We start from the raw sequence: 234,177 nt of genomic DNA on the forward strand, positions 1-234,177 counted from the left end.
CACGCTCCCACCGCCACGGGCGCAGGAAGCGGGCTTCGATGGAGGACTGCTGGCCTCTTTTGGGGTCACTTAACATCTCCTCATCGCTCTGCAAAGCCGGGAAGTGTCTCCTTTCTGGCAGATTCTAAATCTGGGTGGGGGTAGGGTGGGGGTGGGGGACCCAGCCTCTCACAGCTGGCTCTAATCTGCAGCCCGCTCTCTCTTGGACCCTTCCCAGGGTTTATCCCGGAGTCTGTCTGCTCCCTTCACGTTCTCATGGGCTTGCTCCCCCTCCACCTGCTGTGGTTCCTGCCCCACCAGGTGGGCCTGTCTAGTGGGAGGAGATTGACATGGGGGGGGGGGAATGCCACTTGCCTTCGAGATTTGTTGTGGAAGAACAGTGCACTGAAAGTGAAGGTCATGACTTGGGAGAGATCCAAGCAATCCCAGGACCGAGCAGGGCATGAGAAGCCAGGAGAAGACTCCCCGAGGCGGATGGGATTCTGATCAGCCTGGGAGAGTTCTGTTCTCAGGGTTTTATCTCGGACTTTATCTGACCAGTGAGATCTGAAGTCTCTTGCAGGACTGGAGGGCAGAGGGCGGGGCCAGCCCTGCTCTGAGACCCTGTCAATCAGACAGATGAGATAAAGAATCACTCATCACTCCAGTCAAATTTGCAAGTCCAAATTTCTAGCATACCGGAAGTTGTTCTGCTTCCAAATGGTGAATCAAGACATTGTGTACTCACTCAGTTGTCTGCCTGTGTGGGGACCTGTTGTTTCTCAGCCCTGATTCTGGAGCCTGTCAGCTTGCTGTGAAAATGGGCCCGACCTGCCTCACCCACGTCCAGGCTGATCTCTCGAAGGCGTGGCCCAGCCCCTCGCTATTCTAACTCTCACTTTCTAACACCAAGGGTCAGGCTGGGCTCTATGGACCACCCAGTGACTTTCTCCCCATAACATTAGGCTCAGCATCTGGGGTAGAGAGAGCAGAGTCCCTTGAAGTTTAGGAATGCATTCTAGGCTGTGACTGGAATTCACTAGGAACCCAAGAGAGATTTTGATGGAAGAAAAAAACTTTCCCACTTGAGGGTCTACTAATGGGCTCTACCACTATGGGCTCCATCACTGTGGGCTCCATCACTGTGGGTTCCACCGCTATGGGCTCCATCACTATGGGTCCCATCACTGTGGGCTCCATCACTGTGGGCCCCACCGCTATGGGCTCCACTGTGGGCTCTACCGCTATGGGCTCCATCACTGTGGGCCCCATCACTGTGGGCTCTATCGCTATAGGCTCCATCACTGTGGGCCCCATCACTGTGGGCTCCATCACTGTGGGCTCCATCACTGTGGGCTCCATCACTATGGGATCCATCACTGTGGGCTCTACCACTGTGGGCTCCATCACCATGGGATCCATCACTGTGGGCTCTACCTCTGTGGGCTCCATCACCATGGGATCCATCACTATAGGCTCCATCACTGTGGGCTCCATCACTATGGGATCCATCACTGTGGGCTCCATCACTGTGGGATCCATCACTGTGGGCTCCACCGCTATGGGCTCCATCACTGTGGGCTCTATCACTATGGGCTCCATCACTGTGGGATCCATCACTGTGGGCTCCATCACTGTGGGCTCCATCACTATGGGATCCATCACTATGGGATCCATCACTGTGGGCTCCATCACTGTGGGATCCATCACTGTGGGCTCTACCACTGTGGGCTCCATCACTGTGGGCTCCATCACTGTGGGTTCCACCGCTATGGGCTCCATCACTATGGGTCCCATCACTGTGGGCTCCATCACTGTGGGCCCCACCGCTATGGGCTCCACTGTGGGCTCTACCGCTATGGGCTCCATCACTGTGGGCCCCATCACTGTGGGCTCTATCGCTATAGGCTCCATCACTGTGGGCCCCATCACTGTGGGCTCCATCACTGTGGGCTCCATCACTGTGGGCTCCATCACTATGGGATCCATCACTGTGGGCTCTACCACTGTGGGCTCCATCACCATGGGATCCATCACTGTGGGCTCTACCTCTGTGGGCTCCATCACCATGGGATCCATCACTATAGGCTCCATCACTGTGGGATCCATCACTGTGGGCTCCATCACTGTGGGCTCCATCACTATGGGATCCATCACTGTGGGCTCCATCACTGTGGGCTCCATCACTGTGGGCTCCATCACTATGGGATCCATCACTATGGGATCCATCACTGTGGGCTCCACTGCTATGGGCTCCATCACTGTGGGCTCTATCACTATGGGCTCTATCACTATGGGATCCATCACTGTGGGCTCCATCACTATGGGATCCATCACTGTGGGCTCTATCACTGTGGGCTCCATCACTGTGGGCTCCATCACTATAGGCTCCATCACTGTGGGCTCCACCACTGTGGGCTCCATCACTGTGGGCTCCATCACTATGGGATCCATCACTGTGGGCTCTACCACTGTGGGCTCCATCACTGTGGGCTCCATCACTATAGGCTCCATCACTGTGGGCTCTACCACTGTGGGCTCCATCACTGTGGGCTCCATCACTGTGGGCTCCATCACTGTGGGCTCTACCACTGTGGGCTCCATCACTGTGGGCTCCATCACTATGGGCTCCATCACTGTGGGCTCCATCACTGTGGGCTCCATCACTGTGGGCTCCATCACTATGGGCTCCATCACTGTGGGCTCCATCACTATGGGATCCATCACTGTGGGCTCCATCACTGTGGGCTCCATCACTATGGGATCCATCACTGTGGGCTCCATCACTATAGGCTCCATCACTGTGGGCTTCATCACTGTGGGCTCCATCACTGTGGGCTCCATCACTGTGGGCTCCATCACTGTGGGCTCCATCACTATGGGCTCCATCACTGTGGGCTCCATCACTGTGGGCTCCATCACTGTGGGCTCCATCACTGTGGGCTCCATCACTATGGGATCCATCACTGTGGGCTCCATCACTATAGGCTCCATCACTGTGGGCTCCATCACTGTGGGCTCCATCACTGTGGGCTCCATCACTATGGGCTCCATCACTGTGGGCTCCATCACTGTGGGATCCATCACTGTGGGCTCTACCACTGTGGGCTCCATCACTGTGGGCTCCATCACTATGGGCTTCATCACTGTGGGCTCCATCACTGTGGGATCCATCACTATGGGATCCATCACTGTGGGCTCCATCACTGTGGGCTCCATCACTGTGGTATCCATCACTGTGGGCTCTATTACCGTGGGCTCCATCACTATGGACTCTACTACTTATGAGCCCATGCCATGGCCTCTGGTTACTAAACTTCCTTCTTCCTTGCCCCGTAAGGTCCTTCCCCAGGCCTCCTCCCCTGTTTACCTGTTGTTTGAGCGGAGGAAGAGGGATGCTGCTTCTCTAAGAAACTGCAAAGGGGTGACTTGACTTGTGGAGGTGAAGCTAGAACTTCCTTCTACGCTGGACTTCGGGGCTCACAGACATCACCTCCCCAGGCTCCGCTGGCTCTGCGCCCCCCCCCCCCGCCCAAACTCTCCTCACTTCCCTGAAGGAGGGCACTGCTCGCAGACAGCCGGTGCAGAAACAGACACCCTATTTGTGGCTTAATGCAAGTGGTTTTATTTTTACAGGGAGTCACTGTAGTTTCTCTAAATGAAAATCAGCATCCACCACAAATGAAGCTCCAGCTCCATCTGCAGTAATTTCTGCTTTTGTTAGTTGGTGCCAATTAGTCACAAAACAATTGGCGCCTCCTGCCACCCACTCTCTCTGGAGGAAGAGAGCCCATCCCTTCCGAGCGCCCCGACTCACCACCACCCACCTGGCCGCACGCCCCGCCGCCCGCCACCCGCCACGCCGGCTGCCCGCTGCCCCTTCCTCGGTCACCTCGGGCCGTTCTCAGCTTCCGAATCGGGCGGCTTGTTCTCCGCCGGGCGCACGGGCTTCTGAGTCTGGTCGGAGCCGGGAAAAGCAAACTGGTGAGGCCCCGGGGCCTGTTGACTGAAACAGTGGCGTTGGCGTCTTGCTTCTGTCGGCCACTCCGCTCAGGGCGTCACGGCCCCGGAGGGACAGGGCGAAACCTTCATAATATCTGGATGTCCCTGGGCTGCGGAGAAGCAGCCCGTGCGAGCGGAGGAGCCTGCCACCCACCCGTCTCCGCCATTCCTCTGTCCCTCGGGGCTCCCCTCCGCCGCTGACTTTGGAACCGTCTCTGCCAGCCTGTTCCCTCTCCTTCGTCACCCTTCCTTCTGCGTGTCTGGTCCCCTTGCCACGGGTGCTCCTTCCTCCGCCCTGCAATGTGCAGATGGTCCCGGCTTCCGGCTCCGTGTCTGACCCTCGGGAGCTGGCCTCTCCCTCTCCCTCCCTCGGAGCATCCGAACCAGGTAAAGACCGACCGCGCTCGCATTTCCCCGACGGCGGCCACCTGACCTCTCGGTTGGCTGCTTAGCCCCTGCCTGTTGGGCAGGTGCCCGACTCTCACCTTGTCTTGCCTGTGGGAGGCCTTTAGGGGACGCCCCTGCCTCCCCTCCTCCTCCCGCAGGCCCGGTCTGCTGGCCCTGGGGCTCGCTGCTTAGGAAACAGCCCGAGGAAAGCTGCATGTTCGGTTCCCAAGTCTCTTTCCCACAGAATCCGGAGTTGCCTTCTCACCCTGTTTGGATGTGACGGGTCCCAGGGGCCGGGCGCTCCTTGACACAGTGAGGGAGACTTTCGCAGACGAGGGCGGGGTGGGCCTCCCCGGGGCTCGGCTGTCACACGTCCTGGTTCTCCTGCTGGGGGCCTGTGGAGAAGGGGGACAGACCAGGGGGAGAGCAACTGGACAGCGTGGGTGAGAGGCTGCGGCTCCCAGAGGCGGCCCCCAGCCAGGCTGACACGCAACCCGGGTGTTGCCCACCCTGTCCCTCCCCCTCGGAGCCCACTCCCAGGCTTTCTCTCTCCTCCGTTGCTTCGTATTTACACCCACGACTCTGAAAATGGGTTGTAGAAAGGGAGCGGATGCTTAATTATTGAGCAGCGTGCCCCTGGCAGTGCAGGTGTATACATACATCTCATTTAATCACAGCTGCTGTTTGTAGTAATAGGATCGGCTCCATTTTGCAGGTGGCAACACTGAGGCTTAAAGAGCTTGGCAGGGATCCGGGGCTAGTCACAGGCTGAGCCAGGAATCTGAATCTCTTGTGACTCCGCCCCTCCCTAGGGCTTGTCTCTGGCTCATCTCTCTCCTTGGCCCCGTCTGGCCCTGGTGGTTCGAGGGGGTCAACCACCTACCGTGATCGCCGGCTTGCTCCCACTCTGGATCCGCGTGAACACTTTCAACTGCGTGTATTTGAACGCGGCTCCTGCTGATACGCGTGGGACCATCTGCCTGGCACATCTCAGCCGCGGGGAGCCTCTGATGCCTCAGCGAAGGGAGGCTGCAGCCATCCTTGGAGAAGATGCTGGCACCGGAGACCCTGCAGGCTGGTGGGGCAGGGGTGCGCCGGGATGCCAAGGGACAGCCCCCCGGCTGCCGCCTCTGACCTCCCTGAGCCCATGGAGCTAGTGAGTCGAACCCCACTTTTCCATTGTTCAGCGGCCCTGACCGCCGGAGTGGGAGCCTCGCTCTGCAGAGAGCCGTTGCCCGGCGGCTCCTGCCGCTGCTTTCCCGGCGCGTTCGCGTCTGTGTGTGTTGGCAGGGACCGTGGTCTCCTCCGGCCCTTGTTTTGGAAACTTGTGCTTCTTTGCTGGGCTCACTGTCCCCAGACAGAGTTTTCCAACTTCAGGGTAGAAGCCTCTGTGTTAGCTTTTCCTTTTTTTGACTCGTCTGGTGGCAAGAGCTCTCGGATCCGTGTATAAATACGGGAGCTGGGGCTGGCAAGGACTTTCTGATTTTTCTGGGGAAGCCACTGGCTTAGAAGCAGTGGGGCATGGCGGGAGGCAAGCTGGCTTGTCTTCCTTTCCTCTCCGTGGTGGGCACCGCGTTGGCACTAGCCTCTGTGGCTTATCCAGTCGGGGGGCCGCCCTCGGGGGGCCGGGGCCATGAAAAGGCACCTGCTCAATCCTGATCGTTGGTGTGAGTATCTTGGCAATATTTCCCAGGCAGGGGGCGGGGGGAGTTGGGGAAGGCGCAGGATGCTGTCTGTAGCGGTCAAGCGGAATGAGAAGTTAACTAGAAGAGGACGTTCTGCCAAGAAAGGACGGGAGCCTGCCAGCGGGCCACGCCAGAACAAAGTCTTGCAAACAAGACTTATTGTTCAGAGGCAGAACTTTCCTTGAGGTGATAAGTAGTCCATAAGGGCATGGAAAGTTCAAGGGAGGGTGCACTGCTGCAGGTGGAAAGAGTCTTTGTATAACGTAGGAAATTAATAGTTAAATGTGTAACTTAGCTCAGATGATCTCACAGGCATGCGTGTTAATCATTGTCACTTGCTGTGCTCCAGGGTTATTTGCTGTGCTCCCCGAATAAAAGCCGTGAGGGCTTTGGGGGCTTTGCTACTCGCCTGCGCGGGAGGCAGCCCTCTGCTTCTCCGTAGCCTGCACGCCCGGCTCGTCTCCGCGTCTCCGTTCACAAAGAACATCAATGCCGTCGGAGGCGCTGGAGGTGGTGCCTTGCCCGGACACTCTTTTTGTGGGGGCCATTCCGTGCATGGCAGCCCCCGGCCCCTGCCCCACTAGATGCCAGTAGCCCCTTCTTCTCAGTTGTGACAACCCAAATCCCCAGCAGCGCCAGGCATCCCCCGGGTACAAAATCACAGCCGCTGTGTGAGCCGAGTGCTGTGAGGGGCAGAGGGAGCGGGAAGTCCCTACTTCTCTGTGCAGGTGGCTCAAGTGTCAGGAAGATGGGAGCGAGGTGTTCAACGCCAGACAGATGTTCCTGCCTGCACGTTCCCGGCAGGTCCCTTACCTGCCATGGAAATTCCATCTCACACATGGGTTTCTGTTTGCTCAGTTACCGCGCGCGCACACACACACACACACACACACACACACACAAACATGAGGATTTGCCCTTTCCCTGGAGCTGTGCACCTGGAGGCCCAGCCTAGTCAGGTCTCTCTTTCTGGTTGCCTAGGAACAAGACGGTTTCAGATGGCCCACCTGGAACCTTAGCATTGTTGGCTTTTCTCTTTTTCCTTCCTTCATTTCTTCTTTCCTTCCTTCCTTCTTCCCACCCTCCCTCCTTCCATCCCTCCCTCCCATCCTTCCTTCCTTCTTCCTAGAGTGATGTGTTGGATTGGGCATCCAGGACCATGCGTAGACGGTGGCCAACTGCACGGGAACATAGAGAGAGATGTCTGCTTCTTAGACCCCTAAAAGAAAACTCCGCAGCATAAAGCTTTACACCTCAGCGAAGCTGGAACCCCACCCCCATCCCTGCCTGCTTTCACTCTCCTTGCTTTGCTATCAGCTCCACGGCCCATCTGTCCCTCTGACTTTTGTGAAAGGTCAAAGCAAACAGCCTTTTTCACTACACTGGCCAGGACTCGGGCTCCGCAAAGCTCACATCCTTACACTCCCATGGAAACCACCGTGCTGGCTTTGCCTGCGGCCGGTGCGGTATCTCAGCTTGGCCTTTCCACGAGACGACTGGTGAAGTGTTTTCAGTCTCTGGCTCTTCTCACACCCAGCCCTTTATTCTTATATTTTTATTGATTTCAGAGAAGAAAGGAGGCAGGGGGAGAGAGAGAGAGAGAAACATCAATGATGAGAGAGAGTGCCCGACCAGCGTGGCTCAGGGTTGAGCGTCAACCTATGAACCAGGAGGTCACGGTTCGATTCCCGGTCAGGGCACATGCTCGGGTTGCGGGCTCGATCCCCAGAGTGGGGCGTGCAGGAGGCGGCCGATCACTGATTCTCTCTCATCATTGATGTTTCCATCCCTCTCTCCCTCTCCCTTCCTCTCTGAAATCAATAAAAATACAGTAAAAAAAGAGAAATTAAACAAGTTTTGGGTGGGGAAATCCCCTATATTACAGTGGTCAGCAAACGGCGGCTCGGCAAACCGAGGCTTGCGAGCCACATGCGGCTCTTTGGCCCCTTGAGTGTGGCTCTTCCACAAAATACCTGCTCTTCCACAAAATACCGACTTCTGAGTATGGGCCACGAAGTTTCAATCGCACTGTATGTGCGCGCCCGCACGTTGTATTTGGTGGAAGAGCCACACTCAAGGGGCCAAAGAGCCACATGTGGCTCACAAGCCACTGTTTGCTGACCACGGCCCTATAACATCGGGGCTATGATTCCCCCCTTCCTTAAGCAGGAAGCATTAGAAGCTAGATTGGAAAGCATGTAACAGAGAGGCTATAAAAGGTAAGCTCTTAAAATAGGATGGGGCCTGGGCAGAGTGTGAGGGCTCGGGAGCGAGGAGTCCCAGCTACGTGGCTTCCTCACATTCGTCCTGGATGCTGGCCTCCCTCACACGCTCTCTGGCTCCATTCAGTGGTCTGTGCAGTGAGGGGTCCGATGAGACCGGTGGTCCAATGAGATCAGCTCTCGGGGAGAAGTGGGGACCTGGACTCGGCCTGGCTGGCTCGGCAGTGAGGACCCCCAGGAGCCCCCGGGAGTCTCGGGCCCTGACCCCTGCAGTGTTGGTTTGCAACAGTCACCTCGCCTGAGTCGGTGCCCCGCTGCGTCACAGAGCTGAGACCACATGAACAGGTGCCTTCTAACTGTTCACACCTTTAAAAATATTTGTACACTACTGACCATCACTCAGCGAGCTGTTTCCTCTCATTGGCCCATGGCTTATGGAACTTCATGCCTTCAAACAATGGCAACAACAGCCCTCTCTAACATGTATGCTGTCATCGAATTTTAACGTGATTGACTTGGTTCCTCAGGTCAGGAGATGGGGCCACAGGAGATGACATGATTTTCCAAACGCCATTCAGAAGGCTTGGGCCAGACTGGAAGTGGACACCAGGCACCCGACCCTCTGGCTTTGCCGGCGCCCTTTGTCGCTGAACCACAAGCACATAACAATGCAGAAGTAAAGGCTATTGGGGGCTCGAAAACAGTTACTAAATCAGTTCTCCCTCCTGGTGAAATGTCTAATTTTATCACCCTTAGAAACAGAGTTGTACAATCTATTCAACACTTTTTGTATGAAGGTTACATGTATGATTATAGCACGAAGGCTCTGATCCATGCTGAAATTCTCCCTTTCACCCCAACTCATCCGTTTCCTTTCTTTTTCTTTTTTAACTTATTTACAGAAAATTCCCGGAAGAGCTCCCCGCTGAGGCCTCCCCATGGGTGAGTCCAACGTGACCTCATTTGCGGTCGAGGGCCCCACGAATGCCTCGACGGGCAGGAACGCCTCCGCCAGGGACGTGCGGGAGGAACTGCCCGCCGTGCTCTGGGTCATTATGAGCATCTCCCCGCTGGGCTTCGTGGAAAACGGGGTTCTCCTCTGGTTCCTCTGCTTCCGGATGCGAAGGAACCCCTTCACCGTCTACATCACCCACCTGTCCATCGCGGACATCTCCCTGCTGTTCTGCATCTTCATCCTGACCGTCGATTACGCCTTAGGTTACGAGCTCCTATCAGGCTACTACTACACTATCGTCACCTTGTCCGTGACGTTCCTGTTTGGCTACAACACGGGCCTCTATCTGCTGACGGCCATCAGCGTGGAGCGGTGCCTGTCCGTCCTGTACCCCATCTGGTACCGATGCCATCGCCCCAAGCACCAGTCGGCGCTCGTCTGCGCCCTCCTGTGGGCGCTGTCCTGCCTGGTGACCGCCATGGAATACGCCCTGTGCATCGACAGCGAGCGGCAGAGCTACTCCCAACGCCACTGCAGGGCGGTCATCATCTTCATCGCCATCCTGAGCTTCCTGGTCTTCACGCCCCTCATGGTGCTGTCCAGCGCCGTCCTGGTGGTCAAGATCCGCAGGAACACCTGGGCGTCCCACTCCTCCAAGCTGTACCTGGTCATCGCGGTCACCATCGCCATCTTCCTCACCTTCGCCGTGCCCATGCGAGTCCTCTACCTGCTGTTCTACGAGTACTGGTCCACCTTTGGGAGCCTCCACGACGTCTCCATCCTCTTCTCCACCATCAACAGCAGCGCCAACCCTTTCATTTACTTCTTCGTGGGCAGCAGCCGGAAGAAGCGGTTCAAGGAGTCCTTGAAGGTGGTCCTGACCAGGGCTTTCAAGGACGAAACGCAATCCAGGCGCCAGGAAGACAGCAGCAATCTCAACACCACCGAGACAGTCGTCTGAGCCCAAGCGGTGGGGCGCAGGGTGTGTGTCTCTGTGCTTGACATACAACGGAAGTAGCTCCTGACTATGATACGGAAGGACACCCCGCCCCCAGGAAAGAGATGCTAATTGACCATGAGACTGTACTCTTGGGCTGTGTCTTCTGGAAACGCCTACACGTGAACCTCAGTCACTTCTGTCCCAATCAAAATCCCTCTTTCGGTCCCTCCTCCACGCTTCCCAAGAACCACGCAGGTCACTCCAGCAGGAGGTGTGCAGGGATGTGCAGGGATGTGTAGGGGTATGCAGGGGTGTGGAGGTGTGTGTGTGTGGGGCTGTGCAGGTGTGTGCAGGTGTGTGCAGGTGTGTGCAGGTATGTGTGTGGGGTGTGCAGGTGTGCGCAGGTGTGTGAAGGTGTGTGGAGGTGTGTGTGGGGGGTGTGCAGGTGTGTGAAGGTATGTGGAGGTGTGTGTGGGGGTGTGCAGGTGTGCACAGGTGTGTGAAGGTGTGTGGAGGTGTGTGCAGGTGTGTGCAGGTGTGTGAAGGTGTGTGGAGGTGTGTGTATGGGGTATGCAGGTGTGTGCAGGTGCGTGAAGGTGTGTGGAGGTGTGTGTGTGGGTGTGCAGGTGTGTGCAGGTGTGTGAAGGTGTGTGGAGGTGTGTGCAGGTGTGTGCAGGTGTGTGAAGGTGTGTGTAGGTGTGTGTATGGGGTGTGCAGGTGTGTGCAGGTGTGTGAAGGTGTGTGGAGGTGTGTGTGTGGGTGTGCAGGTGTGTGGAGGTGTGTGCAGGTGTGTGCAGGTGTGTGAAGGTGTGTGGAGGTGTGTGTGTGGGTGTGCAGGTGTGTGCAGGTGTGTGAAGGTGTGTGGAGGTGTGTGTGTGGGTGTGCAGGTGTGTGCAGGTGTGTGCAGGTGTGTGCAGGTGTGTGCAGGTGTGTGTATGGGCTGTGCAGGGGTGTGTATGGGCTGTGCAGGGCTGTGCAGGGGTGTGCAGGAAAAGGTAACACAGGATTTGCTGGCACTTGAGGAGGTGGAGTGGCGGAGCGGGGAGGACTGGGTTTTGGAGTGAGGTGGAGTCTGTCATTTGCTGCCCGTGTGACCTCAGCACTTGACTTACCTCTCAGCCCAGTGGCCTCAGTTATAAAATATTTGACTGTGACCGTCCGTATCCCCGGGTGTGGAGAGGATGACATGGGGAGCCGGGTGTGCAAAGCCCTGCTCACTGTCATGCTCATAAACGTCAGTCTCCCCTCCCCGCGTTCAGGGGAAGAAGACACGCGCCTCTGTTCTGTGCAGCACACGCGTGGCTCTGTCATGTACCAACACTGTAACATGTTTTCAAGTGTTGAGTGTAGATTCACGAAGGTCTTCTTCCTGCCGGCGGCGGGAGAGCTTCACAGGGCGCAGGCTTGCTATGGACAACGCCCCCAGGTGGTGGTCACAGGATCCACGCCGCCATGTGGGACAGCAGCATTTCAGGCCACGAACAAAACTGCTGGCCAGCCCTGGCCGGTTTGGTTCAGTGGACGGGGCATCGGCCCGCGGACTGGCGGGTCCTGGGTTTGATTCTGGTCCCGGGCACATACCTCGGTTGCAGGCTTGGTCTCCGGCCCCGGGCCTGACCAGGAGGCAACCAATTGATGTGTCTCTCTCACATCAATGTTTCTCTCTCTCTGCCTCTCCCCCGCCCTTCCACTCTCTCTAACAATAATGGAAAAATATCCTCTGCTGAGGATAAAAAAACAACAAAAAAACCTTTTGGCCACCGTTTGAGAAGTTGCTGGTGGCACCCTCCCCCGTGGGATGCTGGGGGTCAGGCAGGCTGTTCTACCTGCTTTGCTTGACGTGCATCTTCACGATGGGGACTTAGCTCCGGAGTCACCGAGGGGGCTGGGCTCCGGGAGCTGCTCCCGCAGGAGGAGGGGTCATTTACAGAGTTCTCCTCTCCTCCGGGCGCACGTGTCTGTGTCATCCCTGGACGGAGGGGCGGCCGGGGCTGCTGACCGCGTGGCCACGTCTCAGAGGGCACTTTGCAGGACCCCTCACGTCTGAGTGTCCCCTGCTCGCCTGCCGCGGCTCCTGTCTGTGTCCTGAGCCGCACGTCCGGGTTTCAGCTGGGACACCCCGTCCTGGCCTGGAGGCCGACCACATCACTATGTCACTTTCCTGCGCCTCCTCCGGGCGGGCGCCCGTGACCATGGCAATGCTCCTGCGGCTCTGTGGGAGGAACGCGTCCACGCCCCTCGTGTTTGTTTTAACTTTGTCTCCAAAGGGTCAGAGAAGCCGTGAGGAGATGGTTCTCTGTCGCCGCCTGTCTCCTCTCCATCCTCTCCCTTTCGAACGAAACGGTCCCCTGGACGCGTGGGGGCAGCTCTGCCGGTGGCGACACGCCAGCCCCGTCCCCCCTGCCTGGTGCAGGCGGCTTTTCAGGGGGTGACATCTGATTCAGACACGAGGCAGCTTGCTTTCGGGAGCCCAGATGGGAGCGGAGCGGTGACATTTCGGATGATCTTGTTTCTGATGGGAAACAGAACGTCTCCTTGGGCAGGAAGAGAGTGCGGCTCCGCGGCCGTCCCCTGTTTACGTCACCTCCCAGGTGCCCGCCGCGGTCAGTGGGGAGGGGTCAGCCTCAGCTCGAAGAGGAAGGAAAGACCCTTAGAAGCAAGGAGTGTTCACCCGAGGAAGATGCGACGGGCTCATGGGAAGCCCCCGTGAGCTGCCCTTCTGCAGACCACGTGGGAAAATGGAATGCGTTCGTGAATATTAAAATTCCTCTAACCGTTGGCAGAGTCCTGATTTGCAGAGAGGTAGGATTCGGGGTGTGGCAGGGCTGTAAGGACACAGTCCTCTCTCTCTTCACCCAAATGCACCCCCAACGCAGAGTGTAAGGTAAAACTAAAACAGGAGGACAAGTGAATTTGCCTGGGTGAAGAGGAGACCGGATGGTTTATGGGAATGTAGACAACGTGCCTAAGTCGAGGTAGGGGAGGGGGCGCCAGTCCTGAGAATTCCCTGGGCCTGGCTGGGGTGGCGGGCGCTGGGAGTTAGTGCCTGTCCTTGACGAGGGGAAGGGTCTGTAGCATTCGTGCTAAAATATTCATGGAGGCCTCCCCTGCCCAGCGCCAGGATGTGAACAGGCCAAAGGGAGCAGGCGGGCCCGGGCAGGAGGGGAGGACCACACAGGCACCGACCGCGCTAGCTGCACGCAAGTCCACGTCCGAGACTCTTATACACAAAGCTGCGTGGCCGTCCAGAGGGAGGTGAAACCGCATCTCGTGGTAAAAAGGGGTGTTTCATGGAGGTGCCCTTTGGTTGCAGGAAGTAGGATTTCAAAAGGTCAAAGGGGGAGGGGGCTCCAGGCCGAGGACCGGCCTGAGGGCAGCCAAGGACAGGTCAAGGACAGGTGAGCAGGGGCGGGGCAAGCCCAGCCTCTCAGCTCTGGGACTGGCTGCACCGAGGCCCCTGGAGAGCCCCATGGTCCTGCCCCCCGCCCTGCCGTCTCCGCGGCTGCCAGGCGGCCATCGCTGGCCCTCGGGCCCCACATGCTTCAGGTTCTTTGAAATATGGCTCCCAGGCGTCGGTCCACAGCCACGGTCATTGGTCATTACCACCCGGTCTCACTCCTTATCTCCACCAGCCCTGCTCGCCCCGCTCTCTGCGTCAGCTCCACCGGCCCTCAGCTTCTCTCCTCTCCGAGCTGCGCTCCGAGCCTCACTGCAACTCCAGCCCAGCTGCTTCCGAAAGCAAACCCCACTCACCCACCTCCTGCCTGACCAGGACCTCCTGCCTCCCATCACCCACTTTCTCCCTCCCTCTGCCCTGGGTTTCTGCACCCGAGGCCTCTTGCCCCTCCCGTGGGACCCCCTGCGTCTGTATCTGCTGCGCCACCGCTGCCCCTGATCAGGCAGATCTCGGTGTCCCTGGCCCATCACTCTCCCTGGGCTCCTCGATTCTGCTGCCCAGTGCTCTACCCTCGCGCCCCTCTGCCCGGTCGCCTCCGCCCCACACCAGGCTCCTGAGCAAGCAGAGGCCTCTCCCAGCAGCAGGTCGGGGCTCCTGCAGAGTCACGGTGCCACCCGCGGGGCCTCATCAGGGCCCTTGAACCCCCTCCCGCCTCTTCCAAACTCCCCGTCCTCACACTCGGCCACCTTTCCCCTCACTGTCCCCCTCTCCGCACTGTCCTGCTTCATAGGCCAAGAAACCCCAAGGCCATGAGGTAACAGCTCTCAGGTCTCCCCGCCTTCTGGGAGAACCCCAATCCGCACGGCTCCCTCCTTTCCTCCTGCCTGAGGACTTTAATCCTCTTCTAGAATTTCCTGTCCGCCCGCCTCCCAGACAACAATCTTACTTCTCCTGGATTGGCAACCACATCGGTGGGGCTTTAGAAAGTGGAAAAACTGAGTCCTGACAGTGGGCCGCCAGGGTCTGCACGACCCAGCCCCGTCTAACTCTCGGCGCCTCCACCGTTCCCCAGGGTCCGTGTAGCTCCCTCCTCTCGCTGCTCCTGTCTTGTGATTCTTTGAAAATGCCAAGCACACTCCTACTCCTGGGCTCTCAGCTTCAACGCTCCTTTTCCTGGGGGGACTCCCAGTCTCGGCTCCCCTCCCCTCTTCCCGCAGGCTTCGCTCAGGTGTTAGCTTGCAGGGAGGCGCTCGCCCAGGCCTCAGCCTCCCAGCACCCTCACGCTGCACCTGGAGGCACCCCCGAAGCGGAGGGAGGTGGAGCTGAGCGCACAGACGTTCTGCTCCTGCTGCGGCCCCAGGCCCGACCTGCTGGCCTGGTGGGAGCCATGCAGACACAGGCTCATGTTGCTCCCATCTGAACACAAACAGTGAGAAAGCCCTGGTCAGCCCCTCCCCCTCTGCCCCCCTCACAGACACCCTTCTCTTCTGGAAAGGGCCCCACTCCTGTCTGTGCTTTCTCCACCACGACTCAACCCTTCACACCCGCCAGCTGAATTGCGACCCTCCCGCCACATTGAAATTGGCTCAGCTAGGGATCAAGTGACTTGCACATCGTCACATCCGATGGCCCTGCTCTTCCCATACCTTCTGCAGCGTATGACGGGGCTGACTGTACTCTTGTTCTTTTTCCTTTTTTAGAGAGAGTAGAGGGAGGGGAGAGACAGAGAGAGAGAAACATCAGTGTGAGAGAGACGCATGCATTGGTCGTCTCCCACACTCGCCCGGGTCAGGGCCAGGGATCAAGCCTGCAACCGAGGTATGTGTCCTTGACCGGAATCAAACCCGGGACCCACATTCTATCCGCTGAGCCAAGCCGGCGAGGGCTGACCATACTCTGCTCAAAAGGCCCCCTTGAGCCCAGCCGGGTGGCTCAGTGGTTGAGCATCGACCTGTGAACCAGGAGGTCATGGTACGGTTCCCAGTTGGGGCACATGCCCGGGTTGTGGGCTGAATCCCCAGTGTGGGGCGTGTAGGAGGCAGCCACTCCGTGATTCTTTTTCATCATTGATGTTTCTCTCTCTCTCCCTTCCTCTCTCTGAAATCAATAAAAAGAGTATATATATGGAAGCAGCTCTTTCCCCTCTGTGAGCTCCGCTCAGGCGCCAGCCAATTCGAAGCAGCTGTGCTGTCCATGGTTTAACCTCCTCACGCCCGCCCGGCCACTGCTCACATTTTCTCTGTATCACGCTCTTGCTAGTACCATGTCACACGTGTGTGCTACCTATCACACAGCTTATTCTCGTGTGCTTTTGTGTAAGTTATGTCGTGGTCTATGTTGCCGTCTGCAAATTGGTTTTTTGTTTGTTTGTTTGTTTGTTTGTTTTTCAGCATCATATTGTTTAGTCTTTCTTCCTGGGCCATGGTTCTCATTTCAATGTTACATTACACAAATTGCTTATTCCAACCAAATTGAATTTCCTGGGAAGATTTGGGAGGAAAAATGGCAGAAAGGCCCATGGTCTCCTAGTGACAGGATGGTCTAGTGACGAGGGCTCCTAGAGTCTCCTTAAACCAGGAGGTGGCATGGCAGTGGTCAGAGGACAATGAAAGGCCTTTCTTCCTGAATACAGCACTGCAAGTGGGTGTGCTCATGCTTAGTGTTGCCAAGCATGGCGTTCGGGAAAGAGCCGTTCCCGTAGTTCTGTGCTTGGAATAGGTTTAAGTTTGATGAGCAGCAAGGGGCAGTCCTGACTCCATCAGCGAGCAGAGTTCACGAGACCCAGGTGGTGGGAGTGAAACCATTTGCTCACGGGCGGCCTGTTTGTTACTCACCGCTAGCTGCACGTTACTGCCTGCGAGAGGGAGAACGTCCTTCCCACCATCTGACCTGTTTCCTTCTCTCTCACTTTGCATTGCAGTCCCTTTTCATCCACGAATAAAACCTCGGCCCCCACGTGGCTGGGCCGGCTGAGGCCCTGGGCCCCCCTGGGAGACTGTCCATGTTTTACAGGCTGCAAATTGGTTTTTTCACTCAGCGTTACGTCCGAGGGCTTCGCCTGCGCTGTCGCGTGTCATGTAGCTTGTTTCTTTTCACACCTGAACCTTACTCCTCAGAGCTAACAGCCCACAGGTGATTCTCTTGCCCCCGGAATGTGTCCAGGTTATTTTTGTTTTTTGTTTGTTTGACGGGAAGCGTTGCTGTTGAGAGTTCCTGTCTGTATCTCCGAGCACGCTGTGCCAGGATTGCTCTCGGGCAGGGGCTAGGAGCAGGGCGGCCGGAGCCAGAGCAGTGCTTTCCGAGGTGCGAGGTGCGGCAGCCCGTGGGGAGGAGCGGTTCGGGCTGCACAGCACCTGGGCCGCCCACCTCTCTGCGTACGCGGCTCGATGTGCCGGTCGAGGGGGAAAGGGCATCTTGTAGGCCGAGTGAGCCCTACACGCTGTGGAAGAGGTGGATTGGGGCCAGCCCTCAATCCCAGGACCGGTGTCCCGGAAGACAGACACGTGAAGACGTGACTACACAGCCGGTGAGGCAGAAGCGGACATTGGCGATGTGTCTACCAGCCAGGAAACGCCAGACTTGCCAGCAGCCACCGGGAGGTAGGAAGACCAGGAAGGAGTCTCCCCTGGAGCCTCAGAGGAGAGGGCCCACCAGCGCCGTGAATGCTTCCCACGGGGCAACTTCCCATCTCCCCGGCAAGTCTCCCCTTCATCACCTCACCCGCCCGATCACTGTGCACAGACAGCGTGGTGTCTCATGGGGTTCCCTCGCCCACTCACTCAATTTGGGGTGACACAGCCCATGCTGCCGGGCTCTGCCCACATCCCTTTACACTCCCGGACGTTCTCCATGGCACCGCCAGTGTTCCCCGGGGACCCTTCCCAGTGTACCCCTTTCCCAAGTAGCCCTGGGTGTGCCTGTTTCGGGGTCTTCTGAGGAACTAACCATTTTAAAACATCGATATTCCACGGACATTTTAGAGTATCTTTTCAGGCTGCGTGAAAATCTTGTTGCAATTTTGTTTCGCATTTTTTTTTTTTAAATATTTTTTATTGATTTTTTACAGAGAGGAAGGTAGAGGGATAGAGAGCTAGAAACATCGACGAGAGAGAAACATCAACCAGCCGCCTCCTGCACATCCCCCACTGGGGATGTGCCCGCAACCCAGGTACATGCCCTTGACCGGAATCGAACCCGGGACCCTTCAGTCCGCAGGCCGACGCTCTATCCACTGAGCCAAACCGGTTTTGGCATTGTTTCGCATTTTTAAAATAGACTGTATAGACCAGTTTTGGGGGAGAATTATGCCCTTATGACACAAGTATTTTTTACACACGAATAGGAAACATTTTTTTTTTTTTTTCACTTACAGGTCTTTTTTTAGGACCTTTTAACACAGGTTTTATAATTTTCTGAGAAATGGTCTTGCACACATTTTACTAGATGTATTTCAGGCACCCTTTCGTTTCGTCGCTATTGCAGATAGCGGGGAGTTTGTTTTGTTTTAATTCTGCTACAGAAATGCCGTCGATTCTCGCTCTTGGTCCTGTTTGTTCGGTCTGCCTGGGGATGGTTGGCTGGGTTCTGGACATTGTATGTGAGAAATGTGTGTCCGGAGCTCTTTGCCAGTCTGGCAACGCCTACAGACTTCTTAGAAGAATATTTTTAAATGCAGATAACTAGACGCATGGGCTTCCAAAGAAACCCATGACATGAGTTGCAACCCAAAGGCGCTGGGGTGCGTAGACCCCAGATTAGGAAAGCGGAGAAGTGCTGGGGGACGTTCTCTCCCCGGAGGGTGTTCACTGCCAACCTCGGGAGGCAGCGAGTGGAGCTCCGTTACCGCCACCCAGTGGTAATGAGCTGATTGGAGGCTGACCTGCAGGTAGAAAGGCTCCGGCTACCTCTGGTCTTCACGCCCCCGCGGGGTGCACCCCGCCAGGGGTCCCACACAGGGACTTGGTTTTGTGTTAGGTAACTCCCAACAGAGAGAAAATCCCAACCACTCAGTGTTATGGGGAATGTATTTGTCAGAAGCAAATACATTTCCACAGAGAATAGCCTCACGCAGATTGTAGCCATCAAGACATTTAATCACCGGGTTTTGACATTTAAGAACGCGGGAGTTTGGCGTTGCCTTGGCTTTCAGAGATAGGCAGAGCTTGATGAGCCAAATAAATTAATCTCCAGTTTTCTGCTGAAAATGCTGTATATTTTACTAGTTCTGTCTGTCATCTTTTTATGAGGACCATTAGCTATTCCGCTAGCATACTATTTTTGTGAGGAAAAGAATACTTCTAAATGTATTTATTCATTACTGAATAACAAGGCAAATGAAAGATCAGAAAGCAGTTGCCTTCTGTGCATTCAGTGATCCAAAACATGGTTTAGCATATTTTTAATGTACAGTTCTGACCTTTGAGTTAATTTACATGGGATGTTGGCAACAGAAAAGATTATATAAAAGTGCAGCCTCCTTCTACCAAATAAAGACCTGAGTTTAAAAATATATATATTTTTATTGATCTTTAGAGAGAGAGGAAGGGAGAGGGAGAAAGAGAAACATTGATGAGGGAGTGAAACATTGATCGGCTGTCTCCTGCACGCCCCCTACTGGTAGAAATCGAGCCTGACACCTGGCATGTGCCCTGACTGGGAATCGAACCGGCTACCTTTCCGTGTGCCCAACTGAGCCACGCCCTCCAGGGCAAAGACCTGAGGGTTTTGTTTTTGTTTTAAATCTCCTTAAATTTAGAAATATTATGGGTAAATGTTTGGTTAAGACAAAAAATTTTGGGACTTTATTTTTTTATTTTTAAAAAATATATTGCACTGACTTTTCACAGAGAGGAAGGGAGAGGGATAGAGAGTTAGAAACATCGATGAGAGAGAAACATTGATCAGCTGCCTCCTGCACACTCCCCACTGGGGATGTGCCTGCAACCAAAGTACATGCCCTTGACCGGAATCGAACCTGGGACCCTTCAGTCTGCAGGCCGACGCTCTATCCACTGAGCCAAACCGGTTAGGGCTAGGGCTTTGTTTTTTAAGGTAGTTTTAGGTTCACAACGAAATTGGGGGGAAGGTACAGAGATGGCTCAAATACCCCCTGCTCCCGATATCCCCCCTCAGAGGGTACATTGGTTACAACTGATGAACCGACACTGACATAGCATAGTCACCCAAAGTCCATAGTTTGCATAGCAGTTCAGTTTTGGTGTAAATGCCATGGGTTTGGGCATGTCATTCGATAATGGCACCTGTCAATCATACAGAGCACAGTCTCCCTCATTACCGCAGGGGATATGTTTCAAGACCCCAGCGGATGCCTGAAACCAGGGGTAGTACTGAACCCCATATGCCAGGTTGCCTCCTACTCATCCACACCTTTTTATTAAAGGCAGTTCTCGATGGCTTCTCTCTGGCATATCCGAGCCAGCATCACTTCTCTTGCACTCTGGGGACATTGCTAAGGAAAATAAGGGTGACCTGAGCATATTACGACCGTCCCTGTGGTACCCTAGGCAGCTACTGAGTAGCGAATGGGTGCGGAGTATCTACAGCTTGGAAACCCTAGACAAGGGGATGGAGCAGGAAGGCACACCATTTCATCACACTCCTCAGAACACACTTAATTGAAAACTTCTGAATTTTTTATTTTTAGAATTTTCCACTTAATATATTTAGACCGAGGTTGACCATGGATAATTGAAACCATGGAAAGCAAAACCACAGATAGGGAGGACTACTGTATTTTCACTGCCCAAGAATTCTCTGTGTTCTGCCTACTGATGCCTCCCTGCCTCCGACTTCTGGCGGTTACTGTTCTTTCTACTGTCTCCACGGATTGCTTTTTCCAGAATGCCATATCGTTGGAATCATATAGTACCTAGTTTTCTTCAGATTGGCTTCTTTCTATCAACGCTCTATCCATTTCAGATTCCTTCATGTCTTTTTATGGCTTGATAGTTCATTTGTTTTTAGTACTGAATACTACTCCACTGTATGGATGTACCACAGTTTATTTATCCACTCACTTGCTTAAGAACAACTTGGTTGCTTCCAAGTTCTAGTGATCAGGAATAATGCCGCTGTAAATATCCATGCGTAGGTTTTTGTGTAGATGTAAGTATTCAGCTCTTTTGGGTAAATACCAAGAAGCACAATTGCTAGATTGTCTGTTAAGAGTACATTTAGTTCTGTAAGAAACCACCAAACTAGCTTCCAAAGTATCTGCATCATTTGTATTCCCACCAGCAACGAATGAGAGTTGCTCCACATCTGAGTCAGCATTTGGTGTTGTCAGCGTTCTCGATTGTGTGTGTGTGTGTGTGTGTGTGTGTGTGTGTGTGTGTGTAATGTAGCATATTCACTAGAGTAACACCAGGGCATATTTAACTTTTTGTTTTAACTAATTCTTTATTGTGGAAAGTATTACATATATTCCCCCTCCCATTGATCCCCTCCAGCACGCCCCTCTTCCCCCTCCCCGCCCCAGGTCTTTTGCCTCTTTTGTTAAGTTCATTCCTAAGTATCTTAATTTTTTTGTTGCAGTGGTAAATGGGATTGTTGATTAGTTTCTTTCTCTGTGAGTTCATTATTGGTGTATAAAAAAGCCATTGATTTCTGGGTATTGATTTTGTATCCTGCTACATTGCCAAATTCATTTATTAAATCTATTTGGGTTTTTTTGGTGGAGTCTGTAGGGTTTTCTATGTATGATATGTCATCTGCGAATAATGAGAGTTTTACTTCCTCCTTTCCAATTTGGATGCCTTTTATTTCTTCTTCTTGTCTGATCGCTGTGGCTAGGACTTCCAGTACTATGTTGAATAAGAGTGGTGAAAACGGACATCCCTGTCTTGTTCCTGTTCTTAGGGCAGATGCTTTTAATTTTCGCCCATTGAGTATGATACTGGCTGTAGGATTGTTATATATGGCCTTTATCATGTTGAGATATGCTCCCTCTATTCCCACTTTGCTGAGAGTTTTTATCAAAAATGGGTGTTGCCGAAACTGGTTTGGCTCAGTGGATAGAGCGTCGGCCTGCGGACTGAAAGGTCCCGGGTTCGATTCCGGTCAAGGGCATGTACCTGGGTTGCGGGCACATCCCCAGTGGGAGATGTGCAGGAGGCAGCTGATCGATGTTTCTCTCTCATCGATGTTTCTAACTCTCTATCTGTCTCCCTTTCTCTCTGTAAAAAATCAATAAAATATATTAAAAAAAAAACACACCACAAAAAACAAAAAACAAAAATGGGTGTTGAATTTTGTCAAATGCTTTTTCTACATCTATTGATATGATCATATGATTTTGTCTTTCAATTTATTTATGTGATGTATCACATTTATTTGCAAATATTGTACCAGCCTTGCATCCCTGGAATAAATCCCACTTGGTCATGGTATAGGATCTCTTTAATGTATTGCTGGATGAGACTTGCTAATATTTTGTTGAGGATTTTAGCATGGATGTTCATCAGGGATATTGGCCTGTAATTCTCTTTCTTTGTAGTGTCTTTATCTGGTTTTGGAATTAGGATAATGCTGAACTCATAAAAAGAGTTTGGAAGTGTTCCTTCCTCTTGGATTTTCTGAAATAGTTTGAGGAGGATAGGTGTTAGTTCTTCTTTGAATGTTTGGTAAAACTCCCCTGTGAAGCCGTCTGGACTTGGGCTTTTGTTTGCTGGGAGTTTTTTGATTATGGCTTCTATTTCATCTGTTGTTTTTGGCCTATTCAGGTTTTCTGATTCCTCCTGATTCATTTTTGGGAGATTATATTTTTCTAGGCATTTGTCCATTTCATCCACATAGCTGTTCATAGTATTTTCTTACAATCCTTTGTATTTCTGTGGTGTCGATGGTTATTTCTCCATTTTCGTTTCTGATTTTATTTCTTTGGATCCTTTCTCCTTGTTTCTTGATGAGTCTGGCTAATGGTTTATCAATTTTGTTTATTCTTCAAAGAACCAGCTCTTGGTTTCATTGATTTTTTTGTATTGTTTTTTTTTTCAGTCTCTATGTTATTTATTTCTGCTCTAATCTTTATTATTTCCTTCCTTCTACTTCTGCTGGGCTTTTCTTGTTGTTCTCTTTCTAGTTATTTAAGTTGTAGGGTTAAATAGTTTATTGCAGATTTTTCTTGTTTTTTGAGGTATGCCTGTAGTGTTATGAACTTCCTTCTTAGGACTGCTTTTGCTGTGTCTGATTTTGGGTTGCTGTGTGTTCATTTTCATTTGTTTCCAGGAAGTTTTTTATTGCTTTCTTGATCTCATTGGTATCCCATTCATTTAAAACATGTTATTTAGCCTCCATGTGTTTGAATGTTTTTGGGTGTTTTTACTGAAGTTGATTTCTAATTTCATTTCACTGTGATCTTAGAAGATGCTTGATATGATTTCAATCTTGGACTTGTAGAGACTTGTTTTGCATCCTAACGTGTGGTCTATCATTGTGAAGAATGTATATTCTGCAGCTTTGGGGTGAAATGTTCTATAAATGTCAATTAAATCCATCTGATCTAGGGTGTCCTTTAGAGTCTCTGTTTTCTTGTTAAGTTTTTGTCTGGATGATCCATCCAGTGAAGTCAGCGGGGTTCCCTACTATGACTGTATTGTTGTTGATCTCTCCATTAAAGTCCTCTAGAAGTTAATTTATATATTTAGGTGCTCCTATATTAGGTACATATATGTTTATCAGGGATATATCTTCTTGTTGGATCAATCCCTTTAGTATTATGTAGTGACCTTTGTTGTCTCTTGTGATGGCCTTCATTTTAAAGTCTGTTTTGTCGGATATGAGAATTGTTACTCCAGCTTTTTTCCTTTTCCATTTGCATGGAAAATTTTTTTTCCATCCTTTCACTCTCATCCTGTGTGTGTCTTTTGTTCTGAGTGAGTCTCTTATAGACAGCATATAGTTGGGTCATGTTTTTGTATCCATTCAGCTACCCTATGCCTTTGGATTGGAGCATTTAATCCATTTATATTTAGAGTTATTATTGATAGGTACTTATTTATTGCCATTTTAATTCTGTATGGCTAGGTTTCTCTCTCTTCATTTCTCTTCTTTTCATTGCAGCAGTCCCTTTACCATTTCTTGTAATGCTGGCTTGGCGGTGATGTATTCCTTTAGGCTTTTTTTTTTTTTTTTCTGGGAAGCTCTTTATTTGACCGTCAATTTTGAATGATAGCCTTGCTGGATATAGTAATCTTTTATTTATTTATTTATTTATTTATTTATTTATTTATTTAATTTTATTTTTAAGTCACCAAGCTCATTAAGATTGTTTTTCTTAAATGTTAGTTTTTCATTTTATTTCGTTTCTTTTTTTTGCAACTTAAGAGACACAGTTTTCTTTTGCTGCCTTTAAGATTCTCTCTTTGTCTTTAATTTTTGGCATTTTAATTATGATGTGTCTGGGCGTGGGCCTATTTGGGTTCTTCTTGCTTGGGGTTCTCTACGCCTCTTGAACTTGCATGACTTTTTCCTTTACCAGGTTAGGGACGTTTTCTGCCATTACTTTTTTAAAATTTTTGTTTGTTTTATTTGTAGCAAATAAGTCTTTTTTTTTTTTTTAAATATATTTTATTGATTTTTCACAGAGAGGAAGGGAGAGAGATAGAAAGTTAGAAACATCGATGAGAGAGAAACATCGATCAGCTGCCTCCCGCACATCTCCCACTGGGGATGTGCCCGCAACCCAGGTACATGCCCTTGACCGGAATCGAACCTGGGACCCTTCAGTCCGCAGGCTGACGCTCTATCCACTGAACCAAACCGGTTTCGGCAAGTCTTTTTTTTTTAAATTAAATCTTTATTGTTCAGATTATTACAGTTGTTCCTCTTTCCCCTCCCCCCCCCCCATAGCTCCCCTCCACCAGGTCCCCCACCACCCTCCGCCCTCACCTCCACCTCTCCCACTGTCCTCAACCATAGGTGCACGATTTTTGTCCAGTCTCTTCCCACATCCCCTCTGGTTTCTCTTCAGATCCCATAAATCTTTTGCCTTTTACTGGATATAGTAATCTTGGTCTCAGATACTTGTGTCCCATTGCCTTGAGTACTTCATGCCATTCTCTTCTAGCTTATAGAGTTTCTGATGAGAAATCAGGTGTCAGCCTTATGGAAACTCCTTTGTAGGTAACAGTTTTCTTTTGCTGCCTTTAAGATTCTCTCTTTGTCTTTAATTTTTGGCATTTTAATTATGTTGTGTTTGGGCGTAGGACCTATTTGGGTTCTTCTTGCTTGGGGTTCTCTACGCTTCTTGTACTTGCATGACTTTTTCCTTTACCAGGTTAGGGAAGTTTTCTGCCATTATTTCTTCAAACACTTTCTCTGTCCCTTTCCCCCTTTTTGCCTCTTCTGGCACACCTGCTATTCTAATATTGTTACATTTCATTTTGTCCCACAGCTCCCTTAACCTGTCCTCCTGGTTTTTAATTGTTTTTTCTTTTTGGTTCTCTAATTGAGTTATATTTTCAACTCTGCCTTCTAATTCACTGATTTGATCCTTAGCTTCCCCTGATATGCTGTGTATTCCTTCCAATATGTTCTTTTTAAACATATATATATTTTATTGATTTTTTACAGAGAGGAAGGGAGAGGGATAGAGAGTTACAAACATCGATGAGAGAGGAACATCGATCAGCTGCCTCCTGCACATCCCCCAATGGGGATGTGCCCGCAACCAAGGTACATGCCCTTGACCGGATTCGAACCTGGGACCCTTGAGTTCTCAGGCTGATGCTCTATCCACTGAGCCAAACCAGTCAGGACCCAATATGTTCTTTATTTGTGTTATGTCATTCTTTATCTCAGACTTCTTTTTTCATAGTTACTATACCATTTTTCATGCTGTTGAGTAACTTTACCATCATTACTCTGAACTCTGTTTCAGATAAATTTCTTATCTCTGCTTCATTTATCTCTTCTTCTGGAGAATTCTCTAGTTCTTTCATTTGGGTGTTGTTTCTTTGTCTCCTCATTTTGGCTGTCTGTTTGGATTTGTGACTCTGTATTAGGTAGATCCTCTACACCTCTCAATCTCTAGTGCAGGACAGTGTTAAAGGCTGTTTCTGATTAATTAGATCAGGCAAAGACTCAAAGCCTTCAGAGACCACCTCTGCCTGCAGACTGATAGGATTCTGACTTGAATTGCCCCCCAGGCAATCATTCTCAGGTGTGGTGAGATTTTTTTCAGCAGGGTGGGGCAGTTGCTTCTGCCTGGAGGCTAATAGTTATTTTTAGTCTCTTAAGTGGCCTCAGGGCAAGGTGTTTTCCAATAGGGTGTGCCACCTGTCTTCCCTTCAGGCAAGGCAGATGTCTATGTGAGAAAGATGTCCTCCGCTGCATGAGGGAATGGCTCAGCCCAGGAAACTGGGGGTGTCTGCCTTCTGATCTCTAGCCCCCGAGTCCCCAGTCTTGGCTTCTGCTCAAACAGCTCCAGTCCACTTCACCCTCCCTCTGCCAGAGCACAAGGTGGCTTCACAGGGAATTTTGTGCATTGGCCCTTTAAGAGGGTGCCTGAATTTTCAGTCATCATTTCTTGGCAGACAGCAACCCCATCACTTTTCACATCCAGATGTTATGTGGGTACCCTTCTAGTTGTGGTGCTCTCTGCTGGGGGCGGGGGGCGCAGCTTGGAGATTAGATCCCAGAGTTCTCAGTGGCAACCCCCACAGCTGAGATATCTCTCTGGGACTTCAGTTGCTATCTGTGGGCACCCACCAGCCCTTTTGCACCTCCGCCCCTCCTACCAGTCTCTATGCAGTCTCCACTTCTTACCCTCGGGTATCAGGGTTCTCTCCTGTGAGTTTTCTGTTGATTATTCAGGAAGTTTTTCTGTATTTTAGTTGTATTTCCAGTTTGTTCCTGGGAGCATGTCCGTGCAGCATCTGCTTACTCTGCTGCCATTTTAAATCCCGTATCTCATTGTTCTGATTTGTATTTCCCTGATGCCATATGATGCGGAGCATCTTTTCATATCTTATTTTCCATCTGCATATCTTCTTTGGTGAGGTGTCTATTAAGGTATTTGGCTGAGTTTTTAATCAGGTTGTTTTACTATTGTTGAGTTTTAAGAGTTGTTTTTTTTGGTATATTTTGGATAACAATCCTTTACAAGATGTGTCTTTTGTAAACATTTTCTCCCAATCTGTGGCTTGTCTTACTTTCTTGACATTTCGTATAGCAAACGCTATTAATTTTAATAAATTCCGTTATTAATAAAGTCAAAATTATTTTTTCATGGATTATACATGAAGATTTTTTCCTTTTGATTTTTTCCCAAAACTTTTCTTGTTAAAAAAGAAACACTACATATAGTACAGTACTCTCCATATCACAGAATTTAATTGCTTGAGGTCAGCTGGAAGAGAAACGTAGCCCTCCGTAATACGTCACTTTAAAATGGTCATTGCAATTTCTACCTTATTGATTCAAATCAATTCAAACATTGACTGTCTTCTACAGCCATGCACCGTGCTAAGCGTAAGTGGTGTGACCTGGTTCTGAGAGCCTGTATTTTGTAGCAGGCTTGAGTGTAAGCAGTGCAGGATTGCTCCTTAGGCGAAATGTACCAACAAGATGGATCAAAAACAAAGCAAGCCCAGCCAGTGTTGCTCAGTGGTTGAGTGTTGACCCATGAACCAAGACATCGCTGGTTTGATCCCTGTTCAGGGCATATGCTTCTCTTTAGTAGGGGCGTGTTTCTCTCTCATCGATGTTTCCATCTCTCTACCCCTTTCCCCACCCCCCAATATCAATAAAAACATATTTTTAAAAAACAAACCAAAATATTTATTTTCAACAAACTTACTTAGCATTTTGCACACAGAAAAAATCTAGAAACTATTTCTTAAGGTAATTCTTTTTTTAAAAAAATATTTTTATTGATCTCAGAGAGGAAGGGAGAGGGAAACAATGATGAGAGAGATTAATTGATTGGCTGCCTCCTGCACGCCCCCTACTGGGGTTTGAGCCCATAATCCGGGCATGTGCCCTTGACTGGAACTGAACCCAGGACTTCAGTTTGCAGGCCAACGCTCTATCTATTGAGCCAAACCGGCCAGGGCTAGGAATTATTTTTAATTCAGCACACATACTAGTACCAGGTTTGAGTTTTATGGTTTAATGTTCTTATTGAAGGTCATAGAGGGCAGGCGGCAAGCATCACAACGGTTTCCATGCTGGGGACACTAAAGGTCCCAGAGGAGTCTAAGTTCTGACTTTGCAGACGTGGCTGAGGGCTCAGAAGATGGAGACAGGACACTTTATTCTCCCTGCCTGCTTCTCCTGGACACACCCTCCCTCAAGGAATTCCTTGGGCTAGGGATAAGAAAGTCGAGGGGCTTGAGGACAGATGTGATGCAGAGACCTTGGTGATTTGAAGGTGATCACTCCCTTCCCAGGAGTTTGGACAGGGGCAGGCAGGGTCCTAAGAACCTTCTTCCATAACGCAATGAGGATTATTGCGGTCACTGGGAGGGCTTTGGGGCTGATAAAGGAAGAGACAGGACCACCAGGTGGCAGTGTTGCACAACAGCTTTTTTGCATACAAGGGGACGTCCCTCACAGCAGGCGACCTTCCAGAGCCCGTACACAGGCAGGGCTCCCCACCCCAAAGGGGAAGAGGGCCTGGGAATTCTCTGGGCTGAGGGGACTCAAGGGGGTTTACATGTCCAGGTGATGTCACTCAGCCACAGGGTGGGGAGTCTCTGGGTTAGAGAGCTCCCAAGGGCAGCATCAGTTTGGAGTCATGACGGTTAATTTTGTGTCAACTTGACTGGGCCAAGGGAGCCCAGATGTTTGGTTGGACATGAGTCTGGGTGTGTCTGGGAAGGTTTTTCTGGATGAGACCAGCACTTGAATTGGTAGACTGAGTAAATGTGGGTGGGCCTCATCCAATTCGTTGAAAGCCTGAATTTTTTTAAAAAATGAGGCTAAGTAAGGGGAAATGTACTCTTTCTGCCTGACTGCCTTCAAGCTGGGAATTGGTCTTCTTCCTGCCTTTGGACTTGGACTTAAACGGAAACTTACTCCATCTGCTCTCCTGGGTCTCCAGCTTGTCAACTACAAATCTTGGGACTTGTCAGCCTCCATAACTGCATGAGCCAATTTCTTAAAATCTATCTACCTATCTCTATCTCTATCTCTACCTCTCTCTCTCTCTCTCTCTCTCTCTCTCTCTCTCTCTACCTACCTACCTACCTACCTACCTATCATCTTTTATTGGTTCTGTTTCTCTGGAGAACCTTGGCCAATAGCTACAGGGTGTGTCTTACCTGTGGCTCACAAAGGTTTGGTGCAGCTTTATAGGTTACTAGTATAGGAAGCGGGTAGGCTCTAAATGGCTGAAAGGTATGTTTATTTAGACTATCTGTAAACATGAAACGTGAGTTGGTACCAGTGGGTTGTGAGCTAACAGTCCACGCCTGGTGTGAAGAAGAAGAAAATGACATGGGCATTTTCTTAGGCCAACACACGGGATCCAGCTCTGGCCATTTTTATTGCAACTATGGAGGGAAAAAAGGAAGGTCTCAAATTAGTACACGTCTTAATAGTTAACCATGCTGTTCTTAATTCTGGAGTGTTCTCTGTGAGGCGATGGCAATGAGCTGGGGGTTTTATGTTTCACGTGAACTCTCCGTCACCCTTGCTCGTCCACACCACACCAGCATGGAAAGGGAAGCAAGGGCCCAGGTAACCATAGCAACAGTAACAAAAATAGTTGCATCTTCTCAGCCACGTCTACGTCCTTACTTTTCCTGGCAGAGTCCCAGGTGGTCCCACATGCTCCCCATGGCTGGCAGCCACTGAAGTGTGTCCACTTAATGTTTATCTTTTTCTAAAGTTAAAAGATATTAAGTGCTTATTACAGAGGATCTGGAACGTAGAAAAATAGAATTAAAAAATGACCCATATGAGAGATAACCACATTTTCATATACTCCATCTTTTTTATGATATATTTATAAATAATAGTTAACATCATTACTGTTTTGCATTCAGCTTTTTACACCTTAAATTAAATAATCTGGTTTTCCTATGTCTTTAAATAGATTTCGGAAGGATAATTAAATTTTATATATATATATTCTTATTTATTTTAGAAAGAGAGGAAGGGAGAAGGATAGAAAGGTAGAAAGACTGCTGAGAAACATCATCAGTTGGCTGCCTCCTGCGCTTCTTCCACTGGGGTTTAAGCCTGCAACCTGGGCATGTGCCCTGACCAGGAATCGAACTGGTGACCTCTTGGTTCATGGCTTGATGCTCAACCACTGAGCCACACCAGCTGGATGGATAATTTCTTTTCTCTTTTCTCTTTTTTTCACAAGCAGAATACAGGAAACCTTGGCCAAAGAGTTCCTTGGTTTTGCTTGACTTTGTTTAGGAAGCCGTGTAACCCACGATGTACACTGTTCAGCATCTACAAAGACCAGCTAGGTCTTTGGTCCCATGGAAATTTTCTTTTCAGGCATGAAAATGTCAAATATAATCATAAAAGCAGCGGCCTAACCTCTGCGCAAAAATGCTGTACCTATTTTTAAATGATTCCACGTAGAAGCATAGCCTTTAACGCCAGCATAACACTGCCCTCTACAGTGCAGCAGGCTTTGCCCAGCGGTTGGCTGTTTAACTTGGTTCCTGACTTGCCCTTTGCGAGCCAATGATGGGTCTGGGGGAGGTTTCACAGCTGCTGGGAGGTGGTCCTCAGTTCCCAGCATCTCCTCCCCGGGGGCCCCTCAGAACTGGCTCACAGTGTTCAAAGCAGGGGGGCTGGGAGCGATGCTGGAAGAGGGAAGAGAACAAAAGGGGGTCAGCGCCATGAACTCTTGAGCAGCCTCCAATTTCACTTTCCTGTTCATTTCAGGCTCCCCTCTGCAGGTCTTTGCAGAATCTCCAGCAAGTGTCCACACTGCCCCCTGTGCTGGGAACCCCGACAGCCCTGGTTTCTGCTTGGTTCAGGCGCTGGTGTGGGGAGTGAGGTGCAAACACAGGCCCGGAATGTTCTCTGCTACAATCTGCGTGGCAGCGGTCCTAAGACCGTTGGAACAAGAGGTAGGCCAAGCTGGACTGAGCTGTGGGAAGAGGCTGCGGGCTGTCCTTGTTCTGTGAAGGGAGGAGGGACATAGAGACTCTAGGACAATGGACCTCGGGCCATTTCCTGAGCTTCTCCTCTCTCCTCAGACTCCCTACTGAAATCAGAACAGTGAGGCATGGCCTAAGGATAGACCAATAGGTCAGTGGGACAGAATAGGGAGCCCGGAGGTAAACCCAGGCCTGCAAGGACAGCTGATGTTTGCCAAAGGTGCAAAGGCAATGAGGGGGGGGGGGGATAGTTTTTCCAACAAATGGTTCTGGAAAAATTGTGTATCCATATGCAAAAAAAGAATTAGGGTTTATAACGTGCACCATACAAAAATTATCTCAAATTAGATCTAGACCTACATGTAAAACCTAAAACTGTACAACTTGTAGGAGAAAGCATAACAGAAAGCCTGTTACCTCAGCTTAGGCAGAGCTTTCTTACACAGAACACCAACCACACAGCCCGTAAAATAGCAAATTGATCAATTGTGCTTCCTCAAAATGAAAAACTGCTCCTCGGAAGATTCCGTAAAGAGAATGAGAAGAAAAGCCATAGGCAGGGAGGACATTTTTGCAAAGCATTTATGTGAAAATTGTAACTGGACAACCAAGGGGTCTGGGCTGCCTGTCACTACCAGATACTTGGCCAACGAAGCAGAGACAGGGTTGAATCATATGAGCGTTTATTCCAGCAATGCCGGCAGCCTGGGGGAGCAGCAGGTCACCCACAAACATCTGCTCTGCCACTCCCATAAGCCGGCTGCTTCTGTTGGGTAGAAGGACAAAGATTACCAGGGGAAGCAGGCAATGTGAGCTGGGGGGGGGGGGGGGGGGGGAGGGCGCTCCACTGTTTGGGCAACAAGGTTGTTAATCTCTCCATGATAATAGGCAGCTCTTGAATGAGAATGGACTGTATTCCAAGGTTGACTCCCAGGTCCAAGGTTGACACCCAGGTCCCCGGGGCATACAACTCCCAGCCAGGTTAGAAAGTCCTTTTTAAAATCAGAACAAAACAACCACTATTAACAGAGCATGATTAACATGTCTTATAACTATAGCTGGTCCCCTATATTCTATTTTTGCCCCTAACAAAACAACTGGTATCCAGAATATATAAAGAATTCTCAAAACTCAGCAATAAACAACTCAATTTTAACATGGGCAGAAATGAGCTAGGTAGATGGAAGATATAAGGATGGCAAATAAGCACACAGAAAGATGCTCATCATCATTAATTAGGGAAATGCAAATTACAACCACAGTGAGGTAACACTACACACTCATGACAAAGGCTCACATTTAAAGGACTAACACACCCGATGTTGGGGAGGATGTGGAAAAGTGGAACTCTCAGACACTGCTGGTGGAAACGTAAAACGGTGCACCCATTTTTAAAAACAGTTTAGTAGGATGTTAAAAAATTAGACATATACCTACCATATATCTGGCCAGCCTGCTCCTAGGAAAAAAGAAGACATGTGTTCAAAGACATGTACACTACCCTAACCGTTCTGGCTCAGTGGATAGAGCGTCGGCCTGTGGACTGAAAGGTCCCAGGTTTGATTCCGGTCAAGGGCATGTACCTGGGTTGCGGGCACATCCCCAGCAGGAGGTGTGCAGGAGGCAGCTGATCGATGTTTCTAACTCTCTATCTCTCTCCCGTCCTCGCTGTAAAAATTTAATAAAATATATTTAAAAATAATAAAAATATAAAACTTAAAAAATAAAAAAAGACACGTACACTAATGTTCCTAGCACCCAGCCCAAATTTCCATCAGCACGTGAGTGGATAAGCAAGCAAGTGGTACAACAGAACATTACGCAGCAATAAAAAGGAATGAAGTGTTGATCCAGGCAACAACGTCGATAAATCTCAAAATAATTACAGCGAGTGAAAGAATGCAGACAAAGAGAAGCGCATGCTACATGATCCCATTTATAGTAAAACCTAGAAGATGCAAACGCATCTAGTGACAGAAAGCAGAGCGGAGGTTGTTTGGGGGGAGGGAGGGGCGGGATCACCAAGGAGAGGCACAGGAAACTTCTGCAGGGTGGATTTTTTCAGTATCTTGACCACGCTGATGGCTGCTTTATATGGCTGGTTTCTTGTACGTTGATATGCAGTTTATTGCATGACAATGATAACCTCAATAAAGCCATTTGAATTTCCAAAATCCCCCTAACTGAGCCGCTGCCAAGCGCTTTTCAGCAAAGCTCCCTTTCTCAAAATCGAGAGATAAGGTGGTGCCAAAAGCTGCAAACTAAAAGGAGTCATCCCTCCCAAAGGAGAGAAGATTCTAGAACAGGGGTGGGCAAACTTTTTGACTCGAGGGCCAGAATGGGTTCTTAAACTGGACCGGAGGGCCGGAACAAAAGCATGGATGGAGTGTTTGTGTGAACTAATATAAATTCAAAGTAAAAATCATTACATAAAAGGGTACGGTTTTTTTTTCAATAGTTTTATTCATTTCAAACGGGCCGAATCCGGCCCGCGGGCTGTAGTTTGCCCACGGCTGTTCTAGAACCTCGTGCATTTTCTGGGAAGGGGCTGAGTGAGGGGATAGAGAAGAGCAGGCTGGTTGGCATGTCCAGGAGCCTTCACTTCCTCCCTGAGCTGTGTCCTCCCCTGTCAGATGGCAGCCTTGGGGAAATGGCCTGTACTGTCAAGGCCTCGGGGTGTGGTGGGAGCACTCTGTGAGTGTACACTGGGCAAAGCTGGATTTGAATTCTGGCTCCACCGCACACTGGCTATTGCCTTTGCAGCCCTTCACCTCTTTTTTTAAAAAAAATATGTTTTTATTGATTTTGGAGAGAGAGGAAGAGGGGGAGAGAGAAATATATATCAGTTGTCTCCTGCACACCCCCTACTGGGGATTGAGCCCAAAACCAAGGCATGTGCCTTGACTGGAAATCAAAACATGACCTCTGGGTGCCTGGGATGATGCTCTACCACTGAGCTACCCCTACCAGGGCTAGTCCTTGACCTCTCTGATCCTGGGTGTCCTCTGTGAATGTGGGGAGAGGGGAGATTCTGAACCCCTTGTGGACTGTGGGGAGGACTCATGTATTGATGTTGAAGAGGGTCTGGGCTAGAGAATATACTCAATGTGTTGAGTCCTTCCTTCCCCTCATTCTATTGGGTATGAATCTCAGTCCACCCAGTCAGATGTGCAGGAAGTCGGATTTTCTCTCTGCTTTTCTTGTATTGAGTTTAATTTCTACTTTGAGCCGTCAATTCATTGGAGAGTAGCGATCAATCAATTTGATTGGAGCCTTTCCTCAGAATAACTTCCTAGTTGCAGAGGGTTTACGTAGGGCCCTGGTGGCAGTGGGGGGGCTGAGCCTCACCCCGGCTGAGGTCTACTCAAATGTCTTGACTGGCCCTCGGGGCGCAATCCGTGCGGCTCACAGAAGTGTCCTATCTCGTGCCACCTCAGGCCTTGGCAGGCCCCACCTGCTTCCTCCGTGCCCATGCAGGGCAGCGGTTGGCACGGAAGTTAGGAGTGGGAGCCTACCTTCTTGGGTGTGAAGTCCTGTTCGGCGTCTCTGAGTGAGGCAGACGCTTCATTCTCACATGTGAGAAGAATGAGAATTCAAATAATTTAACTCATTGGGTGGGTGTGAAATCAGACGGGTTAGAACTTCTGACGGTCCCGGGACTCGGTGAGCCTTCAGTAGGTTGATAAGTACTGTGTCATGCTGGAGGGCGGGGCCCTGTCTGCCCTGCTGGGCTCCTGGTGCTTCCAGGCTCCACCAGGAAAGGGGGCATTCGGTCCTTCTGACCTCATCTCCCCCAAATGATCTGGGGGTTCCAAAGGATGGAGAGGCCAAGGCCCCGGCCCCGTCATGATCTACTCCCTGAAGGCTCCTCTCCAGAGAGGCCCACCTTGGAATCTGTCCAGTCTCCGGGTAGAAGGGTGAGGGCATCTGCCAAAAACACCAACCGAACAAAAAGCCATCCCTGGGCCCTGAAACCTCAGTGCCAGGGACAGGCTCTGCTGTCGGCATTCTGCCCGATGCGGAGCGCCCATGATACACCACACAGGTGGGCACCCCTGGTTGAATATGGGGGGCTCCCAGGCACAGTGACAGGCAGGGGCACCCTTTGCTCACATCTCCAAATGTTAGCGTCCACCTGGCTCTCTGGGGCCTCGGAGGAGGTGCCTGGTGCAGAGCGGCATTGCCAGGAGAAGCCACGCTGGCACACGGACCCCACAAGCATGAAGCTGGGATGGCAGCCGCAGGCCTCAGGCCTCTGCGTGCAGGAGACCAGACCTGCCGAGTCAGCATCCCCTGGAGTGTGGGCTCGGGGGTGGCCCTGCCTGTGTCCTTTGCCAAGGTCCAGGCTGAGCAGAAAGGGCTGAGGATGACCCAGGAGTAGAATCTGCGCCACCCCACTTTCTTCCGGGGACATTGACGCGAGCTACAGTAGCGGTAGCGTGCTGGGTAGCGTGCTGGGTAGCGTGCTGGGTAGCGTGCTGGGTAACGTGCTGGGTGGGCTCGTTACCGATTTGGAAGAGAATTTGAAGCTGGGCAATACTGACGGAAGAACAATGCCATTCTGCCACCTGGTGGTGACGTCCTTCTGGGACTGGTTTTTGTGACTGGCCTGGTAGGGAAGCCCGACTTTTCCTGAAAAGGATGTGTTTAATCCTACGCTGTGTCTTTGTGACCACCACTGCACTGTCCAGGAAAAATAGATGATTTAGGTGCAAAGTCCATCATTAAGGTGAATCTTTGAGGTGTCTGATTCTGAAAATATTCATTCAATCTTTGTCTTCCTATCCTCAAGGAGCAGTGCTGGGCTGGGGGCGGGGCAGGGCGGGACTATACATACAGTCTCTGTTGTAAGTCATACAGACAATAAGGAGCATTTACCTGAATATCTATGTTACAAGGGGAAAAGAAGCGTCCGTCATGTGCGGAGGTCTGGGTCACCAGGGGAAGAAGCTGATGACAGCATGGGCAACTGGGCAGGTCCAATGAGGGAGGGGGCATTTGAGCCCAGGGAGGCACCAAATGCAGGAGGGACATCGGAGGGTCCGTGTGGCAGAAAGGGCCCTGGGTTAGTCGTGGAGAGCCGTGACCTGCAAACTTTTCTGACCGTGCACCACTGAAATCTAACGAGAGCAGAAGTGAGAAGTGAGTGTGCTTTTCACTGAAAGCATTTCTTTATAATAAAAGGGTAATATGCAAATTGTTTCCTCCACTGGGAGTTCAACCAGAGTTCAATCAGAGTTCGACCAGGGGGTGGGGCTGGCCCGCCAACCACCTGTGGCCCCTCTCCCCGGCTGGCCCCGACCCCACCTGTGCACAAATTCGTACACCAGGCCTCTAGTTTCTCTATAAGTCATAAGCATTAGTGGATGTAGCACGGACAGCATAAGGCATGTATTTTTTTTTTAATCCTCACCCAAGGATATTTTCCCATTGGTTTTTAGAGAGAGTGGAATAAAGAGGAAAAGATAGAAAGAAACATCAACGTGAGAGAAGCACATCCATTGCTTGCCTCCTGCACGCGCCCTGACCAGGGCCCAGGCCACAGAAGAGCCTGTAACCACAATACATGCCCTTGACCAGAATCAAACCCAGGACCACGGGCCAACGCTCTATCCACTGAACCAAACCGGCTAGGGCAGGCATGTATTAAAAGGGACAGACTAGCCCTAGCCGGTTTGGCTCAGTGGATAGAGTGTCGGCCTGCCAACTGACGGGTCCCAGGTTCGATTCCCAGTCAGGGCTCGATCTCCAGTGGGGGGCGTGCAGGAGGCAGCTGACAATGATTCTCTCTCACTGATGTTTCTACTTCTCTCCCCCTCTCCCTTCCTCTCTGAAGTCGATAAAAGCACATGTATGATGAAAAAGGGACAGATTAACTAGTGAAGAGAGTAGTCCCCGAACCTTTTCTTCTTCCTATTGGGTTGCCAGGCCCGCCCCACTCTGGACATCGCTGGTGAAGACACGTATGTGTAGGAAGACGGACAAAGCGGGGAGAGACCTTGGAGGCCTCAAGACAGCCCAGGCAGGAGGTGATAGGGACCCGGGAAAGTGGACACGGAGGGACCCTGAAGGAAGGGACAGTTTTCAGAGACAGAGCTAGAGAATTGCCAGGCGTTTAGTAGACAAAGCTGTTACGGGTCGTTCTAAGCCGTTTGCTGGAAGGGGATGAATCACTGACTGAAAAAACACAGAAGAGCCAAGGCGGTGTGGCTCAGTGGTTGAGCATCGACCTATGAACCAGGAGGTCACAGTTTGATTCCTGGTCGGGGCACAGGCCCGGGTTGGGGCTCCATCCCCAGTGGGGGGCGTGCAGGAGGCAGCCAATCCATGATTCTCCCTCATCATTGACGTTTCTCTCTCTCTCTCCCTCTCCCTTCCTCTCTGAAATCAATAAAAATATATTTTTAAAAAAAGAACATAGAAGAAAGGGCAGGTTCTAGGAGAAGATAAGGGGCTTGTTCGTGCACATTGAGCACCAGTGAGAACTGTTTAGCTTCCACAGGAATCTGGAAGTTTCTGAAGGCCGGAGTGGAGGTGGGAAGTGGCCCAGGGAAAGCCTGCAGATGAGAAGGAAGCAGAGCCGAGGACAGGCGCCCACGGACGCCAGCACCAGGGGCTGCAGCGTGGGTTCCCTGGGAGACGGGCGGAGCTGGGAGTCCCAGCAGGTGTACTGGGGCGTGTCCAGGATCGACATCTGGAAGGCATGAGGGAGCAGGAGTGGGCGGAGGGAGGAGGGAGCAGGGCTGTGGTTTCCGCAGGTCTCAGCCGATCCCATGGGAGTTCTGAATGGTGAAGGCCCTTTGAGAGCTGTCGGTGGCGGGTGGACTGGTTTCTGCCAGCTCTGGGAGGGACTGCGTGCGTCTCCTCCCAGCCCCTCACTCAGTGATGGCAGCTTGATCTTGACATTGGCCATGGTGGAAGCCTGAAACCTCCCAATATTACAAACCAGGGCTTCCACCCCAGAGAACCAGTTGTAACATGTTTACCAGGACACACACCTGTGTCCTAGTGAGGTCGAGGACAGAGCCTTTGAATCTTTGCAGCGATGCATCGCTGGGTGTGGGCTGCCCCTCTCCCTGCCCCTCCCCAGAGGGATGTTACGTGGGGTAGGGCAGCTCCCTTCAGGTGAGGACCACACCTGGAGAAGAGCACAGGGTGAGCCTCCAGGAGACACAGTGCTACATCCGGGGGATGGGGCCTCGGCTGTGAAGAGGGAACGTGGACAGTCCTATTACCATCTCCTGTGCAATGGCTTCACACCGCTGTTCATCTGGAAACAGCTCCTCCAGGCTTCTGGTCGGTCTCTTTTCTTGGGGAAATGTAACGAGTAAGATTGGTCCCCCTGGCTGCAGGTAGTCTTGAGGCCGCTTGCTGTTCTTCATCTCCTTCCTCTTCTATCCATTCTAGATTCTCCTCCCCTCAGCCGGCACCTCTGCTGGTCCACGCAGTGTGCCTGGGGGTGACCCGCCGCTCACCTCCTGGGTTGGGAACGCCAGGGGACGGCCTGTGGACCTCCAGTGTGCAGATCTCCTCTTCCTTCCCTTCCCTCACGGGGGAGGGCCAGACCCTCCCGAAAACCAGGGTCAATTACTCATCTCTTGACACAAGGATACCTGGGGGAGGCATCCTTCTCTGGGAACCAGGGCCTCTCTCCCCACAGACCCAGGATCCTCTGCATCCACTCACCCAACTCGGGCCAAGCGCTCCATGTGCAACGTTCTTCCGGCTGCAAGAAAATGAGCCTGGCTTCCTGGTTGGTGGGAGTTGAACCATTAGGCTGTGGTTTGGACTCAGAACTGGGACACAGCTGCGCTCCTTTTTTTATTTTTATTTGATAGGAATTCTTTTCTTTTCTTTTTTTTATTGATTTCAGAGAAGAAGGGAGAGGGAAAGAGAGATAGAAACATCAATGAGAGAGACTCATTGATCGGCTGCCCCTGGGGATCGAGTCCACAACCCGGGCACGTGCCCTGACTGGGGACTGAACTGTGACCTCCTGGTACACAGGCCAGCAGGCCCGGCCCAGCTGCGCTCCTTTTAAAGGACGCCCCTAGGTGTGCTGTAGCGAGCGCAGGTCCTCTGCTCTCACTAACAAGAGCAGAAGCAGGAAGAACTGTGATTCCTTCTGGCCCAACAGGTCTGGTGAGGAGTAACTGGGCCATCTCCAAAACTAACATCATATGCTTGTCAGCATTAGGGGCGGAGCTTTTATCGGATCCATTGTCTAATACTTCCTTTTCCATTAGTAAGTGAAGCATATGCTCTAAAGTAAACTCTCTCACAAGTCATATGGTATCTTCGTCATGCACCCTCTCTGTGCATCATACACCCCTACCTTGTTTTAGAGTTTCTAGCCCCAATTTTGTACAAATATATTTTTATTGATTTTAGAGAGGGAGGGAGGGAGAGGGGGGGAGAGAGAGAGAGAGAGAGAGAGAGAGAGAGAGAGAGAGAGAGAGAAAGAAACATCAATGATGAGAGAGAATCATTGATTGGCTGCCTCCTGCATGCCCCACAATGGGGATCAAGCTCACAACCTGGGCATGTGCCCTGACCGGGAATCGAACCATGACCTCTTGGTTCATAGGTCAAATCTCAACCATTGAACCATGCCAGCTGTGCTCTAGCCTTAATTTTTTAGATAAGTCAAGGTGTCTATCCTTGTTCCAGAAATATGGAATTCTCAAAATGAAATTAATTTTAACTCACTTAAAATGCCACAACCACACAATTACTAAGGGTGGAGAAGAATAGAAAGGGAAGAGGAAGGTGTCATCATCCCCAAAACATTAAGGATGATAATAACAGGCAGGACCTTATTATGTAACCTCTCAGGGGGTGTTACTTTTGCCTCCCTCACTAGGTTGTGGATTCTTTGATGCTCCTGACTTTCCATTTGCCACAGCTAATGAGGAGTGCTAGAGGGCAGGTGAGAGTAAATGCTGGGCTACATTACTTGATTCTCACCAGAGAAAGGTTCACTGGATTGGCTTGATTTTCAACTTCATAACGAATAGGCCATAACAGATCATTCTACCGCATGGCCCAATGGTTCATGCCAGGCCACTTCGCCAGACACCTGACCTCACAGCTTCCTCCTGGTACTTATCCCTTTTTCCTCACTCTGTGCTCTGGGAGAATAGAAGACACTCACTCATTGGAATGTTACTTTCTCATTCATTCATTTATCAACTATTTTATTGGGTTCCTCTTATATGCATAGTCACCTATGAGTTCCACTGGTATAATACAAAGGTACCTTGCTTTATCCAGAATAGGTATGTTCTGCATTGGGTACATGCCTGGTCTTTATTGTTATTATCATTATTGAAATAACAATAATGGAGATCATTATTATTGAGATATAACTCACATACCACACAATTTGCCTATTTAAAAATTTTTACTATATTCATCACCTCAAAAAGAAAACCCATACACCTTAGCCACCATCCCCGTGCCCCTCTCCAGCCCCTGCCCATCCTTAAGCCATCATTAATCTATTCTTTCTATAGATTTCCTTTTTCTAGACTTTTCATGTAAGTGGAATGATATAATATGTGGCCTTCCGTGTCTGGCTTCTTTCACTTAGCACAATAGCATTTATTTATTTTATTTTTATTGATTTCAGAGAGGAAGGGAGAGGAAGCGAGAGATAGAAACATCAATGAGAGAGAGTCATTGATCGGCTGCCTCCTGCGTGCCCCCGACTGGGAATCAAGTCCGCAACCCAAGCATGTGCCTTTGACTGGAATCGAACCTGGGACCCTTCAGTCCGCAGGTGGAGGCTCTATCCACTGAGCCAAACTGTCTAGGACTTATCTCAGTGTTTGGTTGTAGCCATTCTAGTGAGTAGGAAATGTTATCTTGCAGTTTTGAGTTGCATTTCTCTAATGACTAATGACCTCGAGGGCCTTTTCATGAGCTCCTTGGCCATTTGTGTAACTTCCTTGGAGAAATGTCTATTCAGATCCTTTGCCCGTTTTTTGATTGGGTTATTTGTCTTTTTAAAAATTGAGTTGTAAGAAGGTGCCTGGTCTTTTAGGGGAGCTAATATTTAAAGCAGCACGTCCCAGCCTTGGGTGATATGGTCCTTAGGAGTTTCACATTTGTATCATGTTATTTTTAACATTTCCAAAAACTGTACATGTACTGATGATGAGGCCTTGCAGAATAATTAAATTCCCAGATTCCATTCCGTCACTCAGCCCAGAGTGGTCACACGAGTAATGTCCTACTCGTCAGAGGCTGATGCCATCGAGTCTTCCAGAGGGAAACCAGTGACCTGGGCACAGTGGACAGGGCCACATATCGGGGCCCTGAGCTGGACATATCCAACATGCACTCGGCCTCCGATAAGAATACAAAGTGGCCCTCGCTGGTTTGGCCCAGTGGATAGAGCGTCAGCCTGCGGACTGAAGGGTCCCAGGTTCGATTACAGTCAAGGTCACATGCCTGGGTTGTGGGCTTGATCCCCAGTGGGGGACGTGCAGGAGGCAGCCAATCAATGATTCTGTCTCATCATGGATGTTTGTATCTCTCTCTCCCTCTGCCTTCCTTCCTCTCTGAAATCAATAAAAATATATTTTTTAAAAAAGAATACAAAGTGAAGGAAGCAGTTACTGAAGATCGGCCGGCCTCCCTCATCGCCCCTAAAAGATTTTGGGGATGGAAGTCCCTGAGGAGGGAGTGAGACAGCCCAGGGAGCCAGGACAAGGGGGATCGGGAAACTGAGACAGGTGGTTAAACGGCCAAGCAGAAAGTCACAAAATCCTATCTCCCCGAACCAGCACACTTAGGAATAAATGGTTTACACTCCTCCTCCCCGACCTGAGGGTAAATAGCTTACGGCCCAGGGAGACAGAGAGCAGAAGTCCAGTCAGTGTCATTTGTGCCACCACACCCAGGGCAAGAGGAAGGTGAGGGGACCTCCTGTTGGCCATCAGCATTGAACCCCAGCCTTCAAACCCCGGGGAGGAAGGCCTGAGGTGTGTCTCCCTCCTTGGAGCCAGCCCGCGCCTCTCCCCGCTCAGGCCTGCTTCTCCCAAGCTCTGAGGGTCCCCACGAGACTGGCAATGGGCCGCAGCAGCTCACCCCTGAGCCTGTCTGAGGCCCCTTCTCTCTGACTTCCCAGTGAACCACAGCTGCCCCGCCCAGGCTCCCTTCTTTCCTAGAACATTTCTAAAGCGCCAAGCAGCCCCACCTAGGCTCTCCCTGCTGCTGCTCCATCCCCCGACTTCCCGCCCAGGCTCCCTTCTTTCCTAGAACACGGCGAGAGAGCCAAGCAGCCGCCCACGCTCCCGCCGGCTGTGCTTCCAAGCCCGTCTGTCTCAGTGTCCACGGCTTTAATGAACGGACTCGCAAAACAAAAGGAAGAGCCAGTGGTTGAGCGACGACCTAGGAACCAGGAGGTCACGGTTCGATTCCCCGTCAGGGCACATGCCCGGGTTGTGGCTTGATCCCCAGTGGCAGCCGATCGAGCAATGATTCTCTCTCATCATTGATGTTTCTAACTCTCTCTCCTTCTCCCTTCCTCTCGGAAACCAATGAAAATATACTTTAAAAAAATAAAGTAAAACTAAGAAAAAAGAATGTGAATTAGTAACATACCAAATCTTAGCAGCATTTGCGATCATTTATTCTTTCAACAAGCTGATGACATTTTGTAGGTTGTGAACGATGAGAATAATTTGTAAGGCAAGTTGTTGACTTCATGTATTGCCTCTGTAAATGCACACTTTCTTATTGGAAAAGAGAACACCTGTATGCCCATTACTCTTCAGCATTCTTCAGGCTAAAGATTACTCCATTTTATTTCTTTTTTTAAATGTGTTTTTATTGATTTCTAGAGAGAGGAGAGAGGAAGGGAGAGGGATAGAGAGATAGAAACACCAATGAGAGAGGAACATCACCGATTGGCTGGCTCCTGCACACCCCACACAGGCGATTGAGCCTGCAACCCAGGCATGTGCCCTGACCGGGAATCGAACCTCGACCTCCTGGTTCATGGATCAATGTTCAAGGGCTGAGCCACACTGGCCGGGCTCCACTGTGTCATATTTTGTTGTTATTTATCCTGCTCTCTCCAGGGTCTTCTTCAGCAAATCGCAACTTGCTTGGAGCATGGGTTACACTGTGGACACATGGTTCTCTTTTCCACCTCACCAGTGGGGGGCAGAGGCCGGCTGACCAGAGCTCCCCTCCCTCCTCTGAATCATGCACAGCCCCTCCTTCTCTGATGGGGAAGAACTATAAGTGCCATTCCCTCTGGGTCCCCACCCCTCAGATATGCGGGCCTTGCCCACTCCCGTCCCAGTACATCAACTGGTTTTCTCTCCGGGGCTGGGAAGCTCAGTGGTCAGCCAGTCATTCCCCGCCTCCAACTGCCAGTGCACTTTCTGGAGCCCTCGGTTATGCTGCTTCGTAGGTTGTCTGCTTGCGTGTCCACTTGTTCAACAGTCACTTGGCAGGTGCCCCCGTACGAGGGTGCTGTGCTTGGACGAGGGTGTCACGGTGGGCGCAGAGGGCAGTCCCCGCCCCCACGGAGCTCGCAGTGCAGCGGCGACACGTCATAAACGAGCAAGTGGCTGTGGAGTGGGAAATGCTGTGGATGAAGAGAGAAGCGAGCCGAGGTGGAGAACAGGATGTCGAGAGCAGGCTGCTTAGCTCAGTGGGAGGCGCGCTCTGCGGGAGGGAGGGAGGGCGCCTGGCAGAGAACCTCACGGTCAGCCTGGTCAGGAAGGGCCTTGGCCAGCGTGCCCGTGCCGTTCGCAGAGGACACCAGTGGGGCAGGCGAGCGGAGGGGGCGGGCGTGGCGGATGGACAAGAGCACCAGGAGCCACGTGGCCGGGTGAGCGGGCGGTTGCCGTGCCGAGATAAAGGCCGCGCTCCTCCGCCTGCTGACCTGGTGCAGGAAGGGGCCTGCTCCCCCGGGCTCGCCTTGGCTGACAGCTTTTCATTTCTTCTGATGGAGAACTTTGTCCTCCACAGCCCAGGGACCTCCAGTTCGCAGTCTCTTTCAGGAAACTGCTTGGTAATTCGGGGTTCGCTAACCCGGCTCCCTCCTCCTCTGTCCCCAGGTGGCATCTGGGTTCAGGCTCCCACACCGCCTTGTGGTGGGGAAGGCACTTTGTGGTCCTTGGCCTTCTTGTTCTTCTATTTTTTTTTAAAAAAAAATCCTCATCGGAGGATATTTGTTCCATTAATTTTCAGAGTGAGACACACAGAGAGAAACATCGATTGGTTGCCTGCAACCGAGGTACATGCCCTTGACCGGAATCGAACCCAGGACCCTTCAGTCCACGGCTGACGCTCTCACCACTGAACCAAACTGGCCAGAGCACGGCCTTCTGGTTCTCGCTGGCCTCCAGGGAGGCACACGGTCCCGCCAGGCCACCCCCCTGGGCCGACTTGGTGGTCTTTGTTCCAACCAGTGGAGCCCCACTTGGGACTCTTGGACCCCTAGGCATCCTGGCCATTCCCTTGTTGCCCCACTCCCTGTGAACCTCTCTCCAGCCCACCTGCCTGAGGCCTGGGCTTTGCTACCCACCCACTCAGGGGCCGCCCTGTGGGCTCAGAAACTCTCTCTGGCAGTTGCCGCCTTGGGCACTCCGCCCTGAGAGCCAGGCGTGATCCGTTTGCCTGGGTTTTCTTTCCTACTTTCTGTGCTCGCCCACCCCAGGAGCCAGCCCAGAAGGCAGCGTGTGGGTCCCTTTCCAGAGACCCCCAGCATCTGAGCTGTTAATGACGCTCCATTTTGCCTTCTCGCCTGTAGGTGGCGCTCTGCCTTCGGGGTGGGCCGTGGCTTTGTGCTGCTCCTTTCCCATTCCGAAGGCAGCTCGTTACCAGAGTCCTGGGAAGTACAGCAGGCTCAGCATATCCCCCCCGGGGGCTTAAAAACGAGTTCCATCTAAGCCAGCCTGCCAAAGTGAGAGTTCCCTGCATGCTCCCAGCCCCCCGCCTCCGGTGCGCGCCCCACAAGCACCTCTATCCTCTATTCTAGGGGACTTGGGAGTGACCTGGGCCCCAGACAACGGAATGGGGAGTCAGGAGGCACAGGTTTGAGTCGACTAAAACCAGCTACTTGGCGGGCAACAGGCTGGCGATCCTCAACAAAGGGCAGCGGGAGGCCGCCCCCCTTACCCCCTCCTGCAGACTTGAGGCGGCCTGAGGCCTCTCTTGCCTGCTCCCCGGGGACCCTCCCCTTCCTCTCTGCCTCCTCAGCTCCTGGCATATTTATCTCAGCTCTGGGAGCTACAAACTAGCTCTCTAAATCTGCATCAGAACCTTCCATCTGAGCCTGGTAGACAAGCATTTGCAAACTTGGTTCCTGGTGCAAGTGGGTGACTCAGGCCCCAGGGAGGAGAGGCCCGAGGTCCCTAGAAGCGGGTGGGGGTGGGGATGGAGAGCCCAGAGGGATAGTCTCTGGCAAGTGCTTTGAAATCTGATTCTAGAGCTTTCTAAACATTCTAAAACTTCCCAGCGGCTCTCAGGGAGCAGAGAGGAGGGAGGGAGCCCAGGCAGGAGGCTGGAGCGGGCCTGGGGGTGGCCCTGGAGACGGAAGGGCTCCCAAGGGGTCTGTTTTGTATCCGTGGCCCCCACTGTATTGTGTGCCCCTGAGTCAGGGACCTCATTCTATTTCCATGTTTCAAGGAACCTTGGAGAGTAGTCATGCATGTTCGTGGAATTCACCAACGGCTATTTCAGTCCATTAACCTTTCTCAGCCTTTCGGGGTCATCTTGATTATATTCTTGTTCTGCCAAAGACTAGCCATTCCACATAAATTTTGATTAACGGCAACAACTGGCCAAAGAAAGCAGATGTCTTTTGTAACCGCTCTCAGGATCTACTTTATCTGCAGGAGCGCCGGCTCCTCCCGAGGGCGCCTCCAGGAAGGGCCTGCGTGCAAGTGATGAGGCGGCGAGGGAAGCTGTGTAATTAAAGGGGAATGTGCCTTCGCCGTTCCTTCTTGGAAGGTGTCTGGTTTCTCTCTGTAGCCCAAAGCCAGCCAGTTCCAGCCCTCGTTTGGGAAAGTCAGAGCCTGCTGGGCCTGGGCAGAGCCCACGCACGCCGTCTCCCTCGCCCACCAGAAAGGGAAGACTTGCTGAAGGGATGCCAAGGTCAACCACGGAACACACCCCTGGTGCTCGGGTGCCTCCTGCCGAGATTTGCTGTCTCCTGGGTGGCAAGTCGGCCTGGGCTCGATTGCACCATCTGCATTGGTTCTGCGGGACAGGAAACCGTGAGGCAATAATCCATATATAATTAGCCCAGCCCACCCAGCCTTTTCAACGTCTGTAACCCCTCTAGCACACTCTTGGGAAACGGAGACAGTGTCAGAACTCCCAAAGGTACGCTTTTACAAACTCTGGGATTGCTCGGAGCGAAGCCTAGCGCTCAAGGTGGAAAATCAAATTCGGAGCAAACGGACAGCGAGCACAGCAGGTTTGCGGGGGCCGTTCTCTGGAGCCGCAGCCTGGCACGGGGGGCACCCTTCTTAACCTAATACAAAGGCGATTCTTCCGCAACAGTGTCCGTGCTTGTTTTGCAACTGTGATTACGAACAGGAACGTGGGCAGGACCTCCTGAAACAGACCCATCAGGAAAATGTGTTCTGAAGTCAGAGGGTGTCCTCAGCACTGCTGGGGGGAGGGGGGATGAAGGGGGGAAGATGCAGGACAGGGGGTTTCTCACGGGCCCCTGCAAAGGGAGCTCATGGGCGTCTAGATCTGGGGTTCCTACACCTGGTCTCGGGATGCCTTGGCACTCTTAAAAATTATGGAGACCCCGAAGTGGTTTCTTTTTCTTTAATGTGAGTTATATCTATTGGTATTTACCGTATTCAAAATGGAAAGACATGTAGAAGACACAGCGATACGGAAACGCTCATGCCGTTAGCTGAGAGGGACGACATCCTCACACCTCGGGAAAACACCGCTGTGCAGGTGTGAGCAAGTGAAAGAGACGGAGCACACCTTAGTTCTATTGTAAAAAAGCGCGTTGACCTCACAGACACCCTGCCAGGCTGTCAGGGCCCCTCAGGGTTCCCGGGACCACACTTTGAGAACTGCTGATATAAAGAACTAGGAATGGCTCCTGGGTCCCTGCTGGACACCACTGAAGAAGTGATTTCTATGCACAGGGGGACGCGCAAGTTTGGTAAAACCTATGCCCGAAGAAAGGGCTGCAGCACCAGGTGGAGCAGGGGCGAGTCCCTCTCATAGGGATCAAAATACGTCCCCCAGCGCTGCAAGAGGGCAGCAGAGCTGAAGTCACGTTTACTCCTGCGAATGCTTAGTCTGCTTTCTTATGTGCACTCAGCACGTGCCTTTGTCACTGATATTTAAAAACCGCACCACGCCTGTTCCATCCTGAGTACTTCTGTGTCAGGTGCTGTCTGTGCTCGCATGGCAGTGCTAGGCACTTCAACGCCATTCCTTATTATGCGCATTTTACAGGTTAGGAAATCAAAGTCGAGGGGATTAAGTAAATCTCCAGAATGTAGGAGAGCAGGGTTTCAAACCCAGGATGCCTTTTTGGAAGTCCAGGCACTTAACCATAAAACCATAGTGCATCCTATAAACACTTCTATTATTCAAGAGCCTACAGGGAAAGGCTCACACATCCAGATCCATCAGGAGAAGCTCACACATCCAGATCCACCAGGAGAAGCTCACACATCCAGATCCATCAGGAGAAGCTCACACATCCAGATCCACCAGGAGAAGCTCACACATCCAGATCCACCAGGAGAAGCTCACACATCCAGATCCATCAAGAAAGGGCTCACACATCCAGATCCACCAGGAGAAGCTCACACATCCAGATCCATCAGGAAAAGGCTCACACATCCAGATCCACCAGGAAAAGGCTCACACATCCAGATCCACCAGGAGAAGCTCACACATCCAGATCCATCAAGAAAGGGCTCACACATCCAGATCCACCAGGAAAGGCTCACCCATCCAGATCCATCAGGAAAGGCCCACTCATCTAGATCCATCAGGAAAAGACTCACTCATCTTGATATGTGTCACTGGTCAAGCTCTCTTGCCAGGCCGATTTGACATCCAATAAGTGCGTGTTGTTGCATGCTTGGTGTTGTATTAGAGCCTGTGATAGGCATAAAAAATACTATGTGGCACAAAACACAGCCCCTGACTTTGAGTTCACAGACATAATTGCACGTAGATGGAACGTGAACTAACAGTACAAATTAGTATTTGGCAAACGCCAAACAAGAACACCATCCTTGGCATCAGAGCGGAGGCCCTGGAAGCCAGAGAGGATTGTGGAGGAGGAGGGTTTTGCACTGGGCTTCAAGGGAAGACGTCAGTTTACAGGGAAGAAAATGGACTTGGATTCAGAAACTCGCCTTCAGCTGGAGTCCCAGTTCTCCCATCAATCAGATGCGTGAACTTGAGCCCTTCCAGAGCTTCCCGGGCTTGGGAGCAGCGTGCAGCGTGGACGTGGCCGTCTCCGGCGCTGATGCCAGCTCCCGCTCACCGGCCACCCCGCGGGGCAGCTTGTCATCGCGTTTCCTGCTCATGCCCATGTGCCGTCCCCAGAGCCCTGCTACCCCGAGGTGCAGGTCCCACCCCTGGCGCTGGCCTCGCAGCCGGCGGCACTACTCGAAGTCTCGCACTTTGCCTAGTGTTTCCCAACTGAGTCATTCTCCCCGAACCTCCTTTGAGATCTCCCAGACCTCTCTGTGACTCCGGGGAGGGGGGGGGCCCACTTCCTGTTCTGCAGCCCTCGGCAAGTTGCTTTAACCTCTTGTGAACCTCAACTTGCTCACGCGTAAAACCCAAGACGATGATGCCTTACGGGGCTGGAGGGAAGGTTAATGATTGTCCGTCACCCAGTACCACGCTACACGGGGCACAGCGCAGGCCTTGATGCGTTGGAGAGGCTACTTCTTAATTTATCATCCGTCTCTGGACTCTGTACCTATGACATAGTTGCGGGCAATGCGAGTTATGAAATGTCATATTGGATTAATTTATTTCCCTGTTTCAAATTTCAAATCATCAGGAAACTGGGTCATCATGGAAACATAAAAAAAGAAAGAGAGAAAAAAAGACTTCGAGTTGCGCTCAACCTCCCAAGGGCGAGAGGAGAGCCAGAGAGTTTAAACTTTCTGTCTTTTACGAAATAGCTGCACACCCCTACTGCCACCCCCACTTACACCCCTTTCTCACTAGGGAACATCACTTGTGAGGACAGTGATATCTAGTCTGTAATTTACTTGGGGGCAGAAGCTGTTTAGGCAAGAAGACCGATTTCTGACTCCAGCCCCACACCCTCCGACCCGAGGCTCTGCGCTGCTGTTTCCAGGAGAGAAGGAAAGGGATGAAGAGGGAGGCGGGAGCTGCTCGTAGGAAACTTCAGTGCATCACTCTGACAGGCTAATAATTACTGCTGGTTTCCTGCTCCACGCCTTTCCTTCTGTGGGTTGGGAATCTCAAGCTAAAAGAAATAATAGTTTGCAATTTTAAAAAGTTACGGATGGCGGTGGCCAGAGGGAGGGAGTGGGGACTGGGTGGAGGTGAGTCAAGGGGGCTCTGGGGGATCTGTAATCGTGTCAACAATAAGTTTAAAAAACTTATGGAAGAGAAACGAAGGGCTCTGATTTTCGGTGGAATAGGGTGTCAAAGGCCTGCGTGGACAGTCCATGTGCCTGAGACCCAGCGTTGACCTGGGGGAGGGGGGTTTGGTGATTATTTCAATATGACCAATATTCTTATTGGTAGAGCTTATTTGTTTATTTTAAGTGTTTTAAATCCTCCCCTTTGGAGTGAGGATATTTTTTCCATTGATTTTTAGAGAGAGTGGAAAGGTGGGGGCAGAGAGAGAGAGAGGGAGGGAGAGAGAGAGAGAAACATCGATGAGAGAGAGACATCAATTGATTGCTCCCACACACACCCTGACCAGGGGATGGGGGTTGAACCCTCAACCCTGCGGAGCACAGGCCGATACTCTCACCCCTGAGCTACACCCGCCAGGGCTTTTATTGACTCTTCAGTTACTGCTGGCATTCAATATTTTATTAGTTTCAGGTGTGCTTTACAATTTACGTGCCATGGTGACATTATCCGTTAAGATTTCATAACTACCCTTTGAAGGAGGTTTTCACTCAGGACGCTTTTAGCTGAAATAACAGACGACCCGATTCAGAGCTAATGAAGAGAAGTTGGGAGGTGGTTGTTTTTTTTTAGCTCACATGAAAAGAAGGCTAGAGACAAGCTCTTCTCTACCGTCCACGTTGTCAAATTGTTCCTAAAGCTGGCAGCTGGCGGGATAGCTGCTCGTGGGGACCGGGCCTCGAGGTTTCTTGCCCACACCCGGGCCAGCGTTGGGCAGTAGCATTTTCCCAAGAGCAAGGGCTGACTTCCCAGAAGCCTCCAGGGCGGCCGCATTGGCACAGCACGGCTCGGGCATGCCCACTTCTGAGCTAGTAGAGAGCTTTGGTTGGCTTCGAGTAATGAGCTGGGATGTAATCGATATTGAACGCTGAACCACAATTTCTCCACACGCGGCCATTTTCTGGATCAGGGGTTGGCGAGCCGTAGCCTGTGCTCCAGGCCTGGCTGCCTGCCTGCTCTTCTAAATAACACGAAAGCCAACTACACATGCGGCAGCAGTCTGCGCCCACTCCGGAGACAGACACACGGAAAGTTTAATATAAAGAGTTATTAACGGCCCGACCGGGTGGCTCGGTTGGTTGGAGCATCATCCTGTATGCCAAAAAGTTTGTGGGTTCGATTCCTGGTCAGAATACATACTTAGGTTGCGGGTTTGATCCCTGGTCGGAGTGTGTATGGGAGGCAACTGATCAATGTTTCTCTCTCGCATTGATGTTCCTCTTTCTCCTCTTTCCCTAAAAAAAAAAAATCAATAAACATATCCTCAGGCAAGGATTAAAAATGCATAAAAAAAAGAATTATTAACTAGAAGGGAACTCTATGTGGTGCCCTAGGGCTGAGGGAGAGGACCCAAGAAAAGACCAGCTGGGAAGGGGTTCGGAGCGCATCGGAGAAGGTGCGGTTCAGCTCCCCAAGTAGCAGAGACATTCCCGGAGCGGCCAGGCCGGCGCTGGTCCCCAGCAGCAGCAGGTCCCCCTCCGGCCTGCGGGGCAGGTGGCAGTGCCCGCGGCGTGGCTGTGCTGGACACAGCGAGGAACCCCTTCTCCCGCGAGGTCCCCCCAGAGTGTGTTCCACTCAGAAAGCTGACCAGCACGCTCACTGGGAAGAAGCACTTACTAGTAAAAGAATGTCTTTGTTTATCACGGAGCGTCCATCAAAGCTGAGAGGCAATAACTTATTAACTAACACACAGGGCTCAAGCACTGTTATTTATTGTGCCCAGAGCCAATGGCCAGACCTCGGCCAGTGCGAGGGCTCTGGTGACGTGGCCAACAACAGCACCGAAGGTCCTGATGCTCTCCATCTTCCTTGCACGGTGCTGGTCACTTCTCCCTTCAGAGTTCAGGGGCTACGGCAGCCACAGGGGCCTCAAGCTGAGGCACTCACATACACGCTAAAAGGAAGGGTTCCTGCGGCCGGCAGGGCTCAGTGGTTGAATGTCAACCTATGAACCAGGAGGTTACGGTTCAATTCCTGGTCAGGGCACATGCCTGGGTTGCGGGCTTGATCCCCAGTAGGGGGCGTGCAGGAGGCAGCTGATCAATGATTCTCTATCATCATTGGTATTTCTATCTCTCTCTCCCTTCCTCCCTGAAATCAATAAAGACATTCTCAGAGAGTCCCAGGAGACCGCCCATCAATGTCATGGTCAGGATTGGGTCACATGCCCTCACTCTGGTTGTAAAATAGCTGGGGTGCAAGGGCCTCACACCTTTAGCCTCTTCTTTGTTGGGAGGGGCTGTGCCCGGAGAGGAGGGAATGCCCGCAGGAAGGCAGCCAACCATCTGGGCCTCACGCCTCTATCCCCATCCCCCTCCATTCCCAGGCCACTGCTCTTGGGAGTCACGGGGTCCCCCTCCAGCCTGCAGGGCAGGTGGCAGTGCCCGCGGCGTGGCTGTGCTGGACACAGCGAGGAACCCCAAGAACACGGGGTGTTCTTGAAGTCACCAGGCCTGCGCGCTCCCCGTGGCCAGGTGTGACCCAGTTCTTGGGGAAGGACACAGGGCTTCTGCAGTCTCTTTTGTCGCCTTGACTCTCATACTGTCACTGAGCAGCTCCTAGTCTCTCCTGCCACCAGATGGGTCACCCGTGAGCCCCTCTCTCAGGCTCAAAGCTCTGAGTGAGGGAGTTTGTGAGGTAAGGTGATGGGCTTTATGGTACCAGATCATACAGCTCGTGTCGAAGCTCTGTCTCTTATTTGCACGACCGTGGCAAGGTATCTGATGTCTTTATGCCTGAATGAAGGTCTCACCTTTTAAAGGAGGGTAATAAAAGCTCCTGTCTCATAGGTGTCTGATGTTTGAATGATACGAGGCCGAATGGTTTTGGACGTGTCATGAGTCTTTAATAAGTATTATTTTGCCAGCTATTATTGTTCCTCACTTTATAGCCATGGAAATCTAAATTTCTTAAGTGACCCTTCCAGATCCTATAGGAAATGGCCCTAATAAAATTGTTCCAAACTTATATTAGAATGGACTATGGTCCCTATTAAGCCATGAACTACTCGAGGGAAGGAATACATTTCATAAGGCCAGGATGTAGCACAATATTTGGCTAAAGTAGCTTCTATTCCCATATGGTTTTCACTCAAGCAAAGAAGTCTTGTTCATGACACAGCTTCTGCCTGAGCCTTGTTCTCCCGTCTGCAGTGTCCTTCCTCTACATCCCCTCACCCCATCCTCCCACATTTCACTCAGAAACAGTCTCCTCCACGATGGGATTTCTTTCCCAAGTTGCTTTTTTTTTTCAAAAAAAATATTTTTATTGATTTCAGAGAGGAAGGGAGAGGGAGTGAGAGATAGAAACATCAATGATGAGAGAGACTCATTGATTGGTTGCCTCCTACATGCCCCTACTGGGGATCAAGCCTGCAACCCAGGTATGTGCCCTGAATGGGAATCGAACCCAGGACCTCTTGGTCCATGGGACGACGCTCAACCCACTGAGCCACCACAGCCGGGCCCCAACTTTCTTTTAAAAAATGTCAAACCTCCACAGGAGTCGAGAGGCTACTCCAGGAGCACCGATACAGGCTTCCCCTGCGTTCAGCAGCTGTTAATATTCCGACCTCTGCTTTCTTTCTTGTTTTATTTTTTTAAAATATATTTTATTGATTTTTCACAGAGAGGAAGGGAGAGAGATAGAGAGTTAGAAACATCGATGAGAGAGAAACATCGATCAGCTGCCTCCTGCACATCTCCCACTGGGTATGTGCCCACAACCCAGGTACATACCCTTGACCGGAATCGAACCTGGGACCTTTTAGTCCACAGGCCGACGCTCTATCCACTGAGCCAAACCGGTTTCGGCTCTTTCTTGTTTTAAATTAATGTTTTCATTGATTTTTAGAGAGATAGAAACATGCATGAGAGAGGAACATCACTCATCAGCTGCCTCCTGCACGCCCCTAGTGGGGATTGAACCTGCAACCCAGGCATGTGCCCTGACCAGGAATTGAACTGGCCATCTGTGCTCTCTACCTGTATACGTAGCCTTGTAGACGCTTCTTCTGGACCATTTGAAAGTTGCCGACATGGTGAGATCACACTCTGCATGAACCACGTAAGAAGAAGGACGTTCTTCTACACACGCACAATACCATTATCTCAGTCAAGAAATGTCACATTGATTTTACGATACTAGTTACCATACAGGCTTTGTTTCTTTTTTCTGGGCTGTTCAGGAAAGTGGCTGGGACTGGTTGCGCCTTCTGCCTGAGATGCACTGGGCACCGCCGGCTGCACAGCTGGGTTGTACCCCACAGGGGCATCCAGCAGCCTGACCTGCAACCCCACGGCTCATGGCTCCAGACACCAAGCTGGGAGCCCACAGCAGCGCGTGCCTCCGTTCCTGCGCTGCCTCCTGAGCTGTTTCCACAGCCAGGCGAGCGTCCAAGGCCGGCAGACCGAGCCTGCAGTGGGCAGTGGCTGGAGCTGCGGGATCTGCCCTGTGGGGGCGAGGTTGTGGCGAGGTGTGTTCACCTAGCGCTGCCGTAACCAGGTGCCGCTTTGTTCAAACAGAAATGGATGGTCTCAGTTCTGGAGGCTGGAAGGTCCAAAGTCCAGGTGTGGGGAGGGCCGTGCGCCCTCTGAGGTCCTGCGGGGCCATCTATTCCTCTCCCCCGGGCCCTGGTGTTGCGGCCGAGCTCGCCCTCCCCTCCCCTGGCTCGCAGATGCCACCCCTGCATCCAGACACGGCCGCCTTCTCCCTGTCTCTGTGTCTCCTCTTTCTCTCAGGACCCAGCCACACTGGACTGACCCCCCCCCCCCGCCCCCCCAGTATGACATGATGTTAGCTAATTGCATCCGCAACGACTGTTCTCCAATAAGGTCACAGTCTGAAGTAACGGGGGGCTGGGACTTCAACGCATCTTTTTAGGGGACCTAACTCCATAGCATGGGGTCTTGGGCTAACGCCTCTGATTCTCTGCTTTCTGGAAGGTTTGCAGCACAGTTTCAATGAAATACAGGAGTTAGTCCCTATACCAGGGTGGGCAAGCCCTGGCACGCGTGCCAAACATGGCACGCCAGTCAGTAACTGTTGCTGGCACGCGAAACCCTCTCTTATAATCTTCCATTTACAGTTTTTTTCTTAATATCAACTTTTTTATTTTTCAGATAAATTCAGTGTAGGTGCATCTTAGATAAATAAATAATTTTACATAACAAGTTATCTTGAAGACCATAGACATGGATTGACGGGAGAGGGGAAGAGCAATTTCTATGCCTCTGCCTTAACTCTCCCTGCCTTCCTAGATCCGACCAGTGTTTTGGTTTCATCCACATACACTTGCGAATCTTTGTTCTCAGTGATGAATTTTGTTAAGTCTCATAATAGGAGTAGCCTGACGGATGAAAGTAGTAGCGCGTGCATATCTCTGAAGGTCACGAAATATAAACCTGATGTAAAATCTCTGTCATCAGTGATGCAGCAGCAAAAGTCCCACTGATAATATTAAACGGAGTCATAAAGTTTTCTGTCGGACTATCAGTGTACATGTATACATTAAAACATAAATGTATTTTTCACCATCATATACTGTGTTTTTGTCGCTCGAATGAATTTTATTATTTCTTCAAGGTTCTTCACATACGTACACCTTAAGAGATATCAAGTAGGCGTAACATGTTCTCAAAAAATTAGGGTTGGCACGCAGAAGAATTTTGAGTCAGAGATGTTGCTGGTTTTGGCAAGCACTCACAAAAAGGTTGCCCGCCCCTGCCCTGTACCATTTGCCTTTAGAGTTTCTAATAGACCATTTCCACCCAAGTTTTTCCGGGGATCCCCAAGCATCCCTTATCCCGTCCTTTTTTTGGGGCCCAGGCTCTAGGTAAGGGTCATGCATCATACTTTGTTGTCTTGATTAGTCTCCTTTAATTCAAGACAGTGTTTCTCAAACCTTCGAGGTGCGTATGAGAATCCCCCGGAGAACTTGTTCAAACGCTTTCCTGGGGCCGTCGCCAAAGACTTGGAGTCACTAGGTCAGAGTTTGTGTCACTAGGTCAGAGTGGAGCGCATGGATGGGCGCTTCTTTGTTTGTTTGTTTGTTGGAATCCTCACCTGAGGATATGGTTTTCATAGAGAGAGAGAGAGAGAGAGAGAGAGAGAGAGAGAGAGAGAGAGATAAAGGAAGGCAAGAAGGAAGGAGGAAAGGAAGGAGGGAGGGAGGGAGTAAAGAAAGAAGGAAAGAAGGTTGGTTGGTTGCCTTCCACCCTGGCTCAAACCCGACCCTCTGGTGCACAGGATGACGCTGTAACCATCTGAGCCACACCAGCCAGGGTGTGAAGTGGGGTTTCTAACAAGCTGCCAGGAAATGCCAAAACTGCTGTTCCCAGGACCACACTTTTGCAAACCACTGATCTAGAAAAGAGTTACAAACCTTTTCTGTAGAGGGCCAGATGGTGAAACACTTGCTGTTCCGCGGGTTCTGTTGCAACTGAGTCCTGCCATAGTAGACAAGAGCAGCCACAGGAAAGTGCAGGCACAAAGGGGTGTGGCTGTCTTCCAATGACACTTGACTTTCAACACAGCCTCCTGGCCAGAGCGGGCCCTCCGCCTGCCGTGTGCCAGCCTGACCCGGCACAGTGCTCCCACTTCTCCTCTGTTTTGGTGGTGGTGGTGGTGTGGGGGGGGGGGGGAAGCAATATTCCCAAGCACTGACATCTTTGAATTGTCCAGTTCAGTTTTCTAGTAGAATGTTTCACAATCTGGATTTGATGCTTTCATTCTGATTACATTTAGGTTATAGGTTGGCAAGAATACCACAGAAGTGGTATTTTGTACTATAGACAAAACTTGTGAAAGACTGTGAAATGGACCAAATATATCATTGGGGAACTTGAATGGACAGCTGGGTGTTGTATAGTGCGTCCTCTGGGTTATCTAATTGGCTGTGGGCCTGTGCCTTTCATGGTCTTTGAGCTATTTTACAGCTCTGTAATTTGTGGACTACTGATGGTATTGTCTCTTAATTCTTCTCTTTAGAAACGCAAATGGTGTCCATTAGACATACAGTTGATTTTTGACCCATGGATGTTCATCAGTCTTCTATTAGGCAACTGAACTTCAGCGTCCTGACTGCCTATCCTGTATATAAAATGTTGGGCTCTCTTCAGAATCTACCTTAAACCAGTTGTAACATGTTACTGGTTCTTACATTAATTAATGAGTCAAATAATACCTTTGACATGTTCATTTCACATCTGCTTCTGAGTCATAATTATACTCTCGGCTTAAATATTAACCGTTAGCAGTATTTTTCATCACATCACTTTAGAAAGCAGAAAGTGTTAGTTCTTCACAAAAGTTGGTGATACTAATTTAAATTACCTGATTAAGGTGGGTCGACCAGACCCTTCCATTGTAGAGATATCTTTCCTCTTTATTAGGAGAAAAACACTTTGAGACAAAGTGAATATTCCAGTTTGCAATAATGTTTCACCCGGTGGTTTGAGTATCCGCTGAAGATCTTTGCCTGTGTCAACTGTAACATTGGGATTGAAAACATGACCACGACGGGGAGCAGAACATGCCACTCCAAAATGGGCTACATTGGCACGTGGGTTATTTTGAACTGAGGGCAATCAAGACCCAGGGGACTCAAGAAAATCCCTCACCTCTCCCAGAACCGTCTAGAAGAATTTAGATAGAAGCCTGACTTAGAAAGAGAGCTATTACCACAGGTGACCTTTTTTTAAAAAAAATATATTTTATTGATTTTTTACAGAGAAGAAGGGAGAGGGATAGAGAATTAGAAACATCGATGAGAGAGATCCATCATTTGCCTCCTGCACGCCTCCCTGTGGGGATGTGCTTGCAACCAAGATACATGCCCTTGACCGGAATCAAACCCGGGACCCTTCAGTGCGCAGTCCGACGCTCTATCCACTGAGCCAAACCCGTTCGGCCACAGGTGACCTTTTAATCTGGAAGATTTCCCTGCCGCTTGGGGCAAATATTTGGTTATCAAACTCCGGCTCTTCCTGTGGTTCTGGAAATTACCGTCCTCTCCGGTGAATTCCCAGGCTTAACTCCTCCCATTCCTTAGTTTAGGGTGGCATAGAAGCCTCAATTGCCTGACCTTTGGGTCTCATATTTTTGTGGGGCTTCAATGTGCCCGAAATGGAATGTTTTCCTCCTGTTAATCTGTTTTATGACGATTTAATGAGGAGGCCAGACAAAGAATCTAGAAGGGCAAAGGACATTTTTCTGCCTGGACAAATCCTTTCTTGATGTCCCCAGCCGGACATGGGAGCCACGCCCTTTGAGCCACTGCAACACTTTCCTCTTGGGCCGCATTACTCTGTGGCAGCGTAGCCTCGTGGCTAATCACAGGCTCTGGGGCTGCCCCGCTCGGGCTCCAACTCCGGCTTTCTCACTTACTCGCTTCATGACCTGGAAGTCATTTAATCTCTTAGTGCCTCCGTTTCCTTCAGTATAAAATGGTGCGATCAAGATACCTTTCTCATAGGATTGCCTTAGGGTCAAATGAGCTAAATAAAAGCGCCAGTATGTTGCATGGCACATCATTACCTACTCGATACATGTTAGCTATTATTGAATCGCGGTTACTGTGTGTGTGTGTGAGTTCCAGCTCTGCCACGTCTCACGGTGCCTTTGGGCAAGTTATTAACAGTCTGTGCCTCCGCCCCACACCTGTGACAAGGTTCCCACCGACTGAGGCTTGTGGAGCGCCGGCCGAGCATCAGGAAAGATGAGCTGTTTCCATCGCGATGGTCCTGGGTGCTGTCTTTGCTGGGAGAGAAGGTGACGAGCTGAACTTTTTACTTTCACTCTGCCCAGCTCCCAGGCGTTCCCATGGTGTGGGTGCAACCACATACTTGAACGGAGGGATGAATACGGCTTTGTTGAGGGGCGCTCGCTGGGCAGTTACACTTTTGCCTCCTTTACAGTCCACGGCCCCATACTTGTGCCCCCCTTTTCTTTGTGGGAGCCACGCGCTCAGGGAAGACCGTTCCCACCCGAGATCGCGGGAGGCTCCCTCCCGGGCAAAGGCTGGAAAGCCCGGCGCAGGGCTGCGCGACCTGCGTCCGCGGGGCAGGACCCCAGCAACAGCTGTGCGGTGGCACCGGTGGCACCGGCGCCCGGGCACCAGCCCGCCCCGGGCCGCCCCCGGCCGGTCCAGGTTGGGAAGCGGTTCCTCTAAGCGGAGAAGCGCCCACGTGCCGATCGGGCGTTCGCCGGGAGAAACTGAGGCCGCGCCGGGCAGGCAGGTCTCCGCCCACACCTGCGCCCGCGCCCCGCCACGCCGCTTCTCGCCCCGCGCGTGGGGTGCCCACGTGACCCGGCCTGGGCGGAGCCGGCGGGCGGGGATCACCTGAACAAGGGAGTCACGTGAGCGGGGCGGGGCGGGGGCGGGACTGGCGGTGGTCACGTGACGCGGTTCCGGGGCCGCCGCCGCCGCCGCCGAGCCCAGCCGAGCCGCGCGCCCCTCGGCTCTCACTCCGCTCCCGCTCCTCTCGCGCTCCTGTCCGCCTCCACCCTGGCGGCGCATCCATGTCCCGGGCGCGGCCCCCGGCAGCCGCGCGCCGCTAACCCCGCGCCCGCCGTGCCGCCCGGGCCCCGCGCGATGGGTGCTGCCGCCGGCCGGAGCGCCCACCTGGGGCCCGCGCCCGCCGGCCGCCCGCTGCGCTCCCTGCTCGCGCTGCAGCTGCTGCTGCTCGTCGGGGCCCCGGGGGCCGCGAGGGCCCAGGGCGCCGAGTTCCCCGAGCTGTGCAGGTGGGTGGCCCGCCCGGGGTGGCTGCGCTCGCGGTGCCCCGGCGCGCCGCGGGGCTGGGCGGGGGGCGGGGGCGCTCGGGAAGGTCCGGGGTCCCCGGGGCACCTCTCGTCCAGGCTGGGTTCCCCCCCCCGCCCCCGAGGGAAAGTTGCCCGCGTGGTGGGGAAGGAAGCGACCCCGCCGGCGGGGGGTGCGGCGGGCGGGGGCGCGCCGTGCCGGCGCTGGCGGGGCCCGGGGCCCGGCCACTTGTGGCTGTCACCAAGTCCGGCGGCTTTGTGTGCGGGTGCGGGTGCGGGCCGGCGCCACCCGTGCGGGGGACACGCCGCGGGCCCCTGGCGCCGGGCGCCGGCGAAAGTTGGAGGGCGCAGGACCCCGGCCACGGCCTCGCTTTGTTCCCACCCCACGTTTCCTCCAAGTTCCACCGGGGCCGCGGCGCCCCTTCCGTGGGACGCTCACGCGCACAGATGGCCGTGGAGTTGGGGTTTTGGTTTCATTTGCTGATGGGTTTCCTCCATGTGGGTTTTCCATTTTTTCTTTGAGTATCATTTCCACAGAAAGCGACTTTTTTCTTTTCTTTTTTTTTTTTTTTTTTTTTGGTGGAGGAACGGGGTGAACGGGCTTTCAAGATCTCACCCTTCGCTCCTCGGAGCCTAACTTCCTGTCTAGTTGCTCACATGATGTCATTGTCTCGTGCAGATTATTCTAGCGGAGCCTTTTGCTCTGGGAACCATGATTGTGTAATGCCATCGCTGGTCTCGTCGACGGCTTTTGGTTTTCGGCGGTGGCCAGGAGCCCCGGGGAACCGTCTATGCGGAGGATTTCTCACCCGCCTCCTCTGGCCTGTGGAGGAGGATGGGGACTCCAGCGCGCCCCCACCCCCTTTGGGGTAAAGGAAGCTGATGGGAAGCCGAGGGGCGCCGGTGGCCAGCCCGCCGCCCCCTCCCTCGCCCTGGCGAGTTACTTCTCAGCGTAAAGTGAGGCTGAGCCCGCCGTGGGCTGGGCTGCGAGTTGGTGGCGGGGCTTTGTGGGGTCTTACTCTTCCCACGGGTCAGAGATGGCCTGGCCAGCACCCGCACCCCCAGCCCAGAACTTGGAGGAATGTTTTTCTAAGGAGAGTGAGGCTCAGCTCCCGGTGGAAACTCTTTGGAAAGAGACTCTCGCTCTCCCCTTTCTTTGGAGGGGGGAGGGGCCGGAGGGAGCGGCTCCTGCCCGTGAGTTCGCCAGCCAGTTAGCCGCCCCGACCCCCACAGTTACTCGGGTAAATCACTGAGCGGGACGCGGCGGGGAGGGCTGCCGTGGCACTGCGTTCCGAGTCATGGCTGCGGTGACCAGCCTTATCTCCAAGAAACTCGTCCAGCTGGGCTCGTGAGGTCCAAGTCTGGCTCTTGTGAGCACATCGGAGTTTATTTCTTCATAGTTAAGGTTAAACTTGGCCTCAAGGGCGGCCCCAGCCGGCGTGGCTGGCTAGTGTGGGGGAGGGGGGAGGGCCTTGCTTTTGCTTTGGTGTCGTCGTCTGCGCCTTGAACCTGCATTCATTCACTTCATCTCCAGGTGGAATGCCCAGGGCCTCGCTGTGGAGCAGAAAATGGCCTTTGTATCTCTCAGTGCTTCTCCCTCCCGTGATAGGTGGGCAGGACTTGCCACAGGGGAGAGTGCCTGCAGGGTGATAGGCACGTTAGCTGATAAACTGCCCTCCGCGGTTTATCTGAGAGTATCTTCGAAGTGGGTGTGTTTAGTTTTTCTTAGTTTTTCTTAGGACGCAAACCCCTGGCCCGACCTGAGGGCTCGTCCACGTTTTTCCCTTTGTCTGCGACTGCTCTGTGCTTCGCATGGAGCGCTCTCCAGAGCCATGTGCACAATCTCTCTCCCCACCCAGGACCTGCCAAGGGAAGTTCTTCCATTTGTTTGTTTTAAATGGATACCTTGGCCTCGATCCTTGTTAAGGCATTTTCTTTGGTGTGTGTGTGAGAGAGAATAATTGGTGTACTTTTCTTGAGAGAACTCTGGCTAAAAGTTCCTTAACTCCGGCTCACAGTTACTTGAAGTTTGGGAATGTGAGCTGATCTTTTTTTTTTTTTTTAATCCAGTATGAAAAGTGCTTTGAAATATCACCAAAGCAGGATGTATGAAGCTGCCTTTTCAACCCATTCCTGGGTGTCCATTTGGCCGAAACGTAAAGGGCTCTGCAAGGTCCCCCGGGAGTGTGAAAAGTCAAATCGGCTTCAAAAGTGTTACTGTTTCTTTGTGCTGCTTGTGTGTGGAGCAGGCCCTGGTGGGCGCGGGATCACACGCCAAATGCTTGTCCGCGGTATATTTTCTGTTGAAATTGTCTCATTCATTGTGGTTTGGTGCTCAGGGCAGTCCCCAGACACCCCTCCTCGGAGCCACAGGTTTGCAGTGCCCAGACACTGTCCAGGCCTCACTAGATCTCCCCCCCACAATAGTAAATTCTGATCGCCTCTAAAACACAGAGTTGGAGTTCTGCAGATACAACCTCCCCTCTAGGATCCCAGAGGGACTTTCATCTGCAATCCCCTAGGGCCAGCGGGAGGGGAGGCTGGGCCTGTGCTGGGCCCTCGGATTGGGGGACAAAGCTGCGGGGTGAGCAGTGGCCCTGACCGCTCCTGGGGTCAGGGTGGTGGGCAGGGGTGCAGTTCCTGGCGCGCTCTGTTGTTGGAAGGATTTCAGCAGCAGCTTGAGCTGCGCTCGGGCACATGGAGAGAACAGGCCGCTGCGGCCGTGCACAGAGGGGCAGGGACGCCCTGCACGTTTCCCAAAGTGCCTGGCTCCACGCGGCACTCACAGCACTGGTTCTTCGGGGCGATTCAGCTCTAGTTTCTAGGGGTCAGGAGGACTCCTGGCCGGTGAGCCCTGTGCTCTGGGAAGAAGTTGGCGATTCGTAACTGCCGAGTCAGCTCTTTGTTGGGAGGTGGTGGCTATTAGGAGGCCAGCGTGAGCGGCTGCACAGCGGTCTTGAGGCCTGAGGGCTGTTGTGCTGGCGAGGAATGTCTGAGGGTCGCAGGACCAGAGAGAGAGAGAGAGGGAGAGAGCGAGCTAGCACAGAGGCCAAGCAAGTCACCAGAAGTGACCACGACGCCCTGTGGCTTTCCTCACGGCGGTGTGCTTCTCACTTTCTCAAAGTGTTATCTTGCACGTCTTATAGGTGAGCTTCCACCCTTTATTTAAGGTGTTAACATCCTTAATGAGTGAGGTCTTAACAGTTTGTACTAGTTATAAACTAATGCATTGGGCTGGCTTGATTTACGAAGTTAACCACTTTAAAATTTATTCAGAACAAGTTTCCCCCCAATTGTTTGGGTATAAATCCTGGAAGTTTTTATTACATTGAGGACAAGAGGATAATGAAGCCAGCTGGGAGTTGAGGTTGGTTTAGTTGCTGTCTCTAGATTTTTTTCCCTGCAAATTTTTTTTTTCCGAAGGAACAATGCTTATATGCTTAATTTGGGCCACATGTTAAACTTGGACCACATCCACGTGTGTGTGTACATTTCTTGCAACAATAAGTGTGTAGAAGTCCAGGATGGTTAATTATGGGTACGTTAGACCGCATGCATTAATTCTTAGAACAACTTCCGGACACATTCCCAGGCAATGAATTCCTGATTGGGCTCCACATCTTTTATCAGCGTTTCACAGAGGAATTTTTGAAGGATGGGGTTGAGAAAAAGAATTCCGATGTTCTCATCTTTACTTTGACCCTTGACATATGAAACTGTATTGTGCGGGCAGAGAGAATGTAACAGGGTTCCGGACCTGGGACTAGGGGCAGAGAGTAGCTCATTACTTCGCAGGTCCTGTTCTTTCCTTCTTTTTTACAGCTTGTCCCAGGAATGGAGACTTCCTGGGAATGGAGACTTCGTGGGAATGCCCCGGCCGGTGGTGGGTGGTGTGTGAGGTGGATGGAGCTGAGATTGGGTCTCCTCAGAGTCCTTCGTTTTCCTCACAGCTGGCTCATGACCAGTGAGGGACAGAGGCCTGAATATATGTCAGGAGCGTCTCCTCACCTTTAATCCTGGCAAGGTGACGCAGGATTTGTATATTCTCCAAGTGGTTCTGAAGCATTTCTTAAGCAGAGGGGAGAACTGGGAGGGGCTAGAGCTGGAATGGAGACATCTCAAACGGAATGTCACACTGGGATCCCAAAAGATTGTGTTGGCCTTGGCCTTGACCTTGACCTTGACCACTCTCCCCGGGAGGCAGCGGCCATGAGCGCCCTCCTCTTCCTATTTCTGTTAATTTTAAATAATATGTCGTCTTAGCCTTGATTTTGTTTTCCATCCAAGAGTGATTTAGATGTTGCTAGTTTGTGGCTATCATGAATAAAAGCCATTGTGAATATTTGAGTACAAGATTTTGTGTGGACACATGCATTCTTTTTTGGGGGGGGGGAGAGGGTTGGAGGGGAGATTCTTGAATGGCGAGTGAGCGTTTAACTTCATGGAAACTGTCAGACTGTTCGGAAATGGTGGTCCATTTTGTATCCCCACCAGCTGTCTGTTCCGTTTGCTCCGTATCTTCTGCCAACACTGATGCTATCAGTCTTTTCTCTTTGAGCCATTCTTGCGGGTTTGCAGTTGTATCTGTGGTTTTAATGTTCGTGTCCCCGCTGGCTCGTGATATTGAATATGTTTTTGTATTTATTGTGATGCCTGATGATGTTGAACGTCTTTCATGAACTCTTGACTATGTGAATGTCCTTTGTAGTGTCTGTTAAAAACAGTCTTTTGTCCCTCAGCTTTTACAATTTTTGGGGGGTCATCTTGCTGAGTTTTAAGAATTCGTTTTTTCATTCTTTTTATTTTTTTAAAATATATTTTTATTGATTTTAGAGAGGGAGGGAGAGAGAGAGAGAAAAATCAGTGATGAGAGAGCACGGCCCCTACCTGGGATCAAACCCGGGGACCCTTCAGTCTGCAGTGGACACTATCCACTGAGCCAGACTGGCTAGGGCTTAAGAATTCTTTATTCTGGGTACAAGTCCTTTCTTAGGTATGTATAATATGTATTATGAATATTTTTTCCCAGTCTTTGGCTTGCTCCTTTTCATTTCCTTAATGTATTCTTTGAAATATAGATACTTTAAAAAATTTTGATGAACTCCAACTGATTTTTTAAAACAATAGTTTTAAATCTTCGGTTCCCCAAGGTTTCTCAGCCTCGGCAGCATCGACATTTGGGCCAGGTAACTGTGTGTGGAGGCTGCGCTATGCAGTGTGGGGTCAGCAGCACCCCTGGAGTACTACCCCCCAAGCCCCAGTTGTAACAAGCAGAAATGTCTTCACATTTCAAATGACTCCTGGGTGGAGGACAAAATTACCTCCAATTGAGAACCCCTGGTCTACCCTGAGGTCAAATAGATTTTTTTCCCCCCTATGATTGTTTCTAGAAGTTTTATAATTTTAACTTTATGTTTACCCATATGATAATTTTTTGAGTTAATTAAAAAAACATGTTTTTATTGATTTTTTTTTTTTTTTCAAGAGGAAGGGAGAGGGGGAGAGAGAGGAACATCAGTCGTGGGGCTGCCTTCTGCATGCCACCCCGGCTGGGATTGAGCCTGAAACCCAGGCACGTGCCCTGACGGGGAGTGGAACCGGTGACCTTTCGGAGCACGGGACAGTATTCAACCAACTGAGCCACAGCAGCCAGGGCTCAGTTAGCTTTTGAGTGTGCTGTGAGGAAGGTGAAAATATTTTCCCCCATTAATATATCTAGTTGTTTGCTAATACTTTATGTAGGATGCTCGCAGCTGTTTTTAAGAGCAATGGGGCTGTAATTTTCTTTGCTGTGCTGTTCTTGGCTGACTTAGTATCAAGCATATGTTTGCTCTGTGGAAAGCGCGAGGTCGATTTTAGTATTTTGTATGCCGTGGTACAGTGTCTGTGTAGGACCGACATTTTCTCTTTCTTAAATCTTGGTAGAACTCACCAGTAAAACTGTCGGATGCCTTTGTGGAGGCGGAGTTTTGCCTATAGTTTCAGTTTTATCTGCTTTATCCGTTCAGATTTTCTACTTTTTCTTGAGCCAATTTTGGTTGTCTGTTGTTTTCCTAGAAAGCTTGTAATTTTAATTAGGTATTCATATATAAATATGCAGCGTGCTACTTTTATACTTTTGAAAATACTGTTTGTATCTGTAGGTAAATTTAAAAAACTCCTGCTCCTTATTTATGTAAAATTTCCCCCTTAATCACATTTCCTAAAGATTTACCTTTTTTAACCTTTCCAAAAGAAATAGCGTTTTGTTTGGTTCCCCATCTCTATCACCATTTTTCCCCCCCATGCTGTTAATTTCTGCTCTCTGTTACCAGCTCTCACCTCATTCTTCTCTTTCTAGTTTGGGATGAATTTAAAGCTGTATGCTTCTTTGTCCTGAAGAACACACCATCCGGAGGCTTGGTACCTAGCTTTTAATCCTTCCATTCTGAATCTTTCCTTCTGGGGCCCACATGTTCTGACTTTGTCAACTTCCTGAACTCACGAAGTTTTTAGACGATTTATCCCCAGGTTAAATGGATCCCCCGTCATGGTGGCGGGGGAACGGGGTAGAATTTATTGACACTTCCCGTGTGGCCTCGCACCTAGTCAGGCTGAGAGTGTGCTGTGTGTTTGGAAACAATGTTCTCTCTTTGAGTCAGAGTCTCATTAACGGTGCTGGTCCAGCCTTTCCTCAGCCTAAAACCTGTTCTTTGTCTTGCTCGGCTTGTCCTTTGTATCTGGCTACCACTTTGGACGGGGCTCCGGGGAATGTCCTGTGTCCTGTGTCCCAGCTTAGCAACTCTCCTGTGTTTATAAGCCCTTTAACCTCTCGAGTGTGTCCACTGTGTGTGTGTGTGTGTGTGTGTTTATGTCAACAAGGTTTCCAATGGATGTATATTCGCCACGGCCTCTTCTTTCTTCATGGACGGCTCTTGGCTGTGAGGTTCTGCTCTGTGAAGGCTGCTCAATCCATTCTCGCTCCTTGGGCCCAGCTTCTTTGTTGGCATTTGTAATATTGATTTTGTGGTGCCCTGTGGCCACTGGTGATTCCCGAGAGAGCTCTTTGCAGTCCAGCCCCCTCCGGCCCCCTCCCCCCTCCCCCCTCCGGCCCCCTCCGGCCTGCAGCTGCACGGAGTCAGATGGAAGCAGTTGTTGGAGCTTGGCTATAAATTGTTTTTGGGGAGGTCGGGGGGATGGGCAGGGCGTTCCTCTGGCTGGTATGTCTCCGTGGCTTTTCCGCCCTCCCCGTGACGACCCCCAGCCTGTTCCTGCCAGGAGACAGCTGCTGGGCCCTGCGGAGGGCCGCTGGCAGGGTGCGGCTGGAGCGGGAGAGCTGGATTATGGAGTTGGCGGGGGCAGATCGCCTCCTTTCTCTGGCCTCAGTTCCCTCCTGCGAGATGGTCCCTGAGTTGGGAAGTGGCTGTCCTGGTTTTGAATCCAGACTCTTCCCTGCACTCGTCGTGGGGCCTCAGGAAGTCAGTGATCCTGAGGTCTGCCCTCCTGAGCCCAGTGGTGCTGTTAGGGCGGGAGGGAGAGTCAGGAGGCTTGGCGGTGGCCGGCCCACCTCGGGGCCCCTCCGCGGTGGGGAGGGGCGGCAGTGACTGCTTTCCCTCTGTAAGTTGGGCCTGCTGGGTTAGATCAGAGACATTGTTAGCCCGTCACTCTGTCCCCCCGAGTCCCCGTTAGCGTCTCGGGGCTTCTGCCTCAACCAGGACACATTTCTCATTTCTCTGTTTTATGCATTGACACCCCACGTCAGAATCCTTTGGAGAGAGCAACGTTTCCATCTAAAAAAGTTTTAAAACCACTGGACTGTGATTCTTGGGGTCCATCTTGAATCCAAACTCCTGTGGTTTCGAGGTATGTATCCTCGAGGATTCCTGCAGCCCGAGGAGCAGAAAGCCCAACTCACATTCCCTCGAACAAGGAGGGGCTTGAGGACAGGAGGTGTGGGGTTTGGGCGGGTGCCAGGTGCCATATGTCGGGTGGCCGGGGGGCAGGGGGGGGGCCCTCCTGCGTTTTCTTGGCTTCGTCCTCCCTTCCTGTTGTGGCTGCTGCACTTCAGGCCGAGTGGAGAAGTCCCAGCCGGCTTGGGCCCGGGGTGGCGGTCGGGGGGGCTCCCGCCCTCGAGGGGGCCTCACCAGGTGGGGACAGGGAAGGAGGATGCAAGCCCATGGGAAGGTTGTGAAAGCGCCTCGGGAAACCACGGTGCCAGACGAGAAGCAGCTGCTGCAGGCGCGGGCGTCGAGGTGCCCGGAGCCGTGCGTCACGGCCTATTTCTGTGAGGCGGGGCGGAGGCAGGGCCTGCGAGTCCTCTGTGTGGGGAAGTCCCAGGCCCTCTGGTTCCGGTGACACTTGCCCCTCCGATCAGCTCCCGACCTGGGGTGGGATTTTCCTTTTCCTTTTGTGCATTTAGATCCCCGGGGGCAGCTTCCCCAGGCCCAGGGGCACATTCCTGCACGTAGTTCTGGTCTGACCATCTGGCCGGGAGAGTTGGAGGGACTGGAGATGGTGAAAGTCTTTTTTTTTTTTTTTTTAATATATTTTCAATATATGTTTATTGATTTTAGAGAGGAAGGGGAGAAGGAGAGGGAGATAGAAATACCAATGATGAGAGAGAATCATCGATTGGCTGCCTCCTGCCTGTGCCCTGACCGGGAATCGAACCATGAGCTCCTGGTTCATAGGTCGACGCTCAACCACTGAGCCAGGCCGGCCGGGCGAGATTGTGAAAGCCTTCATGTCAGTTTTGTTAGCACATGGAGGGGCCAGGGAAAGGCCAGGGAATGTGGGAGCAGTGGAGGGTGGGCGGCTGGGAGGAAAGTGTCGGAGGAGCTCCCTGCCCCTGCGGCTTGCGCGCGGAGAGCTGGTCAGGAGCCTGTGGCCCCGGGTGCTGACGGCCTATGGAATCAGTTTGTTGCCATCTCTACTCTAAAGCACTGCTTTACACAGAAACAACAAAAACTCCCCAACAGCCCCCGCTCCTCGCCCCCCCGCTTGTAAGTAGAAACCCAAACCACCGGCCTGGAAGAGCTGAAGAGCAGGGTTCCTAGAAGTGACGAGGGTGTGTCGCACGGGTCCCCTCCGGCTCCGCCCCCTGCCATCTGCTCTGGAAGTGTGATCAAAGTGAGAAGCCAGCTGAGCTCTCCTGTCCTTTCAGAAGTGGCCCCGCAGAGGAGGCAGAGGAGTTAGTGGCGTTGGTTGACATTCTGAGGGTGGGGGGTGGGGGGACTGAGGGTTTGGGCTGCTCTCAGTGGGTGCACCCCCTGGCCTGTCTGTAAGATGGAGTTTCAGCAGAGACCACGAAGGCCATGAGTGAGGGAACCCTGCGTCTAGTTGGGGGGGACATGCTTGGGGACTGGCGAAGGGGCCCTTGGGGCTGGAGCGGCGAGTGCCCGAGAGGAGGATGGGGGGAGAGGATGGGGCGGTTGAGTGAGCAGGGCCGCGGCCTGTAGGCCATGGCAATGGCTCTGGCTGTCGTTTTGAGGGCGGATTTGGAGCAGAGGAGGGACACGGGGAAGCGGGGATCTCTGATAGACGGTAAGGTGTTGTCGTAGGCTGGACCCAGGGCTGTGGCGTAGGGTGCGGTGGAAAGTGGTAGGACTCTGGATGTTTTGGAGGTGAAGCCGAGGGGGTTTGCTGATGGTTGGTGGTGGGGTGTGAGGAGAGAAAGAAGAGAATGGCTTGGCGCAGGGGAAAGAATGGAATCACCATTTCCAGAGAAAAGCACGTCGAGCGGGGAGGGGGAGCCGGCTCGGCCATGTTGGTGTTGAGGTGCCTCCTGGACATCGAGCAGGGAGGTCTGGTGGGCGGTGAGGGCAGTGCGGTGGGCCGGGCACCCCATGGCGGAGCTGTACCCACGACGGGGAACCAGCGGGGGAGGCTGACCAGGAGCTGCCCGGGAGACAAGATGAGAAACGAGGAGAGGGATGTCACCCCGAGCGTCCAGGGCTGATGGCTGGTTTGCAGGCGGGGGGCTGTGGGGACAGCGGCCCTGGTTTGGGTGGAAGCTGGCTTGGAGTTGAGGGAGGAGGGAGGACAGGACGTGGTGGAGACGTGGGTCGGACCAGTCCTTCCGAGGAGCTTGCTGTGAAAGGGCTCAGAGGACCGGTGGTCGCTGCCCTGGAATGTGGGGCCCAGGGAGGGCTGTGAAATGCTGCTCCAGGAGAAGCGCGGGAGGCGGAGAGAGGAAGCAGCAGTCTGGGGGAGTGCCGGGGCCAGGGCTGAGGTGCAGGGCCGGGTGCAGGGTGGCCCTAGTGACGGGGGAGGGGGCCGGGGGGTGAGGTGGCGGGCGGGGGTGGGGTGGGGGAGGGAGGCAGAGTGTGGGAGGACCATGCAGGCATCGATGGAGACGTGGAAGTTTCCAGTTCGGTCTCCCCAGGGATCCAGGACGCAAGGCCTCCTCTCAGGCTAGCGGTTGAGCACGCGGCCGCTTTTCCTCTACACGGCGCATCGACGCGGGCCAGCCACGCGTGTGCAGGTCACGCCCTGGACACGCGGGCGTCCAGTCAGTTGCTCAACGGACATTCCTCTTGTTCTTCTTTTTTCCCCTCTTGTCCTTAAAGTCTTTCAAGGGTTCGGTGAGACCATGCTGCTCCTTTTAAATGAACACACATGGGGATGTGTGTTTCTCTTCCCCGCGGAGCCCCAGGTGCCAGCCTTACCGGGACCCCAGCAGCTGCAAGCAGAGGCGTTTCCTGTGTCACCTCATCAGCCCAGGGAAGAGCCAGCACGTTCGGGGGCCGCATTCGCATCATGAGCTAACCAGCGAGCTGACTGCCCAGGACTGAGGAAGGCAGACGCCTTCCCTTCCGAAGGAGGGACACTGTGTCCGGCCGGGAGGGTGCCTGGGGCCGGGGTGACCTGGTTTGGGGCCTGAGCATTAAGGTTTGCGTTCTCTGCCGAGGGCTGGGTTGACTTTCAAGGCAGTTGGATTCTGACATCCGTGTAATTACGAAGGAGGTTTCGCCTCTAATCCAACCTCTCCTTATGCATATGAGGGACGAGGGATGAGAACATCAGGTGATTACTCTGATTTTTAAAAACTCCTCCCCGAGCAGGGTTCAGGGTGGACGTGCCGGCTGGTGCCCTGGTGGTGCCTGAGAGCGGAACTGGGCGAAGGAACCAGTCGACCTCACAGAGCGAGGCCAGGCCAGTCCTTCGGCAGCTTTGTGCTGGGAGGGTCACTTGCGATCTGTGACGAATTCCACACCTTGCCCTGCTGTGAGGCCTCTTTAGGGACAGCGTGTCCTGTCCTCTTCTCCTGCCCCTCTGCTGGAAGTCCGGTTCTGCAGGTCTGTGCTGGTGTCGGCTCGGGAGGCCCAGCAGCGCTGTCCTGTCCGAAGTGGTCCCAGGAGGCTGCTGTGTGTGTGTCTGTCTGTCTGTCCTGAGCCCTCCTCTTCCCCCATCTCTGTCTTGAGTTCCATCAGCTCGGAGGAGAAGGGCAAGACAAGATCCTGTCCCCTCCCTTTCGCCCTCCTCTCCAGTTCTTGCCAGTGTCAGGTGACATTCCTTTAGGAGGCCCCACACCCACTTAACCTTTCTTTGTAAAGTTAATTTTTAGCAGTCTGAGTCCTGTTGAGCCAGATGAAAGCCTTCGAGCCTAGGCTCTCAAAAGCTCTACGTTACCAGTCTCCATTTTCTTGGCAGCGACCTTTTGGGGTGACTCAGTTCTGTAGATCAGGAAGCCAGGGCTCAGAAACTACGCCTGACTCACAGCTGGCCAGGGTGGGGCTGGGGCCAGGGCCGGGGCTGTGGCCAGGGCCGGGGCTGTGGGCTGTGCCCATGGTTGCCATGCCCCTTTCTGAGTGCCCTCACCTCCCTCTGTTTCAGGTGACCTCGGTCAGCCACTTGGGATGCTGGCTTTTAAAGCTTTGCTGGGGCCTGTGCCCCTGCTCTGGGGAGGACTAGCGCCTGGCTCAGCCGGATCTCTCTCTCTCTCCCTCTCTCTCTCTCTCTCTCTCTCTCTCTCTCTCTCTCTCTCTCTCTCTTGCCACTGGCTTCCTGCGCCCAGACCTGTGGAGCCACCAGGGAAAGACCTCTCCTTTATTTCTCTCTTTCTCGCAGGCCCCGTATCTTTTCCACAGCCTGTGGGTTTGTTAGAATAGGAAGTGAAGTGCTTCCTGTATGAGCATTGGCCACGCTGTGTCAGATGCGCTTGTCCCCCGCCTTCAGGTCAGGGTGCAGATTGTCACACCAAACCCGATCTTTCTCCTCCAGTGCCCGCGGCCGAGCGAGGTGACACTCCGCCGCTGACGCCCATGTCCCATGTCGGGAGCCCTGCCTCTTGCTGTGCCGTCTTTCTTGCCCGCCTCTCCCCCCTTCATCCCTCCCCGTCTTAGTGGAAAAGACTTGGGGATTTTTGAAGGGCATGGGGCTGGATGTATGAGCTGAGAAGCTCTCTGATCATGATAAGGGGCAGTCACGAGCCAAACAATTTCCTCCATGTTCTGTTAAGGACTTGGATGCAGGCCAAAGTAGGAACACCCCCTCACCCCCCACCCCCCGCCTTTTCTTTATTGAATTTTAGAGAGAGGAAGGGAGGGAGGGAGGGAGGAGGAAAGAAAGAGAGACATCGATTTGTTGTTATACTTCCTTATGCACTCACTGGTTGCTTTTTGTATGTGTCCTGACTGGGGATTGAACCCACAACCTTGGTGTATGGGGACGACGCTCTAACCAACCGAGCTACCTGGCCAAGGCAGGAAAATCCTTTTTGATGTACAGATTGGAAAGACTTTTCATTCCCCTCGTCCCCCCAATTTTAGATTTTCTGTTCACTCTAGATTCAGATTCAGAAAAACAACCCTCTAGCCCAGGCGTCCTCAAACTTTTTAAACAGGGGCCAGTCCACTGTCCCTCAGACCGTAAAAAACAACTATGAACAAATTCCTATGCACACTGCACATACCTTATTTTGAAGTAAAAAAACAAAACGGGAACAAATACAGTATTTGTATTTGCATGTGGCCCGCGGGCCGTAGTTTGAGGACCCCTGCTCTAGCCAGTGGCCACGCTATGGGAATTTAGCTCCTATATCACCAATTCGGTTGTCTTTTTTTTTTTTTTTTTTTTAAGGAAACCAAATTATAGATTTATACATGCTTATTTTATTACTGACTCCTCTGCCCTGCTTTATGCAACGACCATTGTAGGCCAATAATAAAATGTTTAATAGCCATGTGACCATTGCCGTAGCCCCGGGCTCAGGGGGCCAGGGAGCACAGACGTATTTCAGAAGCGTCCGGCCATGTGGCCGTGGGAGGCAGGGAGAGGAGGAGGGCTCACGAACTCAGTTTTCCAGGATTTTTTTTTTCTTTTAAGGGGTTGGGCACACCATCCATTTTGTAACTGAATTTTATAGACTTTATTTTAGATGTTAGCCGGTTTTAAACGGAAGGAACCCCAGGTTATATTGTACAAGGTGTTGTAGTTTTGTAGCACTCACTGATGACATACGAAAACTGAGAGACATTGTGGAAGACACCAATGTCAAATGCTTTAACAGCATTGTCCAGCCCCAGCCAGTTTGGCTCAGTGGATAGAGCACTGGCCTGCAGACTGAAGGATCCCAGGTTCGATTCTGGGTACGTACCTCTCAGTTGCAGGCTCAATCCCTGCCCCTGGTCAGGGCACGTATGGGAGGCAACCAGTCGATGGGTCGCTCTCACATCGATGTTTCTCTCTCTCTCTGTCTCTCTCTCTCTCTGTCTCTCCCTCTCCCTTCCAAACTCCCTAAAAATCAATGGAAAAATATCCTCGGGTGAGCATTAACGAAAAATAAATAAATACACAAGTAAATAAAGAAATGTAACGTTTTTAAAAAAGAGATTGTCCAGTTGTACCCCTCTAGCTTTTTCTTTAGAATTTCCTCGTTCTCTGGACACGTTCGCAGGGGTGTGGTCTGGTGGAGACGGCTCTGCACGTCTCCATGAGGCTTGGGGCTCCGGGCGGCTGTGCTGGCCACGCGGACTGCCCTGTAGGGCTGCCCTCGGCTGCTGAGCCTGGACCAGGGTGGCGCTCGGTGTGGCATCTTGCCGGAGCAACGCTGGGAAGGTCGAAGCGCCTTCCTGTCTCTGGGTTGGCTGGCAGTGTGCTGCTTGTGTGCTTCCTGCTAACTGGTGACCTGCCAGCACCTTTCAGGATATTAGGAAACTTAACCAGATGAGGTTAAACCGGAACCTCCGTGTCATGAATAGATGCGGACCGAGTGCAGAAGTCTGCGATGGGCTTGGCAGAGGCCGTGGGATCATCGTCGGGGGCGGACAGTCCTCCGCTTTCTGTGTGCTCAGCGAGGAGGGCCAAGTCAATTGTCCACGTCCAGGCGTATTTCCGCCGCACAGATCACTCTAAAGTCCGAGGTCCCTTCAAGGGATTTCCTTGGGCATGCTTCTGCCCCCACCCCCAGGCGCTGCCGGAGCTGATGGTTTGCTGGTGGGCAGCTTTCCGAATTCCTGAGGATGCTTTGTGAGGGCGGCTCTCTCTGCACTAAGTAGTCACGTTCAAGGAGAGTGAGTCCGAGATGGGGACAGCATGGATGTGTCCCTTCCTAGCGGGGCCTCGGCCAGCTGGGTGCAGAGTGAGGCGAGAGCAGCCGGGGGGAAGGGGATGGATGGCCTTCCCAGGGGAACTGCTGGGCGAGGAAGCAGAGGTTGCCGAAGGTGCTGCTGCCTCTGGTATCTGGCCACTCAGCTGTGCAGAAGAGAAAGCAGAACTGGGTGGGGGTGTAAGGAGCAGACGTTTAAAACTTGGGGAAGAGCTTGAGCCAGCTCAGGTCCATCACCTGTCGATCGGTCCCACGGGTCAGCCTGGACTTTGCAGAGGCCACCGCTCGGCCTCGGTGGGCTCACCCAGCTCCGGCGAGGTCCACCCCGTGCCCAGTCCCCTCGGTGGCATCAGTGTACATCACGAGATCAAGACTCAAGTTCTGTAAAACGGTTTGCCACGTTCAGTGTTGTGTTGTCATTGAAACAATGTTTTCTGAAGAGGTAAAGAGACTTCTTTGAGCGTGGGAATGAGTGAGGGGCTCGGACGGACCGGGCTAGTTCCTGGCCTTGTCCTTCCAACTGAGTGATGTTGGACGAGGGGCTTGCCTGATCCTTCTGCGCTTTGGCCTCTGACCGCAAAGCTGGGCCCCGGGACAGGTGACTCATGGCAGCGAGTGCCTGGGGGCTTTGCCCTGGAGATGCTCGCTCCCAAAGACGTGTCCTTCCTCCCCCGCATTGATTCTGTGTCTGCCTGTCCTTGTCCTGGGCGGGTGGGCCCGCCTGTCCTGCGTGGCGGTGCGGTGGGGGCCCCGAGATCTGGCCTTAAATGGTGGGAGAGGCCGGCGGGGCCGGCGGGGCCGGCGCCAGAGCTGCGGCCCCAGGGGGTGAGGCCGCGCGGTCCAGAGGACATCCATCTAGCAATGTCAGGGTTGCTTTGACATGGATGTGGATTTTTTGAGAGTGGGAGGCGACATCGGCTCAGTACATTTGACGCTCCGGGAGATGAGGTGTGGAATGACGAGGATTTTGCTTGCTTTTGCTGATTTTCAAAGCCAAGGTTCTCGCACATACGGTTTTGTGTCCAGAAGAGCTGTTCTGACTGGGGCTGGGCTGCTCCCTTAAGGACATTAACTGCCTTTCGCAAGGCTGGGCCCCGGAACAGGGCTTCTGGGTGGTGGCTCTTATGGACCATCTGCTTCCCCCCCCCCCTTTGTGGGCCCCGCCTCCCTGGGGCCCCTCAGATAAGAGGGGGGACAGCCTTGTGACTTTTGGAAGGCTTGATCCTGGCGCGGGGAGTTAGTGTCTCAAGAACACGCCTGTGGCTCTCCTGCCTGCCCCGCTGCAGGAGCTGCCTGGAGAGCAGACAGATTTAAACCATACGTGTGTGCTTTTGAGCACAGATTACATTTCCACACAGCTTGCAAATATTTTCTTCCAGAGGTTTGTTTCTTGCCAAAAATTTAAATTTTAATGTTACAGCTTAGTTTTCATTTTGATCTAACATGTCGGTCTCATTTCTTGCTGTTTTCCCCTTGTCTTTGCTCGCGCACGCCCCGACGGCCGGGTCTAGGTCGGGGTACGGACTCTCTGTGACTCTGGCTGTGGCGTGAGTCGCGCTGCAGGCTGTGTTCTCCAGGTAGAGCACTTCTAGCACACGAGTTCTTGGACAAAAGTTTATTATTCCTTAAAGATATCATTAAGTTTTATTTCGTGTATATAATACATTTTTTTATTGTTTCTGAGACCATTTTCCGATTCTCTGACATGATCGTGCTGCCTTTGAATGTTCACATACGTGGAGAGATCGGTTTCGGCCTGGGCCCTTTGATCTGGCAAGGAGTCTGGGATCATCTGGTTCCAAACACGTAATTTTCTTAAACAGTGCTATCAGATATTTACATGACTTCCAAGCTTATTACGAAACAGTCTTTAAAAGTATTTATTACCAGCAGAAGCAGATCTAGATAATAATTTGATCTAACTAGGGTGCATACCAGACTACACAGCCGTTTCTGGAAAATGTTTCCTGAGTTTTCAGATAAATTATTGCAACTAGAGGATTATTCCTGATAGAAGGTGATAGGCATGTTTTTTTTGTTTTAAAGCTGACATAAGTCCATTGGACGCAGGATGCTTCAGGCATTGATGGTCTGCAGATGCCAGGGTAGCTAGTGGGGAACATGCCGTGGCCCTCCCCTCCTCTGTAAGTGACCGAGGACTGCGCCCACGTGCTGCAGGTTGGGTGCGTGAGTGGCATTGAGGCGCCGGCCTGGAGGGGCCACCCTGTGCGAAGTGGCTCAGTCAACCCCCTGAAAAAAGCCGGCACTCAAGTACTTACCTAGGACCCTCCCTTCCTGCTCCCATAACCACTTATCTTTTGGGTAAATCTTGACAAAGCAAATACGAAATGCACACAGAGAAGAGACTGTAATCGAATGGAGCAACCGTTTTTCTTTCTATGGACCCTGGTTTCCAGAGAAGCAGGACAGTGTCCCCCATTTCTCTCCTTTTCTTCTCTTTTCTGCTCCCCAAACACCCACTCTTCACGGCTCGCTTACTTAAATACCATCTCTACAAACACCCCAGTGGGTTTCTGTTGTTCAAGAATTGCATAGCATTTCAGGTGCTGTGTGGATTTCCTTAGAGTTTATTCCTACCAGTCAGCTCGTTCTGAGATGATGCCTTTCTGCCCTCTCTTGCATACGCAGGCTGTGGACCAGCTCAGCGAGGCTGGCGGAGGGGCACGCTGGCCGTCCAGTGTCCGGGAGAACTTAGTCCTGGCTTCCGGCCGGACAAGAGGCTAGCCGTCTCCGAAATTAACCGTGACTGATAGACAAGTTTCACCGATGCTCTGCAAATAAAAACGCTGACAACTTTAAGGGAAGGTCCACGGGGTCTTCTCTTTGAGGGGCCTTCCTTTGCTTCAAGCACAAAGTCAGAACTGCTTCCTTTAAAAAAACAAAACAAAACAGCAAAACTGCTTCCTTTAATCTGCAGGCCCTGGCGCGGCCGGCGGCCCCTCTCCTCGGCCTCGCCACCTGCCACCCTCACCTGCTCTAGCCGCAGGCCTTTCTTTTCCGTCAGCCTCGCGGCCTTGCCACGGCCGGTCCCTCTGCGGAATCCTCGTCCCACCACATCTCCGTCTGCGGCTCCTTTTTGGTATGGGCCTCAGGCAGACGCCCTCGGAAGGAGGTCCCGTCCGCATGGCTCCTGGGCCGGTTCCACTTTGTTTCGGTCCCAGCAGCACAGACTCCTCGGGAGAACGTCCTGTGTATTTGTCTTGTTTGTTTTCTGTTCTCAACTGGAATAGACCCCAGGAGGGCCAGGGCTTTTGGGTCTGATTTGATCACTGCTGTACTCAGTACTCTGCTGTACTCAGTACCTGTGCTGTACTCGGTACCCCTGCAGTCCTAAGGAACATTTGGTGCGGCAAAGGAAAGAGGTTAATGAAGGTCAAAGGGAACAGGCTTTGTTGATGACTTTCTGCTGCCTGGTAACAGCTATTTTCTCCTGCGGCCAGCCCTCCGACGGTAGGAGGTAGCCAGCTCTGTTCCTGGTGCGGAAGGGGGTTCAATGGCACCTGCTTTCCAGCCGCCGTCACCCCGGGGCAGGCACTTGACAAGCACACCAGCCTGTTTTTCAGGGTTCTACCAGTGCAGGGGCCGCTGAACTGGGGGAGGAAGAGGCAGCCCGCCACCCCGCCTGACCGCTCCTGTGTGCTTCCCTCCCCCGGGCTTTGTGGCGGGGTGTGTGACCAGGCCCCACACCTACGTGCAGGAGAACGCGGGGCTTCTTGCTGCCACCAACCCCACTGTGGGGTTCCTCCGTTGCCGGATGGGCTTCTGGGGGGACTCTTCTCGGCTGGAGGGGTGTTGCCTGGTGTGTTCTGCCCAGCCCTGGTCCCTACGCGTGGGGGAGGGTATCTGGGGAGTGGGCCGCGCCCTCTCTGAGGGAGTGCCTATCGTCCGGGGGCGCTGTGTGGGGAGCAAACACTGACGCTGATGAGTCTGACCTCCAGCAGCTCCTGGGCAGGCCAGCTAGCCCAGTGGTCGGCACACTCATTGGTCCACAGAGCCAAATGGCAACAGGACAACGATGGAAATTTCTTTTGAGAGCCACATTTTTAAACTTAAACTATATAGGTAGGTACATTGTTATTAACTTAATTAGGGGACTCCTAAGGCTTAGGAAGAGCCACACACAAGGGGCCAAAGAGCCGCAGGTGGCTCGAGAGCCGCAGTTTGCCGACCGCGGAGCTAGGCGGCTCCCAGGTGCTCCCTTTCCCTTTCGCCAGTTCTGGTAACAGACGTTGCATTCTGCAGGGGACGTCCAGCCACATGCCTCCCTTTCTGCCTACCCTGAGGAAATGACCCCCAGGCTCCCAATGGACAGAAGAACATTCTCTCTGTCCGGACTGGAGAATTGAGACTCATTGTTTTGACACAACTGACAAGCCATTATTTTGTCCCAAGTATGCAGATTCATTCATTAACAGTTCATTAACTCAAGAGCTACTTTGCCAGAGGTTTGAACATACAATGAGGTTTTTTTTTAAAAAAAATTCTCATTCGAGGATATGTTTTTTAAATTGATTTTTAGAGAGAGAGGGAGAGAGGTTGAACCTACAACCTAGGTATGTGCCCTGACTGGGAATCGAACCCACAGTCTTTTGGTGTACAGGCTGACGCTCCAGCCAACGGAGCCACCTGGCCAGGGTGCGCACAGTGAGTTTCAGTGCCTGTGACATGCTCGTCCCAGTGGGCCAACCTAGGGCTACGTCTGATTTTGAATCTGATAGTGGACTCATTACATGACTTCGTCTTGTCAGCTTCAATCTGAGCTGTAGCTGTAAAAGTAAAACCAGAAGTAGAACCGGCTTTCATGCCACAACTAGTTTTTAAGTAAAATAAACACAGTAGAAAACACTCTGGCTTTCCAGCGTTCCAGTGTGATTTGAACGGTTCCTGTCTTACACCAACACGATTCTTGGGCAATGACTTATCTGAGTTGATACTCCGAAGTGGATGGTAGCATTTTAAGAATTTTGATGACCGATGAGTCTTGAGGTGGCTTCAGGGCGGGTGGGAGCAGAGCTGGGTGGTGGTTAGTGGTTTCTGCCCTGGCTTCTGGTCAACTTGACGGAGTTGCCTTCGGGATCTGGCTGATGGCGGCTCCGTGGTCCTAAAGCAAATGAGGCTTGAATGTTAAACCGGAGAGAGGGTTAATTATTGGCAGATCCCTGACAACGACATATTTTCTTCCTTCTCAGCTACACTTGGGAAGCTGTTGATACCAAAAATCAGATGCTTTACAAGATCAGCGTCTGCGGGAACGTGGCCATTGCCGCGTGCGGGGCGTCGAGTGCCGTCTGCGTGCAGGACCTGAAGACGGGCCGCTACCGCTCCGTGGGTGAGTGAACTGGCCTGGCACCACTGGGTGCACCTCCCGGCGTTGCCAGGATAACTCGGTGACTGTACAGCTGCCTACACAGTTACATGTCCAGCTATAATGGACGTTTTATGTTTGATCATAGTTAAAAGGGATAACAGTTTAAATGTCCACTATGAGATCAGATTAGATGCCTTCCATTTAGTGCAGCGATTTTCAACCGGGGAGCCGCGAGAGTGTTGAAAAGACGCAATACCTGGCGCTGTCGTCAGGGGCGCCGACCTCTCCTTCCTTAGGCTGGCATAGAAAAATGACAAAATGACAAGCTACGGTTGGGAACGAATCAAAATTATACCCCCTTTTTTTTTTGTCAGATTGGCAAAAAAAGGTATTTTCTGGTGTGCTGCCAAATCTTAGTAATTCTAAAATGTGTGCCATGAGATGAGAAAGGTTGAAAATCGCTGATCTGGTGGATCCTATGTAGTTAATCGTTATGAAGAATTATGCACATTTGTACTTACTGACCTAGAAGGATGTTTCCCCTGGGGCTGTGCCTTCTCACGCTTTTCTCAAACCCTCTCTTCACTCTCCCTCCCTCCCTCCCTCCCTCCCTCCCTCCTCCCCCCATCTCCTCTATTGTTGGGTCCTTTCCCCGTGTCATGTCTGCTTCCTTCTGGGGTCCCTTGATTCTCAGGCAGTGTGCGTTCACGTGGGGGTCCACGGTGGCCGTTGGTTCTAGGCTTACGTGAACGAATGAGTGGTCCCAAGGGCCGGCATTCCTCCATTAAACGCGCAGACCTTTCTCCTGGGGCCCCAGTGCCCTCCTTTGGGTTCATGACCCCTTTCCCTTGGTGAGGAGGGAAAGGGGCCGATGCCTAAATGAAGGGACTCAGGACCGACCGAAGAGCAGCAGGTGCCAGGGTCCTTGCCCTTGGCGGCATGGATGCCCGCGGCGGTTAGACGGGTGGGGTCCCCTGGGGAGGCGCTGTGGAGGGGGTGGCGCAGGAGGCTTTGGCGTGGGAGGGGCCGGTGCCGCGGTAGCTCTGCCCGTCGTTTTGAATGGAAAGGTTTCGAGTAAGAAGAGTCAGGTCCCCAAGGTCAGCTGGTGGAGGCCCGGGCCCTCCTTGGTGTCTCTGTCTCCCACGGAGGAGGCTTAGACGGAAAACACAGGCGAGGGGCTTGCGGCCCAGGACGGAGACCCGAGGGCACCAGGTTCGGAACTCTCGGGCCCGGCAGGTTTTTGTGTGTGATACACTTAAAACACGGGCAAGTGAGATGGCCGTTTTCCTGCCTGGGATCTTTTGATGATTCATGGAGAGGCCCCGAGTGGGCCTGTGTGCCAGCGTTACTCAGGTTTTCGGAAAGAGGAAAAAGAGGTTTCCTCTGTTTTTCACTGTGATGCTTGACTGTAATGCTTTTGGCTAATGAAAGTGTGTCCTATGTTATAGTCTAATGTAACCCCAGATGCAGAAAAATCCCCAGAGGAGGATTTGTGAGGTTGGCGTGGTGGGACAAAATTTGAGAATGACCAAGTTCCGTAAGCTTTGGCCCTGGCTGGTGGGCTCAGTGGTTAGAGCTTGAGCCTGCCTTCCGAAGGGTCACAGGTTCGATTCTGGTCATGGGCATGCACCTGGTGCAGGTTCCCGCCCAGTCGGGGTACGTGTGGGAGACAGCCAGTTGAGGTGGCTCTCTCACATCGATGTTTTTCTTTCTCTCTCTCTTCCCCACTCCCCCCCCCCTTCCACTCTCTCTAAAGTCAATGGAAAAAATATCCATTGATATTAACAAAAAAAGAAAGAAAGAAAGAAAGAAAGAAAGAAAGAAAGAAAGAAGTTACATAGGCTTTGGAAGCCAGGCAGGAGCGTGGTGATATTCCGGGGTAGGTAGTGGATTATTTGTGATGGTCATAGGGGAGGTGATTTGATAAAATGTGAGTTTAGAAAGCTGGGCCCAGTGGAATAGCAGAGCTTGGTTAAAGGAGAGAGGCTGACGGTAACTAGACGAGTTAGCAGCTAAGCTACAGGTTGACGATGATACGAACCAGCAGTTTTCAATCTCGTTTGCTCTCCCAGACACATGCCATATGCTTTTCCCAGAGCTCCAAACTCCCAGACTCCCACGGGAGGAGGCAGGCTGGGTGCCGTGAACTTTTAGCACTAGCACGCACTGCCCTGTCCTCAGCTCAAGGAAGCGACTGGGGGAGTGGATGAAGGTGACATGAACATGTAGAGGTGATTTTGAATTAGATCTAATTTTGCTGATGTGTGTCTTACAGTGGATGTAACGAAATTTGCCTTTATAACTTGTTTTATAACTAAGTTTCTTGTGTACTGTGTGTGAGGTGTTATGTTTTTAAATAAAATAATCTCAATTCATTCAGCAACTTTTTTGAAGTAGGTGATTTCATTTCCCTCATTTTATAAATGAGGACACGAGAGCCCAAAATAGATAAGCCGTTTGCCAGAGGCTGGTTGCCAGAGGCTGATGGTTGCGAAAGTGAGCTGACAGGCCAGCCCGGAGCCTGTACTTATTTGGGGCTGTGTTGTTTGGAGAGTCGTGGAGGCACATCAGACAGTTGTAGAGCTAAAATGGGAACCACGACGGGAAACTTGAACTCCTGGAAAACTAACTTATGAACTAGCTAGGAAGGGGGGGGGGAAGTGAATTTTGAGAACAGGCACAAAAACTGGAGTTTCCAATAGATCAGAGGAACGGGAGAATTAGGATGGCAATAGAGCCAAATATATATGAGAATTTAATGTATAACCAAAATTTTAGGTGTAATTTAGGTATTTATCTCTTAGCAAACAGTGTCAGACCTCTCCTTCATGTCACGTAACAAGAATGACAGATCGGTTAAAATTAAAAAGACAGTGGAACGTTAGGGGAATAGAAATATAATCTAGAGGAGGCAAGATCTTCTCTTAATAAATAAGACAAACAACCTGGGAGAAAAATGGCAAAGTCTAAGAGCAGGCACTTCCCCAAGAGGAAATCCTGATTGTCAGTGCAACTTCATTAGTAAGTCAGGTGTAAATGCAAAGCAAAGCAAGCAAAAAAAAATCTCGCTTTTCTTCAGTCAAATTGGCAGAAGTTTAAATGGTTGCATCAGACAGCGTTGGCAGGGAGCCTAGACGTGGGCACGTTTGTATAGTGCTGTGGAATGGTTGTCTACAGCCCTTCAGGGAAGATAATTGTTGATGCAAGTTTTATAGTGCCCACAGGGCTGTTATACTTAGAAACGAATAGTAAGACCTCAACTTTGGTTTAAATAATAGTACATTATTTTTGATTAAGAAATCAAACATTAGTTCTTCCTTAAGCAGATGATCCTGTTACATGTGTAATCTAGCAGAGTGGAGCAGCTAGGTTTTATGGGGCCTGCAAACAACATTTGGTTCCATTTACAACTTAGATGAGTCACCTTCACCACATTTCAAAATGACTTTTACGTCTTATATATTTGATTTCCTTTGAAAGTGTGATCTGACCATGAAACCTTAAGCACTAATAATAATTCTTAAAAATGTAACACTTTAAACTTTTAAATAGGATGAACCTAAAATTCGTAGTCTGATACAATTAGTCTAAAGGAGTTGCTTGTTATAACCTTTGAGTTAGAGTTATAACATTAAACATTGCAAGTATGTAAAAACACCAAAGGTGTTCACGTTCCTCCCAACATCCTAAATATTAATACTGTGGTTTTAATTTAATCTAAGGGTTAGAAGCTATATATCCACCACTGAAAGCCCGTTACCAGCCCATTTACCAGGTAATGTGCCCACGAGGGAAGAATGTTAATTGCGGTTACTCACCATCAGAGCCTGGGATTCTGGCTGCCTTCTTGTTGGGGACCTGGGTGTAGGACACAGGGAATCCCTCTGGTTGTAGGCGCTGTGTCCAGTGACTTCACTTACTCAGGAGCCTGGCCGACTTCAGGTGGTACCTATGCTGTGACTCCCGTGTGCAGCCTCAGAAATCTCCCACCACCCCACCCAGCCTGATCACTGGATTGAATTTTGTATCACTGGTTATTAAGATGTGAAAATATATTCTTTTCTTCTTAAGCCCTACATACATACATATATATATGTATATATATGTATGTGTGTGTGTGTGTGTGTGTATATATATATATATATATATATATATATATATAATTTTTTTTTGGTAAAACCATGTAATTCTATTGGACATTTAAGATATCTGGTTGAGTTTTAGATATAACTCATGTTTTTGTCCCATTTATGGTCTCTCCCGATAGTCTAGCAATTTCTGCTAAATTTTAAAACATATTCCTATAACCTACTTTTGCAAATCTTACCAATAGAGGAATTAGTACTGTACAGAGATTTCTGTACAGATTTTTTTTTGTAGTGCTGTGGTAAATAGTATGCTGGGACAGCCTACCTGTATGGGGCAGTTCAATAAATTGTTTTATTCTGATTTCCTTGGTTAATTCCCAGATATATAAATAAAATATGTTAAAACAACCGACACTTAATATTCATTTATTTGAAGAAACAGATACTTGAATGAATCAGTCACTAAAACAGACACAAACCCCTTTTCTCATGGAGCTTACACACACAAAACCACAAGGGCTCAGTCGGGTATTGGAATGTGATGAGTTCTGTAGAAACGGAGGGAAGGAGAGAGTCAGCGCTGGCGGTCTCAGGGGCGTGTATGTGCTCAGGCATATTAGCTCGGGAACCTGCTGCCGAGAAAAGCCACATTGAAGCAAAGACTGGGAGCCGAGGGAGTGAGTCTTGTGCCTCTTGGGGAACAGCCAGTGCAGGGGAGGAAGGGGAGTATCGGGGTGGGGGTCACCGGTGGTAGCAAGAATAGAAATCTCTTTTCAGGGGTGTTGTTGCTAGAGAGCAGAACACGGAGGCAGTAGCTTGGAGGGGAGACCACGGTAGAGAGGATTCTTAATTTGGTGACACAGCATGTGACAGTCCACTTTGAAGGACACGACACAGTCAAGATGGGAGGTGGGCAGCCAGGAAGCCCCGCTCGGGAGCCTTGCTGAGCACAGCGCTGCCTAGCGCGCCGAGGGCTGCGCGCCCGCCTGGCCAGCCCTGCGGGAGGAGTTGGCGGGGCGCCGCGGCCGCCCGGTGGCCGGCCCCGGAGGCGGGATCACGAGGCCCAGCAGCCTCAGCGAGGCCGGGTAGCGAGCTCGGCTGGGCTCGGCCGGGGGCGCCTGGGGTGGCAGACGAGGCTCGGCCGGCTGGGCTCCGGGGAGCGCGGCCTGGCGCGCAGGGTCTGCACGACCCGGCGCGGCCTGGCGGGGACGGGCGAGCGCGGCCTGGGGCGCAGGGTCTGGAGGACTCGGCGAGGCCTGGCTGGCAGAGCGTGGCCCGGCCGGGCGGGGACTGGCGAGCGCGGCCTGGGAGGTCCCCTGGTGCGCAGGGTCGGGAGGATCTGGCGAGGCCTGGCTGGCAGAGCGTGGCTCGGTCTGGAGGGTCCCGGCGAGCGCGGCCTGGTCTGGCGGGCCCGGGCGAGCGCGGCCTGCAGGGCTCGGGACGGCGAGCGTGGTCTGGCGGATCCAGCGCGCGACCTGGCGGAGCCGGCGCGATCGGGCGGCCCGGGCCTGCTGGAGCCCGCCGCCTGGCGGACCTGCCACGGCCGGGCGGGGCCGGCGGGCGCGGACGGGTCTGGCGGGCCCAGGCGAACGCGGCGCGGCCTGGCGGGCCCGTCCTGCAGCGCGCGGGACGGCGGGCTCGGCGCGCGCATCCTGCTCGGCGGGGCCCGGCCAGGAGAGCGGGGCCTGGAGGAGCCGGAGCGGTCTAGTCTCGGAGGGCCCTGCCAGTGCGGCCGGCCCTGATGAGGCCGGGCGAGCTCGACCTGGTCTGGCGGAGCGGGCCTGGAGAGCGCGGTCGGGAGGACACGGCGAGGCCTGGCGGGCCCTGGAGAGCGCGGCCTGGCGGGTCCGGTACGCAGGGTCTGTAGGACCCGACGCGGCCTGGCCTGCAGAGCTCGGCCTGCTCTGGCTGACCCGGCCTGGAGAGCGCCGTCTGCTGGGCCGGGAGCTCGGGATCTGGTGGGGAGCGCCCGGCCTGGAGACCGCGGTCGGGAGGACCGGGCGCGCGCGGCCGGGCGCGCTCTGGAGGACCCGGCGCGATCTGGCGGGCCCGGCGAGCGCGGCCTGGTCTGGCGGGCCCAGCGGGCGCGGCCTGCTCGGGTGGGCCCGGTTTGGAGAGCGTGGTGAGGAGGACCTGGCGCCCGCGGTCGGGTGGGCCTGGCGCGGTCCGGCGGGCCCAGCGCGCGGTTCGGCGGGCCCAGCGCGCGGTCTGGCGGACCCAGCGCGCGGTCTGGAGGACCCAGCGCGGTCTGGCGGACCCGGCCTGGCGATCGGGATCTGGAGGACTCGGTGCGGCCCGGCGGGCCTGGGCGAGCGCGGCCTGGCCTGGCGGGCTCGGCCTGGAGACCGTGGTCGGGCGGGCCTGGCGCGCGCAGCCTGGGCTGGAGGAAGCGCCCTGGCGAGCGCGGCCTGGAACTCGCGCGCTCCGATCGGCCGGGGCCCCGCCAGTGCGTTCTGGCCTGGCGGACCCGGCCTGGAGAACGTGGCCTGGCGGGCCCTGCGCGAGGTCTGGAGGACCCGGCGCGGTCTGACGGGCCCGGCGAGCGCGACCCAGCCCATTTGGCGCCGTCCTCGGGAGCTGGCCGTGGGCCTGGCGTGCTGGCCGCCGCCCCGCAGTCCTCGCCCGGCTCTCGTCCGGGGAGGATGGCCTGGCTGGCCGGTTGCCGCGGTGGTTTGCCGCGGTTGCGTGCCGCGGTGCGCTGCGCTGCGGCCTCTCCTCGTGTGCCCTGGGCGGCAGCCGGTCTCGGCCGCCAGGCGGAGCGGGCAGAGGAGGAAGACGAGATGGATGGGCTGGCGCAATGCCGATGGGGCCTGGTGCTGAGGGATGCCGGTGCCTCGCGCCGCGGCGGCAGAGCTCGGCCGGATCCCTCTCGGCCCGAGGCCAGGGCCCTTCTCCTTCCCTTTTCAGGATGGGCCCGCAGTTATGAGGAGCCCCCAGGAGCTCTGGGCACAGGGCCGGAACGGGCTGCGGTATGGGGGGACTGCAGTGTGGGGGAGGGTCTTTAAGATGGGGGGGTGCCGGCCCGTGCGCGCCCTCTTGTGGCCGCAGCGCACTGCTTTCCGCCGCCGCCTCCGCGTCTCCTGCAGCGCTGGGCTGCGGGGGCGCCCGGAAGCCCCGCCCCATCGCCCGGTCCCAGACACGCCCACTGTGGGCGGGGCTTCGGGCGCTGTCCACGGGCGCTGTCCACGGTCCGGGCGCTGTCCACGGTCCCGGCGCTGCGGCGGGGTTTCTGCGTCCTTTTGCCGAGGAAAGGGTTGAGCGGACAGACCTCCGAGTCTCCCGCAGACGCCGGCGCGCAGGCGGGCAGGACAAAGAACCGCTGCGCTGTCATGTCAGCGCGCCGCTGTCGCAGCTCTGAAACCATGGCCTCTTCCCAGTTGGCATCATCATTTTACCCCCTCTCCTTTTTTTAAAAAGACCTCAGCTGTATGTATTGAATTGAATTATACTCCTGCGTTCATGATATGCACTTACCAATAATCCAAGGGCTAACCTTTTAATTTAATTTTTTTAAAAATATATTTTTATTGACTTCAGAGAGGAAGGGAGAGGGAGAGATAGAAACATCAGTGATGAGAGAGAATCATTGATTGGCTGCCTCCTGCACGCCCCACACTGGGCCTGCAATCCCAGCATGTGCCCTTGATCGGAATGGAACCTGGGACCCTTCAGTCCGCAGGCCGACGCTCTATCCACTGAGCCAGACCAGCTAGGGCTCATTTTGTTTTAATTAGTTGTTTTAGAAAATGTAGTGAATCCTATCTTCAACAAAATGTAGGAACCTGACAGTAACCACTACTTATGTCTTCCCCCAGTGACTGGGAGTGACCATCAGCCCACATCTGTATTTAAAAATTTGTCCGTTCTCTTCCTCCCTTCCTCATCCCCCATCCCCCAATCTGGGTGTGTGTATACGTGAGGTTTTCAACTTTTTGGGGACTCGAATGGTAACAGTATTGTGTTGCTGAAAATCAGCTGTATTGCCATCTTTCACTGTGGTCTATTCCCTGTAACCCCTATGCAACGTTGTGTGGCTCTGCCAAGTTTAACCTGCTCTTCTGTTGAGGGGCATTTGGGTTGTTTCCAGGTGATTGCTAGTGTGAAGGACACAAGTTGTTCTTTCACTTGTTTCCTGCTACGAGAGTGCATGGTTTTCTCTTAGGTGTATTCCTGAGAGTTGAATAGTTAGGTCATAGGGTATATGAAAATTCAATTTTAGGGCATGATGCCGAACTGACTTCCGAAGTGGTCATACCAGTTTACACTTCCACACAACATAGGAGAGCTCTCCACTGAGTCTCCTCCACCGCTTGGTATTTAATTTTTTCAATGGAATTGCTGAAATTGGCATGCCATGTGGTCTCGATTAGCAATTCCTTGTTCACCAGTGATGTTCTACATCTTCATGTATTTATTGATGTGCTTCCTTCTGTCTGAATATGTCCTGTCCATTTTATGTTGAGTTTAGTCATATGACTTATTCTTTCTGCCTAGAAGGTTTAGATTTTTCTCTTTGCTTTTGATATTAAAATTCATCATATCTTGACTAGTTGTGGGTCTGAAAAAAACACTCTCTTTTTGTGTTCTGTCAGGTCATTCATTTCCTTTATTCCCTAGATTTATAAATTTGTTGGTCTTTGTGATTATATATATATTCTAGATGCCAGTTCTTTGCCAGCTCTGTGTATCTCCCAGTTTATAACTTGTTTCTTTTGTTAAGCTATTTTTGATGAATATAAAATTTTCAATTTAGTAACAAATTTACCAGTTTTTTATAGTTAATGCTACTTAGTGTTATTTTCTCTCATTAAGATATAAAAGATGGCTAACTATATTTTCTACTAAAAATTTGAAAGTTTGGTGTTTGATGTTTACATCTTTAACCCATTTAGAGTTTATTTTTGCATATGGTGGTAGGTAGTGATCCTATTTTATCTTTTTTTTTTATATGGATTGCCATTTTGTTTCCAGTTCCATTTGTTGAATATCCTCTTCTTTGCCCATTGATGATATATTAAAGTTTGATTTGCACAAATGTCTCTGCTATGTTCTAGTCTATTTGTCAGTTTATCTGTTTCTATGCCAACTACCATCATATTAACCAGTTAACTGCCATGCGTCCAAAACGGAAACCATTCCCACACACCACGATATTTTGAATTTAATTAAAAAAAATCAATTTGCAATGAATATTATAAAAATAAATATATTACAATTTGGGTGTTCTTGAGTATTTTCAGTTGAAAATTCACACAAAAAATGATTTTAAAGTTGGTCTATAGATGCTTATGGCAGGCAAATGGTTAATACTATGTATATTTTTTATTTTTGATTATTACAGTAATGTCCCAGGCCAACTAAGACATTATTACTCAACTTGTGAGCCATTCTAAAGAATTTTGATTTATAGCACATATGGGAAGTTATTGAAGAATATTAGTGGCCGAGTAATAGGTTCTAAAATTCATTTTTGATGGTCACACTGGTGCTAGATGGATGGGATGGGGAGATGGTGAGGGACAAGACAAGAGTTGAGTTAAGGGGACCAGTTAGGCTAGAGCTGGTGAGAGATGAGAGTGGTTTTAGTAGTAACAGCGATGGAGGGATGTGGGTGGATTTGAGATGGAGGTAGAACCAGTAGAACTTTCCGATGTGTTGAATGTGGTAGAGAGAAAGGGAGGACTCAATGTAATGTGTTTGGGGCTTGAACAGCTGGGTGGATAAGATGCCATTCCTGGGATACAGAATTCTGGGGAAAGGATAGTTTGTAAGTTTGTAAACTTTCAGATGAGTGATAGCACCGCTTTTAATTTGCTTTTGCTTAGAGATAGCTTTATGGTGGTGAATATTTTATAGCTTGTTTATTCTCTTCCCTTTCTGAATAGGTGACTCTCTTCTGAAAAGTGCAACCAGAACTCTTCTGGAATTCAACACAACAGTGGACTGTGACGGGGAGCGGCGTGCACGTCACAAAACCCAGAGCAGCATCACCTTCCTCTGCGGGAAAACCTTGGTGAGCCCGCGGTCGCATTTTATAATCTTTTGTTAGAAATGTTTGCCCCTTGGGAGGCCTTGCTATAGTGGTTATTCCAGGGAGAATAAGTGAAAAAAATGAAAAGCACAAAAGATAAAAACCCCAACCAAAATCACCATCGCCATTAAGAACCAATAAGTAAAAAATCCGAAGTCTATAGTTACAACTTTTGAGTGAAACTTGATCCACATCCTGTGTAAAACTACAAATCAAAGTGATTAATGTGTTTAAACTCAAAGCACAGTTTAATGTTTATTGCAGGCATAATTTTTTTTCTTCTTTCTAAAGTCTCTTCTCCCAGCATTTTATTTGGATAGTTTTTAGGGCAATGTGTTTATTTTTTAAAATGTTTTTCTTTCCTCATTTACATTAAACTGTAGAGACGGACATCTATGTAGGACAGCGGTTTTCAAATGGTGTGCGGCAGAATGTTTAAAACATGCAATACCTATTTAGTTGGGGGCGCTGACCTTTTTTCCCTTAGATTGTCAAATAAAAAAAAGCACAACAATAGCTGTCCGGCGTGAATGAATCAAAATTATATGGATTTTTTTTGTCAGATCGGCAAAAAATGTATTTTTTGGTGTGCCGCTTAATGTTAGTAATTCGTTTATGTGTGTGTCATGAGATGAAAATAGTTGAAAATAGCTGATCTGGAAGAAGTTTTTGCTAGTGAGTAGTAGGCTTTCCAACCTTTTTGGGTATTCCTAGTGTTGAAATGGGACATAATTGTTTAAAGTGTGATTTGTTCTTGCTGTCTCTATATTGCATGGGATTTAAAAAATTTTAATCTTTAGTGGTTAGTGAGCATCTTGAAGTAAATAATTGTTAGTTTTTAGGAAAAGCAATTTGTATACAGATCCTATAAACGTTCTCTAATCAGAGTAAGCGCCCAAGTATTTAGAAAAATCAGGGTGAGTAAAACTCATGTGGCCACCAGATTGCTTTAAAATATTATTTTAGAATTTGCTGTGCCTGTTATATCCTCAGGCCCGTAATGTCTCATCTCAAGAATTTTTTAAAGATAGAACTTACATGTTACATTTGGACCGGCCCATCAATTGTCCATGTTGAAACACGGGGAGAAAAGTTGTTTTGCCGTGCTCTGAAATATGGAGGTCTGTGTTACTGAATATGCTAGCTCCTGTTTTAATTTTAACTGATTTCCTTCAAGAATTCTGTGTTCACCATAAAAGAACCAGAATTGTGGCGAACTCCAGATTGGCACATGGGTGTGTAGAGGTAAATTCCCGCCGGGTCAGGTATCGCCCGGCAGCGCTGTGGCTAAGTTTGGAGTCTACCCGGGTCCAGGCGTTCAGGGGGGTGGGGTGGGGTGTGTGTGTGTGGGGGGGGGAGCGGCTGAAGCGAGGCTGGCGTAGGAGCTCAGCCGGGCTTGGGTGGGCCTCCTCTCTCGCTGACAGGAAGCATGAGGTCACATTTTCTGGCTTTGATTTTGTTGGCATTTGGTTAAGAGAACATTTGGAGTTTGAGAGGATCAGGACTCTGAGGATTGCTTCCCATGAGTTTACTGTACTCGCATAGTTGGGGCAGTAGAACAGTGTTGGCCCGATTCTACCAAAATTCCAGCATGATTTCATGAAGCTTTTGTCTCAGAGTTCTTGGGTTTGGGAACTTGGTGATGACCTTGTTGAACTAAAACGGTTGCGTTTGCCCGCCACCCCCATGTTGCGACTTTTAAAACGGTCGTTTACTGTTTCTGACTTTAATAAAGGGAACCTCACAGCGTGCAGCAGGGTGACTTTTAATCTTATTTTTAACAGGGCACTCCCGAGTTTGTCGCTGCTGCAGACTGTGTGCACTACTTTGAGTGGAGGACTTCCGCAGCCTGCAAGAAAGACACGTTCAAAGCGAAGAAAGAGGTAACCTCAAGGTTACATGCTTGGAAAGAACGTTCGGGGACCCTTCAGACCTGAAATACTGGTTTAGTTGTTACTATTGTGCTGGGTGGTTCTCCGCTTAGGACAGGGCTCTCGGCATCCCACAGGAATGGAATGGCCCACCCGTGCAAGCAGGTTCGTTCCTGGTTTCTGGTGCCGTGCAACTCAGTACCTAAGTGACTCGGTGGAGTGGGGTGCAGTGTGTTCATGATGCCTCCAGGGCCGTCTCCCCCTGGAGCGCTGCGGGGGCTGCTGGATGGTGGCTCCCGGCCAGGCGTCCTGAGCCCTCCAGGTCTTGGTCAGCTCACCTCGGAGACTGGATGGCTTACCGTTCCGTTCTTTCATGGTCAGATCATTCTTTAAAACAAATAAATTTTTAAAAAAAATTTAATTTCAGAGAGGAGGCGAGAGGGAGATAGAGATAGAAACATTAATGATGAGAGGGAATCATTGATTGGCTGCCTCCTGTACATCCCCTACCGGGGATTGAGCCCGCACCTCAGGCATGTGCCCTGACTGGGAATCCAACAGTGACCTCCTGGTTCATGGACTGACGCTAACCACTTAGCCACACCGGCCGGCCCGGTCAGGTCATTCTTGTTGATCCCCGAAGTGTCCTGTTCCCTAGACTAGGGCCTCCGAAGGTGGCTCCACCGCGTGGCTTTCCCTGGTCACGGAGGAGAGGGGAGTGGGTAGCACTCTCTTTCTGCTTCACTCCTCCCGCCACCGGGTCGGACCCGTGCTTGCCTGGACAGCGGTGTTCGTGGGCTGGCTATTCTCACTTTTCGCCATTAGTTTTCTGTTCTGAAGGGTTGAGTTCAAAGTCTTAGGAGCGGGGAACTGAGCAGTGGGAGTTGTTTTCACTGATGGCTTAATGCCGTATCGTTCCAGAAGGGCAAAAAGAGGTACATTCGTTTTTAAAAAGTAAAACCAGTGACATGATGAGTGCTGAGTGATCGCAGGCCTTTCACACGGGCAGTCCGGGAAAGAGGGCAGTCTCACGCGGCGTGGAAGAGGCCACGCTGCCTCGCGGAGGAGCCGGAGGAGGCTCAGTGCAGAAAAGCTTCAAGTGTGAAAGGGAATAAGGCCCATGAAATGTCACCGACATTGAGGAACGGTGTCAGGTTTACACTTTCAATCGTAAAATGGAGGGCGAGCAGTTTGCCAGCATACAGTGCGTGGCGGGAGGAGCCTGTCGGGGCTGCAGGGTAGCTGCCTGCTCTTCCCGGAGACCTGCACCTCCCCGGCCCCTTGAGCCCCCGTGGGGCCCGACGCCCCCGCCTGCCAGCGAGGCTGTTTTCCTGCCGCTGCGCGGGGCCTCTTCCTCGCTCTCCTGAGCTGGCGGCGGCGTCTCCCACCACCTGGGGAAAGCGCCTTTCCACGCTAAAGAAAGAAATAAGAAGCAGTTTGTCTCCCCTCTGCCTGGTGCGGCGGTGGGAAGTCACACTGCCGCCCGGGGCCCAGCCCTGCTGGTCTGTTTGTACAGCCCAGAGCGGAGAATGGCCTCACGTTTTATAGGCTGTAAAGAGACAAAGAAGAATGCAGGGCAGAGGCCTACGTGACGCGAGCCTGGCATGTTTACCCTGTGGCCTTTGCAGCAGACGGGTGCCCTGCTCTAAATTGTTCTTTGGGGCGGAGGGGGGAGGGCCAGCTGTTTTTTCTCAAGACAGTGACATTTAATTTCTCTTCGAAGTGGACCTGAAGGTGCAGGAGAGACGTTGCAGTCTGCGCTCTGCTGTCTCTGGGGCTGGGTGGCAGCGGGGCGTGATCCCTCCCGTTTCCAGGCAGGGAGGGCCCGTGGGGGGCCACGCAGGAGGAATTCCTTGCGTTTTGAAAGGCTGCTTGCTTTCAGGGGCCTGTGGACTCAAGGTCCGGAGGGCGCGTCCCTGCTCACGACCTGAACTCCTTTCTGCCCCCCGTGCTGGCACCTTAGGGGGAGGGCCCGAAGAGCATGTGGCTGCTCGCGTACTGCTGTCGCCGCTCCGGTCACAGTCGCTCCCGGGTGACAGTTGAGCACACCCGCTCTACCCTGTCTCCGGGGGATGGATTATGCCGACTGGCTGTGGTGTGACTCCAAAAATGGTTAAAACTCTCAGCATTTCTTCTCTTTTTTTCTTTCAACTTAAATTCTTTATTGTTGAAAGTCTTAGGTTTGTCTCCTTTTTTCCCCATTGACCTCTCCCCGGCTGCTCCCGCCCTCCAGCACATACCCTCGCCCCCCTATTCTCTGTGTCCATGGGTTGTGCTTATTTGCCTGCATACAGCACCCGGCATTTCTTAAACAAGAAATCCGCGCTCGGTCTAGGGTTGCTGTCGCCATGATGTCCACACCTCACTCATATTTCCTGGTTTCTTTGTTTGTGTTGCTCTGACGGCAGTGCTCGGCTGCCTTTAGCACAACCACTCTGGGCCCGTTCAGTGGGCCCTGGGAGGGTTTTTTTCCGATGGTAATTTCTCTAAAGGACCCTGGGCAGACGCCCCCTACCCTAGCACTCCGGGGAACACAGGGGACTCAGAACTCAGCAGCCACACAAGCCCGGTTAACATACGGCGTGAACAAGGTCCACTCAGTGTGCGGAGCGGGGGGCCGGCCGCCCCTCCCCCGGCGGCCGCGTTCCTGCTCTCATGAATGTCTCCATTGCTTTGCTCCGTGGGGCAGGAAGTGGGAGGCCTTTCCCCAGGAGCCCGGCTGTTTTCCGACGTGCACTCCAGTTCTGTGGGCGCAGAGCTGGGCGGGCCCACAATTCCTTCCTGGCCCGCGCGCCGGCCAGCGGTGGCTGGCTGCCTGGAGCGGGGGTCTGAGCGCCTGCTTCTCACTGGGATCCCTCGAGCCCGTCCAGAACGGCGAGTCCTTGCACACGTGGCCGTCTTGCCTTCCCCCCGCCTGGGCCGCGGCCCCCTGGCTTTCACAGGCTTTCATTTTGTCGCTGGGGAGGTGCCCCGCCTCCATTCTGACCCTCTCGAGTTGGTGTCTATGTGAATGTGCTGGGGATCGGCACCCGTCAGATTCGCAAGATTAGGAACGCTGTGACCACTGTCCTGGGGTCTGGTGACAGCCTGCAGGGAGACCTTTATTTTAATTTAGGTAATTTTTAAAGTGTGTGGACCTAGCCTCTCTGCAGGATGTAGCCTGAGGCCTGGCGTCTGGCCCCTGTGAGTCATGTTCTCCCTGTACCAGATGTGCCAGCCCCTGTGGTTATCAGCGGGATCTCCGATCATGGGAGCCTCTGCTTTAGGGGTCTGGTCGGAATGAGGGCGCATGTCCCCCGAGGCAGTGAGGAGGTGCAAGTTGTTGATTCAGGCCACTAGCTCGCCATGAAATCTTGGGAAACGGGGCTGGGGAAAAAAGGTTAGTGGGTCAGAGCGTTCCTGCAGGTCTGATAGCATCTTTCTAAGAAGGATTTGAAAGCTAAATATTAGGCAGTTAACCTTTGCGAGCAGACCTGCATGTGAATGGCTTCATTGTCAAAGACGGAGTCTCAAGAACATCGTGTCTAGAAAACGCTGAAACACACTACTTTGAAATGATTGCCGAGAACACGAGTCTTCAGAGTCCTTCTTCGCACGAGTGATTGAAGTGATGCCAGGGTATTTTTTTGGAAATAAGACTTACAAGGGGGTTTCAAAGGCAGACCTGGCAGGGGGTGGTGTGATCTGGGTGACGAGGGCCTGTGTGTGTCTGGGCACGTGTCTGGGCGCGATGGCTCTGCTTTAGAAGGAGGAGGAACTGTTGGAGCCCGGAGCCGTGTCAGCTGGAATGGGCTCCTTGACATTTTAGAAATAAGAGGCCATTAGTTCCTAGAGATGAGGGAGTGAGTGGTCATAAATGAGAGTCCAGGAAGGTGGCTCGATGCTCGAAGGAGGGCTCTGTCTTCATGCTACTGAGCAGATGCTGGTGCAGGCGTTGTCCTGAGCCTGTCCTTTAGGCTTCAGCAAGGACAGAACCCTGCACTCAGCCAGCGGTCTCTCCCGTGGGAGGAAGCTAACAGGTAACACACACCAGGGCTCTGAAGGGCAGGAAGGCGGGGGAGGCACAGAGAGGTGGGGAGCACTGCTTTAGATCAGGGTGTCAAGACAGACTCCCCGAGCACGTGACGGCTCATCCGAGACCGGAGCGAGGTTGAGAGAGAGCGGTGTGATCCCAGGGAAGTGCATTCCAGCGGGAGGGAGGGTCGAGTTCCCCGGGTCGAGCAGCACCTGGGGGCCCAGAGGCTGCGTCCTCGAGGTTGGGGGGGCTCCCTCTCTGTGGATCTGAGCAGAGTGATATGGCCGATGCGGCTTGGGTAGGGCTGAGCTGGTGGTGGTGGGGACATGGGCCGCAGGGCAGGGCGTGTGTCATCGGGAAGCAAGGACCCGGTGAAAAGACGGGTGGTCGCAGGCCAGTTGGAAGGTGTGTGTTGGAGACTGACTCTCTCCCCCTCTCTTCTAGGTGCCGTGCTATGCATTTGATGGCGAGTTCAAGAAGCACGATTTAAACCCACTGATCAAGCTCAGTGGCGCTTACTTGGTGGACGACTCGGACCCGGACACGTCTCTGTTCATTAATGTTTGCAGAGACATAGGTGTGGACCTTGGGGGGCGTGGGCGAGGGGTGGGGAAGGGTCGCTTGGAAACGTCCTTGTCTTTGCCCTCCGCCTGTGCTCACCTGTCTGGAGAAACACGTGGCTTGTGAGGCCTCTGCGATAGCGCTTGTCCCCACAGATGTCTCTGTGCATAGCCCACCCGCGGCCCCAGGAATCCGATCCCTCACACGTCCCCTCCACACTGCGAGTCCAGCCCCGTGTGCTCTCTCTGTTTGACAGTTGGGGTTTCAGGATTCTCACGTGAATCTTACTTCCAATGAGATTGGGGTGGGGGTGGGGGATGGATGGATTTGGTGTGTGGGCGCTGAGCACGGCTGGAGGAAATGGAGTCCGGAGTTCCTGCCAGGCTGGGGAAGCCACATGCCCCGGCTGTGGGTATCTGAGTCCCTTGGCTGTGAGCTGCAGGCTGGGAAAAGGGGGAGAGGGGTGCCCAGGGTCCTGGGGCACTTGGTCATGACCCATATTTCGTTCTGGGCCGACTTCCTGCCTGGCTGTCTCTGAAGCTGCCAGGACTGGTGTGAGAAGCTTGGGTGTCTGCTCAGCTACCTGAAGGCTGTGCCCAGCCTTTATCCAACGAGGCCGTGGGAAGCTGTGCTAAGCCCGGCTGGAGCCTCGCTTGGCCTTGGCTTCAAGGGCTGTGAGTTGTTAGTCCTATGCTAGCTTTGCTCATAATTAATAAAAAATAATTCTTCCGTTTCCCTTACATTCTTACTCCTCACATCGTATGTAGGACTTTGGCCTTAGAAAAGTTTGGAAAAGTTTTTAAAAAGAAAGCCAGCCCATGAGAGGACTGTGGGCGCAGGCACATGCGTGAGTGTGTGAGTGTTCTTTACCCTGTGCGTGGCCATCACGCGCCACTTGGCTCACTACTTCTACCTTGTTCTAAAAAGGGAGCCACACGGCTCCCCAGGGGCCAGCGCCGGGCAGGTGTGCCGCAGGCTGTTCATGTCATTCTTTTGTGCTCCAAGGATGGCTTCTGTAGTTCTTCTGGAAAAAGGTCGGTAGACAAAGTCTTTGTCTTAAATGCGCCTGTAACTCAGATTTGATGATAAAGTTGAAGAGGCCTGTAGGTGGTTGAATTCTGAAATAATATGCGATTATTCACGTTCACTGGATATATTCTTTTTTTTAAATTTTATTTTATTGTTTAAAGTATTAGAGATAGTAGTACATATGTCTCCCCCCCCCCCCGACCTTCCCCCAGCCTCCCCTACTCCCCGGCACATGCCCTCACCCCCCCGGCTCCCCCCCCCGGTCCCCCCCCCCGTCCCCCCCCCCCCAGTGTTTTGTGTCCATGGGTTATGCTTATATGCATGCATACAAGTCCTTTGGTTGATCTTTTACCTCCCCACCCCCAACACTCCCCAGCCTTCCCTCTGTAATTGACAGTCTGCTCCATGCTTCTCTGCCTCTGTATCTATCTTTTTGTTCATCGGGTTATAATGATACATTCTTAAAAGCGCTCTGTTTCTTTCCCATTGACTGGCAGTTTGAGTTGGGTTTCCGTGACTTTGATTCACACCGGGATCATCCACACTGAGTGTCTTTACCCCGACCTCCTCCAGCTCCAGGAGATTGCTCCGGGCCTCCCACTGGTTTGAAAGTGACCCTGGAAACCATGAACAGTGTAGCTTTCCTGCCGGCTGCTCAACTGCACCCTGAGGGCTCGTGCCTCGCATTTGCTTTCAGTCCCCCAAGTGCTCCGTCCCCCGTGGGTCACTGTGGGCGCAGACGCTTGGGGTGCACGAACCACCCGGCAGGGAAACCTCATGATGGGGCCTGAGACCGATGGTCGTGTCCCTTCATTGTCCGTGATTCCTCAACCCTGTGAGGGGCTCGGCTGGGAGACCTGTGGAGTTAGGTCAAAGGTGTAGCAGAAGTCAGTGGTGGATCGGGGATTTGAATCCAGAACCATCTGTGGGTTCTCTCTCGGGTCTGTGTGTCTTCACACAGACGGGTGGATCCCTGCCTTTGCTGGTCTGTTTATAGATGGAAAGGTGGTCATGCTGAAGGTAGTGAGTTTCCAGGAGGAGGGGGCACATTCCTTAACGTCAGCGAACACGAGAGCTCCGGCTTATCGGGCGCCTCTGACGTGCCAGGTGCGGAGCGAGTGCCCTGCATTCCTTCCCCGACACGTGCCCGCAGCCCTGCCGGTGGGGGCTGCTGCTCTCCCTCCTCCTGACACGCAGGCAGGTCACTGATGTCCAAGGTCTTAGAATGGAATGTGGTCCAAACGTCTACCTTATGTTACTTAGGGAGACTTTTGAAATGTTAATCTTGTTTTTTTCTTTAAAGGGACCTTGGGCCCGAGGGGAAGTGTGATGACCCTTGCTGATGCATAATCCACATCCCATGTAATGTTTTACAGACGCTCTCCGGGACCCGAGCCTGCAGCTGCGCGCCTGCCCCGTGGGCACCGCCGCCTGCCTGGTGCGAGGGGGCCAGGCCTTCGACGTGGGCCAGCCCAAGGAGGGGCTGAAGCTCGTGAGCAAGGACAGGTCAGTGCGCGGGGCGGCTGCCTCCTCAGCAGGAGCCTGGCTTTGTAGTTTGCTGCAAGATAATGCTTGCAAAACGATGGCTTCCCACATGCTTGCAAAACCACCAGTCATCGCGGTGAGTCACCGAGGCTGCCTGACTCCTAATCGCTTGTCTCCAGAGCTGTAGACGTGGGTCGGGATGAGCCCCACACGGCTGCCTCGTGACAGCTCCATGTGACAGCTCCCTGCAGGTGTGTCTGACGGTGGCCATGGCAGCTCCCTGGTGAAGTTCACTGTTTCCTCCTTATCTGCTCTTTAGAGACACACTCCTGCAGGGAGAGGGCAGGAAGGGCAGTTTGCTGGCTCCCTTCCAGGGCGCGGGGCCTGCTTCCTGCCGGGGCACTGGCGCCCCAGGCCCTCCAGGCCCCCCGGCCCCCCAGGCGCCCCAGGCCCGGTGCTTCATTCCTCATGATAAGACGTGCTGCTTGCTCGTGCTCTTCCTGCCTCTGTGCCTGACTTGGCAGGGAGACGTTTTTCTCCGTGGGCACATGTGACTGCGACCGGCACCGGGGGGAGGGGTTTTGATGGCCCCGGTGGCAGGGCCCTTGATGGACACCTCGTGGGCTGCTCTGCGTGGAGCTGTGGCTCATCAGTGCTGCGATTACAGATGCCTGCGGAAACGGGGCGTGCCTGCGATGTGACATGTTGGGGAAGTTTCTAGGTGCGTGTCTGCATTAGTTTGCAGGGCTGCTGTGAGCAAAGTACCACAGCCTGGGCGGCCGGCAGCGGAAAGTTCTTCGCTCTCAGTTTTGGAGGCCAGCGGTCCAGGGCGCCAGGGCTGTTTTCCTGCGGCCTTTCTCCTTGGGGTGCGGGCGGCCGTCTTCTCCCTGTGCCCGCGTGCTTCCCTCTGCCTGTCCTGGTCTCCTCTTCTTACAAGGACACGGTGCTGTCTGATTAGCGCCCACCCTGATGGCCTCGTCTTAATCACCTCTTTAAATACCTCATCTCCAAAGACTCACATGCTGAGGGACTGGGGTTCGGGCTTCTGCGGGAGTTGGGGGAGGGAGGACACCATGCAGCCCATCATGTTGTCCTACGTGACAAATGGGGGATCCTTCGTACCCGGAGGGCTTTGTGAGAAGCGGGTATTGAAAGAAAGGCTGGGCTTGTCTTCAGGGGAAAGGCAGGCCGTGTTTTCGGCTGTTCTGTGGCCGGCTCACCAGGAGTGCGGGTGAAGCTCTGAGGTGAGGCCCCCACCCCGTCGTGAGGCCTGTCCCGCTGCGGCCAGCTGGCCAGCACGCTCCGCTATCTTCAGGTGACAAAGGAGACCTTGGCTCGCACGGAGACGGCATTGTTTGGGAGGAAGTGGTCTTGCGGGCTCTGGCGCGATGGCTTGACCTGCTCAGCTGTGTTTGTTTGGTTTTGTTAGAGTGTAATGTTTTTTGTTTGACTCAAACAGCTTTTCTTAGCATTTAAATTTACACGTTGCTTGTTTTATTTGTTTTTAAAAGAAAATAGCACAAAATTGAAGTTTACTCTTAAATTTATTTCTCTTCCCCAAATGGAAATGAATTAAAGTGTTGTACTACGTGTGGCTTCTTTCACATTGTAATCTTCCTTCAGTTACCAGTGTCCCCCAAATGAATGCTCAGGGCTCTCGGGTGAATTTGAATGCCTTTAATTTGAAAGTGATTCTTTGTAACACTCTTGTCTCTCTGTGGCCTCCAGGCTGGTCCTGACCTACGGAAAAGAAGGGGCAGGGAGGCCCGACTTCTGTGAGGGCCACAGCCCGGCCGTGACCATTACCTTCGTCTGCCCCTCGGAGCGCCGGGAGGTGAGCTGTTCTGTTCTCTCCGGACTTCCCAGTGCCCGCCAGCGGGCTCCCTGGGAGCAGGGGCCGGGGCTGCGGTGGGCGGTGGGTCTGTGCGGGCCGGGGGTGCGGACTCGGGGGAAATCATGCTTCCCGGGATGGCCGAGCGGGCGAGGCTCCTGGAGAACAGCCGGCTGTTTGCTCTCTCAGACACCTCGAGGGGCCCGGGGTGTTCACGTAGGACTGTGTTTTGTTCTGTTGTGGGAGACAATTTTAATTGGTTCGTGGACAGATTTAAAAATTTTCATAGCTACGCTGATTTGAGTGGGTTTTGAAAAACCATCCTTACATCCCAAACCCGTGATTTCATGGCCCTTATTGTTTTGGGATGAAACCAGGTGAAAGTCGCTAAGGAGTTTCCAGAAACGTGGTCAGAAAGGAGCAGTGCAGATGCGGGGCAGACTGGGAGGCTTCACGCAGGCCGCGGCGGGCTTTGGGGGCCTGCCTGGTGTGGGAGGATGTTGGCCGAGGGAAGGCTCCCTGGGCTCACAGGGGAGCGGTCACCCTCCCTGCCTCCCCCCTCCCCGCCGGCCCCCCCTGCCGAGCTGCCAGCAGCCTGATTGCTCTGTCCTTTGGCTGTTTACGCAGTTGAGCACAGCTGTAAACTCCGTGAGGGTAGGGCGGTCTGGGTTGTCCTTGGCCGGTGCCCAGTGGTGTTGCATGCACGTGTGGCTGTGAAGTGTTTTAGCAGATGTGGGTGCCGATGGACGGAGACAGCCCGAAGGAAGGGCAGGGCTTCCCCCTGATTTATTCCCGTCTCCTCCGAGCAGAGGGAGCGAGGAGGAGGGGAGTTCTTGGGCCAGGGAGCCCTACTCCCCTCCCCCCAAATAAACGTGGAATGTGCCGTGGCAGCCGGCCAGCTTTGTGCGCTGGGGTATGGGGACAAAGGTTTAGTCCTGACCAGCTTTCCACGTTAGGTCCCCAGACTCCCAGGGCCCGCGGTGGCAGCTCACAGGACCCGCCTGGCCGCCCCGGGCTCGACGTCAGCTCTGAATGCTAGGTGGAGGGGCTCTGATTTATTCCTTCCGTCCGTGCCTACGCATGGGAATGGAAACCTTCTCAGGCTGCGGAGGCTGTCTCGGGGCCGCGGGCTCACAGGCTCCCCCCTCGTTTGCGCGGCGTTCAGTGAGGACCCTGTGTGCTGGAGAGGAGTGGGCGCCCCCTCTCCCGCCCTCCCCTCCCGCCCTCTCCTCCCAGACGTGAGGCACCGCGGTGTCCGTGCAGGGGCTGGTTTGCTGCTAGGAAGGGAAGGGTCCCTCCCAGGCTAGCTGTTCACGGGCAGCACTCGGGTTACATGTGGTGCCTTCACGCTTGAAGGTTTGCTGAAGCGTTTGCGCTGGCTGTTGAACACTTTTAGGAGCTGGGAGTTCAGTCAGCGTGTACCTTGTAGATCTCTTTAAAAAAGCTTTAGTGAATGTACAGATGGCAAAAGCCCCTGTTGTAAGCAGAGGAACAGAATTGTGCAACCAGTGCCCCCGTCTGAGGTTCAGACGTGTCCCTCACCCCGAAAGAGACTTTGTGTGGCCACGGCCGCCCCTGCCCCAGCCTGGCGGCCACAGCCTGTGGACTTGCCTTTCTGGGCATCTTGTGCAGTGACCGTCTAGTGCAGTGACCGCACACCGTGTGCCTTTGTGCCCAACTTCTCCCACGCGGCCCGCCGCCGTCAGCACGGGTCCGACCTGACCGCGCCGAGGGCTGAAAGCACCAGCTCTGAGTCAGAGTCGGAGCCGGACACGCCACTTCACAGCTTAGTCATCACATGACCTGTGTTTGCAAACCAGCGTGGAGGCCTGTGCCTGGCACGTAGCGGCGCCGGGTAAACGTTTGCAGAGCGGCGGCGCTCAAGAGGCAGCAGCCCTGCCTGGTGCTGAGCAGCCGCACGCTCTCCCGGCGATGGTTACGGACGGACGGCACTGCCCTCGGGAGCAGGGCCTCCCGGCCTCCGTCCCTGTCCCACCGCAGGCTTGGCCAGAGCTCACGTCTGCAGTGTGTGGGTGAGGCCCTGTCCCTGGGGCAGGAGCACATGGAGGCGTGCCCAGGACCCTGAGACAGTCGGGAGAGGGGTGCAGGGCCGTCTCCCTAGAGCAGCCGTGGGCAAACTATAGTTTGAAATGAATAAAACTAAAAAAAAAAAAAAAAGACCGTACCCTTTCATGTAATGATGTTTACTTTGAATTTATATTAGTTCACACAAACACTCCATCCATGCTTTTGTTCCGGCCCTCCGGTCCAGTTTAAGAACCCATTGTGGCCCTCGAGTCAAAAAGTTTTCCCACCCCTGCCCTAGAGGCTCCCAGGCACAGCGATTCCCACGCAACTTGGGGGGGGGGCGCTTTGGCCCGGGCTCCCCAGCTCTTCTGATTGGAAGGCACGGCTGCCCGCCCTTTGCCTCACTCGCCTGGCTGCTGCTGAGGCCGGGGTGTCGGGTGACGCTGGGTTCAGGGTGCACTGGCTGAAGCCGAGTGTGACCCTGAAGGTGTTGGGGGTGCTGGCGAGTCCCTGGGTTTGTGGCGAGTCAGAGAGTCCAGACACTGAGGGTGCAGAGCAGGGACAGGAAAGCGTAAAACCCAGCAACTGACTCCTGAGACTTCAGAAGGGGGAACCTGGGTTGAAGCTGAATGCTCACAATTTAAGTTTGCACCTTCCCAACCGTTTCCGATAGGGCACCCTTCCCAAGCTCACGGCCAAATCCAACTGCCGCTACGAGGTCGAGTGGGTCACAGAGTACGCCTGCCACCGGGATTACCTGGAGAGCAGTAACTGCTCCCTGAGCAGCGCACAGCACGACATCGCCATCGACCTGTGGCCGCTGCGGCAGAGCCGAGGTGAGCGGCCGGCCGGTGCTGGGCGGCCCTTCCCGCGGGGGGTGCAGAGCCCAGGCCGCCGAGCGGCGCCATGACTTCCAGCGGCTGTGGCTGCGGCGGGGCCTCTCTCATTTGCTCCCTTCTCTCCAGGTCGTTACTACACTGCCGACGGGAAGGAGTACATTTTTTATTTGAATATCTGCGGAGAGATTGAAGCAGCCCCGAAGGCCTGTAATGAGAAGCAGGCTGCGGTTTGCCAAGGGAAGAAGCCTGATTTCACTCAAGTCAGAGCGGCAGGAAAATTCCAGAGCCAGACGCTCCGGTGTGTAAACAGCCTTCCCGCGCTTTTCGAGCGCATTGTGTCTGTTCTCGTTAAACTTACCCGACTTCCCGTGGCCCTTCCTCCGCCGTCCCCGAAAAGCCCAGGAGCCGGGAGGACGCGTCCCTCCCTCCGACCTGCCTGGGGCGTGGGGCCTTGGTCACTGGGCACCGGGCTGCTCTTCCTGGCTGGACAATGAGATGGCTCCTGTTAAATCTGTTTGCTTTACAAGCCATTGTTTGGAAGGAGCCACACTGTAGGAAACTTACTTAATTAGTTTACAGTTGAAGCAGCTTTTGTACTTAAAAATTTATATTTCCGAGCTTCCCGTTGTCTCCGGCACTTGGAGAACCTGAAATGCCGTTAGCATAACGTAAAGGTTTTAAACAACTAAGAAAACACACCCAGCCCAATGCTCATGGCCCCTGACTTAGTGGCCATCGTTACTGAGCGAGAGGAGATGCCGTTCCCTGAGAACGTGCATCGTCCAGGGCCCGCGGGTAAGGCCGCGCCGATGGCCGTGGCCGCAGCACCATGTGCTTCACGGCCATTGTTTGTCTTGTACAAAATCCAAGGAGGAGAGCGGAGGAGTGTGCAGGCTCACAGCAAACCTTCGGCGCTGTCCTGCCGCCGTTATGACTTTGAAGTAAGAGGACGATAAGCCCGTCCATTTGGAACTCATTTCCTCTCGCCGTTTTCCCCAGCTGGCGAGAGCGTGCTGTTCTGTGTCAGCACCGATTTGTCGGGGGTATGCGAAGGGCTTAATGGAGAAAAGTTTAAAAATGCAGGTTCCTCTCGGGGTTCTGCTAAACATGCATGCATCTGTGTTTCCAAAATCCAGGTACTCGGATGGAGACCTCACCCTCATCTACTCAGGAGGCGACGAGTGCAGCTCGGGCTTCCAGCGCATGAGCGTCATAAACTTCGAGTGCAACGAGACCGCGGGTGAGTGTGCCGCGGGTGAGCGTGCCCGCGGGTGAGCGTGCCCGCGGGTGAGCACTTGCGTCTGCGTCAGGCGCCGGGCACGGGTGTTCCTGGGAGTGGAGCGCTGAATGGGGCCGTCAGGCGTCCTCCAGGCGTGGCACCTCCAGCCCCCAGCCAGCGACACACATCCTGTTTCCACTTTCCTCCCATCTGTTTGCTTTGGGAGTGGCCAGCGCTGGGCCTGCTGGGATGGAGGCTCTGCCTTGGGTTCCATTCTCAACAGCATGGGTACGGATTCTGCAAGGTGGGTCTGCTCTCTGACCCCTTTTCTTGTACAAACTGAGGTTCAAAGGGACCCTTTAAGATGGTGGCCCAGTGATAGCGGCTAGATTTTGGGATCCCAGGAGGTCGCAGAGCAAGTTTGGTTTTTCCGAGCGATTAGGAGAAGCTTCCTTTTTAAAAATATTTTTATTGACTTCAGAGAGGAAGGGAGAGGGAGAGAGAGAGAGAGAGAGAGAGAGAGAGAGAGAGAAACATCAATGAGGAGAGAGAATCATGGATCGGCTGCCTCCTGTGCGTCCCCTGACTGGGGATCGAGCCCACAACCTGGGCCTGTGCCCTGACTGGGAATCGAACCCTGACCTCCTGGTTCACAGGGTGATGCTCAACCACTGAGCCCTGCCGCCGGGCAGGAGAAGCTTCCTTGAGGTCACACTCTGCATCTGCAGAGGTGACGGGATCCGTTGTCATCAGGGAGCGGGCCTGTCTGTTGACCTTCCAGCTGTGACCCCAGGCATCCGCAGGCTGGCCCCGCCTCTGCACCTAGTGCTGGTTCTGGAGCCACCTGGCCCATGAGGCCGCCAGCCCAGGTCCTCCCGGCTCCGCACACTGTTTGCTTTGTGTGTTTGTGGCAGCGTCGGCCATTTGGTCATGGGCAGCTTTTGACATGGTTCGCTGCAGAGCCCAGGAGAGGCAGCTGTGCGTGACGGGAGTGGGGCCCTGAGAGCCGAGCCTGGGATGTGAAAGAGCTGGGAAGAGGTGGTGAGCAGAACTGAGCTCCCATAAACTGCCCAGCGGGCCCCAAAGGGGGGCCTCGTGCAACGAGGGGGGCCTCGCCCACACACACGCCCTTCCTGCTGCTCCGCTGCCCTTGATCCGCTGCCCCTCGTGCCCGGCAGCCGCTCCCCCACGCACTCTCGCTGACGGGAGACGGCCGGCCGGCCCTGTGAACGCGCACATTCTCCGTGAGTCACCAGCACACGCTTGTTTGACCTTGTGAGATGGATGGACACACAGGGCCCGCGAGGCGGTTCCTGGCCAGGAGCCGAAGGAGAAGGGAACTGGCCAGTGTTGTGCAGGGTGACTCAGGTGGCCCTGAGTGAGTGCCATCACCCAGGACCTCACCAGGAGGGAGGCCCCGAGGCCAGATCTGGAGTCGGGAGCCTTGGGATCGAGGCAGTGAGGGAAAGAGGAGGCCCTGTTTGGGGGAGCCCGCAGGAGGACGGGAGTGAGGCAGAGCAGGGTGGCTGTGGTGCTGTCTGTGGCAGAGGGAACAGCTCTCCCAAGCCGTGCATTTGTCGCGGTGAGCAGCTCCAGGGTGTATATTTAGACTGTGGCTAGAGATAACCCTAGAAGGGAGAGTGGGCAGCCCCGGGACGAGTGCCGACGGCCTGTGGAGGAGGTGACGTGATCCAGAAGTGAGTGTGAGGCCCGGGGGCTTTCGGCAGGTGGGGACGTGGCTTGACTGGGTGTGGCCTTGGCCGGGCTGCGCCTCCCATCTGGCTCGAGCGCCCTCTGCCCTCCCAGGTCCTCTGTCTCCATCGTCCTCCCCTCCAGGTTCACAGGAGACCCTCTCTGCGGCACCCTGCCCCTCTGTCCCTGTCCCTGGGAGTGCAGCCTGCTGCTTAGCTGTGTCCCCGGATTTTCTGCACTCGGCGTGCCAGCCCCTTCCCCAGCCGGGCCTCCCAGCCCCCCACCCCCACTGGCCGCTGCTCGGCTGTGGGTGACTCCTGTGATCCCAGCCTTCCTCCCTTGCGATTACCTCTTGGCCTCGTTCTGGGCGTTTATAAATGACTTGGCCGAGGTCTTCGGGAGTGCGCTGATCTCATCCGGGCACGCTGGGAACATGGGATGGTGATCCAGAGAGATCCCGGCGGAGGCGGCGGGGGCGGAGAAGGGCACCCGGATGGGGGCTCACGGGAAGGGAGTGGCCGTTGTGCACATGAGCCGAGGCGTGAAAAAAGGACTGCAGACCCCTTTCTCTTCCCTCCTTCACTTCTTTATTAGAAAACATTTTCACAAGAGAGAACATCACAAGAATGAAAATTCATTTCCCCGCCACTCAGGTTTAGCGGTCATTCATGTTTTGCCAAATTTGCTTCATAGAAACCACAGGTCGCTGATGGAGCATAGCACTCCCCTCCACCTTCGACCCGGCGATGAGCAAGGGCCCTCATGCCGGAAACGCGGTGTTTCCGGGCCGTTTTCATGGTGATGTGACCAGGAGGTCGATGGGGAGATGGACGTTCTGGGGCGGGGTCTTGAGCTCAGGCTGGCTTTGGGGTATAAAATATGTAAGGCTGCCCGCCCGCCCCCCCCCCCCCCCCCCCCCCCCCCCCGCCGCCCAGGGCTTCCACTCGCGTCACCCCCGGTACACGCTGTAACACTATTTCATTATTACTGTGTCCACATCTCGGTTGGGAGGTTTGAGAGGAAGTCCTCTGGTGGGTTCCATGCTTACTGGATAGATGTAATCATAGGGTTTTGCATGTGAACGGGTGTTAATTGGCTGTGTGTATAATATGGCTTATAATTTAACTTGGATCTCCACGAATTATTTATTCTTATGAATCTATGGCCTATGCACACTCTTCATACATTTATTCTTTTTGCCGTAATATATTTTGAGCCATCTGTTTCAATAACTTACGTCTAGTTTGCTGTAATAAGATACCCTATTTTTGTGAAATAAGGACCTTAGATCATTTTATGGGAGGAGTAATATATTAGGAGAGGCTAGTAAGAAATCTAAAAATTTAAGCAACTCATTACCTTAAATGTTTATTTTCTTTAGTTTATGCCATTGCAGGGGCTGGAGGCGGGGCCCTGCTCCAGGGGCTCAGTCAGGGGCCTTTGTGCCCTCCTGCTGTGTTGCTGCCTGCCGTCTGCAGACGTGGCCTCCTCGAACCCTGCAGGATGGGAGAGAGCAGCAGTTCTTCTTAAGTGGCACAGGCCCACCTCCTTGGCAGGGGGGCCGGGAAATGCAGCTTAGCTGTGACAGAGAGGAAAGGTCCCGCTTGGTGAGGGGCAGCACTGCCCATCGCAGAGGGACGGCGGAGCGGGGGCCGCGGCCCCGCAGCCAGGGAGCAGCGCCTGGTTCCCCTGGAGCAACCACTCTCCCTCAGCTGGTCGTGGAGTCCATGCTGGGAGCATGTTCAGGCCGTGCTGGGAGGGGGCCACGGGGGCGGGAGCGCCAGGACCGTGGATTGACAGAGGGAAACACTCCTACAGATGCTCTGGTGCGGGACCTGCCGCCCGGGAGAGTGGTCCCACGGCAAAGCCCACTGCCCTTCACGGCAACAGAAGAGGCTCGGGGGAGGGCGTGGGGCTGACTCGCCTCCTAAAGCCATTTGAGGGGTTAAATATGACGGGCAAGGTGCACCCCACTGCTTATCCATGGACTCCCACAGATCCTCAGCGCGTTTCAGATGCAGAACGCCCCCCCTCGGAGTGGGGGGGCTGCTGGGACCCTCGTGGTCGGATGGAGTCGTGCGTCAGCTAATCTGGTGCAGGGCGCACGCAGCAGTTCGAGGAAACGGGACTGTTTTCCAAGTAGAGACATGAGTCACCAGCCGTGACGCGGAGGCGGGAGCGAGCGGGCGGCTGGCTCCTGAGCAGCGGCCCCGCAGGCGGTGCGTGTTGTCAGCAAGGAGGGGGGCAGCCCTGCTCCTTCGAGAGAAGGGCTCTGACGTTGGAAAGGGAGCCGTGGCCGCAGCGGTGCGGCAGCGGTGCCTGTGCTCACGAGCCTGGCGCGGGGGCCAGCCCGTCTGGATTGGATCCTGGCTGCTCGCGTTCTAGCTGTGAAACCATCGGCAAATTATGTAGCCGTCCCGAATCTAGTAAACGGGCTAGAATTGTGCCTGTGCCACGGGGTGCTGAGGATTGCCTATGCCGGTTTTTATAAAGTGCTTAAATCAGAGCCTGTTCCTACAGCCCGCCCCACGGCACACTCAGACGCCTGCCCAGTGCCTGGCTCAGGGTGTGCGCAGTGCAGGGGAGCTGCTGGTAGCATGACTGTGCTGTTTGTAATATTAAATGCTTAATAGAAACTGCAGTGGAAACCTCATTTTCCCTTGGTACAGAAATCATTTCCCTTTCCTGGAGAACATTGCGCACTGTGGGGCACCGCGCCGCGGAGAGGCGGAGCTGTAGGACGGGGAGGATTGCTAAACCGGCAGGGGAGGGAGACAGCCTGGTGCCAGCGCCCACCAGCGCAGAGGGGCCCGGGAGAGGAGTCAGCACAGCTCGTCGACCCCCGGCTGGCTCCGTGGACCGGGGGCGACCTGGGAGGAGCTGGCTTCCTGGGCAGAGCTGAGCTGTGGGGCTCCTTGTGGGGAAACGGGGGCTCCCTGATGGGGTGGTCAGCAGACTGCAGATGTGAGCAGGGTGTGGGAGACACGTACTCATGCAGTCCCCAGAATGCAGGGTGCTGGCGCCACCTGGAGGCCACCCTGCAGCTTTGCGAGGTGACGCCCACAGCTGCTGCAGTGGGGGGACTGTAGGAAGGGTTCCTCTTCTGCTTTCAGCCCCAGGACACTTGTCTTGCCCACAGCGACATCACTGAGCCCCACTGAGCCCGGGGCACTCCTGGGACGAGCTCTGGCCACTGCCTCCTGCCCGTGGGTCTGGTCTGGCCCAGCAGCTGGCGGAGCTGAGCTGACCGCAGGCCTCATTAGCACCCGTTCAGGGCCCCATCCACCGTGTGTAAACAGCCTGTGTCCTACCAAGATGAAAGGGGCGCAGGCTGCTCTGAGGGTTGGGGTTAGTGGAGCTTCTGCTCTAATCTCAGCCTCTGACCCGGGGCTTTGGGGCTGGAGTTCGTTTATGTTCAACTGCGTCTGGGTTGCTGGCTGTTGGTGTCTTCCCTGTTTCTCCTCTTGCTCCTTTGACAACCCTGGGTTTAGGCATATAGTGGAGTGTGTGTTTGTTTTTAAATATATTTTTATTGTTGATAGGTTACAGATATCTCTCATTTCCCCCCTTCGTCTCCTCTTCCCACCCCTTCCCCCTGCCCCCAGGCCTTCACTACCCTATGGCCGGTCCATGGGCTGTGCACATAAGTGTGAAAGTTCTTTGGTTTATCTCGTCCCCCAACCCCACACCGAGGTCTGTCAGTCTGCTCCATGCCTCCCTGCTTCGGGTCTTATTTTGTTGGTCAGTTCATTGTGTTCATTAGATTAGTGGAGTGTTTTATTTTTCCTTTTCCAATTGCACAGGTAACGGCGGGAGAGGCGCTCCTGTGTTCACCGGGGAGGTGGACTGCACCTACTTCTTCACGTGGGACACGAAGCACGCGTGTGTGAAAGAGAAGGAGGACCTCCTGTGCGGCCTCACCGACGGGAAGCGGCGGTACGACCTGTCCGCGCTGGCCCGGCACACAGGTAGGCCGCTGTGCCCGCCGGCAGGCCCCTGTGCCCGCTGGCAGGCCCCTGTGCCCGCCGGCAGGCCCCTGTGCCCGCCAGTAGGCCCCTGTGCCCGCCGGGAGGGCCCTGTGCCCACAGGGAGGGCCCTGTACATGCAGGGAGGGCCCCATGCCCACAGGTAAGGCCCTGTGCCCGCCGACAGGCCCCTGTGCCCGCTGGCAGCCCCCTGTGCCCGCCGGCAGGCCCCTGTGCCCGCCGGGAGGCCCCTGTGCCCGCTGGCAGCCCCCTGTGCCCGCTGGCAGCCCCCTGTGCCCGCCGGGAGGGCCCTGTGCCCACAGGGAGGGCCCTGTACATGCAGGGAGGGCCCCATGCCCACAGGTAAGGCCCTGTGCCCGCCGGCAGGCCCCTGTGCCCGCTGGCAGCCCCCTGTGCCCGCCGGCAGGCCCCTGTGCCCGCCGGGAGGCCCCTGTGCCCGCTGGCAGCCCCCTGTGCCCGCCGGGAGGGCCCTGTGCCCACAGGGAGGGCCCTGTACATGCAGGGAGGGCCCCATGCCCACAGGTAAGGCCCTGTGCCCGCCGGCAGGCCCCTGTGCCCGCCGGCAGGCCCCTGTGCCCGCTGGCAGCCCCCTGTGCCCGCTGGCAGGCCCCTGTGCCCGCCGGTAGGCCCCTGTGCCCACAGGGAGGGCCTTGTACATGCAGGGAGGGCCCCATGCCCACAGGTAAGGCCCTGTGCCCGCAGGGAGGTCCCTTGTGCTCACAGGTAGTGCCCTGTGCCCACGTGGGTCTCAGGCGCGTGCGTGTTGGGGACACATTTTCCTGCTCCTTCCCCACGAACATTTGGAAAGGCTGTCCCTACTTCCACTGCCAGCTCACCAGCGTGGCCTTTCCCTCCTCACTAGCAGTATGAGTGATGAGAAACGGCACTGACTCATTGCAGGAGTCTGAGTTTGAGGTCGGCATCACTGTTTTCCACTTGGGGTACTTTGAGCTAATCTTGCCATGTTTTAGTAAAAACTGCCAAGTGCCTACTGTGTGCCAGGCCTTGTGCTTTGGGATTAGAAACTTTTTAAAAAAATTCTTCACCCAAGGATATTTTTTCCATTGATTTTTAGAGAGAGCGGAAGGGAGGGAGGGAGGGGGAACAAAAGAGCGAGAGAGAGAAACATCGATGTGAGAGAGTCACATTGATTGGCTGCCTCCCACCTGTTCCCTGACTGGGACCAGGGATTGAACCTGTAACCCAGGTACATGCCCTTGACAGGTAATTGAACCCAGGACCCTTTGGTGCAAGAGCCAACACTCTAACCACAGAGCAACACTGGCCAGGGTGAAACTTTTCTATTTTTTATTTTTAATTTAAACTCTTGTTGCTAAGAGAGTAGATCTTCCAAGTTCTCATCGTGTTTGTAACTGTGGTGAAGGACATTCACTAAGCTTATTGTCATCATTTCGCAGCATATCCACGTAGCAGGTCATATTGTGCACCTAAAGCTAATACAACGTTACTTGTCAATTTTATCTCAATGAAAAAATTCAAAAGATAAACGGAGAGTCGGCTGGGTTCCCACTGAACAGGTGGCTGCCAGGCTCAGAGGGTGGGGGGTTTGGGTGAAGGTGGGGGGCTGGGTGGGCTCATGCCTTGGGCCTCAAGCTTTCTGTTGGCCTCACTGCTCTTTTCCCATCTCTGTGGTGGATCAGGCTCCTCTCCCACCTCCGGTTCTTTGGTGAGGCCGAAAGGAGGAAGGGCGTGGGAGCCCTTGGGACACAGCCACCCGAGCCTCTTGGCGAGAGCCTCGGTGTGGTGTGTGGCGCTGTTCGTGGCCGAGGCAGACATGTGGCTGCACAGATGCTTGCTGAGCGTCTGTCACCTGTGGCAGGGACCACATGCTGGGGACCTGGCAGCAAACCTGACACGGATGCCCCGTGCCTGTGGGCCTGAGACCTGAGCAGGCAGAGAGCCCGGATGGCGAGGATGGGGCTTCACGGGGAAACCGAGTCTGGCTGGGACGTTTCTGGTTTTGTCTGGTTTTCAGCAGCGCGGGAATTGGGTGTCTGCAGAAGCAAGCTGCGTCTGTGAGGTGGAGATGGTCCCTGGGACGGGGGAGGGAGGTGCCTGGAGTCACATAATGACCAGCTGTGACGGGGACTCGCGTTTGGAGTCCCGCCTGCTTGGGAACGTGGCATGGTAAGAGAAGGTTCCTCTTGTGTGGACGTGGGCGAGCCTGCCTTTGAGCGCGGGCCTGCGGAAGTAGGTGGATTGTGCTCTGTGCCCCAGGGCCCTTGCCCTGCTGGGGACGTGGCCAGGTCAGCTCTGGTGCGTGTGTGCTCGTGGGGAGGTGGCTTCCTGTGAAGCGGAACGAGCTCTCGGCTCCGATCACAGCCTGGAGCGAGGCCGGGTGTGGCCACGTCTGGCATGTTGCTGACCCTCTCCAGGGGGTTCTCTCACAGTCACGTGGGTGTGACCGTAGGTCCCTTTATTCAGCCTTTTTAGAAAACATCACTGGGCACCACACCCCTAGGGTCTGCGCCCGTGGGCCCGGCGCCTACCCTGCTCAGGGTCCCCAGGAACCTGGACTTTCTCAGCTCCTGCACCCACTGGCTCCCGGGACCTGTGAGCCGAGCTGACCCCCTCCCTGTCACTTAAACGTCCTCCTGCTCTACAGCCTTCACCCACCCGAGACCCCGGCTTTCAGAGGGGCTGTCCTGCTCGCTCACTCGCTCGGTCATCGTGGGTTCTTCCAGGGTAGTGACGTGGGTGTCACTCCCCCACGCGATCCTAGCAGTGCCTTCGACACCCGGGCTCCGGGCGCGAGAGGAGCCTGTGCCGGCTCACCCTCTTCAACAGCCCGGTTCCCCCCGCTGTTCCTGTGGGTGTCTGCCTCCCGGGCTGGCCTCCTCGCGGGAGGACCCTCTGCTCTCAGCACTGAGCAGGTGCGCCCCCTGCTGCTGAGGATCTTCAGTTTCTGTGTCGTGTTTCTGTGTCGCGTGTGACGGCCTCGTGAGCTGTTGGAGTTCGGGGACCACACGTGTCCCGTGTGCCTTCTCGGTGGTCGACGGAGGGGCCGTGACTGACGGCTGGTGCTGCCCGGGCCCGAGCGGGGCTGGCATCCGGGCTTGGTTTCGGTTTCTGATTTCATACCTGGGAGAATCTCACTGTTTAATGGTCTGTCCCCCGTGACCCCGGCTCCCGGGGAGTGTGGGGCGCGGTTTACCGTTTATTTCTGTCATGTTAAACAGAAGCAGAGGACCTCGGGCGTGGCTGTGCCTGCCGCCCGCCTGCCCAGAGCGTGAGGCCGAGGCTGGCGGCCACGCGCTCGCTGAGCCTGTTGACTCCCCTCCCCCCGCCCCCCATCATTTATGGGAAACAATCGCTGCCTTTGACGAAAGAAGCTTCTTTTACTTTATTTGTTCACAGAACCAGAACGGAACTGGGAAGCGGTGGATGGCATCCAGAAGGAAGCAGAGAAGAAGCACTTCTTCATCAACATTTGCCACCGGCTGCTGCCGGAGGGCCAGGCCCGGGGCTGCCCCGAGGACGCGGCCGTGTGCGCCGTGGGTGAGTTCCCGGGCGCGCCCAGGGTGGGCGTAGGAAGCCCCCCGGGGTTCAGCACCTCGGGCTGGTGAGGACGCAGGGGTGAGGCCGCAGCGGCCACGGCGCCTCCGGGACGGAGACGGCCTCCGGGAGCCCGGCCTTCTGCTGGCCAGGCTGACGGGAGCGGAGAGAACCTGTTGGAAATGCTTGGCTATCTGTTCGCTCTGTGACCTGAAGAATCACATTGCTATCGCTCGTGCAAAACGGATTTTGATTATTTTAACTTGACTGCTTGGTTTCTCAAACGTTATGGTGTAAGGGAACTGGAACCTGATATTGTGGCCTTCGCCTGAGAGCGCTGTCCCCAGGTCCTTCTGCTGGGCTGGTCTGTCCTGCCCTGCAGACCACCTTAGATGTATGTAGTGTGTTGGTGTCACTTAGGAGTCACCTTGAAAGTGACAAGCAGGGTAGTCACTGGAGTCTGTTACATACGTGAAACGAGTCGTGAGCTCAGGTGGGGGTTAGGAGTCACCCCCTCTTGAGAAGGTGCTGTCTTTCCCAGCAGGTCCAAGCGTGGCCATGCCTTTGTTTAAGTACGTGGCCCAGCGTTTCAGAACTTGACAGTAAAAATCAACCAAATCATGAATTATGTGGCCACATTCTTGGCTGCCTGAGCAGTTTAGTTACTTTCTAGCCCCCTGGCTGTGCCTTTAAAAGCCCTGTGTCTCAGGCAGCTCAGGCCCCAGAATGGGGGAGCAGTCCTCCTAAGGGCCACTTGGATATTTATAACGTCATTGGATCAACTTAAACACACTGGTCAGACATTTAGTTAACTCACCCCTAATGCCATGTCAGGGCCAGACCAAATGATTTCGGGACCATAGGCCCGCGGGCCGGACGTTTCCCACCCCTGCTGTACGGGATGGCATGATGTGGGCACAGAGGACTTTGTTTATCGTTATCGCACTTTCCTGATAAGCCCGGAGGTGGCCTTTGGGGTTTTTCTACGTGGCTGCCACCACCTGGCCGCACTTGTCACTCAAGAAAAAGTCGACCATCTGGCCAGAGCCGGAAGCCGAGAGAGGGGTGTGGCACACCTGCTGAGTTTAGGTACCTCTTTGTGTCATTATCGTTTTTAATCATGTCTTCTGTCGCCCCCTCCCCCTTTTTTTCCAGATAAGAATGGAAAGAAAAGTCTGGGCAAATTTATTTCTTCTCCCACAAAAGAGAATGGGAACATTCTACTCTCCTATTCGGATGGTGATGCTTGTGGCGATAAGAAGAGAATAAAAACTGATATAATACTTGTGTGCAAGCCAGGTAACAGCTTAAAAAAAGAAAAGATAAAATGCTTCTGTGGCTTTTGCCAGGGGTGTGCCCACACTCTTCATTGCTGTTTCTTGTTGGCCCTGCCGGGTGATGAGGCCGAAGGGATGGGGTCAAGCATTTCAGGTTCCAGAACCCTTGGCGGTGGTCAGTTGATTTGATCCCCCACCCCCTTCCCAGAACCAGCCCAGAAATGGTGAAACCGTATGGTGTCTGAGGGCATCGTAATTTTCCTAAAGAGCTATGTTCTGCGCATGGCTTCTTGCTTAGGACTGATACACAGCAGTCACACAGCCGCTTAACTCCTGGGAGTGGCTTAAAAATGCTGTCTGGCCCGGCCGGCGTGGCTCGGTACCAGGAGGTCATGGTTTGATTCCAGGTCAGGGCACATGCCTGGGTTGCGGGCTCGATCCCCAGTGGGGGCCATACAGGAGGCAGCCAATCAATGACTCTCTCTCATCGTTGATGTTTCTCTCTTCCTCTTCCTCTCCCTTCCTCTCTGAAACCAAGAAAAATATATTGAAAAAAAGTGCTGTCCTTGGTTTCACTGAACATGGAACACAGCGCGTCCGGTCCTGTCCTTCACTCCCATTGGCTTACAGGGGCAGAACCTATAGGGAGAGGCACACATTTTTGTGTTTCTCGAAATGTATTTGTGAGTAACCTCCTGTTTCACAGTCATATGTGTATGTTCCGGACTTCCTTGTTGAGAGTGCTGGGAGAGTTGATCATGGCTCGGTCTTACTATCTTTAAACGTGGCCCTTGCTGTTGGGTTAATAGCATATTGCCACCGTCGCTAACCATGCTGTTACATATCCTCCCCTCCTCCCATCAGGGAAATTCCCTTAGATAAATTCTCAGCTGTGGAATAAGCTCAGGGGCTAGGAGTATTTTTCTTTTTTAAAAAATATGTTTTTATTGATTTTAGAGAGAGAGGAAGGGAGAAGGAGAGAGAGAAACATGCATCGGTGGGCTGCACGTGCACGCCCCCTACTGGCGATGGAGCCTGCACCCTGGGCCTGTGTCCTCACCCGGAATCAAACCAGCAACCTTTTGGTGCGTCTGTCGGCACCCAACCAAGCCACCCAGCCTGACTAGGACTATTTTTTTGAGCTTTTTCCTTTTTTTTTTTTTTTTCAATTATGGCATCATATGCATAATATAAAATTTATATATTTTAAGGACGTGTAGTAAACTACACAAGACATGAACTTCACCACTTTAACCGTTTTAAGCGGACAGTTCATTGGCATGAAGCACGTTCCCATTGTTGGGCAACAATCACCACTGTCATCTCCAGAACCTCCTCATCTTCCCAAACCGATGCTCTGCCCCGCAGTCCCCCTCCCCCTCTGTAGGGGTGACTCTGGGAACCTCGGTACATGGACCCACACAGTATCTGTACGGTGACGGCTCTGCTCCGCCCACAGGAGAACTGGAAAGCGCCCCGGTGCTGATGGACGCCAGCGAGGACGGCTGCTACTACGAGTTCGAGTGGCACACGGCTGCCGCCTGCGTGCTGTCCCGGACCGAGGGCGACAACTGCACCGTCTTGGACTCCCAGGCAGGTGCGTATCCCGTGTGTCCAGCAGCACCTGGCGGGCAGCGTCCCCGGGACCTGCGTGGGCTTTTAGAAAACGTACTTCCTATGAGTGTTTTAGAGGTGGCCTGCTTTAGGATGACGTTAACGTGGGACCAGCATCCTGACAAGCTGGTGTTTGAGGTCACGAGAAACCTGCCTTAACTTCATGGTTCAGGTAGGTTTTGCTGAACACGAAACCTGAGGGTCACAAGGAAATAAGCCACGTGGAAAAGGCTTTTCATGGGAGCGGCCACGAAACCCGCCTGAGAGGCTTCACGCAGGTCCCGTGGCTTCCATCCCGCTGAGCCACGCGGGTTACGTGACCGGCAGTCATGGGCTTTGCACAGAACTTCTAGGTTGACAGCGGAGCGACCCCTCCCAGGCACAGGCAGGAGCTGTGTCTGTGCCCGGAGGAAGGGCCCTCGTCCACCTGCCGGGCTCCCTGTTGCCAGGTGTCCGGGAAGCGTCCGTGAGAGGCTGTGCCAGGTCCCTCTGGTCTGTGCCCGACTGACCTGCACCGGGGCTGCTGCTCTTTTGTAGGGTTCTCCTTCGACCTGTCGCCTCTCACGAAGAAAGATGGCTACAAGGTTGAGACGGCCAAGTACGACTTCTACATCAATGTGTGCGCGGCGGTCACCATGGGCGCCTGCCAGCCGGGCTCGGGGGCCTGCCAGGTGGCGAGAAGGCAAGTCTCCAGTCAGCAGCCCCGAGGTTTCTTGGGTAACAGACGTTTATTCAGGGTCAGGTGCACTCTCTGCATTCAGACGCTGAGGAGAGGTAGCCTGTGAACCAGAGGATGCTGGGAGTTCTGTTTCCCTTGGCAATAAGGAGCGGTTTCCATGATGCCCGCCTTCGTGTGGCTGGCTCAGCTCACTTGTTAGACATTTGTGCCTGTTTCTTCACTCACTAGTGCAAATGAAGGGGTTGCACCTTCAGCCAGCCATGGGCTTGGGTTCCCCAGGGGGGTTGCCCTCTCACCGTCCCCGCCCCCCGCCCCCCAGGCTTAGCATCCTGGCTGCAGTCAGGGTGGTCTGCGCCCTGGCTCCTGGCCCAGCTGCTCCCCATCCTGCACACCGGCCCTCCTCCCGTGCCAGCGTCTGGGGCGGCTGGTCTGGGTCTCTTTTCTGAGAGGCGCTCGCTTGTTTCAGCGATGGGAAGGCTTGGAACTTGGGACAGAGCAATGCTAAGCTTTCCTATTACGATGGGATGATCCAGCTGAACTACAGGGATGGCACGCCCTACAATAACAACAGGCACACACCCAGAGCCACGCTGATCACCTTCCTCTGCGACCGGGACGCAGGCGTGGGTGTCCCCGAGTACCAGGTAGGGAGGGGCTGTGGGTCCCCGAGCACCAGGGAGGGAGGGGCTGTGGGTGCCTGCCTGGGCTTGCATGGCGCTGCGAGAGATGTCATTCCGTGAAGGCAGGAGGAAAGAAGAAAGAGTCCTCGGGGCTGGTGCCTTTCCAGTCTGAGACGAGGCTCTCCCTGTAGGTGGGTGGGAGCTGGGGTGTCCCCGGGGATAAACAGCTGCATTGTCTGGCTCCCCAAGACTGGGCACTGAGCCTCCTGCCATGGCCCTTCACTTAGAGACACAGCTTTCAGTCTGGTCTCCTGGCCACGTTACCACCTTTGAGATTGTAATGGATCCTGTTAGGCTTGCTGGGCGCGTAGGCAGTTTCCATTTCTGAGCTGTCCCTGCAGCAGGCCTTTCTGCTCCGATCGCCCACAGCCCTGTTCGGGTGGGTCCCAAGCACACCGGCATCGCAGCCATCCCTCCTTCCCACTTAACAGCCTGGGTTTCCGTCTTAATTTTTTTTTAAAATTTATTGATTTATTACAGAGAGGAAGGAAGAGGGATAGAGAGTTAGAAACATCAATGAGAGAGAAACATCGATCAGCTGCCTCCTGCACACCCCCTACTGGGGATGTGCCCACAACCAAGGTACATGCCCTCGACCGGAATCGAACCTGGGACCCTTCAGTCCGCAGGCCGACGCTCTATCCACTGAGCCAAACCAGTTAGGGCTCCGTCTTATTTTTTTATTGGACACGCTTCCTGCTAATAAAATGCGGGAACGTAGCCGTTCTTTCCTACAGTGTTTGTGTAGAGAGCGTGTGCCTGTCTTTGCTTCCGTTTAACCCTGGCTTCGCATGACATTCCCGCCCTCTGCGTCCTCCCGTGTCTCCTGTCGCGACAGGAGGAAGACAACTCGACCTACAACTTCCGGTGGTACACCAGCTACGCCTGCCCCGAGGAGCCGCTGGAGTGCCTGGTGACCGACCCGCTCTCCATGGAGCAGTACGACCTCTCCAGGTTCGGGCAGCCGCCCTTGGCCTCGCCCTGGCCGGGCCAGTTAGTGCCGAGGTCTCGCATGTGGGCCTCGCCGGGAGCCTGGAGCTGAGCGGTGGTCGGGAGGCCGCTCGGGGCTGCAGGACCGGGGTGGGAGATGACGCAGAGTCACCCTGACCGTGGGCTGGAGCCTCCGTCTTTAGCGGCATCACTTAAGTCAGTCACTGTCGGTGCGGAGCGGGGGCAGGTTGGGGTGTGCCGCGGTCTGCCTTTGGCAGAAGTCACGCTGCTGGGTGCTGAGTCACGGGGGGCGGGGTTGGGGGCGGGCAGCTCAGGAGTGTGACCGCAGGGCGTGTTCTCTGCGTTTCTCTAAGAGCTTAGAAATGAGCTGTCAGGCTTCACAAGCAGACACTGCTCTGAAATTGTAGGCTGGCAAAGTCCGAAGACGGCCCCGAAGGGAACTGGTACGCCCTGGACAGCGCCGGGGCGCACAGCGCGTGGCGCAAGTACTACATCAACGTGTGCCGGCCTCTGAGCCCGGTGCCGGGCTGCGACCGCTACGCGTCCGCCTGCCAGATGCGATACGAGAACAAGCAGGTGAGGCTGCTTGCCCCTCGGGGTCGCCTTTCTCCGTCGGCGCACTCACCTCCGTGGCCCGGCGTGGTGGTGTCTGGACTCCCAGCTCACCGTCGGGCCGGCCTGGAAGCGGGGCCTCTGAGCGGAGCGAGGCCTGCTGGCGTGTGGCTGGTAAATCATTGTTCAGATTTAGGCCCTAAGGGGGCCTCGGTGTGGGGAACCTCTGCTCACGGTACGGGGCCGAGGAAACTCCCGTCGAGTGTCTAGTCTGAATTCAAAAGTGCCTTCCAGCGGCCGCAGATGTCGGTAAAGAGTCGTGTTTGCTTCCAAGAGCTCTTGCTTCTGGCTAATGAGGGGGAAATGGCGCAGGGCGTCACTGGGGGTGAAGTAATCAGCATTTGCTCTGTCCGGACGCCGAGCTGCCCGACGTCGTCGGGAGAGTGTGGCTACTGCCAGGAGTTTGGTATGTTCCCGTGTGCTCTTTGCCCAGTGAGTCTTTTTATTTATTTTTAAATATGTTTTTATTGGTTTTTAGAGAGAGAGGAAGGGAAAGGGATAGAGAGATCGAAACATCGATGAGAGAGAAGCAACATCAATCAGCTGCCTCCTGCAGGCCCCCTGCTGGGGATTGAGCCGGCGAACTAGTGTGTGCCCTGACTGGGAATCGAACTGGTGACCTCTTGGTTCCTGGGTCGACGATCACCCACTGAGCCACACCCCCTGGGCTGCGGGCGAGTTTAAAATAAAGATGGGCACGTGCTCCTGTAGAAATAGCACATCGGAACGTGCTTTTCCTGGCGTGGGTTTCGAGGTCTGGCGTTGCTGTGGAGGTGAGGTGAGTGCCCTGCGGGGTTTTGCGCTCCAACACGTGTGCACTCTGGGAGCAGTGGCCTCAGTACAGTCAGCACTCGAGATCCACGGATTCCGTGTTTGCAGACTCGTCACATTTGTTACCCCCCAAATCGATACAGTCACGTGGGACATGGGCACAGTGGCCTGACCCATACGTTCCCCGCTGAGGTGGAACAAGGGACGCCTTCCATCCTTGTCTACTTCCTGCTCTTGTGGCCGGAGGGTGGGATGTGAGGGGCGGGGTCGTGCAGGCCGGAGCTCCGGGCTGGGATGGGGATCGAGGCCTGCCCCAGGACTGTTAAAGGATGGCCTTGGACAGTCAGTGTCTGATCACCGTTTTCCTATAGTAACGACGGTGGAATGTACCAGCGTGAGCTCCTGTGAGGGCTGAGGGTCAGATGCTGAGTGAGCTGCGTGTGCACAGAGGTGCAGGGCTCCCCTGCGTGTAGGAGCGGGCTCCCCTGCGCACTCACTCCGTGCTCGCGGGGACTTCACGGACCACGAGCTGAGTGCGCGAACCCGCTGCGCGCGTGCGGACGCAGGGCCCCTCACAGGCGTGTTGTCCGCAGGGTGTGTTTTCCGAGGTCGTGTCCATCAGCAACCTGGGCATGGCGCGGTTCGGCCCCTTGGTGGAGGAGAGCGGCAGCCTCCTGCTGGAGTACGAGAACGGCTCGGCCTGCACCACCAGCGACGGCATGCAGACCACCTACACCACCCGCATCCACCTCGTCTGCTCCAGGGGCAGCCTGGTGAGGCGCCCGGCGGGCGGGGAGTGCGGGCGTCTCCTGTGGCCAGTACCGCCTGCAGTGTCTCTTAACGGGGCGAGCGAGTCTGGTGGGTAGAGGAGTCAGGTTCTCTTTTTCAAAAGCGTGGACTTGAACTCAAGCTTGGGTTTGGGTCCCAGTTGCACCCTTTACTGCTGGCAAGACCTCAGGTAAATGTCTTAGCATCCAAGCCTGAGAGGTAATAGCACCCCAGCCTTCAGAGCAGGAACAGTGAGGACGCGCCTTGTAATTGGATGGCGCTCATTGAGCACCCAGCCTGTCGAGCGACACCGAGTCCGGTGCCAGGAGATCTGAGCAGTTTTCTGTGGTGGCTGGGCTTCCTTTGGCTGGAGGGTCCGCTCTCAGACTGACCGCTGTCCTGGATTTGACCTTCCAGAACACCCACCCGATATTTTCTCTCATCTGGGAGTGCGTGGTCACCTTCCTGTGGAACACGGAGGCAGCCTGTCCCATCCAGATCACCACGGAAACGGAGCAGGTACGTGTGCCGTCAGGACCTCTGGGCGAGGTGCCCGTCCGCTCTGCACACACCCCTTCCCTCCCCTTCCTGATCTCACCAGCATCACCATGGAGACACTGATCAGCTGCCTCCTGCACGCCCCCTTCCGCGAGTCGAGCTCGCAACCAGGCATGTGCCCGGAGGGGGAATTGGACCGTGATCTCCCGGTTCATGGGCCAGCGCCCAACCAGTGAGCCATGCCAGGGGGCATGAAGGGTTGCTTTCTCTCTGGGGTTCCCGTCGGGAGGAGCACACTTGCAGGTTTGGGAGGCACTGTGTGTGCTGTGCCCTCCAGGACTGGGTTCGAGTGTGTCTCTTCCCGCCTTGTTCACGCAGGCCTGTGCCATCAGGGACCCGAACAGTGGGTATGTGTTTGACCTCAACCCGCTGAACAGCTCCCAAGGCTACGTGGTCTCTGGCATCGGGAAGACCTTCCTGGTAAGAGTTCTGTGTGAATCCCAGTTTGCTTTGGAATGGACAGTGGCTGCGGCCACCTGCAGCTGGTGTAACTTACAGTAGGTGAGAGTAGTTTATAGTAGATGAGGGTGTAAATTATAGTAGGTGAAAGTGTCTTTTACAGTAGTTGAGGGTGTACGTTACAGTAGGCAAGGGTTTGGGTTACAACAGGCGAGAGTGTAGGTTACAATAGGTGAGGGTATAGTAGTTACAATAGGCAAGAGTGTAGTTACAGTGGGCGAGGGTGTAACAGTGGATGAGGGTGTAGTTACAGTGGATGAGCGTGTAGTTACAATAGGTAAGGGGGTAGTTACGATAGGTAAGGATGTAGTTACAATGGGCGAGAGTGTACTTAGCTGCCTGTAAGAGTGTGAGAGGCAGACGAGAGCCTTGTTGAACCCTGTAGAGAACATTCTAGATAACATGAATCCCTACAGAACATGCTAGAAGTGAAGAGCCCCGATTACTTGGTGTTGCACCGACCAGCCATTTCTGAAGTAGGAGATCCTGGTCTTTCAGAAACCCGCTTTTTGTCCGTAGTCAGTAATTTTGTATACGTTTCCACACACACACTTACCAGACAGAGAGCGGTCTTTTCCTTCCCGTCTTCCCACCAAGGGGCCTGCTCTCCTTCATTTTCATGGGATGATGTCACCATCTTTAAGAAGTCTAGGGTTATCCCATCATGATGGCTTAATTAACATGTTAGCTGTCTGTCACTTCTCTAACATGATATAAAACACTGTGACACCAGGGCTTACATAGGTCCTCTGTTACATGTGGTCACTGTTATGGGAAATGCGTCTGAGCGTTTGGAGGTGCAGGGCCGTATAAACACGTGCTGAGCCTTGGAGGCATCTGTGGGCACTGCCACTGGCCTTGATCTTTGCCTGGGGTGCTGACGCCAGGACTCTTGCCCAAATGTGGGGCGGTGACCAAGCAGCGGGCATCCGCTTCCCGGCTGGGCCGGGCAGGGTCGCAGGCTCTCCCCTGTGGCGAGGTGCGCAGCCTGAGGGGGTGGGTTTGTTTCTTACCGTCTGGCCTGCAGTTTAACGTGTGCGGCACGATGCCCGTCTGTGGGACCCTGGACGGAAAGCCAGCTTCCGGCTGCGAGGCGGCGACCCAGACAGCAGATCTCAACAACCTGAAGCCAGAGCGGCTGGTTGGACTCGAGAAGACCCTCCAGCTGTCCACGGAGGGTTTCATGACGCTGACCTACAAGGGCCCCTACTCCGACACCAAGGGTGAGCCCAGCGCCATGCTGTTGTGGCCGAGCGTGTGCTGGTGGTTCTGTGACTGTCACCCTTTCCTTTCTGAGAGCGTCACGTCAGTGAGTCCCTGCGGTGTCTGAGTCCCCCCGCCTCCGGGCACACGGGCGCCACACTGACGTGCCCTCGTGCTCACCCAGGTCCCAACTAGAGAGGTGGCCGGACCCCTGCTGCCCATTTGCCCCTCCTCCCCGTGTCCTTCAACAGCTGTCCCTCTGATGCGGGACGTTGTCACTTTAAAAAAAAAAATACATTTTTATGGCCCTGGCCGGTTTGGCTCACTGGATAGAGTGTCAGTCAGCCTGGGGACTGAAGAGTCCCGGGTTCGATTCCGGTCAAGGGCATGTACCTTGGTTGCAGGCACATCGCCAGTAGGGGGTGTGCAGGAAGCAGCTGATCGATGTTTCTCTCATCATCGATGTTTCTAACTCTCTATTCCTCTCCCTTCCTCTCTGTAAAAAATCAATAAAGTATTATATAAAAAATACATTTTTATGGATTTCAGAGAGGAAGGGAGAGGGAGAGAGAGATAGAAACATCAAAGAGGAGAGAGAATCATTGATTGGCTGCCTTCTGCATACCCCACAACCCGGGCATGTGCCCTGACTGGGAGTCGAACTGTGACCTCCTGGTTCATAGGTTGATGCTCAGCCACTGAGCCACGCCGGCCGACTCACTTTCCTTCTGTCTCTTTCACATACTGAAGCAGTGTTGGGTGACGATAATAAAAGTTACTTTTTTTGTTTCCTGAATTTCCTTTGTTTCCTCCTCTTATCCCACTCAGTCTTACTGCATCTTTACATAGTTGTTTTTTTAAAAATATATTTTTATTTATTTCACAGAGGAAAGGAGAGGGAGAGATAGAAACATCAATGAAGAGAGAGAATCACTGATTGGCTGCCTCCTCCAAGCCCCCTACTGGGTGGGGGTCGAGCCCGCAACCCGGGCATGTGCCCTGGCCAGAATTGAACCTGGGACCCTTCAGTCCGCAGGCCAACACTCTGCACATACAGTTTTGCTGTGTTAAGTTTCTTAACATTTTTCCTCTTCTCTGCACTGTGTTGCACAGCAGGAACTTGGTATCAGAGTGCCAGCCCAGTTTGCAGGTGGTCGGGTCCCAGCCACGCCTCCTTTGTCGGGATGCTGAGTGCACGTGGCTGGTCGGTTCTCACCAGCCCGCGCCTCTCACCCTCATCGGTGTCACGCCCTCTGCTTAACCACCTCCTCACTTGATGGGACGAGGGCCCGGACTGGCCCGTGCCCAGGGCAGAGCCAGCGGCTCCTTGGTGGGCAGAGCCAGGGTCAGGGTCCAGATCTTTTGATCCTCATCCTGGCTCTGTCCTCAAACGTCCTGGCTCTGAAACCGTCGAGGCACGCTCTTGCCCACACACCCCTTCTGGCCTTGATCCTTGCTGTTCCCCTGCCCTCAGTGGTCTTCCCTCAAGATGCCAGGTGGGTCACTCCCTCACCTTCCGGTATCGGCTCAGGTTCACCGTCTCAGTGAGCCCGGCCACTGCCTTTCACACCCGCATTCCATGCCACCCCCCCCGGGGTTCTGTGCCCGTCCCTGCCTTTCCCTTCTTACACTTCTCACTCCCGGCCTGTCCTGGGCTGCGTGTAATTTGCTTATTTTCAGGGCCACCAGATGGGAGTGGGAGCTCCGTTTTTTTCACTCCTGTGTGTAATGGGAACTTAGTAAATCTTTTTGATTAAATCGATAGAGGAGAGTTACGTTGTTTTCTAATGTTTTTATTGGTAAACAGGTGTTGCATTTGTATATTTTTTGGAATATAGGGTAGAGCAAAAGTAGCTTTTACAGTTGTTTGTATGTGAAATAATACAATCTGTATAGATAAAAGCCTAAGTGACCGGCCAGGAGCTATGATGTGTACTGACCACCAGGGGGCAGACACTCAACACAAGAGCTGCCAAGCTAAGGTGACTTGGCAGCTGTGGTTCTTGGGTGATGCACCCGGAACCGGAAAGGAGGGAGCCTGATTCTGGGGTGCGTCACCTGAGAACCATCCTCTTGCGATCTGGGACCCCTTGGGGGATGTCGGAGGGCCAGTTTTGGCGCGATCCCCACAGGCCAGCCTGAGGGACCCCACCGATGCATGAATCTGTGCACTGGGCCACCACTAATAAATAAATGTACAAGAATAAACTCTTTTTGTGTACTTGCACCCGTAGACCTGCTTTTGCCCTGCCCTGTATGAGGCCAAGACACTAGGTTCACATACTAGCATAACCCCATCTGTACGTAGGTCACTGTCGCCATGAATGTGGCCACTCAGGTTCTGCTCAGGCCCCTTGAAACACCTGGCGCTGTGACATCACTGCTTCCGAGGTGGCCTCGGGGCTGTCCCAGCGGAAGGGCTGTTGGGGCGGTGCTGTGATGGCTGTTGTTTCTTACAGTCCGTACTTCTTGTTCCCCAGCGTCTGGTAATTCTTTTATCATCCGCTTTGTTTGCAATGACGACGAGTACCCAGGAACCGCCAAATTCCTGCATCAAGACATTGATGCTGGCCTGGGAATCCGAAAGACTTACATCGAGTTTGAAACAGCACTGGCCTGCGTGCCTTCTCCAGTGGATTGCCAGGTCACAGGTAAGGCCTGGGGGACCAGGAACTCAGAGGCCAGTCAAAAGTGTGAGTGTGCACATGAGTGAGTAGGTGTGCATGTGTGTGAGTGTGCACATGAGTGAGTAGGTGTGCATGTGTGTGTGTGCACATGAGTGAGTAGGTGTGCGTGTGAGTGTGTGCTTATGAGTGAGTGTGTGCATGGGTACATATGTGAACCTGCACGCGAGTGTGTGCATGTGTGTGTGTGTGCTTGTGAATGTGTGCATGAGTGCATGTATGTACGTGCATGAGTGTGTGCATGTGTGTGTGTGTGCTTATGAGTGAGTGTGTGCATGGGTACATATGTGAACCTGCACGTGAGTGTGTGCGTGTGTGTGCTTGTGAATGTGTGCACGAGTGCATGTATGTACGTGCATGAGTGTGTGCATGTGTGCACATGAGTGTGTACGTGGCATGTTTTACTACAGGCAGCATGCCATGTGTATTTGCACATTTTCTTTGAATGATGCCTAGATTTGGAATCTTTCCCTTGAAGAGAATCTGGGATAATTAATGGTTTTAAGTTATATTTTGGGATCAGAATTACATGCCTAAGAACAGAGAAGAAAACTTGGGGAAGAATAAAATACACTGTCAGAGCTTCTTATTTGAGGAAGGAGATTAAGAAGAGGACCAGGTTGCGTAAGGGGGACCCAAGACCGAGCAGTGTCCCGGCCCCTCCCCTGTACTCTCTGGTTGGCCTCCACACGGCGGCTGTGAGGGCCAGAGGGCGGCTGCGTTTCTGCAGGAGCCTCCTTGCTGCTGCTGCTGCTTTTTTGATCCTCACCTGAGGGAATTTTCCATTGATTTTTAGGAGAGTGGGAGGGAGGGAAGAAGGCAGAGAGAGAGGGGTGAACATCGATGTGAGAGGGACACATCAATTGGTTGCCTCCTGCATGCTTCTCGACCAGGGCCAGATCATACCTGCAACCCAGGTACGTGCCCTTGACTGGGAATCGTACCCACAAGCCTTCAGTGTGCAGCCGGCGTTCTAACCACTGGGAACGCCAGCCAGGCCCCCTCCTCTCTGTCACGGGTGCCGGGGTGCAGCGTGGGTGTCCGCTGCGTAGGAGGGCCGCGCTCACAGCCGCCGAGAAGGCCCTGCTGCCCTGCGTGTCCCCGATGTTTCAGACCTAGCCGGGAACGAGTACGACCTGAGTGGCCTGAGCAGTGTCCGGAAGCCCTGGATTGCTGTGGACCCCTCGCCGGATGGACAAAAGAGAACTTTCTACCTGAGCGTGTGCACGCCCCTCCCGTACATCCCTGGGTGCCGAGGTGAGTGTGGAGCATTTGACTCCAGTTCCACCTGCCTTCCCCTCCCCCACTCCCCACCCAAGCGAATCCCCGGCTCTTCCAGGCAACGCAGTGGGGTCGTGCCTGGTGTCCGAGGAGGACAGCTGGAACCTGGGCGTGGTGCAGATCAGCCCTCAGGCTGCAGCCAACGGGTCCCTGAGCCTCGTCTACGTCAATGGCGACAAGTGCGGGAACCAGCGCTTTTCCACCAGGATAACGCTGGAGTGTGCCCAGACGTCGGTGAGTGTGCCCAGACGTCGGTGAGTGTGCCTAGATGTCGGTGTGTGTGCACAGACGTCGGTGAGTGTGCCCAGACGTCGGTGTGTGTGCACAGATGTTGGTGAGTGCGCCCAGATGTCGGTGTGTGTGCCCAGATGTCGGTGCGTGTGCCCAGACATCAGTGTGTGTGTGCGACAAGCAGTGCATCTCGTGTGTCGGCCCCATTCCCTAGGTCCCTCCCATCTCTGAATCTTCTGACTCACAACTTGTCCTGGTTCTCACGGGTCCAGGCCTTTGATGGGGTTCTTTGGAGCGTGCTCTTCCCCAGGGCCCACGTGATTGACAAGTGCCACGGATTTCTCCCGGAGGTGAAACGCTGGCTCTTCATCGTGGCTGTCATTTCACTTCATTTTCCTTGTTGCAGGGCTCGCCCACGTTCCAGCTGCTGAATGACTGCGAGTACGTGTTCGTCTGGAGGACGGTGGAAGCCTGCCCGGTGGTCAGAGCGGAAGGTAGGCCTGGCTCGCCGACAGCGTGAGGGCAGCAGGGGCCACGCCCTGCCCTCGCCCAGACGGGAGACCTGCGGTCACGGGCACGGGTGTGGCCGTGGAACACGCGTCCGTGGCGGAGAGTTCTCTTTTCCAGCATCACCTCGGGAGTGTCTGTTCTCAGTCACAGTGGACATGCCCTGCTGTGTTAGTGCAGGTGTGCAGGGGAGTGACTAGGATGAACAGATATCTTTTTTTTTTTTTTAACATAATTTTTATTGATTTCAGAGAAAGGGAGAGGGAGAGAGAGAGAGAAGCATCAATGATGAGAGGGAATCATGGATCGGCTGCCTCCTGTACGCCCCCCTCTGGGGATCGAGTCTGCAGCCGTGAATCGAGCCGTGACCTCCTGGTTCATAGGTCGATGCTCAGCCACTGAGCCCCGCGGCCGGCTGCACAGATATCTCTTATCCGGGAGTTACGTTACTCCAGTTTGCTGCCGACGACACGCGGTGTTTTCCTCAGGTGCCTGGGCTGCTGGCTGCTGGCGTCTCACACTGAGCACATTATATGGGGCATTTATTGTCCGATGAAGTGGATCCTCGTCATGTGTCCTAGGCTCTCCTAGGAAGTTGTTTGCCAGGCAGTTCTCGTCATGTATCTGTAGGAACAAAACGAAGCGGCGGGCACGTGTGTGACGCCTATTTTAAGGCGGCAGTTGTCTGGTGGAAAGAGGGTAACTTTCCGCTGCACGTGCGCGTGGCTCCGTTGTCCGAGCGACTCCTGCCGTGTCCTGCAGGAGACAACTGTGAGGTGCGAGACCCCAGGCACGGCCACCTGTACGACCTGAAGCCCCTCGCCCTGAACGACAGCGTGGTGAACGCCGGGGAGTACACCTACTACTTCCGGGTCTGCGGGAAGCTGTCCTCCAGCGTCTGCTCCACCGACGACAAGTCCAAGGTGATCTCGTCCTGTCAGGAGAAGCGCGGCCCGCTGGGATTCCACAAAGTGGCAGGTACCGGGGCTTTCTCGCTCTCGCCGCAAGCACAGCCTGGGGGCTGCGGTCGAAGGAGCCAGGCTGGGGAGTGCATCTCCTTGGGCAGGAGGACGGCTGCTGGGTGCCCCTCCGAGAGGTGTCTGCTTGCTGGTTTTCTTAGCCAGAGTGTCCTCTGACGGAGCCGCTAGAGATTCGTTTCTTTCATTCATATTTAGCAATGCCAGTTATGGATCCTAAGACCTTGTCTTTTTATCTTATTTATTTATTTATTTATTTATTTATTATTTATTTATTTTTTTAAATATATTTTATTGATTTTTTACAGAGAGGAAGGGAGAGAGACAGAGAGTTAGAAACATCGATGAGAGAGAAACATCGATCAGCCGCCTCCCGCACATCTCCCACTGGGGATATGCCCGCAACCCAGGCACATGCCCCTGACCGGAATTGAACCTGGGACCCTCCAGTCTGCAGGCCGGCGCTCTATCCACTGAGCCAAACCGGTTTTGGCGTTATTTATTTTTTTTTAAAATATGTTTTTATTGACTTCAGAGAGCAAGTGAGAGAGAGAGAGAGAGAGAGAGAGAGAGAGAGAGAGAGAGAGGGAAACATCAATGATGAGAGAATCATTGATCGGCTGCCTCCTGCATGCCCCTCCTGGGGATCGAGCCCGCAACCCGGGCATGTGCCCTTGACCAGAATTGAACCCAGGACCCTTCAGTCTGCAGGCCGACGCTCTATCTACTGAGCCACACCGGCACGGGCAGACTTGTTTCTTTTCTCTATTGCAACAGTGGGGCTGCTGAACCAGCCAGGGGTGTTCCGAGGTAGTACTTTCTAGAATCGAATCGGGACCCGTTTAGTAAAGGGTTTGGTTCTGAAACTCACAGGCAGGCTGTGGGTCACCATGCCGTCTCAGCCGGGGTGAGTGGTAATAAGTTGAAGGACATTTAAAGAAGAAGTCCAAGGAGCGGCTGTGTGTGTGGCAGCCGCCAGGGCCGCTCGGAGGTGTGACTGCTGTTTGCTGGCCGGGCTGAGGAATGTCTGTGGCTCGTCCTATGGTCAGGCTAGGCCGCTGCAGCCCTGGGCTGGGAAGCCTGGCTCTGTGCCTCCTGCTGTGACGTGGCAGGAGCAGGTGCATGGCCGTGGCCGGCACGGCGGTCGCCTGTGGCTCGGGTGCGTGAGGCAGCGGGTGTGTCGTGGTCAGCGTGGCACCTGGCACGATCCTCGTTAACCAGCCGCCTCTCCCACAGGCCTCCTCACGCAGAAGCTGACTTACGAGAACGGGCTGCTGAAGATGAACTACACTGGGGGGGACACTTGCCATAAGGTGTATCAGCGCTCGACGACCATCTTCTTCTACTGCGACCGCAGCACCCAGAAGGTGAGCGGGAGCCCATGGGGAGGTCTCCGCGGCGGGCGCCCTCGCGGCTCCGCTCAGACAGGCAGCGTGCCCCCCTCACAGCTGCGCTGAGCTGAGTGGGACCCTGTTACGGGGCCTGTTGAAACCGTGATGGATTTGAGTGGGTTTCAGGGAACAGAGTCCTCCCTGACCACTTCACCCTTAAAACTCAAAGCATAAGCGAACGGGAGGTTCCTGTGTCACGAGAGCGTGTCTGTCCCTCTGCAGCCCGTGTTCCTCCAGGAGACCTCCGACTGCTCCTACCTGTTCGAGTGGCGCACACAGTACGCCTGCCGCCCTTTCGACGTGACAGAATGCTCCTTCAAGTGAGTCCTGGCCTGGGGCGTGCTTCTCCGACGGCCGGAAGCGTGGCTACGTGAATCGCTTTTTATAAAAAGAAAAAGAAATGCGTCTCTCTCTGTCCTTGACTCACTTCCTTTTTGCATCGCGCTCTCTGCTTTGATTTAGTCTTCCCCCTCCCGGTGCTTTGGGTAGTGTAGGCACGACTCCGGGTGCGGTTCCCACCCCTCCTCCTGGTCTCTGGTGGGGCGCGGAGCTCACACCAGCGTGCCAACCAGCTTCCCACTGACAGTGGCTGTCATGTGCCTTCTCTGTGGCCTGAGCTTAGAGAGCACCCACTTCTCGGGCTTGGTGTTTGAAGGTTCTTGTTAATATATAATTAAAAAATACGTACTTTTTTATTGACTTCAGGGAGGAAGAGAGAGAGAAAGAGGTAGAAACATCAGTGATGAGAAAGAATCATTGATTGGCTGCCTCCTGCACACCCCCTACTGGGGGAGTGAGCCTGCAACCAAGGCATGTGCCCTTGACTGGAATCGAACCCAGGACTCTTCAGTCCGCAGGCCGATGCTCTGTCCACTGGGCCACACCAGCCGGGGCTGGTTTTGTTGAACTATGTCTTTGTGAATCTGAGTTGTCGCTGACCTGACCGTGGGGGTGTGGTCCAGCCCTGTCCTTGGGGAAGAGCCGACTCCCGGACAGCGTGCCAACCTCTCACGTGGACACAGCTGACCCTGACTTCCTCCCTGCAGGGACGGGGCCGGCAACAACTTCGACCTCTCGTCCCTGTCGCGGTACAGTGACAACTGGGAGGCCGTCACCAGCACCGGGGCCACCGAGCACTACCTCATCAATGTCTGCAAGTCCCTGGCCCCGCAGCCCGGCGCGGGTGAGGACGGGGCGCGGGCGAGGACGGGGCGAGGACGGGGCGCGGGCGAAGACGGGGCGCGGGCGAGGACGGGGCGCGGGCAAGGACGGGGCGCGGGCGAGGACGGGGCGCGGGCAAGGACGGGGCGAGGACGGGGGCGAGGACGGGGCGAGGACGGGGCGCGGGCGAAGACGGGGCGCGGGCGAGGACGGGGCGAGGACGGGGCGCGGGCGAGGACGGGGCGAGGACGGGGCGAGGACGGGGCGCGGGCGAAGACGGGGCGCGGGCGAGGACGGGGCGCGGGCGAGGACGGGGCGCGGGCAAGGACGGGGCGCGGGCGAGGACGGGGCGCGGGCGAAGACGGGGCGCGGGCGAGGACGGGGCGAGGACGGGGCGCGGGCGAAGACGGGGCGCGGGCGAGGACGGGGCGCGGGCGAGGACGGGGCGCGGGCGAGGACGGGGCGCGGGCGAAGACGGGGCGCGGGCGAGGACGGGGCGAGGACGGGGGCGCGGGCGAGGACGGGGCGCGGGCGACGACGGGGGCGCGGGCAAGGACGGGGCGAGGACGGGGGCGCGGGCGAGGACGGGGCGCGGGCGAGGACGGGGCGCGGGCGAGGACGGGGCGAGGACGGGGGCGCGGGCGAGGACGGGGGCGCGGGCGAGGACGGGGCGAGGACGGGGGCGCGGGCGAGGACGGGGGCGCGGGCGAGGACGGGGGCGAGGACGGGGGCGCGGGCGAGGACGGGGCGAGGACGGGGGCGCGGGCGAGGACGGGGGCGCGGGCGAGGACGGGGGCGCGGGCGAGGACGGGCGGGCTGGTCAGTGTGAGGCGAGGAGCACGGGCTGCTGGGCGCTGTCCTCCCTGGGACACGAGGCTTCGGCCAAGCAGCACAGGAGGATTACTCAGGCTCTCGGTGACCGGTCCCTGGGGAGCCCAGGATAAACCGGCGCCCCAGGCTCTGCAGGGGACGTTAGGGCCCTTTGGAACATGAGGGGGTGGAGGTAACCGCAGCGGCAGCTGGTTCCCAGCAGGGAGGGGGAGGCGTGGCGCGGAGAAGGTGTGCGGCTGTCTAGAGAGTGGCGTGGCGGGGGGCCTTCTTCCGAGGCAGGAGCCAGCCCGCCAGATCTGAGTGCTGGGCCGTCGGCTGTGCGCGTGGGGCCAGGAGCGGGCTGCCCTCACCCTTGGCGTTTACATGGCCCTGCCCACGCCGGCGGCCCAGCGCCAAGGCTCTGGTTCCTCCTAAGACAGTGGTTTGTATGAGGCCACGGCCCCTTCCCCTTGCTCTGTGCCGGGCAGGTGGGCGACACCGTGGTCGTAACCCACGGAGCGGGGCCCGTTCTTTCTCCAGGGCCGACGGCGCAGGCGTTTGGGGCCTGGCAAGTGGCTGAGTTCTTGGTGCCTCTTGTTTAAAGACAACACGCGAGTGTAGGGCATGGACGTGTCCCTGTGGCCTCGTCTAGGTACTTTAGCTTCCTCGTTTCTGAGGCTCAGAGGAGTTCAGGCTGTCACACCTTGGACCCGCCCGCACCCCGAGCCTTTCCCAGTCGCTCTGGTCACACAGCATTTACACGAGTGAAGACTCGGCATCACTGTTGTCTGGTTGATGTGAAAGAAGGAGGTTATTTTAGGGTGACATTAGGTGCAGTCTGAGCGTGCCTGACCTCATTGCCAGGAGTTAAATTCCAGATGGAAAAGGCCTGGAGGTGACCCCTGTATTTCCCGCTGCAGAGCCGTGCCCTCCGGAAGCAGCTGCGTGCCTGCTGAACGGCTCCAAGCCCGTGAACCTGGGCAGGGTGCGGGACGGTCCCCAGCAGAAGGACGGCATCACTGTCCTCAAGTACGTGGATGGCGACTTGTGTCCTGACCAGATTCGGAAAAAGTCGACCACCATCCGCTTCACCTGCAGCGAGAACCAAGTGGTAAGTGACTCTGCGTCCTCAGCCCTGGGCCGCGGCGCTGGGGCCAGCCAGGGTGGAGGTCGGGGAGACGGTGTCTGCCTTCCCTGGAGGTGTGAGTCTCAGGGCTCAGGCGGCAGGCGTGGCCGCGGGTGAGGCAGCATCACACCGGCCCTGAGGTCCTGGGCACTTCTCCGGCTCCACACACACCAGGCCTGGCTGCTCTGGCTTCACAGTTCATTGGGTTGAATTTCACTCCGATCCCCAGAGACTGTAGGGAACCGACACTTGGCAGCGTGCCCTGGGCTCGTGGCGGTGACCTGGGTTAGTGGCCGGTCGGCCGGAGCTGGTCAAGGCAGCACCTCCCCTTCCCACCCAGGGACTCGGCTCCCTCCTTAACCACACTGAGCTGCTCACCCCGTGCTGCCGGGAGCCCTGCGGCCTGTGGAGGGAACGCGGGCGGGGGAGGGGTTGCGTGGGGGTGGGGAGGGCCTGGCCATACCCGGAGGTGTGGCCCCCGGGCAGATCTGAGCACGTGTGTGGTGGACGGGGGTTGAGACGCGGAGCAGGCTTGGCGGTGTGTGGAGGGTGCAGGGAATTGAACTCGCTGGGTGGCAGAGACGGCTCCTCTGTCTTGTTCCTGATCACAGGCTCTAGTTCACTTGCTTTTTAGAACATTATCCCTTATTTGCTCGTGGGAGCAGCCCCCTGGGCATCATTGTCCGCCCTGACTCCCCCTCACCCTGTGGGGAACCTTCAGGCCCCGAGTGGGTCTCCCTCACCCTGTGTGTGCGAAGCCCCCAGTGTCTCTCAGGAGCAGACCTGACTCTCTGCTCTTCCTAAATCGGTGCGTTCCTTAGTGGGGGACAGTCTCGTGCTGCAGGGAGGGCCCACCCCCTGTCCCCCGCCCCCCGCCCCCCACCCCTCGTCCCCCGCCTCTGCCAGGCACACGATTCCAAACATAGACGTGCCCGTCAGCAGCCTCTGTCCCGCCCTAGAACGCCAGGCCCATGTTCATCAGCGCCGTGGAGGACTGCGAGTTCACCTTCGCCTGGCCCACCCCGGCCGCCTGCCCTGCGCGGAGCAATGTGCACGGCGACTGCAAAGTCACCAACCCCGCCACCGGTGAGACGTCACCAGCCCCACCTCAGGGAGGGACCCGCCAGTCACCGGGGCCCACGGTCGCCTGTGCGTGGGCACAGGGGCGGTGGGCCCCGCGCCTCGCCGGCCCGAGGCGGGCTGTGACTGGTGGCAGCTCGCCTGTGGCGGAGTTGGTGACGGTCTCGACCCTTGACAGGACACCTGTTTGACCTGAACTCCCTGGGTGGCAGAGACGGACACACAGCCGCGTACAGCGAGAAGGGGCTCGTCTTCATCAGCATCTGCGGGGAGAACGAGAACTGCGCCCCTGGCGTGGGTGAGTGCCGCCCCCACGGTCTCGCCCCGAGGCCGTCCCGGCCTCCGTCCCTCCAGCCGAGGGCCGAGGACACGCGAAGGCCTCACGCCCTCTCCTGCCGCGGCTGCTGGCGGTGCGCGGCCGTGTGATGGGATAGTGCCTGTGTGGCATCTGCTCAGACCGGATCAGACCCTCAGAATCACGGTGTCAGCGTGAGCTTGAAAGCCTGCGCTTGCGGAAGAGCTCATAGGAAACTGGCCGTGTGCGCCCGTGACCGTGTGCTTCTCCCCTCCCCCTCCTGGCGCAGGGGCCTGCTTCGGGCAGACCAGGATCAGCGTGGGCAAGGCCAGCAAGAGGCTCACCTACGCGGACCAGGTCCTGCAGCTGGTGTACGAGGACGGCTCCCCCTGTCCCTCCAAGTCCGGCCTGAGGTACAAGAGCGTCATCAGCTTCGTGTGCAGGCCCGAGGCCGGGCCCACCAACAGGCCCATGCTCATCTCCCTGGAAAAACGGACGTGCACGCTCTTCTTCTCCTGGCACACGCCCCTGGCCTGCGAGCAGGTGGTGAGTCCGGGCTGCACGTGGACCTGAGGAAGGAAGGCCGGGGGCCCCGAGGTCCTCCCAGCAGGTGCCTGGGTCTCTCGTCCACTCCTAGGGTCCCAGTGACTATCGGTTCCACGTGCTCAGTCTTCTGTAACCAGCGTTTGGGGCGATGAATCCACCCTTTATGCTTTCTTTGGGGGTGGTGAAGCTTTTAAATTCGTGTGGGTGACATAATGAGGACTAGGAATTGTGCTGCCAACTCCAGCGGTCTCCCTCTCTCGCAGACGGAATGTTCCGTGAAGAATGGCAGCTCCATCATTGACCTGTCCCCCCTCATCCACCAAACGGGGGGCTACGAGGCGTATGACGAGAGTGAGGACGACGCCTCCGACACCAACCCCGACTACTATATCAACATCTGCCAGCCACTGAACCCCGTGCACGGGCTGGCTTGTCCCGCTGGAGCCGCCGTGTGCAAGGTGCCCGTGGACGGACCCCCGATAGTAAGTGCGGTAATCCAGGGGGGAGCCACGCCTGCAAGGTTTTTGACCACACGCCTGTGCGCGTGCTGCTTGCGTTCCCCGGAGAGGTCCTCCAGCAGAAGGCGTGGAGCCGACCTGGCCGTGTTCTGGGAGCATGGGGAGGAGCAGCGCGGGGTGCTGCGTCAGGCCCCCCGCCGATGAGGGCGGCCGGTCTCTGAGCTGTGGACGGAGGTGTGAACATGTGTAGCCACAGGCTTGTGTGCCACAGGAGGAGTCGTGGGTGGAGAAACATTTACGTAAAGTGCAGGAAGGAATTCGGCAGAGCTGGGTTTCTGTGGATGCACATCTTATGTCATTAGCATTCTTCTGAAACGCAAGCGCTTTTGAAAAAAAATAATATTTTTATTGATTTCAGAGAGGAAGGGAGAGAGAGAGAGAGGGAGAGAGAGAGAGAGAGAGAGAAACATCAAAGATGAGAATCATGGATCGGTTGCCTCCTGCACGCCCCCTACTGGGGATCGAGCCCACAACCTGGGCATGTGGCCTGACTGTGACCTCCTGGCTCACAGGTTGGTGCCCAACCACTGAGCCACGCCAGCCGGGCCGAGCGCTTGCTTTAGTAAAACCAGGGACAGGTAAGGGCTGATGCAGCTGTGCTGACAGCTACACGTTCTGCCTCAAAAGCTTTAGTTTTATACTCGCGTTTTCAGTGTAGGTTTGCAGCTCCAGACCTGTCTTCACGAGTTACATGCATGTTCTGTCAAACCCTCGGTAGGTGTGTGTTTAAAATGCGCCTCAAAAGTGGTGTTTCTCTGAGTTCTGTACGTAGTGAGCTCTGTTTCAGGGTCTCAGGTCCTCATGAAAGGCAAGCGTGTCTGCAGCATCAGGAGTGGGCAGGAGTTGCTCGAGGGGCTGGCAGAGCCGCCGCCCTGTGGGCGGGAGGGTGGGGTGAGCCAGGCCTCGGTGGGAGCCCGTGGGAGTCCTGCCCACAGTGCAGGTTGGGGTCCTCGCTCTGGGTCACCTTCTGAGACGCCCCATCTGCTGTCTTATTGCCCATCTACCCTTTCTCAGATTCTACAAACTAGCGATTTCTCTAACCGGAGAGGGTGTTGCAGTGTTGTGGCCTGAACATGCCCCACAGTGATAAATAAAGTGTTACAGCTTCATTTACACACTCATTGTGCACACGCACACACTCACACACATTCTCTATCACACAGACATTCTGTCACACACACATTCTCTATCACACACACATTATCACACACACATTCCCTATCACACACATTCTCTATCACACACACATTCTCTATCACACACAATTTCTATCACATACTTTGTCACACACACATTCTCTAATCACACACACAATCTATCACACACACAATCTCGTATCACACACACATTCTCTATCACACACACAATCTCTATCACACACACATTCTCTATCACACACACATTCTCCATCACACACACAATCTCTATCACACACACATTCTCTATCACACACACACTCTATCACACACACACTCTATCACACACACACTCTCACACACACAATCACACACACATTCTCTGTCACACACACATTCTCTAATCACACACACAATCTATCACACACACAATCTCTATCACACACACATTCTCTATCACACATACAATCTCTATCACACACACATTCTCTATCACACACACATTCTCTATCACACACACATTCTCTATCACACACACAATCTCTATCACACACACATTCTCTATCACACACACATTTTCTGTCACACATTCTCTGTCACACACACGTTCTCTATCACACACACACATTCTCTATCACACACACACTCTCTATGACACACTCCCTTTATCACACACATACACACACACACACACACACACACACTCTCCTGGTGCTCACCTGTCTTTCCTTCATGTGTTCATTTGCTTCAAAATACCTACTGAGCAGCCCGGGTGCTGGTGCTGTGCTGAGCCGATGGTGAAGGTGGCGCGGAGCAGGGCTGTGCCCTCCCGGTGAGGGGCATCGCAGTGCAGTGCTGGGCGTGAGGGTCAGCGTGGGGCACGTACGGCGGTTCCCGCCTCCCACCGCCGGGTCCCAGAAGACCGTGCGACGTTCTCAGTGTGACGGAGAGGAACAGCCTGGAGTCTCTGAACATTCCGGGGGTAGAAACGGAGCCGCTATTTCTAGTGGTGGGTCAAAGCGGATGGCCCCTGCATTTTCCGTGTGGCCGCCGAGTGTCGGGCCTGCCGAGTGAGCCGCTACCGCAGGTTTCCTTAGACGCTGCTCATTTTCCAAACGGACGAGGAGTGAACGTGGCCATTTTGTACGAACCGGGGGGGACAGCGACTGTCCTGAAATGCTGCCGCGTTTCTCTTTGTTTAGGACATTGGCCGAGTCTCGGGGCCTCCGATTCTCAATCCCGTGGCCAACGAGGTCTACCTGAACTTTGAGAGCAGCACCCCTTGCTCAGCGGACAGGAATTTCAACTACACCTCGCTGATCTCCTTCCACTGCAAGAGGGGCGTGAGCATGGTGAGTGCCCCCGCGCATGGTGGGTGTGCCCGCGAGCATGGTGGGTGTGCCCGCGAGCATGGTGGGTGTGCCCGCGAGCATGGTGGATGTGCCCGCGAGCATGGTGGGTGTGCCCGCGAGCATGGTGGGTGTGCCCGCGAGCATGGTGGGTGTGCCCGCGAGCATGGTGAGTGCCCGCGAGCGTGGTGAGTGCCCGCGCGTGTGGTGAGTGTGCCCGCGAGCATGGTGGGTGTGCCCGCGCACATGGTGGGTGTGCCCCGTGGGGACGGGGGCTGCAGTGTGCAGGAGAGGCGGAGCTGGGACCCGTGAGGCCAGTTTCAGAGCCAGGGTGCCGAGCTCACGGTCTCCCTTGGGTCCCATGTCCGGCTGGCATGCATCTGCCTAATTAAGTGAATGAATTCAGCACGAACCGGCCCACCCTGAGTTACAGGGCAGGTTGCACAGAGGGGCGTATTGTAACCTAAAAACACGAACAGCCCGGGTGCAGGAGTGGTACTCAGCTCTGCCTCGCAGTGTGTGAAAGGTCATGACGCGTTTTTAACCCTGACGTTGGGGGCTGATTCCGGTTGGGAGTCTGGCAGGCTTTCGGCCGCTGTGATCACCTCGAATTCATAAGTTAGTAAAACAGGAGACCCCTGGATCCACACAGGTCCCACAAAGCCGTACATTTGACTCCCAAGGCGGTTACCGATTCCTGTTCTGTGTGCATTTAACGAAGTGGCGTTTTGTTACAGAGCCTTTGCATGTGCGTTTCTCCTGACCACCGCCCCCGTCCCCCAATAAGAGAGAAACTGTAATGATGGCCCCCATTTCTCTGTGGGTCAGAACCGCCAGGGACGTGCCTGTGCCCCAGCTCGGCAGCCGGTCCCTGCCTGCCGCACGGCGTGCTTTTAGCAACGAGGGCTCTCCCACGACATGTTGGTTCCAGTTTTCTCCCCCTGTGGTTTTTATCTCCAGTTGAAACGCTTTTTTCCATTTGAGTTTCTAGGAAAAAAGATTCTCAGCAGAAACAAAAATAAAATTCCCGACCAGTCGCGCATCTGCTCAGTGGCTGTTGCTGAGCGAGGGAGTAAAGACGGGATTGGAGCCCGCGCTGTGCGCGCTGGCCGGGGGTGTCGCCTCGTACATGTCCCGGGTCTAGAAGGGGGGGTGCTGCCTGGGAGCGCATCCAAGTGCTTGCTCCCCTCCTCGCGGGGTCTGTTTCACACACGTCTCTGTTGTGACATGGAGGGCAGGTCACCTGGGGACCTGGTGGTCCGCGGCCAGCACCTGTTCCCCGGGGGCGGGGAGGGTGCCGCAGCCCCAGGGCCCAGTCTCGGCCCTTGCGGGGTTGCGAGCAGGGGGAGGCGCTGGGCCTACCCCACGAGCTTGTGCTCTACCCCACAGGGGACCCCGGAGCTGCTGCGGGTTAGCGACTGTGACTTCGTGTTCGAGTGGGAGACGCCGCTGGTCTGTCCGGACGAGGTGAGGACGGAGGGCTGCTCCCTGATGGACGAGCAGCTCGACTACAGCTTCAACCTGTCCAGCTTGTCCAAGAGCACCTTCAAGGTAACTGCCCGGCCCTCGCCTCTGCGTGGGCATGTGCCCTGAGGCGGGCATGGGGTGGCGCAGTTAGCCGCCGCCTAGGAACATGGACGGTCCGGCCTGTGGGGTCCTGGGGACATGGACGGGCCGGCCTGTGGGGTCCTGGGGACATGGACGGGCCGGCCTGTGGGGTCCTGGGGGCATGGACGGGCCGGCCTGTGGGGTTCTGGGGGCATGGACGGGCCGGCCTGTGGGGTCCTGGGGACATGGACGGGCCGGCCTGTGGGGTTCTGGGGGCATGGACGGGCCGGCCTGTGGGGTCCTGGGGACATGGATGGGGCTGCCTGTGGGGTCCTGGGGACATGGATGGGCCGGCCTGTGGAGGTCCTGGGGACATGGACGGGCTGCCTGTGGGGTTCTGGGGGCATGGACGGGCCGGCCTGTGGGGGTCCTGGGGACATGGACGGGGCTGCCTGTGGGGTTCTGGGGGCATGGACGGGCCGGCCTGTGGGGTCCTGGGGACATGGACGGGCCGGCCTGTGGGGTTCTGGGGGCATGGACGGGCCGGCCTGTGGGGTCCTGGGGACATGGATGGGGCTGCCTGTGGGGTCCTGGGGACATGGATGGGCCGGCCTGTGGAGGTCCTGGGGACATGGACGGGCTGCCTGTGGGGTTCTGGGGGCATGGACGGGCCGGCCTGTGGGGGTCCTGGGGACATGGATGGGCTGCCTGTGGGGTTCTGGGGACATGGACGGGCTGGCCTGTGGGGTCCTGGGGGCATGGATGGGCCGGCCTGTGGGGGGCATGGGCGGGCCGGCCTGTGGGCGTCATGGACGGGCCGGCCTGTGGGGTCCTGGGGACATGGATGGGCTGGCCTGTGGGGGCCCTGGGGCATGGACGGGTTGCCTGTGGGGTTCGGGGACGTGTGGCGAAGCAGCCACGCTGACATAGCTGTGCCCCTGCGTTGGAGCTCTCACTCTGTAGGGCCTGTGAGGATTCAGTGACCCTGTGGGGCCACCAGTGAGGGCCAGGTGGCTCGGGACGTGCTGGGGACCATGTACTCCAGGGGCAGGCCAGGGCTGGTGGCTGGCGGAGGCGTGTGGAGTGCCACGTTAGCCCAGCCGACTCTAGGAAAGAGGCGGCTTTCTCACTGGTCACAGAGGCGGGTGCAGGGCGATGGAGGCCCATGACTGGGGCACCTTGGAGCTGGCGTGGGGCCCGTCTGCTCCAGTCGGTGTGACAGGGACGGTTTTCTATGGCGATGAGGCCATGGCCAGCTCAGGTTACTGGTGGTTGGGGGCCCTGGGCCTCCAGGCCTATGATCTGGGTGTGACTGAGTCATACAGCTGTGGGCCATGCCCAAGAGTCCCACGCCGCCTGGGGAGGGCATGCCCTGGACCCTGTAAGCAGAGATCTTGCCCAGGCCCAGGCCCTCCCAACTGGTGTACAGTAGGTGGAGTCTGCAAAGGGCGGACAAGCCAGGAAGGGAAGGTGCACGCTTAGGGAGCGCCCACTCTGCTCGTTAGCGTAGGCCTCACCACCCCCGGGTCCCGGGGGGAGACGGGCTCCAGGAGTGGGCTGAGCGGCCTGAGGTCTCCCCGCTGCTCTCTCTCCCAGGCCCAGCTGCAGGCGAGGCCGGCAGGTGCTGCCCCAGGAGGCAGGAGGAGGAAGCAGGCTGGGCCGGGTGGGGAGGGTGGGGCACCAGGAGGAGAAGCAGGCTGGCCTGGGTGGAGGGAGGTGCCCAGCGAGCAGGCAGAAGGTCGGGACTCAGAGCAGGGGGCGAGCCCGAGGCTGATGCACATGCAGGTGCAGCCCTGCCTCCTGCTTACGCTGCCTCCCGGCAGGGGCAGCCCACTCACCGCCCCACGTGGTGTCCTCTGTCCAGGTGACTCGAGACTCGCGCACCTACAGCGTGGGCGTGTGCACGGCGGCCGCGGGCCTGGACGAGGGCGGCTGCAAGGACGGAGGCGTCTGCCTGCTCTCCGGGAGCAAGGGCGTGTCTTTCGGGCGGCTGGCGTCTATGAGGCTGGACTACAGGCACCAGGACGAGGCCGTCATTTTAAGTTATGCCAATGGCGACACCTGCCCTCCAGGTAAGGCTTGGTGGCGGGCACATCTGCGTTCCCAGTAAAGGTGGCATTAGACCGGGCGGCGGGGGGAAACGGGAGGGAAGCGCCCTACTGTGAGCGCCGAGACGTGGATGGGACACGGGACGCCACGTCTCACAGCCCTGGGAGCGGAGCTCAGGCTGGAGACACTCGGGCCTGGGGGCTGCTGCCACACTGGGCGGGAGACCTGGGGTCCGAGGGGGTCCTCCATGGGCAGCTCTAGGCCATCCGTCATCGCACCGCAAAGCACAGTGCCGGCAACCCGGGTTATGCTGCTGTCCTTTCCAGAAACCGAGGAGGGCGACCCCTGTGTGTTCCCCTTCACTTTCAACGGGAAGAGCTACGAGGAGTGCGTGCTGGAGAACAGGGTGCGGCTGTGGTGCGCCACCACGGCCAACTATGACCGCGACCGCGAGTGGGGCTTCTGCAGGCAGTGTGAGTACCAGGGACCGTGAGGGGGATCCTGCAGGCAGTGTGAGTACCACGGACTGTGAGGGGGGATCCTGCAGGCAGTGTGAGTACCACGGACTGTGAGGGGGGATCCTGCAGGCAGTGTGAGTACCAGGCACCGTGAGTGGGATCCTGCAGGCAGTGTGAGTACCAGGCACCGTGAGGGGGATCCTGCAGGCAGTGTGAGTACCAGGCACCATGAGGGGGATCCTGCAGGCAGTGTGAGTACCAGGCACCATGAGGGGGATCCTGCAGGCAGTGTGAGTACCACGGACCGCGACTGGGGATCCTGCAGGCAGTGTGAGTACCAGGCACCGTGAGGGGGGATCCTGCAGGCAGTGTGAGTACCAGGGACTGTGAGTGGGGCTCCTGCAGGCAGTGTGAGTACCACGGACTGTGAGTGGGGATCCTGCAGGCAGTGTGAGTACCGGGGACCGTGAGGGGGGATCCTGCAGGCAGTGTGAGTACCGGGGACCGTGAGGGGGGATCCTGCAGGCAGTGTGAGTACCAGGCACCGTGAGGGGGATCCTGCAGGCAGTGTGAGTACCAGGCACCGTGAGGGGGGATCCTGCAGGCAGTGTGAGTACCGGGGACCGTGAGGGGGGATCCTGCAGGCAGTGTGAGTACCAGGCACCGTGAGGGGGGATCCTGCAGGCAGTGTGAGTACCAGGCACCGTGAGGGGGGATCCTGCAGGCAGTGTGAGTACCAGGCACCGTGAGGGGGATCCTGCAGGCAGTGTGAGTACCAGGCACCGTGAGGGGGATCCTGCAGGCAGTGTGAGTACCGGGGACCGTGAGGGGGGATCCTGCAGGCAGTGTGAGTACCAGGCACCATGAGGGTGATCCTGCAGGCAGTGTGAGTACCAGGCACCGTGAGGGGGGATCCTGCAGGCAGTGTGAGTACCAGGGACCGTGAGGGGGGATCCTGCAGGCAGTGTGAGTACCAGGCACCGTGAGGGGGGATCCTGCAGGCAGTGTGAGTACCAGGCACCGTGAGGGGGGATCCTGCAGGCAGTGTGAGTACCAGGGACCGTGAGGGGGGATCCTGCAGGCAGTGTGAGTACCGGGGACCGTGAGGGGGGCTCCTGCAGGCAGTGTGAGTACCACGGACCGCGACTGGGGATCCTGCAGGCAGTGTGAGTACCAGGGACCGTGAGGGGGGATCCTGCAGGCAGTGTGAGTACCAGGCACCGTGAGGGGGGATCCTGCAGGCAGTGTGAGTACCAGGCACCGTGAGGGGGGATCCTGCAGGCAGTGTGAGTACCAGGCACCGTGAGGGGGGATCCTGCAGGCAGTGTGAGTACCGGGGACCGTGAGGGGGGCTCCTGCAGGCAGTGTGAGTACCACGGACCGCGACTGGGGATCCTGCAGGCAGTGTGAGTACCACGGACTGTGAGTGGGGATCCTGCAGGCAGTGTGAGTACCACGGACTGTGAGTGGGGATCCTGCAGGCAGTGTGAGTACCAGGCACCGTGAGGGGGATCCTGCAGGCAGTGTGAGTACCAGGGACCGTGAGGGGGGCTCCTGCAGGCAGTGTGAGTACCACGGACCGCGACTGGGGATCCTGCAGGCAATGTGAGTACCGGGGACCGTGAGGGGGGATCCTGCAGGCAGTGTGAGTACCAGGGACCGTGAGGGGGATCCTGCAGGCAGTGTGAGTACCACGGACCGCGACTGGGGATCCTGCAGGCAGTGTGAGTACAGTGTGGACACAGCCAGCTGATGGTGCGCGGGGGCGGTCATCCGGGCAGTCAGTGGGGCTCACCCACCAGCTCCAGAGGCTGAGACCCACACCGGTGCCCAGCACTGGTGGTCATGTTCCTGCCTCAGCGAAGTGACCGCTTGTCACGGGCCTGCAGGGTGGCAGGTGAGTGACCGGAAAGTCTCCATAGACTTTCTGCCACGTGACAGGCCGGCCAGGAGGGCCGAGCAGGGAGCCCGACGCTGCGCCCTGCCTCCTGCGAGGTTCACGAGAGTCCCACTCGTGTGGCGCAGTCTGACGGGCGTTCCCAGGAGAAACTCGTCAGGAATGACTTAATCCTGTAGCCCCCGGGACAGAGTGGGGTCTGAGGAGTGTAAGCGTTTGCTCTGCGAGGCCGGCTGCTGCTTTGTTGTGGGCTCACTGTGCCGGGACGCGCCCCCGGGCTGTGGGTGACACGGACATGCTCAGGTCCTGCGGGCTCTTACGGTCAGTAGCACTTTGCTTGCTTGTTGTTATCGTTGGCGCCTTAGACGAGCTGGGCCCTGCCCTTGGGGAGTGGCGCTAGTGGCAGGGATGTTACAACAGAGAGAGACACGGCCTGGTAGAGATGAGACATGTGTGAAACCGCACCATCTGCGGGGGCAGCGTGGGGTGGGACAGGCCGGGGGCAGTGTGGGGGGGTTGGGAGGAAGCATGGGGGGCCAGGGGAAGCATCGGGGCCCAGGGGAAGCGTTGGGAGCATGGGGGGCTGGGGGCAGTGTGGGGGGTTGGGGGCAGTGTAGTGGGGGGCGGGGGCATTGTGGAGGGCTGGGGGCAGCGTGGGGGAGGTTGGGGGCAGTGTAGTGGGGGGCGGGGGCAGTGTGGGGGGTTGGGAGGAAGCATGGGGGCCCAGGGGAAGCATCGGGGCCCAGGGGAAATGTTGGGAGCATGGGGGGCTGGGGGCAGCGTGGGGGGGGTTGGGGGCAGTGTAGTGGGGGGCGGGGGCAGCGTGGGGGGCGGGGGCAGTTTGAAGACAGCATGAGACACGGCCGTGTGTAGTCTGATGGTCCCCCTGCTGCTCCCCAGCCAACAGCCACCGGACGTCCGCTATCATCTTTAAGTGTGACGAGGAAGCCGATATTGGGAGGCCACAGGTCTTCAGTGAGACGCGTGGGTGCGAGGTGACGTTTGAGTGGAAAACCAAAGTGGTCTGTCCCCCGAAGAAGATGGAGTGCAAGTTCATCCAGGGGCACAAGACCTACGACCTGCGGCTGCTGTCCTCCCTCACCGGGTCCTGGTTCTTCGACCACGAGGGAGCCTCGTGAGTACCCGCCCCGCCAGCTGAGCCGCCCTGGGCGGGAGCGGGCCGTCCTTGTTTGAAGCTGTGTTAGCCGCACGCAGGTGCTGTGGGCACCGTCACGGTCATGCTTGGCCTTTTCTTTTTAAGTTGGTTTCAGAGAGGAAGAGAGAGGGAGAGAAAGAGAGAGAAACCTCAATGATGAGAGCCTTAACTGGTTTGGCTTAGTGGATAGAGCATCGGCCTGTGGATTGAAGGGTCCCAGGTTTGATTCCAGTCAAGGGTACATACCCAGTTTGCCGGTTCGATCCCCAGTAGGGGGTGTGCAAGAGGCAGCCGATCAGTGATTCTTGCTCATCATTGATGTTTCTATCTCTCCCTCTCCCTTCCTCTCTGAACTCAATAAGAATATAAAATACATTTTAAAAAAAGAAAGGAGGACCTGTGCATTAAAAAAAAAAAAGAAAGAAAGAAACATCAATGATGAGAGAGAATCATTGATCAGCTGCCTCCTTCTCGTCCCCTATTGGGGATTGAGCCCGCAACCCGGGCGTGTGCCCTTGATCGGAATCGAACCCAGGACCCTTCAGTCTGCAGGCTGACGCTCTATCCACTGAGCCACACCTGCTAGAGCAGGCGTGGCCTTTCCTGAGAGCCGCGGAGAGAGCTGCTCTGGTGAGTGGGGCCGAGGCTGACCGCTCTCTGTGGTTTCACAGGTACTACATAAACTTGTGCCAGAAAATAAACAAGGGGCCCCTGGACTGCTCGGACAGGGCCAGCATTTGCAAGAAGAGCGCCTCTGGGGACGTGCAGGTGCTGGGGCTGGTGCACACGCAGAAGCTGGACGTCGTCGGTACGGCCGGGGCCTCGTGGCTCAGGCTGCGTGGCATGGGGGGTGGGGGGGTGTTCTCCAGTGCCCGGGAGGGTCGGTGAGACTTTGGGTGGAACTCGCAGGCACTATTTCCAGGACCACGTCTCAGGCCTCCTGGAACTCCTGGGACGGTAAGGGAGGGGCTGCCGGCACAGTGCTGAGCGCGGCTGTTAATTGAGGTCCTGCTCCGTGCGCTCTCCCGCCTCCGGGTTTGGTGTTTCTGACACACACACGGAGGCCACGACTCGTCCTGAAACTGGTGAGCAGGAGGCTGGGGTCGGACCCAGGTCTCTGTGTGAGCAGCGGGGCCAGGAGGCCCTCACCGGGGCCGATGACCCGGCGATGAGTTTCCAGGGAGCCCAGCATTCTTTCTGTCCTGGTCCCTAGTGCAGATTTGGATTCCTGACTTGGAAAGTTTTCACGCTACGTGAGAACGAACGGCTTTTCCCTCACCGTGTGTTTCAGACGACAGAATCATCGTGACGTATTCAAAAGGCGACGCGTGTGGTGAAAACAAGACTGCGTCTGCCGTCATCGAACTGACGTGTGCGAGGACCGTGGGCAGGCCCGCCTTCAGGAGGTGAGGGCGGGGCGGGGCCGTGGGGCGTGGCGGGGGCGCCACAGCGTTTCTCTCTGGTTTTCCCGGCGTGTGGATGTGTGAGCAGGAAGAGGATGCTGGGGGCCATGCCAGGGAGGGGCCGGCGCTGAGCCTTAGGGCCTGGGCTGGGGGGAGGGCTGCTCCCCACAAGGAAAATGCGTGGGGACACGCGGTGGCTAGACCAGAGCAACCACGTGAGGCGGCATGTCACTGGCCTCCGTCCTTGGAAGTCACGGAGCCAAAAGGGCGTTGATCGTGGTAAGTGCGGACCCATAGGCAGGTCAGTGGCACCTGGGAGGCTCTTGGAATTTACTGGAATTCTCCAGGCAGTTCTGCATCTGGCCTGAGGGAAGTGTGGCCAGCAGAGGGAGCATGTGAGCTGCTATTTGTGAACAAAGAATCCCTTCCCTCCAGAGCTGAGCTTGCGAAAGGGAAGACCCAGGAGTTGTCCGTTGTCCACGGGTGGTCAACTTATGAGTCTAACACTTGTCAAATAAGAATTCAAAAATCTAGGAGCAAATTTTTTTGGCTTTTCGATGTTGCACGGTTTCTAAATTTAAGGAATTGTATTAAATTGTTGCCTACCTTTCTACCTTGCTGATGTACCGGCTGGTCCTCTTTCCTGAGATGGTTTTGTGGAAAGTGAACAAAAGAGCCGTCTTAGAGCTGCCTGCCTGTTGCGGGGGGGCGGGGGGGGGGGTTGGGGGGAGGGGGCTGGAACCTGAAGGTGAACAGGGCCTGCGGCTGTGTGCCATCTCCTCAAGACGCCCGCCTGGCCCTGGGTGTGACCGTCCCCGCACCCGTCCAGGTTCGACGTGGACACCTGCACCTACCACTTCAGCTGGGACTCGCGGGCCGCCTGCGCCGTGAAGCCCCAGGAGGTGCAGATGGTGAACGGGACCATCACCAACCCCGTCAACGGCAAGAGCGTCAGCCTCGGGGACATTTACTTTAAGTAAGTGAGCATATCCTCCGAGTGCGGCTGTGCGTTCCAGATCGACCCGGCAGCTCGGGTCTCTGCCTGGCGGGAGCACCACAAGATAAACAGGCCGCGTGCCCGAGTTACTGTGCCCAGGCTGTCGGCACAGCCTGCTCATCCAGGGAGACTGCTCAACTCTTAGGTTTTCACACCAAAGAAGGTGAATCCTCTTGAGTGTAAAAATACAGGCGCTCCACCCCCCTCACTTTATGATAACCCCGGGGTCGAAGCCAAAGCTCTCAGAAACAATTTTTAATCAGGGATCTGTGGGCTAATCAGCTTCTGAAAAACTGATGAGCATCTTGGCAGTGTCACCGGGAGGTTCTTGGGGTCAGGAGGCCGGTGTGTGGCAGGGCCGGGACAGGGTGAGGCGGGTGTGTGCCGTGCAGCTCGAAGAAGGCGCACTGTGCAGAGTGCTACGTGGTGGGAACGGAAGTCTGCCCACCAGGGTCCTCGCGGGCCTGGAGAACGGGCGCGTCCTGCCGTCCGCACTTGCTCCCAGGACTGTGGGTCTATAGTAAACAGCTTTCTTTTTTAAAATACATTTGTGTTGATTTCAGAGAGGAGGGGGGCGGGAGCTAGAAACATCAATGATGAGGATCATCGATCAGCTGCCTCCTGCACACCTCCGACAGGATCCAGCCCGCAACCTGGGCGCGTGCCCTGACCGGGGATGGAACTGTGACCTCCTGGTTCATAGGTTGACACTTACCCACTGAGCCATGCTGGCCGGGTGTAAACAGCTTTGTTAAAGGATGGCCGGAGTCACTGCTGCCTTTTCTGTCTCTCCAGGCAGTTCAGTGCCTCCGGGGACATTCGGACCAATGGGGACAAGTACCTGTATGAGATCCAGCTTTCTTCCATCACAAGCTCCAACAACCCGGCCTGCTACGGGGCCAGCGTCTGCCAGGTGAAGTCCAACGACCAGCACTTCAGCAGGAAAGTGGGGACTTCCGATAAAACCAAATACTACATTCAAGGTGATTGCGTTTTCCCGTTGTTCCATTTTACTCCCTCGAAGGAAGAGGTTTAAAATATTCATGAAGTCCCCTCAGTTGAAATCTCAGATCCTTTTTTATTTTATTTTAATGTCTTGATTTTAAAATTAAAAAAAAATATATTTAAGCCCTGGTACTATTCTTGCCTTGTGTGCATCCATCCCAGTGGATTGAACAGCCTGGGTCCCAGGGCTCCCCTCTCTGATCTGTCTGCCTCACACACTAACCTCCTGGCCTCCCCGCTGTGGCTGACTGAACAGTTCGAATCGCCTACAGAGTGGGGAGTGGACTGAATCCACACAAGGCTGCCTCACTTCTAACACCAACTGCTAGTTTGGGGGCTCCCATCGCCAGCCTCAGGTTTGATAATTCCCTGAAAGGGCTCTGAGACTCACTGAGAGCTCTTGGTCCCGGTGTGGTTCATTCCAGTGAAAGGATGTAGATGAAAATCAGCCAAAGGAAGAAGCATGCAGGCAGGGTCAGGAGGGAGCCAGACCCCCTGCTTGCTCCCTGCGGGATTGGGGTGTGTACATTCCCAGGTCAGTGTGTGACACAGTGCGCCCAGTATTGCCAACCAAGGAGCTCACTGCCCCCTGGGGGCCAGGGCTTTTATTGAGGCTCCATTACATTGGTTTGGTTGGTTAATTGGTTGTTTGATTGATTGGCTGATTGGTTGGTTGGTTGATTGGCTGTCTGGCTGGTTAATTAAATAGTTGGCTTGCTGGCTGGCTGGTTGATTGGATGGTTGGTTGGTTACCTAGTTGATTAATTAGCTGGCTAGCTGGTTGGTTGGTTTCTCACTTGGTTTATTCCAGTCTCCAGGTAGGCCAGTACCACCTAGCCAGCTGCCACTCCAGGTCCTATTGTTACCTGAGAACAAAGCCAGCCCTCTTCAGCCAGCTCAGGCTGTCTTGCACACTGACTTAGGGGAGAGGCTCTATCGTGTGTGCAGGTGGCCTGTGAGGAAGAGCACACGGGACATTTGATGAGGGTCCTTCTGCTTAAGTCTTTGCAAACTTTTTATAAACTTTGAGAAGATGAACTGTTACTGAAATAGTGGTGATAACGTTGCTGTGTTGTGTGCTCGCCTTCCTTCCTGACAGATGGGGATCTGGATGTGGTGTTTTCCTCGTCCTCCAAATGCGGGAAAGATAAGACAAAAACGGTCTCTTCCACCATCTTCTTCCACTGTGACCCTTTGGTGAAGGAGGGGATCCCCGAGTTCAACCACGAGACCGCCGACTGCCAGTACCTCTTCTCCTGGTACACCGCCGCCGTGTGTCCGCTGGGGTGAGTGCGGCGTCCCGGTGCTGGTGGGAGCTTGCTCTCGGTCACCATCCTCTCTGGATGGACACTTACCAACTTTACCCCCACCTCCTCGCTCAAAACTCAGCTCCAGCATTAGTGTGTGTGTGTGTGTGTGTGTGTGTGTTTTCCGCCCAGTGTTTTATTGTGGAAAGAATTCAAACATGAACAAATCTAGAGAAGTAGAGGTCAACCCTAGTAGCCAGCACCTGGCTTCAGCAGTTGTCCATGTCCTGTCTCGGTGGTCCACTCCCAGCAGTATCGGCTCGAGTGCACCTCTCTTCTCATGTCTTCTTCCAGCAACGTGTCCCTTGGTGGCCCCTGGGAGGTGGCAGCTCTATCCCATCTTTGTTCCCAGCTAACCTTCTGTTTTCTGGTGCAAACTACTGTGTGGTTAACGGCACTTTACCTCGAGGGAAGTACTTGCTGCCCTGAGGGCTTCTTGTTGTGGGAAGGGAGGTGGCAGCCTCCGTGGCCTCGGGAACCTGCCTCTCTGGTGCCCACCCCGGGTTCCCTGGCCCAGCCGTGGTGCCAGGTTTAGGGCCTCATCCAAAGCAGAGCGCATCCATGGCTCTCCTCCTCTGTTGCTCTCTTTCTGTCTCATCCACGTACCGTATCACAGAAGCTTCCTATTCTCTGTCCTGAGACAAGATCAGGAGAAAACTGCGTTCCTGCCTGTAGTCGCTGTCCTTCGTTGCCTGAAGGACCCTGCAGTCGGCAGAAAGCCATGGCAGGGACCATGCCGGGAGAGCCCAGGCCCCACCTGGAGATCTTAAATCTGACATTGGTTTTGTCTTTGACTCTCTGTGGGCGCTAGTCCAGCAAAGAAAGAGTCATCCTTGTCCTAACTTTCCCAGGAGCAGGGATGTAGAGCAAGGCTCAGCAAGTTCCTGCCCGTGGCCACCTCACCGGCACACGCGGTGCGTTCAGCTAGGAGCAGTGACAGGAGAGTCACTGGGAAGTGGACGTACATTTGGAGACAAAGTCACACTTCTCAGTACTCACAGGTCACAGGAGGGACCAGAAGTAGAAACAAATCACACTGGGGCCTGGGTGACGAGCACCGTCCGACGTCACGCCCCGGTGCGTGGCGGTGTCCCCGGCGCCGGCTGGTCCTGGCTCGGGGGGCCTCTGGCTCTGAGGGCAGAGTCTTCAGAGCATCTCCCAGGTCCCTCCAACTCCTTGCTTCTGTTTCCCGAGGCCCTACAGAGGGACGGGCCAGGACCGAGGAGCGCGTCCCTCAAAGCTCAGCTTTCTCATTCCTTCTGTCCCTGTGGCTCCAGTTTCCCGATGCTTCTGCCTGGACTCGTAATCAAGACAGTTTCGAATTGGGGTTTCGTGTCTGGTGGATCTTGTGTGGTGCGACGTGGGGTGTGGCAATCAGAGCCGCTCCCGGGGGGCGCTGCGGGCCCCGAGTGACGTGCCTTCCTTGCAGGCCGGGCTTCGACAGCGAGGACGCTGGGGCGGACGCGCCTGTGCGCACGGGGCTCTCGGAGCGGAGCCAGGCGGTGGGCGCGGTGCTCAGCCTCCTGCTGGTGGCGCTCACGGGCTGCCTGCTGACCCTGCTGCTCTACAAGAAGGAGAGGCGGTAAGGAGAGGGGGGGGCCGTGGGCAGAGTCGCATCCAGGGGGGCCCAACAGCAACCAGAGCCCAAAGTTAGAGCCAGGGGGTGGCTTCCAGTTGAGTTTTATAAATGCCTGCATTTCTGCGATGAGGTGTCCCAGGTGCGCCGGTTCCCGGGGCGCCTGAATGAGGGACAGCAAGCTAAATACCTGCCACAAGCAGACTGCCTCCCAATCTAGCTCCCTCCCTCCCCTTGTCCCTCGTAAAGTAATCGCTTAGAGGCACCTGCTGCGGGCAAGGGCTCGTCACTCATCGCGTGTGACTTCCCATCGGGTTTCCACGTCACACGTGACAGGCGTGCAGCTGAGCCCTGTGGGGGTCAGCCCTGGGCCGGGCAGAGGAGCAGGCCAGCTCTGGGCTCCCTGTCCTCTCATCTGCCGTGAGCCAGAGGCCAGCAGAGGGCTTGGGCATGAGCCGTCCGGGGGTTAGTCACCCACGCAGTGGCCCTCGCAGCCTCGGTGCAGCCTTGGGGTTCAGGAAGGTGTCCCGACTCGTTCATGCGTGGAAAAGCAGAAGCACGGATGCCCGATAGCTGGCTCCAGGCCTCGCTGGACTGCCACGCGGTGGGGCAGGATTTGACCCCCTTCTGTCTGATTCCATGGTGTTCTGGCCGCCGTCCTGGGTTTAGTGCTCCTGTGTGTGGAGAGGCGGGCGGGGGGTGGGGGGACGGCCACACCTTCTCCGTTAGGCTGGGAGCCCTGCGGGGTCCACCTGGAGTAACTGGCCTCTTGCAGGGAAACGGTGCTGAGTAAGCTCACCAGCTGCTGCAGAGGAAGTGCGGACGTGTCCTACAAATACTCCAAGGTACGCGCCCCCCCCCCCCCCCCCCCCCCCGGGAGCTGTGGGCGGGTCTGTGCGGAACGTCATCACCAGCAGCTAGAGATAGGAGGGGAAAGCCATCGGTGGCTTTTAGCCTGAACACAAGTCCGTCTTTTATTCCTTCTGTCCTCACCGAGGAGGCAGCTGGTTTCTGAGCACCTCACGTCGGTGGCTCCTACTTTTGGGCTGTTCTGAACCCGTGTTCTCGATGGTGGAAGCTTTTGTGCCTCTGGCATTTGGGTGATTTCCTTCGAGGCACGTTTCCAGGAAAGAGGACCAAAGGGCAATAATGTGCTCACGGCTCCTGATGTCACTACCAAGTTGCCTGCTAAAGGCTTATCTTAGCTGGACCCCGACTCACGGCCTTCCCCCCACCCGCCCCGCCCAGGGCGCGGGCTCCTGATGAGCAGCGGGGGGCCGGACTCACCGGCTGCTTTCCTGCCCCTGTGACGCCGGCTGCCTGGCTGGCCACGCGGCTGGGCGGGCAGAAGTGGGGGCCCTGACCTGGGTGGGTGGGAAGGCGGGTGTGCAGCAGTGGCCTGGCCGCAGGTGGGCTCCACGGGCTCCGCTGTGTCCCCAGCAGGTCAACAAGGAGGAGGAGGTGGACGAGAACGAAACGGAGTGGCTGATGGAAGAGATCCAGGCGCCGGCCCCGCGGCCCGGGAAGGACGGGCAGGAGAACGGCCACGTCACCACCAAGCCCGTGGAGGCCGCGACCCTCGCCTCCCTGCACGGGGACGACCAGGACAGCGAGGACGAGGTCCTGACCATCCCAGAGGTGCGCGTGCACTCGGGCAGAGGGACTGGGGCCGCAAGCACCCACCCAATGCGCCACCCGCCGAGGAAGACGCTCCGCGACACCCGGGTGGGGCTGGTGGGCGGCGACAAGGCCAGGCGGGGGCTGCCCCGGGCCGCAGCGCCAAGGCCCGGCCCCCCCAGCGGCCTGCGGTCCTTCCACGACGACAGCGACGAGGACCTCCTGAACATCTGAGTCCGGGGCCGGGGCTGGGGCCGCCGCCCGCCGGGCACGTCAACCAAATAAGACTCCAGCTCGATGATACTTCTGTCATTTTTGCCTTTAACAAAAACTGGTTCAAAAGGGAATGATTTCTGTGAAGGGGGAGAGAGAGGTGAGCAGGTCAGGCACCCCTCGTCCTGGCGGGCCGTGGCCCGGGATGAGGCATTGGTCCGGTTAGAAAGGGTGGTGCTGGGGCCCGGTCTGTCCCGAGTCCTCATTTAAGTGCGTGGCGCCGGGCCGGACGCACCTGGGGACAGAGGGCTCCGAGAGAACCCTTGCTGCTGTAGGCCCTGCTGGTGTCTGACCATTATATTTAGCATTTACTTCTCTCCTCCTATTTATTGACTCTGACAATTACTCAGGTTTGTGAAAAAAAAAAGAAAAAAAGAAAAAAAGAAAAAAAAACACAAAAAACAAAAACAAAAAAAAACCCAAACCTCCCCCCAGTTTATTCCTGCGGGTGGGTGTGCGGCCACCGGGTGCGGGAAGCTGTCTGCGGGGTGGTTTCATATGCGATTTTGACCTTGTTGACATGTATCCTCTAAGTTAGAATACTCGTCTGTCTCCTTTCCTCTTGCTTTCTGTTTCCTGCGGGCGCACGCACGTGCGTGGCCCTGAGTGCCTGGGCTTCGAGGGCCGCCTGCCCCACGCCCCTAGTCAGTGCCGGCCCAGCTTCGAGTGGCGTCTGAGGCCTCGGGCGCAGAGCACACGGCCAGTGTTTCTCTCTGGCTGGTGCCCTCAGACACCCGCCCAAAGGTTGATTTTTGTGAGTCGAGATGTCAGAGAAGATGACGTGCGAGGTCTCGCCTCTTCAGGTTCTCTGATGCCACCACGACTGTGCTTATTTTTTTAAGAAAAAAGTGTTTATCCACCATCCGACCCATAAGAAGCCTTAAATTGCACAGCGTGTGACTTGCAGGACTGCATGCAGGCTGGCGGTGGGACCCTCGCCCTGGCCTTGCGCGTGGGGTCCAGGCGGGGGCGGCCGAGGTCGGGGGCCCCCAGCGGTGGGCGGGGCGGATGACTGCTCTCTCCCTGCCGCTGGCTCTTCTCGAAGTGTTTCATGGACGACTTTCCTCTTATTCTAGAATTGTACATAGTGGGAGTCACGTACTGAAGGGCAAACCGCCTACGGGTTCATTGGTTTGTACTCAGTTTGGCTGGCTTATTTGATTTCAACATGAGTATTTTTTAAAATTGATTTCTTTCCTCATTTTTTTTTTCAATCAAATTTACTGTAACGTAAAGTATTCAACGATTTCAATAAAAGATAAATTATTAACTGGGTGTCACTGCTTTTTCCCCTGGAGAGTGGGACGCTGCCCGCCTGCCCTCCCGTGAGGGTACCGGGGCCGCGGTCGGGCGCAGCTGCAGTGGGCGGGCGGCCCCTCACGCAGCACCTCCATCCTCTCTGGGCCGCCCCCACGTGCGGGACTGACTGGGTGCGCCGTGCTCCTCGGCGTCACCCACGTCTGGGTCGGGCCTCCTTCCGAGAAGGCAGACGCGGGGTTCCCCGTTCAACGCCACCCCGTGGGTGGGTCCCCGGGCCCGGGAGGCGGCCTAGGTGCAGCCTGTCGGAGTGGCTTCTCCTGCACACACTGGTCTTCCCTCTGGCCACTGACCAGCCGCCGGGTGCTCACGGGGAAGCAAAGCCGCCCGTGAAAGCAGGCTCCCCTCATCCCACTTGCTAATGCTCCGATGGGAGCTCGTTCCTTGTTACATTTTTTAGGGTTCCACAGTGTTGTTGAAGTATCAGAACCACCGGAACGGTGCTTCTGACCCATTCCCTCTTCTTCTTCTCCTTTTTTTTTTAAAAAAAATACATTTTTATTGATTTCAGAGAGGAAGGGAGAGGGAGGGAGGGATAGAAACATCAGTGATGAGAGCAGATCATGGATCGGCTGCCTCCTGCACGCCCCCTGCTGGGGATCGAGCCCACAACCTGGGCCTGTGCCCTGACCGGAATCAAACCCCGGACCTTTCAGTTTGCAGGCCGACGCTCTATCCACTGGGCCAAACTGGCTAGGGCTCCTTCCTTTCTTTATTCTCCTCATTCGAGGGCTGGCATGTGGGGTTTGCTGAAGCCAACCCCAGAATGTGACCTTACTCAGAGATCGGCCCTTGCACCAATGACCAAGTGACAGCGAGGTCAGCGGGGTGGGCCCTAACCCGCCATGACTGGTGTCCTTGCAGAATGGAGACCTGCAGACACAGACACACACAGAGGGAAGCGGATGTGAAGACACGGGGGAAGGACAGTCAAGTGCGAGCCAAGGCGAGCAGCCTGGACAGCCCTGCCCTCAGCCTCAGGAGGAGCCCACCCTGCCCACACCCTGATCTTGGACTTCTGGCCAAAGAGCGGTGAGGCAGTAACCCTCTGTTTCACCTCCCACCCATGGTGCTTTATTACGGCAGCCCGAAGAGGCGCACCCACACACTACAGGCCCGGCCCCAGCTTCCTCACGGGGCCGGGCAGCGACGACACACACGGACCGCGACCACGGCAATGCTGCGCCGAGGAGCTCGGCGCCCGTCTCGGCCGCCGTCCCGTGCTCGTCCCACACCCTCCCCTTTTTACTCTTGGCATTTATAGAAAACATGATGCAGAAAATACACTCGCTTCCTGGTCTGTTCATTCATTCAAGGAGAGGGTCTGTTTCAGGCCGGGGGTCCCGGCACAGGCCGCAGTGATGTCTCAGGCCCACGGTCCCCCGTCGCCCCATCACTGCCTTGAACTGACACCAGAGACCAGTCTGGGAAGAGCTTTCCGTTCCGGATGGGGAACGGACCGGGCCCCAGGGGGACACAGTCACTGTGACACGGCTGCTGGTGGGCTTTGAACCTGAGCCAGGGCCTGCGCTCTGAGCCCATCGTCTGCCCGGGGCCCCATCACCCCCTCTGGTTCGGTCCGCACGCTCAGAGCAAGCTTCGCGTTTGTATATGGCTGAGAAAATGAAGGCAGGATAGGATTGCATGACACGTGGGAGTCGGTTGGGATGGAATCCCGGGTCCCTAGTGGAGCGTCAGCGGGAGCCCCCACCTCACTCGCTCTCCTCTCCTCTGGATGCTCTGGCACCAGGACTGCACACGTGACGCGGGCTGGGGGCTGACCCTGAGCCTTGGTTTCTTGTGTCTGATGCGTGGGTAACTCAGGTGCCAGCAAGGGTCACGGGACATGCTCGGTGAGCACCTGGCCGTCCTCCAAGCTTGGGATGGTGACACCAGCCAGGCCCTTCCCAACGGGCCGTGGCCACAGTCCTTGGTAGCTTCTCCCCTTTGCCGTTAGGATCGCCTGAAGTAGGGCTGGGAGAGGGGGCGAGGGAGGGATGCAGGGCAAGGTGAGGGTCCCCCAATCTGTGGTGGGGGCTGGGGGCAGCTCCTGTCCATGGGAAAAAATGAGCGGTGGGAGTTCAGGTCAGGTCTCGTCTGGCCTGGCTGCTGGGGAGGTGGGGGCGGGGAGGAACCCCGCTTTCCCTCCCTGATGCGTGGAGAGCAGGACCTTAAGGCTTCGGCCACTCCTCACGCAGGGGACCCCTGTCAGGGGAGCTGGCACCCCCGTAGTCCTCTCCCTGTGTCACTCTGGGTTACCCCCCCAAAAGCAATTCTCTGACCCCACGTTAGCTTGATCCCACAGAGCGTCAGACCCCATAGTTCAGGCCTGGGTACCACAAGCCGGCCCCCACTGCAGGTGCCCCTCAGAGGCAGGAGGGCCCCAGCTCCCACAGTTCCGCCTGCTTTGGCCGCAGATCGGGGTTCCCATGACCCCCTCCCCCTTGGATTTGATTATTTGCTGGAGCGGCTGGCAGATCTCCGGTAACACTGAGTTTACCAGCTTCGTGAAGGGCACGATGGAGGATGCGGGTGAGCGGCCAGGTGAAGGGCTGCACAGGGCAAGGTCTGGAGGGTCGAGCCCAGGAGCCTCTGTCCCTGCGGAGCTGGGGCCCCTCCCCCCTCCTCCCGCCCCTGCCCATATGAACGTGTCCTGGACCTGGGAGCTCTGAGATCTGCGCCACTGGGGTTCTCACAGAGGCTTGCTCGCGGGGCAGGGCCAGTGGCTAGCTCACGAGGATGGGGGGTGGCTTGGTCTTTCCTGTGGCCAGGGGCCATCGAGGCGCCCACCTGAGCCCCCCATTAGAACAAAGCCACTCCTCCCCCGAGGCTCCTGGAGGCAGGCAGACTGCATTTCCTGCCTCGCCCAGGGCCGTGCTGAGTGTGCCCCCATGCCCTCTCCTTGCCTGGCTCCCCCTCTGGCCACATGGGAGGGGATCTCGGAGCTGCAGTCCCCCCAGGGGGGGCCGTGCTTGTTACCAAACCACTGGGCTGGAGGCGGCTCCGGTGCCCAGGGGTGCGCGTCCCAGGAACGAAGGGCACCCCTGGGCACCTGTTCACCTGTCCCTCCTGTGTGCGTGGAGAGCCCTGAATGTCGTGTGTCCTGGGGCTCCTGTCAGCAGCCCTGGCCTGGGCCCACGGGGCCTCACCGCTGTGGCCAGAGGACCTTGGGTCCTGTCCCAGGGTCAGGCCGTTTCAGGGCAGCTGGGAGCCTGCCCGGGAGACAGCGACGCTGGTGGGGTCCCAGGTGGGTCCCGGGAAACCCAGCCGTGCGGAGTCGGGCGAGGACGGCGGGAGATGGGTCTGTGTGGGGAGCTGGGCCCTCGCACCCGTCCCGTCCCACCCGCCCCTGCCAGAGGACGGGTTACCTGCAAACCCAGAGCTGCTTCCGGTTCGGTGCTGCTGCTGACCCAACGCCGCGCCGGCTGCTGCCAGGCTCTCACCGTCCCCAGCCCGGGACCCGCGTGTGACGTGCAGGGACGGGATGGGGAGGCTCGGCCTGTGTGGGGGGTGGAGGCCGGAGGACCCCTGGCCGGCTCCCAGCTCTGCCCCGTGGGGAGCAGGCCCGTGCTCTGCATTCCCCTGCGGAGGGCAGGGTGGCCCGGGATGAAGGCCTGGAGCCTGGGGGCCCGGCCACCACAGGCTGCCCCGCCCCCGCTCCCCCCCCCCCCCCGCCCCCGTCCCCGCGTGTGCTCGGGGTCATCTGGGCCACTTTGCCGGCCGCCTCACTCCTCCTGCCTTGCCTCGCGCTTGTCGACCCCCTGACCCTGCCGATAGCATGTGAGGCGGAGGCCGGGTGGGGCCCCCTGTGCCCTCGCCTGCGGCTGTCCCTCGGGGAGCCTGCCCGGGGACTGAGCTGGCGGAGTGAAGGGCGACTCGTCCCTGTGCCCAGCCCAGCGCCGCCCGCCATTGCCAGGACCTGGTGAATGTTTGTTGAGTCAACAAATGAACCAGCACGTGAGCCGCGAGCCAGAGGCAGCTTCCCTGGCCGGAACGCTCACTGGGCGGCCGTGTGGGTTCCGTGGAGAGAGAGCTTGGGGCGCTGTGGCCCCCGTCAGCCTGCTCCCCGTGCGGAGGGGCCGCCACACAGCGGTGGTGCTGCAGGCTGTGGGGGAAGGAGCGGGCCGCGGGTGGGAGGCCTCTCCAGCTGGCGGTGCAGGTGCCGCGGGCCCAGGAGCCGCTCCATGGCAGACCCGCCCGCTGCCAGGAGCCCCGGGGACCCCTGACCTGGCGATGCGGGCGCGGGCCCGGCCCACGGGGATGACGCTCTGGAGCAGGTCGGGGAGTCGGCTGGTTCCAGAAGCGAACATTTCTCCTCCTCGCTCTGCTCTCGGCCTCGTTCCCCCCCATCTACGTGGGCATCGTCTTCCTGGCTTCACCCCGAGCACCGCTGCTGGAGCCCGGCGTGGCCCAGCTGAGCCGGCCGAGGAGCTGAACCTCACGGTGCCCGGCCCGGGGCCCGCGGGCGAGGCCTTCCCCCGCCAGTGCCGCAGCTACGCGGTGGACTGGAACCGGAGCGGCCTGGACTGCGTGGACCCGCTGGCCGGCCTGGCCACCAACAGGAGCCTCCTGCCGCTGGGCCCCTGCGGGCACGGCTGGGTGTACGACACGTCCGGCTCCTCCATCGTGACCGAGGTGAGAGCAGGCCCTGCATGTTGGGGACCGTGTGGGTTTCAGGGAAGAAGCAGACACCAAGTTCTCAGGTTTGGTTTCACAGCAAGAAAGAAGGCGGGGTTCTGTGCAGCAAACAGTGGGCGCGGTCAGGCTCCCGGGGCCTGCGCCACCCTTTTGACGCTGTTGCACGTGGCGGGTGTGGGCCTTGGAGGGGGCATCGGGTCACGGCCAGCCCTGGGCAGTGGCTCTGTGTTAGCCAGGGCCGGCTTGGACCAGGCCACTGCTTCCCAGAAACGAGAGGCCATGGGGTGTCCGTCACCACCTTTGGGCTGGTCCCCTCCCCCTGCCTGGTCAGCACGCTCGGGGGTGTGGGTGGGGGGGTGCGGGGGGAGGGGGAGGGGACAGAGGGGCGGGTGCTGGTGCCACTTGCTTTGTGCTCAAGGTGTCCCCCAAAGCAACGGTCGCCAACCTTCCGAACCTCATGCACCACCAGGGTCCGCGCATCACCTGTTGGTGGCCACTGCTCCGAAGACATGGCCGGTGAGAGGCCTGGCCGCCCAGGGACACTGACGGGTGCCAGGACTCCGGGAGCAGCCCCAGGCGGGCGCTGGGTTCTGTGCCGAGACTCACTCTGCCTGTCAAGGCCCAGATGGGTCCCCTCCTGCCCGGCAGGTCTGCTCCGAGCTGGTCCCTGCTCCCCCATTGGGTGCGGTGCTTGAGGGGCAGGGAGAGCAGGGCCATGAGGCTCCCTCTGGAATCTGCAGGGGGGCGGGGGGAGGTTGGTGAGACTAGGATCCCGTGTGGGCAGATGCAGCGGGGCTGTGGGCTCTGAGGGGTCACAGTGGCTGAGCTGCTCTGGCCTCTTCCGGAAGGAGGGGTGTGGGGTGGAGCTGTGAGGAGAGGGCACAGCAAGGGAGGAGCGGGCTGTTGAACTGGTTCCATGTCAGGGTTCGCTGGAGCAGTCATGGGGGACAATGGGGTGATCTCTCACCTTCGGGCCGGGACACGCCGCTAAGTTAAAGTCAAGTCAACATGCACCTTTCTAGGGTGTCTCTGTCCCAGACTCCAGGCGATACCTGGTCCTGAAAACGCAGGCGTGCTTATACTAAAAGGAAGCGTGCACTTGAATTCAGGTGTGCACAGCCGCGCACCCTGACGGTTTTCTGCTCAACCCGCAGCCCTACCTTTGTGCCAAACAAAGGAGTTGGTCTTCACGCGGCGGTGGAGGGAGAGGACCCCGCTGGACCAGTGGCAGCTGCACTGGTCCCCACGCACAGCGGTGGGGGTGGGGGCCTCCCAGGAGGCAGGGAGGGTGCGAGGAGGCTGGGAAGGAGCCCCAGCGAGCAATGCCAACCACCATGGTTGTCACGGGTCAGAAGAAGAAGTAGCTTAAGAGACACAGCCTGGCATGGGCTGGGAGGAGGGGCCCACTTTGCTCGAGGGTCTGGCTTGGGGGGAAGGGCGAATGGAGCCACTGGCTGGCGGGGGGAGGGGGGGGTGGGTGCAGGGGGAGGCTGGTGAGGGGTGGCCTGGAGGGGGGGCGGGGGGGTGCAGGGGGAGGCTGGTGAGGGGTGGCCTGGCGGGGGGGCGGGGGGGGTGCACGGGGAGGCTGGTGAGGGGTGGCCTGGCGGGAAGGGGGCTGTCCTGGAGAGGAGGGTCAGATGTCAGAGGACAAAAGGCCCTTTAGAACGGGTCACTGTGGGCTTCTGAGTGCCCGAGGTCTAGATGACCCGTGGACTGAGCGATTCCTGGAAATACTGGCAGAGCCAGAGGGGGAGGCGGCTGCAGGAGAAAGCGTTCCTGGGGTGAAGGTGCGGGTGCGGGTGGGGGCGGGGGCGGGGACAGGTGCTGTGTGTGACGGGCAGTGAGACTCCCCTGGGGCTGACGTAGGTGATTGGACACTGGGGTGGGGCTCGAGGTCAGAAGGTCAGGCGAGGCTCCTGGCAGCAATAGGTCTCCCTGCCCCTGCTGCCTGCCCCCCCCACCCCCCCACCCCCAGCGGACCTGTTCCTGGGAACTTGCCACAGTCACTCATTTCTGCAGAACGAATCTTCCACACGGCCTGGCCCTGGACCTCGGACCTTGCTGGAGGGAGGACAGTGCACTCACGTGTTTGAATGCCCAGCGTCACCTGCTGGGGGACCGAGGCAGGGGTCAGTTGTGGGGGGAACATGCAGTTTCTGCCTTTGGCACCCCCCCAGGAGGCCCTGCCTCCTCTGCTACACGCCAGCCACAGCCCCAACCAGCCTAGGGGACCCCTGACCTTGAGTGTGAGCCCAAGGTGAGAGCAGTGCTTGCATTGCTGTTTGCACACTCGCTTGACCCTGGTCACCTGGCTTCCCGTCCGTGACCTGCTGAGGCAGGTCCACGGGCATCCGCTCTGGCAAGGACTCGGGTGGTGCTGGGGACTGGGCGAGCCTGGCGCTGGCCCTCCCAGCGGAGCGGTGACCGGCCCCCAGAGCCCCAGGCTACGCCCAGCGGCCCTCCGGCTTCCAGCGAGCTCAGGTGTCCGGCCCATTTGAAATGAATAAAACTATTTTTTAAAAAAAATATATTTTATTGATTTTTCACAGAGAGGAAGGGAGAGAGATAGAAAGTTAGAAACATCGATGAGAGAGAAACATCGATCAGCCGCCTCCTGCACATCCCACACTGGGGATGTGCCCGCAACCCAGGTACGTGCCCGCAACCCAGGTACATGCCCTTGACCGGAATCGAACCTGGGACCTTTCAGTCCGCAGGCCGACGCTCTATCCACTGAGCCAAACCGGTTTCGGCATGAATAAAACTATTGAAAAAAAAAGACCATACCCTTTTATGTAATGATGTTTACTTTGAATTTATATTAGTTCACACAAACACTCCATCCATGCTTTTGTTCCGGCCCTCTGGCCCACCCCTGCTCTAGGCACAACCCTCCGGGGAGTCTGGACCACCTCTCCTGGGGAGGTGTGTTGGCGGGAAAGGCTGCCCCGTCTCTAGCTCAGGGCACTTGGCTTCCGCACAGCCGGGCACGGCGGGCCCAGGACGGTTCAGGAGGCAGCAGGGCTCAGGTCAAGGACGGAAGCAGCCAGTCAGACAGCACACCAGGCTGGCTGAGGGCGGCGCCCAGGGGCTTGTCACGATGGACCCCGGAGGCCGGCACAAGGACGTGGTCAAAGGGGCGTCTGAGAGATGGGGGAGGGGTTATAAAGCCTCCCGGGAGACGTTGAAGGGTTACTGCTCTCCCCTTCGGTGCTCACGGTAGATCTGTGACTGGGACAGGACAGGGTTGCTGAGGCCCATAGGTGCTAGGTAACGGCCCACGGGGATGTCTGGTCGGGTGGGAACATGAGTCCAAGTAAATAAGGTGGTGCAGGGACAGGGAGGAAAGGAGGGAGGCGACCCTGGACACCCCCCCAAATAGGGGGGGCCGGCTGCGCCCCTTCAGATCCCTCGTTTCCCCGGAGCACCATCCTCCTCTCAGACCCTCTGAGCTCTAAAGAGGAGGAGATGAAGCTTCCACATAGGGGCCTTCCGGTCCCAGGTGCGGGCGGCCTCAACCATGCTTGTGCCGGACATCGTGGGGGGGGGGGGGGCGGGCTCCTCCAGACCCCAACAGAGCACAGCCATCCCCAGGCGGGTCTCGACCTTCCCTCTCCCGGCTCGGGGCCCTGGCCCCCGAGTGTCCCCCAGGCCCCGTCCCGCCCTGGTCCCTCCCGCACTCAGAGCTGGAGCGCCTGCCGCCCCCAATACGCCCACCTTCTGGACTCTTCCTCTTTGTCTTACGTTGCCACTCACGGGGCCATCATTCACGACAGAATTTGCATAATTATTGATGGCATTTACATGATTACATATGCAATTCGTAAGTACTTAGGAAACATGTTTCTCTTGTACATTTCTGCTGTGGCGAGAGTAGTCTGCTGTGCCTCTCAGGACACGAATCTGTTGGCCATGTCGCCCTCCGGTGACCCACCGTCAGCGGCAGGGCACGGACAGCAGCTCCTGAATGAATACGCGTCTAGGGGGGCTCCTGCGTCTAGGGGGGCTCTGCCGGCCCTGACAGAGGCAGCGGAGACCGTGGGCGGCGGAGGGACGGTGCCGACGGAGGGGCGTGAGGCCCCGGGGTGTGCTATGCCCGGGCTTTGCTTGGAGAGGGGCTGGAAGGCGGAGTTTGTGTTTGGGCCGCTGCTGTCTAACTGGGGCGTGAGGACACGTGGAAGGCGGGCCTCTGGGTCCCGCGGGAACATGGGCTTCTTCCTGGGCTCCCTGGGCGTCGGCTACATCGCGGACGGGCACGCAAAGGCCCACCGCCTGCACGGAGTGCCAGCGCCTCGAGGAGCATGGCTTTCGGGGACGGTGACAGCAGAGATGGCCAGTGGGAAGCGCTTGCAGAAGTGGGCAGAGACGAGGTGGCGGCCAGGGCTTTGCATGCCTGTGGGAGCGAGGCGGAGAAAGGTGGGGTTCAGGCTGGATTCCAGAGGTCAGACTGCATGCGGGGTGCATAGATGGGGCTGGGAGAAGGGGGCACAAGGCTTACGCCTCCAGCAAATGGGGGGCGGGCCCTTATTTGAGAAGGGACCGCGCGGGTGGGAACAGACCTGGTGGCAGCTCTTCAGGGAGAAGCGGGGCGCCATCAGGAGCTCTGTGCTGGCAGTGCTAAGGCTGAGAGGTGTTAAGAGCAGCCTTTGAGTCCCAGGCGGGCGGCCCCGTTGGGTGGAGCATCTCCCTGTGCACTGATTCCCGGTCAGGGCACATACCCAGGTTGTGGGTTCGATCCCCAGTTGGGGCACGTACAGGATGCAACCAATCGATGTTTCTCTCTCTCTCTCTCTCTCTCCCCCTTTCTCTATAAAAGATCAATAAAAAGCCCCCACATGTTCTCAGGTGAGGATTAAAGAAGTTACAAAACAACAACAACAGCCCTGTGAGAGAGAAGGGCTGTCAGGCAGGCGGTTGGATGTCTGGGCTGTGCTCAGAAGAGCGCTTTGGGCTGGAGTTGTGTTCTGGGACGTGGCCCCAGGCACTGGTAGTTGGAGCTGGAGACAGGCCAGGAGGTCGGAGGGAGGGGCTGCTGGTGAAGGAAGTTTAGAAGACATGGCAGCCGACGGAAGGACAGCTGCCTACCGGGCTAGTGTGATGTACGGAGAAGGAGAGCAGGCTGGCCGAGGAGGAGCCGTCAGATCTGCGAGGACGGGTCAGCAGGAGGCGAAGGGGAGTGAGACCAGGGGGTGGTGGTCATGTGTGTGGATCACCCTGTCCGGCGAGCAGGGCGTGGAGGACAGCTGGGGAGGGGGAGCACCAGAGGGGGCAGGTCAGGGCGAGATGACATCACGTGGGGGGAGCGAGGGCCTGGGCGCAGGCAGGGGCTGGGCCCGCGTGCAGGGTGGAGGTGTCTTTGGTGGGTGACACAGGGGGGGAGGGGGAGGTGGTGGACGCCAGTGCCCTGAGGTCTGAACGTTCTGGGGTGAGAAGGTTTGGCTTCTGCCCGAGAAGTTTCCCTATTAGTGAAGGAGGAGGAAGGCCACGGGCTGGCGAGGGTGGCACGGGGAAGGGGCGAGAAACGTGGAGCCTAGGAAGCAGGAAGGCGGGGGACAAGCCGAGAACCTGCAAGAGGGTGCAGGCCGGCTGAGGGACCCCCCGAGTGCACGGATTTCATAGGTTAATAACAGTACCTGTCTCATAGCCCTGTCGGGAGAATGAATGAGATGATAATATGCGTAAAAGGCTTAGGTACAGGGAATGCTAGTTATTTTAATGTGCAATTCATGCGTCCTGCCAGAAGGTGGCAGCCCTGCCCATTTGGGAACTTGGAAAATCCAGGTTGTGCATTCCTTTCTCTGGAATTAAGCTCTCCACCGGGAATAGGTGGCTGTCCCCATTTGCCTGGCTAACGGGCGCAGGGGGCACCCCGCTTGCCTAACTTCCTTCTTTCTCTCTGGACACGTTTGCCCAGGACGGGCAGCAGACGCATCCCTGTGCTTGTCGGGGCCTCGCCCACAGGCACTGGCCCGCGGGGAGAAGACGGTGACGTCTTAGCGGCTGAACTCTCCTCAGTGCAAACACCAGAACCGCCGCCAATGCTCCGAGCCCCAAGGTCCGTCCTTTTCTAAAAGCGACACACGGAGTCTCTGGATTTCCCCCGAGAATGACTCCGTGGTCCCGTCTGTGTGCCGCCTTCCGTCACGTGGCCCTTCTGGTCTCGAACACGGATGGGGGGCCGGGTGGAGAGAGTGAGGGGCCGGGGCTCATGGAGGGCGGAGGGCGGAGGGTGTGCCGTGGGAGCAGCAGGCGCCCGGGGCGAGTCGTGCCTGGCGTCTCCGCCTCGTTTCGTCTGGTCCTCGATCCCGGGAAGATGCCAGGGAGGCAGCAGCCCCAGCTCCCTTCGCCGAGGGCTTGCTCTGTGCCCGGACGACACGAAGGGCTTGCTGTGCGTGAGCCTCAAGAAGCCGCAAGACAAGCCAGTGTGGCCGGTACAGCATGACCCGCCCCCCGCCCCCCGCTCCCCTCCGAGGGGCTGGAGGCACAGAGGGTGCCTGTCCTTGACGGCCCACAGCTTCTAGCGCAGGCCGAGTCCTGAGCCGGCTCCCTCACCGCTGCCCCCTGCTGGCCGCTGGAGGGCTGGGCAGCACTCGGCCCAGGGCCCGCACCGCCTGTACCTGAGGGTGAGCAGCAGGAGCCTCCGTGGGCGATCTCCCGGCAGCGTGGGCACATTCCGTGCAGCACACGTGAACCGGGAAGGAAGTGCTGGTGAAGGGCCTTCCAGGGCCTGTTCTGACTGTTACGCCCTCTATTGCTCTAGCATGGGTGTAATGATTCCCATTTTACAGACGAGGAAACTGAGGCATGAAGAAGCAAAAAGCTTCCCTAAGTCACACAACTGACAGGAGGCAGAGCAGACCTTTAAAGTTACATTCTTTCCACAGTGGGGCCTCCCCTTGTGTCCTCATCGAGTCCCCAGTCTGTCGGGACTCAGTGGACTTACCCAGCAGTGGACGGTCAGATAAGACGACTGCTCCCGCCCTCCCAGCCCTGAGGCCGGGGTTGCGGGCGGGAGCTCCGGGCACAGCCCCACTCTCGGCCCCACCTCTGTCTCCTCCAGAGCTGGCTGTTTGAGCATCGCGGTCGGATGGGCATCGCCATCGTGCTCCAGAAGGTGTGCCTGGTGAATGCCGAGCTGCACCCACGTTCGTCAGGTGAGCACACGAGGGGGCAGCGGGGCTGGCTCGGTGGGCGCCAGCCTTCCAGGTCCTTCCTCAGGGAGCCTCCCGTGGCCGATCGGTGTGACATGAGGTGGGGTGGGCGTCGAGGAGAGGTCAGCGTCGCATCACAGGGACCCTGTGGATGGGGAGGCTGTGGCCGAGGGTCACGCTGCTCTGCACGGAGGGCAGCACAGCGAACAGGGGCCTGTCCCTGAGGAGAGAGCCTGGGGGGCAGGAGGCTGAGGTTCCCCGCCCCCGCCCCCCCCCTTCCCCCCCGCCCCCCGGTCCTCAGCACAGACAAGGCCTGTCAAGTCCGCAGCTCCACGGACCCCTCTGGACCCCCTTGAACAGCAGTTCATCTCCGATGTGATGCTCAGGGCAGACCGGGCATGTGGGTGGCCGGGGAATGGCTGTCACCCATTCCAGGTCCAGGGAGGGAAAAGCCGGGGCTCAGGGAGGGAAAAGCCGGGGTCCAGGGAGGGAAAAGCCGGGGCTCAGGGAGGGAGAGAGCTCCCCCCCCACCGCCCGTCTCCCAGCTGGAAAGTGGGGGCATCTCCTGCCGTGGAGCCGGGCCTGTCCCCGACGACACAGTATTTCCCGGGAAACAGAGCAGCAGCCCCGAGGACGTCCGTGCGACGTCAGGGTAACTGAGGCAGGATCTTCTGAGAGCAAATTCTCTCGGAAATGCGCCCTTGGATGAGCTTGGATTGTTTCTATCCGTCACCTCCAACACAGCCCCCTTCCCTCGGGCAAAGGCTGAGGCGTGTGTTTCCATTTATGAGGAACCTTCCGTCTCTCCAAGGAGCCGCCCACTGTGCGCCGCGCCGGCCGCAGCCACATGCCTGTAGCCGTCAGCGCTTCCGCCATGCAGCCGTTCCCGCGGGCGGGCGTGACTGCGACTTTCATTTACATGTGAGCATGTGAGCGGCTGCCTGTTCTAATGGCCATGTGCACCTGAGAGGGCGGCTGAGATCAGGGCTGTTCAACCATTTTATTTAAACGTCATCCCGACCTTTGCTGGCATGTGGCCTTCCTCCCGACGCCCCCCCCCCCCCCTCACACACTGCTTCTGCTCCCACCCTCAGGCCCCTGGCACGGGATGAGGCACGGATTCCCTCCCTCCTCGCTCCTGCCCGGCCCTTTATTAAGCGGTCCTGTCTCGGACCCTCATCGGTAAGAGGTTGCTGGGGCCGAGGACAGAGAGGAAGACGAATGGAGGAGGGAGGCCAGGCTGAGAGCGCGCCTTCAGAGGAGCCTTCAGAGGCAGCGCGCTGTGAGGCAGGGGAGGGTCCGCACGGCCCACCCCACAGGCGGGAACGCTCACGCACAGCGGGGAACGCTCACACACAGCGGGAACGCTCACGCACAGCCGGGAACGCTCACGCACAGCGGGGAACGCTCACGCACAGCGGGGAACGCTCACGCACAGCGGGGAACGCTCACGCACAGCCGGGAACGCTCACGCACAGCCAGGAACGCTCACGCACAGCCGGGAACGCTCACGCACAGCCAGGAACGCTCACGCACAGCCGGGAACGCTCACGCACAGCCGGGAACGCTCACGCACAGCGGGAACGCTCACACACAGCGGGAACGCTCACGCACAGCCGGGAACGCTCACGCACAGCGGGAACGCTCACGCACAGCCGGGAACGCTCACGCACAGCGGGAACGCTCACACACAGCGGGAACGCTCACACACAGCCGGGAACGCTCACGCACAGCCGGGAACGCTCACGCACAGCGGGGAACGCTCACGCACAGCGGGGAACGCTCACGCACAGCCGGGAACGCTCACGCACAGCCAGGAACGCTCACGCACAGCCGGGAACGCTCACGCACAGCCCTGGTCAAGAAGAGAGTGCCCACTAGCCTAGCAATGCTTGGCCCCGACCCACCAATTATCAGGAAAAAACATACACATGACCAGCACGTGGACGAAGAAAAGACTGGAAGCCGTGGAAAGCGTGACATCAAGACTGATGACAGAACGGAGACCAACGCTTGTCACATTTAGACAAAGGCAAAGCGGGCGGCTCCGGCACTGAAAAGCAAAAGGGAATTAAAGGGCCTCTTGACGGGATCACGAAGCCAAACCCAGCCGCTGGCTGCGCAGAAGGCCCGCCTCCTGGAGCGGGAGCCGGGACAGGGCGCCGGGACAGGGCGCGGGGACAGGGCGCCGGGACAGGGCGCCGGGAGCTGCGCTCAGCGCAGGCAGCACGGCAAGCCCTGCTCTCGCCCAGGTGCATTTACGGCAGAAACGTACGTGCCGAGAGCAGGGAGGCCCTGACTTATGCCAAAGGCGGCACCCGCCACGCCCAGGGGGGTGGGGTCCTCTGCGTCAGGCGGGGGAGGGCTTGTCGACGCCTGTCTTCTTTATGGCCCAGAGCCGGGGCAGCGCACACAGCGCAGGGGCCCCTGACTGTATAAGGAGAGGACGGAGCACACAGAGCGTTTCCTGCTCAGTCCTCGCCCGAGGATGTTTTCCCACTGACTTTTAGAGAGAGGGGACGGGGACGGGAGAGAGAGAGAGAGAGAGACAGAGAGACATCGATGTGAGAGGCGCAGGGACTGGCTGCCTCCCGCGTGGCCCGGGGGTCGAGCCTGCAGCCAGGTACATGCCCTTCACTGGGAACTGAACCTGCAACCTTCGGGTGCCCGGACCGGCGCTCTAACCACCGGTCCACACCGGCCAGGGCAAATAGGCAGTTTTGGTTGCCTGTCACCTGTTCTGACCTGTGGGACAGGCAGCCATCTGTCCGTGATGCCGACTGTGGGACGCCAGGACCCGGCTCAGCCGCGTTCACAGCTCTCCGCGGAGAACGGCTTTACAGTCCGTCTCTGTCCTCCCACTAATCGTGGGCTCCGGTTCCCTCGTGACTTTCTTCACAGAGAATAACTGAGAGTTTCATTCCCGCGGCAGGGACTCGTGCTGTCATGGATCCCAGGTCCTGCTCGGGAAGAAGGAAGGGAAGAAGGAGGAAGGAAGGGAGGAAGGAGGAAGGAAGGAAGGAGGAAGGAGGAAGGAAGGAAGGAAGGAAGGAAGGAAGGAAGGAAGGAAGGAGGAAGGGAGGAAGGAGGAAGGAAGGGAGGAAGGAGGAAGGGAGGAAGGGAGGAAGGAAGGAAGGGAGGAAGGGAGGAAGGAGGAAGGAAGGAAGGAAAGAAGGGAGGAAGGAGGAAGGAAGGGAGGAAGGAGGAAGGGAGGAAGGGAGGAAGGAAGGAAGGAAGAAGGAGGAAGGAAGGGAGGAAGGAGGAAGGGAGGAAGGGAGGAAGGAAGGAAGGGAGGAAGGGAGGAAGGAGGAAGGAAGGAAGGAGGAAGGAAGGAAGGAAAGAAGGGAGGAAGGAGGAAGGAAGGGAGGAAGGAAGGAAGGAAGGAGGAAGGAAGGGAGGAAGGAAGGAAGGAAGGAAGGAGGAAGGAAGGAAGGAAAGAAGGGAGGAAGGAAGGGAGGAAGGAGGAAGGAAGGGAGGAAGGAGGAAGGAAGGAAGGAAAGAAGGAAGGAAGGAAGGAAAGAAGGGAGGAAAGAGGAAGGAAAGAAGGGAGGAAGGGAGGAAGGAGGAAGGAAGGAAGGTAGGTGCTGGCTGAGTTGGTTTCTCAGGCCCCGCCCCGGGCGCGGTCCCATGGACTCCGCAGTCGGACACACACGTCCTGTGAGGTAGAGAGCGTGGTCTGTGCAGTCAGACAGGCCTGGCTTCAGGTCTGGGCGTGGTCATCGACTCGGCCCCCTGAGTGGGAATGCCACTGCCCCTGCAGGACCTTGCCTGCCGCGCCTGAAAATAAGCCGAGGAGTGAATTTAGAAGGTCGCAGTGAAGATTTAATGGGACCGAGTAGGTGATGGTCACTCATCCTTTGCTTGGCACGTAGTAGGTGTTCCATAGATCCTAGATCGTCTCCGTCCTCCCTGCAGAGGACAATTTCCTCTGTGCTTCTCAAAACGTGGTGCAGAATCACAGAGGGAGCCCACTAGCTGCCGGGTCCTGGCCGTGGGGTTTTGACTTAGTGAATGGGTGGAACCCAGAACCCAGGTCGCTGGGAAGCTCGCTGACGAGGCCGGTGCAGGCACCATCGCCCCCACTGTGAGAAGGTCCGCCCTCCCAGTGCTGATCAGGGCCAAACAATTAACCCAACAATTAACCCCTTCTTCTGCGTCGCTCCCTTGTTCTCCTTTGTTTGGAGGCTTACGCCCATGTGCAACTTCACAGCTGTTTCTTCGTCAAGACATGGATTGTTTATTTACTTTAATTTTTTTTTCTGGTTCTGACAGGAAAGCAAAGCCCAAAGAAAACAAGATTTGCCTTCAGACCCAGAATCAGAACCACGGGCACCTGCGCGAGACGCTTCGCTGGGGACCGACGGGCCGAGAGGACGATGGCGCGTCTCTTCCTCACACGGGCCGGCCCCGGGCCACAGGAACCCAGGGGACACCCAGGGGCCGTGTTTGACTTCCTTCTCTTTCCTCTCAGTGCCCCAAGCCCGGCTCTCTTTTTCCCACTCACGCTGTCCAGTGGGAGCTGCTGCTGGTGGACAGGCACTGAGTGTTTCCAAGCTCCAACACGATTTAAATACGGCGATGAAAGGGCCCTGGAATAGCACTGCCTCAGTCCGTCTCCGAAGGAGTGTCTTGTGTTTGTGGGTATCTGTGTTGGCAACAGTATTTCGACGTGGACTCACTGGAGGGTGCCTGGTTTTAAATGGCGACTCCTCCAGCAAATTCCGCTGGAGGCACGATTCAGGTCAAGGTCGCAGGCTCCTCCCCAGCTGGGGCTCTTTCCCTCGCTCTTCCACTCTCTCTAAAAATCGATGGAAAAATATCCTCGGGTGGGGAAAAAAAAAAGAAAGAAAGAGAATTCATTTCCTTCCTGGAGTACACAAAAATGTTTATTTAAAGATTTCTTTATCTGTGAGACAAACCACAAAGACCACATGGCAGCCAGCCTTCAGAACACACCGGGGAGGAAGTTTCTAACGCAAATGGGAGGCGCCACGAGGGGCCCGTGGTTGTACCATCAACACGTGGGCCCCATTGGCTCAGCTCGGTGAGGAGCTCAGAACCTGATCTCGCGTCTTCGGCCCCGAGCAGCATCTGGTGTTCCTTCGAGAATGGACACGGGCTACTTGGAAACCTGAAACTCTGACTTTGGCAACAAATAAATAAATAAAATAATAACTTAAAAAAGCCTTGCCTTCCTAATGCTTTTATTAAAACCCACCTGAATACATGGGGGGAGAGGGGGCGGGACCTTGCACGTCATTTCAGCTTCTCCAGAGCAAAGCGCTTCCTCTGTATCTTGTTTTCCCGACCACGTGATTGAAGTCCGCTGGCAGCAAAGCCACGGAGGCCTGTCCGGCTGCGCTTCGCCGATGTTTTCTCAGACGGGAGCTTGGAGGCAGCCGAGCAAGTCCACTGGCGCCATTTCCCAGCAGGCTCGTGGGACGGTGAGCAGTTTGGGGCAGAGAGCGTTTTGACGATGGAGCTGAGCACATGGTCTTTTGGACACGATGCTATTGCTCACCCAGACTGGCTGGAGATGACACCACTTTCAGGCGCCCTGGGAAACCAGAAAACCGGTGCCTGGGACCGAACCCGCAGCATCCCCGGGGGAGGCCTGTCTGTGAGTTTCAGGCTTTAAATCATTTTCTTAGACGGGTGTTAGCAACATCCTCTCTAATCTTCCTTAGCATCCCCTGACAAAGCTTCTGAGGAAGGCTTTAGAGCAGTGGTTCTCAACCTTCTGGGCCTTTAAATACAGTTCCTCATGGTGTGACCCAACCATAGAATTATTTTCGTTGCTGCTTCATCACGGTCATGTTGTGACTGTTATGAATCGTCATGTAAATATCTGATATGCAGGATGGTCTTAGGCGACCCCTGTGAAAGGGTTGTTCGACCACCAAAGGGGTCGCGACCCACAGGTTGAGAACCGCTGCTCTAGATAATGAGGGTTCATCATTAAAACAACGGAATGGACCAGGTGTCGCTGTGGGCGGCGCTCAGGTGGGTGTGGGAAGCGCAGCGGGCGGTCTCGGTGCCGTTGTCCGGACGGGACGGCGGAGTGGTGCCTCCAGAGCAGCAGGGGCTCACGCGGACAGACGTGTCTTCCTCACAGTCATGAAGTTCGAGGATGCCCGCCCGGACCGGGGGGGTGGGGGGGGGGGTGCCCAGAGCCAGGCCCAGGTGTGCTGTCTCGTTGCCGGGCTAGGCAGGGCGTCCCTCCCCAGGTCCCAGGGGCTGCTGGCGCCTGCCCGTCACGTGACCCACATGCAGGCGGCCGGGCGGGTGGGGACAGGCGTGCGCCTCCTTTAGGACAGGCCCTGGTGGCAGGGTCTGCACCTCGCGGGCCAGCGCACCTGGGGGAAGCAGGACTGGGGCTCCATGACTGAGGAAGCAGGTGCGTGGATGAGGGGTCACCAGCTGTCTGTGCTCTGGGCGGTGGGATGCTGACCCTCCAAAACCAGCGTGAGCGTCTGGGAGCTGAGGGACCTGTCCTGTGGCCCGGGTGGCCTGAAGCGTGGATGGCCGAGGGGCCCCTGAGCAGAGGGACAGAGGCGCCTCAGGGGTCCTTGTGCTGTGAGTGTGTGGGGCAGTGGGGCTCTCCACCGGGAGGGAGAGGTGTGCTGGGCACAGGGCCGCCACCCTAGGGTGCAGGGCCACCATCGAGCGCTGGTGTCTGGGCCCCAACGTGGTGCCCACGGACCACCCTCTGCAGCCCTCTGTCAGCTGGAGGCCCAGCCCTCTGTCCACCTGTGGGAAGAATGTCTTTCTTGCTCCAGGGTCTCGGTCCCCGTCATTAGCATGAGCAATGCCGTCTTTGCTTCGCCACAAAGGGTCTGCCGACGTTTGCTGGTTGAGCTGTGGGAGGCCAGGCTCCGTGGCCTGATCTTGGTCCCCGTCCAAGCCTGGCTTTTGGGCCAAGTGTCTTGAAAGCGTTTCTGCTCTCAGTGCCTCGGGCCTCCCTGCTGCCAGAGCCCCGGGACCCTCTCGGGGGCACCCCAGGCGCCCAGGTTTTAGCCTCTCGTGTACAATTGGCTGGAAAAAAAAATTAAGATTCTCAGAGGGTGACTGTGGGTGGGGGCCTGGGAACAAGCCACCTTGAAAATGCAAGAAGCACCGCAAATGCTTCCGCCAGAGAACAAGGCCCGTCAGGGACGCCCACGGTGCCGCTCACAGGACAAAGGCGCCTAAATGTGGAGGGTGCTGGTGGCTGGGAATGACCCCGACGTTGTAAAACAGTAGTTACAGCCCGTTGGAATCAGGCGAGACTATAAAAGAGTCCGTGATGGGACTCGGAAGGAACAAGGCGGCGGGGCTGTGCCAGGGAAAGGCCCACGAGCTTCCAATAAAGTTTACAAGACGTTCTGTTAAGTGTTCAACACGGCTGACGGGCATTCTCCAGTCCGGGCTGGCTCAGCACCACGCTAACGGCTCTGATCAGAAGCAGATGTGCAGGGGAGGAACGCGGGCCTCCGTGTGTGATGCTCAGGGCTTGCTCACTTTATTGTATTTCTTTTATTTCGTGTGTGTGCGTAGGGGTGTTGATCATTTTAAATGAAAGTATGTTGGCCCTCCAGAATGGGAGTGTCCTAGAAACCGAGGTCAAATCTCTCAGGGGTTCAATCCCAGTTGAAGGCGATAGTTGGGAATAGAAGATACTGATTTGCTTGGTCCCCCTGGGAAGGGATGAGCCGTGGGGGTGGGCGGCCAGGCGGTGGGAGGCCAATGGGTGCCGCCCCAACCATGACTCAGAATGCCAACCCGGAGCTGCTGCCATGGGCCCAACTGCCCAGCAAGTCACGAAGGGGCCTTGGGCAGGAATGGCCTCAGAATTGTTTATCCCCTTGAAAGATTAAAAAAATAAAAATGACATTTCAAAATGATGCAACGTCTTAATTCCTGCTGAAAAATGCGAAATTATGAGACAGTTCCTTCCTACTTTACACATTCTTTTTTAAAAAATGTTTTTATTGATTTCAGAGAGAGGAAGGGAGAGGGAGACAGACATAGAAACATCAATGATGAGAGAGAATCATTGACCGGCTGCCTCCTGCACACCCCCCACTGGGGATCGAGCCTGCAACCTGGGCGTGTGCCCTGACCTGGAATTGAATCATGACCTCCTGGTTCACGGGTTGACACTCACCCACTGAGCCACGCCAGCTGGGCCTGTTTTATCACATTCTTAACAAAATTATTGTCAAAATTTCAAATGGCAACTTAAATCCAAATACAGAAGCACAAGAAACCCTGAGATTCTTATAGGCACCGCTTTTCCCACTTCACGCTGCTCTGTGGACGGCTCTGGGCCTGGGGTCCGAGGGGGCAAAATAAGGTGGAGAACTTAGGACCAAAACCAAGGGCATGGAGACATATTGTCTTGGGAGCTGGGAAATTAAACGGAAGACGCCCCGTCGCTTGGAATTGGGAGCTTCTGGGAGGTTTTCCTCTGCCGGTGTGGTCCCCGCAGACCAGCGGCTCCCGACGTGGCTGCTGTTGCTCAAAGCGGAAGACACCGCTCCATGTGTCCGGGCCGGAGCGCTGCAGCTGCTGGGCCCACACCAAGGGCTGCTCTCTGGGGACGGATGAGGAAGACCGATGTCCAGGATTAATGAGACTGGGACTGACCACCCCCTGCCCCTCCCCCCCCCCGCCCCGCCTCCCGCCCCACCACTATCCCCAAAGGCTGATGTGAAATCTTGTCCCAGGCAGGCTTTGTTCTAAAGGACAATTGTGCAATAATGGGCCACCCCCGTCCGTGGGTAAAGGCTGGGCACTTCCAACTTTTGGTGCAGAAACCTGGTTACTTGAGTGGATGTAGCCCATGTTCTGCCAGGGCTTCTGGCTGATGGGAGTTAAAGGAAACCGGTGCCCTGGGTGACGACAGGAAGCAACACCAAGGGTGCACAGTGAAATGAGCCGACGACCCCTCTGCACTGCTGAGCGGGGGTTTCCGGATGGGACAGCGAATCGTTGTTGGATATTGTTGAATCATTTCTAGATTAGTCACCATTGCGAGGCTGTACTCCCAGACCCCTCCCCCCGTTTAATCTTTTCTTGGGTCAATAAAAGCCAAAATCGAAGCCTCAAGAAATCCCTCACTGGCTTCCCTCCATCGATGTCAATCCATCAATCCACCCACCCACCCACCGTTCATTCACTTAGCAGTCATTAACCGACCATTTATTATGTGCCAGACACAGTTTTTGGCACTAGGAATCCAGTAAGAGAACAAGGTAGGCAAGATATCTTGCTCGTTTAGAACTGAAATTTTAGTTGGAGGAGACAGACTAAAAACCAGTAGACATGATGGAAGTAATTTCAGAAGGAAATAAAGTCACCCAACATGATGGGACAGGGAGAGAGTTGAATGGATTCCCCCACCCCCACCCCCACCCGGGGCCAATTTAGTTTCAGTAATTGTGAAATAAGTTTGCCTTTTTTCTCAACTAGAGACTATAAATACAATTACACCATGGTTCCTGATGGGTGTATAATCCCTTTTTTTTTTCTACTAAGAAAGGACTAATAATATATGTAAATTCTTTGATCTGATGTTCTTTTCTTAGGAACCTTTCTGGTTCCTGGTTGCAACACCCCTCCCCAGTGTATGGAGAGATTTGTGTCCTTGTTTAAGGTTCTGTTCTCGTTCAGTGTGAGGTATTGACGTTAGGCCCCAGGGAGACTGTGAGTGAATTTCTTTATCAAGCTTCTACTTCGCCTCCTTCCCTTTCGATTGCTGGAGCGGAATGGCCCTCCAGGCCCTAAGGGTCAGCCAGAGGCCATGGGCTCAGCCTCTCATGGGAACCACAGCTCCGGGACCGTGGTGGCTCGGAGTCTTGTGGCTTTCCAGTCCCCACACAGAAGGCGAAAGCAATGCCGTGGTGTTGAGATGGGGTTTGGGGGTTGGGGGTGGGGAGGTCTCACTGGATCAGGAGAAACGAGTGGGTGGAATCCTTTAACCCACATCAGACTCTGACTGGCAGGGCATTTGCCTCTCATTGGGAGCAAAAGAGCAAAGGCTGGTCAGAGATGGGTGGCCAACCCCGAATCTTTGAAGAGTGACACACGCATTCTCTGTGTGGCTGTAGTGGTGCCTTCCGTGTCATAGCAAGAGACACCCTCCAGGAACCGGTCTCATCTACTAATTCCAGGGGGCGGGGGGGGGGGGGAGGGGTGGGGAGTGGGAGGGGGGTGTAGATTTCATCTGCAAAAAAAGAAATGAGCAGAGACAACAACCAAACATGAAAAAGATCGAGGAGTTCAAGACAAAGCGATAAACTCGAAATAACCCAGCACAGGTTTCCCTTTAAGAGAGTCCCCTGACCCAAAGGGGAGAAACTCAGGGGAGCCTTTGCTGGGTGGCCTCTCAAGTTTCTAGAAGACAATCAAGCCACGGAAAAGGGGGAAATCATTAACGGATTTGCTACTTTTATTTATTTACTTATTTATTTTTAATCGTTTTCAGAGAGGAAGGGAGAGGGAGAGAGAGAGAACCATCAATGATGAGAGAGAATCATGGTTGGCTGCCTCCGCACGCCCCCTACTGGGGATCAAGCCTGAATCCTGGAGTCGCTGAGTCCACAGAGAGGTAGAAGGGTGGCTGCATGGATGGGGGGGGGGGGGAGGGGTTAGTGTTAGTGGGGACGGGGCTTCCGTTTGGGAAGATGAAAGCTCTGGAGACGGATGGCGGGGATGGTTGCACAACGCTGTGAATGGACGTAATGTGGCTGAACTGCCCAATGGTTAAGCTGGTCAACGCCGAGTGTGTTTTATCACAATTAAAAAGAGGCGCACGGGCAGCACCCCTCAGCGCTCGGCGAGTTTCCTCCCACATGTCAGAGGAGCCGCCCCGGGCCCAGGCCCTCACCACACTCTCTGTGCCCAGGCCATGCATACATGCATACCTTTCATTGGCTGATCTCTCCCCACCCTCCCGCCTTCCCTCTGAGATTCGGCAGCCTGTTCCTGCTTCTCTGTCTCTGGCTCCGTTTTGTTCTTGAGTTTATTTTGTTCTTTGGATTCCACGTGGGAGTGAGGCTGAAGCAGGGGCCCGGCTGTGTCTTGCAGGCTTCCCAGGACCGAAGCAAATGGGAAATGACCATCACTGTCCTCCCGGATGTTTTGTTTACAACGTCTTTCTCCAAGAAGAGCAAAGCCTCAGGCCTTGGACGCCATGATGGCCAAAGGCAGGCTGTATTGACTTTGATCCCCAAAGGGTGCCAGGGAGTTGGGGTTCCCCACAGGCCTGTAGGTTGAGCAGAGTTTGTGTCCCCGCACCCTGTGCATTTCTCTTACTTTGCTCTCGTAGCTGCCCACCCGACCCTGTTCCGACCAGAGCTCACTCTCACAGCCGCAGACCACCCTGCGGTCCATCCCTGTGGCTCTGACCCCGGGGTCAGCCGTCAGCATGCCGACTGGCTTAGTGCATCAAAGCTGGCCCTTGCGCACGGTTGGCCAGGGTCCCTTGTTATCCTTGCTGATGTCGGGGAGGAAGCTTCTTGTCCTGCTTAATCTCCCTGACCTGGTTAGGTTGCAACATACCCGAGCGAGAGTGCCTTCCCCTCCTAAATACTAGGCCCTTGGTTTCTTAAAAGTGCCAGGAAAGAAGATATGTTACTCCAAGTCCCATTTTCACGTAATTAGTACCAGATTTTTATTATCATCATCATCTGGTTTGAGTGAATAAAAACAAATAATTCATTTAATCTGATTACTTTCCAGTTTTTAAGGATTAATTGGGAATTAGTGTTGTTTCCTAACATGTCAGGAGAGCCTGACTTTTCCGTGACCGAAGGAACCCCAAGTACACCCATGTGTCCGTTTTCGGATAAACACTGACTAAGTTACTATAGGTCACTTGCTTTCATAGAAAAGGAACTTGTAAGGTCTTTCCTTGGCTGCTCACTGCCTTGATGGGCAATGACGCCGTATTTTGTCTCGGTTAGGAAAGTACATTTAGTCACTTGCTGCAATGACTGGGTCAAATATATGGTCAGGCAAGACTCAGAATTATGTATAAATACAATGACATGTGAGCTACAAAGTGTGTAGTCTGAAAAACAGTGCTTCAGAGAGTCAAAACCCCAAGTGGTGAGTGACAATGCAAAGATAGATTTTGCAAGTAATAGAAATACTAAATTAAACACCAGATCTGTCCCTGTAAGTGCGATACGTGTTTCTGAGTGTAAGTAAACCGTACACCCAAAACCTTCTACTTTGGGTACTCGAGACAGAACTAGAAAAAGAATCACAGAATAAGCCCCAAGTAAGAAAAAGGGGAATCAAGGTAAGAGCAGAAAATCATGAGATAGAAAACTGTGATGAAAAGGTAGAGCTGCATACGTGTGTGTGTGCGTGTGTGTGTGCGCGTGTATGTGTGTGTGCGTGCGTGTGTGCGTGTGTATGTGTGTGTGCGTGTGTGTGCGTGTGCGCCCACGTGATAAACATTAAAAGGAAATGAGACGAAACCTGGAATAGTTGTTACGTTTGGTGTGATGGGGATGGACCAGGGGTGGGTTAAGGAGAGAAGCCTTTATTGGTGACCCTTGTATCTTATATGTGCTTTTTTGTGTATCAAATATGCATAACAAATATGTATATTTAAATAGATGCATCATAGAAAATAGGGGAAATGCCAAAATTATGGAGAAGAAAATTAGGACTTCACGTCTCAATCTTAACCCTGCCTCTCTTTTAGTCATTTTGGGCGAACTGTTCTACAATGTCTTAGTTCTTTCCTTGCTTCTGAAAGAGTGCTTGTACCTGAACCTGTTTTTGTGATTCCTGGTTATTTGTGCACAGAAATTATTGCGTGTGCTGCAGGGTGCCTCAGAGCCGATAGGCCCGCCGGGATGTGTGCCCCTGTACGAAGTCTCCGGGCTGCTGAGCGTGTGGGTTAGTTTGAGGTGTGTCTGCTTTCTGTTAGATTACTGTGGGTAATTTGCATGGCTCTACTTCTCACATTCCTTGTGCAACCGCTGGCCCCATGTCTAATTAGCTGGCTTCCCCGCCCCCCCCCAATCTCTCTCTCATCTCCCTCGCTCAGAGCCTCCAGCCCTTGGCTGCCCGCTGCCCCCCTCTGCAGCTCCTGCGCCCACACCTCAACCCCAGGGGCCCGGCCTGCACGCAGCACACTCTCCTTTATCCGCCGCAAATCCTGCCGATTCTTGCAATTGTAGCCAAGTGTCAGCTCCCGGACACTGTCCCCGCTCAGCGGCCGGGCCCAGCTCTGGCCTTGGGAGCCTGGGCGCGCTTCCCACTCTGCACCGTCCATACCTGGTACGTCCTCTCCCCCGTGACCACAAAGCCCCGTCCATCCGAGGCCTCGTGTGACGCTGGCATTGTCATCCCCAAGCAGGAAGGACCGCGTAGAGAAGGTCGCCCACGGTCGGCGCTGCGGGTGGCACTCTGACGTGAGAGGCACTGGGACCCACGGTGTGGTTCCCGGCCCAGCAGCCCGTCTGCTGCTCTCACCCCGAGGCCCCGCTGGGCTTGGCTCCTGCCCCCCTGCCCGACACGAAAATAGGCCCGAACATCTGTGTTGCGGGAAATACCGTGTGACGTGCCACGTTTTCCCGGGAATGAGAGATGATTCTGGCAAACGTGCAAGCGAGATACGAACATGGGCTTTTCAGAATTCTTCCCCTGACACCTGCAGAGGATAAGCCTTAGTCCCCGGCAGCGGGAGCCCCCGGATGCCTACGTGGTGACGTCTGTGCTGGGAAGGTTCTGGAAGAGCCGTGGACCTGAGGCTCAGCCCGGCCTGGTGTTCAGAGGCTTTGCTTTCAGGGGCCTCTGGGTGCCCACCCACTCAGTGATGAGGCCCAGGGTGCCAGGGTGGAGACCTGTTCCCATACGCAGCCGGACTGGCTTCCAGGATCACGTCCCCTGCCCATCCTGACGCCCTGGCCGAGTGCTCAGACTCCGGGCACTAAAGCACTCAGCTTTGGACGAGGGGCCACAGGGAGCTGGCTGGGCATGAGCGGGCCCTGGGCTCGCCAGGAGGCCTGGGGGTGGGTGGGGGAGGAGAGCGGCCCCGGGACGGACCCGAAGGCACAGCCTCACTGTGTCAGGATGAGCCCTGCTGAGGCTGTGTCCTGGTGCCCTCCATGCCTGAGGGGAGGCATTGATAGTTAGAGATTTGTTATGTTCTACACCTGCCAGGGGAGACGTAGAGTCAGGTATTAAAAAATAAAATTCATGCCCGGTCGGCGGGGCTCAGTGGTTGAACGTCGACCTATGAACCAGGAGGTCACGGTTCAATTCCCGGTCAGGGCACTGGCCCAGGTTACAGGCTCGATCCCCAGTGTGGGGCGTGTAGGAGGCAGCAGATCAATGATTCTCTCTCATCACTGATGTTTCTCCCTCTCACGCCCATTCCCTTCCTCTCTGAAATCAATAAAAACATTACAAAAATTCAACAAAGTAATTTGGAGATCTCAGTGGCATCGATGTGTTGACCCCAATTGTGCGGTTTATAGACCCTAGATCAGTGATGGCGAACCTATGACACGCTGTCAGAGGTGACACGCGAACTCATTTTTTTGGTTGATTTTTCTTTGTTAAATGGCATTTAAATATATAAAAATAAATATCAAAAATATAAGTCTTTGTTTTACTATGGTTGCAAATATCAAAACATTTCTATATGTGACACGGCACCAGAGTGAAGTTAGGGTTTTTCAAAATGCTGACACGCCGAGCTCAAAAGGTTCGCCATCACTGCCCTAGATTCCTGAGTTTGGGCATTGATTTCCTGGGTGTGGTCTACTCATGGTTTCAAGTAGAATATAAATGTGTGTTTACTCAGCAAAATAGAGACCACCGCAGGTGTTCAAACAGAAGCAGTTTCATCCAGACGCTGGGACAAGCGCGCTGTGCCGCGAGGAGAGGGTGCTGACAGGCCGGAGGCCAGGGGCTGCCGGGCGCCGCTGCCGTCCTCACCGCAGTTAGAACTGAGCCGGGACGGAGCCCATCCCGCCGGTCGGTCGGCCACGGGACCTCTTCCGGACAGAGGGGACGCGGGCTTCCTGCTCCCCCTTCCTGCCCCCGGCGGGGCTCGGGGAGCCGTGGGCAGGGCCAGGGACGGGAGCTGCAGGTTTGACCCCTGATGTCAGGGGAGGCCCACGGGGACGGGGTGTGCTCTTCCTCAGGAGGACATGGAAGAGGCGCTGCTTCCAAATGGGGGAGACCCAAGGACGAGGATGGCGTGGGACCTAGGAAACGGGATTTGCCCCGAGAAAGAGGCTGGAGGTGGTCAGTGAGGGGAAAGGAGAGCACGGGCAGCAGGTGGGCAGCAGCCTGGAGACCGCTGGCCGCGGAGCAGGAGGCCGCAGGCTCCGGGGCAGGTCTCTGGGAGGAAGGTCTCTGGGAGGAGGGTCTCTGGGAGGAAGGTCTCTGGGAGGAGGGTCTCTGGGAGGAGGGTCTCTGGGAGGAAGGTCTCTGGGAGGAGGGTCTCTGGGAGGAGGGTCTCTGGGAGGAGGGTCTCCTGGAGGAGGGTCTCTGGGAGGAGGGTCTCTGGGAGGAGGGTCTCTGGGAGGAAGGTCTCTGGGAGGAAGGTCTCTGGGAGGAGGGTCTCTGGGAGGAGGGTCTCTGGGAGGAGGGTCTCCTGGAGGAGGGTCTCTGGGAGGAGGGTCTCTGGGAGGAGGGTCTCTGGGAGGAAGGTCTCTGGGAGGAGGGTCTCTGGGAGGAGGGTCTCTGGGAGGAAGGTCTCCTGGAGGAGGGTCTCTGGGAGGAGGGTCTCCTGGAGGAGGGTCTCTGGGAGGAGGGTCTCTGGGAGGAGGGTCTCTGGGAGGAAGGTCTCTGGGAGGAGGGTCTCTGGGAGGAGGGTCTCTGGGAGGAGGGTCTCTGGGAGGAAGGTCTCTGGGAGGAGGGTCTCTGGGAGGAGGGTCTCTGGGAGGAAGGTCTCTGGGAGGAGGGTCTCTGGGAGGAGGGTCTCTGGGAGGAAGGTCTCTGGGAGGAAGGTCTCTGGGAGGAAGGTCTCTGGGAGGAGGGTCTCTGGGAGGAAGGTCTCTGGGAGGAGGGTCTCTGGGAGGAGGGTCTCTGGGAGGAGGGTCTCTGGGAGGAGGGCACAGGAACCCACCCGGGATATGACGTGTTGGGGTGCATCGGGGGAGGGGAGGTGTATGTCTGCCTGAGGTGGGGGACGTGGACAATGAGTACTTTGAGAGCCAGCAGGGGTAACGAAGGCCCCGGGAGGGCAGAAGGTGGAAGGAAGGAGCGTAGCCACAGTTCACCAGGTGGCCCAGCTTTTAATAGTCATTCCATGGCATGAGGGTGTGAATGAAGGTCGACTATTCGATTTAATAAAAATGAGATAAAGCGTTAAGGAAGAGAGGAGAGAAGTTGTGTGTTGGGGAGAAGGGAGAGGTGAGAAGAGCGAAATCTTCATTGTTTATATTTAAAAGCTCATAGGTGATCATCAAAACTTAAGAATCAATAAATGTTAACATAAGGTAAGTTATTTAGATGCATGAAGATGAATCAAAGGGAAAAGATGGCTAACCTTGTTGAAAATGACCTCTGGGGAGTGGGCAAGGCCGACGAGGGTAATGTCTGTTTTTCAGTAGAGGCCTCGTAGTCTTAGCTTTACAAATCTACTCGCTGCATTCCTTTGGTAAAATATGGGCACAACATTTTAAATCTAACAACTGAGGGACATTTTTGTCGGACTGGACAGTATCAGCTGTGGTTTAATGAGGCCACACAGACGCTGCCCCTGCCAAAGGCTTCTGAGGGCTCATGTAGGAAGCACATGTTTGCACTGTCCGCTCTGCACATGGGCCGTGGTGGATGCTCAGGTGGCAGTTCCCGATCCCTGTACTTCAGATCCCTTAAGGCCTAATTCAGACAATAACCAATGTGTTTTGAACCTTCTTTACATACGATACCAAAAAGCTAAAGTTCTTGACATGTATTCCGGACAGCTTGATATGCTTCGGATGTTTTCTTTCTTTAAGAAAACAGGCTCTCTGCTCCCAATTTTATTGCTTTTTAGATCTGTTCTGTTTATCTGGTTCACAACCCGCCTATGTGCCTTGAGTTGATGTCCATGTGAAGAATGGAATAAAATAAGGAATGCGGAGATGGAATAAAAATCCCCGCAAACCCAAGGCCATTGTCCGAGGACAGCTGGGGAGGGGTGAGCTGGGGGGTTGCAGGATCTGGTCCCACAGGCGGATTGTGATACCGTCGTGCAACAGCTCCCCTGGGCCGTAGGTCTGGGTTAATGGGGTTCAAAGAGAAGGAAGGGTGAGGTGTCTGGGCTTTGGGATGAGAGCAGGACTCTGATTCCAGCCTGGTGTTGTCAAAGCAAGTCCATCGCGGGTCTCTCTCAGTTTAGTGGGATGTCTTGTTTCTTGACTGGGAGGTAAATCTTCTTTTCTTTGTTTCTTCGTGGTCTGAAAAACAGAGTTGGAGAGGGGAGAGGAAAATCATGAGGAGCTGGGTACCAAAGGGAAGGGGATGCTAAGTAAACACAACAGGAACGGGCAGGCTCGCCCAGCATGAGTCCCGCAGTGAGTTCCAGGTGGCGACCCTCACTAAGGAAACGGGAGGAGCTCGGTGAACAGCTGGTGTGGCTGCAGTGCTTCCTGAACTCCGTGTAAGCCTGAGACGGGCCTGACCCATTACTGAAGGTGCTCTACCCTCCTCCGTAACCAGGAATGTGGGAAGTGTCTAAATCGAATCCTTTTTAGTTAAAAATGAGGATTGCGAAACCTAGACACCATTGTCATCAGTTCTCCAAATAGGATGTGAGAATTATTTTTTACCGAAGTTCATTTACTTTTCAACAATTGGATAAATGAAAAATCTGTTCAAAAATTTGTTCGAATTGCACGTGTCTGAACCATCCTGTCTTTGTGGATACCAGGGTGTTGCTGATTCTCGTGGGAAAGCTGTTTTCTTCATTTTGCTGTGCTCAGACATGGCCTCTCGACATGTTCCTGTTGGTGGCGGCCTTGATTTGCTGTGGGTATATGTGTACATCCCTGAGCTGCACTTTCCTGTCTCACACTATGCAGAACATACTTGAAAAGTCGGTTTCCCATAAAACACCTCGGCCCCCGTTTTCTGTTCTATGGGACAGCGGTGAGGACTTTCGTGAATACTAACAGCGGTCACTGGACACGTACGAAGTGCCAGGCACGTTGCATGGCTTTCTCGTCTGGTCATTACAGGAACCCAGGACAGGAACTGATGTCCCCACTTCCAGATGGGGAAACCGAGGCTTGGCGTTAAGGCCGCATGGAAGGAAGCGCGAGGGCCTGTCCTGCCGGCCGCGCGGCTCCCTCCTGACGGGCGGCTGGGGCAGGCCTGGGGCCTGAGGGAGGAGCACCGTGGAAGGCGCTCAGCATGCACTGCAGGCGGCCTGGTGCGCACCTGCTCGGCGCTGGCTTTTGGACAGGACGTTGCGCGGGATACAGTCTGTCCTCAGGGTGGGGGGCGGGTGCTCGTGTGCAGGGGACACTGCACTGAGATCGGGGGCTGGGGGACGGACATCTGGATCCAGGACCTCAAGCTGCAATGTCTCCATGCACCAGGCACTAGAGAACAGGGCATGCGGGAGTATGGGGTACGGGGGGAGGGGGGCGGGAGTGGGGGGGAGGACATGTCCTCCAAAAAGCGGAGCCGTCACTCAGCTCCTGCACGTTGTCAACGAGAGGAAATGCCTTCTCAGCGTTACCCAATCCTCTGCTTGTTTATTTATGTTACCAGATGCTGGAAATTCAGTGGATCTACAATTTCCCCCTTAAAAGCTAGCGCGCGGGCCAAGCTAAGCGCTGAGACGCTGGCGTCCTGCGGCTGCCAGTGCGACCTCTGGCTGAATTCAAAGGCCTCGTCCAACTCTGAGCTCCAAGCTGCAGGAGCCCAGGCGCTGCGAGGCCTCAGGGTGGCTCCGTCCTGAAGGTGCTCAACTGCACGCTTCGTAGGATGGGCAGACTTGGCCCCAGGGGGCCCCACATGGAGTCTGGATAAGATAATAAAACTGGCGAAGCATACGACACAAAGCAAACTTGTGGGGCATATGCCATCCACATTTCTCTTAAATTTAAAAAAAAGTTTACTTATTGCCGAACCGGTTTGGCTCAGTGGATAGAGCGTCGGCCTGCGGACTCAAGGGTCCCAGGTTCGATTCCGGTCAAGGGCATGTACCTTGGTTCCAGACACTGGGGGGGCATGCAGGAGGCAGCTGGTCGATGTTTCTCTCTCATCGATGTTTCTAACTCTCTATCCCTCTCCCTTCTTCTCTGTACAAAATCAATAAAATATATTTAAAAAAAAGTTTACTTTTTAAATAGGTTTGTGCGGTTCAACATCCGGAAAGTACCAAAAAGTATGCATTGAGCCCAGCCGGCGGGGCTCAACGCTTGAGTGTCGATCTATGAACCTGGAGGTCACAGCTCGATTCCTGGTCAGGGCACATGCCCAGATTGGGGGCTTGATCCCCAGGGTGGGGCGTGCAGGAGGCAGCCGATCCATGATTCTCTCTCATGGTTGATGTTTCTCTCTCTCTCCCTTCCTCTCTGAAAAAAAGAAAAAAAAAGCATGCATCGAAAGTCTCCTCTCACCTGGTACCCACAGCCCCCAGTCCACGGCAGCCCGTGTCACGGTGCTCGCAAAGCCTTCCAGAGACACAAGCAAATATGCATATATACCTCATGCACATGTATGTTCTCACTCTCCCCCACAAACGTTAGACTTACACTGTTTTGTGCTTTTTTCATTAATAATGTGTCTTAGAGAACTTTCCTTAGCAGTGCATACAAAGCAGGTTCATTTTTTTTTTGTTGTTGTTGTTAATCCTCACCTGAGGATATTTTTTCCGTTGATTTTTTAAGAGAATGGAAGGCAGGGGGAGAGACAGAGAGAGTAGCATCTATGGGAGAGAGACACATCAACCAGTTGCCTCCTGCGTTTGACTGAAATTGAACCCGCGGCCCTTCAGTCTGCAGGCCGGTGCTCTAACTACTGAGCAGCTGACTAGGGCTGCTGCATTCTTTTTAACGGCCACATGATATTCTGTTGAATCACGTACCATAATTTATATAACTGGTCTCCCACTCAACAGGCATTTGGGTTGTTTCCAGTCTTTTGTTATATTAAGAAAAATTACCTTAAAGAATCGTCTTGCACATAGTTTTGCATATGTAAATTCTGGAAGTGTGGAGTTGCCAGGTAAAAGGATATACCCCTTTGCAATCTTTATTCTATTGTCATATCGCCCATCAGAGAGGTTTCCAATCTGGAATGTAGGCCCCTATCTCCCCGTTCTCTCCTGACACCGATGTCCCCCAGTGGTGCGATCACCAGCCATCCCAGCGGCTGTCCGAGCAGTGAGTGTTTGCCCTTCTCTTATTCGGAAGGAGGTCGAGCTTATCGCCGTGTATTTCAGACCCGTTTTTGTGTTCGCAGAATTATCTGTTCAAATCCTTTGCTCATGTTTTCCTGTTGGGTGGTGCTTTTATGAATTGGTTAGAGCTCTTTCCACGTTGGGGACGTTAACCCTTCGTGGAGGAGTGCATGTTTTCTCGAAGGCTGTGATATTATTTAAGCTTGGAGTCATTTTTCCAAGCAGAATTTTAATTCTCGTGAGGGCAAGCTCATGGATCTTTTTTAAGTGGGTACCGGCGTTCGGGCCGTAGTTACAAGGCCCCCCTGCACTGGGAAAGCAGAAGGTGTTCTCCCGCAGTATCTTTCTTACTTTCCGGTTCCTTTTCCGTACTCTCAGGTCTGACTCTGTGCGAATGGCTCTCTCTGTGCGGTGTAAGGTCTACATCCTCCCTCATCTTCCCTTCCTCTGCCCCAGAGCTGGCCGAGAGCACGTAGGAAGCAGTGCGTGTGGGAATGTCAGCTCGTACCTCCGCAGGTTCTCAACCTCCTCGATCGTCTCTGGCAGGGTCTGCCCTCTGGTCTCTGGCAGCAGCAGCACCAGCCCTCCGGCGACCAAGCCAACCGCCGCTGAAAGGCAGGCACATGGGAACCACCGTGAGAGGGGACACTCAGCTCGGCCGGCGTGGCTCCGTGGCTGAGCGTTGACCTCTGAACCAGGCGGTCACAGTCCAATTCCCGGTCAGGGCACAGGCCCGGGTTGCGGGCTCCATCCCAGTGTGGGGTGTGCAGGAGGCAATTCTCTCGCATCATTGATGTTTCTATCTCTCCCTCCCCCTTCCTCTCTGAAACCAATAAAAACATATTAAAAAAAGAAGGGGACATTCTGGCACTATAATTAGAGCTCCCTTATCCCTTAAGATTTGTCTGTGTCGTTTCCTCTCCTTACGCATTTCTCTGCCCTCTGACAGCCCTACTCTCCACCATAAATATTGTGCGGATCCCAAACTCCGCTGGAGTACAATTCCTTGTAGGGAAGTGAAACACTGCAACTCACATTTGAGTCGAGTTTATTCTAGGCGAGAACCTTGCCATAATATTAAGATACTTTGGAGTTAGAAAATAGCTGTAAAAGAAAAAAAAAACAACTCTAAGAAAAGCAGGAACAGAACCCTGCCAACACAAAGCACTTAGCGAGGAAAACGGGGTCAGAAACCTGGCAAACAAAGTGATGGTTTGCTTTCAAAAGGGTTACTGTGTATGTAACAGCTTTCAGAAGCATAGCTGGGACTTGGATTTCGACGAATTCAGGTGTTTCATCCATTTTTCTTTTTGCTTTGTCTCCAGCTCTAACTTTTTGTATATGTTGGGAGTGGTGGTGGGGGTGGGTAGCAAACTTGTAGTGTTTTTGTGTCTTTAAAATTCCCATTAAAGTTTTGGGTGCTAAGGTTATATTTGTACTAGTGGCCCGGTGCATGAAATTCATGCACATTAAAAGGGAATTCATTAGAGGAAATATTTTAATATTGCTATTGGCCTTTTCTCTCTAATAGAAGTATCTGGCTGGCCCACCCCCATTGGGTGACACCAAGACCTGGCTGGCCCCACCCCCGTCGAGCTCCGCCAGGGTGGGGGGGGGTGCAGCCTCGGGGGGCGGGGCCTCAGGTCCCCGCCCCGGCCCGGTGCCACGCAGCTTCAGGTCCCTGCCGATCGGTCATTATGGCGTCACGGTGTGACGACCATTTGCATATTAACCTTTTATTATTGAGATGCTTTAGGCTGGTAACATTGGAACAGCCTTTCCTCAAAGTGGTGCTGTGGAGGGTTTGTGTTTCCCACATCTGCCTGCAGCGAGGGCAGAAAGAGGGAGCCCTGTGCCGGGGAGATTGCGGAGGGCGGAGCAGGAGGAGAGAGCGGGGCTCCTGCGGGGAGCGTCCTCCCGTCTCGAGGTCTGACACTAACTTTGTGCCTCTGCGGGCAGGTGGCCTGATGGCTCCCGCACTGGAGCCGTGGCAGCTATGACAGGAGCACTCATCCTGGTTTTACTAAGACGAGTTTAACTGATGCAAATAGCGCCACTCACTACTAGTCGTGCTAGTTGTTACTCACAGGCACCTGTTTTGAGGTCGAAGAACGAAGGCCCCTAGATAAATAGGTTTTCATTCAAAGACACCTCAGAGGGTTTCTCACCGAAAATCACCAGGGGCAGCTCCTGCCAGATGCCGGTGAGCCTGTACACCAGGAAGGGCGTGAGGATGCCGCCAATGTCGCACATGGAGGAGCAGACGAGGACCCCGAGGTTCCTGCAGCAGAGAGTGGGGTTGACCTTTCACCTTCTCCCAGAGCAGCCGTGTCCCCAGCCCACCCTCACGGACACAGTCCCCCACACCACGGAGGTGCCTGTGACCTGGGAACAGCCTTCACGGTATCCTCAGCTCACACACGTGACACACGGCACACATTTCCTTTGTATTCTGTTATACTTGTTGTCTATTAATGTTCTTGAAAGCTTTAAATTGGGGGTGATTTTCACTTTCTGCTTTCACCCTGGTGTCCCTGTTTCTCCGGCCTGTTGCTGTGGCTTCAGTCCCAGTCCCAGGGCCCTTAGGTAACCCTCTCTCGATGCAGTGCCTCTCATCTCAGCACAGGCTCTGTTCCGCGCCCCCCCTTCCCCCCGCCCGCAGCTGCTGGCATGGGCTGTGACCTGGCTCCTGCCCGGGAAGGCGCCCGCCCTCTCTGACCTGTGTTTCCGTCAGTGAGGCGTCTGCTGCTGGCACCCGCGCTTCTAGCCAAGAAGCACCCAGCATGCAGGGGCGCGGGGCTCACCTGATGAACGTGGGGTACAGCTCCGCGTTGACCAGACAAACCATTTCGTAGGCCATTGTGATCCCCATGCGGCCCAAGCAGGTGACTGTGACTCGCAGCCACTGCAGGTCTGGGGGGAAACACACATGTGCACAGCCCTGGCTTTGACGTGTGGGGTGTGGAGGGAGGGTGGCGGGGGACAGCCCACATGCCCGCGCGGGACAAGAGAGCAAACTTGGTTCTTCTCCAGAGTCAAGGCCATGTCGGCAGGCGCTCATGCCTGTTTAACTTCAGACACAACTCGAACAGGCTTTTCCCCCGAGAGCTCCGTCTCTAGTGACAACAGAATTCTACCCGTGGCCAAGGCGGCCAACTTTCGTCTATAGAGTCACACGAGAGAAACAGCTGCGTGTGGGCATGTTCGGAACAGTTGCTAATGACCAAAGGGTTCAGGCAAAGCTCCGTGTGCGAGAGGACCTGTTGGACAGGTTTTGCTCCCCCTCATTGAGGAGGTGTTTTGAGAGGAAAGAAAGGAGCTGGAGGCCTGGTCACTGGCAGCAGTCGCTCAGGGTTGCTCATTAGTTTCGCAGGACGATGTGGGGAAGTCACGGGAGTTGCCTGAACCGTGTCTGGGACGTGCTGGGTAAGACTGGACCCTGGGCCTCCTCACCCAAAGCCCATCCCTGCGCTCCGGGCGGCCAGGTGGCTTGTAGCATGGCCCTCCTGTGTTATTGGAGGACGACTGGGTGTCATGATACCATGACAGGCAACCTTTGGGTGCGAGTGTCTTTTTAAAAAAATATTTTTATTGATTTCAGAGAGGAAGGGAGAGGGAGAGAGTTAGAAACATCAATGATGAGAGGGAATCATTGATTAGCTGCCTCCTGCACACCCACACTGAGGATCGAGCCTGCAACCCGGGCATGTGCCCTGACCGGGAATCGAACCCTGACCTCCTGGTTCATAGGTCGAGGCTCAGCCACTGAGCCACTCCAGCTGGGCGCTGTGAGTGTACTTAAAGGCATATGTGTTGGTCATGAAGTTCCTGGATATTGGGTTCATTCCACCTCGATCTGGGTGACAGATTACGTGGTCTCCCTCTCAGAGGGCTGTGATACCCCTCTTCCTAGGACCTTGGCAAGCGAGATCCTCGCTTGGCCTGGCACTTACCTTCAGGGATAAAAACCGAGGCGAGACAGGCCGCCCCCGCCACCATGTTGGATCCAGCCCAGGGGTAGCGGCGGCCAATGCGGTCAATGGTGAGGACGATGAGGAGGGCAGCTGGGAACTCCACCAGGGCGGAGTAGAAGAAGTCCAGGTAGACGTTGCTCCCCGCGAGGCCCATGTGCATGATGAGGCCCTGGTAGAGGACAGAGCCGGTGAACCTGGGCCAAGAGGAGAGCTCAGGTCAAGACTGGAGGAGCAGTCACGGGAGGGGGCCTTCTGGGAAAATCAGGGTTGGCCCTAAGTCACCCTTCTTTTGTCGTCTTATTACTACTACTACTAGAGGCCCGGTGCACGAAATTCGTGCACAGTAGGGTCCCTAGGCCTGGCTGACAATTAGGGCTGATCTGTGGGGTGATCGGCGGGGTGATCGGGACCCTCCTTGCACCCACCTTGGCTGGACTGCTGCCGCCAGCTCACCGGCCCTGCCCCCTGCCGCTGCCAGTAACCTCCCTCTGTGGGGCGACCAGCAGGGCAATTGGGGTGGTCCCTGCTCATACCTGCCTTGGCTGGCCTGGTGCCGCCTGCTTGCCGGCCCCACTCCCCACCACCTCTGCTCAGAGCCTGCGGCCTGGGGGCAGCTCCTGCATTGAGCATCTGCCCCCTGGTGGTCAGTGCACATCATCGCACCGGTTGGTCAATTTGCATATTAGGGTTTTCTATAGATAGATTTCCTCCATCCATTGCTGTTTCACTATCTGACCAGGTGGCGGCCCGCTGTGGCCTCAGCACCAGGACAGGGGAGAACCTAGGAGCGCAATCCCTGGCCACGTTGGAAAGGCAAGAAGACGTGGGAGCGGGATTGATTTAGTAAAACTCTGCAGGTCCTTAGTGGCTGCTGCTTCTCGGTGGCCTCCTAATGCAACTGAGATAAAGGACTGACGGCTTCATTCACAGTTTAGGAAGCCGGAGGGGCCCATGGGCACAGCTCTCTCCTTAATGACTTCTCCTGCCGTGATGCAAGGAATATTTTGACACTGTTTCTAGGTGTGTTGACGGAAAGTGTCCCCTGTCTTAATGGGGAATATGAGGACAGTTTGCAAGAGCTGCAATTACTCAATCAAAGAAAGAAGAAGAGTGAGGCCAGAGTTCACGGCTGCGTGTTTTCCATGCGATATGGTGAAGGTGCCCAACTAATCCTCCACGGGCTTTGCCGTGCCAGGGACTGTGGCTCTTCAGGTGCTGGTGTGAGTCAGCCCGTGGGCACTCACGGCTGGGAGGGCCCGGTGCGGAGCCGCGGCTCAGCCCTCAGGGCAACCTGCAGGCCGCGGGCGCCGTCGGGCCCAGGCCACTGGCTTATTCTTGTGGCTCATTCTTGTTCAAAAGTGACTTCTCCAGGAAGAAGAGCCAGAGCGAAGGCCCTTTCCCGGCCAGCCCTGGGCCGTCAGGAGAGAGCGACAGCGTCACGGCTGAGCTGTTCCAGGAGCTCTCAGTTTGGGCCGCATGTTTTTAAAACGGTGGTTCCCAAGCCCTTCTCCCGATGAATTCAGCGGTATCCTTGGTGGGGAGGGGTCTGGCCTTGAGATCTAAAAGCCTCCCAGGTGATTCCAAGGTGAAGCCCAGGTTGGGACCGTCCTGCGCGGCTTTGGAAGTTGACGCCAAATCTGCCTGAGGAGGATGACGCCAGGGAGACGGCTGTCAGTGGGCCCACCTCGCTGGGCACCGTCCACACAACACCGGCACTAGGCTGTGTTGGAAGGTATCTCGTTCCCTTCCACAAAGTGAGTGACTGGATTGAAAGAATTTAGAAGGATTTTATTTTACTTATGTTTTATTTTAAAAAATATATTTTTATTGATTTCAGAAAGGAAGGGAGAGGGAGAGAGATAGAAACATCAATGATGAGTGAGAGAGAGAGAGAGAGAGAGAGAGAGAGAGAGAGTCATTGATCGGCCGCCTCCTGCAGGCCCCACACTGGGGATCGAGCCCGCCACCCGGGCATGTGCCCTGACCGGGAATCGAACCGTGACCTGGTTCACAGGTTGACGCTCAGCCACTGACCACGCCGGCCGGGCTGCAGGGATCTTAAAGGGAAGAGCCTTCCTTACCAGTTGTACATCAGGATCAAGGTGTGCTTCCTTATCTGCGGGGTTCGGACCAGGTCCAGGAACGAAGGGTTCAGCTTCTCGCCGACTTCCTCATCGGGTCTGAGGCACTACATGCGAGAACCATTTGTATGTGGAGCGGCCGTGTCCCTGCACCTCACCGGGCGCGAGGGAGCAGCAGTCGTCCTGCCGCCTGCTGAGGGCTGTCCCGCCAGGACTGGCTCAGCCCGTCACACCCCCTCGCTCCTCCCATCTTACAGCTGTCCCGGGAGTGGGGTTCTGGGGTTCCACCCACTTCCCAGGAGAGGAAGCTGCAGTCCCGGGATGACCCAGGCACAGACATAAAGGGGCGCGATCTAGGCAGAGCCCGGTGGGGGAAGTCGGGGCCCCACGATGGCGTGAGTGACCGAGGAGCGAGGGGAAGAAACCTCCCACGAGACCAGCACTGACCAGACCTCATCGCGGGGGTGTGAGCTGTGACCTCTGGCGGGCAGGGGCCCACACGTGTTTCGGTCCTGACCAATCTCCGCAGGGACCCAAAACCTAAGACCGGGACTGTCCAGGCATTGCTGCAGGGATGTTTTCCCAGCCCCCCGAAGCCAGAAGGGAAGCGGGGAAGGCCTGCGCCCCCAAGTCCCCATGGGAAACGTCCTGTAAAATCTCGGATGCTGCCGGGTTACCTGTCTCAGCTCCTCAGTCAGAAATGATTGACTCTGATTTCGACATGATTGCCTAACAAGCTCGCTTTCCCTTTCCCAGCCGCTGTGGGATGGAGGTGCGAGTAAAGGGGTGAGTCCGCTGGAGGCAGAGTGCAAGGCGGAGGAAGGCGCCCCAGCCCCGCTCCGCTCGAGAAGGCAGGCTGCTCAGAACGGCTCGACACTTCCTACCCAACGTCTTAAATTCTAACAACTGATCGATCGTGTTGGAAAATCCTCTTTCCTGATCTGGGAATCTTCCCTCTGGGGGAGCCTCCCTCTGTGGGGATGCAGGTGGACGCACAGGTAAAGCAGACATGGGCGTGAAGGCGGGGTGCGGGGAGGGCGGTCGGCGTGGGGGGTTGGGTGCAGGGGTGGGGGACGGGGGCAGCACAGGCCTGAGGTGCCTCAGCAGAAGCTCCTCATGTGACTTGCAAATGGCTGTTTGGTTTCCTCAAACTAAAAGGGTTTATGCTTCCCACCTGTCTATGGCCATGGCACCTTCCCTGCAGGTGAGCATGTTCCCACCCGTTTGAAATGTCTGACAGGGAACCATGATTCCTGGTCCCATGGAAGCCCCTGTGGCCTGCGGCGGGCCCTCTGATGGCGCGGTTTTCCGTGCCCTCCATCGCCCGCCCCCCCCCCGCCCCCCCTGCAGCACTGGCTCACCTGGAGCGCCGCGGGCGTGGCCTTGCCGTTCTTCCTGGAGATGTGCCTCATCACCTGCATGGCCTCGGCGTGTCTGTTCTGGGAGAGCAGCCACCTCGGCGACTCGGGCACGCACCTGGGTTCCGTGTCAGTGCCATCAGTGCGTGAGCGGAGGGGAACCCCCAGGCCCTGCCCCCCATGGCCACACCAGGTTTCCACGAGGGACCTCGCTCAGAGAGGCACCTCCAGAGGAAATGGAGTCAGGCAGGGGCTGCACAGCCCAGGGAACCTCCCGCAAGCGCCCGGGAAGCTACACAGCGGCCGGGCCTGCGGTGGGACAGGAGTGAAGGACCCCGGGGGGCAGAGGGATGGTGCGTGTCAGGGGAGGGAGAGAAAACATATGGCAACTGGTTTCCTTTTTGCTCCAAACGGACGTACCAATAATAGAGCAGGAAGCAGAAGTTGGGCAGGGTCACCGCGAACTGCAGCCACCGCCAGTGGGGCAGCGCGTAGGCCGCCCCCGCGAGCACCAGGAGCCCCACGGTGAAGGCGACTTGGTAAGCAATCCCCACGGTCCTGCGGTAGCTCAGCCCCACGAACTCCGTTACTGCAGAGAGAGCCACGTGGTCAGCGAGCCGGACCGCAGGCAGCTGGCTGGCCAACCACGGCCAAGCCAGAATGCCAACCTCACCGTGTCGTCCAAATTCTAGACCTTCCTATACAGCTCCCTGAAACTTTAAATTGTTCCTTGAGGCCTGTTTTAGAATGATTGCTATGGTGTTAATTCACATAAAGATCCTATAATCCCATATTAGATGGGGTGGTGAGCAACATGTTTGATTCCCAGAATAATTTCAAGGATAGAGGCAGTTGTATTTCTGATCCATGCGGAGTTTTGATGTAGAGGAACGAAGCCAGTGATAACTGAACACCGGAATACGTGAGTCTAGTGCTGAATCTAGGTGGTAGGTGGCTTTTATGTAAATGAATGCCTCCATGTAACGCGCTCTCTACGCGAGTTAAACATTCTCCTGGCCGTCCTGTTAATGTGTGTCCATGGCTCGAAAAGCTCTCGGTGGGTTCCCCTGCCTGGAGTTGGCAGGTACAGGCTCCCACACACTGGTGTTTAAATTCCCTGGAACTTTGCAAGCTGGTTGCTAAACCCACTGGCACCTTAACATCTGTCTCGGTGGGAGTATTTATAACTCAGAGGTTGGAAAACACTATAAATCATGGTTTTCGTTTTCCACGGGCCGGTTCACCAGCACCCCCAGCGCGCGCTAAAATAGTCAGCTTCCCTCCCCCCCGTGACTACATCACGGCAGACGAACGGAATCTGCGCTACAAGAATTTAGGGAGTAGTCATTCCCATATCGCAAACGCACTAGAATTGAAATTCAGATACTCCACAAGTCACAGAACTTCTGTTTAAAACGTTTGGGGATTGTGTCGAAGACTTCAACCCGTTATAAACCAAACAGAAATGCACCCTAAAAATACTGTCAATGACCCCAAAGCACCTTACAGCAGAGTTCAACCAGAGGAGGCGAGTGCCCCCTCAGGAGAAACGCCCGTCCGCCACGGAAGCCTCCTCCACAGGCAGGCCTCCCGCAGGCCGTGCGAGGGACGGGCAAGAGCGGAGCGGAGGCTGAAATGGCTTCAGTTCCCACCGTTCAGTTCCACACAGTGCGTGTCCTGCAACCGAATTACCGCTCGAATAACTGGGTACGTGGATTCCTTTGTGGCCCAAACATCGTTAGGTGTCTGCCGCGACAGGCAGCCAACAGCACCCGCGCCACCCTTTCCTCATCTCCCAGAACCGCCAAGTCCGTGTGAGCAGGCAGAGGTTCAGGCACGGAGCCTAGGTCTCTCGTGCGCCGTGAGAGCTTTGCTATTGTTATTTCAGTCTCACGTGTCCCCCTCCCTGTACCTGGACGCTGTTCAAAGGCCGCTGAAGGGGAAGCAATGCCCGGGGCCTGTTGATGGGGGCACTTGTGCTGGTGCCGCCTTGAAGGTGCTGTGCTTCTAGAAGCCGAGCCTTCTCCTGCGCCCATGGAGCGGAAGCCCAAGCCTGGCTGCTGTGAGTGGATGTAAGTGATACTCCTGGGCCTGCCGCGGGCTGGGGAGCCTCGACCAGTGGTCGGCAACCTCATTAGTCAGCAGCCAAATATCAACAGTACAACGATGGAAATTTCTTTTGAGAGCCAGATTTTTTAAACTTAAACTATATAGGTAGGTACATTGTTATTAACTTCATTAGGGTCCTCCTAAGCTGGCCTTTGCTAAAAACGTCCTCAATCTGATGGAGGTACATTCGCTGAGGTCGACCCCTTCCAACGCTTCCATCCTCAACTGGTGCATGAATCTCGTGCGCCTCCCCCGCGCTTCGTATCCCAGGAGCCCGCCTGCCCGTCGCCCGATCGACACCCCCACTTCTTCTAACGCCACTTCTTCAAAATAGACTCGTCCAGGCCAAAAACCGACTTCTGCGCATGGGCCACGAAGTTTCAATCGCACAGTATGTGCGCACCCGCACGTGGTATTTTGTGGAAGAGCCACACTCAAGGGGCCAAAGAGCCGCATGTGGCTCGTGAGCCGCGGTTTGCCGACCACTGGCCTAGACCAACCAAGCCCTCGCGCTCTCAGCCTCCTCTCATGTACATCGAGGCTAACGGTGCTTTGCTGGGATGGCTTTCGGCAAAGTATCAAAGTCCCTCATAAACCTAACGCATCTCTCGGCCCGGCCTTTTCTTCATGGATCGGCCTGGCAGGCTAGATTTCTCCCCAGGTCCTACCCCCGGGCACAGAAAGCAGATGCCTAAGGAGTTCCGTAAGGAGCCGGATGGCGCGATGCTGACCCCCGCTGCCGACTCCATTGTGTTCTTTATGGGAGGGACGCGCGCTGAGCGGACCGACAGGATTTTAGGAATTCCTGACGCAAAAAAGACACCCGTCTGGACGCTGTCTGGAAGGCGGGTCCCTGTGCCTGCCCCCCACCACCTGCCTGCATTCTGGCAGCACCGACCCTCGCTCTCCCCGCTGCAGTCACAGCCTCTTACTCAGGATGTAGCCGATCACCCAGCCTGCCTTGCTGACCAGCCCTTGGACCAGGCGGAACAGCAGCACCCAGGGGTAGGTCGGGGCAACGGCCATGAGGACTCCCGACGTAGCGTTGATGAGGATGGTGAGCAAGAGGCAGAGCTTGCGGCCGAACCTGCGAGGAGCAAACAAGGAGAGGGGAGAGGGTGAGATTCCATGCGCGAAGGCTGTGGAAAGTCATGGAAGTTACGGAGCTCTAACGTCTGAATTATGGGCGAGAGCCCGGCTCAGGTCCGTCCTGGTCAAGACTTTCCACCTGTGACTCTGCGTGTGTTTTAGGCACAGAAGCCCATTCACCCGGGACCAGGGCACCGCTCAGTCCCTCGCTGGGAGGGTGTGAGGGCCAGGGTCATTCTTCGAGAGTCTAAATTCTCACGGGGTCCCCAGGGGGGTCATCTGTACATTAACACTGGGGAAGCACGGCTTTCATTTCACTGAGCCTCAGTTCGCTCCTTTGAAAAATTGGGAATGATCAAATCTGACACAAAGAGAGGGAGAAACAGCGATTTGTTCTTCCACTTATGCATGCATTGGATGATTATTTATGCAGGCATTGAATGATTATTTATGCATGCATTGGATGATTATTTATGCAGGCATTGGATGATTATTTATGCATGCATTGGATGATTATTTATGCAGGCATTGGATGATGATTTATGCAGGCATTGGATGATTATTTATGCAGGCATTGGATGATGATTTATGCATGCATTGGATGATGATTTATGCATGCATTGGATGATTTTTGCATGTGCCCTGACCAGGGATCGAACCTGCAACCTTGGTGTATCGGGATGACATTCTAACCAACTGAGCTCCCCGGCCGGGGCCTTAGCTCTCCTTTTGAAGGCTGTGCTGACCCTAACTGACATACGAGGTGTGGGGGTGCCCATCGCAGCGACTGGCACATAGGAGACCTCGGCTTGGAAGCGCCCACATGGCTGGGGAAGTTGGCTGGGGCCCACGGGGACCTAGATTCCGCTTTGAGCCGGTTCCATCCATTCTGGGAGGCCCCGGCTTCTGAGAGCTCATTGTTATATTTCCAGACACGCTGTGAGCTCATTGTTAAACAGCCATCAAAGTTAAATTATATGCTTATAATTAGGTAAATTACACTTAAAAACACGTGTAAGTAATAAATATGTAAAATGCATCAATTCCCAGTATGTCGCGGTGTTTGACCGCTATGGATGCTCATGAGGTTATTTGTGACTTTCTGTGGTGTGTGCGGTGGGAGCACACAGGATGGCACCTGTCTCCAGCCAACCCCGCGCTCAGTGGCCTCAGCTCGGTAGCTTGCAGCGGGCCATGTGGGAGTGAGTGTTCACACCAGGGCAGCAGCAAGTGCTGCAGATCGGGGCCTTCCCCTCAGAGCCAGTGTCCAACACGGATCGAACACGGATGCAGCACTCGGAATGACTGATGGTTGGAACAAAGAACCTGGACTTGGTGAGAGATTCCTTTTTGGGGTCAGGTGATCCTCAAAATCACCCTTCAGGAGGTCGTGGGTGATGAAATAAATTAGATACCTAACAAAGTTTATTTTCAAATTCCCTAGCATCGGTTCTTCCTTCCTTCCTTCCGCCCCCCCCCCCCACTCCTTTTCCTTCCTTCCCACTTTCCATTTGCAAAGCTGACCTCCGGCGAGGTGACTCGGTGTCAGACTCAGTATTTCTACTTACAACTTTTCCATAGTCTCCCCTCCCCCATCCCTGCTTTTCTTTGAAAAGATGCTGTAATTGTCTGTCAGGTCATATTTTTAAAAAATCTCACAGAAAACTATTTATGTTGGTTTATTCTGTAGCATAGAAGAGATTTCGATGAGTTTCTTGTATAAATCTGAAAATTGTTCAGAAATAGGCATTAAGTATGCAAAATATAAATTGCCTTTTTTGAGCCCGGGGGTGGCTATCTTATCACACACTCTTACCTGCACCCACAAATAGAACAGGAAAAGAGGCAAAGCCAACAGAACTCCAGACAATTTAAGAGAAAAGAAAAGAAGATCGAGTGCAAAGGAGGGACCAGCACCCTGGGGAGAGCCATGAGTAAGCAGCTCTGCCCGGGACTGAAAGTACGAACAGTAACGGGCCCACGCAGAGGGCGGATGACGGGATGACCAGCCAGGCGTGCAGTGTCAGGAGAGTTAGAACCGGTCTCCTGCCTTGAGTGGGATGAGAATCATTAGCTCGCTCGCTTAACCAGCCGCGAGGCGCAGCCGCCTAGCTGCTCCCTTCTGTCCGGGCGAGTGTCAGTGTCTGCACCACCCAGCGAGGGAGGGGGAGGGGGGCCAGGCGCCAGCAGGAGGGCCACGCGCTGGGAGGAGCCCAGGGGACTCTGGACCGGCCCCTCCCCCCAGTGCGGCGCGCCTGACTTAAGGGGTCACCGCCAAACAGCCATCCTCAGCTCTGAGGCCACGAAATAAAAGCAGGTGACCTTCCTCGTTGCCGCACGGGCTCCCACAGCGTCCCGGAGCAGCCTTTGAGAGGAGCTGAGCACAGAGTCCCAGGAGGGGTGTGGTGGATGGAGCTGCTGGTGCACCAGCCTCTTAACACCTTTCCTCCCCCTCTTCCCCTCCCCTCGCCCGGGTGGATGGTGAGGAAGAAGGACTTGGGCCAAACCATCCATTACCCTCCCTCTCACCCTGGGCTTCTGCCTAGCCCCTGGGCAGAAACACTGCCAACTACCGAGCCCTCTCTCCAGGGCCCAGAGGACGGGAGTAACCCAGGGGCCAGGCTTGTCTCTCGCAGAGGAAACCTGAGAGGGCCTAGGCAGCGCTGCGAGGCAGGCATTTGAGTCTGTGGACTGTGAGACGCCTGGTTTCCAGCAGGGACAGCTGAACCCAAGTGCTTCGGAGCCCATGGCACCCACCTGTCTGCTATGTAGCCGATCCCCATGGAACCGACAAAGAACCCCACGTTCACGGCTGCCTGAACCAGGTCCAGCATCCAGGAGTTGGCACACACCAGGTTAAACTGCCGAGGCCGGAGGGGTCCCGCGTCCGGAGAGAAAGGAAACAAACGGTCAGGCCCGCCTCGGCCTGGGGAGCTCCCCTCGTGTCCCCGGCACGGGGCGGACCCCCTCGTGTCCCCGGCGTGGGGCGGACGGGCCGGGAGGCAGGAACCCACTGTTTTCTTGCCATTTGTTAAGTTTCCCCACACGACCACAAGATTTGTCCCGCAGTCTGTTTAGCATCCTGCCTGGCAGTAGGTCGTTAGGCTAAACTCCGTTGCTGGCTACCTCAGCTGAAATCGGGTAGTCACTTCATTTCTGCACAGAACAATTTCCCTTTCTAATTTTAGTGCACAAATAGGTGTGTGAACAGGACACAAAAGCTGCCTGGAGTAGGTTGGGTTGTTCCTTGTCTCGTTGCTGTCTCTTTAAGGCCGAGGCCGGGGTCAGGGTGGGGGTGGGGGGGTCTTTTTTCCTGCCAAGGGCCACTTGGATATTTATTTACTTATCTATTTACTTATAAAGACCACAACCCGGGCATGTGCCCTTGACTGGAATTGAACCTGGAGCCCTTCAGTCCACGGCCGACACTCTATCCACTGAGCCAAACCAGCCAGGGCCCGTTTGGATATTTAGAACATCATTCGCAGGCCATACAAAGTTAAAATCAACTTTAAAACTAGCCTGCTCTATTTGGTCAAACATTTAATTAGAACTCACCCCTAATGCCTTGGCAGGGCCTTGTACGGCCCTCGGGCCGGACGCTCCCCACCCCTGCTGATGTCTGGGGGACTGACTGGGGGCATCTTGCTGAGGCTGTGACACTGGCTCTCTCTGGAACAGGAAGGAGTGTGGGAGGAGGGCCGGGTGCTGGCCTGGAAGGCAGGCGATGCCGCTTAGGGCTGACTGCTAATCCTCTCACGCCGCAGCCGTGGGCGAAACTTTCCCCTGCTCCCTGGCCCTGTTTCCTCATCTCTGCGGGAAGGAGGAGTGTGCCCCTCTGTAAAGCCTCATCGCTGTGGGGGGCTAAGTCTGTGACCTTCAGCGTTTCATGCAACTGCGAGACCATCTGAGGTCCTAAAACAAGGCCCCTCGCGCTGAAGGTCTGTCCACAGGAGCCACCCAGAGCACATCTCTATTTTTTTGTTTCTCTATATTTATTGAAATGAGATTAGATTGCCATTAGATGCTAATGTTGCCTCTGGTGTTTAGTAACATAAGGGCACCATCGCATCAGCTCCCACCCCAGCTGGCCAGCAGGAGCAGTGCAGCGAGTCCGGCAGGCACCGCTCGGGTGGGCCCGCAGGGGACCCTCCGCACTGCGATGGGGGAGTGGAGGGGAGGCAGGGCGGCCAGAGGGAGAGGAGGCTTGAATCTTTCCCTTCCCTGGCATTATTTCTGGGAACTGTCATTGGCGTTTGCTTGTTTCTTACAGCTGGGAGTTGCATAAGTGAGAATCATGAACGAATCTGACTGGGTTTTAGCTAATCCACTCACACTCCAGACAGATAAGAGGCTGCCTGTTTTTGTCAGAAACCAGGATTTTCTAAGATACCCTGAGTCCAAAGAGCATGCCTTACTGGCTTCTTCCATAAGAAAAGCTACATTATTTTTTAAAATTCTTAACCTTTATTGTTGAAAGTATTACATAGGTCCTCCTTTCCCCCCATTAACCTCTTCCCGCGTGCTCTCGTCACCCCCCACCTCCGCCCTCACCTCCCCATTGTCTGTGCCCACGGGTGATGCATAGATGCAGACAAGCTCCCTGGTTGATCTCTTCCCACCCACCCTCTCCTGCCTTCCCTCTGAGGTTCAACCGTCTGTTCGTGCTTCTGTGGCTCTGGGTCTATTTTCAATCAGTTTATTGCACCATTTGCTGTCGGTTTAAGTCCTGCCTCACTCACCTCGGTCACGATGGAGGAGCCGGGCGTGTCGTACACCCAGCCGTGCCCGCAGGGGCCCAGCGGCAGGAGGCTCCTGTTGGCGGCCAGGCCGGCCAGCGGGTCCACGCAGTCCAGGCCGCTCCGGTTCCAGTCCACCTCGTAGCTGAGGCACTGGCGGGGGAAGGCCTCGCCCGCGGGCCCCGGGCCGGGCACGGTGAGGTTCAGCTCCTCGGCCGGGCTCCAGCCGCAGCGCTGGCTCAGCTGGGCCACGCCCGGGCTCCGGCAGCGGTGCTCGGGGGTGAGGCCCAGGAAGACGATGCCCACGTAGATGGGGGGGAACGAGGCTGAGAGCAGAGCGAGGAGGAGGAACGTTTGCTTCTGGAAGAAGTTGAATTCCCCGACGTGCGCGAGCACCTCGTCCACCGTGGGCATGGTGGCTGCGGGCAGGAGGGCTCCAACGCGCTTCCCCGCGGCCGCGAATGTCCCCGCCAGGCCGCGGCCAGCTCAGCACAGCTCGGACCAAAAGTCCAAGTGTGAGCGTGAGCTCACTTCAGAGAGAGCCGCTCTGGTGCAGCCCTGCCCGCGGCCCGGCCTCCAGCCGTGCCTCCTCCGCCGGGTGCTGGGCCTGCTGCTCCCCTGACCGCTGCCCTGCCGTGCCCTCAGCCAGGAACCGCCAGATGTGTCGATTGCAACACCGCTCTCGCCAAGCTTGCCACTGCCTCCTACCAGCACCACAAACAATCCTCGCTCTGTGTCCCCGGGCGAGAAATCTGAGCGCTCACACACCGCTGGCCTGTTAATCTTTCCCCAGTAACCTAAGTGTCCGGGGAAGGAATACTCTCCTATCGCGCCCGCTCGGCCCCCTTCCTCCCGGGGCTGGGGGATGCACAGGCTGGCTCGCCTGGTGCCATGTGCGCCCTGGACTGGGGGCAGAGCCTGGTCTGCATGAAGGAGGTTTGCAGACTCTACCCGGGGCTCGTGCCACAAACAGCGCACGTGCCCTGGTTCCGCACTGCGGCTGCTCGTTTGGGTTTTCGTCTGGGTTTTCCAGTTCTACTTTTTTTAAGAAAATATGTTTGTTTGTTTTTATTAATTTCAGAGAGGAAGGAAGAGGGAGACAGAGATAGAAACATCAATGATGAGAGAGAATCATGGATTGGCTGCCTCCTGCACGCCCCCCACTGGGGATCCAGCCTGGCACCAGGGCATTGAACTGTGACCTCCCGGTTCATAGTTCCATGCTCAACCACGGAGCCGCGCCGGCTCATAAGAGTAAGAAGCAGCCCTAACCGGTTTGGCTCAGTGGATAGAGTGTTGGCCTGCGGACTGAAGGGTCCCAGGTTTGATTCTGGTCAAAGGCATGTACCTGGGTTGTAGATTCCCTGGCCCTGGTCGGAGTGCATGCAGGAGGCAACCAATCGGAGTGTTTCTCTGTGTGTCTCTCCTGCCCCTCCACTCTCTCTAAAAATCAATGGAAAAATATCCTTGGGTGAGGATTAACCAAAAAATAAAGAAATAATAATAAAAGCAAGAAGCAGGGTGCCCGTGGGGACCCGTCAGGCCCCGTGTGGCCTTTGCCACGGCCGAGGGCAGGCAGGCAGGGGTCTCTGCTTCCGAGGTGACGCAGCGTCACAGACTGAAAGTGCTGGTTTCGGGGAGCGGTGGCTCATTTCTGTAGCCATCGGAAGGTTGTGCGGGGAGAGAGGCCCGGATGATGGCCCGATGGGTGCGGCACAGATGGGTGTGGCCTTGAATTTGGAGACGCTTTCCAGTTCTTTGCTCAGTAGCTCTCTAGATGCAGAAAAATTTTCCAATGAAAATGAAAAATTTTTTTAATAAAATAAAGGCAGATAAGTAATCCCAACCAGTGAAAGGATGAGGCAATGTCAAGCAAGAAACGCATACCTTAACCTCCACTTCCTGCTTGGAGTAGATGTACTTTTCCTTATTCTTCCCACTGGGTCCGACTCAGCACCCTGGAAGCCGTATATGAAATAACCATAGGATGACTGGACAGGGAAGTGTGTGTGGGGGAGGCACACTGGCTGGGAACTCCGGGGTGTGACGTGGGCAGGGGTTTCTTCCTGCCAACAGACCCAGGCTGGGTGCTGGGGAAGTGACCTGCCAGAGGCACCGGGAACGCAGCCCCCGAAAGCCCCCCAGAAGCCTGTTCTGTCGAGAGTCCCGGGAATAAGAGAGTTTTCCAATAACCCCTGTGGGCATCTCATTTCTCTTTTCTTTTAAATGTTCTGGTCAGTCTCTGGTTAGCCGCAAATTATCCTTGTCTCACACTATCTCCAAGGATGCCGGCGCTCCGTGAGACCTGACACTGCGATGAGAGCCGCTGTCGGCACTCTGCGGCGAGGCCCAGCCCTTGGGGCAGCAGGGACGCTGTCCCCAGCTGGGGACCATCAGCAGGACCAGATGTCACCCAGCCCAACCTCTGAGAATGTGTGATCCCTCAACCAGATCCTTAACTCACAGCCGCCCCACCCGGCGTCCGCCAGCTCTGCAGCCGACACGTCTAATGAGCGGAAAACCCGGTCTCCTCGACCCAGGGCCTTCTTCCCGAGGGGACACCTGTCACACGGCGGAGATTTAGTCGGGTGGTCGTGCTGATGTGGCGAGACTGAGGTGGCCTGTGGTTTCTCCTGAGAGTCAACACGGCCGTCTATGGCTTTGGTCTTAGCACCGTGGCCTCCACCGGCAGCCTCTTCTCCGACCCTAAGCGCCACCGGACAAACCCAGAGGAGGAGAGCAGTGTCCCAGCCCATGGCAGACAGCGCGCTGGGAGGAGAGGGAGCAGGACGCTCACACCTGCTGAGCAGCGGTGCTGGCCTCAGGCAGCCTTGGCGGAGCTGCGTCCCCCTGACCCGCAGAGCATCCCACGGGGTGGGTGTGAGTGGTCCTGACCCGCAGAGCATCCCACAGGGTGGGTGTGAGTGGTCCTGACCCATAGAGCATCCCACGGGATGGGTGTGAGTACCCCTGACCCATAGAGCATCCCGCGGGGTGGGTGTGAGTCCCCCTCCCCTGACCCACAGAGCATCCTGCGGGGTGGGTGCGAGTGGTCCTGACCCGCAGAGCATCCCACGGGGTGGGTGTGAGTGGTCCTGACCCATAGAGCATCCCACGGGGTGGTTGTGAGTCCCCCTGACCCATAGAGCATCCCGCGGGGTGGGTGTGAGTCCCCCTCTCCTGACCCGTAGAACATCCCACGGGGTGGGTGCGAGTCCCCCTCCCCTGACCCACAGAGCATCCTGCGGGGTGGGTGCGAGTGGTCCTGACCCGCAGAGCATCCCACGGGGTGGGTGTGAGTGGTCCTGACCCATAGAGCATCCCACGGGGTGGGTGTGAGTCCCCCTGACCCATAGAGCATCCCGTGGGGTGGGTGTGAGTCCCCCTCCCCTGACCCACAGAGCATCCTGCGGGGTGGGTGCGAGTGGTCCTGACCCGCAGAGCATCCCACGGGGTGGGTGTGAGTGGTCCTGACCCATAGAGCATCCCACGGGGTGGGTGTGAGTCCCCCTGACCCATAGAGCATCCCGTGGGGTGGGTGTGAGTCCCCCTCCCCTGACCCATAGAGCATCCTGTGGGGTGGGTGTGAGTCCCCCTCCCCTGACCCGTAGAACATCCCGCGGGGTGGGTGTGAGTCCCCCTCCCCTGACCCACAGAGCATCCCGCGGGGTGGGTGTGAGTCCCCCTCCCCTGACCCACAGAGCATCCCGTGGGGTGGGTGTGAGTCCCCCTCCCCTGACCCATAGAGCATCCCGTGGGGTGGGTGTGAGTCCCCCTCCCCTGACCCGTAGAACATCCCGCGGGGTGGGTGTGAGTCCCCCTCCCCTGACCCACAGAGCATCCTGCGGGGTGGGTGCGAGTGCTCCCATTTCACAGACGAGGACACTGAGGGTCAGAGCCATCGGGGCTTCCTCAGTGTCAGCAGCCGGTGGAGGATGAGTCGGAACCTGAGGGGAGGGGTCCCCACACTTCCCTGCCTTCTGTCATTGGCTGGAAGTGTGTGGGGGCGGGCGAGTTAAACAGTGACCAAGGCCCTAAACCTGCCTGTGCTCCCCGGGACCCAGGGTGGTCCTGGCGGCCGCTCACCAGGAGCCCTTATGCATCTGCGCCCCGATGTGACTCCATTTCAAGACCAGGTCTCCGTGCCCCGAGCAAGAGGGCGCAGGTGAGAGGCAGGAAGAGTACGGAGACTCGGGCCAAGCAGAAAGGATGTTGAAGTCCCTGTGAGTCACCTACGAAAACGATCAGATAAGGCGAAGGCGAGCCCACAGGTCACGTACAGGCCGGGTTTGCTGTCATTCTACACCGTTTCCACCCACAGACCACACAGGAGCAAAGGCCACCTGTGCCCGCACTGCCTTCCTCAGCCCCACCCGGAGGACAGGGGGCAGTGCGGGCGGTGACTGTGCCGCCTGCCCAAGGACGAGCGGGCGCCAGAGCACAGGGCAGAGCAGGGAGCTGTCGTCAGGACGATGCTGGCAGTGGGTCCCTGACCACGAGAAGGCGCCGAGAGCCTCGGGCTGCACTCAGGTGAGTCTGCCCGGGACAGGGATCGCTGAACGCGCTGCCTCACGGGATGCGGGTCCTGGGTTCTCCTGGCAGCTCGCGGGAGTGATGGCAGCAGGCCAGGCCGGCTGGGGGAGGGGCACGGCCAGACCATGGTCCAGCCTTGCCCTGGCGCATCCGTGTCACCTGGACGTGTGCCCACCGTCTTTTGTAAATTGGCGACAGCACTCAGATTGGAGAGTGGGGAATGGACACCCTGCGGGGCTGCTGTGGTCACTCACAGATGGCCTTCACCCCGCTTTCTGCCTCTTGTCCCCCCTCCCCCCACTCGCCCTTGCCTTGCGGTCTGCCGGGATGCTCTGCTGAGGGACCTGGCTGTGGCCCTCCGTTTTGTCGGCCCTAGGAAACTGGTGCCGCTGCCCGGTGGGGTGGCGTATGTCCCGCCTCCCTCCGGTGCAGGAAGGCGCACCCCGTCTGACTGGCTGCCCAGAGTCTCTGGCCCCTCGGCCTCACTCAGTCCGTTTCTGGTGACGGAGCCCATGCCAACCCCTCCTTCCTGGCTGGCTCCAGGCCTGCCTCCTGCCATTTCTCTCTGGATGAAGGAGGCAGAGAGAGAGCCTGGGGCTGGCCAAGTGGCCCTAGACAGACGGGGGATGTATAGGTCAGGGGACTCCCAGCACCCCTACTGCGCTCTTCGCACTGTCCGGCCTGCGCAGCCCTGCTGTCTGCCCTCCGTCTTTCTCCTTCACTGTCCACGTCAGTGGGTGCGGCCCAGCTGGTGTGTGTGTGGTGGGGATACGGTTTCTGGGTCAGCAGTGGCCCACCTCCTCCTCCTTTCCGTGGATCACCACCCTCACTCACTGAAAAAACCACCAAGTGCATCACCGACACGAATGCCTCCAGAACCCCTTCGCTTTCCTGTGGGAGACAGTCTCAGGGAGAAAGAAGCCTAGGACAAGCATGTGACTTCTGGTGGAAATCAGAGTGTCTCCGGGTCCCAGAGAAGCACCAGGGAGGGGCTCCCGACCCAGCACAGGGAGGGTGGGCTCCACCAGGAGAAGGCGGGTTTCCTAAACAAAGCCTCTATTGGAACCACTGAAGGGGGAAGGTCATTTTGTGGGGAGAACATTTGTTGCTTCATCTGTAAAATCTGTGTGTAGGCCCCACCACCTCAGCCATCCGCGGCAGCCTGGCCCACCCGGTTCCCACCGTATAGGACTCTCACACGCTCCGTGTTCCGTCAGCACCAAAGAGATTATTGGATGAGTCACTTATTCAGCGAACATCCCCCCACGCTGTGAAGGAGCCTCCTGCCGGGCATGTGTCCCCCTCGGGGAGACTTCGAGGCGACGCCAGTCGCACAGTAAACAGTCACGAAGACACTGTCGCCAAAGACCTGGGAAGCTTCATTCTGTTGTGGTTGCTCTAAACATTAAAAAGTGCTTACTGCCCCCATATTTTGGATAATATGTAAGAATTATATTCATACGGATGATAAATAATTTGGGACCATTTGCAAATAAGGGATCTGGAATGGAAGAGAGATGCTGGAATGGTACCTGCAGACCTGCAGGGTCCCTGGGCTGGATGCCACCTTGTGGGAAACGGAGCCCAATCGAGTGGAAACCAGGTTTCTCAACTCAGCAGCATCCTGGTCTGGACCCGCTCGATGCCAGACACACCCTGCCCCCCGGGCCATGACACGTGTGGCAGACGTGGCTGCCTGTGCCCGGATGAAAGGTGCCTGTGTAAGAGCTCTATCTCAGAGACGAGGACCTGAGGCCCAGAGCGGGAGCGATGGCTCGGAAGCCGCAGCGGTTGGAGCAGAGCCTGGTTAGCACTTCCGTCAGCTGCTGCCTCTTCCCGGCTCTTCGCACGGAAGCTCTACCAGGACCTCCTGGCGATGCCACGCGGCTCTGTCTGCACCAGGGCCTCGGAGCAGACTCTCAGATCATGTGGCTTCTGTTGGGAGCCCAGACTTGGCAGCGTGTACTGAGCCGTCTCCAATGAACTTAGGAACAAGATTTTTATGAGATTCCAGCAACACTCGCTGAGCCAATTCTGAGTCCCCATGTGGTTCCTCCCCAGCTCACACTTTCCTCTGAGAAAGTCCGTTCTCCCTGCACTAGTGACGGTGCCTGAGCCAGTCCCCGAGGACTTCTGCACAACCGATCGCTTTCCATGGCGCTGGCGACGGGGTGACCCTGTGCTTGCCAAGCAGCGAGCAAATCCACACACAGCTTCTGTCCGTGTGATAACCGGGTGTATCGTATGCAAAGCTGAAGTTCACTTCATGAGAACCTCTGGTTTCCTGGGTCCTTCCTCCTGCTCAGCCGTGCGGCCACCTAGGAAACCCCAGATGGTTCCCGTGCTGACACCTGCGCTCCTGTCCCTCGCCTCTCGCTCGCCATGTTGACGGAGAAGTGACGGAGACAGCAAAGGGGAGAGAAACCCGACTCCAGAACGTCTCTCCCCGGGGACTGAGCAGGCCGGCTCCCTTCCGGGCTGTGCAGGGTCGCTGGGCGCCCGGTGTGGATTCTGTCACGGCCGCGCTGCTGCCATTGGTCCCGCAGCCCGTGTTTGGAACAGACCCCCGGAGCCAGCGGACGCCGGTGACATTCAATCTCCGCCCCAATCCGTGTCAGTGTGCCGGTGACGAAGGTCCGACGGGCCCCGCCCGCAGCGTCTGTCCCAGCCGGTCCTCCTGGCAGGCGGCCCGCGGCCACAGCAGGTGCATCCCCTGCCCTTTGTCCCAGTGACCCGGAGCCGGGAGATGGCCGGGAATGCTGCTGACGCCATCGGGCTCAGCCCCACCTGCTGCCCTCCCACCCTGCCCGCGGGCGAGGAGCCGTGTCCACGCTGCCGATGTCATCAGCGCCGGATGATGAATTTGGGGCTGGCTTTGTGCAGGGCCCAGGAATGTCCCCCGTCAGTGGAAGGATCAGGGGGTGCTGCCCGGTCCCAGCACCATCTCCTTCCCCCCAATCCCGACCCTGCCCTGAGGATGCCCAATGCTCGATGCTCCTGGAGCAAGGCCTGCCGCCTGGTCCCCTCCCGTGTGCAGAGCGGCGTCTGCGGTGGCCACGGCGGCATCACAGGGAGGCCGCAGAAGTGGCCTACCGGTCCCGTCCCATCCCCCCGGCCGTGGTTAAGAGTCGGTGACAGCGCAGCCTGGGGCCTCGTTTGCTCTCGCTTCTCAACTGTGGTTTCCGTGCAGCTGGGAGGTGAGTGGGAGCTCTCACATTTCCTCCCGAGGGTCAGCCTGCCGTCCGCCCAGGCGTGGCTTCCAGACCCCTGGTAGCTCAGACCGTCCCGGGCGCCCGACGGTGGTCCGGCTGCTCTAGTTTTCAGTTGAAGGAACCGAATCCCAGGCGGCCCGGTGACCCATTCAGGGCCACGTCCCAGACGCCCTGCGGAGCCCCCCTGCCGCTCGCTGCCCCGCACCACGCAGCGTGTCCATTCCACATACCACTCCTGGGCAAGGCACAGCGCGGAAACCAAACAGTGGGTGGAAAAGCTTCATGGTGGACTGAGATTCAGGATGGAAACACGTGGGCAAATGGCGTGTTTCCTGGGGCGTCACCAGCAGGACCGAGTGGGATTCCGTGGATGTAGAGCGAGGACACGGCCCCGACCGCTCGTCTCTGGTCCTCTGGACCTCTCCCTGCATGGCCATCGTGACGATGTGTCTCGGCTTGGGGACCAGCTGGTCAGATGTCGCCAAGGTCACCTGCATGCAGTGGAACGGAGCAGCCGGTCTCCTTTGCCCCTCCCTCCTCCTGAGCTGGCAGCTACGGGCCCAGGGCCGGACCCATGGAACTTTCTCAGGGATCAGCAGGTCTGCGTGAGCACTGCCCACGACATGGCAGCGGACGTGGCGAATGAGCTTTGAAAGTGGTGAGTGAATTTTCAATTAGGTTTATTTTTCACTAATTTAAATGTAAGGGTACACGGCCGTGAGCTTGCACAGCGCTTAGAAAGTCCGCTCGCCTGGGCTCCCCGCTTCTCTGGTGGTTGGCTGGGCGGCGCAGGCCTGGGGCCGCTCCCCGAGAACCCCAGGTCCGTTCCCCAGGCCCTGCAGACCTCAGTGTGAGTGTAGCTCCCCCTTGGGCTCCGGCTCGCCACTCGCTCGCCTCCCTGTGTGCGTGCAGGACCGTCCCTAAGGGTGAGTTCCATGCGTGTTGAGGGAGGGGCAGGTGGCGCCCCCTTTCCCCGGGCCTTACGGACAGCCCCTCCAGCCACGGGAGGGTCAGCACCTCCTGCCTTTCAGGGGTCAGTCCTTGCTCCTCTCCCCGCCGAAGGTCTCCACTTCCCCCTCCAGCTCCCTGTCCCAGCGGCTGGGGTCAGGCCCGGACGGGCTAGCGCCTTGGCTCCTCAGCTCTGCTCTGCCGCCGTCTGACATGGTGACGGAGGCGCGAGGGAGGGGTGTTCAGGGATGTCATCAGAGCGAGGGAGGGGTGTGCAGGGATGTCATCAGAGCGAGGGAGGAGTGTTCAGGGATGTCATCAGAGCGAGGGAGGGGTGTGCAGGGATGTCATCAGAGCGAGGGAGGGGTGTGCAGAGGTGTCATGCAGGGCTCCGCCAGGCATCCTCACAAGCGCTGTCCCTGCCCTGCCTGGACCCATCTCAGCGGCGGCCGGCCCAGCTCTGTGTTAGGCTAGGCCAGTGGTCGGCAAACTCATGAGTCCACAGAGCCAAACATCAACAGTTCAACGATTGAAATTTCTTTTGAGAGCCAACTTTTTTAAACTTAAACTATATAGGTAGGTACATTGTTATTAACTTAACTAGGGTCCTCCTAGGGCTTAGGAAGAGCCACACTCAAGGGGCCAAAGAGCCGCATGTGGCCCGCGAGCCGCAGTTGGCCGACCGCTGGGCTAGAAAGAGCGGCTGGGTTTCAGGTGTCTTTCTGGCAGCTCCTCAGGTGTCTCCTTCGCTTTCACGGCGACCGATGTTCAGGGGAGAGCGACCACGTAGGAGAGGAGCTGGGTTTGCTTTGTTTCACGTATTTCTGTTAAGAGTGTTTAAACACTAGCTCAGCCTTCCCACGTTTTAAGAGGAATTTTGCAGCGCGTGTGCGGCCGAGACACCTGAGCTCCGTTCGTGCTCGCTCTCAAGTGCGTTCTTTCTCCACGTCGGGGGCCAATTCTAGGCCCTCTGGTCTCCACGGGAATTTTAGGATTTGCGTGCGGGATTCTACAGAAAAGCCTCCTGGGATTTTGATAGAGAGTGTGCTGCATCTGAAGGTTCATTTGGCAAGAGTTAACATTTTAACAATATTGAGTCTTTTTTGATGGGTGAAAATTTAGGTTTTCTTTAATGTCTCTCATCAATATTTTATAGGTTTTCAATGTAGAAGCCTTTCATGTCTTTTGTCGACTTTTTTTCTAAGTATTTCTTATTTTTGACACTATTTAAATTATTTTTAATTGTTGATTGTTGCTGGTACATAAACATTTTTCACACATTTATCCTGTATCTTGCAACATTGATAAACTCACTTATTAGTTTGTGAAATTTTACTATGAAGTAACTTGGTGTAATTATTTTTTTTTTTTATGTTTCTTGTGCTCTGGGTTTGATAAGTATCTTGGGTATGTGGGTTTATACGTTTTGCCAAATTTAGAAAATTTTTATCCATTATTTCTCTAAAATAGTTTTTCTGTTGTCCTCCTCTCTACTCATCTTTAAGTCCTCAAATATACACATACTAGAGGCCTGATGCACAAAATTCGTGCAAGAGTAGGCCTTCCTTCTCCCAGCTGCCGGCACCCGGGACCCGGGCTTCCCTCGCAGCCCGGGCTTTTGGGTCTAATTAGCATATTATGCTTTTATTATTATAGATTAGGTTGTTCAAAGTTGTCCCACAGTTTGCTGCTAAGTTTGTCATTTTTTTTTAATTAAATCTTTATTATTCAGATTATTACATTTGTTCCTCTTTTTTCCCCCCATAACTCCCCTCCACCCAGCTCCCACCCCTCCCTCCTCCCTCACTCCCCACCCACTGTCCTCATCCATAGGTGCATGATTTTTGTCCAGTCTCTTCCCGCATCTCCCACATCCCTTTCCCCCCCAAGAATAGTTAGTCCATTCCCTTTCTATGTCCCTGATTCTATTATAATCACCAGTTCATTCTGTTCATCAGATTATTTATTACTTGATTCTTAGATTCACTTGTTGATAGATGCGTATTTGAAGTTTGTCATTTTTAATGAAGTTTTTTGGAATTTTATTTTGTGTAGTTTTTATTGCTGTTTTCAAAGTCCCTGTCTTTTGTTCTGTAAAGCCCAGTCTGCTGTTACCACACCCAGTGTGTGTTTTGTCTAGTAGTAGCACCTTATAGTTTTCGGCTCTCAATGCTTGAGTGGGGTCCCCTTCACTTAAACATCTGGAACACAGCTGTACGGTTAGAACTGCTTTTGTGTCCTGTTTGCTGATTTTAACATTCGATTAGTTCTGGGTTGGTTAGGATTGGCTGGGTTTTCTCCATGGCAGATTTTTCGCTGTTTCTTTGCATGCTTCGTGCATTGACTTTGTTTGGTGCTGAGTATTTTTGTGTGTCTATAAATACTCTCGAGCTTTGTTCTGGGATGCAGTGAACTCACTTGGGAGAAGTTTGACCTTGGGGGTTCTGCTTGTAGACATGTAGACATGGAGAAGACATAAACTTTTGATATTTATTATTAATTTTATGAAGTTATTTTCTAGATATTATTATTATTATTAAATTCATAGGAAATTTATTAGTGGTATGAGATAAGAAACCAATATTATTTTTTCCAAAATGTTAAGAAATTTCCCCAGTACTATTACTTAAAAAATATCCATCATGCCTGGCCAGTGTGGTTCAGTAGTTGAGCATTGTCCTATGAACTAGGAGGTCAAGGTTTGAATCCTAGTCAGGGCACATGCCCGTGTTGCAGGTTCGATTCCTGGTGGGGGCCAAGCAGGAGGCAGCCGATCGATGATTCTCTCTCATCATTGATGTTTCTATCTCTCTATCCCTCTCTCTTCCTCTCTGAAATCAATTAAAAATATCCATCACCATTGATTTGTGATGCCATCTTTATAAAATGAATACTTCTTGTGTATACTAGATTTGTTCATGGGTTCTCAGCTCTTCCGTTTTCCCGTCTTGTGCCTCCTATGATGCTGCTCTAAACTCTAGACAAACACCTACACGATTCCTAGTCACGGACGATTCTTATTCCTTCAGTCTGTCTTCCAGATAGACTTTGTGTTAACGTGTTGAAGTTAGAGGAGTAAAAAAACATTAACATTCTCTCTGGGATCAAATAGAACATCTGCATTCCTTTTGGGGTGGGGAGGACTGCCATTTTACACCACTTTACTCTTCGCCATCTTCCTGTCCAGACATACTTTCTCTCTCAATGTATGCAACTCTGTTCTCTCACCGAGGCATGCGTATGTTTCTTGGGCATTTTAAGTAAGATTCCCCCCACGCTGTTGCTTTTGTTGTTGACATTGTGGCTGGGAGCTCTGGGCGTTAAAACTGACTTCCGTTGGTTAACGGGAAAGATAGTGGCATCTGCAGTTTTCTGTTGGTTTCGTACGAGTGTGATTTTTAAGTCAATGGGCCACTTAAAACTCGTAATAGTCCCTTGATTATGATTCTGTTTAATGAATACCAGGAAACTCTGCGAGATGTTGAGTGGGAGAGCGGAGATCATTAACTGAGAACTTGTAAACTACCCTCACCAGGGGATGTATTTTGCTACAAAATCCTAGCGTTCCTTAAAGATGAGCACAACTTAAAAAAACACGCAAATGTACCTCATTCCCAGCGGCTGCCACAGTCCCGGCAAGCAGCTGTGGTGCTGTTAGATGTTGGGGGAGAAGCACTGGCGACCACCTTCTGATGAGTGCGCAGCCACCAGGTGCCATGAATCCCAGTAATGCGGCACCTACGTTACCTGCCGTTTCCCCGCCCCTGGTCTTGGTGTAGCCCCTTTTCTTTCAAAAAGACCCACTAGCCCAGCCGGTGTAGCTCAGTGGTTGAGCATCGACCTATGAACCAGAAGGTCAGGGTTTGATTTCCGGTCAGATCACACGCCCAGGTTGCAGGCTCCGCTCGGTCCCCAGTGTGGGGGGAGGCAGCCAGTCAGTGATTCTCTCTCATCATTGATGTCTCTATCTCTCTTGCTCCCTCTCCCTTCATCTCTGAAATCAATAAAAATATATTTAAAACAACAACAAACAAAACAAAACAAAATGACCCACTTTGTTTCATCAGGGAGGTGGAGAGGGGGTTCCAGCCGCTCCCCGAGCCGTGGTTCTCAGCTGCTCCCTAAGCGCGCAGCACGGAGGGGACAGGCCGTTGCTCCCCGGGCTCGGAGGGCCTGCCGCGGCCAAGACAAACACCCAGCGAACCTCCCCTGGAAACTCATGCCCCGAGTCACGTTTGTCTGGGGGAGGAGGTGCCTGTGCCTCAGAGCGGCTCCACAGGAACTGACCCCGGTGGGAACTTGTAAAACCATCAAACAACCGCATTAGGGAGCTCTGCAAACACTTCCCGTTGATTTGCCTGAAACCCAGGGCACGTATCCAACTGCCCCGGAGGGAGTCCGCTTTGCCAGGTGGCCTTTGGGGGCCCAGAGATCAGGGAGAACACGGACCTTTGCCATCATTTGCCCCCCATCATTGGCCTGGAATAGTCTTGCCCCTCCTCACCCGTTTTTGCTCCTGTTGTGGCTTCAAATACCCCTGAGAGCAACTCCCTGGGGGAGTAATGAGCTTGCTGCCCAGGGTCAAGTGCAGCCCAGTTCCCCAGATGGCGGAGGTTAACTAACGCATTTTTTCAGCGTCAGAGGGGACCGGGACAGAATCTTCCGCGGCACTGAGAACACGGGGTAGTTTATTTACTAACAAGCACAGAGTGAGCTCGTGGGCTGGAGATTTCGAGTTACAAGGGCCTAATAAGACCCAGTTGAAGGCGTCGGAGACGATGACCTACGCTGGGCAGGAGGTAGGGGAGACGTCACGCTCAAGGACGAGCCTCTGTTCCTTTCACCGTGTCAGCCCGTGAGCCGGAGAGGAAGCAGGTAGAGCAGCAAACATGTCGAACCGTCTAAGGGATTTGTTGTAACGAGTGCAGCGGCCCTTGTGTGTACCACGCACGGAGGTTAACGAGGGGCGAACAGTGGGACATGTCAGAACCCCAGGGCTGAGTCTGTGTTCTTACCGCCCACGTGACCTCAAACACAGCATCTGTGAGATGGAAAGAGCCCTGCCTATAGCCCCAGGCTATTGAGGCATTTACTGAGAAAACATGTGTGCAAGATTTTCGAAAACAGACAATCTACAAACAAAGGTCTGAGTGGTAGATTCTGGGAGAAATAGTTTAGTTCGAATTCCCCAGCGTTTGCTATCACAGTGCTGACATCCCGGTGAAACGAATGGACATCGATAATGAGCAATTGGCGTAAGTACCTGTGATCATTTATTTTTCTAAGCAACTGCGCCACCCCTGGCTTCAGTGACTGAGCAGGGAACAACGTTTCCCAGTGAAACTGAGAACCCCAAGTGTGACTTGTAGTCACAGCCAGTGTTCAGCCCCTTTTACTTACAATTTTAAAGCTTTAGTGACTCGTGTCATGGGTTCTCAGAGACCTGGCTCAAGGGGTCGAGGCTGAGGACTGGCTCCTCATGTGGGGCCATAGACGATCACCCCACAGGCACAGTCCGCACCTCGCAGGCTGTGCTGATGACGAGGTCAAGGTTCTCGGTTAATAGGGAGGGGCAAGCAAACCGCGGGCGCTGATCTTGTCTTTTCACGCCCAAAAGGATTGTACTGGGTGCCCATGCCTCTTACGGGCTCAGCTTTCACTAGGCCAGAAATCTACGATCAAGGACGATGTCTTATCCATCTGCCTGTGCTCAGCCTCTGGCCCTGAACTTGGAAAAGGGTAGGTTTCAATAAAGGTAGGAACAAGTACGTGAGTGCATGAACCCTGAGCATGAGAAGAACATTGAAGAAATGCACAGCATGTTTCCTGTCCGTTGTGAGCGGGAGGAAGGCAGTGCTTCACCTCTTTTTAAAAAAATCTATTTTTATTGATTTCAGAGAGGAAGGGAGAGGGAGAGAGAGACAGAAACATCGATGATGAGAGAGAATCATGGATCGGCGGCCTCCTGCACACCCCCCGCTGGGGATCAATTCTGCAACCTGGGCCTGTGCCCTGACGGGGACTCGAACCGTGATCTCCTGGTTTGTAGGTTGTCGCTCAGCCATGACAGCCGGGCCGTGCTTTGCTTCTGAAGGTAGCTTCACGCGCCTGGTCTGGGCGGACTGTTGAGTGGGACAGGGCCCCGGCCACTCCCCTTTCTGGGCGGTGCTTGGTGCGATGGTCGCACTTGGCAGGGAGGTGGCGCCCTGATGGGCCAGAGCTCTGAACTGTCCTCTCCCCAGGGAGCCTGAGGCCGGACTCCGCCTTGTGGTGGGGAGGGTCCTCCTGGACGGAGGGAGGCAGGAAGAGGACAGGTGCTGAGCCAGCAGCCAGCCCGGGTCACCCAGGGGGCCCTTCCCAGGAGGAAGACCCCGAGGAGGGTCTGGGGCCGAGCCAGACCCAAGGGAAATCTCTGGTCTCAAAAGGCTGGGATCCCAAGCTCCCCGGCGCCGTGAGCGCTGCTCCCTGATCCCCCCCCCCCCCCCAGAGCAGCATCCCTGGGGCCCAGCGTCTTCCTCTTTGAAAGGAGACAGGCTCGCAGAGCATCCTGCAAAGTGCTGTCGGAATGTCCCCTGGGCAGTTCAGCTCTGCGGTGGACAGCTGTGAGGCTGGCTCACGTGTCTCCATGTTCCCAGGGTGCACCCTGGGGTTCAGAGGGAAGGACGGAGGGGCAAGCCCAACTTCCGGGCTCCCTGCCTCCCTCTCATCTCCATGGCACTCGCCCCCTCTGTCCTCCCGTTGACTAGAACCTAGCTGGTGAGGGCGTAGAAGCATGCCTTTGGCCAGAGCACAGGGAGGAGATGGGCGGCGAGCCCCCCGGGGGGACACAGCGCAGCGGGCCCAGGCCGAGGCCAGCGCTCTGGTGCCTCTCCGCGGGGCCTGCATTTGCAGACTCCATCAGCCCCTGCGCGTCTAGGTCTTTGCCAAATGTCTGCGCTCACGATTCGGTGTTTGGCTTGAGGAGCGATACACACTTGACTAGGACGGCTGTTCTGTTTACGAGGCCACACAGGGCAGCTCATTTCCATCTCCTTCGCGGCCCGTGCACCCCATCTAGACTGGGGAGAAAGAAGGGTCTGGAGGGCTTTCGAGGCCTTTCTAGAACAAACAAACACACAAAAACACTTCCCACCTCCCTGTGAGCTCGAGACAGGGAACCGAGACAGCGCAACATCAAATCTGCAATGGACGTTCCGAAGAAAACGCAGACCGCTGTTTCAATAAGTGGGGGTTTGAGGATGGTGCGCGTCTCCCTTCTCTAGCTCGGTGGGGTGTCCACCCAGCATGGGTATTGGGACTCTGGTGTGAGACAGGAAGTGAGACCCGGGGGTGTGGGGTGGGGGGTGGGCCTGGAATGCATTGCGTGGCCGGAGCTTGATCTCTGACCATTCAACCCCCAAAGGGGAGAGGCCTCCATGTGCCATTTCATAAACATCCTGTGCAGATGTCACCCACGTCATCTCCAAGACGGAACCTAAAATGAGGCAATGGGGTCACTGTTGTTTTCTTTCTTTTTTAAAAAAATGTATTTTTATTGATTTCAGAGAAGGAAGAGGGAGAGATAGAAACATCAATGATGAGAGAGACTCATTGACCGGCTGCCTCCTGCATGCCCCGCATTGGGGATTGAGCCTGCAACCCGGGCATGTGCCCTGACCAGGAATCGAGCCGTGACCTCCTGGCTCATGGGTCGATGCTCAACCGCTGAGCCACGCCAATTGGGCTTTTATTTTCAAATGGAATTAAGAAAACTCAGAAAATGCACAATTCTATAAACATTATTTTATTTACTTATTTTTAATCTTTACTGTTGAATGTATTACCTAGGCCATCCTTTTTCCCCATCAAACTCTTCCAGCCGCTCCCAGCACCCTCCCCCCTGAAAATGATTTTTTTAAAGAACAAAAGTGACCCAGTCCCCTTCAACAAAGGTCCGGAAGACTTAATGGATGTTTGCATGGACTGGGAACACACAGGCTGACCCATCACTTTTATATATACCTGCATTCACATATGTACACATTACATCCATGTACATGTGAACACATACATGCATATTCACATTGATATGGACTGGATCATGTTCTTTCCAAATTCATGTTTAAGCCTTAACCCTTAGTACAGTGATGGCGAACCTCTGACACGTGTGTCAGAGGTGACACGTGAACTCATTTTTTTGGCTGATTTTTCTTTGTGAAATGGCATTTAAATATATAAAATAAATATCAAAAATATAAGTCTTTGTTTTACTATGGTTGCAAATATCAAAAAATTTCTATGTGACACGGCACCAGAGTTAAGTTAGGGTTTCTCAAAATGCTGACACGCCGAGCTCAAAAGGTTCGCCGTCACTGCCTTAGTACCTAGAACGTGACTGCACTTGCAGGTGGCGCCTTTAGAGAGGTGACTTAAGCACGGCCATGTGGTGGCCTCACCCAGTGTGATCGGCCACGCCATCGAGGGGCACCTCTTCCAGTGACATGGGCCCGCCGTGGGGGAGGGCGTGTGAGGGACCTGCCGTGGGGGAGGGCGTGTGAGGGACCTGCCGTGGGGGGAGGGCGTGTGAGGGACCTACCGTGGGGAAGGCGTGTGACGGGCCTGCCGTGGGGGAAGGCGTGTGACGGTGCCTGCCGTGGGGGAAGGTGTGTGAGGGACCTGCCGTGGGGAAGGCGTGTGACGGTGCCTGCCGTGGGGGAAGGCGTGTGAGGGACCTGCCGTGGGGAAGGGCGTGTGAGGGACCTGCCGTGGGGGAGGGCGTGTGACGCCGTCCATGTGCCCTTGACGACATGCCCTGGCTCCGGTGTTTGGCTGTCACTGCTGACGCCGCACGCACGTCCCGTGTTCTCCGGGCGGGAATGTACGTGGACTCCATGGGACGGACCCCAGGTGGGGTTCTGGTCGGAGGGGAACATGTCAGTCTGCCGGCGGTTCTGGGACAACCTCTGAGAGACCAAGTGTTTGTTCCTCACGTGGGGAAACTGAGGCTGGAGGTGTCTGGCTCCCGGGGTAGCCACTGAGCCCTGGTGGTGCGGGGGGCTGGGGTGAGCCCAGAGATGATCCGTCTCCCCCTGCAGCCGCCCGGGCAGGCGGGCCCCCCTCGCCCTGTAGGTCCCCCTCAGCGTCCCCCCGCCCCCCCTCCTCCTGGGCCTGGGCCTGAATGTGGCTGTGTGCTGGGCGCAGGGCCAGGCTCTGGGGTGCAGCCGACTGCTCCCCGCCTCGTGGGTAGGGCAACCGGCAAGCCAATCCTTGTCACCGCCTGTGCCCAGAGCCGTGGGGACACGGGGCGGGCGGCTCAGACCCGGAGGGGGCGGGGAGGCAGCGAGGCTTCCCAGAAGTGACACCTGCCCCCGGGCTGGAAGGACAGGGCGTGCCAGCCGGGCCAGGAGAGCCGGGCGCACCGGCCGCAGAGGGCCCGGGGAGGGCACGCCGCCGGGTGGGGCACTCGGGGCACCCCCACTGCTTTCCGGGGCCCCGGCTCCTTCCCACTCCCTGTGCCCAGCGGAGGCCCCGTCCGCCCTCACACTGCCTCGCCCGGCCTCTCTCCCTCGGAAAAGTCCCTTCTCCGGCCCGGCCCCGCCTCCGCTGCGCAGCCACCTTATCTCCTGCCGGACGCCAGCGGGCCTGGCACTGTGTGCGACCGCCCCGCCCGCCCGCGGCCTTATCGCCAGCCGCTCCCTGGGCGTCCGATCTGGGTGAGGCTTTAGGTGTGCGTCCCCCATGGCCTGCGGGGGGCGGCGCTGAGAGCTGGGGCGGCAGAGGCCTCATCCCGAAAACCCTCACACCCTCACACCCTCACACCCTCACACCCTCACACCCTCACACCCTCACACCCTCACACCCTCACACCCTTCGAAGGCTTTGCCGGGAGTCGGAGGCTCAAGCAAACTTCTCCTCCCGGTTTTGCTATTTGCAAAGCAATCCTACAAATCACAGCAGCACCTCACACCCGGGAGAGGAGAGGTTTTCTCGTGTTTTCTCTCCGCACCGAAGCTCACGGTGACTGAAGCCGGCCGCCGAGTGGCCCTGGTCCCTGTGAGCTCGTGAGGAATTCCCGGTCGGCTCGGGGAGCTGCCACGTGGGTCTGGAGCATAATAAACCCACAGCTCTGAGCTGGAGGGAGGAGTCCTGAGCAACCTCGGGGCGGGGGGTGGGGGGTGAGCTCCTCCGGGCTCCAGAACCTTCCTTCCCTGTGCTGCCGGGCCGTAGCCGAGCTTCCGGCATCTCACCGTCGGCCGACCAGGCACGGACCCCACCTGCGGGTGGGGTCGGGGCATCCGGACCCGCTCCTGCTGCTCAGGCAGCATCACTCGGCACTGAGGTCCCTCCCAGAAAACTGGAACTTGTCCCTGAGCGAATCTCTAGGGGCCGTGTTCTTGGGTCGGCATCTCAAAGCCTAAACAAAGCCGCCTTTACCTCCAGGGAAAACACAGAAACGAAATCCGTGTTTGGTGGTGGACGTCATGGCCCCTTAGAGAGGAGGCCTTCATGCGGAGCCGTGTGCACGCCCAGGCGTGGTGTTTGAAGCCGGGAGCCGCCTGCTGCATGGGGGAGGGAGCCTTCCGGAATGACTGCACATCAGAGTCCTAGTCCGTCCCAGGGCTGCAGTGTGGGGGCAGGGCGGGTGGCGAGGCCCAGCCCAGGCCCTGCCTTCCCCTGGCTGGCGTGGAGGGCTTTGACCAATTCCAGGCAGAGGTGATGTCTCGGGAGCTGCTATCCCTGGTGGCCAGTCTCCGAGAGGACCTTTACTGAGAGGTGTCGCCTGTGACGTCACCCCGCAGCGGTGTCGCCGGTGCGTTAAACCAGTCGTTCTCCCAGGAATCGTGACCGGGAGGTGCTGTGGCCAGCGTGACCCTCCCGGCGGGAGGGACGGTGGCTGGGTCCCTGCTCTCCCCTCGGCCGCCTGGTGACCTTGGGCAAACCACTCAGCCTCCAGACGCCTTCTAGTCCTGAGAGCCCGTCTTACCCACCCTTTGGAGGCAGTTGGGGATCGCGAGGTGGAGAGAGGCGCTGCTGATGGAGGAACAAGCCTATTGCACAGCCTCACCATTTAGCAGGAGTCGGTCTCGCATCTGCTCGTTGTCGGTCTCGCATCTGCTCGGGAGGCCTGTGCGGCAGCCCCACCCCTCTGCCCAGAGGAAGGGGGCCGGTCTGGGTGCAGGATGCTGCGGGCAGGAGTGGCTTACCTGGTGCCTCAGGGGAGCGGGGGCTGGATGCAGTGGGTGCTGCTGCTTGGGGGACAAGAAGGATGAGAGACGGAGGTCCTGGTACGAATGCGGTGTTTAATTTGCTGAAATAGCGAACACACAGACACGTGGGGAACAAGAGCAGTGGTCTCGAGGGAGGAATCCGCGGGCCTACTGGTTCCACTTGGTTGTACCTCATGGACCAGGGAACGAAGCTGGGAGCCACCGTGACTGACGGGGGGTGGGGGTGGGTCGCCAGCAAACACCAAACCGAAGCGCCAGCAGCAGAGCGTGTGCTTCTCTTGCTCTGACTTTAGAAAGGACGCAGGGATGCTGGAGACTCTAGAAATGTCCTCCGGGCTTAGAAACAGAATACAAGAAAGTAACAACGCATTGCAAAACATCGAATGACACTGTCTCACGTCCCTTCCCCCTTTTGACACAAATCGGTCAAAGCTGTCACAGGCCGGCACCGTGATCTAACACGCCCATTTTACAGACAGAGAAACTGAGACCTGGGCGAGAAAACCACCGGTGCCTTCACCGTCATGGGCGCCTCAGTTAACAGCGTGAGCACGATCTCTGGAAAGAACAGGGTGTGTCTTGCTGATACCGCAGGAATCAGAGGGAGGGAGTGACCTCCACACTTTGTTCGCTTTCCATCCTGAAGTTTACCGTCAGCTCTGGAACCTCAGAATTACAGCATTGTGGGAATATGAGGGCGCGGGTCAGGTGTCTGTAAGCCTGGAGGTGACGCAGCAGTGCCGCCCCCGGGCTGGAGGGAGGCGTTAGTGGGGAGATGAGGGCCTGGGAGGGAGGCGCACCCCTTTGGAGCTCTTCTCTCTGGATATTTGCTGCTGGGCCACAGTAAAGGGGGTCATTGGACGTGTTTACCCAGCACGCTGATGTCGGTGGAAGAGCTAGCTCTCAAGTACACTTGCCCAGCGTCAGTGTGCTGAGGATGCGGGTGGGGGCGCAGCCGGATGGATGGGACCCTCTTGGCCTCCTCTGCTCGGGGTGGCCAGAGGGCGCCATGGGTCCTTCAGCTTTCCTAGAACAGATGGCGGGGGTGGGGGCTGGGGATGGGGGAGTGGTCAGGCCAGGCCAGCAGACAGGCACCTACTCACCCATGTCCTGCTAAAGAGGCTCGCCATGACTGTGAGGCATCTGGGGAGCTAGCCTCCTGCCTGCGGAGTCCTCGGCTACCCCGTTTGACCCCACAGAGCTCTGAGACCGTGGGTGGGGTGTCAAAGCCGCCCGGAGGGAGACTAATCAGGCCTGGGCCTCCGTGCTGGTGCCTGGCTCTGCTTCAACTGCTGCTGGAAGGATGGAAGGATGGAAGGATGGAAGGAAGGAAGGAAGGAAGGATGGAAGGATGGAAGGAAGGGAAGTGGGCCCAGGCAGAAAGCGAGGGTTGGGTGGCGTCTGGACTTTACAGAGGAGGAAACAACCTCGGGGAGAAATTGATTGACTCAAAGTGTCGCCACTGCTTGGCGGGCTGTGGGGTGCGGGGGTGGGGGTGGGGGCGGGGCTGTGGATGTGGACTCCCGGCCGGTGCTCCTCCTCCCCAGGACCCACCAGAAACTCTCGGCTGTTTGCTGGCAGGTGTCTTTCTGTTGACTCTATAAAGTTACTTGGCCCCTGGGGACCGGTTCATGCTCAGGGACCAGAGACCCATGGAGGTGTCTGTGAGTGGGTGCGGCGGCCGTGGGTGCGATCAGAGGGTTTCCGGGTGGGCCCGATCCTTTCTGGCAAGGATCGCCCATCATGGGATCGGAGGAAGTCTCCTGCGAGGCAGGTTGGCAATCCCACAAGAACAACCTTCCCGGTTATTTTGGGAGTTCTGCTCCCCGGGGAAATGAGGAACACAGACCTCCATGGGAATGGAAGGCGAGCGGAGAAATCATCTGTTGCTCTTTGCGGGCCTGGAAAGGGAGAGCGGGTTCAAGTTCCTGCCCTGCTTTGGGCAAGCGGCTCCACATGTTTGCTTTCTTCCCGCTCCTATTTTTAGAGGACGAGGGAGAGCACCCTGCCTTCATTTTTATATCGAGACGTCTTTTTCCAGGAGCAGAGCAGTGAGCTGGATGGTGCCCCCCCCACAAGATACATCCCTATCCCAGCCCTTCAAGGGACTGTGACCTTATTTGGGAAAAGCATCTTTGTAGAAGCCATGAAGGTAAGGACCTCAAGAGGAGATCCTCCTGGATTACCCAGGTGGCCCTACCTCCAGCGACAGGTGTCCTTACGGAGACACAGAGGAGAGACAGAGGAGAGGAGAGGCCACGTGAAGACAGAAGCAGGAATGGAGGGATGCGGCCACAGCTAAAGGATGCTGCGGCCCTCAGAATACAGGAGGGGTGAGGGACGGCATCTCCCCCAGCGCCGCAGGGGGGAGGAAGGCCCGGCCGGCACCTCGACTGTGGACTTCAGGTCTCCCCAGCCATGAGAATAGGTTCCTGTTGGTGTGAGCCACGCGTCTCGTGGCCATTGGTTACAGCAGCCACGAGAGACCGATACACACTGTTACAGGGGCTGGGCCTCCGGTACCGTTCCCCCCACTCCTCGCTGTGCTGTGATGTTCAGTTCTGGCCCGGAGGCGGCTGAGAGCCCTCTGATGTTTTATTTGGGACGTTATCTCAGAGAGTCAATGAGTTGCTAAACAAGCCCTGGCTGGGGTGCTCAGTGGTTAGAGCACCAGCTCACACACCAAAGGGCCGAGGGCACCATTCCTGGTCAAGGGCACGTACCTGGGTTGCAGGTTCAATCCCCAGCCCCGGTCAGGGTGTGTGCGGGAGGGGACCAATTGATGTGTCTGGCTCACATCAATGTTTCTCTCTCTCTCCCTCTGCCCCTCTCTCTCTTACCCCCTTCCTCTCTCTCTAAAAGTCCATAAACATATCCTCAGAAGAGGATTGAAGGAAAAAAGTGTTGCGAACAGGAAATAGAAGCACAGGCTTCACGTGTCGCAGGTCCCGGGGTAGCTTTCAGTGGGACCGATGATGGAAATCATGAAGGGGGCAGCCCTGGAGGGGCCCAGGGATGGGAAAGGTTAGACGGAGGACTGTTGTTTCCCATATTTCCTTCCACATCGTTTAATTTTTTCATGTGCACATGTTATTTTAATTAATTGTTTGGAAATAGAACAGCCTAACTACAGCACACGTTTGAGGTCGACGCTGGGGAGAGTGAAGAGGAGGACGAGGAGGACATGGCAGGAGCGGGCCCTCGGCCTCTCTCCCTGTCCTGTGTGGGGCGCCAGCCCCCCGAGAGGATACCCGCAGGGGCACAGAGTTCTCGAAGGCTCCGGTGTCCCAGGGCCCTGGTTGCGCTCAGCCCGAGGGCCCGCCTCTGGCAGCGCCAGGGGCATCTGTGCCAGGTCTGGCTCGGATGGCCCATCGCTGAGGACAGGGCATGGGGGGATTTAGAGATTGAGGAAAGCAGCATGAGTCCCCGGGACGCTTCCTACAGAGTTGTGGCTGTGTGGCTGCTGAAGCGGGGTCCCGGCCCCGGGTTTCCTTCGAGGAGGTCCCACCAGCGTTAATGTCTGCAGCCAGCGGAGCCCGTGGCCAGCACTCACGGCCTTGCAGCTCCCCCCCCCCCCCAGCAGATCCGGGGGGCTTGGGGGCCGGAAAGGCTCTTGCCGTTGCTTAGAAAAGAGGAGGGGACAGGGGCGTCCTTACCACACGGCGTCACCCAGTGTGCTCTTGTCCTCTGTCCACTCTGTTCAGAGTCCCTTTCGAAGGCGACGCGGGGAGGTGCCTGTGATCGCTGGGGGCTGTGGCTGTGCCTGTCGAAGACAAGATGAACGAGCCTTTCCTGGGCCTGAGGAGCTCTGCCCAGAAATGCCCGGGGCCAGCTGCGAGGCCTCCGTCTGGGGGTGGAAATCCTATTTTATATATTTTCGACGCCGTGGACTCAAGAATGCAGGCGGTGGCCATTAGAGCGATAAGGAGCACCCTCCCTAAGACGTGGGAGCCCGGGGCGGGTGACAGCCGTGATCCATGGCATTCCTGGGGCCCTGCCCGGTCCCTCTTGGGCAAACGGAGAGCCAAGAACTCGGGAAATTCATCACGAAGGCTGATAAAGATGTGGAGGAGAAATAGACAAATATGGAAGAGACTCAGCACCCTGGTGCAGGCCCACAGGCCCAGGTCTGCATCCCAGCCCTGCCTCTCACGGTGGTATCTTTCTTCTCATCTAAACGCCAGTCTCTGAGCGAGAAAAAAGCAGCGCGGCCAGATGGGAACACAGTTAGCGTTAGACTCTGACAGACGTGGACTTGAATTCTGCCTTTTTTTAAAAAAAATCTCTACCTTTGAAAGTATTGCATAGGTCCTCCTTTCCCCCCATCAACCTCGCCCAGCCCAGCCCACCCCTCCCCTCCCCCCTCACTGAATTCTGCCTTTGCTCTATTTAAAGGAGTTTATAGGGCGCGGCTGCAGTGTTTTGGCCAGGTTCAAGCCTCGGACTAATGAAAGGACAGGGTCCTCTCACTGCCACATGCAAGTCCCAGCTGGAGGGCAGGGCCCTCCCAGCACAATCATAGCCAACGGCTGTGGTTGTGAGCTTGAACCTATGGTCCGAACACGTGGCCCCACGTGCCTTGTGCTAGAGTTCGGGTGCATGTCGTTGAGTAGGGTTGGAGCTCACGAGAATGCTGTAAACAACGTGATCACGCCCCTGCTTTGCCCCGTGGCATCTGCTATCAAATAAAGACACGGCTTGTGGGCGCCGGCGCTGTCTCCTCATCGGGGAGCAGCGTCCCACCAAGACCCAGCTTTCATTCTCTTGTCTGTCTTTTCTCAATCCTTTCACCCCCCCACTCAGGGTCACTGAACCAGGCTGAGCTGGCCTGGCACATAGGCGCCCTGGGGCTGAGTGTGCCATGGCCGTGCCGGCTCCCCACAGGAGTTCACTCTGCAACCCTTGGTTTCCTCTGTTAAAAGTAGGCACAACAGTGCAAACACGATGATGGGTGTGAAAATGGCTGGGACGGTCTAGTTTCTGTTCCACCAACAGAGGGATGAGCTGAGGAGGTGCAAACAAACACACAACTATTCCGCCGGCCACGCCGAGGTGGGAGAAAGAGGGGAGAAGGCAGGGAGGCCTCAGGGTGAGAGAGGATGACAGGCGAGGGGACAGGAGACGAGAGGGCTCAGAGCTGCTCTGTGATGTGACCAGAGACGAGCATCCGTGAGCCCGGAGGCCGTGGGGGTCGGACCTTTGCTGCGCAGCCACGGCTCCTGGTATTGAAGCTGGAGCTGCGGCGGGCCCAGCTCGCCCGGGAGAGTCTGCAGAGGAGGACGCGGGTCTGGGGGGCCCTGTGAGTGCCCCCACGGAAGGATGCACACAGGACGAGGGCCCACCACGAGGCCGGAGCAGTGGGCTTGGTTGGGGCCGACGTGCTGCAAGGGGGAGGGAGTGTTTTCTATTTTATTTATTTGTTTTTATTGATTTCAGAGAGGAAGGGAGAGGGAGAGAGAGAGAAACATCAATGATGAGAATCATTGATCGGCTGCCTCCGGCACGCCCCCCTACTGGAGATGGAGACCGCAACTCCGGCATGTGCCCTTGACTGGAACCGAACCCGGGACCCTTCAGTCTGCAGGACGGCGCTCTATCCACTGAGATACACCAGCTAGGGCAGGAGGGAGAGTTTAATAACGCCCAAGCCTGCTAGGAAGTCAGGGGAGAACCAAGTCTTCTGGCTGGATTAGCTAGATGGGGTGGTCTCTACTGACCTGTCAAGTCTTGCAGAGCGGCGAGTGCTGCTGAATTGTGCTGGCTGAGGAGGGGGCGGTGCCCAGGGGGGTGGGGTTGTAGGAACATGAGCCTTCTTCCTGCTCCCTTCCCTTCCCTTCCCTTCCCTTCCCTTCCCTTCCCTTCCCTTCCCTTCCCTTCCCTTCCCTTCTTCTTCCCCATCTCCCTCCCCTTTTCTCCTCTTTGAGTACAGAGACCTAAGCATGTTTAACTTCTCGTGAAAAAGGAAAGAAATGAAAGACACACCGGTAAAACTCTGATCCGCTGCCCAGACTGCTTTCTCCTGGAGCAGGAAGCTGCCAATCAAGGGGCTCAGCCGGGTGCCCTTGGGGCTCGAAGTTCAGCAGGCCCCAGACTGGTTCACCGCGCTCTTCCCCGTCTCCTGCTGCTGCCCCCCCCCCCCGCCTCCACAGCCACCCAGTCAGGGACCGTGAGTCACCCTGAGTCTACTACCTTCTCCCCGTCCCTACCCCCAAATGCTATTTCCACTCTGTCAGTCCCAGCCTCCCAGGGCCCTGCCGGCTGGGCTGCCCGCCTGCTCTCCCGGGACCACGGACAGAGTCTCCTCAGCGGCCACTTGCCTCCAGTCTCCCACCCTTAAAGGGTCTTCTCTCAACGAAGCTGCCTCCTCTCTCCCGGGAAGGCTTTTCCCTCTGAAGCCGGCTGTCGGAGAGGAGGCGCGTGACTTCCCTGCGTTTGCCTCTGCACCCTCCTCCTGCCTCCATCTCAGAACCCTCGCAAGGCAGAACTGGCCACCCCCCTTTGAAAAAGATTTTCTTTTTGGTTACTCCTCACCAGAGAATATTTTTTCCATTGCTTTTTAGAGAGAGTAGAAGAGAGAGAAGAGGGTGGGGGGAGAGAGAGAGAAACATCAATGTGAGAGAGACACATCCATTGGTTGCCTCCTGCACTGGGGCTGGGGATCGAACCTGCAACCCTTTGCCATGCGGGCTGGCATTCTAACCACTGAGCAACACTGGCCAGGGCGGGCCATCCCCTCCTCTGTGTCGCTAGTGCTCCAGCCTGGCGCCTCTGACCTGATCTCCTGAGCCCCTCCTCCCCTCCTGCCCTAGAGAGCAAGCTCCTTTAAAGCAGGGGTGATATTCTATTAGTCTCTGTATGGCCAGCACGATACAGGACTCAGTGAATGAACACACGAATGCATGACAATGAAAGACACAGGGCCTCATCACACTTTTGGGGCTCAGTACTATAAGTCACCACAAAGCCACCAAATCACAGCCACTGTCCAGGCCACACCTCACTCATGTACCCACCAGATACTGCCACAGACCCAAGCACACCGCCAGGAAATCGCGGTCCTTCAGATGTCTGTGGGAGAGGGGGCCGAGGTCAAGGTAACAGCCTTCCACACGCCCCTCTTGGAGACAAGACATGCATCTTCAGGCTCTGAGAAGTTTCACAGTAAAAGCGTTTAGTCTGGTTGCCACGGCTTTCCAAACTAATTCGAACCCTTTTGTTCTCAAGTCACACCTTGACATTCTTACTCTCTCTCTGATGTCTCTGTGGTCGTCTTTCGATTTACCAGTGCAGTGGGGTGATCCTGCTGACACACCGCACGTGGTTCCTACCGAATTCCTCCGGTGTGGCTTCTGGTGCGTCTCCTGACAACAGCCCGGCCCACGGCAGCGTTCACCATAACCCCTTCCCCCATGAGTGATGGATTGTGAGTGTATGACATGCTTTAGAGATGAATGGGCTTTCTTCAACTACGGAATTCTATGCCTATCTGGAAGGTTCCACTTGTCTTATGAGGTTTGCATGCTTTTGGTAGAAAACATTTTGTCCCCTCCGTCCGAGGATGAAATAAAGTAAGAAATGTGAAAGCCATTATTCTGATTTATTCACTGGAATGTCAGCGGGCTAGTCGGTTTCCTTTGGGGAAGTATGACTTCCCAGCGTGCTCTGAGGGGACGCAATCATGTTTCCAACATGTTCGGGGTGGCGAGCTTCAAGAGCCTGACGATTTCCCGTGTTTAAACGTGAGACTTCAGAGGCAGACGCTTCGGTGCATCTGTACACACAGCCCCGACTAAGACCCTCGCGTCTTGTTTAGAAGTTAAAATGCCCTCCTTTAAGAAGCCCACGTGTCTGGTGGATTCCTACAGGTGAGCGCCTGTCACCTGATCTCTCTTTAACATCCTAACACTTTGGACTGTCCCCGTGAGGAGGTGCACCGCCCCGCTGTTCGTTCAGTAACATCTGGAGCAGCTTCCATTCCTCAGGTGGTTAGGGTTGCCTTTCCTGAAAGGCTGACACCAGCACAGAGCTGGATTTTAGAGGCTCCACCTCACATTTCTCTCCTGAGCCAAATTCCCAAAATGCCTGGATTAACTGGTCCTGTGACGAAGGGACTTGCCACCTGAAGAATCGTCCTTAGGGTCATTTCGCTTCCCACTGGCGTCATTGGCGTCATTTCGCCTGTGAGGGAGGATGATGCTAATCGTCTTGGACATCACATTCACAGCTGTCAGCCATCCAAGTGGGAAGATTTCATCGATATCAGCTTGTCTATCGCTGGATCTGGCACATCCACGCACTGCATGGAGCGCACATCTGTCACCACGCAGAGTGCGGACCCCGCCATGGGGCCTAGAGAATGCCCGAGCGGCGACGCCCCCTGCCTGCCAACTTTCCTCTGTGAACTGGTGTTGGCACCACCTTCCCGGGACCGGACCGGAGGAACAGAAGCGCATTAGAAAACGTCAGTGGAGCGGAAATTAGCCACTGCGTCAGGCGTCGGGCCCACTTTGATGGCGTGAGATCATGGCTTTCTCGCTGTTGGGTGAATAGGAAAGAATTGTTTCTGGAATCCACCGAAGACTAATTTTCCCCACTCGTGTGTGGGGAAGATATTATTAGAGCAAAGCATTTAAAAAAGAGGTTCAGGGAGTATAAATATTCTAAGAGACTGACCGAGTGAGTCATGGAGCATCCCTTAAAATAACGCAAGAGCTGACGGGTAATTTGTAGACTGTCCCGTGAGGTGCCTGGCGTTGCGTTGGGAAACACGGACCAGAGGAACACGTAAGGCCACGTGCTCCTGGCTGTCGATGAGGAGACAGGAGGACGATGTGTGGGACACAGTCGGAGAGGCACAGCTCCCGCTGAGGGCGTGCACTGAGCAGAGTGGTCCGACCGGGGCACGGATACTCAGGAGTCAGAGAAACAAGTGGGGTTTAGCAAAGAGGCTGGGGAAGGAGGACTGAGTGCAACTTGCAAGTGGAAAGAATTTTGAAAAATAGTTAACATGTCGATCGAACCCTTCTTTTTGTTCAATAGAGACTATGCTGAACAGTCAGCTTACACGGTTTTATTTATTTCTCTCTATGACCTGAGGGGTTGAATGCTATTCTTTACCTCAAGTTTACCAACAAGGAAACTAGATTCAATGAGAGTGAGTGGCGTTTCTAAGACTGGATAAGGAATCCTAGCCGTGTGGTTACAAAGACATGGGCGTCGCCCTCGCTGGTCTGGCTCAGTGGATAAAGCGTCGGCCTGTGGACTTAAGGGTCTAGGGTTTGATTCCGGTCAAGGGCACATGCCCGGGTTGTGGGCTCGATCCCCAGTAGGGAGCGTGTAGGAGGCAGCCAATTGATGATTCTCTCTCATCATTAATTTTTCTATCTCTCTCTCCCTCTCCCTTCCTCTCTGAAACCAATATTATATATATATACACACACACAGGTGTAGATATTAATGATATAAGTGTCTATATAGTAGATGTGTGTAGGCAGAAGACAGTGAAAAGAGATGGCATTTCAGATGAGAGGATGAAAGATATAGGTAGGAATTGGCATGGGTTTGAGGCATCAATGAAGGTCCTTAGTAACTGGGAAGGAGGTCTTACCCGGGAGGGTAGATGGCAGATGAGTGAGTACGGAAAACCCCAGTGGGAAGGCCAGTGTTGGCACATGACAGAGAGCTGGGCTGGAGCTGAGAGGCAGGTGTGTACCCGCTGGCCGAATAGGTGAGCACCGTCACACTCTATGTTCCGGGCACACAGACAGAGCGTTTAAGGACGGACTCCCAGGCACGCCCTCTGATCCGACTGCAGCCAGGAGGCCTGTGGGAAAGAGTCTGAACCCTGACTGTATTTGGGGTCAAACACAGCCCGAGGGATAAACGGGAGGTGAGAAGCAGTGGGCACTGCGGCTGAGGCTTGAGGGGACGCCCGGCCAGTCCCCTCCACTCCCACTCCTCTCTCTCTCTCCCTCCCTCCTTCCCTCCCTGCCACTCTCTAAAAATCAATGGAAAAAATATCCTTGGGTGAGGATTAACAAAACAAAACAAAAAAACAAGAAAAAGGAAACAAAAGCCTGCCTTCTGTCCACCTCACCACCCTGTTCTATAGTTTCATATAAGACAAAACTCAGTTCATGCCCATCACCCCATCCCCCCGCCCCGAGAAGCGTGGGCTACTCCCTCCTGGACCAGGGAGAAGGCCTTTCTTTTCAACTCGGGCTCTGGCTTGAGGACAGCCCAGGAATGGGATGCGACTCCGCAGGACATGGAAGACCCTGCCCGCCGTTGTCTCAGAGATTCCTGGAGGGCACAGGAGGAAGCAGAGAACTGTCGACTGCATGTGGGGCGCACATAAAGGGGAGCCCTGGGGACTCCAGAGATGCCTGAGGCAGGAGAGAAGGACCGAGCCTGCTGCCGTGAGGATGGGATGAGGGGACGGGAGCTGTGCTTGCCACAGGCTGGGGTGACCAGGAGGCCCAGCTTCTCGAATACGAGCCACTCTGGTGTGTCTGTAGGTGTGTTATGAAATGCACACACAGAACCCTACACGCCCCGTGTGACTGTACTTATTAAGCAAAAACAACAAGCCTTTTGTAGTAAAATCACTAACACCAATAACTAAAAGAGTCAAAAAGTAGAAGAAACACACTTTTTTTTCTTCCTTTTTTTGGTCATAGTCTTTGTTTTATGTTGTTAATCCTCACCCGAGGATATTTTTCCGTTGGTTTTTAGAGAGAGTGGAAGGGAGGGGGAGAGACAGAAACATCGATGTGAGACAGACACATTGATTGGTTGCCTCCCGCACAGGCCCCAACCAGAGCCAGGGATCGAGCCTGCAATTGAGGTACGTGCCCTTGACCGGAGTTGAACCCAGGACCCTTCAGGCCACAGGCTGATGCTCTATCCACTGAGCCAAAGCAGCGAGGGCTGGTCATAGCCTTCTGTTAAGATCTTGGCTTAGGGAACCATGCGTGGTGGTTGTATTAGTAAGAACTTCTTATTTGCCCATCTAAGGATGAACGCTTATTTCGAAGCAGCCTGTGGCTCTGAGCCCGCACTTGTAAATTGATTCTGCGAGGAAGGCAGCATTTCCCCGCGGACGCCTTCCCCGAGGACTCTGAGCCCGTGACTTGATGTAGCCCCGAGTTCTGGAGGGGATTCCCAGAGCCACTGTGACACTGAGGCGGGAGGAGAGCCGGAGGAGGGCCTGGGCCTGGGGCACAGGGTGGGCGTGTCCTTGAAAGGAAGAGCCCCATGGCACAGGCGATTCTGGCACACGTGTTCCCGACTGGCCCTCGTTACCTTTTTTGTAAAAATAACCTTTTATTTTGAAATAGCTTAAGGCTCACAAGAGGTTGCAAAAATAGTCCAGAGAGTTTCTGTGTGCCCTTCACCCAGTTACCCCAGTAACCGGCTCTTGCGTGGTCATGGGACGTGGTCGAAACTGGAACACTGACCTTGACACGCCCCCGTGACCTCGGGAAGGAGCTTCCTCGGGGTCAACCGGTCACCTTTTTTCTTTTCCTAAACAAGGATAATGCTTCGGAATATTAGATCGTTTCTTTTTCCATCCAGTGTTAAAATGCAAAAAAATCTTTATTTTTACAATAAAATCTCCCATTATATAGTACTCTAAAAAACTTAACTGACAATGTTATTTGACTAAAGGCTAAGTAGGTTTTATATTTATGCAAATTACTTTAATTTTGGTATTAAAAGGTAAAGATTTTCTTCGCAGTTTCTAGAATATATTACATTTGTAGTCCCCAAAGTAATTCATGAAATAACAACTTTAAAAATTAAACTGAGATAGTGATGTCTAATAGTGTGTGGGCCTGGGTCCTAGTCCCACCTGCTGCTATAAACTGAGTGAGGTCATTTATTTTATTTTATTTATTATTTTTCATCATTTTTTATTTTCAGTTACAGCTGACATACAATATTATAGTAGTTTAGGTGTGCAACCCGGTGCTTACACATTACATAAACTACAAGTGATCGTCGCGGTAAATATGGTACCCGCCTGGCACCATACGTGGTTATGACAATGTTATGGACTAATTATCAATTTGTACTAAATCCTCAAGTGAAGTCATTTTAATTTTTGTTGTTGTTAATCCTCACCTAGCATGGTTCTGAGGAGCAGAAGGGATCAGGGGTGAAGCGCATGGTATCGTCCTGGGCGCAGAGTCTGTTCCGTGAGCTACTGGAGGACGCTCGCGGTCAGATGGGAGTGGGGAGGGAGGGACAGCTGGGGAGGGTGATGGACTGGAATGGGGGCAGCCTGCCTTAGGGAGTGCGGTCAGCGTAGGTGGGGACCTGTCGTTTCTGAGGACCCCTCCAGGAGAACGAGAAGGGGCTTCGATATGGTTGCCGCCCAGAGCTGCCTGGGAGAGGCTGGCTTTCCC

General features: G+C 55.4%; 3 protein-coding genes and 1 long non-coding RNA gene across 4 annotated transcripts; 2 read left to right on the top strand and 2 right to left on the bottom strand.

Moving 5' to 3' along the window:
* Positions 1-3,583: 3,583 nt before the first annotated feature.
* On the bottom strand, positions 3,584-5,788 carry LOC308521386. Its single transcript, XR_013996167.1, has 3 exons — positions 5,252-5,788; positions 4,634-4,763; positions 3,584-4,276 (listed from the first exon to the last, which is right to left on the bottom strand). It is a non-coding gene; the product is annotated as an uncharacterized lncRNA (long non-coding RNA).
* Positions 5,789-9,213: 3,425 nt separating this feature from the next.
* On the top strand, positions 9,214-10,191 carry MAS1 (MAS1 proto-oncogene, G protein-coupled receptor; the record flags this gene model as incomplete). The annotated part of the gene is made up of 1 exon (XM_081094457.1): positions 9,214-10,191. One exon carries the CDS (start codon positions 9,214-9,216, stop codon positions 10,189-10,191), a length of 978 nt encoding a protein of 325 aa, XP_080950583.1.
* Positions 10,192-58,894: 48,703 nt separating this feature from the next.
* IGF2R (insulin like growth factor 2 receptor) lies at positions 58,895-154,322 on the top strand (the record flags this gene model as incomplete). Its single annotated transcript, XM_081093898.1, has 48 exons — positions 58,895-59,043; positions 78,796-78,935; positions 88,888-89,015; positions 90,818-90,916; positions 95,364-95,496; positions 97,886-98,015; positions 99,723-99,828; positions 102,527-102,689; positions 102,819-102,990; positions 103,829-103,932; positions 109,407-109,571; positions 112,968-113,108; positions 114,261-114,404; positions 115,842-115,979; positions 116,534-116,678; positions 117,142-117,319; positions 118,194-118,309; positions 118,714-118,882; positions 120,283-120,462; positions 120,875-120,976; positions 121,334-121,435; positions 122,502-122,697; positions 125,158-125,328; positions 126,475-126,618; positions 126,701-126,876; positions 127,280-127,367; positions 128,143-128,358; positions 129,594-129,724; positions 129,971-130,068; positions 130,795-130,931; positions 132,640-132,830; positions 133,805-133,931; positions 134,104-134,223; positions 134,510-134,766; positions 135,030-135,248; positions 137,623-137,772; positions 139,159-139,320; positions 141,182-141,389; positions 141,693-141,839; positions 144,622-144,856; positions 145,549-145,685; positions 146,169-146,283; positions 147,110-147,256; positions 148,073-148,260; positions 149,382-149,568; positions 151,019-151,171; positions 151,941-152,010; positions 152,609-154,322. 48 exons carry the CDS (start codon positions 58,895-58,897, stop codon positions 153,014-153,016), a joined length of 7,482 nt encoding a protein of 2,493 aa, XP_080950024.1. The 3' UTR covers positions 153,017-154,322.
* Positions 154,323-182,396: 28,074 nt separating this feature from the next.
* On the bottom strand, positions 182,397-202,608 carry SLC22A2 (solute carrier family 22 member 2). Its single transcript, XM_081094673.1, has 11 exons — positions 201,871-202,608; positions 199,886-199,989; positions 196,972-197,126; positions 194,351-194,519; positions 193,934-194,048; positions 192,573-192,679; positions 190,471-190,685; positions 189,322-189,430; positions 188,686-188,798; positions 187,026-187,125; positions 182,397-183,563 (listed from the first exon to the last, which is right to left on the bottom strand). Exons 1-11 carry the CDS (start codon positions 202,279-202,281, stop codon positions 183,497-183,499), a joined length of 1,665 nt encoding a protein of 554 aa, XP_080950799.1. The 5' UTR covers positions 202,282-202,608; the 3' UTR covers positions 182,397-183,496.
* Between the last annotated feature and the right edge of the window lie 31,569 nt (positions 202,609-234,177).

This window comes from Myotis nattereri (genome assembly GCF_964212035.1).
Source record: "Myotis nattereri genome assembly, chromosome: 6".
NCBI classification, from domain to species: Eukaryota; Metazoa; Chordata; class Mammalia; order Chiroptera; family Vespertilionidae; genus Myotis; species Myotis nattereri.

Excerpts from the sequence above, each read along its gene's own strand:
- SLC22A2 (XM_081094673.1), bottom strand. The coding sequence starts at position 202,281 with ATGCCCACGGTGGACGAGGTGCTCGCGCACGTCGGGGAATTCAACTTC. Across the intron at positions 192,680-193,933 it reads CCACGCCCGCGGCGCTCCAG|TGCCTCAGACCCGATGAGGA; the intron begins GTGAGCCAGTGC and ends TCTCGCATGTAG. Across the intron at positions 183,564-187,025 it reads GAGGTTGAGAACCTGCGGAG|ACCACGAAGAAACAAAGAAA; the intron begins GTACGAGCTGAC and ends TCTGTTTTTCAG.